The following is a 288358-nucleotide window of genomic DNA, read 5'->3' as shown; positions in this document are numbered from 1 at the left end:
AGCGTTTATGTCAGAGAAGCGGGTGCCCACCCTGCATATGTGTGGTTTTGGCGGGAGCCTACACACTGTGGATGCCTCTGTTTTAGTGGGTGCCCATCCCGCCGTATGTTTTTTTTTGTTGCGATGGGAGCCCACCCCGTACTTTGCTGCAAGGAGATCACCGTCCTGAACCGAGACGAAGGAGAGAGAGCCGCTGTCTCCGCAAGCGACCCGGAAGTCAGGTGGCCTTGCCTGGTTGTGGGCGGGGCCAAAGAGGAGGCAGCGCGACTTAGGCAGAGTTGTGCCTACTGGAGGGGGGAGCCCACCCCACCTCTGTGACTGGGAGTGAGAGGAAGTTGGCACCCACCCAAGCAGGGCTACTGTGTGCCGGTGGGAGCCCTGTGCGTTGCCCAGGAAGTGCCGGAGTCCCGACGTTGGAGTTCCAAGAGGATCTGGTGACCACGATTGAGACCGGTTGAACCAGAGAGCAGCCAAAATGAGCCCCGAGAGGAGGGGTCCGAACGGAGACTCGAAGGCTCCCAGTGCCCACGAGAACCAGGAGAAGACTCCCAGGCTACTGGAGCCATCCAAAGGAGGATCCACTCTGGCAGTGAGGGGGGGCTGCATGTTGGTGCCGAGCGAGGGAAGAGGGGAGCACACAGGCAAAGTTAGTGCAAGTACCATTTTCCACAGTTGCCCCGCCGGACAGTGGGCAGCTGCAAGGTGGGCGCCAGTAGGTGTTAAGAGCCCTAGAGGAGGGCTCAAGAGGTACAGTGGTGCCAGGGCTCATTTTCACAGCTGGCTGCTGGACAGTGGGCACCTGCAATGTTTGGGGGCATTTTGTTGGTGATGAGACGGGGGTGAGTTGCACCCCAAACCCCATTACTTTTGCCCAGTAGTTTAGCTGCATTGGCAGCTACGCCCTGACTTTCTGCACAGAGGGCATTGAGGCCCCCCTTGGGAGGCCAGTTGGCCTGGGCTCCTACTGTATTTTGGGCTAATGTGATTTATGACCATGGTGTTTAAGCTTCTGATGTTTATGATAATCTGTATGCTGGTGGTTTATAGCATAATGGGTTTATGCTTATGAGGTTTTATGCCTACTGATGATGCCTATGACAAATGTGATTTATGCACCATGTTTATTGCATAATGTGTTTATGCTGGCGAGGTCTATTGCGTAAAGTGTTCATGCTAATGAGCTTTGGGCCTAATGTGTTTTATCCCTAATGTGATAATGCTGAGATCATTATAGTACCAGTAGTTACTGGTTGTGTTTTATGTTTACTACCTGCATTCCGATGGTTCTGACCGTGGCCCGATTGGCCTGGTCCTGTATATAACTCCTGTGAATATTGCCTAGTGCCAGTTGGCACAGTGTAGATTGTGTGATTATGATTCTAAAGTGTTAATGATATTACAAAGGCTATTTTTTATAGAACCTGGTGTGGGGTTTCTTTTGTGGTGTGCCTAATGTGTTGCTGCTATGTGTGTGTGTTGCGCAAACACTTTACACATTGCCTCTGGGATAAGCCTGACTGCTCGTGCCAAGCTACCAAGGGGGTGAGCAGGGGTTATCTTCAGCGTATAACTTCCTTGCCCTAACTAGAGTGGTGGTTTCTGCTGGGGCTTAGGCACTTGCCCTAGCAAACCAGAAATCCTATTTCTGAAATGTACCTATCGAGATGTTGCCTTTTTAGGAGATAAGGCATGAATTATTTGGATAGGGTGTTTTAGAATTAAAAAGTCGAAGAGTCATTCCCCTTTTCAAATTATGAACAAAGATTCTTGAAATGTCTTTGAGGGGCATTTAGGAATTGGCAAAACAAACTGTAGAGCGAAGAACTGGTACTGTTGGCATGGAATGGATGAATAAATAGAAAGGACTGTTAGGGATTGCATACTATGTGAGAATCCCAACAAAACCAAGGTCACCCTAAGACCCACACTCCAACACATTGCCTGCCCCAACATGCCTTCGGAAATATTGGGTCTGGATTTAATGGGACCATACCGGAAACGAATGAGCACATGTATGTATTAGTCCTTATCAACCACGTTTCCAAGTGTCCAGAAATTGAGGGGGAGCAAACAGCTTTCTTGCATAGAAATGGCATTGTGCAATAGACTACCTCTGTGTATCAACCTGCAGGCAACGGCGCTGTGGAACTGTTCAACCGACTTATGAAGGGCATACTCCAGTTAGCTAGCAATAAAATAGCCTAGCATGGAAAACTAAAGTACATGAAACTTTGTGGGCATACAGAATCCCTCTGTGTGGTAGCACACTTTGACCTCATGAGAGGTGGTATGCCCATCAACAAGGATAATGCAGGTTGGATGGAACCATCCAGAAGGGTGAATTGGTTATCAGAGTCAGTCAAAGGTACCTTAGAGGAAGCACAGAGAGTGTTTAAGAAATACTATCTCACATTTAGATAGCAGTAAGGTAGTTGATCTAAAAGTGAGGGACTTAGTAAGAGTAAAGAAAAGTGAACACATTGGCAAATGCCAAAGCATATTTTCACAACCATTGATAGTGCATACGATTTTGTGTAATGTGGCATTACTGAGTGACGGTAAAGCGTGCCATTTCTCTGCTACTGCAATATGCAAGAGTAAATGTGGGGTAGAAACACCTTTGGAAACTAATAAGGATGCTGCAACCAAGATGGCTGTTTGAGGAGGGGTATAAACAGGCAGTGAGCAGGGTTGTGTCATACACCAGAATCATCATGTAGATGGAGAATCCTTTACACTTGTAGTTGAAACAGACTCTACTAGCTGCAGAATGAGTAGACTAGACTACCCAGTGGTAAAACCTAGAAAATTACAGGATTATATATTTGAGTAAACGCTTCATGGGGGATACATTTAGTTAACATTTGTTATTTAAGTAACTTGTAGGTGTTGTACGCAAGACTATTTAATGAGATCCTATTACATTTACTGTGCTTAGATTTCTTTTATTGGCCCTCTCTAGGGACATTTAGTATAATTATATGCATCTTCAAAATGTGTTTGTTTTACGTCAGCTTATTTAATGGAATCCTATTATCTGTACAGTTGCTTTGATCTATTTTATTGACCCTTCCACTAGGGATATTTAGTATAATTATATGCATCTACAAAGTGTGTGTGTATTTTCAGTAGGACATTACTAGAAATTGTATTCATAGTAGCATGTATTTATTTTTTTAAGGTACTATTTATGAGTTATAACTTATGTTTTATTTTATATGAAGGGGAAGATGTGTTGTGTATTGGTCCTCAGATGTCTCATCTAGGACACTGCACATATTGCTCTCTGTTGACCTTTGTGATCAGCTTTTCATTCTTGTCGACAGATGACAGCGGATGGCAGACTGGAGAGGATGAGGCGATGCTTCTCCCCCCCCCACATGTGGGTTCCATGTATAGTAAAGTCTCTCTTTTCTTCTATCAGCTGATGTGCAATACTGAACTTACAGTGGTCATGCAATTAAAGGCATTTTCCAACACTATCCACTCAACTTTTCAGTAGTAAATTGTTGTTGAGGAACCTAGGGGCCCATTATGATCGCGGTTTTTCTGCATCCTCCGGGCCGACAGAAGCCACCGCCCGCCTGGAGGATGCGGGAAAACCGCTGCGGACTCACCAAAGACCCACTGCCACATTAGGATGGCTGGTGGGTCTTGGTTTCAGACATATTAGGATGGCATCTAAAACATGCTTTTCCGCTGCGGATTCTCCGCTGTGGAAAAGCATACGGATCTTCAGGGTGGCTGTCACATCCTATTTGCACAGGAGGGAATGCCATAGCACATGCGGACATTCCCTCCTACTCAGGGCTCGCGGACAGAAGCAAGTCCGTCCGCGATCGTAATGAGCCCCCATGTGTGGAAGCAAACCATCAACCCACTAAAGCCATAAATAGTTAAAGATTGTATAATGTCACTTGCTACCCATTACATTTTTTCGAATCAATATCCATATTAAGAATAAGTAAAACAGAGAGAATATTTGTTATTTAAATTACATTTCAACAGGCTTACATCACAGTGCCTAACACAAAATAACCAGGATCCCTTTAATATCTAGGGTGGCTATGACCCCGGCTACAATCCAAAAGTGTGCTCTGACAAAGCAAATGCAATATTTTCCGAAAGATGAGAAATATTTACAGGGAGCACAGAAGACTTGAAATAAATCTACCCTTTTTTTGTAGCAGTCCCCTTAAGAAGACCGAGCCTAGGAATATCTCAATGTCCAAACATTTCAAGCAAGTGCTTTTAAGAGCTAAATCTTAGTCGATGCGCACACGATATGGGTTCAAGGCTTCATGGAAAATGCATATTCCATGCCACATTGCAAGTGAAATCTTTTGTGCTAGAGGGACTATCTGGGCAGGTACACTAAAATTCAATTCACAGTGATCAGATGCTGCCATTTGCTGGAACGCAGTGTCTACTTAGTGATAGAAAGTTTCAAGTAATGATAGGGTGTACGAAAATGAATTATTATGTGCGGTGGCAGACTGCCCACTCAGAAAAGATTCACAGCACTTGGCAGGTGGAAGCCTCAATGTCACTAACTTTACTTTAGCTCAAACCTCTTGTATCATTGTCACAAAGAAGGCAGGCTTCACTTAGAGTAATCTTTAAAGTTTATAAGCAAAACTGGAAGAGTTAAAAAGCCAAAACAGCAAGCGATAAAATCCCAAAACAAATTTGAAAAATAGAGTAAAATTTCATTAATAAAATGACACCAAAATGACAAAAATCCATAAGTCAACAAGAGAACTGGGATTTTGAGAAAGTTCAGGAGAATTGGCTCCAAGAAGTATGAAGTGCCAGTGATAGTCGATGGAACATGGAAGACTAGGAATGAGACTCGGTTTAGGACTGACTGCAATGGAGCCTTATCAAGTTTCAAGATGGAGAAAGTCTTCGGCCAGATAAAAACTTGAGCTTTGAAAGATGGGTGTGTGTGTGTGGAATGTCATAGGAAAATCGCCCTCTCACGTCCTAAACTAAAACCCACCACAAACACAAACCAGGACATAGAGGGTATAGCGAAACACAGCAAGGTCCCTCATTGCCCAGGCAGGAGATACACAGTCATTGTTCTCCTAACCTGTTTGATCCCTTCAGGGCCCAAGAGTTTTAAATGTGCTTTGGACATAGCTGATGGGCAGCATTTGACATTGATTTGCCAATAGGATGCCAAAAGCCCTACTCTGAATATTTTACTCAGCTCATAGGAGTCATTGGTGCCTATTCGTGCCAAACTGCCAGTCAGGTAAAGCTATTGTGTAGCTCCTGAGAGGAATTTCATACCTTATTCAGGCCAAGTATTGACTGGGTGTTGCTGGAGAAATAATGGAAATTAGCCTCCAGGATTGCAAGTCAGGGTAAAGGTAACTTCATGACAGCTACTTTTTGTTACTCTTCATTAATAATTATAAAAAATTGTCATTATCACTAAGAGAAACTTTTGTCCAAAGCTGGCACTCTCGACTGGCTGTGCTGTTCCTTCAATAGAACCGATGGAGGAATTACGCCACCACAGCTGAAAGATTTGTTTGTAAATCTAAAGGTGCCCAGAAAAACACAGTAAGGTCTGTGGAGAATATATAGCTTAATCAGAATCCCTACCCTTGTTGGACAAGCTCTCATGTGCTACTTTTTTGTTAACTTTCCTACCTGGGCACACTTGGGTTTGGGATTATTGCAGCATGGTTATTGTTACCTTTGCTGTTTGCAAGTATGTGACCTGAAAACAAATAAAGAAAGTTATGAAAAATTTGTTTTCAAAAATCCAACTTGCCTATTGAATTCGATTTCATATAACTATTATAAATAGTGGTTTCATTATGTATCTGATGGTCCCACATCATTCTTCTTGCCCTGATATCCCCTACATTTTGACTAATGCTGGTGGTTACTGACTCTGAAAGTGCCCAGAACTCTGCCAACCAGGCGGAAGGCCAGTGCTCTGTTCTCTAAAGCAGGGTTCTCCAAAGTCAGTCATTGCCTGTAAATTAACAAATTTTTTCCAAATGGTGATATGATAAAAATATTGCATGGATACAGACCTCCAGAACCAACTTTGGAGACCCATGCTCTAAATGTATGTGGTAATTGCTATATATTTAATTGGTCAAGACAACCTACCTGTAAATTTCTAGTATATGGTAGGGCATGTAGGTTTGGGACTCCAGTGGACTTAATGAACGTACGTTTGCACTGCTGTGGTGTCTGTTGTCATTTTTTAGGCCAGGCATGCCTTGCAGGCTGGTCTTAGAATGAAACCACGTCGAATTAAAAGTACTTCCAAAGCCAAAAACTAACTTTTTATAGCGTTTAACTCACCTCTAAGAACTGCCCTAGTTGCTCCAAGGGTAGGGTGAATTGTTATAAAAAGTAGGGACATTATAAAATATGTTTTATATGCCCTGGTAGGGAATAACATCCAAAGTTCTTTTTCCCTATCATACTGCTGCTAGCCCCATGGGTTAACAGGGAAGCCTTTATTTAACTTAATAAAGTCTATCTTTGCCTGGAAGCTAGGTAGCGATGTCATTCAAAGTACCTAAATAATGGTTACAATAAATCCAATAACTTGCCAAGGTCCGATTTATTATAACTATCACAGGAAAGGAGTTTTAGAAATTACTATCCTGAGGCTACCTAAAGTAGCCCTGTAACAGCCTCTTCTGAATGGTCAGCCTTTGACAGCCTTAGCCAAGCTGCTCCCCACCCAGGTGTGAAGAGCTCTGGGGCTGAAAAAATATACCATTTAGTGGGTGGAGATTTGCTGCCTGGAGAAGCACAGGAGAGGAAGGGGCTGGGGAGTTAATCTGGACTTAAAAGACAGGAGAACAGATGTCACATGTCACAGGCCAAACCCCACTTCCTTGATCCCCGGACAAATGGGAGCCCCCTTATTATATTAGGAGATTGGCTGGACGGGGTATTTTGCGGAAACAGTGTGTTCTGGTTCAAAATCATACCACACTTCCCAGGAAGTGTGGTCCTAGCAGAGGGAGGTAGCTTTACCTCCATTGGTTGTGGTGTCCCCCTCTAGTGCCAGCCCAGAATGGAGGAAAACCATGGAAGAGCTGCAGGACTTTCTCAGAACACTGTCTGGAACAAAAGAAGTAGGACTGCCGTGCTGGACTCTTGGCTGCACCATACAAGGCTTGCAGTCAAAAGGATTGCACATGCTGCTCTCTCAAGGCTCCACAAAGAAAGGACTATGCCTGACTCAAAGATAAAAGAGTGGACTCCCTGATCATCTCCTTTAAGTAAAGGCAGACTGTTCATAAGTTGAATTACTTTTTGTATCTCTCAAACTTAGTGGTCTTTTGGTCGATAGTGACATTCTTTACAGTCAGTGATTTTCTTTTTCGAATTTCTCTTGAAGTGTTTTAGCTTTGGACTCTGACAGATAGTCTTTAATATCCTGTTCCAACAACAGCATTTCTTCCCATTTTTTGCAAGTCTTTGGGTAGTCTTTATTGAGAGAACCATTAAATCTCAACTATTAGTGCCAATGTATCCTTTCAGGTATTTTGGGTCTTTAATGAAAATAACTGGCATGTTGTGTATTTGTAATCCCGATGTTATTGTGCCAGCTTTTAAATGTTGCAAAAGAAAATGGCCATGTAATTCAGTTCTGATGTACTTCATTTTTTGACGTAACAGCCTTTCAGATTAATTTTGCTGCTTGGCTGAAGAGATTAATTGTTCCTAAAGAAAAGAGTGAAGGAATAGAGATTGACCTCTGTATGTGCACTTGTGTAATTGACAGTGTCTTTTTCAGACATTGTTTTTAATAAAGGAAAATTGGGGGTGAAAGGCTTTCCTATTATCGTTTTGTGAGTTCTCTGACCTCTAAGAAATATGCTGTTGGACACTACATGTACAAACTTCACTCTTCCAACAAGATATCTCTTTCATGAGGACGCCATACACGGCCTGTTCAATCTGAGAAACTGTGCCTGGTATAACCAGTGTATGATTAAGTAAGCCTCTCTATCAGGCAAGCTAATTTCCCTATTGGATTTTGGCACCATGCGTTGCAATGGATAAATGATAAAGGACAAAATAATGGAAGCACGCCACACAATTTTCATCTTTCTTTTGTAGGCATGGCTGCAAAAACAGCAAATCGAACGTCAGATGGCATGGCTTTGGTTTGTAATTCCAAGATAAAAATTGCGAGTACTAGTCTTTAATATGTGATGTTAACCCTTTCTCTGTTAGGCCTTTCCCCCCCTCTGTGCCAAGCCCTTTTTTGGCTATTTTGGGTGGTTTGTGTTTAGGCCCCAGTAACCTTTTGACCACATAAGGTAGCCACACCAAATTTATGTCCTTTGTGTTCTTCACACATCATGGGTAATTTAAAGGTACACAGGGTTTGTGGATTCCCCTGGAGGGGACCCAAAAATTAGCCAGAATACAGCATTTTCTATTTAAATGGGAACAAAAGTGCTGAAGAAGACAGCGTCTGTTTTTTCCCTGCAAATGGTATCAACAAAGGGTTTGTGGCACTAAGATCACCATCTTCCCATCTTTTAGGGACTGACTGACTTTTGTCAGAAAACCAACATTTTGAAGCAGTTTTGGCATTTTTCTGCAACAGCCTATTTTTGCTATTTTTTGTGCTTTCAACCTCCTTCCAGTTAATGATAAAAATGAGTAGGAAAGCAATAATAGATCCTATTATACATTTCAGAAAAATAGACAACATTCTGGATTCAGCAAGGGGTCATTTGGATAGATCCTTCAAGTTTTTTTTATAGAAACTCACAGTTGAAAATAGGAAAAATTCTTCTTGTAAGTATGACAGATTTTTTTAAGCAATATACCGTTACATCCGTTGGACCCTTCTGCTCGTATGGCTATGTAGGACTTTACCAAGAACTCCATAAGTCTAGAGCCAATAACTGAGCAGCGTCTTGGAAAGTTTTTTTATTGAGTACCAGGTATATAGCAAATCATTTGGGAAAATATAAACAGTGAAAAATCGGTATGAAAGACGCCTATGTATTTATGAAATGAGAATGAAATATAGAGTTTAGAAACACCTCTACAATTGTGCGTACCCATTCTAGCATGGGAATCATTGGACATTTTTCAAAGTAACTTCTTTTTAAACATTGTCTTACATTTGGAAGGCAGAAATGCATAGAAAGTCAATAGGTAATAACAGTTGCTCTCCACTTCTGTATTCCCCTAAGTCACCCAATAAAAATGGTACCTCACTTGTGTGGGTGGGCCTCGTGCCCACAACAGTAAATGGCCCCAAATGAAACGTGGACACTCCACATTTTTACAGTGAAAGCAGACCATTTTCTTGCAAAGAGCCTAGCTGTGGATTTGGAACATTAGGTCAGCCAGCACCTAGGGAAATCTAGCAAACTTATACATTTTTTAAAACTAGACACTAAAAGGAATCTAGGATGGAGTAACTTGAGTGGCTCTCGCCAGGTACTGTTACCCACAATCCCTTACAAACCTCTAACATTGTAAAAAATAAAATCTCCATATTTCCGAATGGAAAGTTCTGGAATCTGCGTGGATCCACAAAATTCCTCCCACTCCGCATTCCCCAAAGTCATCCGAGAAAAATGGTACCTCTCTTGTGTGGGTAAGCCTAGGGCCCACAACAAGAAACGGCCAAAACGCAACATGGACACACAACATTTTTACCGTGAAAACTGACCCTTTTTGTTTGTAAATTGCCTAGCTGTAGATTTCTAACCCTATCTCTGCCTGCCCCCAGGGAAAACTAGAAAACTTAGACATTTTTTAAATCTAGACACCCAGGGGAATCCAGGATGGGGTGACTTGTCTGACTCTCACCAGGTTCTGTTACCCAGAATCCCTTGCAAACCTCAAACATTGTAAAAAAATATTTTTCCCATATTTTTGTGATGGGAAGTTCTAGAATCTGTGTTAATCCACAAAACTCCACTACTCCACCCACCCCGCATTTCCCAAAGTCTTCCAATAAAAATGGTACCTCACTTGTGTGAGAAGGACTAGTGCTCGCGACAGGATTCGGCCCAAAACACAAAGTGAGCACACCACATTTTTACAGTGAAAACGACCCCTTTTTTACAAAGTGCCTAGCTGTAGATTTTTTACAAAGTGCCTAGCTGTAGATTTGGAACGCAAGCTCTTCTGGCACTTATCAAATGCATATATTTTTTAAAACTATACAACCAGAGTAATCCAGGATGGGGTGGCTTGTCTAGCTTTCACCTGGTTCTGTTACCCTTGCAGACATCAAGCTTTGTCAAAAAACTAATTTTCCTGACATTTCTGTGATAGAAAGTTCTGGACTCTGTGTGGATTCACAGAATTCTACCCACCCAGCCTTCTCCAAAGTCTCCCAGTAAAAATGGTACCTCACTCGTGTGGGTAGGCCTAGTGCATTTGTAAATGGCCCAAAACGCCACGTGGACACACTACATTTTTGCAATGAAAACAGACCCTTTTTTTGCAACATGCTTTGCTGTGGATTTGGAACCCTAGCTCAGCCTGCACCAAGAGAAACCTAGCAAACCTATACACTTTTGAAAACTAAACACCCGGAGGAATCTAGGATGGAGTGACTCTCACCCAGTTCTGTTACCTAGAATCCCTTGCAAACCTCAAACTTTGTAAAACAAAACAAAAACAAGTCCTTACATTTCCGTGATGGAAAGTTCTGTAATCTGTGCGGATCCACAAAATTCCACCCACACAGAATTCTCCAAGTCTCTCGATAAAAATGGTACCTCACTGTGGGTGGGCAAAGTTCCTATAGCAGGGAAGGGCCCAAAATGTATTGTGGGGACATCACAAAAACCTATTACTGAACATACTGGTTTTGCAAAGGAGTCACCTGGGTATTGGGACCCGGGCTCATTGGCCATCTAAGGAAACCTCCCAAAGCCACACATTTCTAAAAACTAGACCCCTGGGGAGTCCAGGGAGGTATGTCTTGCATGGATCCCCCAACATTTTTATACCAAGAATCCCCTGCAAACCTCAAGTTTATCTGACAAAATCACTTTTTTTCTCAACTTTCTGTGTGTGAAAGTTGTGGGATCACTGGGCTGAACAACATTTCCTACTACCCAGCATTTCCCCAGGTCTCCTGTTAAAAATGGTATCTCACTTGTACGGGTGGCCTGAACACCCGTGAGGAGTCTTCCAGTGCAAGGACAATGCATTGACCTTCGAGCCTCATGGGAACAATCGCTGTGTGACGCATCCCCAAAGCAGGTCATCACATTGCAAACATCTCAACTACTGCAGCCTTGATGATGACACAGGATCCTGCATCACAGCCTCCCAGCTTCTCTCAACTCATGCATCCGCGATGTAGGACCTCATAACACTCCCCAACCAGAATTTAAGGTGCTTTTGTTCAGTTGGCCTCATTGATTTCTCTATCCAGCCCATGCTTAATTGCAGTTGACTGAACTTGTGACGTGTCCCGATCCCTCACAATCAGATAGCCACAGTTGGCACTTTTTCATTTTTGGTGCTATTTTCACTTAAATCTTTCAAATTGCATACCTTTGGTTCTAATAATTAGATTTACGTTTTTTTCTGTCTTGTTTTATTTATTTTATTTTACGCTATTTTTCTAATCTGGTGTGGGATCCTTCTTCTGTGGTGTTTTCACTTTATTACTGTTTGAAGGGTTGCAAAAATACCTTGCTTGCACATTGCCTCTGATTCTAAACCTGAATAATTTGTGCCACGCTACCTGAGGGCTGAGCACTGGTTAATTTAGGGTTTGGTTGTGACTTCACCCTGACCAGGATTGGGATTCCTTTTTGAGGTGGATACAACCCCCCAAACAGCAACCCAATAAAATGATAACAGAATGCCAGAAATCCAGTAGAACAGGACATATGCAATTTCGAAGTCTTAATTAAACACAGCACTAAAAAACACCCCAAACGTATACCTGGTACCAGCCTTTCAAATGGTGGAAACATCTATTCTACCCTGTGTCTGGTTCTGAAAAGTTCCTACCTTCTCCTGCCAAGGCTCCAAATAGTGTAGAGCGATAAAAGACTGTTGTCAAGTTCCTTTGTGAATGTGCTGGAGGCGGCCCTCTGAAATGTATCTGGGGCAGGGAATCCTGGCAGGATGGCCATTCCTGCCATCACCTATTCCCCCTTTGTTTCACTGTCTGGGAGGTGTAGACAAAGGACAGCTGCCAAACTATTCACAGTAACATGACCAAGGACACAAGCTGCAGGCACCAAATGACAAGGACAAGGCGAGGACAAGAAAATGGCAACATTCTAAAATTGACAATTGTAGAATTGTGACTTAAAATCCGGAATTAGCATTAAAGAAGGGTCAAAATTACAATTCATCTGAGATCAAATATGACACTTCCATCTGTTTTCTATCCAAAGTTAGCATTTAATAAATGCAAATATCCAAATGTTATCCGAAGGAAGAGGTAGCCTTGAAATAGTGGAAAACAAATGTAGAGTGTTTCGCTACCAGGACAAGCAAATGTTAAAAATACATGCTCTTCTTCTTAAATCCAATGAACCAACTCTGTAGGCTGTTTAAGGCCTACCTTAGCTATGACTTACATGTATAAAAACAGAGGGTTTAGGCATGATAAAAGGTATATTTTGCCAGGTCCCAATGGCAGAACAAAACTGCACTACAGACTGCAATGACAGACTGGAGATATGTTTTAAAGTGGTACTTTAGTGGTTGGCACCACGCGTTCTGAAGGTCCACTAGCATCATCTACTTTACACTCCTTGCGTATATGGAGTACCACATACTAGATACTTGCAAGTAAATTACATGTGCCAATCAATGGTATGCCAATTCTACAATGTTTGAAGGAGAGAACCCAATCACTTTAGCAATGGTACAGTGCACGAAGTCCTTATGAGAACAAAACCAAATTCAGAAACCAGGAGGGGTGAAAGCAAAATGGGTGGGGATAACCCTGTTGATGGTGCCAAATTCAACACATCTGTATTCTAATTTGAGTTCACATAGGACATTTTCAACTATAACTAAAAAAGTGACAGATAAATGTTCGCTGTCAGACACACAGGTGGTGTGATTGCTATTATGAAAAGACTTATTTCTCTGTATTAAAGCCTCTTGATCTTATCTTAGCATCTTGTTACAGACATCTTAAGCTGTCTGATGCTAGCGCTAATTATTTACTAAAAGATCAGAATTTCCATTTTACTGATTGTTACACAGTCATTCTGATTACGTTCGTTATTGGATGAAAGGCTACATTTTAACATGGATGTAATATTACAGCTAATGTGTGTCTGCTGATATCCATTCAATTACTTTGGCAAGCCAAATGTATTGTTTCTATAATGTTCACTGCCTTTTCATTCTTTTGTCTGAAAAACTATTTCATGCAATAAGATTCAGCACTGTTCAGCATGTTTAGAATTTTAAAAGTCTAAAATCATTTAAAATAGCATTCATCCATAAAAGTTTATTCGATTTTACAATAAAATCATAAAAGCATAATAAAATACATAATTCGTAATCAGTTGATACAAGGACAAAAGTAATAATGTGTTAAAAGCCAAGGACAAAGGTATATCTGACACAACAATCATTTTTTATTGGCACTTTCAAGATTTTTAACCCCTTCTGCGCTGCACGACTTTTTGCGCTATGCGGGCGTTTTAATAAGTGGGCGGGGTTCGGACAGCCCCAGCACACAGGGGGTTTACAAATCAAGCAGGACCCTAATAAATACATAAAAAACATGTGCAAAATCCAATAATCAAAAATAAAAATTCATGATGTATATCTTTTCCTTAAACTCAAAAATTTGAAGAAGCTATACAGATCATATGTTTCTAAAGGTACTGAAGAAAAATCAAACCCTTGTTATGTGATTAAAAAAATTCCCTCACAGCAAGCGCGATCTATAAAAAGTCTACATGGTGCAAATTAGCATGAAATGATTAGCAGTTTGGCAAGAAATCCCATCCCAGCACAACATGGTAATGAAGCAAACCAATATCCTGTAACTAGAAAACCCCCTAAATAATGGATCACATGAAGATGCAGCAGCGAAAGGTAATATCTGTGTTCCGGGGCTTTAACCCTTAAGAGCTAGGGTTCCATACCATTCTATGTAGCAAGCAAAATATAGTGGTGGATGGTTACCATATTAATTGTTTTATCCAGCCTTGCATTTTCTCTAAGTTCCAAGAAATGTTGACCTGAGTTTGGAAGACAAAATTATTTTCAACTTTGTTAGCCCATACATGTATCATCCCAAGATCTTGTAGTGACAAATGTAACCATGGAATAAACTGCACATTGCTGTGCTTGAGACAATCTTCAACAATATCACATGTGAACTTAAGCTCAGGTGCAGACCTAATTTTTCCCAAAGCAAGATTGGTGCCAGTTCCAGCAAGTCTTCAAGACATCCTAGCCCTGCTTCATTATGCGTAATGAGGGTCAACATGGATTCTGGGTGTTCTAAAAGTCTAGCCAAAAATGTATTCTTCACGGTCTAGCGGTGCTTCCCAGAAGCAAATCCCCATACTCCCACTCCATTTGTGGCCACAGACTGACACTTACTTTTGTAAAGTATCACCATTTGCTTCAGAGGTTTGTGACCCAGTTTATTGGCAAACCTAAACACAGTTTCACAAGCCACTTCCATTTGCTGGGACTTCTGGATTAGATGTCTTACCCAACTCAAATAAGCAGAAAATAAAATTCAAAGATATCTAAAGTTGGCGAGCTTCATAATGGGTATCCCTCAGACTGTAAACTTCCTAGACCAGGTGTTTTGGGGCCACAAATCACAATATATGATTTCTCATAATTAACCTTGAGGTTCAGATCCATCATAAAAGAATAAAAACCATCCAGCAGAATTTGTAAGCTGTTAGCGATACACAATAAGAACACTGCGTGGTCTTTGTAAAGCTGTGCAGGCACCAATCACTCACCAATTTTGCGCATATCCGGGATTAGTGTCTTTAAAAGAGCATCCAATGCATTATTATAAAATCAAAAAATAATAAAGGGACCAATATACAGCCTTGTCTACCCCCCCTCGTAACTTTGATGGGGGGGCATTTGGCCACCATCCTGAATGTATCAAACCCTCTTTTTAGTACCTTGATTTAGTCCTTTTCAGAGTCATTAGGAGGAGAGGATCAATTCCCGCTTGCTCCATTATTTCCCATAATGTATGTCTCTCCATTAGGTCAAATGCAGAGGAGAGATCCATAAAAGCCATATGCATGGTTTCTCTCCTGGCCTTGAGATATTTGCCTAGTAAAAGAGAAAAAAGTAGAGCTTGTTCAGTGGTGCCCAGACATGGATGGAACCCGTATTGGGCCTCCATAAAGAAGGTTCTTTATACCGCCCAATTTTCCAATCAGCCTAGGATCACCCTTCCAAAATTCTTTGTGGAGTCAATCAGGGAGATGGGCCGGTAGTTTTTACGGGTCATTTTTACCACCTTTCTTATAGATGGGTGTGGTCATATATTTCTTCCAGGAATCAGGGGGACCTGTGTTAATTAGTGCTCTGAATACATTGGTAATTAGTAGTGGCCAAAGATCTAGATTGTACTTACAAAACTCAGCTGGTCCCCCATCTGAGCCCGCTGACTTTCTTGTAGCCGAACTAACAATGACTTTCCTCACTTCCCCCACTGTTATCAATTTACTAAAATTCACGAAATCCTTGAAACTAAAAGCAGAGTCCAAAAAGTTTGCAACCCTCCTTTAAGAGGTAAAAATCTTCATAAAATGAGAAAACCAGTCCTGTTTTAAAATGAAACGATCCATCCCTGAGGATATTGTTGAGTAAAAAAGGACATTTCACTGTCTCCCAAAGGCTTTATTGTCTTTAAGGAAACTTACAAACTCCAGATCTTACCATGTTTTAGCCCTTATCTCATTTTTTTCTGTATTGATTGCAATACTATAATTCAGCCTCATAATCAAGTCTCCATTCATTTTAAAGAGGTCTGCATTACACCATTTACTACTCACCCCTTGGTTTGGAGCAAACATTATAGGTGGGATCTGGGGGACAATCAGTTGTGTGCTAGGTATAAGTGCAAGTGTGGCCATAACCGGGCGATGGTCTCTAAAAGGGTAGGTAATGATGTTCAATTTGCTTATAGTTGGGATCAACAGAAATTCTTCACAAAGAAAAACCTAACAAGGGGCCAGAAAAAGGCCATCATGTATCTTAAAAATGATGAAACAGTGGTTATAAAGGCCGCTGACAAGGGAGAAGCGATTCTCGTTTGGTCACAAAATATGTATCTGAAAGAAGGTAGAGAGCAGGTAGAGAACGAAACTTGATACAGAAAAGTAAAAGAGGATGCAACCCGGGAACTAAAGAACATCATTACTGACCAGGTAAAAAATTGGTTTGAACAAGGATTTTTGGGAAAAAGGAATATGAATTTTTACTCAAAAAGAATCCACAAATCCCTGTCATTTAATTGGTCCCAAAAATTCACAAAGATTTAAAAAAAACAAAAGCGAGACCAATTGTGTCAGGTTGTGGCTCCCTCTTGGAACCTTTATCCAAATATTTTTAATTTTCCTAAAACCATTTCTTCAACACGTTCTTCATCAATAAAATAGAAGGCACTGAGTTTGACCATACAAACCGATTACTGGTCTCATGTGATGTAATTTGCTTATACACACAAATACCACAGGATAAGACCCTTGAGGTTTTGGAATTCTACCTTGAATCAAGAAGCCATGCACACCGGGTGCCAACGGAATTCATTTTGCAACTGACCACCATAGCATTGAAAAAGAACTACTTCAAATTTGAAGACACATTCCATGTCGAGACTATGAGCATCGTGATGGGATGTCCCTTCGCGCCGGAAATGGCCATTCTGTATATGGCACAATATGAAGACAAATTTGTGTTGAATAATAACCCATTATCTGCTCACATTGCACAATGGTATAGATACATTGATGACATCTGGTGTATTTGGAACGGCTCCACACAACATCTGAATGATTTCTTCTTGTGGTTGAACCATAGACACATAGATATAAAATTTACCAAGACATCTCATACTGAAAATGTAACATTTCTTGATATTGAAGTAAGACATCATGAGGGAAAGCTCATTACCACTCTACACAAAAAACCTATGGACCGCAATAAACTTTAGCATTATAAAAGTTTCCACCCGCGCAATTTGAGAGATAATTTACCATACAGGCAATTATTACGAATATGGCGTAATTGCACAGGACTGGAAGATTTCAGATTACATGCTGAAACATTCCAAGCGCAACTAAAAAATAGAGGGTACCCCAAAAAACCATTAAAACATGCCAGCAAGCGTGCAGGCTTTACACCAAGAGAAAGTTTGCTTACAAAGAAAGAAAAAACTCAGAGACTTGTCTGCATCTCAACCTTTGGCCCCCATACCAACAAATTCAAACAAATAATTTAAAAAAATTGGCATATACTTCAAAATATGGATCAATCCTTTGAACCACCACTATTTGAAATGCGAAAAAATACGAGTATAGGACAAAGAATTGTCCGGGCAGAAATAACACCTTCCAGAAAAGCAGACCTACTGGTCCATTGGAATATCAAACCCATAACTGGACATCACAAATGAGGGCAATGCATTGCTTGCGACACTAACATTGAAGTGACTGACTTTGTACATCGCAACATTAAATGGTGCCAGAGAGATTTCTCAAACTGCAAAACGAAAAATGCTGTTTATATAATTCTCTGCCTATGTCAAATGTTGTACGTTGGCAAAACTAATCAAGAAGTATGATAGAAACTGGCACAACATAGATCACGGATTAAGAATAAAGTTGTTACTGCCCCAATGGTCTCCCATTTTTTGAAAATGAATAATTCAGAACAGGATTTCAAATGGACAATTTTGAGTGTAATCAAACCTGGCTCAAGAGGTGGTGATACAGAAGAACTATTGCTCCAAAAAGAAGCATATTTATTTCTAAAGTTCAATTGTACGATACACGGCCTTAATGAATTTTCCGAAATTGAAAGAACTATTCAATAAATCAGCAAGATCACTTTGGGACTACTTGAATCCATAATTCTTTGCGCTCGTCAAACAAGACATTAAACCCAGCAAAAACGGAAATCTGGAAAGCAAACGGCAGCTGTGAGATGAATGCACATTGGAGTCAGAGCAAGGTAAAAATGGGTTAAAAGGGCTTTCTCTTGAATAGAAGCCTAACTGGAGAGAAATTGACCTTTCTTTTCTTTCTGTTCTCTGCCAGACAGAGCTCAGGATTCATTGCAACAAAGTTGCAACTATCCAATGCAGAGTAAAACTCTAACCTCTGAACACAGCAGGAACCTAATTAACTTCTCCTTTCTTCTTCACCGCATCAGACGTGCTAGCAAATGTAAGTGACTTTCATTGCTGGAAACATAAGCTAAGGGAATGCATTTGATTATCACACAAGATAAAATCTGAACTCAGTCCATGTTTCACTCTTTTTTTAATAGAAGAAACAAAATTCATTCTCACACCGAACCTCTGCCCAAATGTACGTCACAGTTTATAATACTTGAATATAGATTTTGACACTAAAAAGCCAGATCCATTAACTAAGAAAACATTTGTCCTTAGATTTTCCGTAGTTATTCCCTGAATTAAAAGTCAAAGCGAAGGTAACATTTATTCTTCATTTTTTTAACTTCACTCCTTTCGCTCAAAGTGCTTTTAAGGTCATTCTGATTTATATTTTAATTTAATTTCTTTCTGGTCTTTCCAGAAAATGTACTGTCCAGTCTACAGCCTTGATGAGAATCCCATAAAGAAATAGGGGATTCGAAACTCGTCGGCGTTCTCCTTACTGCTGGGTTATTTAAATAATAGTTGTCCAGATGTAGCACGTTGGTTGAATTTTATCCACATTGGATGTAAAAATGTAAACCTAGGAGCGCAACAACCCCTCTATTTTGTATGTAATTTGAAGCACAAGGAAAAGTGGTTGTTGCTTATGGTTTAAATATTTGACTGGCTTTGTTGTTTCATAATGTTTTGTCTTAATACATGCAATTTATTTTGTTCAGAATATATGTTATATATGTTTTTTTGAAACTACGGAATTAGGTGGTGTGTCTTTCCACTGACACTTCTTGGAAAAAGTTTCAATTTGTGAAAGTTTCTTCTTTTTAATAAAACCGTTGGTAATTAAATTACCCAGACCATGCAAATAAGATAAATGGTGTGTTTATTCATTGAAACAGTCACTTGAATAGCAGGCCAGTCTTACTTTCCTTTATAAAGTACTAACTGTACCCTGTCACGGGTTGCTGTGGCTCAGTCTGGTTAAATGGAAGAGAAAGAAAAGAGTAAGCGTACGTTTCTTCTATGTTTAATTTCACAAGGCTTGTGGGCACACAATATGTTTTTGTGACTATTGTCAGTTTTGTATATATAAACAGCGCTAATGTTGTCCCCGCTCCCTCCACCCACTTCCGGGTCTGCGATCCTGACACCAACTGTCCATCCTAATATATGTAGACCTTTGTCTCAATGCGTCCTTTCTTAATGTTAAAAAGTGAACCAACTCCTCCCTCTTCCCTCCACCCACTTCCCGGTCTGCCTTCCTGACACCAATTGTCCATCCTAATATATGTAGACTATTGCCTCTAGGCGTCCCTTGTAGTTTTTGCGCAGCAACCAAATCAATAGGGTCTGTTCGGCCTTTCGATTAAAAACACGCGTGTATTGGACTCACGCATATTCTAATCCCACGTTGTGTATATATAAACACGCGCTTAATCAAAATGACAAAATATCAAATCAATCGGTGTAGAACTTTTGGAGATTTAAGATTTTGAACAAACGAACATTGACATTTTTATGTGTCTGTTTGGGCTTTCGATTAAAAACACGGTCGCGTACAATACCCGCGTATTGGAATCCAAATTTGTGTATATAAAAACACCCCCCAATTTGAATCCAAGGTTGTGTCAAAATTTCAAAGCAATCGATGAAGAACTTTCGGAGATTTGCGATTTTGAACAAACAAACATTTACATTTTTATTTATATAGATAGTTAGGATCACAGCACCAGATACTAGAATATGGTCATTAACTCGTCCCTTTCCCCTACCCACAGACGTTTCTATTAGGGTCACCACATAAATCTAATAAAAAAGATAGATTATTAGTCAACATAATTTCATTCAATGCTTCCCCATATGGAGAATGCATGAAACATGCCACATTGTCGCCCTACCGGTTTATAATGCCAAACATCTGAGTTCCACTATGGTGGCATTAAAGTCCCTTGCCCCTATGAGGGTGGTGTCCTTAGTCTCCTTGCTCATTAAGCACGAGATTACTGCCCCCATGTACTCAGTGATTTTCATTTGAACATATGAAGTCCCCATTGATGTTAAGTGGCCCTGCAGCCTAAGGGATTAGGGGGCATATGTAGGTAATTTCCATTTTGCAATTCTCAAATAACGATTTTAAGGATACGCTATTTGAGAATTGCAAAATAGAACATAGGTATAAAGTCGCAATTTTTTTGCGAATTGCTGAAATTCCTTAATTGCGATTAGCAAATTGCGGATCGCAATTAAGGAATGAGTGTCCCATTCATTCTTTTGGGCCAAGAGGCCCATAGGAATGAATGGGGATACATTCTCAAAATGCGATTTTCTATGAGAAAATCGCAATTTGAGAATCGCAATTCCAAGGGTGCCAGGGTGTCCAAAGGACACTTGTTGCACCCTTGGAATGTGCATGTAAGTACATTGGGCGCAACTACATGCCCTAAGGGCATGCCTGTGCACCACATGGCATTTTAATTTTGTTTTAAAAATGCATTTTGTACGGAAATCGCAAAATACCATCTACTTGGAGTAGGTGGTATTTTGCAACTCCTAAAGGCAAAATCGCAATTTTCAAGGCACACCTACATAGCATTTAATGAATCGAAAAATTGTGATTCCTTAAATGCTTGAGCAAAATAAGGAATCACAATTTTTGTAATTCCTTATTTTAATATGTGGCACCTACATACCAAAAGGCCGTTTGCGATTCACAAACGCCGGAATTCGCAGAATTCCGGCGTTTACGAATCACAAACGCCTACCTACATATGCCCCTTATTTCTCACTCCTGGCTTTTAAGTAAACAAGACAGTTTCAGATTTGGAGACCCAAACTGCTAACGGGATTGTGAAACCAGTATACAGAGTGATGTTGGCATAGATTTGACACACAATAATGGGACCATGTTGAAGTTATGGGTAGTATGTAGTTTTTCAAATTATATTTTTGGGGATTGTAGTTTTCTTTTAAGGAGTGGTCCTATCAGAATATCCCAAATCAGTGTATTCCCTTACTAAATTAACCTCTACACCTCCCATTTTGTAATTACTGGACCACATTTGATGAAGTTCTAAAATCCATCAATAACAGGACGGTGGTTAAAGAGTCAAAAATGAACTACGACAAAATACGACAGACATAGCTGGCTGTAAAAGCTGGATGCGGAACAGAACACTGCAGCAGTAGTGGGGAGGAGCAGGCCTATTGTCCACGTGTGACCTGATCCTCAAACATAAGCTCTAACTCAAAGTAGATTCAATGATCAATTTACCCAAACCCCTACATGAATTCTTATATGAAACCCACTAGTTCTACAGCAAAAAAGCATTTAATTGTATGCAAAGTGGCAGCCCCAGACGTGCAAGAAAAATAGGGGGAAGGATAATTAACTTTAGGTGGACTTAGATTCAGATCGTCTCATTACTTGCAACAAGGAGTTAAGCTCTGAAATGTTCGCCAGCACACACCAAAACTACTACAATATTACTTGGAGGAAGAAGTGCTTGTATTCCTAAGATTTTGAGCATTCTGTAAATGACAGGATACAAAACATTACAGAGGAATGTCACTCCATTCATTTGCTTTATTGTTTGTGGATATATAACCTTTAGTGACAGCATGTCGGTGTCAGCGCTCCAGCGCAACAACACGCGAGCTCACCTGCACGTCGGTCTGCCCATCAGCCTGCCGGTCAGCACCCAGGGACCATCAGCCACACGGGACGGGAATCCAGAGCCTCCACCACCGCGCCTGCTGCCTGCTGTCTCCTCCCCCCGCTGCAGCCCTCCACCACCGGGTCTGCAGCTGAGCAGGGGGAGTAGAGACTACAAGACCCAGCAGCCTCCGCGACACGAGCAGAAGTCGCGTAGAGGCTTGGCGCCCGGAGGCGCTGCATAAGGGGCTGGCCTTGCTGGGGAGCGGGTGTCGGTGTCAGCGCTCCAGCGCAACAACACGCGAGCTTACCTGCTCGTCGGTCTGCCCATCAGCCTGCCGGTCAGCACCCAGGGACCATCAGCCACACGGGACGGGAATCCAGAGCCTCCACCACCGCGCCTGCTGCCTGCTGTCTCCTCCCCCCGCTGCAGCCTCCACCACCGGGTCTGCAGCTGAGCAGGGGGAGTAGAGACTACAAGACCCAGCAGCCTCTGCGACACGAGCGGAAGTCGCGTAGAGGCTTGGCGCCCGGAGGCGCTGCATAAGGGGCTGGCCTTCCCGCGTCGCGGGTCCGCGCGCGGGGCCGTGCCCGGGGCTAAGCCCGGGCAAACGGCGGGCCCTCTGTGGCCCTCAGAGGCCTGAGGAGACTGGGATGGGCACTACCCCCTGGCCAATTTCGCACTGACCACCAAAGTATTACGTTTTGTGATTTAAAACATATTGCAAATGGCTCCAACTGTATCCAAAACCACCACTAAAAACATGGTCAAAAAAACGCCTATTAACACACGTTCTGTTGCAAGGATCACTGCCCAAACCAAAACACCGTTACCAACGCTAACTGCTATTGACCGCATGCTTCAACAGACAATCGTAGTGGTTGCCAATGCCATCGAAAACACCGAGAGACGACTGTCTCTACCACCTAGCGCTTGTCTAATTCACCGCACACCACAACCTGTTGACAGCACTGTACATAACATTAATATGACAGCATTATCAAATGACTCCATTCTGATGCAATCTTACACAGGCCTCCCTGGAACTGTGCCCCCTCCCACAGAAGACCCTTCCATACCCCCTATAATATTCCAAGATAGGGACAGTCGTCTGTCCCTAACCCCTAATCTACAGATTAATGCTACACCACCCGAGGAACTGGGCCCTAGTATTGCGCCTAGCGCATCACTGATTTCCTGTGATAACGTAGATACCACTCATACAATCGATCTAGCCAACAATAGCAGCGCCAATAGTACAACCAACCATGGCACTGCCCATCGTAGATCCAGACGTACCCATATTAAGAAATTACCAGCTCCTTTTAGGGGATGTGTGAAACAAAAGGGTAAAAGAAAGAAGATCATTTTACCAACACCCCCCATAGAACAATCTAATGGAAGCGAACAACCAGCGTCAAATCCAGGACCTGCAGTTAATATGTAGTCTATACTGGTACAAATCATGGATGCTATGAAGCTCCTCATTGCTCCCCTAAACGACAAACTTGAGCAAATAGGTAAAAAGGTGGAAAATCTGGAAAAACTGGGCCTAGCCAAATTAGACATTCTTGAACACCTAGGCCCACAAACTACCCAACCCATCCCAAATGTACCTACTGTGAATAAGGCCAATACGACTGTCCATACTGTATCTAAACCACAGGCTCCACCAGTAAGAAGAAATACGAATCCCCCAGCATTTACCAGTAAAACTTCAAATTCACATAGTAGCGTCACCAACGGCCCACCCTCATCCACTTCTCACAGAGCAACTGGGGAGGTGCCCAAGGACTACACCCCAGTAAGCAGGAACCCACCGGCGCGTAGCTACTATAATAATAATATCCCCGCCGTGATCAATCTCCCACCAGAAAGTAGGCCTTTTGTAGCAATCCTTGCCAATGTACCAAAACTCAAACCCTCCCAATTTGAAAATAGCGAAACCCTTAAAAACAAAATTTTACACTGGCTCGTTCATAATTGCGGTTTCCCCTTAAGTGGTGCAGGCCAGATCATTTCAACCCAAAGGGTAGGGTGGGTGGGCCCTAGCAAAAAGAAAATAAATGGGGACTGTGTAATCATAAACTACAAAACCACTGAATGGGCACGAGATTCCATCCTGAACGCGCCCATTCCTTCAGATAATGACTACAACACAACCCTGTTTCCTTTGGATTACTTTTATAGAAATCTGGTGGGGTTCAAGATTCCGGTGCAGAATTTTAAACATCCCAGAGCAACTAACACACCTTACCCACTTGTACAGCAGGCACCTGTACATCCAGCCGGGTATCCCTCGACCCTTCATGACTTTAGCAATCAGCATGTTCCACAACCACCTATGGAATTGTACAGAATGCCTAACCCCAACTATCTTAATTACCACAATACAATCGGGTCTGGAAATAACATCTTTGGTCAATTCGCAGTTCCAACATCAAACAGATTCCAGATATTCAACTCCCTAGATGAAAACGATTGACTCGCGAATACACTTGTCGGAGAAAGTGAATCCCACAAAGACACTTCTGCCATAAGCCTAAACAATCTAACCATGACAGCCAACATCAATTGCACTTGTCCGGTTGAAATCCCTCCTGCAAATGAACCTCCCATAGAGAACCCTGTAATCAGCCCAAATGATCTGTCTATGACAGATAACAGCACCTGTACTGTTGTGAATCACCTGGGCGACCAAATACCATCGACAGCCACAACAGATACTATTCCACCTCAAGTATCCAGGGAAGAGTCATTGAAGGTTATTACGTGGAACATAGCTGGCCTAGCTTCCAAGGTAAACACACCCGCATGGGATGTCTTTCTCAAACAGGGCTATGACATTATATGCCTACAAGAAACATGGGACAGAGCTGAAGTATATGTCGAGGGATATACCTCCTTTAACGTGCTGGCTGTGGCTTCACAGGCTGGTCGAGCCAAGGGGGGGTTAGTGACCCTGCTATCCACAACTTTGACTGAGTTCTGGGTCAGTAACCATGCAGTTTTGGGAGATTACGCTTCCGTTTTGCGCGTGGCCCACAGTGGACATAGAGACTTAATAATTGTGAACTTCTACAATAACATTGCCGGCCATAGACAGGGGTTGTTTATCTCTGATATCGAGCAGGCCATCGATGCAATGTTATCAAGCTCCTCCAAACCAGCTGTAATCTTGTGCGCCGGAGATTTCAACATCAAAACATGCACTTATGCACTTAAGGGGGCTTGCGGCCACAGGGAGGAATACTCTGGAAGGGAAACTACACGTGTTTTCAATCATTTCCCGCACAACATCCTAGGCAGTGCCTTGAATAACCTATTGGCCAAATATGACCTGGAACTTCTTGAATGTAACACTAATGCAAACAATGTCAGATGCCCAACATTCCATGGAAGGAATAGCCAATCCTTTATTGACCACATCATCGTATCCAGTTCTGCAACTTATATAAATGTCTGGGTAATTGAACAAACGGTCAGTGACCACAACAGTGTATCTGTCGAATTACTGGGCTGGGGGTCAAAAAGGAACTCCTATGGTCAACCTATTCAGAACATCTCCGTAGGAAGGCCAAATGGGACAAGGGTGAAATGGACAAAAGTTGACCCTGTCAAAATTGTCACTAATGTAATTACAAACTGCTATGGAGAAGTGGAGTACTGTCTATCCCCAACACCATGCCAAGAAACTTTGCTGTCTAAATTTCTAACCATTACAAAAACCATCGAGAAATCACTGACACGCAAAACACGGGAGCCAAGAAAAGTTAAGACAGTGTGGTTTGATGATAACTGTGCCCAGTCACTAAAAAGGCTAAAAATTTCGCTCGATGCCAAACCAAGAGACCCCTGTAAGATAAGGGAAGAGCGTCATAACTACAAAATCGCACTAGCCACTCGGAAGAGAGAACTACAGGACGAGGCATGGGCTAAATTAGACCAGGCTGCGGAAACAAAAGATCATAAACTTTTCTGGGACACTGTAAACAGCCCGTTCTTAAAGAATGACAACATTCCCGAACTTACCTCGCATGTCAGTTGTCAAGACTGGATTGTACACTTCACTGGGATTTTTAACTCTGATTGTATCTTTGACTCTACCTTGGCTCCAGATCTTAATGTTTTAACTGCAATGCCAATCAGTTTTAAATGGGAGAAATTATTGTTTTCAGTATCTTTAAATGAGGTGCGGGATGCTATTGAGAAAAGCAAGGGGGGGAAAGCCCCGGGCCCAGATGGGGTCCCTGTGGACTTCTTTAAATCCAAGATTGATTTATGGGCCCCTATTTTAACACGTTATTTCAATGCTGCTATTGAGGACGAGCTACCTACCTCATGGGGTCAATCTATTTTGGTGCCACTTTTCAAAAAAGGCTCAAGGGCTGAAGCACGAAATTATCGCCCAATTTCCCTTTTGGACTCGTCACTAAAAATACTGAGTCGCGTGCTTCTGGGAAGATTAGAGTCCTGGGTCGAGGACAAAAATGTCCTGTCACCAATTCAGTACGGGTTCCGTAGGGGCATAGGAACCATGGAGCAGTGTGTGAACCTTGAGCTTATCATCGGCAAGTACACAAAAGCCAAGGAAGGGAATTTGTTCATGTGCTTTGCCGATCTAAGCTCAGCGTTCGATCTTGTGGAACACACACTGCTCTGGCCAACATTACTTGCTATGGGCGCATCCCCGAAATTATTCATTTGCTGGCCAGAATGTACAGCAGCTTATCAAGTAAAGTTAGATTCGGACCAAATGGAGAATGCACCCCCTTTTTTAAAATAGGTAGAGGGATTAGGCAAGGGTGTGTTCTCGCCCCCTTGCTGTTCTCCCTTTTTATAAACCAGGTCGACCAGTCCCTACAAGAGTCTTTTGCTGACGCCCCTATGATAAATGGTAAACAAATACCCGTCCTCTTATATGCGGACGACGCGGTCCTGATTTCCAGGACCGCGAACGGGCTCCAAAAGCTAATTGACAAATTTAATATTTTTATAAAGGGCAGAAAGCTTAAAATTAACAAGGGTAAGACTATGACCATGACCTGTGGAAAGAAACTAAAGAAAAGTAAGTCATTCTTCCTTGATGGGGATAAACTTGAGTCTGTGCAACATTTCTGTTATTTAGGCATTACTTTCTCAGGGGATGGGAGATGGGTAAACGAGCAATCCTGTATAGACATGAAGATGACTAGAAATACAAACTGTATCTTCAGATTCGCTTCCAAACTAGGGGGACGCAGAATAAGGGAGATGATCTCTATTTATAACTCCAGGTGCATGTCCTCTGCTCTATATGGAGCAGGGATATGGGGATATAACTCACAGATTGCCCTCTCCATTCAGCTGGAAGAAAATAAGTACCTTAAACGCTTATTATGTCTCCCTGCATCAGCATCCAACGAAATTATTCACAGGGAGCTGGGCATACTCCATGCCACAGATCTGATTGCACTACGTCCCCTCTCCCTCTGGCGATCCATTTGGGCTAAAGACGAAACCAAGTTTACTCAGGAAGTAATTTTAGACTGCATTAAATTGGATCAGCACTCAAAAATCCCTTGGCTAAAACATATTTTCCATTGGTATCATTCCCTTTTTGGTCAGGATATTTTCAAAGATAGCCCAACAGATTTAGTTCTAACGAAGCGTGACCTTAAATCCACCTATATGGATCATGCAAAAGGGATTAGAATGAAGGGATACGCTACACAAAGTACATTTAAATTGTACCTGGAATATAATCTAAGCACAGGATTCCCATTTTACCTTACATTTGTCAGTATTAACTCCCATCGCTTCGTTCTGGCACGCCTGAGGCTGGGTATAGTCCACCATTTGGTGGCTTTCCCTACCGTAAAGAAGCCCGGGTCTTGCCCGTGCCCATGCGATGGGAAATCTAAACAGAGTATCTGCCACTTTTTACTACTTTGTAATTTTTATACTGGTTTTAGAAAGTTTTACCTAAAGCAATTATTTTTAGAATATAGTACGTGTGATATAAGAGCTGCAATGCAACTGTTGTTTGACCTGTCGTCCCCTAATGTGTGTTACCGTGTAGCCACCTATGTTCTCAAATGCATCGGGCACAGGAAATCAATCATTATATGATCCCCGTTGGAAAAGACACCTATTGATCAACTGTGAGCTACTGTCAAACCTTATGCATTTCTCTTATACATGAACCTTCGTTATTATTATGTTTTTCGATCCGGGTATCGATCGTTCCCCCGGCTCTGTACCTCTCCGGACTAATGCTTTTTAAATTTTTTGTATATAAATTGCTGCTAAAATACGTAAGAGATTTTATAGACATTGCACTTTAGTCATCCTTGCATATTTTGCACATACTACTGCACTTTATGCCCAGCGTAGGCCTCTCTCCGACCTGTACTACCTCACTCGGCATGTTTTGCACTAAATTTTAAATTGCTGCTAAATATAATGTCCAATTTTTGCATATTTTGCACATACTATCGCACTTTATGCCCAGTATAGGCCTCTTGTTTAGTACCATCCCATTTGCATGCTCTGCATCTAACGTTTAAAATGGCTGCTACATACAAGTCATTATTTTATACTGTATATAAATGTGATATGTTTTGCACTAAAATTGCTGAATTGCTGTTAAATACCATGTCCAATTCTTGCATATTTTGCACATATTATTGCACTTTACGCCCAGCATAGGCCTTTTGTTCAGTACCATCCTACTTGGCATGCCTTGCACCAAACGTTTACATTGTTGCTACATATAGTGATTATTTTCTATTGTGCATAAATGTGATATATTGTAGGTTTTAACTTGATTGGCTTGAATCAATGTAATTGTTTTTAGAAAAGTTTCATTATTCTTTAATCCTTTACAAATGTGACTTCAACTGCATTTATGAATGTTGCTATATGGTTGTACCTGTACAAACCGAATAAAGCATTTTGAAACTGAACTGACAGCATGCCATTCCCAGCTACAAGTGTCTGTTATGCAGCCCCTACCAACGTCTTTAGGATGTTTTCCATCCTCGTGAGTGCTCAATGATTAGATGGACTGGGAGAACAGTTCACAGCCAAATATTTAACCTTAGGTGTCAGAAGCAAATTTAGATAAACAGTGGAAATGCTTTAGGTTTGTATAACCAATAGGAGTTCATTATAAATGTTTGGGAGTGGTAGACTTGCTATGATTCCATTGGCTAATTCTTCCTTAGAAACCATTTTTTTGTTAGGTGAGAAGAACCTGAGGAAGTGGATCTTTTCCTACCTCGCCCACGTATGCTCACAACAAGGAAGACCTGCAGTTGAAGGTAACTGTAACATAAAGAGTTTTATTACGCTTAAGCGGGTACACCACCTCACAGCTCCATGTGGCTATGAGAGAAGTGGACCACTTACACAATCATAAATGTCCTTATATATGGTTGTGCTGGAACAAGCGTAGGTGGGAATAGGTATGACAAATTAGCAACTGCCAAAGATGATTAATGGCCCCAGGACAATATGACATACTGGTCAGTACCAGTTCCTCTGGAAATATGGATACATGGCATGCAGAACACAAATATAATGATTATTCACTGGAATAAAGGGTCACATTTCTTGTGTCAACAATAATCTGTCACCATCAGCAGTCTTTTGTTAGCTGTAATACATTTTATATCAATTAATAGGAAAGTTAAACAAATGAGTCATTGACCTTTCGTCAATGTACCCTGCTCTATTTGCATGCTATTAAGTAAAGGACAAACATATGCTCACGGGTAATTTGATATATCAACTTTTCCTTGTGCAGATGAAGCGGACACAATATATGTGCTGAGGAGCCAGGCTAGAAAAGGTTAACACAAAATGGTGACTGAAAAATACAAAATGGATTTGCTTTTGTCCATTCATAAAAACTGTATTTCAGCAATCGACCCTTTGGACGCAAGGTCCAACATTTAGTTGCGTCTTTAGTTCACATGTTCATAAATAGGCTGGCTGTTACTATAGTGGGCCTCATTGTGCTCATTGACGTAATCAACTGTATTTGCGTATGAGGGGGTGTTATCTGAAACATCAATATCCATCAATTGCTGTGTTATGATATCCCTCATTATAAGAGCATTAGTCAGTGTCACTGGAGGCATGGGGGTGGGTTTAGCAGATCGGTATGCAATTAATGAGAACGCAATACCCAATTACTACAAGGAAGATAGCTACCTGGAACATCCCCACTTTCCATCACCAGACATATAAAGCTTTCCAAAAGGAACCTGTAGGATACCAGGAGCCAATATCACTCTGGGCCTGGGCCCCTGTATCATATAGTCTATTGACAGCTTCCCCAACTGATGTGGAGGAGTCAGGTATATACATGCAGCAGGAGACCCCGAGCACCCTACAGACTCCACCCCGCTCTGCTATCATCATGTATAGGACCATCCGTTTCTGAAGAGAAACCAATCCAACAGCCTTGAGCTCTACTGTGATGTTCTCAATGATCCCAGCTGTTTCCTCTACAGTTGCTTCCAATAGACGGGATAACCTGCGTATATTTCTGGAATTTACGTCAGGGCCATACCAAGGACCAAAGGCCTTCAGTACATCACCAGCTCTCTCAGATACTCTATCACCTTGATCATCACTCCTCCTATCCCTTAGAGTTTTGGAGGCCCAATTTACTTCCTTAGTACTCTTTACAGACAGTGCTGGTGTTACAAGACCTAGATGACAACAGCCACCCCGATTCACTGGCAGCCAAATATAGTCCATAGAACCACAAATGAAATAAACCGAGTCCCCAACATAAAGTGGAACAGATATTTCCTGAGAAGCCACCTCAAAAATTATATTGCAATTGGTACTATTCCCCATGTTGGCAGCACCGTTACTTCTAATACATATACTCCCGAGCTCACTAAGCTGTCTCATTTTCAAAAAGGCTATTTTTCTGGTGTCTCTATTAAGTGGAGGTGTACTGTCACTGCTCACCAAAAATATTGGGGTGACTATATTAGAAAAGGGGAACGTTGCATTAGGCAAGACAACTTCAGTGCAATTCCCTGCCTGGAGAATGTCATTTTGATAATGGTTGTACAGTGAGACAGATGATGTTCTAGTGGTAGAACGGGAGGTCACCAAGTTGCTGAGGACCCCTTTTAGCTCAATTTTCAGCACTACAATGTGTAATGCATAACAGGATGCTTCGAATGGCAGGGTTATGTGGAGAAGTGGTATTCCTTCGTCTACATATGCTGGGTATTGCAGGCATATCCCACAATTATTTTTATCTATTACTTGATGAAGTAGGGTAAAAAAAGTATTATGACTCATTTCCTCCCGGTGATTCATATCCTCGGGTGCTACCGTAACTGAGGGGACCCTATCAGGGGGAAGCTCAGAGGGAAGCCGGCTGTTTTTGCTATGGCATGGTAGAGCTCTGGAAGATATAGTAAGCCGATTACCAAGGACATTACACAAAATAACACATATAATATGCATATTTTGGAGTACCAACGCCCTTTCTTGTTCAATTTAAGGGTAGAATATGTATCTTCCATCTCTAGCAAGAAAATGTGTTTAGTTGTTTTTCAAGATAGCAATACGGTTAGACATAATGCTTAAGAATTTTGAAATATACAATCTCACATGTGTGGCAGTTCAACAGTGTTTGTTATAGGCCTCACTGTATCAGGCTCTGCAGTTGGTATGAGTTAACAAAATTCGACCTTGCGCCCTCTCCTCCTATGGGTCTTTGGGCTTTGTTATCCTTTCAGATCTTTGTCGGGAGTGTCCTTAATTTACCAACCTCACTGCACAAGTTAGTCCTTTAAAGTTGGCACTATTCAGTGCATGGCAGTTGGAGCTTGCTCCATCCTAAGCACTCTTCAGTTTCCTTGGGCGTAGATTGTATCCTTATACAGTTTGTTGATTGTCGATGTTTGTAGGAGTGCAGTCACCAGTCCTTCGGTCATAACGGTCCTCTTCTGGGGGCAATTTTGGCCAGAATGGTGGTGCTCTCTTCACATTTGATAGATGAATCCAGTGTTTGTGTCCATCACATCACACTGCTGTCGGTGTGACTAACAAAACTTGAGATGGCTCCTTCCATCTGGGCTGTAAGCTGTTCTTCCTCACAAAGTTTATGGTCAGGACCCAGTCCCCGTGCTTGATGTCATGTACGTCTCCTTCCAGAGGCAGGGACCAAGTGTCTCTGACCTGTTGGCGAATGGTAGACCGGGCAGAAGTAAGTTCTTTACAATAATCAATAAAAAGCAGAATGCGTCAATTCTTGCAACTTTGGTCTAGAGGCAAACCCATATACATTTGCTGGTTTCCCCATAACAAGCTCATAAGAGAGAGTCTGTTTTTGGATGTAACAGTTGCTCTCATGGAGAACAAAGCTAAGGGTAAAGCATCTACCCAACTGAGAGTGCCTTATGCACATTTTTTTTGCAGTTTATTTTTTAATGTAGCATTGCAGCGCTCTACAAGCCCCGCCACTTTTGGATGATAAACTGAATGACATTTTTGCTTGAGCCCCAATCCTTGGAATACCAGGTCCATTATTTTATTTGAAAAATGTACCTCGTCATCACTCCACAGACTTCTGGGCAGACCTAGTGGGGGAAGTACTCGTTTAACAACATCTTGGCTGTGCTTAATGCGGTGTTGTCTTTTAAAGGGAATGCCTCCACCCAATTACTAAAACTACATATAATGACCAAAACATATCTGTTGCCATTGGCATGGAGCATTTCTATGTAATCCATCTGAAGGCATTCAAAGGGGTATTCTGGCAATCTGAAATGACCAGGTGGTACTTGTATCCCTTTCCCCACATTATGAAGAGCACAGGTAATACAATTCTTAGAAAGTTTTACAGCTGTCTTTCTCATATTTTTATTTTCCCATATCTTTTTAATTGTATTTGTCATCCCATCAGCCCCCAGGTGTGCAGGACCATGAACCATCTGAAGCATGGGTAGGAGGAAACTATCGGGCAAGACCCACTTTGTCCCAAATGTATTCATCCAAGCCCCAAGATGTGTGTCAAAATAAAATCCTTCCTTTACCCATTTCTTTCTTTCTTCTTCACTTGCAAATCCTTGAATTTCCTCTACCTCTTTGTAAGTATCAATTTCATTATTTTCCTCATCTGCACTTGATACTACATAGGTTAAGGTGTACTCAATGCAGTATTCCTCGCTGTCTCGTCGGCAAAGGCATTTCCCTGACCTACATGGTCTGTGATTTTCTTGTGTGCACTATACTTCATGATAGCCAACTTAGATGGTAATGCAAGAGCATTTAGTAATCTTGTAATCAGGCTGCCGTGCTATATTTTGGCACCTACAGATGTAATATACCCTCTCTCGGCCCATAATCATCCGAAGTTATGGGCCACCCCCCACCAGGTATACTGACTGTCGGTGTAGATGTTTACTACTAACTTCTCTGAAAGCTCACATGCTCTAGTTAGAGCAATTAACTCGGCTGCCTGAGCAGGCATCTGTTGTTTTTTACATGTTTCAACAACTGTTTTGTTGGTTGTTATTGCATAGGCTAAAGAAGTAGTTCCATCTGGTCTCTTTAGACAAAAGCCATCCACAAATAGTGTTCCATCGACCAACAGGTTATCCAGCTTGCCGAAAAACCTAGCCTTGATCAAGAACAGGCAGTTTTGAAAGAGGTTTAGGCAGGGTAGGAGGAAGACCATCTTAGTCATGGTTGCTCTATCCATCAAAAACAGAGATGGCTTGTTCCAGAACATAATTGCATTCTTGAGCCCATCCACAACTTGATCAACTTTTCTGTTCTGTTCTACCTCAGTGTGCATGGCCCAGATCCCCAAGTAACGAAACCCCTCCAGCTCCTAATGAAATCTGACAGATGGTAGTAGGTCTGGATGTTTACCAATTAACTCCTGCCTGGGTCCTTAACTGACAGTCCACAGCTTGGAGAGTTCACCTCCCACTTTGACATGAATAGAGGGCTCCATATAGAGTGGTTGTACCTAGGAACATAAATTGGGACTGGGCCCATACCCCACAACACAATCATTAAATATCCCCACTCTGCCTTCTCTAAGTCAAGGGAGCAAGGACATTTCTTTCACCCTGCCGGCGGTGTCATTGAATACATGAGTCAGTTCCTGCAGATTGTTGGTGGTACTGCATGCGGCGTAAAGCCACTTTGGTCCTCATGAACCAACTCATGAACTACCCCTTGCAGCTTAGACACCAGAAGGTTACACAGCATCCTGAGATCTGAGTTGAGCATGCTGAGGGGCTATTCGAGGAAGGGTCCACCATATTGTCCCCACACACAATCCCCTCACATAAGGTGGCTTGGAGAAGTCCACCCTCCCTCACTTCAAGGAAGACCTCCAATAATTTCTCCTTGAGTACAGAAGAGTTGGTTTGGTAAAACAACACTGGAAATCCGTCAACGCCTGGGGCCTTGGATCTATTAAGCACCTTTATGGCGGTACTCAATTACTCCACCCTGATTTCCCCCTACATACCCTGCATGTGGGCCCACCACATCTGGAGGAGACCAACCCTTGCTAGAAACCCCTCCAGCATTCCCTTAGGGCCAGTTGGGCCTGTCTGATATTCCTATTTGAAATGATCCAGAAAGGTCGACAAGATAATGTGTTGCCTGGTTTGAAGCTCACCATGTCCATTAGGAATGTACAAAATGAGTGGTATGTCCATTTCACATCTGAGTATCCAAGCCAAAAGCTTGCCTGATTTATCACCCTCCCTATGTAAGAGCTGACAATAGGATTTGAGATAGTCCGATCCAAAGTGTACCATATCTCGAGCATTTCTCTGTGTACCCCTAATATAGTATGCACACCTCCATTGAGGATGCTTCACATTTTTGCAAAGCGGCCAAATGTCCTTCCTGCACCCTAAGATTTTCTACCATTCTCCTACGTACCCTGCAGATGGTCTCCGTACACTCTCCCCTGACTACCTCCTTGAATGCTTCCCACTCAACAGCCCTGGTGTCCATAGTTAGCCAATTCACAGCAAGATAGCTTTCCACAAAGGTTGCCAGCGCATCACTACAAAGTGTGTCCATAAGGAATTCAGACTTCATTCACCAGGTGCAAACTCCACCCGGCCTATCCTTCCAGGCCATAGTTAATAACACAGCAGTATGATCTGAAAGGAATCGATGCAAGTGCTTCACTGCTGTTAACCGTGAATGATTGGATCCATCCACCCAAAAACTGTCCGAACAGCTATACGTGTTATGCATCCAGGAGTGACAGGTGTACTTGCGCCTCCTAAGATGTAGCAAATTGTCCAGTAGACCAAAATTGCGCATCACTGCCTGAAGAGAGGCCACCATTAATGGCTTAGTAGCCCTCTTGGGTAGAACTGTTCCCCACACCGTCAAGGACGCAATTAAAATCACCCACCCAGAATGTGGGAAGGTCTAAACTACCCTCCAACAAGTCAATGTAAATGCTGGTTGACAACATTAGGGACATACGAGTTAAGGATTGTGATATAATTGCTGCCCAAAGTACCCTGCAACAACAGATAATGTCCCTCCACATCCACTTTTCTGTAGGTTTACTTAAAGGATAACTCCGGAGCCACCAGATCAACAACTCCCTGGCATGCGAGGAGTAGGAAGCAGAGAAAAGTTGACCCCTTCATTTCTTTGTTCATTTTTGTGTTTCTGCCCCCCTGAGGTGTGCTTTTTGAAGACAAGCAACTTGCACTTTGTGGTGCCTAAGAAACAAGTGAACTCTGTAGCCCCTGACATTTCATTTGATAATGCTTATCTGATCAGTCTGGTGATTGACTATCCCTCTCCGCTGACCCACCTAATACACCATCCACACCGATGCCCAAATTGAGCACCACCAGTAAGGAAGATATGTGTGCCGCCTATATCACGGATTAGTAAACAAAGGCAAAGAGGCCACAACAGTGGGCCATGGAACAGAAAACTAACCCAACCCCCCCCCCCAGATGGGCAGTATATCAACAACTTACCATTCTGCAAATCCAATGCATCTGCCGCTGTTAGGACCCACAGCCTAACACCTACTCCCAATTGTTGTCTACTGCTATACATAAAGAGGCATCATGAGCACCATGAGCACCCCGTACAGAATATACCTTCTAGAATCCACTTGAAGCATGACACAGCAAACCAATACAGTGCCCCAAGAGTAAATGACCCCTGGTAAATTCAAACTCCTCAACAGTAACAGAGGGATAAAACTTTAGATAACCCCCTGCAATAAGGAACAGACGGCCAGATGAATCAAGGCTTTTGCGACTCGCAAAGGCCGAAATTCGCAGAATTTCGGCCTTTGCGACTCGCAAAAACGGCCTTTTTGCATTTTCTCTTATATATGAAAAAATCGCAATTTAAGGAATCACAATATTATTGCGATTCCTTATTTTGCCATAGAATTTAAGGAATCGCAAATTTTGCGATTCCCTAAATGATATGTATGAAACATTTTTAAATTGCGAATTTGTGTTAAGAAATCGCAATTTACCACCAACTTATAGTTGGTGGTAATTAGAGATTTCTTTTAAAAATGCCCTATTTGGCATTTGTGAGGGTGGCATGTGACACACATACATGCCCATAGGGTATGTATGTGTGCCACATGCACACACATGTAGATTTCAGGGGTGCAGCAGGGTGTCTTTGAGACACCCCTGCACCCTTGAAATAATTCTCAAATTGCGATTAGCAAATTGCGAATTCGCAATTTGAGAATTATTGCACTATCATTCCTATGGGCCTACTGGCCCATAGGAATGCATTGGAAATTATTCTTTATTTGCGAATTCGCAAATTGCGAATTCTACATAAGTTCCCTCGCAGCCATCGCATGCCAACACAACCTAAAATTCATTTCTTACGTCGACGACACCCAGCTGATCCTCTCCCCCACCAACGACCCTGCCACTGCCAGAGCCAGCCTACAGGAAGGAATGAAAGACATTGCAGAGTGGATGAAGAACAGCCGCCTGAAACTGAACTCAGACAAGACGGAAGTCCTCATCCTGGGATCATCCCCCTCCACCTGGGAGGACTCCTGGTGGCCCCCTGCCCTGGACACCGCCCCCAAGCCAACGAATCACGCACGCAACCTGGGGTTCATCCTGGACTCCTCCCTCACGATGACCAAACAAGTCAACCCCGTCTATTCATCCTGTTTCAACACCCTGCGCATGCTACGAAAGATCTTCCAGTGGATCCCCACCGAAACCAGGAAGACGGTCACCCAGGCCCTCGTCACCAGCCTACTGGACTACGGGAACACCCTATACGCGGGAACCACAGCCAAAATACAGAAAAGACTCCAGCACATACAGAACGCCTCCACACGACTCATCCTGGACATCCCCCGCCACGACCACATCTCTACCCACCTGAGAGACCACGCACACAAGGCTCTCCACGACCTGGGCCCCAAGTACCTCAACAACTGCCTCACATTCTACACACCCACCCGCCAGCTCCGCTCGACCAGACTCGCCCTCGCAACCGTCCCACGCACTCACAGATCCACCGCGGGAGGAAGATCCTTCTCCTACCTGGCGGCCTAGACATGGAACTCCCTCCTCATCCACGTATGGCTGACCCAGGACCATCTCTCCTTCAGAAAACAACTCAAGACCTGGCTATTCGAGCAGTAGCGGACCCCCCCCCCTCCCAGCGCCTTGAGACGCTAGCGAGTGAGTATTGCGCTTTATAAATTTGCCTGATTGATTGATTGATTGATTTGTCAAGGCGGTCTGTGAAGCAGATCCTTTTGGTGTTCCCGATTAGGTGGTGGTGGTTGCGGATGGTATGTTTGTGGGCAGCGCGGCTGTCCGGCGTCTTGTCACTATGCCATATGTTATCCAACTTCCGGCAGGTGCGCTTTGAGGCGAGGAGTTCCGGGGTGAACCAGCTTGGTCTTTTGCTGGTGTCTCTGTTGGTGTTTTTTTTCAGAAGGGCTAGGGTGTTGGCGCATTCGTTTATCCAGCGTTCGAGGGTGAGTGCACCATCATCGGGGTTGGTGGGATTGGTCAGAGGGTTGAGTGCGAGGTTTGTCTGTAGTTGTTCCTCAGTGACTTTGCCCCAGTGGCGGCGGGGGATCGGTAGGGTGCGGTGGTTTGTGGGGGGTTTTCGGAAGGAGAAGTGGATGCGGTGGTGGTCAGTCCAGGTGAGTTCGGAGGCGTGGCTGAAGTTGACCGGCGATGTGGGTCGGCGTCGTGATGAGCTGTTTTAGTCCTAGGTTGGTGAGGTTGTCGATCAGGGTGGAGGAGTTGTTGTTGTTGTTCTCCAGATGATAGTTCAGGTCTCCGAGGAGGATGTAGTCGGTGGAGGTCAGCGCGTGCGTGCTGATGAGGTCGGCGATGGAGTTGCAGAATTGAGGCTGGGGTCCTGGCGGTCTGTAGACCAGGGTGCCTCGTAGGGTGGTCTTCGGGTCCGTGTGGATCTGGAAGTGCATGTGTACTTAGGTTCTGAGGGTGTCGTTGGTGTTTGTTGAGACCCTGATGGTGTTTTTGTGGACAATGGCGATTCCTCCGCCAGCCCCGTTGCTGCAGTCTCTACGGGTGATCTTGTACCTGTCGGGTATGGCTATGGTGATGTCTGGCGAGGAGGCTTTGTTCCTCCAGGTCTCGGTCAGGAAGGCGACGTCCGGGGATGCAGTGTCGAGTAGGTCCCAGAGCTTGATGGCGTGTTTTTGTGCGGAGGATGCATCTAAGTCAGTTGGGCTCTGACGTGGTGGTTGTCTCAGTGCCTTTGATGCAGGAGAAGCTGCAGTTCAGGCAGGTGAAGGGACAATGGGTGCACTTGCAGCAGGTGTAGGTCCTTCCTGGGTTTTAGAGTGACGAGGGTGTTGGCGTCGTAGTGGAGGCGGACTTCGTGGCTGGTGCGGGGGCAGGGGTTCTGGCGCTGGGCGTGGTCCAGGCGTGGACGGGCGCAGACGGGCTTTCCTTAGGCGCGCCTTAGCCGCACCCACTGCTCGCGTCCGCTGCGCAGCCAGGAGTCATGCTGCCACTATGGGGGATGAAGCTAGGTTGGTGGCTAAAACTCTAACATATATTCGGTAAAGTGAGCTACCCAGTAAACCTTTGGGGGCTGGGTGAAACGTGATCAGATGGGTAAGAGGGCCTCCAAAGGAGTTTGTTTTCAATATTGACTTTTCTTATTTAGATGAATTGAATATAGGTAACTGAATTATCCTAGGGTAACTTAATTTCAATAAATCAAATGACTAAAGCTCACTGGACACAACAATACTCAACATTAAGACAAATATTAACATGAAAACAAATAGACATGTGTATATGCAAAAAAATAGATTTTATCAAAATTTAAATTAGCAGGGAAAAATTACAATAAACCAAAATGTACAGCACAGGAATACAAGACAAGTGTTAGGAAATCAATCAAACTCTCTGTATAGCCTGTGACAAGCTTATCCAAAAACAAGGAGTGGAGAAATTTCCTTTCGGATAAAGCAGAAGTCGACGTTTCGGTCTCTATGGGCAACTCAACGAGACCATCATCAGGACAATTGAAACAAAATATTGTAACTCCCTGATAAGAAATAGAATAAAACAATTTCAGTACAGCTAAAAAAGGACATAGTCCATTAGTTATTGTTGCATTATACACACCAAAACACACAGTGAATAAACTACATGAGAACAAAAAAACAACATTAACACAGGACTTAAGTAAAATACAAAACATAGACTTATGCAGTTAAGTAACATGCAATTCATTTATATATCAGCATAACAGAAATCAACCAATGATTTGGAGTTCAGCAACAACAATTTGATAACCAGCGCTAGCTATTCTAGAGACATTATGCAGTTCAGTTATAAGCAATTCATTTATATATCAGCATTGCTTCCAATAACAGAAATAAATCAATAGTTGTGAGTCCAACAACAACACTTAGATAACCAGCGCTAAATATTCTAAAGACATACCCAAGGGCGAGAATCACTAGCCGGTATCTTTACTTTTAAGATTTGAGAGGCTTCAATACTGTTGGTAGTTAATCTGTAGAAATTAAAAAAGTTCTAAGTAATTTTGAACAAATGGGCAACAATAAAGCCTTCGTTATGATCGTTTTCGTGAGGAATTACCTGAGAGCAGTGACCACCGGTCGGAATCTTTAGTAGGGACTCAGGTGAGGTTTTTATTCTGTGCACTAAAAGAGAGGAGGCGCGAGGTCCGTTAAACTACAGCTCTCAAACAGTAGTGCAATTGTCAAGGTAGCGCTCGTTCATACGCTTACCTTCCAAGAGGTGCAGTAGGAGGAAATTAATTACTCCGTGACTGAATCCTTATGACCTCCCTTGGGTTCTAACCACTACTGAACTAATTACGATCCCTCATTCTTTCAGACTGTCCATTAACAGACGATCGTCTGAGCACAACCGAATTTTCCTGGATGTGCGCAATAATTTTCACGGAGTAATTAATTTCCTCCTACTGCACCTCTTGGAAGGTAAGCGTATGAACGAGCGCTACCTTGACAATTGCACTACTGTTTGAGAGCTGTAGTTTAACGGAGCTTAACCCAGCCAATTCCCAGTGTTGTAAAAAAAACAGCGATAATGTTAAGCATTCGCTGAAGACATATTTATGTGTCTTCAGTGTAATTTCCCGCTTTTACTTGCATTCGCAGCCAGACTCCATTTTGTTTTCTGGCCTCCATCTTGTAGGCTACATCGTGCCACGTGCTCACCACGAGGCAAGTCCTACCTCACTGCCTTTCACCCCTGGAGTTTGCCCAGTAACAGGCTATAAATAGTTCCAGTCTATCTATCACATGCCCAGTACATGTAACATCTGTTTCTGCTTAAAGGGGATTGGAATGTGCATTCAGGGGGCTTCATGAACCGTTAACTCCACCCATGTATTGATCATGTTCAAGAAATGTCCATATATGGTTGTAAATCATACTTTTGAGCTGTAACCGCTCACTTATGAGCCCCTTCTTTTGTGTATAAAAGGGGACCGCGTGTCCGAGTTCTTTGTGCTACCTTGTACAATACTGAAGGGTGTTGTGTAGGTTGTAGTACCACCTTTAAAGGTTTATTAAACTTTGTCTTTTGTATTTCCAGTTTCCGTGCCAATTTCTTATGTAGTCTAAGGACTTTGCGTACAGAAGAGCGAACCTTTCGCATTTGCGGGCCTGGCTGAGCCATGTATTCATCAATTGGCGCCCAATGTGGGGCTCATCGGCGACTCGGATGCTCGAAGGACTGGTCGTGACAAAGGATTGGAACCTTGCCGGCGACGTGATCACTGCTAGCGGCGCCTTTAGTCCTGGCATCCCGAGGTATTCTTCCTTCCCTTCCGATCTGACCATCTGGGTGGCGCCGGTCCTCGACTGAGACCTCTTCTGTCGGTTTGCCGCATAGCGGCCGTTTGGGCGAATTTAGAAATTGGCATTTGGAACCTGGACGCTCTTGACTGGTAAGAATCGTTGTACGATACTTGCCCCGAGCTTTTGATAGTCTTGATTGGCAAGGCAGTTTTAGGATACGCTTGCCCCAACTTATTTGTTTGAGTTTGAAATTGACTAGTCATTGTGAATGTGCCTATGAATGTGATATATGAGTTGCAACCCATAGAGGCGGGCAATGTGGGGAAATTTCTCCTGACCTATGAATTTGAACGGCGCAACATTTTAGGTGCCACTTTACTATAATATTGCATATTCTGCATTATTTTGAGACATGCCAGTTTTTAGCGCACTTCGTAAGTGGTGCTGCTGTTTCGGAAATGACCGGTTGGTACTTGAAGAATAACAGCTGGCTCCCCCGGAGGGGACGCCGAATAGGGATATGTATGCAAAGTTTGGTCTTTCCCCTATAATGTACAGCACGTTGTGGAGGAAATACACCAAGAAGGATCCTGAGTTGCGATGGCCTATGTATGGATCGTTTGATTTGAGGAAAATTGAGTATGTGGAACAGTGTATGTGTAAGCGGAGAGTGCAACAAGATATGTTTGAATGTATACGTATGTGGGTGAAAGAGGTGCGAGAGCGTGAGAAGCGTGAGCAAGCATTGATTGAGAAAGAGCACCGAAAGAGTGAGCGTGAGAAAGCGCAAGAACTGAAAAAGCGTGAAGCTAAGGAGTTAGAAGAAAAACAGGAGAAAGAACGGCGGTTGCAAATATCTGGCCAATATTCTGTTCGCCAGCCTCTCTATCCTGTCCTTAATAAATCGGATGATGATTTTTCGTTATTAGATCGTTCACCACCGCCCTATGCTGGTCCGTCCGCCCCGAGTGGAGGAGATTCAGATTCTAGACCGTCCGATCAGAAGAGGGATACGCGGTCTATGTTATCGGCCGATCGTATGACTGATCTTCGTAAGATTGTTTATCGGGTCATCAAAGATACTGTGTCTTTATCTGATGTGTTAACAGAGCTTGAGACATGGGAGGATAGAGAAAGACTGTATTTTGTTCGCTTTCTTTCTGATGAAGTGGTGACCGCCTTTCGAAAACACTCTGATGTTCTTGAGCCAGAGGATGTGATAGCTGATGCCAAAGAATTACGTAAAGGTCTTTTTCTTTCTTCCCAGGTACCCAATGCAGTTCGACAGCTCTTTGCATTGCGGGATGAAATGTTTCGACTCCGGGAAGAGGCGCGGAAACGGAAGGCAGGCGACGAGTCTTTGAGCCCGACTGGCGCCGGAAAGCAGTCACCCATCTTTCATTCAGATAAGATCGACACTGTGCATGCTAAACCGATGCGGGAGGCAGCACCTTTGTATGTTCCCCCTAAGGGAGCGGGTACCAGTTTGGATAAGGGGTCACCTGATGCTCAAGGGTATTTTATTTATAATTGGGTATATACTCCTTGGATTAGAGCGGATGTCATGGCCTTGAAAGCAGCATTACCTGATCCCCGAAAGAATCCCGCAGCCTTTTATGAGGAAGTTGATGGGGCTCTAAATTCTTGTACTATGACCTTGGCCGATATTGATTTGGTTTTCGGGCTTATTCTGCCACCAGATATGTGGAGGTCGATCCGAAAGGTTGACGATCTTACGATATTTAAAGCTCGATGGGTGGATCTTGAGGAGGAGGACAGGGAGAGAAAACAAGCACAGAAGCCGCCCCAATCGATTTTAGATCTTCCCGCTGCCATAGTCACTAAATTGAAAACGCTTATCCCCCCTAAAAAGATTGATTGGACTATGTTAGCATCCTGTAAACAGAAAGTAGACGAATCCGTGTCGGATTTCTTTACGCGGTTTGAAGACACGTTTCATGATTTTAGCGGTCAGTCACTTACGGACGACACGGGCCGACATCTTTTTGTCGATAAATATGTTTCAAACTTATTACCGAGTATAGCAGCTCGATTAAAAGCGAGTGAAAGTTCTTGGACTACCTCGACACCAGCATCCCTCCTGACGATGGCTCAGAATTACGAGCGTCAGGAATTAGAAGCGAAAGGGAGTGAGGAAAAGAAAACGAAGGATTTGAAAACAAAGGTTATGTTAGCGCAAGTATATGGGCCATCTCGTAGAGGAAATGAGCGGGGTGGCAGGAATTTTTCTACTCCCTTGCAGGGTCGTACTGATGTGGCCCGGGATCAATGTGCGTATTGTAAACAGAAAGGCCATTGGGCATGTGACTGCCCGGTGTTACGTGCACATCGCCAAGAGCGCGGGCAAGGGTCTGTGAGGGGTAGAGGTACTTTTTCAGGTCCTCGATATAACACTAATGACCGAGCTAGATTTGATTCCAATGTGCGATCCCGTGATGGGTCCAATGTCTTTGATCGACGAAACCAATACCAAATGTCTGACTATGCACCTCCCGAACAGCATGATTCTCGGTATGCATAGGATTGCGTAGGATGGGGTAAGGAACCAGTTGAAGTGCCAGTAGATCAGAGGGGTCCCTATGTTACAGCACATGTTTTGAGCTCTACTGATAAGTTCCTGGTTGATACAGGAGCTACCCGTAGCGCTTTGTCCAGAAAATTGGTTCCGAGGGCTCCCCTGTCTGGCTCATCGATTACGTCCATAGGGTTTGACTGAACTCCTTCTGTTAGCCCACTGTCACAACCTCTTGCACTTCATGTTGATCAGTTTGCTGCACCATGTCCATTCCTACTTTCTCCAAACACTCCTGACAACATCGTTGGCCTGGATATGCTCAAGTATTTCCGGGCCACGATACGGTGCTCCCCTGAGGGAGGACGTGTTATTTTGAATGATAATTATCCATCAATGGAGAGGGTATACTTGATTACTGTAGAAGCTGCATCGGCCTCTTTGCCTGAATCTTTGTGGGCTACATCCGATACCGACGTAGGACAAATGATTATTCCTCCAGTGCACATTAGTGTAAAGGAGGGAGCTGTGCTGCCGTGTCTTCCTCAGTATCGGATTTCACAGGAGGGGGAGGAGGCGCTTATACAAATAGTGCAGGATTTGATTAAAGCCGGAGTGGTTGAAGAAGTCCCTTATAATGTGTGTAACAGTCCTATTCTGCCAATTTTGAAAAAAGATACTGACACCAGGATTTATCGCTTTATTATCGATTTGAGGGAGGTTTATAAGATTGTGATACCTCAATACCCTGTGGTCTCCGATATCACGACACTTCTCACTTTGGTCCCACCAACTGCAACAACGTTCTCTGTCATAGACTTGAAGAATGCTTTCTTTTCGATCCCTATTCATCCTGACAGCCGATACCTTTTCGGATTCACTTTGAATAATAGATCGTACAGATTCTGTAGAGTTCCTCAAGGCTATACTGAAAGTCCCAGCATCTATAGTCAGGCATTGAAATGACAACTAGATTATTTTATTTTACCTGAAGGTGTGGCGCTTATACAATATGTCGATGACATCTTGTTGGCCGCCGACACCCCTGAGCAATGTGAAACATGCACTCTGTCCTTACTTACATTTTTGGCATCCCGCAATCATAAAGTGTCGAAGAAAAAACTGCAATATTGTAGACCAAAGGTGACCTACTTAGGTCACCTTTTGTCTAAGGAGGGGCGTGCACTCACGCCAGATCGTATTCAAGCCATCTTAGACATGCCAGTACCCTCCACGCAGAAAGAAGTTCGAGCCTTTTTGGGCCTCACCTCTTTTTGTAGACAGTGGATATTAGGATTTTCATACATAGTTAAACCACTGTTAGCCCTTTTGACAAAGGATACCCCAGTTCCCCTTCCATGGACAGATGAATGTGAGAATGCTTTTCACCAATTACGTCAAGCCCTTTGTTCCGCACCAGTATTAGGCACCCCTGATTACACAAAGCTCTTTACATTGTATGTGCATGAGAGAGATGGATGCGCGTTATCAGTGTTCGTGCAGATGCACGGCGATAAGCAGTGCCCTTGTGCATATTTCTCGGCAGTACTTGATCCTGTTGCTCGAGCATTGCCTGGGTGTTATCGCTCAGTTGCGGCGACAGCTGTGTCAATACGCCAGAGTGAAGGGATAGTCCTATCTCATAAGCTGTTGGTGTTGGTCCCCCATGCTGTTGATGCCCTTTTGAACCAGACAAAGACGCAGCATTTGACTAGTGCTCATCTCACAGGATATGAGCTGACACTGCTGGCCCCTCACATAACTTTGAAAAGATGCGCAACACTGAACCCAGCTACATTGTTGCCCTTCCCAGCGACCCAGCCTGAGGCACAAGAGACGCATGTCTGTGTCCTTGTGACCGAGGAACAGACAAAGGGTCGCATTGATTTACAGGACACACCCTTTACAGATGTGGATGGAGAACTGTGGGTGGATGGGTCCTGTTTAAAATTACCAGATGGAACCACTTCTGCAGCATATGCTATTACCACATTGCACACGGTAGTGGAGACAGCACGCATACCACAGAAATCAGATCAGGCAGCCGCACTGATAGCATTGATACGAGCTTGCGAGCTTAGCACAGGATTATGTGTGAATGTTTACACCGATAGCCGCTATGCTTTTGGAGTAGCGCACAATTTTGGCCTGCTCTGGAAGGAAAGGGGCTTTTTGACATCACACAGAACTCAGATTATGTTTTGAGAATTAGTAACCCAGCTTTTGACTGCACTGACACTCCCTAAAAGAATAGCCATAGTAAAATGTAGTGCACACAAGAAAGTGACAGACAAAGTGGGACAAGGAAATGCCTTTGTAGACCGAGTGGCACGAGAAACTGCGATGCAGCCTGGTACTACTTCTATGTATGTTGTCAAGTCACAGGCTGAACGGTGGCATGATGCAAGGGAGAGAGTACTAGAAATGCAAAAGACTGCTACTGAGAAGGAACAAGAGCAATGTTCCAAAGATGGAGAATTGGACGATGAGGGTTGTTGGAGGAATAAGCAGATGGATAGGTGGAAGTTACCCACAGCCTTTGTACAACCTATGGTCCAGATGGCACATGGGCTAGCACATTTTGGAGCTTCGGCGATTGTGAAACACAAGTCTGGGAGCATCCAGAGATTGCTAGCACGGCTAAGAGAGTAGTACAGACTTGCATGATTTGCCTTAAATATAATCCCGGGAAAGGAACACGAGCTCCGGCAGGAGGATTTGCAACACCCACTGCACCTTTTGAAGTATTGCAAATGGATTACATTCAGCTGGAACGCTGTAATAATCTGAAGTACATCCTGGTTGTAGTTTGTGCATTCAGTAAATGTATTGAGGCATACCCTACTAAGGACAATACTGCAATGACTACTGCTAAGGTGCTTCTGAAGGAATTCTTTCCTCGATTCGGTGTTTGTAGATTGCTGTGGAGTGATAACTAGCCCCATTTTGTTGCGGACGTTATTAAGTATGTCCTGAAGGGATTGGGCATTGTCCACAATTTCCACGCAGTATTCCACCCGCAATCAGCAGGACTGGTGGAGAAGTACAATGGAACTTTGAAATTAAAAATTGCAAAAATACAGGCGTCTACTTCTCTGACTTGGCCAGATGCTTTGCCTTTGGCGTTGTTGTCTATCAGATCGGTACCACACTCTCGGACGGGCTTGACACCTTATGAGATTGTCTTCGGGCGCCCCATGAACATATGGGGGGTGCCCAAACCGAGTTCAGTGTATGATGTACCTTGTGTTTTAATGAATGACTATTTGGCACAATTAACTGATAGCTTGGTATCTATTCATCCACAGGTTCGAGAAGCACTCCCTGATCGGTCCACAGGAGAAGGTCATAATCTCCGGCTTGGTGATTTTGTCCTCGTGAAGTCCTTTGAGAGGTCGAAAAGTCTGGAGCCAAGATGGTGTGGCCCTGAGCAAGTTCTTCTAGCCACGAGAACAGCAGTGCGAGTGACGAATCGAAAGAATTGGATCCACTCAATCCATTGCCGGAAGGTGCAACCTGACCTGGTGGAGCCTGCTGTACTGACTGACCATCGCGATATCCTGACTACAGAGAGAGGCCGTACTGTGGTACCTGACGATTTTGAGGAGTTCTTCCCGGACCAGACAACGCCTGCATGAAGGAGATACAATCTACGACCAAGAAAAGAATCTGCAATTGTGTGAGAAGGTGTCAGAACGGTCCCTCGGTTTGTGAAACAGAGAGCCGATGAGGCAAGGGGGGGGATCAGCCATGCATTAGAGTAGTGACACCCGCCTTGGCCCGATGGTGAATAAAACAACGGCTACCTAGGGGTAAGAGTTCTGACAACACTTTAGATACAGGAAGATACTGTGACTTGTTCAAGATGGACAAGAAGAAAGTTTTTTGTTCTGTATGGTTCTTTTTCATTATAGCAGTCATCACTACAGTCATGTGGTTTGTTGAGGAGAAAGCTCCTGCCCGTGAACTGTATGTTGTTTCTACTCCAGTTCCTGATGAGCATGTCTTTTATACACTTCCTTACCAAGAATTGAAGCATCGACAGTCTTATTTGAATAACACTTTCATACAGATGTTGCATCATACTCACGTTGCTACAAATGCCACAGACTGTTGGATATGTGGGATGATGCCAGCGCACCAAAAGAAAGGGGGAACACCGTTCATACCACTTCCCTTTTCACACAATGGCTCTTGTAGAGCATGGTATACTCTGCTTTTTGCTACAAGGAAACCTACTGTAGGACGATTGATTTTCAAACTGAACAAAGAATGCCATCCAGATAAAGACGGCTATCCACAAGCCAACGGAACTATATGGGAGTGGGAAGAATATAGACCGGACAATGCATCAACTCCATATATTTTCACGAACACCAGAGACACTGTTGGACAGGAGAAATTTGTAATCTCTGTGGCCCAAGCGCAAGCTGATTTATGTGTACAAGTGTAGGCCATATTCCTGTAGGTGTTAGTGACTGTATCATCGTTTTGAATATTGACGGTTTGAATAACAGTACTTTCCTTGCTTCACATAACACTTATTTTGTATGTGGGAATAAGGGTTATTATCGATTACCAGCCGGATGGTCTGGAGTATGTTACGTATCATTCCTATTACCACCTGCCAACAAGACTCCCAGTACCTGTGGTGTCCCCCAGCGTTCTTCCCTTTCCCCGCTCCTTTTCAACTTGTACCTCCGACCACTGATCCAATCCCTTCTGGAATGGGACATCACAGTTTTTAACTATGCAGACGACCTGCAACTCATCTTCCCCCTCAACTCTCCTCATGCCATAAAAACATTTCACGAGGTCATGATTCACATCCAGCTCTTGATGAACCAGAATCAACTAAAACTAAACCCTGGCAAGACTAAGCTCCTCCTCCTGGACTCAGCCATACCCTCTGGGGCCCACAGTACTGGCCCCCAGAGCTCGGCTCCCCCTACCCCAGCCAAAGCTGTAAAAAGCCTGGGCATAATCATGAAGTTGGAGCAGTAGTATCCTCCTGCATGCACCAACTCCGAAGGATCCGTAAGGTCCGCCATCTTCTTCCCCCTGAAGCACTCACTCAAACTGTTATGTCACTTGTGCTTTCCCGACTGGATTTTTCCAATGCAATCTATCATGAGCTCCCTCTATTTTTGCTACACCGCCTCCAGGTCGTCCAGAATCAGGCCTGATCCATGGATCCCCTAGATGGCTATCAGCCAAGCCTTTGCTCCGCAACCTTCATTGGCTCCCGGTGGACCAGAGATCCACCTTCAAGGTGGCCTGTCTCACCTTCAAAGCTCTCCACTGCCCCAGCCCCGGGTTCCTCAAATCCCTCCTCCACCCTCACTGTCCGTCACGCAACCTCCGCTCAGCCCACCGTGACCTGCTAGTCACCCCAAAAATCAAAACTAAAAAATTTGGCGGCCGCCATTTTTCTCACTTGGCTCCTGCACTCTGGAACCTTCTCCCCCTCTCAATCAAATCCTCTACATCCCTTCTTAAATTTAGGAAATCGCTAAAAACGCACCTCTTCCCCCCCCTCAGTTAGGTTTCCTGCACTCCGCACTTCCTCCTCACTCATCTGTCACCAGCGCCAGGAAGCTCCGGCGACAGCGCGCTTTATAAATGACACCTAACATAACATAACATAACCTGTATTCCTGGCACCAGCATCTTATCATAAGGATTTGAAATTGTTGAACAATGTAACTGTGAATAGATTTAAGCGAACTTTATCCATAGATGATGTGGATCAGACAGACACTAGTCTGCAGCAGTATATAGAATTCAATTTAGGATTGTTCTTCTTTGTGGGACCAGCTCTGAACAGCAGAAAGATACGACGATTAACGCGAGTAGTGAAGGCTGTTACAAATCAAACTGCAGCAGCTCTGGGGAACATTACTGAAGAGCTACAGATTACTAGGGTCGTTGCATTACAGAAAAGGATGGTCCTTGACGTTATGCTAGCAGATAGAGGTGGAGCTTGCAGAATTATCGGGAGTAGTTGTTGTGTCTTTATACCTGATCACACCCCTTCTGTGTACAAAGCTATCAATAAGTTGCTTAAAATTGCAGCAGATATACATCAAGAAAATGGGTCTTGGACGTTTTCCGGGTGGTTTTGGACACTAATCTCTACATGGGGTTGGAAGGTTCTTACTGGACTCTGTATAGTTGTTGCCATATTGTTCACCTGTTGCGTGTGTATTCAATGTAGCCCTATGATATGTTCGTTATGCATTTCATTTTGTGTGCCCAATAAACAAGCTGTTGCGGATGCTGCCCATAAGAAAACCATAACTAGAGAGATAGCGGACATGATGAGCATCGATATAAATGATGAGTATTTAGATTATCCAAAGAAACCGAATGTCTTCAGCAAATGCTGAAAGGGTCGTCTGTTGTAAATAAAACAGCGATAATGTTAAGCATTCCCTGAAGACATATTTATGTGTCTTCAGTGTAGTTTTCCGCTTTAACTTGTATTCGCGGCCAGACTCCATTTTGTTTTCTGGCCTCCATCTTGTAGGCTACATCGTGCCATGTGCTCGCCACGAGGCAAGTCCTACCTCACTGCCTTTCACCCATGGAGTTTGCCCAGAAACAGGCTATAAATAGTTCCAGCCTATCTAGTGCATGCCCAGTACATGTAACATCTGTTTCTGCTTAAAGGGGATTGGAATGTGCATTCAGGGGGCTTCATGAACCGTTAACTCCACCCATGTATTGATCATGTTCAAGAAATGTCCATATATGGTTGTAAATCATACTTTTGAGCTGTAACCGCCCACTTATAAGCCCCTTCTTTTGTGTATAAAAGGGGACCGCGAGTCCGAGTTCTTTGTGCTACCTTGAACAATACTGAAGGGTGTTGTGTAGGTTGTAGTACCACCTTTAAAGGTGTATTAAACTTTGTCTTTTGTATTTCCAGTTTCCGTGCAAATTTCTTATGTAGTCTAAGGACTTTGCGTACTGAAGAGCGAACCTTTCGCATTTGCGGGCCTGGCTGAGGCCATGAATTCATCACCAATCCCGGTGTCTCTAAGGCCTACGGGCACCCCACACGTAACTTTCCACTGCATCTCTCTGGGTCACTCCCCTGCTTTGTACGGCGGAATACAGGGGTGCTGGGGATCAAGAAGGCAGTGCACAGCACGGGATTATGCAGGATTTTGCTAGGGGCTGAATGAGAGACTCTTGCGAGTGTGTCCGGTCAGTCATTTTGCATGTCCACACCTCCAATACAGACCCCTATCCATAACTGACTTAAAGCGTTGTCATATTGCTATAGAGAACACAAAACACATGTATTGCAAAATGCATTATCATTTAAGTTTCAGATGATTTCCTCCTTAAATCAGCTTTCCCTGAAGCGTACAGACCATGTGTTTAGTTATAATAACAGTTTCTTTATTAGAAGGTCAGGAAATGAAGTCACTTAAACAAGATTTGCGCTGTTATTTGTTCCTAAAAAGAAGATGGCCAGCTCGCATGATGGATGAACAGTGGGCAGAAGGAGAAATGTTTCTTTTGGAGAATAGCTGGATTTCCATTGGATAATTATGAGAACCGACCATGTATTAGCAGCATAAATTATTGCCTTTTAAACGTGTTCCTAAATTAGAAGCTTCAGATTTGGATTCAGGAAATTCAGCTGGAGAGATGAGAGCAGATGAAAGGAAGCACAGTCAAGACAGGGGAGGCAGACAGCTGGGATGGGGGCAGATCAGACAGAGCTGGAGAGATTTAGGCCCACATGCATCATCCCGGGATTTTGCGAGTTCTAAAGTGCGAAAAATAGCGATTCGCATTTTAGAATTCGCAAAACGGGATGCATGAATATTTTCGCAAATTATTTGCGATTCGGTAGAAATCGAAATTTCTACCAAATCGCAAATATTATGCGATTTTCAAAGTGCGAATTCACAATTCACATTGATCCTATGGGCCAAAAGGCCCATAGGGATCAATGGGAATTGTGAATTTGCACTTTGAAAATCGCAAATCCTGATTGCATTTCAAGGGTGGTTAGGGGGGTTCAAATGAACCCCCCCTGCACCCATGAAATGTTGTTTTCGCATCATGTTGCACACACACATGTCCTAAGGACATATGTGTCCGTAACATGAATGTTTAAAAAATGCATTTGCTGCGTTTTTAACACTTTTTGCAAATTTACCGAGTGGTTCAACCACTCGGTAAATTTGACACCCTAATTGCGAATTCACAATTTTAAAACTAATCATGCATTGCTTTTAAGAAATCGCAAATTTGCGATTTCTTGAAAGCAATCGCATTTTTAGAAATTGCAAAAATGTTGCGATTTCTGAAAATGTATGATGCATTCCAAAAATGGATTTTGGAATCGCAAACGGCCGATTTTAAGGAATCGCACCGTTTGCGACTCCAAAAACCCTTGATGCATGTGGGCCCCTGTGCACGATGAGACGTGAGGCAGATCAACTGAGATTCAGAGCAGAAAAGACAGGCTGTGTTATTTTAACGTTGCAACACAAACATTATGTTTATAATAATTGAATTTACCGAGGCTAACTTGTTTTATGCTTTATTTCTCTTTACGGGTAATTCAGCAATTATTAATTACTGATTTTTAGCTTCCTGCTCATCTCACTCTTGCCTTTATTTTATAGCTCTTCATGGGTTCTGACTGACATGATTTGCGCCCCATTTCTTAGAATAGGGATTCTTTCTCTATGGAATATGCCGGTTGCACATTATTGTATGATCTGCACTAACTATATTTTTCAATGATCAATTCTGTAACCTGATTGATATCTGACCAATGAATAAAGATCATAAAAGTCTAAAAACTCAAATTAGAAAATAAAACCCTTTAAATCCACTCCTAAACCTCTCATCATTCACTGAACATTAAACATTTGACAGTTGATGATACGCATGACCTGTATGTTCTGTTTTATCTCCATTCAGGAAATGGTTGCAAAGGTCCATTCAACCTGTTAAGCACCCAGCGTTTCAAGGTTCAAGCTGATTAGTCTGATTATATTTGTTAAAGATCTGATTTTCCTATCTTTTGGGCGATATCAAGGCCATTGGAGTCAGGACACTTCAGCCCTCTAATTTTCTTTTTCTGTCCGTCATCACTTGAGATGGAAATACCTGGCATTCTCAAACAGGCAAAAAGAATAATGACATCCACACAATGACAGTCGTGCACCAAACTTAAAGTACCTTTAGAGGAACTATCATACTTTTAATCATGCCTTTAGTTTTATCCTGTACCTGTTGCTATTCTCCAGGAAGGCATACAGAATGCTTTTCTCCGAACACTACAATGTAATTAATGTCCCTAATATTACTGGGGTACTGGATGTGCCTTGAGTATGTATGTATGTATGTAAATGTATAGGCATTTATATAGCGCACTACTTACCCGGAGGGTCCCAAGGCGCTTCGACCGCTGCGAAACCCTTCCTGGCTTCCCTGAGAGATGGTCCCTTAATGGGTATCTCCAGGGTGAGACCAGGCATCCCCAGCGGTCTGGTGGGGCCGTTAGTGAAGATGAGGCAAGCTAATGCCCAGAGTTGCCGAGTGTGATCGCTGATCAGAGTGGGCACCGAGGCGAGAGAATTATCGAGTCCGCTGACCCTGGTCCAGAAACCTGCCACGCGGGAATCGAACCCTGGTCCCGGGCCGTCCTCTGCTCTCGGGTCTGCCGCCTCTTATCATTCTATATTCTCGGTACAAGCAGTATTCTTAAGGTTGCTCCATATCAAATGTGAGTGGATTAGTGTCATGAATCAGCGAGATGATTGTTGCGGCAGAGGGGCGGGGTTCTCAGCAGAGTGTGGTAGAATGATGCTCAATGTGAGGCGGTGGCGAAGGGGAAGCCCCGGCAAGCCGTTGACTGGCCTGTGCATTTGGTTTTCCCGTGTGGTCCACATCCCCAGCCCTGATTGGCCCTGGCCTTCGGCCCCTGCATTAGCCTTGCCTCTGTCTGCCTTTGGCTCAGCTCAGTTCTGCCCAGCTCGGTCCCTTTGAACAGGCGGCTCACAGCTAGAAGCGATTGGGGGGCATCTGTTGGTGGTAGTGAAGGAGTTTAGGGGGCACAAGAAGACAGCAAGTAAGGCACACAGAGGCAGGCTGCGGGTGAAAAGAGGGAGAAACAGGCTGCAGCATATAACAGTGTTTGGCGAGGAATGCCACAATTGAGGTGCAGAGCAGTGCAGGTATGCTTGCTGTAATGTCTTCATGTTTACTTTAATGTATGGTTGCCCTTTAAGCTAGTATGGAATCTGGAACCTGGTGACACTGTGCTCTGTTTAGTCTCAGTGGCAGTTGTCAGTTCAAGGCTTTGGATGGGGTCTCTATTACTTCTAACTTAATAAAAGAAGATACTTCAACACATCAAGTTTCCTGTGGAGTTAATCATCACATCCTACAACATCCTACACTTGCATTTTGGGTTTGATGCTTCCACACATTTCTCCCTAGCTGTACGTGAGTTCCAAGCAGCTCACCTCCCATCTTTCAGCTCCGGGCTCCAACCCTCGCTCCCAGCTTTCCCAGCCCTGGGTCCCCAGTCTAAAGAATCTTGGGTAAGATCTAAGCGGGGCACACTCTCAAGAGTCAAGAGCTAAGGGCTGGGAGGAGCGGATTAAAAGGGTACAGGGTGCTGGCGAAGCCTCAGGGGCACGATTACCTACCTGCAGGTGCAGAAGTGACCAGCATTAGGCCGGTGCATCTTGCTTCTCTCGGGGGAGGGCCACACGCTGCATGCCGCACCCCACCTTCAGTCACCACAACTCAGACTCTATAGCACTGGAGTCCACCATTATTCATCATTATTGAACCAGCTGTTACTTTGTAAATCTGTCTGGACTTTGCACAACCTCCCACCAGTGGCGGCTGGTGACATTTCAAAGTGGTGGGGCGTAAAATGCTAATCATACTGCACCGTAGCGAGCGAGCGTAGCGAGCGACCCCCCCAAGGAGGGTTCGGGGGGATTTCCCCCCGAGAAAATTTTGAAAAAATAGTGGGAAAATGGTGCATTTTCAAGCAAATTTGAGGAAGCAGGAAGGTTAATAAAGGTTATCTATGGGTCCAGCAGGCAGGTCTGCGTGGGTCTTGCTTTTGTGACTGGTGGCCTGCTTCTATACTCCTCCTTACTCACTGCAGGGGCCTGATGGGAGCATGTAGGCTTTACTGCTTATTGCAGATTGGTTATCACATGGACTAACAGTTAAGGAGCAGTGGGAAACTGTGGGGGAATATGAATTTTGTGGCACAGAAGACAATTGTGGTCAATGAAAAATGAAGTGGAACAGAAGTAGGAAACCTATTGAAGCGGAGAGCAGGATATATGAGAAAAGAGACAAGAGCAAGACAGAGAGAGCGTTGGAGACGGAGCACGGCACACACCAGAGACAGACACATACTATATGGCAAGTACACACACCAGAGGTGCAGCACACACGTGGGACACACACTGCCAAGCACACACACAGGCACAGCACACAGCTGGGACAGACACACGCTCTCTGCCAAGTACACACCGGGGACAGACAGACACTGACACACATACACACTGCAAAGCACACACATCAGAGGAGTAGCACACACCAGGGACAGTCACACACTCTCTGCCAATTTACCTAGCTTCCCATCATCGGTGTCAATCTCATTTGGAATGTACCTGGCTGGCCATCATGGTGTCACTTTCAGTTGGAATGTGCCTGCCTCCCCATCATCTGTGTTAATCTCAGTTGGAATGTCCCTCCCGTGTCTTCAGTGGTGTCACTTTCACTTGTAATGTCTCTGGCTTCTATTCATCAGAGTCACTTCCAGCTGGAGTGCCCCTGGCTTCTTTTCATCGGTGTCACTACCAGGTGGAATGTCCCTGGCTTCTCATCAGCTGTGTCACTACCAGTAGGAATGTCCCTGGCTTCTCATCATCATTGTCACTCTCAGCTATAATGTCCCTGGCGTTATATCATTGGTCTTACTCTCAGCTCAAATATCCCTGGCTTCCCATCATAAGTGTCACTCTCAGTTTCAATGTCCCTCATTTCCCATCATCCATGTCACTCTTAGTTGGGATGTCACACATCAGACATGCAGCACACACACACACTGCCAAGCATACACACAGGTGCAGCACACACCAGGGACAGACACACGCTCTCTGCCAAGTACACACCGGGGACAGACAGACACTGACACACATACACACTGCAAAGCACACACATCAGAGGAGTAGCACACACCAGGGACAGTCACACACTCTCTGCCAAGTACACACATCAGACATGCAGCACACACACAGCGCCAAGCATACACACAGGTGCAGCACACACCAGGGACAGACACACGCTCTCTGCCAAGTACACACCGGGGACAGACAGACAGACACTGACACACATACACACTGCAAAGCACACACATCAGAGGAGTAGCACACACCAGGGACAGTCACACACTCTCTGCCAAGTACACACATCAGGCATGCAGCACACACACACTGCCAAGCATACACACAGGTGCAGCACACACCAGGGACAGACACACACACACACTCTGCCAAGCACACATCAGGCCCAGACACACACACCTAGTATTCTGCCAAGCACACACATCAGAGGCGTAGCAGTAGCACACACCAGGGACAGACACACACTCTTCTCTCTGCCAAATACACACATCAGAGGCGCAGCACACACCGGGGACAGACGCACACTACCAAGTACACACACACATTAGAGGCGCGCAGGACACCCCAGGGACAGGCACACAAACTCTCTGCCAAATGCACCCAGGGACAGACACACTCACACTCTGCACTTATACCCCTACACTGCCCCAGGACAGAGACCCAGGCGCTGTGGCCTGGGGCAGACAAGAGGGCTCTGTCCCTGGCATAGGGAGCGATTCACCAATCACCAGATCCGGGGCCCCAAGACTCTTAAGGGCCCTTGTCGGGGCCGAATACCACATTTACAGGTCACAAAGGCCACTGCGCCCTATAAACACCCCACTTTCAGCAAAGGCTGGATGAGGCAAAGGGCAAAGGCTGCAATTAAGGGTGATGCGTCAGACGGCCGGATGCCTTGGGCATTAATTTGTACTGGCTGTTCTGCTTGAACCAACTCTCCTGTAAGGCATCAGGAAAGCAGGAAATTATGCAAGCCATGGGGTTAGAAGAGTAATCAAGAAGCTGCACTTTTGTGATATTAATAATACACGGGCCTGTTGTTCATGAATGGATGGATGCACAGGGCCCCTTAACAGAACAAGCTCCTCCCCATGGGGATCTCGGTTTACCAAAGGCACAAAACATCGGTTGGTTTCCAAAGACTACTCCACACACAGCCTCATAAGAAAGATTTAAAGTACATAAGAGAAAAGGAGCGAGAAAGTAAACACACATCAAGTAAGACTGAAGGAAAGAAACTTTATTAAGACTCCGCATGGGTGCTCGCATACCGCAGAGTGTCGCAAGCAGCACAAAGCATTGCACCAATAAACTAACTTACCCTTCTAAAAACCTGCAGATGCAGTGCAAAACTGGACAGTGACACACAAGCGCCCGCACCGCTCTAGTAAATAACTGGTCTAGCAACAATAATAGGTAAAAGCATTTTTAGGGACCGGTTTGACAAAGCCTCCTTCAGCTGAGCCCATATTCCATGATTTAAACACACATTCTGGAATGTGGAGCCCTCCGCTCCGGAGAGAGAATTAGAGCAATACAACAGAATTTATTGTGCACACTACACATCCCCATATGATAGTGAATAGAAGCACGGACAACTAGGTTTGGAAATAAATCAGCACACAATTACCAGATAATTGTCCTACAATGCAAACTGTAGCTACAGTTAACAATAACATTACAAAGAAAAATATATATTGGAATACAGAGTGGAAGCAACACCACTGCTCAGTAGGTTCTTCTTTGGATGTGTGTCTGGAGCTTTTCCCTCACCCACAAATAAGACAAAAACATGTCAGTGAAGCCTTGGCTGCATACATTGCATGCGTTAATGCATATACTATGTATTTATGAATGGGTGGCAAAATATTTTATTCTCTCTGACAACTCATACCATTTCGTGGTATTCCAAGGTGCCGTTCACTGCTCTGATTGTACACTGTGAAGCCATCCCATATTTACATCGTTAGCTCTCTGAACTGGTACTATCAGACGCAACTCTAAAATGCCTTTAGGCAAAACCAATAACCCTAAAACTTTAACGTTCCTAAATGGCACGCACGTCTGTCTTGCTTTCAATCTACTGTTTACATTACTTTAAAGTGATCCTGCAATGATCTCTCTGCCCTGTAATGGAGGGAAAATGCTCTCCTCTTCCCTCGGACTTTCACAAGCGCTTAGCTTTTGCAGTCTCTGTTCTAAAGAGCAAGAATTTTTATAAAATTGACCCTACAAAGTATTCCATGCATGAGCTGATACGGTATGCGATCAACACACTATGAGGCACAGGTGCCTAATTGACTTTTACTTCACATAAACATATGTTTATTTTTGCAAATCCTGCGTTCCTATTTGATCCTCTATTACCGTGTTGGTCATGCATAGGAGTAATGAATCGTGAGCTCTTATTGGGAAAGGCATTAACGCTACAGCACATTCCATGTGTAAGGCAAATGTATTCAACTGGTATTCTGTCATCAACTCAATAGCATGCTTAAGAAAATACTGCTGATTCAACATTTGCAGGGGGCAATTACTCATGATCTCATTTGGGGCTAAAGCTCAAATTCGATTATTTATTTATTAAGACCACACATTTAGAATTCATAGATGTAAACCTATGGACAATAAATTGGTTGTGAAAGAATGTTCATGTATTTTTTATGAAGAGAACATCTTGTACCATCAAGGCCTCCCTTAAACCTAGAACCTAAATTATTCAGCTGTGACCATCCAAGAATGCAGTGTTTGTGATAAGCAAGATACATGTGTACCGCTCTACAACTAAGATATATGCCTGCAAATGCTAATATAAGATCACTTTTTAGCCATTTATGATGAAAGGATTGTCACAGAAGACTGGTAAAGGGGATAGGTTTGTGTACATAAAAATGGATACCAACATCATTTGTTCAAGTCACATATCATCCCTATCAAAAGGGCAGGAAAGACCATAGGGTTGAGCATTTGTTTTTCTTTTATTGTACCCAATGCAAAGGTCTGTTGGAAACTTCGATTTGGCAAACCTTTTTGATTTCCCTACTCCGTGTAACAAAATGAGCCTATTATAAAATGTTCTAGGTTAAAAATAATGCTGTTCTCCTATGCAGACCGATTAGCACTCTCAAAAAGGTAAACCTGGAATTATACATTCTGGTTACATTTTCCACTGTGCATAGAAAGTCTGAGCAATAGGAAAGTTTATACAGAAACCTTCTGCATATATTTTCTAGCTTGACTGCAGTTGATCATACTGAAAAATACTTAACTACTATGTGAGAATCTCTCTATGCAGAAAATATCTTCAACTGGGTGAAGACAAACCAGGAAGCACTGCAAACCAACTGAAGTGGAACTATCGATACACCTCTGCAAAATCATCCCAAAACCTTTCCATCAGATACCCCTGGAAGGCCAGGTGTTTCATTTAGAGCCGGAGTCCAGAGAGATACTCCACTCATTGAGCCTTAAAGAGCGACCGCCAGCGAGAACAAACATATACGGGTGCTGCTTAGAAGCAATGCTGAAAGATGCTGGCCATAGCAAGTATTGACCCGAAAGGTGTCAGCACTGTCTGACTGACGAGGAACGATGAGGAAGCTAAACTAGTCTAGTGGGTGCTATCCCCAGTAATGTCCACGAGGAGACCTGGGTGCGCAAATTAAAGACATTCACTCCTATGGTTTGCACATTAGCAGATGATTAATTTGATATCCTGGACAAAAGTTTTCTCAGAGCTTCTATACACTTGGGACTTGCATGCAGCAGTAACACGAGCTCACAGGGCCCCTTTACTGTCATTAGTCCACATTCATCTGTGTATTTGAAACGGCAAGCCTCGGGGAGCTTTTAAAAAATGAAAAGTGTATTTATTTATTTCCCACATTTCGCCACATAATGACAAACCTTCAATAGAGGAGGGACATATGCTGTGTCAATGAGTCAGCAGAATTAATCAGCTTCTTTGTAGACCCGCAATACTGGTTACGATATTTTTTCTATGTGTCTGTACTGTTGCCTCTGATCTTTCCGACGGCAAGATTAAGTAAATGTATTACCTATCAGTTACAGGTCTAATATAGCATAAAATTGCAATTGCTTGTTAAAAAAGTGTAAGAACAAGTAATATAGTGAAATTAGCACAAACTGGATTAGTGTATTAACATTATGATAACATAAACAACGTATTTGAAATGATAAGACTCTGTTATAAGTGTCAGGCCCCTGCCATGCAGCCGGTAGGATTTACTCGACTTTTTTTTGCCTCTGGTGTCTTGGGATACATTGTACTATGGCTCTGGAAACTGATCCAAGTACAACCCTAACCCTTTCTACACTTAACACTCGGGGTAGCAGGCAAATAGCATAGCAGTGACTGTGACTTGTTAACTTCGGGATGGCACTGGCAGAGGAGGCCTGACCTCACCTGGCACAGTAAAAAAACTTACGTGGATCGCGGTGGTGGTGGTAACCGTGACGTCGAGTATCTGGAACTTCTCTCTCTCTCTCTGGTGGTCTGCTCCGAGTCCTCGATGTATGTCTTCCGTTCCGACCGACGCAGCAGCAGGAGACAGGAGACAGGAGTCACACTAAGCACCAGGCGGTCCGATCCGTCCGTAGTAGATGTAGGCAGGCAGGACGGCTGATCACTACTTCTGCTTTCAGTTTCACTGTTAGTTGTTGTTGTGCAGCACGCCACCATCCTGCTGCAGTAGCCAATCCTGGCGCAGCGTTAACAGCGCCACTGCACCAGGATTGGCTAACGAGCAGCCTACTATCTGCCCATATTGTGCCCGGGACCCCGGGTCCCTGCCTGTGTCTCTGGGTGATATGGAGAGGGGGGGAGGGAAGGTGTACCATTGTACGCATGCGCGGGTCAGTCTCACTACTGCCTTCTCCTGGATTTCATATGCGCAGTGTTGTGTCATACACTATTCTGGCTGCCTGTGCGCCGCAGCCCCGCCCCCCACCCCACGGCCCACTTCTTTAAAGATGCCCGATTCTGTCGGGCCGGTAGTGCGCTTGAGTCAGTGCGGCGCCGGTATTTAAAGAAAAACTTTTTTTAATGCATGATTGTTGGCACTGCAGTGCGGTCGTCCATGGATAGTGGGGCAACGCCCCAACGCCCCCAATGGACGCACCGCCACTGCCTCCCACCCAGCCAGTGGCGGCTGGTGACATTTCAAAGTGGTGGGGCGTAAAATGCTAATCATACTGCACCGTAGCGAGCGAGCGTAGCGAGCGACCCCCCCCAAGGAGGGTTCGGGGGGATTTCCCCCCGAGAAAATTTTGAAAAAATAGTGGGAAAATGGTGCATTTTCAAGCAAATTTGAGGAAGCAGGAAGGTTAATAAAGGTTATCTATGGGTCCAGCAGGCAGGTCTGCGTGGGTCTTGCTTTTGTGACTGGTGGCCTGCTTCTATACTCCTCCTTACTCACTGCAGGGGCCTGATGGGAGCATGTAGGCTTTACTGCTTATTGCAGATTGGTTATCACATGGACTAACAGTTAAGGAGCAGTGGGAAACTGTGGGGGAATATGAATTTTGTGGCACAGAAGACAATTGTGGTCAATGAAAAATGAAGTGGAACAGAAGTAGGAAACCTATTGAAGCGGAGAGCAGGATATATGAGAAAAGAGACAAGAGCAAGACAGAGAGAGCGTTGGAGACGGAGCACGGCACACACCAGAGACAGACACATACTATATGGCAAGTACACACACCAGAGGTGCAGCACACACCTGGGACACACACTGCCAAGCACACACACAGGCACAGCACACAGCTGGGACAGACACACGCTCTCTGCCAAGTACACACCGGGGACAGACAGACACTGACACACATACACACTGCAAAGCACACACATCAGAGGAGTAGCACACACCAGGGACAGTCACACACTCTCTGCCAATTTACCTAGCTTCCCATCATCGGTGTCAATCTCATTTGGAATGTACCTGGCTGGCCATCATGGTGTCACTTTCAGTTGGAATGTGCCTGCCTCCCCATCATCTGTGTTAATCTCAGTTGGAATGTCCCTCCCGTGTCTTCAGTGGTGTCACTTTCACTTGTAATGTCTCTGGCTTCTATTCATCAGAGTCACTTCCAGCTGGAGTGCCCCTGGCTTCTTTTCATCGGTGTCACTACCAGGTGGAATGTCCCTGGCTTCTCATCAGCTGTGTCACTACCAGTAGGAATGTCCCTGGCTTCTCATCATCATTGTCACTCTCAGCTATAATGTCCCTGGCGTTATATCATTGGTCTTACTCTCAGCTCAAATATCCCTGGCTTCCCATCATAAGTGTCACTCTCAGTTTCAATGTCCCTCATTTCCCATCATCCATGTCACTCTTAGTTGGGATGTCACACATCAGACATGCAGCACACACACACACTGCCAAGCATACACACAGGTGCAGCACACACCAGGGACAGACACACGCTCTCTGCCAAGTACACACCGGGGACAGACAGACACTGACACACATACACACTGCAAAGCACACACATCAGAGGAGTAGCACACACCAGGGACAGTCACACACTCTCTGCCAAGTACACACATCAGACATGCAGCACACACACAGCGCCAAGCATACACACAGGTGCAGCACACACCAGGGACAGACACACGCTCTCTGCCAAGTACACACCGGGGACAGACAGACAGACACTGACACACATACACACTGCAAAGCACACACATCAGAGGAGTAGCACACACCAGGGACAGTCACACACTCTCTGCCAAGTACACACATCAGGCATGCAGCACACACACACTGCCAAGCATACACACAGGTGCAGCACACACCAGGGACAGACACACACACACACTCTGCCAAGCACACATCAGGCCCAGACACACACACCTAGTATTCTGCCAAGCACACACATCAGAGGCGTAGCAGTAGCACACACCAGGGACAGACACACACTCTTCTCTCTGCCAAATACACACATCAGAGGCGCAGCACACACCGGGGACAGACGCACACTACCAAGTACACACACACATTAGAGGCGCGCAGGGCACCCCAGGGACAGGCACACAAACTCTCTGCCAAATGCACCCAGGGACAGACACACTCACACTCTGCACTTATACCCCTACACTGCCCCAGGACAGAGACCCAGGCGCTGTGGCCTGGGGCAGACAAGAGGGCTCTGTCCCTGGCATAGGGAGCGATTCACCAATCACCAGATCCGGGGCCCCAAGACTCTTAAGGGCCCTTGTCGGGGCCGAATACCACATTTACAGGTCACAAAGGCCACTGCGCCCTATAAACACCCCACTTTCAGCAAAGGCTGGATGAGGCAAAGGGCAAAGGCTGCAATTAAGGGTGATGCGTCAGACGGCCGGATGCCTTGGGCATTAATTTGTACTGGCTGTTCTGCTTGAACCAACTCTCCTGTAAGGCATCAGGAAAGCAGGAAATTATGCAAGCCATGGGGTTAGAAGAGTAATCAAGAAGCTGCACTTTTGTGATATTAATAATACACGGGCCTGTTGTTCATGAATGGATGGATGCACAGGGCCCCTTAACAGAACAAGCTCCTCCCCATGGGGATCTCGGTTTACCAAAGGCACAAAACATCGGTTGGTTTCCAAAGACTACTCCACACACAGCCTCATAAGAAAGATTTAAAGTACATAAGAGAAAAGGAGCGAGAAAGTAAACACACATCAAGTAAGACTGAAGGAAAGAAACTTTATTAAGACTCCGCATGGGTGCTCGCATACCGCAGAGTGTCGCAAGCAGCACAAAGCATTGCACCAATAAACTAACTTACCCTTCTAAAAACCTGCAGATGCAGTGCAAAACTGGACAGTGACACACAAGCGCCCGCACCGCTCTAGTAAATAACTGGTCTAGCAACAATAATAGGTAAAAGCATTTTTAGGGACCGGTTTGACAAAGCCTCCTTCAGCTGAGCCCATATTCCATGATTTAAACACACATTCTGGAATGTGGAGCCCTCCGCTCCGGAGAGAGAATTAGAGCAATACAACAGAATTTATTGTGCACACTACACATCCCCATATGATAGTGAATAGAAGCACGGACAACTAGGTTTGGAAATAAATCAGCACACAATTACCAGATAATTGTCCTACAATGCAAACTGTAGCTACAGTTAACAATAACATTACAAAGAAAAATATATATTGGAATACAGAGTGGAAGCAACACCACTGCTCAGTAGGTTCTTCTTTGGATGTGTGTCTGGAGCTTTTCCCTCACCCACAAATAAGACAAAAACATGTCAGTGAAGCCTTGGCTGCATACATTGCATGCGTTAATGCATATACTATGTATTTATGAATGGGTGGCAAAATATTTTATTCTCTCTGACAACTCATACCATTTCGTGGTATTCCAAGGTGCCGTTCACTGCTCTGATTGTACACTGTGAAGCCATCCCATATTTACATCGTTAGCTCTCTGAACTGGTACTATCAGACGCAACTCTAAAATGCCTTTAGGCAAAACCAATAACCCTAAAACTTTAACGTTCCTAAATGGCACGCACGTCTGTCTTGCTTTCAATCTACTGTTTACATTACTTTAAAGTGATCCTGCAATGATCTCTCTGCCCTGTAATGGAGGGAAAATGCTCTCCTCTTCCCTCGGACTTTCACAAGCGCTTAGCTTTTGCAGTCTCTGTTCTAAAGAGCAAGAATTTTTATAAAATTGACCCTACAAAGTATTCCATGCATGAGCTGATACGGTATGCGATCAACACACTATGAGGCACAGGTGCCTAATTGACTTTTACTTCACATAAACATATGTTTATTTTTGCAAATCCTGCGTTCCTATTTGATCCTCTATTACCGTGTTGGTCATGCATAGGAGTAATGAATCGTGAGCTCTTATTGGGAAAGGCATTAACGCTACAGCACATTCCATGTGTAAGGCAAATGTATTCAACTGGTATTCTGTCATCAACTCAATAGCATGCTTAAGAAAATACTGCTGATTCAACATTTGCAGGGGGCAATTACTCATGATCTCATTTGGGGCTAAAGCTCAAATTCGATTATTTATTTATTAAGACCACACATTTATAATTCATAGATGTAAACCTATGGACAATAAATTGGTTGTGAAAGAATGTTCATGTATTTTTTATGAAGAGAACATCTTGTACCATCAAGGCCTCCCTTAAACCTAGAACCTAAATTATTCAGCTGTGACCATCCAAGAATGCAGTGTTTGTGATAAGCAAGATACATGTGTACGGCTCTACAACTAAGATATATGCCTGCAAATGCTAATATAAGATCACTTTTTAGCCATTTATGATGAAAGGATTGTCACAGAAGACTGGTAAAGGGGATAGGTTTGTGTACATAAAAATGGATACCAACATCATTTGTTCAAGTCACATATCATCCCTATCAAAAGGGCAGGAAAGACCATAGGGTTGAGCATTTGTTTTTCTTTTATTGTACCCAATGCAAAGGTCTGTTGGAAACTTCGATTTGGCAAACCTTTTTGATTTCCCTACTCCGTGTAACAAAATGAGCCTATTATAAAATGTTCTAGGTTAAAAATAATGCTGTTCTCCTATGCAGACCGATTAGCACTCTCAAAAAGGTAAACCTGGAGATATACATTCTGGTTACATTTTCCACTGTGCATAGAAAGTCTGAGCAATAGGAAAGTTTATACAGAAACCTTCTGCATATATTTTCTAGCTTGACTGCAGTTGATCATACTGAAAAATACTTAACTACTATGTGAGAATCTCTCTATGCAGAAAATATCTTCAACTGGGTGAAGACAAACCAGGAAGCACTGCAAACCAACTGAAGTGGAACTATCGATACACCTCTGCAAAATCATCCCAAAACCTTTCCATCAGATACCCCTGGAAGGCCAGGTGTTTCATTTAGAGCCGGAGTCCAGAGAGATACTCCACTCATTGAGCCTTAAAGAGCGACCGCCAGCGAGAACAAACATATACGGGTGCTGCTTAGAAGCAATGCTGAAAGATGCTGGCCATAGCAAGTATTGACCCGAAAGGTGTCAGCACTGTCTGACTGACGAGGAACGATGAGGAAGCTAAACTAGTCTAGTGGGTGCTATCCCCAGTAATGTCCACGAGGAGACCTGGGTGCGCAAATTAAAGACATTCACTCCTATGGTTTGCACATTAGCAGATGATTAATTTGATATCCTGGACAAAAGTTTTCTCAGAGCTTCTATACACTTGGGACTTGCATGCAGCAGTAACACGAGCTCACAGGGCCCCTTTACTGTCATTAGTCCACATTCATCTGTGTATTTGAAACGGCAAGCCTCGGGGAGCTTTTAAAAAATGAAAAGTGCATTTATTTATTTCCCACATTTCGCCACATAATGACAAACCTTCAATAGAGGAGGGACATATGCTGTGTCAATGAGTCAGCAGAATTAATCAGCTTCTTTGTAGACCCGCAATACTGGTTACGATATTTTTTCTATGTGTCTGTACTGTTGCCTCTGATCTTTCCGACGGCAAGATTAAGTAAATGTATTACCTATCAGTTACAGGTCTAATATAGCATAAAATTGCAATTGCTTGTTAAAAAAGTGTAAGAACAAGTAATATAGTGAAATTAGCACAAACTGGATTAGTGTATTAACATTATGATAACATAAACAACGTATTTGCAATGATAAGACTCTGTTATAAGTGTCAGGCCCCTGCCATGCAGCCGGTAGGATTTACTCGACTTTTTTTTGCCTCTGGTGTCTTGGGATGCATTGTACTATGGCTCTGGAAACTGATCCAAGTACAACCCTAACCCTTTCTACACTTAACACTCGGGGTAGCAGGCAAATAGCATAGCAGTGACTGTGACTTGTTAACTTCGGGATGGCACTGGCAGAGGAGGCCTGACCTCACCTGGCACAGTAAAAAAACTTACGTGGATCGCGGTGGTGGTGGTAACCGTGACGTCGAGTATCTGGAACTTCTCTCTCTCTCTCTGGTGGTCTGCTCCGAGTCCTCGATGTATGTCTTCCGTTCCGACCGACGCAGCAGCAGGAGACAGGAGACAGGAGTCACACTAAGCACCAGGCGGTCCGATCCGTCCGTAGTAGATGTAGGCAGGCAGGACGGCTGATCACTACTTCTGCTTTCAGTTTCACTGTTAGTTGTTGTTGTGCAGCACGCCACCATCCTGCTGCAGTAGCCAATCCTGGCGCAGCGTTAACAGCGCCACTGCACCAGGATTGGCTAACGAGCAGCCTACTATCTGCCCATATTGTGCCCGGGACCCCGGGTCCCTGCCTGTGTCTCTGGGTGATATGGAGAGGGGGGGAGGGAAGGTGTACCATTGTACGCATGCGCGGGTCAGTCTCACTACTGCCTTCTCCTGGATTTCATATGCGCAGTGTTGTGTCATACACTATTCTGGCTGCCTGTGCGCCGCAGCCCCGCCCCCCACCCCACGGCCCACTTCTTTAAAGATGCCCGATTCTGTCGGGCCGGTAGTGCGCTTGAGTCAGTGCGGCGCCGGTATTTAAAGAAAAACTTTTTTTAATGCATGATTGTTGGCACTGCAGTGCGGTCGTCCATGGATAGTGGGGCAACGCCCCAACGCCCCCAATGGACGCACCGCTACTGCACCCAGCAACAGCTTTACTCTCATCTTGTGATCCCTTCCCCGCATCTGAACCGGCATTAAACCAGGATTGAACTGCAGGTCATAAACCCTGCGACTTGCCATAAAAAAAAGCTTGGATCCCCTACTCACCTTATTCAGTGCCTTGCACAGAGCTGCGTAAAAAAAAATACAGGGGCAAGATGACTTCAAGAAAGTTATGCTCAAGTCGTGCAATTTCCTCTTCACCTGGACAACCCCGTAAAACAAGGAAATCACACAGTGGCATCAAAATACTACAGCAGCACCGCTATAAATCCTTCCCAGCTATTACTGGATTCTTCCGAAAGATGTCACAGATTGTACCCGAGGTGAAAGCTGTGACCCTTGATGGTCTGGCCCCTACTTTTCATCTAGGAACTCCCTCCTCCTCAGACTATGTTGGCCCACAGGGGGGTTATTCCAATTTTGGTGGGGTTAAGATTCAGTTAAATGAGGGCACCCAGGATAACCCAGTTCTACAATCTATTGCTGCTCCATTTCCTTTGGATACGGATGCACCATTCGGTCTTCAGGAACTGCTCCACAATTCCTAGAATGAGCCCAATAAAGATCGTCCTCCCGCTGTTACACTAATCCGGAGGGATGTTCGTAAGGGGTTAATCCAGGTCAGGGACTTTGAAGATCCGTTGGAATTTGAATCAAGCTCACGTGGGAGGGCAAGGATCTGTCCAGAATAGAGGATTGGGGAATATTTCACACTCCCAGGTATTGATATTGAAGCCCAATTAGGGAACTGTGGAGGCTTCTCCTGACCAAAACCTAAGAGCGATCCTCCACCAATGAGATCTAATGAAAAGAGTTTGTTAAACTTAAGTTCTTCTCACTGGCGTCTCTCTTTGCCCCCATTTTTGTAGCTCAAGTCATTAAATTGGCTCATTTTCAGAATTTGTTCAAAGATGTATTCTTGCCTTATACACAGCCTAAGATTGGAAATGGCAGGAATGTTGTCCCCTTCTGAATAACTTTTTTGTATTGAAAAGATTATAAATTCCATTTTGTCTCTATTAGAGAAATGTGTGTTAATTTCTAACCATATACTGGAAATGATGTCAGTAATTTTGTTTGAGGTACAAAATGTAAATAAGTCTGGCCCTGCTAAATCTACCCTTACGACACACTTTCCTAAATCTACCCTTACGACACACTTTCCTAGGGAATTAGCAGTGAGCCACAATCTCTCCCTGTAGCCCTTGCCGGGAGGGCAGAGAGATGCTTCTCTTCAAGCAGGTATACCCTTTCATCTGCTATCTCCCTCAAAACCTGGGTGCAATTTTGAAAAGGAAAAGCTTTGCCTAAATACATAATTTGGGGATTTAGAAACAGGTCCCTCTTGGGAAACCCAAAATTGAAATATTTTTCTTGTTTAAAGAAAGTCAAAAAAGGGCAATTGGAAAAGTTGAGAAACCCAGTGTAGTCCTCTCACAGCCAGGTAGGGGAGGGGTGGGGGAACTGTCATCTCCCATTACCTTCCTCACCCGTACCTTAATCTGTTAGAGGCAGGTGGTTTGAAGGAAGGGCAGGGCGACAGTGCTTAATTTGTAAAAAAAAGAAGTGCAGGTGATAAAACTTTTGCCAAGGAGGAAGCCGCTCACGTCTTCCTCCGGTGAGCCCCACTTTCAACACTCTCAGACTCTATCATCTAACCTTGATCTGTTGTCTGTCCTCTAAATCTTTGCTCTAAGTGTCTATCCTCTTACCTCTCTAATTGTTTTCTATCATCTTAGTCACACCCTGTATTTCTGATTTGCCCCCTATTCATTTTAGCCCTGCCCTTTTTACTCTCTTCACTTTCATCCATACTGTGCTCTCTCTCCCTTCGTTCTTGGCTCTTTGATATCACTCTCTAGCAGTGATTAGCTGTGTCTCCATTTTATCATTTGTCTGCTTTTTTTGCTCTGTCCTGTCCTCAACATCCTTTCATTCTATCCTCTCTCTTCTTAATGTTTACTTCTTCACATCATGGTTGCTTTCTTTTTGCATCTGATTTGCTCTCCTCCTTTTCTTCCATTTTGCTCTGTTATATCTCTCTCCTCTCGTGTTGTTTCTTCTCTTTACTCTTGCTGTCGCTCATCTCTAACGCTGCTGATGCCTGTGACCACTGTCTTCAGCCTGTACTTGTCCCTGCTATTTTGAACTCTGCGTTTTCCTGTTGTCATTCCTGAAGAAGCGGAAGATGACGTGTTTTACTTTCTTCCTTACACCGAGTGCAAAAACAAAAAGTACACCAATTGAAAATGCTTTTTTGCATATATTAATCAGTGTGGTATGACTGGGTTTATTGTGGAACAGGTGGCTGCTTGAGCACAGCAGGTCATGTCACTGCTAGTGTTGCCTGTTCAGGGATGGCGATGGCATAGACATCCACTGCTCAGCTTGTTGTGACCCTGCCTGCTACAGCACAAGCATTGTCCCCAGCAGTAATGCTGCCATTGCCTGTAAGTATGGCTGTGGTGCCTACTGGACTCACTCACGCTCAGCAATTACCATGCTGGGGTGCAGCGCACAAGTCAAGTCAAGTCAAGTCAAAGAATTTGTATAGCGCACTACATACCCAGAGGGTTTCAAGGCGCTTAGGAAGGGGGGGGGGGGATTACTTGTCAAATATCCAAGTTTTAAGTTGCTTTCTGAATGCTAGGTGGTTCTGGGTAAGGCGAAGGTATGCGGGGAGTGAGTTCCATGTTTTAGCAGCTAGGTATGAAAAGGATCTGCCTCCCATGGTGGTCTTGTTGATGCGGGGTACAGTGGCGAGGGCTTGGTTGGAAGAACGTAGTTGGCGGGAGGGGGTGTAGAAGGACAGTCGTGAGTTGAGGCCTTCTGGACCGGTGTCGTAGAGTGATTTGTGTGCGTGGGTAAGCAGTCTGAAAGTGATTCTCTTATTGACGGGAAGCCAGTGGAGGTCTTTAAGGTGGCCAGAGATGTGTTCGTTGCGTGGGATGTTTAATATGAGTCTGGCTGAGGCGTTTTGGATTCGTTGGAGTTTCTTCTGGAGTTTTGCGGTAGTACCTGCGTAAAGGGTGTTTCCATAGTCCAGTCGGCTCGTGACCAGAGCGTGGGTGACTGTTTTCCTTGTGTCGGAGGGGATCCAGCGAAAAGTTTTTTTGAGCATGCGAAGAATGTTGAAGCAGGAAGAGGATACGGCGCTGACTTGTCTGTTCATTGAAAGTGAAGAATCCAGGATGACGCCTAGGTTGCGTGCGTGGTCTGTCGGGATGGGTGCTTTTCCGAGGGCTTCCGGCCACCAGGAGTCGTCCCATGCAGATGGGGATGTACCTAGGATGAGGACTTCTGTTTTGTCTGAGTTCAGTTTCAGACGGCTTAGTTGCATCCATTCGGCAACTTCTTTCATTCCTTCGTGTAGGTTAGTTTTGGCGGTGCTGGGGTCATTGGTGAGAGAAAGGATCAGTTGCGTGTCATCCGCGTAGGAGATGATGTTGAGGTTGTGTTGGCGTGCGATGGCCGCGAGGGGGCTCATGTATACGTTGAAGAGGGTGGGACTGAGAGAGGATCCTTGTGGTACGCCGCAGATGACTTCAGAGGCCTCTGACGTGAATGGTGGAAGACGGACTCTCTGGGTTCTTCCGGTGAGGAATGAGGTGATCCATTCAAGTGCTTTTCCTTGGATTCCGATGTTATTGAGGCGTTGTAACAGTGTTTTGTGGCAAACTGTGTCGAATGCTGCAGAGAGGTCAAGGAGGATGAGGGCGACGGTGTCACCATTGTCCAGTAGAGTTCGAATGTCGTCTGTAGCTGCGATGAGGGCGGTCTCAGTGCTGTGTTTTGCTCTGAATCCGGATTGTGAGGGGTCGAGGGATTTGTTGGCTTCGAGGAAGGCGGCGAGCTGGTTGTTGACAGCTTTCTCGATGACTTTGGCCGGGAATGGTAGGAGCAAGATGGGGCGGTAGTTTTTGAGTTCGGTGGGATCCGCTGTGGGTTTTTTCAGAAGGGCGGTGAGTTCAGCGTGTTTCCAGTCTGCCGGAAAGGTGGCGGAGATGAAGGAGCAGTTGATGACGTCTCGGAGGTGCGGTGCTATGACGGAGTCTGCTTTGTTGAAGATGTGGTGAGGACATTGGTCTGTGGGAGAACCTGAGTGGATGGAGTTCATTAGGCGGATGGTGTCTTCAGTGGAGATTGGGTTCCAATCGTTAAGGGTGTTCGCCGGGGGAGGATGATCAGCAACTGGTAGGGTGGGTTGGTTTCCGGGTTGGTTGTCAAAGCTGTTGTGGATGTCTGCAATCTTGTTGTGGAAAAATGAGGCTAGGGAGTCGCAGAGGGTTTGAGAGGGGGTGATGTCGTTGGAGTTGGCCGAGGGATTGGAAAATTCCTTGACGATGTTGAAAAGTTCCTTGCTGTTGTGAGCGTTGTTGTCAAGTCGATCCTTGAATGCTGTTCTTTTGGCCTTTCGGATTAGTTGGTGGTGAGTGCGGGTGGCGTTTTTGAAGGCGTCCTTGGTGCTGGTGGTTGGGTATTTTTTCCAGGTCTTTTCAAGGGTGCGGCAGAGTTTCTTTGACTTCTTTAGATCATCGTTGAACCAAGAGGCCTTCTTGCTGCCAGGTTTGTTTTGACGTTTTTTCAGTGGCGCTAGGGTGTCAGCGGTTTTGGATAGCCAGATGGTGAGGTTGGCGGCGGCTTTGTTAGCGTTGGATGAGAGGGCTGGGGTGTTTTGAAGGAGCGAAGCGGAGATTTGGTCCGTGGTGATTTTGTTCCAGTTTCTTTGCAGGGTAGGTTGGAGGTGGATGCTGGGTTTTGGTTTGTTGTAGGTGAAGTGGACGCAGCTGTGGTCAGTCCAGAGGAGGTCTGTGGTGTGGCTGAAGGAGACATGGTTGCTGGATGTGAAGATGGGGTCGAGTGTGTGACCTGCGATGTGGGTGGAGGTGGTGACAAGTTGTTTAAGTCCGAGATTGGCGAGGTTGTCCAAAAGGGTGGTGGTGTTGCGGTCGTTGTTCTTTTCAAGGTGAAAGTTGAGGTCTCCCAGAAGGATGTAGTCTTTGGAGGGGAGCGCGTGTGGAGTGATGAAGTCCGTGATGTCTTCACTGAATTTTGCGCGGGGTCCTGGTGGTCTGTAGAGGAGGGTGCCTCTGAGTGTAGTCTTGGGGTCGACGTGGATCTGGAAGTGAAGGTGTTCGGAGTTGGCGAGGTTGGCGTCCGAGCTGGTTGATATGCGGATTGATTTCTTATGGACGATAGCGATTCCTCCTCCTGTGCCGGTACGGTCCTTGCGAGTGATCTTATAGTCTTCAGGGATGGCAATGGTGATGTCTGGTGCGGAGGAAGCGTTCATCCACGTTTCCGTAAGGAAGGCGACGTCTGGAGAGATGGTGTCTAGTAGATTCCATAGGTCAATGGCGTGTCTGTGGACCGATCGGGTGTTGATAAGGATGCATTGTAGGTGGGTGGGGTCGGGAGTCTGTGGTGTGGTCGTAGCGGAGATGTTGTCGGTGCCGATGGCAGCAATGCAGGGCTGCCGGATATGGTACTCTGTGGTTAAGCAACAAGTGGAAAGTGCACACTTACTTTCATTTATTCTTCCTCAAGAGCCCTCACTCCCAAGTTCCAAATGCGCTTTTGAAGCTTTCTTGCCTCAACTCCGTCATGAGCCAGCCCCCAGCTACAATTATCCAATGGGAGGTTTAGGCTCAGGCAGTGGCAGGATGCAGCAAACTAGCGGAATAGATTGCTAGCCAAAGATTGTCGATGACTTCTTTGATTTGTGATCAGCATGATGACATCATCACTAACGTGGTGATACACAATCATGCCTGCCTGAACAGGCGTATGCCGGCCTGCCTATGAATATTTACCAGCCATTCACCATGCAATGGATGTTATTCTTTTTATTTTGAATTTGAACAATTAATATTGAGACCTCCACCTGCAGGTTCAGAAATTGTAGCCCCGGCCCTGTGAAAGAAGTGCAGGTGCTTAGCACCTGAAAGCACCTGCTCAAATTAAGCACTGCAGAGCGACAACATCATAAGTCAAAAAAGCAAGAATAAGAAAAGGAAACATAAAAAGGTTAGACGATTTCCCAAACGTAAAACTATAAGGCTACATTTTCCGATAGACTCAGTTATGTAGTGTGACATCCAGAGAATAAGGGAGGAGGGAGTAGTGAAATTCTCCTCTGAAGGCAGTCTTCCAAGAGCGGCCCTCACACCGCATATGGCATCAGTAGGATGGACTGGGGGGTTTGGAGTGTAGGTGTCTTTTCTGAACTGGACACTTCAGTCTGCTAAAGAAACTCCATTCCTCCTACTTAATGAGTTAGTAGGCCCCCCCGGGAGGGGAAAAGGAAGTGGGTTGTGGAGTTTCCTTGTCCCAGCCAGTGATCGAGGTTAGGGCAGTCAGAAAACTAGAGGGGTGGGCTCAAGACCTGAGGGGTACACAAGGAGGGCCTAACAAGGTCCATACAGGGTGCAGTCTATTGTCCAATATAAATTTGGTGGGGGGGGGTACCCTCGACACTTTGACCCACACCTTGGTGCAGCCTAACAGGGGCCATAGCTTATAGCTACAGGGATAGGAAAGAAAACCAGTGTGGTGCAGAATATCTCATCTTCCATCCTGGACTTCACTTGGTTATTTGATTATGAATCCCCTCCAGTAAACAGAGGTTTTATCCTGAGCTCCTTCTTTGAGATTGAGCCCTTAAGGTTGAGACATCTCAAATATGAAGATTTACTTATCCGATATACTTCCCTCCAGTAAACAGAGGTTTTATCCTGAGCTCCTTCTTTGAGATTGAGCCCTTAGGGTTGAGACATCTCAAAAATGAAGATTTACTTATCCGATATACTTCCCTCCAGTAAACAGAGGTTTTATCCTGAGCTCCTTCTTTGAGATTGAGCCCTTAAGGTTGAGACATCTCAAATATGAAGATTTACTTATCCGATATACTTCCCTCCAGTAAACAGAGGTTTTATCCTGAGCTCCTTCTTTGAGATTGAGCCCTTAGGGTTGAGACATCTCAAATATAAAGATTTACTTATCCGATATACTTCCCTACTCCAGGGTCACCTTGTGCTCCTCTATCGTCACCATCCTGCTTTAGAATTCGATCAATTGAAACCAGATGTTTTTTAGGGGAAACAACCTTAATTGCGAAAGTTTCAAACCAACAGACCTGAACAACGAATCCTAAACAGCGACGACATCCTTAACCACAACATCCTTAATCACAAATTATTTGAACACCGACTTTCCTAAACCATGAAAAAAAAACTCCTGACTGGCCTATAGGTGGCACTATTGTATTTTTATGGAGCGTTAAATGAGTCTGGCAGTTGTTCTGCTCTGCAGGGAGGCTGATCGTTATCTAATCTGCCTTTATACTCTGTAAAGCATACAGTATGCCTGGAGGCCTTGGCTCATTGACAGGCACATCTTAATAAAGTGTTTAAACCTAAGAATTACGTCACTTGTAGAAATATTTGGGGCAGTTTACTTTCACACTGCTTTTGTTTAACACTGTACCTTGACACTTAGGTACAGTGATTAATGTCACAGCTTGGGGGCTTCTGATGAGAGTGCTTATGCTGATAAGCACAGCATTTTCGTTGTTAGCAATGTGGCCGTTGCTCCTGCTGGCTAACTTGGGGATCTGAAAGACTCGGCTGGCAAAGCTCCGCGTCAAGCACTCGCTCCATTTCCAGCCTTACAAGTCTACTCTTCTTTATTGTGTTAGCGCTGATGGTCACAGCTTGATGTATTTGTGTTCCCCCCTTTTTAGGTGCTTACGCAGATTAGCACAGCCTTACCACTCTCTTTGCTTGATTGCGCTTGCTGTAACACACCCGTAAAGATTGGAACACGAATATTGTGCGCAGCTGAGCAGTTTGTGGGAACGTTTAATTTAATGTTGAGGTCTGCCCTGTACTTTTGAAAATCTGGAGTGCATTTTAAACATAGCGCACACATGCATGCAAACTGCTTATCTCGAGCCTGTGGAGCTGTGTAGGAGGCTGGATTCTTCTCTTTTGTTTTCAGAATCCATGGAGCTGCGCGCTGGATCGGTTGTGGATGTTGTGACATTTCCCGCTTTTCGTCTGACGTGCAGAAAGCAGGTTGATCAGGTATGTTCTTTTTTGCACATAGTGGGAGATTCGGGAAATATGTACATTAAAAAATGTTCGTGGTTCAGGAAGTCGTGGTTCAATACAGTAGTGGTTTGCCTTTGATCGTTGTTGAGCCTTCGTGGTCAGGCAATCGTGATTTAATAGGTAGTTTGATCATACAACCGGTTTTTAGTCATCCCTCAAATCTGTGCATATGCTTGAAGTTAACATATTTGGGAGATAATGGTTCCTCCTCTTTTTTACCATTTGCCAAATATGTATTTTCCACCTGGGAGACACTTTGATTATAAATCAACTAATACGAAAACAGCATGTGCAGTTTTCTAGTGGTCACCAGCAGGAAATTATCCATCTCACACATGTAAGAAGTCACCATAAACTCGGTGAAAGGAGAAGGGATTGCAATTCGAAGAGGATCAGTTTGAGAGAAGCTGCAATGTTCAAAGATTCCAGGAAGTACTGGTGCCTGTTCGCAAAATATTGCGATTCAAGTAGTGTGGCTCACTGGTTAGCGGCGGCAGACCCGAGAGCAGAGGACGGCCCCGGACCAGGGTTCGATTCCCGGCGCGGCAGGTTTCTGGACCAGGGTCAGCGGACTCGATAATTCTCTCGCCTCGGTGCCCACTCTGATCAGCGATCACACTCGGCAACTCTGGGCATTAGCTTGCCTCATCTTCACTAACGGCCCCACCAGACCGCCGGGGATGCCTGGTCTCACCCTGGAGATACCCATTAAGGGACCATCTCTCAGGGAAGCCAGGAAGGGTTTCGCAGCGGTCGAAGCGCCTTGGGACCCTACGGGTAAGTAGTGCGCTATATAAATGCCTATACATACATTTACATACAAGGCAGAAGCCACTGCCTATCTCGATCTCTGAAAAGGACTGAGTGGATTATATCTCCCTATTATACATAAACAGCAGACTAGTCATCCCTATAATCATTGGTCTGGACAAGGACTCTCTCTTGGCATATGGTCCCCCTTTGGAATATAAATTAGAGGGGTTTATAAAGAACACTACAACATCTGGTGCACAGGACCCTCATGGAATCTCCATTGTGATAATCAAAAAGGATGCTGTGGCCTGGGGAACCTTTCTTGCCACGTTGTTTAGTTTTTGGTTTCGATCTAGGAAAATTGCACTTCTTGGAAAGTAGTGTTGTAGTCCCTTTGTCAAGTATGGTCCTTCAGCCACTCCATCTAGCTTTAGACAGATTACTTTGCTGGATGCCGCTGGCAAACTATTTGCTAAGAGCATCCTCCACCATTTACAACATTGGGCTCATGACCAGAACATTATACCCCCAGAACAGGCAGGTTTCAGAAAGAAGCATAGTAGATAATATTGCAGTTCTCTAGAATATTGTAGAGAAATGCGTTTTCCTTTGGGGCTTGCCAGTTTATACTGCATTTGTCGACTTCTCCACAGCATTTAATAGTGTGGATTGTCATATGCTGTGGAGAATGCTTCTTACATTGGGCATCCCACATCATCTTTTGGGTCTCATTATGGAGCTACACTCAGATACTTGGTGCCAAGTTTTAATGGGAGGATAGCAGGGATTATCCAGTAGGATTAGAACACATGATGGGTTTAAGCAAGGTTGCCTGTAGGCCCCATCTTGTTTTCTTTATATATATCTGATAACTCTGGCACTCCAGCCGCGTAGCTCGGGGGGGGCGGTCCGCCCCAGGCGGCACCATTTTTGAGGCGGCCGCGCGGCACTGGAGGGCCTTTGCGGCCGCGGCGGCCTTCATAATTTATTTGGGGGAACGATCATTCGAACGAACACAGTGTCCCAAAAAATTATTAAGGCGGCCGCAACGGGCCTCCAGTGCCACGCGGCCGCCAGGACGTCAAATCAGTTGTGTGCGCAGCGCAACCAATGACGGCATGTAATGGATTTTTGGCCAGCCAGCCCAGAACGTAGCAGTGATGACGCGTTACGCTCTAGTCGTGTTGTCTTGTGTTGAGGAGTCCATTCTGGCCTTGGGGCGCCGGCGGGCAGTGCTTTGTACTTGCAAGTTGCAGGCACAGACCGGCAGCTTTCACAATTGAAAGAGGTGAGAGAGAATTATGGGCATAATCATTTGCCACATTTGTGCACCTTTTGGTTTTGGGCCCACTCAATCACAACGTAGAACCATGCAGCCCCTGTCACGGCAGTGCTCTACAGCGGGCACATTCGCCCCCTGAGCTGATTTACGCTGATTGAAGTCAATGACCTGAGTTTACAAAGAGTGCGCTGCTGCACGTGCACCGATTCACTGGTGACCCGGAGACCTCCCGGACACGTGTGATCGACAGCCGGGGCTTTTAAGGGATCCTAGAATGAATGTTATTTACAAGGACAACTTCACTACACGCCCTTTTCTATGGGGGTAGTAGTCGGGTAGGTAGAGTTTGTACAATCAACGCCTTTCTTGTTGGCAAACCGTGGGGCGCACGCACGCACACGCACTTTTCACTCTTCCCCGAGGGAGATGTTTTCATTCACTGGAGGGAGTGAGTCTCTGTCCCGGGCCTCGAGGCGGCTGGAAAGCCCCGGCCAGGGGCCCCTGCAGAGCTGCTCTGTCCAAGAAGTGCCTTGAGGACCTAGCGCCACTCATCATTTAGTTAATTCAGTCAACCCTGCCATATGATTTGGTCCTCCTCTGCCACATAACTCCAGGCCTCCTGATCTTAGTGCAGCAGAAAGCTGATGAGATAGGTATATATACTACATTGGCACTAAATCATTTATGATAGTGCGATAAGGTGACATTTATTCGAGACCTTAGTTTTAGACTATATTGTGGGATGAATTATCTTTGTTATATTTATTATTCTATTGTTTTGCTTGCTTTTATTTGGGCGTTATTTAGAAGATTTGAGTCGCTCTACATTTCATCTGCTGGCAATTTTTGGACATTTGCGAGAGCTGTCACTTAACAGATGCTGGAAATTGATGGTTGAACATGGGTGTTGGCTTGAAGTCATGAGTTGGGAAGTTGACTGGTGGATTCCATTGGGACTCACCCTGAGTTTGGGGCATTGTACAGCTAGTATGTTTTCCCAGAGGAATTTACTATGACATGAGAAGCTTGTGACAGTAATTCATTCAAATATGGGGAATTAGCTACTAGACAAATATCTCCTCCGCAAGACACCAATGGACCTACTGAACTTTTTGGTAAAGTGCATGGTCATAAGATTTTACAAGATTTTGAATGACAATCAAGTTCAAGATTCAAATACAAATCCCCTTATATGGATTTTGAGATCACTGGACACAATCTACAAGGATAACATGGATGGCAATGAATAACCCAAAGGGCATTTGGTAAAAAAGTGGCACATTAATGTTTAACCATCTTGCAACAAGCACAGCCACCCTGAACACTTTCGCTCACTCACACTAAAGAGGCTGCAGGCTTCAATCACAAGGTACTTAGGAGTTGCAAAAAGTGATATGACCGAAACGCTTTGCAAAGGATTTCCTTTTCCCAAAAAAGTTAGTGAAAATGTGTTTATAATTAGCATATAGATTTACTCGTATTTAAAAAAAAATGTATTTCTACTCTGAGGCCATTACAAAATTGCAGTATTACATAAAAATAAATTAATGGAAAAAGTAAAACAGAAATATGTTTTACTCTTCCATTGGCTAAATGGAAAAACATTCTACTCATCATTAATTCACACCACAATAATTAATTTGTATGTCGATTGTTACAAGTGATAGAATGATTCCTTGAGCAGGGACCTATGGGCAGGGCCACTGGAATTACGTGATTGTGCAGGCCTGGCATTTTTCGCATAGCTATGGATTTTCCGCATTTGCCACATATTTCATTATCTTCTGCATAATCTGCAGATTTTTAAAGATGTTGTTTTTAGTTCAAATGGTTCAAAAGTTATAAAATTGCATTGACATCTGGTGGTGCTGAGTGGAGGGTTCTTTCCTAAGGTTGACTGGTCACCTTCTGATTGCTTATTGCTATATTGAGGTGTTAAACTGGTCCCAATGAAGTGCAATCTATGTCTAGTGTTAGCAAGCGTAAAAAAAAAAAAAAATGAACTAATACTATCACAAAATGTGCTGCATTATGCTGCATAGTTTGCTTTTTCTTGTTGCACAATTTAGTCAACACTGCTGCATAATTTGAATAAAAGCTTCAGCCTCAATTTTCTGCATCTACATTTTAAAGTTGTAACAAGCAAAGTCCTTCCCCTTTTCCAAAGCTTGAAGGGCAACAGAGAAAGCGAAGTCAGTAGCTCTTTGGGTGGTAGTTATTGTCTTAAAAATGTCATGTATGTGCATGTAACGTGCATGATCGAGGTAACCATCAGCGGTGATACTACGTGTCTCGTGGACCTCTTTCAAGTGCTCGCCATCCTATATCCCCAGCCCCCCCGCCCCACTAGGGGCGGCAATCTGAGGGATAGCCCCGGGCGCCACAAGCTCTAGCTACGCCCCTGTGGCACTCTAAATTCCGTGAGGGGCGACACCCCTAGAATTGGTACAATGTCAGTTGGCTCTCAATTATATGTTGATGATGTGGCCATCTTTGATTTGACGCCAATAGGCTTGCAACGTCGCTTGGAAGCCCTGACCAAATAGGCAGAAGCCCATTTCTTGAAAATCAACATCACCACTTAACTTAGTCTTCCGTAAGAAAGGGCTTAGAATAAAGAGGTGTTTCCAATGGCTGATGGGTTCCAAATAACTTGAACTGGTTGATTCATATTTATATCCTGGAAAGGTCTTTTCAAAAACTGAGCGGGATAGAGAACACATTAAGCTCAGTGTAAGCAGGGCTCTTTTCCAAGCTGTGCACTGCACAGATTCTACAGAATCTGCAGCAAGTGCCATTTTGGACATGTATTTAGAGTCAAAGTACCCCCTTCCTTGTCCTATGCTGCTTAGGTGTTGGATATGAGCCACTGGCTTTCCCTTGACAAGGCTGAAGGCCGAATCTTGTGTCTCCTCATTTATCTCCTCCTCTGGAGCAATTTTGAGATGGGCGATTTCCTCCTTCAGGGGGATGAGGGAACACTTAGGGGTGACCTGAGAGTATAAATCTTTTGTAGGCTGAAACAACATTCCACATTCTTTAGGTCCTTTTCGGCGAGCAAATGATTTATTCAGGCTTAGCTTGAATATTGATTACCCCATGCTAAAGTCTGTGTTGAAGTCATTTATAAAGAGGTCTGTATCCTCCATAGTTTGGCCAGAGATGTTGCCTTAAGTCAGTCCAAGTCGCTCAATGAGGTGATATGACGGAGCGCTTTGAAGAACAAATCACAGTCCACCTTAACTTGGAACTTACCCCATGGGACCAGAAGGCTGATACTATTGTTGAGACTGCATTTGCTGTCCTTAAGATACATTACTGCTATTTGGGGAAAAATACTGAAAAAGTAGAGAATCTGTGAGATGTGTGATCTACAAGTCCAAGGTATTAATCACGTGCTATTTGTTTGTCTGAAGTTGCAAAAGGCTAGGCGCTATTTTTCACGGCCTTTATTACTCAAATTTAATATTCACTCCGCCCTCGAGGCCCTTTCTTTTATTTTGTTCCCCCCCCAAATGAAATGGTTTGTAATATGATTCATCTATTTTCAAAAACTTTTCTGTAGACTTATTATGCATTTTCAATGTGACTCCTTAGGTTTACGTTTACTGCAATGTTTTAGGAATGTTTTCTTTATTTCCACTCACACTTTGTATATTGCACTTTGCACTTTGTTGCCTTACAATACTGTTTTATTCAATTCTGTATTCTCTTAGATATGCATGATAATACATCTTTAGAGATAGTTTGAAAAAAATATTCTGCTTGGAATGCATATAATCTATCTTAAGAAATAACTTTGAATGAATAAAAATGATTTATTGTATAAAATGTATTCTTTGTTTCATCTTTACTGTATAATTATGTGGAACTCCATTGGAGTTCTGTATCGTAAAAAATAAACTTGAAGTGTGCATGTGTTTAAGTTAAACCTAGATTTCTGCCTCTCGAATAAGATACAATAATTTTAAGAAAGCCTGAGATGTAAATGTTATGCACCACGGATCATTGAAAAAAATAATAATATTGTAATAATAACATCTCCTGTTTCATTATTAATTTTCATTCACAATGTCATGGTCTTCATTCATGCTTTCCTCTTCTTTGATTACCCGTTGTATTCATTAGATATTTAGCAACTACACACATTTGCATTGTTAGAATAAAAGTAATGACAAAGCTGAAATTACAAAGGAACAACTCCAAGTTTAATAAACTCATACTTAATTGTAAAATGTTTTACCAAACTGCTGGATGAAAATGAGCACTAATCTCTGTAATCCCAGTCAGCAAATAAATGTGTGACTAATATAAAGGCATACATTCATGTTAGCCTGATAATATATGCAAACGTTACTGACTCAAAACACGTTTAGATTTCAGAATTTCAGTAATTGGATGTGTTTTGATAGCAAATTCATAGTCCGTTGATATTCCAAAATACAAATTAATGATTTGGGTTCTTGTCTAAGAAACGTAAGGCTCAGTTCACAATGATATTTTCAGTCATAAACATACAATTACATCCAGTTCCATTTGCACCTCAAATTATCCTCAAAAGAATCCCCGGCAGCTGGATTTAGTGCTGGGGATTTCTTCATCAAAAGTGCAGAAAAATCTGAAGCATTAAATCCTCCTCAAGAGGTGGTAAGCGCGTGTTACGAGGCATGGTTAACCCTGTACATTTGTGAACACCCACACACAAGCGACATTTGTGGGCATTCATAAGCTGAAATCTGAGCTAGAACTATTCATAACATTACTCCAGACAAAGCCTGCAATAACTTCAATTCCAGGATGGGAAGGGAGGGGGGGAGGAGTTCCCGCCAAATATGCTGTGGTTGCATGGGTATGACGTTCTCCAAAGGAAATTATTGTTTTCCAACAGAAACAATGTCTGGTTGCACAGGGGGTCCCATTCTGTATGCGCCTACATCTTTGCTTTCAGAGAGTACTACTAGGAATCTACAAACATTAATATATTTACATTGTATGTAGAGTTTACACGTCTATGGGTGCAGGTTGACTACATTTGTCATGAATGGAGCCCATTGTGTGTTCTAAATAAATGACAATTTCCTTCTCTTCCTAGCCTAAGATTGATGGAGATGCAGATATAGGAATGGGGATATGATGCATCTGTTATGGTCCTGCAAGTTATTCAAAGCTTTTTGGAGTGAGGGAGCGAGTCCTAAGAATACTTCGAATGGAGCCCCACTTCACTTTTCGCCAGCACTGGTTTTGTTGTCCAATACACTGGAAATACTGGAACTGAAGTGACACAAGGAAAGACGGATTGATACATCACTGGCTGTGGCTAAAATGTGCATTTTGAGATGATGAAAATAATGTCAAAATCCTATGCACTGTTACTGGTTGGTTGCAGCCCAAGGACCTAGCACTGACTCATGATTTTTCTTTTACTGGTTTATGAATCAGACACATGTTTATGAGGCCAAATGGGCTCCCTTTAACACTGTGGGCATATTCACAAGGAGTTAACTCTGATTTAGCTCCACCTTAAGGCAGCAAAGGTGCAGATAGATTTAACACCCCATTCAAACGCTTGTGCAAACTGCAGACAACACCAGTATTCCCGTGATAACTGCACCCAAACTTATCTCCACGGTGGACACCACCAACTAACAATAATGAGATGCAGAGTAGGTGATCCTGTGCAAAAACACATGAGAAAGCCACAACACCACATTCACAACAAACTGCCAGACCTGCAAAGCGAAGCAAAAACAGGGGATAAACCGAGGTAGCACCTAGGGATTTTACCCCTGCCTTCTGCTGGGGCAAAGCAGGACGACTACCCACAGCATGAAAGGGAGCCCAGCCAAGAGCCACACTTGAAGACCCACATATGCCATGGAGGCAATGATCATGCAGCTCCGATACCCATGAGGGTCACATCACCCACCGCCACCCCCTGCCCCGCCATATATTTTAAATAACCTGCCAACCCCTTAGCATTCACCCGTGAATGCATTTCCATCTCTCACGTGTAGGTGCTTGCTGACAGGGTCTTTCAATAGAGCGGGGGTACAGAGGTTGTGGTAAGGGCCTCAGTTGACACAGCAGTCTTTCAGGCCAAATGGTAAATGAACCAGACAATGTCTCCTGCATTTGTTATTCACTTTACATCCTAACCCTCACATCCTAATATTTGTAGGGCCATGTTCGTAATGCGATATTGCCTGGGTTGAGAAAGGTGAGTTATCTGGTGCTGATGTGCCGATCCACAGCTACAGCCTGCTAACGCAGGATTAACTATCAGAATTGCAATGATGTTGTTATCGTTTGTTTTCTCCGCTGTTCACTATAAATATCGCCATGGAGCGCGGGCTTCTGAATACCACACCATCACAGTGAAAAAAATCGGGATTAGGCAGTGCTAACTTTTCTGCCGATAAATTACTTTGGCGATAGTTATCACACGTTCTTGGGAATATACCCTTGTGTTTTACTCATCTACATTTGACACTGAAATATGCATCTCTCCTTTCATTGTCAAGTGACTATACTATGAATCAAATTGGAAAGATGTCAGTACTGAATCGTATGGCTGCTTTTTTGTTTGGAAATAGTAATGATGTTTTATTTTTGGCATATGGATTTATTGTACCCTCTCTTTCTCCACCTCAGTTATTTGTGATGTATTGGATTGTTACTAATTACAGCTAGATTCCTCGAACACATGCTCAATCCTTTGTTTGTGTCTAGCACCTTGCAGATGATAAGTGTAGCTGGTATGAAGTTAACTGATTTGTAATTCAGGTAAGCTTGGCCCAAACTTTAACTTCTACTGATGCAAAAGCTAAATTTTGTGTGTCTAATAATTTTCTGCTTTCCATATGTTTCATTATTGTACATAATGGAATGGTGGGCATTGGCGAATCCAATAGGGTCTAAAGTTAAGAAAGATGATTTCCTACCTATGATTAGTTAGACCAGTAATAAAGTCTGACAAAATCTGATGAAAACCCGATGAGAAAAAAAAATCTACAGCACTAAAGTCACAGATGTGTGTATATCAAACTCACTAAAACCTGTAGAGAAGCAAAATTATAGGATTGACAGCGATTAAGTTATGTTTATTTGTAAAGCGCACTTTCACCCTCAAGGGAATCCTAGAACTCAGCAGGTGTATTTGCCTAGCTCTGCCTATAATAGGATGGTTAATTGAAAAGTCAGGTCTCCAACTTCTTGCAGACTTCAAGAAGAGAGGAGGAGGCTCTGATGTGGATTGTGAGGCAGTTCCATGTTTTGGGAGCAAAGTAGGAGAACTCCTGTCCTCCTTATATGATTCTGTGTATGCGTAGGATGTGTATGAGTAGGAGTATTGTGGAGTGCAAGTATCTGGGAGGTGGGTGGAAGGCCATGCCACAGTTCAGGTAGGTTGGGGCCTAAGTTTTGTAGTACCTTGAATGTGTTTGCAAGGAGTTCGAAAAAAGCATGTTTGTCTATTGGGAGCTATTTCTTCCAGTTAGTGACTTCGCTCATGCAGTTGATGTACTTGTTTCTTGTGTTAAGAGTCTCATCCAAGAGGGAGAGTATGGGATGTGTGTTGTTGGAGTAGGAGAGTATGAGATGTGTGTTGTTGGAGTAGTAGAGTATGTTAATATCATGTGCATGGATGACACTGGCTAGAAGGATCATATGTACATTAAAGATATTGGGTCTGAGCGCTGAACATTGAGACACTCAACTGCTGAGCTTGTGGGCTTCCGAGGAGAAATGTTCCAGGCTGTAGCTTATATGTATCAGTTAAGAAGGAGCAGATCCAGCAAAGAGCAGGTTCTTGCTTGTCAATCTCATGCAGGTTTCTGCTAATGATATGGTATGAGACAGTGTCAAATGCTGCAAAGAGGTCTGAGAGAATGAGGGCTGCCTTATCTCCACTGTCAAGGATCATGCAGCTGTTGACTGTGGCAGTGATAAGGCTGTTTCTGTACTGGGGATTGCCCTGATCCAGACTGAGTGGCATCAATGAGGTGGGTTGGAAGGAGTTGGATCTGTATTTGGAAATTATGGTTGTTTTAGAAGATGGTTTGTTGAGCAGGGGCATGAAGGTGGCATGTTTCCAGCTGTCAGGGGATGCAGCTCAGCCAGTGGAAGTGAAGAAGATATGCGTAAGTGCTTTGCTGATTATTAGGAGTCCTTTAACTTAGGCGTGGCAGGGGCAAGGAGCAGATTGAGTTGCTAAGTGGGTCTTTATGATATGAGTGATTTTGACTGTGATAACGGAAGACCACTTGAGGCATGATGGGAAGTTGATTTGCAACAGTGGTGTCAGGGTCCAGTGGAGAGTCGAAGATGTTGTAAATGGAGGTGTTTAGATGTAGAAAAATTCTGAGAATATTAAAAAGACCTGGTGAGGGAGTGATGTTGCTGGCGGTGGTGGGAGACATGGAGAAATCATTGATTATGGCATAGATTTACATATCTGCTGCTGTTAATATCTTAGGGTTGATTAAAATTCTCTTTATCTCCTTACATGCTCCAGTTGCTTGCAGTGTTGTTTCACCAACTGAGTTCTTGTGTGTACCAACTGCCATGTGGGCGGGCTCTTACTGTTGTGCTGTGCTTGAGAGGACCCAGGCTGTCGGTGCATCCAATGTTTCAGGTTTTTTAGTTCTTGCTAGCTTTCAGCAAGTTGCATGTGGGCTTCGAAAGGTTTGCAGAGAGGGTGGAAGCCCACTCCTCTTCTGTAATGCTTTGCCAGCTGTCATAGGTGAGACTGACAAGGCATGGTCTGTCCAGGTCATAGTTGCTGGCTTGTCAACTGTAATGTTATTGATTCAGGAGAAAATTGGATACAATAGGTGTTTACAGTTTGGGATCAGTGCGGTCTTCTAAGTGAAAGTTAAAGTTATGAGGAGGATGAAGGTGCTGGTGGTGATGATAAGGGATGCAACAAAGTCTATAATATGAAAGTTAACCAACTCAGGGGCATATTTACAAGGGCTTTATCTCCGCTTTATAGATAAAACTATTGCCCTATTTACAAGAGGGTGCTAACATGCATAATCGCATCTTAGCACCCTTTTTTCCCAACGCCTCCCTTTGCGTCTCTAGTGGGCGTCACTGGGCGTACCTCTGATGGACTACCTTGCAAATATTGCTGATGTTCACATCACGATATTTACAAGGCTGCCCCAGCATTTTAGCACAAGTTAGTTTTTGGAGAAAACCGCTGTTTTCTCCAAAAACTAATGTCTGCTAAAATGCAGACTTACCTATCCCTAACATTGAGGTGAATTATGCTGATACGACCCTGTGGGTCGTATCAGCAAGGTTATCATCATTTTGCAAGGAACATCACTGGAAAAACAGCAAAACCCTGCAAAACTCCAATAACCTCACTATCTCTGGAATTGTTATCGTCCTGGAGAAACGCTTTGTTAATATTGCTCTACCGGGGCTATAAATTCCAGAGATAGCCTGCGATAACAACATTATCGCTAAGCACAGCCAGCGATAATTATCGCTGGTCATTGATAATGTGCCCCTTCATTTCTCATATTTATCTCCGACTTTGAAGCGTTAATCAATGCATCTTGATAAAGGGTTATTGTAAATTATTGAACTTGTGATTATTCTCCTTCAGATAAATCTACCTTAGGTCCCCTACTTCTTGAAGGGTCCTTACCTAGTGGTATTTGAATAGGTGGTGTAATGCTATTTAGATTGATATTTTATGCAACTATGTTTTTCAGAAATGTTGCCTATCTAAAACATTTGCAGTCAATAAGCAATGAGCAGTATTGCTCGGAAATCCTTACTGAAGCCATTTTCTTTCTTCATCTTTAGATACTTCTGTTTTTAACAATCCATCATTTTGTCTGCTGATTTTCAAGAAGCATGTATTTTTCTTTTTTTGATTCCCATTTTGTTTCCTCACTCTCCTGCCCCATTGAGAAGGTGAACTTGGCAAGCCCTTATCTCATTTTTAACTATAGTGCTCCTTAGTTTGTGTACTAGATTTCATATCAATTTGCTTATTCATTTCTCTTTGTCTCCTTCTCTTTCAAGTTCTATTACTTTCCCATGGCTTTTCCCTTTCAGACATTAGTTTGTTATAACAAAAAATCTATTTTTAATAGTTTAGTGTGAAGTTATATTAAAATCTGTAACTTGGCTTTAGTTGCATTTCACATCGCATCTGTTTTACTGACATTCCCAGTGTTATTTCCATGCTATGAAATTCGCCTGCACAAAACGGGACCAATTCCCCAACAAGTTACAAATATACTATTAGATTCTATGTAATTGCTGACTTTTTTGGGATTCTCAAAAGTTTATTTTGCAAATGTCATCAATGCTAATTGGAAAATTGTGATTGTATCTCATGAGAATCCCCCTCCTCCATACCAGTTTTGGGAATTATATCTGCCCATTCTACTTCACAGGCCATGGCCAGTCTAGAATACCCTCTCCCATGTAAGATGATTTCCCTCCCTTCAATATTATTTCACACTTATATATGTAAGTATACATCATGCCAGTTGCACCTACAAGATAAACTACTTGAATAGGACCTGTATCTGGTGATGATCTGAAGATTTCTGCAATATGGCCTTCAATGTTAGGATGCACTCTGTATTTGGGTGTAGTGTGTACTCATGCTGTTAGCATCAGCATTTTATATTTGTTGGTTTTACAAGTGATAATCGTGTGGGTTATATAATTATTGATTATAATGAACTAATTCTGGATAGAATAATGATTGTGTCTTGAGGGGTAGGTGAGTACTTCTTGGTACATCCTCAACAAATTAACAACTATGGTGAGGAGGATAGGCAAGGCAGTAGGTTGTCAATTAGTTACTGTAAATATCTTAAACACTCATGACAGTCCGAACCTGATCAGTCCATCCCCTAGCCCAATTTTGATAGCCCTAAGAGCAAAACTCCTTCCAGCAATCTCCTATGGTCATCTTGCCTTCCCCGGGCGGCTGGCCGCCTTTCTAAACTCTGCCCAAGCTAAGGCCTACAAGTTGGTGCTACATATACCTAGATCAGCAAGAAGAACCAGGCTGAGACTGGAACTTGGTCTAGCAAGTCCAGACGTGATCAGCCAGGGGGAGCTGATCAAGCTGTATCTAAGGATATTAAAGGCCCCGGTTAACTCTCTAAAACATCACCTGAGATCTATCTTTGAAGACTCAGCTTCGACATGGCACACCAGGCTGGGCAACGCAATCAAAGTTTTGATGATAGCAGAAGAAAACTTCTCTTGGCAAGACATTCCATTGACTGCCTGGAAGAGAGCCATAAACAAACAAGTGCATGAAATCTCCTTCGAACTCGATTATAAAACCCTACGCTGTAGCTCCCAATTGGAACCGCTAAACAACTCATACACTGTGGGAAAAGCACAACCTTATCTAAGCGAGGCCGTCACAACACTGGTCCGAAGTAAAATTCTATTTATGAGGCTGACCACGCTTGGAATAGCAGACTTCAACCCCGCGTGGGCTCACAGAGGGGACTCCAAAACCGGCAGGCTGAGTACCTACACAAGGGAATCCTGGCTGCATCTTCTCTGCTGCTGTCCTCATCTCAACAATGAACGCCGGCGATTGTTGCGTCCGATTTGCCTCAATCAGAACATAAAAACATGCTCGGAAGCATCGGCCTTGTGCCTGTCAACCACCAATACAATGACTCTAGCAAGATCGGCGAAATTTGTTCATCAAATCAGTCTGGCCCTAAAAGCCAATAATGAGAGCATTTTAACACTTGGGAAGTCCACTGCAAAAGCCATAGATCAAAGCTGAAGTGATCTCATTAGGTAGTATCATCGACAGTGCCACTTGTACGTCCCCCAAAGAAAGAAATGCCAGCGGTAAAGACTAACACCAGGCACTTAAGGCCGGGAAAAGCCCAATTCAATGGGCCCTAGTCAGGGGCTGCCTGATCTTTTTATTGTATTGTTTTAAACTGTTCTTAATCAGTACTGGACTAAACATTTTTTTTAAGCAAAGAAGTTTACAATTACTGTTCTATGTACTTTCTCATTTTACTGTAAAGATTTTAATTAATTGTACAGTTAATAAAAACTTCACTCATGACAAGTTTTCCTTGCCCGTATTCTTGGCTAATGCTGCTCCTGGGAGGGTAACATGACACCTCAGCCATAGAGTTACTGCTTGCCATTCAGTAGCAGTTGTCTGGGTACGTTCTAAGATCCTAATACTAAAACAAAATGCCAAACAATAGAGGAAAAATTCAAATGGCCCAATTTGTAAAGAAAGAAAATATTATGTGCAGAGGATTCCTCATATATGGTCACAGAAAGTCGTGAGGAAAGCTGTCCATGCCAAGGTTCCTATGTACTTCTGGGAAGGACATGTGCCATTCTCATCGTTACTCTGTTCCAGTGGACCAGAGTTCGCCATAGAATAGAACGTTGCGCAGAGGATACCATTGCTGGTGCAAATGCACACTTGTAGCTGTCTGGAAAATATGTTTTATTAAGAAAGCCCTACACTGTACACGTCCACCAGACCTGTAGTTGAGCCCTTCATCTTTGAACACAGGAACGTGGTTCACAATAGACCTTGAATGTAGTAAAAATGGGATGAGAAGAGTTTGAGAATCCCCAGAAATAAACGTGTGTGTAGAAGTTGACAAACTTCCAAGACTGATTATGCCTAGGAATGCCCATTTACCACTCTTCGTATGAAATCTATAGATAAGAAGTACTTTGCACTGCTGGTGGAGGCTTCTGCATATGGAAATGAGTCTACGCTTGCCAGGAATCTCTTTGTGAATTTCTGGCAGGCTCAAAATAAATAAATCTGGTTGTAAACACATGTTTTCTTATGACTGAATAGATCTTTGTGAATAGGGCTCATAAACGTTAAGAAATAACTAATTTAGTTTGTAGGGAGCACGTGAATTAATACTGTAAGACTGGGGCACAGAGTCAGAGACATTGAAATAATAGATAGCTAAGAGAGACATTTGTAGCTGTATTTACCATTCTAAGACATTATGCAACAATTTATAATACGTTCTATTTATAAAGAATCAATAGTGAGTTGTAAAGAGTCTCATAAAACAGATTACATACAATCACATTATACTAAGTATGTATTTTCAGAGAATTGTCACAAATATAATCACGCAAGACAGACGTATTTATTCTGGTGCAGACATTAGATACTGAGTGGTATACACATTGATGTATAACGTGGTAAAGAGTTGACATTGCTCTTTAGTGCCTTAGAAGTGTTGGGGACGCTGTTTTTTTCCAAATCCATGAGAAATCTCTTGGAGGCTTTGCCTGAAGTATTTATTTTATTTCAGTGGTACATTTACACGTAGCTTGGCATCCAGCCCTGATAATGGGGTCATTTTGGCAGCCATGTTTTAATCCCTCACAGTTTACATAGTTGTCTTTGTGAATACATGGATTGGCTAGAATAAAAAAAATGACAAGCAAATGATTAGATGAGCATTTTTAGATAATGAAACACATATACATTTATATGTTTGCTTTTGCAAATTTCTCTATCCATCACTCTATATATAACTAGCAGCCCGTCCCAACGTTGTCCGGGTATGAATTGCTGCCGGCCAGTAGTATATTGTTTTGTAGTATTTCGTTTTGATAGCATTTCTTATCTGTGACAGGCCTGTGAAACGCTTCGATTCACAGTGCACTGCTGATGCACTTAAGAGGGCGCGTTCAGTAGTGTGTGAACTCGAGTTTCCCTACTTTATTTTTCCTTGCAATATTATATAGCGCGAACTCGACAACATGGCATGAGCACAATTTACATTACAGAAGAACACATTCATTTGTGGTAGGCACGGGGAGAGTAAGTGATTTGCCTGGAATCACAGGATGTTGAGCTGATGCCGAGATTCGAACGTAGCTCCCCAGCTCTAAAGTTCGCAATTCTAGAACTTGTGGCGGGAGGTGTGTCTAAAAGTGTTTGTCAGCTGGCCATCAATGAGAGAGACCTGTGCATTTTTCAAATCGGTGGTGAAAAAATATGAGTATGTTGCTGGACATGTGGGCCGCCGTGCCACCAATGTACTTACCGGAGGACGGTAAACGCCCATTATTCTGCAACTTTTTTTCCGCATACCATCACTCCGCATACTTTCAGTGCGAAAGTACCATGACTCTGCAATGCCATTATAACGCATGGCATTACATTTTATATGCTTTTACCATGCATACCTTTACAACGAAATTCATTGTAAATGCATGAACGGTAAAAGCATGTTTTATTTTTAATGTTTGGATAAGGTAAGTATGGGTATAGGTTAATATGTTTTGGGGTGTTTGTGTATTTTAAGGGTTCAGATATAGTTTTATTTTATGGGGTACAGGGGTAGTTTTAGGGTTTAGGGATGGATATGGGTTTTGGGGTACAGGGGTATTTTTAGGGTTCAGGGCTAGGTTTGGGTTTTGGGGTATAAGGGTATTTTTAGGGTTCAGGGGTAGGTTTAGGTTTTGGGGTACAGGGGTATTTTAAGGGTTCAGGGCTAGGTTTGGGTTTTGGGGTACAGGGGTACTTTAAGGGTTCAGGGTTAGGTTTGGGGTACAGGGTTATTTTTAAGGTTCAGGGCTAGGTTTGGATTTTGGGGTACAGGGGTATTTTTAAGGTTCAGGGGTGGTTTTGGGTTACAGGGGTATTTTAAAGGTTCAGGGCTAGGTTTGGGGTTTGGGGTACAGGGGTATTTTAGTGTTATGGGGTACTTTTGGGGTACAGAGGTATTTTTAGGGTTCAGGGCTAGGTTTGGGTTTTGGGGTACAGGGGTATTTTTAGGGTTCAGAGGTAGGTTTGGGTTTTGAGGTACAGGGGTATTTATAAGGTTCAGGGCTAGGTTTGGGTTTTGGGTTACAGGGGTATTTTTAGGGTTTAGGGATAGGTTTTGGGGTACAGGGTATATTTATAGGGTTAAGATGGGTTTGTGTTTAATGGTGTTGGGGTATTTTAAGGAGTAAGGGTGGGTTATGATTATGGGGTGCAGGGGTATTTAAAGGGAGCAGGGTGGGATTAGCACACAATATGAGACATGGCATGAAGGGCGGAACGTACCACACGCCCCCAGCGTTTGTCACGCCCCCCCCCAGCACACTCCCACAGCACAACGCAAACACGCCTACAAGGGACTACTTTGCTGGCATGGATCTTTTATCTTTTAAATGCATATGGTGGGCGTCTGCATAGCCTATGTCCTTCTGCTGCAACTGCCCTTTCCAACGCTGTATTGGGTGTTATGATTGGTGCTGTGGTTCCTGAGATTACCCGCCTCAAAGGTTTGGGCTCTCTCTTTATTATATTAGTATGGATTAGTGTAGTTGACTAGTTTACCAGTCGAGCTGTCAACTTCCAGTCTGAACTGGTTTAGAAAAATACATGACAAATATGTTTTTTGTGCCTGATAAGTGATTATCATGCCCCAACACTAAGGATTTAAAGGGCTTAAATCTCTACAGCTCCTGCTGGAGATATAAGCATATCAATTCAATGTAGACGCCTACCTCCTGGGACCATCAGATACAAGTGTGGATTTTCACATGGTAGATCATTTCCTCCTCTGTCATATTTTGGAAAATGCAAAACACAATTGAAGGCTTTGGTCTGCTAATGGAGGCACATCATTTACTCTGTGAGGTGTGTCCGGCTGTGCAGGAACCTGCTGACCTAAGTGCAGGACACCTAATGGGAGGAACAACACTGTTCCACCATATTTACTGGGCTGACGGATTTCCACATTTGTTTCCATGTAGGAGACTATGAAATCTCTATCCACAGCAGAAAATGACCATTGATCAGTTTTATGACCCGTGCAAATATAGAAGGATTTTTTTTGTAGCCTGTCCCTGATCTGTTAGGATAATAATGTTTCCCTCACCTGTACTGTAGATTTTCAGTAATATATACCTCAATGTACAAAACAGAAGTGCTGAGGGTCAGTTCTAAGTACAACACCGAAACACATCACTGTGTATGCGTGAACTGTCAATCTGCCTAATCACACACAAAGATTTAATAATATGGCTTGATTTTTTTAAATACCTTAGTAAAAGCACTGAAGAACTAGGTGAAGGTCATAACATTCACTACTAAAGATGGGCTACATAATCTGACCATGAAGTAGCACATCTTAAGTAATTGATATTCAAAGTTACACTGGCAACGAGTGGATTCCAAGTTGACAGACCCCAGGCAGCGGATGTGTGGGTGCACTCTAGGTTATTTAAGGAGTCGGGGGGGATGTATTTCTAAGAATGGGAGACCAGCCCTCCTCAGATGAAACAGGGGAGCAACAGGCTAGAGAAAAAGAGTTATCACAAAAGCTTCAAAATTCTAACAGGTAGGGGGAGTCCCCTGTTTTTCTCAATTTTTAGATGAGATGTAGAAAAGGGGAAGAAATCCTTTGATACCTCCAAGGCAGGGGTATGACGCACAAGTTACTTACCTTCGGTAACGATATATCTGTAAGATACAGTAGTTGGTATTAGATTACTTACCTTAGAATATCCCCAGGTGTCAGACTGGATCCGGAAAATTTTGCGCAGCAGAACCCCTGCGCGTAGGTAGGCGTCGTCTGTGGCTCCGCGTCCATCGTCGGCGTCGTTAACGCCAGGATGACGTCGTCGGAGTACTTAGACGCTGCCCTCGCGCACTGACATCAGTCCTTATACACAGCTTTTCCGCACAAGAAACGCAGAGCCATGATGAAAACTAACACTGGTTCTATAAAAACTAGGGCCCTGAAAGGGGATGACCTTAACCCTAGATATCGGTTCGCAGAATGGGGAGGATGGGTGGGGCGGTAAGGAATTTAATACTATCTACGGATTCTTACAGATATATTGTTACCGTAGGTAAGTAACATGTGCAGCTGAAAGAAACAGGTTAGTATTAGATTCCTTACCTTAGAATAGATACCACAGCAATACCAACCCCAGTGGTGGGTCTGCGAACCAATGATCACACCAGAAAGTCCTGGAGAACAGAACGTCAAAAAAAGCCATCTCTCCGGACTTAGCTGTCCAGGCAGCAGTGTCTTGCGAACGTGTGAAGCGAGGCCCACGTAGCTGCCTGACAGATGTCCTGCAAGGGGACTCCCAGACCCAGGGCAGTAGTAGCCGCCGTGGCCCGAGTGGAATGGGCACATAGCCCCACAGGAGGCTTCTTTTTAGCCAGAGAGTAACAAACCTTGATGCACAAGACAACCCAAATGGTCCATTTGTGCACCGCCCGTCCCTTCTTAGCGCCCACGTAACCAACAAAGAGTTGTTCATCCACCCAGAACTGGCGTGTGCGATCCAGATATTATAAGAGCGCACGTTTTGGGTCCAGCCGCTGGAGCCTCTCTTCCTCTTTCGAGGGATGCGGAGGCGAAAAGAAGGTGAGCAAGGTGATGGACTGCCCAATGTGGAAGTCTGTGACTACCTTGGGCAGGAAAGAGGGTCGCGTCCGCAACACAACTTTGGTTGGATGGGCAGAAAGGAAGGGAGGTTGAGAAGAAAGAGCCTGGAGCTCACTCACTCTCCTGGCAGAGGTGATGGCAACCAGGAATGCAGTCTTAATAGTAAGGAGACGAAGAGGACAGTTATGAAGTGGTTCGACGGGAGCGCACATCAGATAAGTCAGAACAAGGTTCAAGTCCCACTGAGGCATCACGAAAGGAACAGGAGGAAAGATATGAGTGATGCCCTTCAAAAACCTATTTACAACCAGGGACTTGAACAAAGAGGGCTGACCAGGGAGCCTTAAGAAGGCGGAAATGGCAGAAAGGTAGCCCTTTAGAGTGCCCAGAGCAGAGCCCTGCTGGGCAAGAGAAAGAAGAAAGAGGAGAACCTCTGAAAGAGGGGCGGAAAGGGGATCCACAGCCTTTGCTGTGCACCATGCCACAGATTTGTTCCACCTGCAGGTGTATACCGATTCTGTGGAGGGACGCCTGGCTGCCAGAATCACATTACAGACTTCAAGTCAAATGGCCTCAACTGCCGCCACTCAATCTCCACGCATGTATGTGAAGACTGGACAGGTTCGGGTGGAGGACTGTCCCCTGCTGCTGCGACAGAAGGTCCTACTGAAGAGGCAGACGAATTGGGGATCGACTGACATGCTGAGTAGCTCGGGATACCAGTATCTATGTGCCCAGTCCGTAGCCACAAGGATGCCTTGGGCCCGGTCGCGCCTGATCTTCTTCAGCATTCTGGGCAGAAGTGGTATAGGCGGAAAGGCGTACAACAGGCCACAACTCCACTCGCGACGAAAAGCATCTCCGAGCGAGTGCCGCCTTAGAAATTCCAATGCGCAGAACTGATGACATTGCGCGTTCTCTTTTGTGGCGAATAGATCTAACCAAGGCTCTCCCCACTGCTGAAAGAGGCCCTTGCGCCACGTCCGAGTTCAGACGCCATTCGTGATCCATCATGCACAACGGCTGAGTTCGTCCGCCCTGACGTTCAGGGGACCTGCCAGATATTGAACCACCGGGGTAATGCCCTGATGTTCCAGCCACTGCGAGAGGTGCAGAGCCTCCTGGCATAGGGTCCACGACCCCACCCCGCCCTGTTTGTTGCAGTACCACATGGCGGTGGTGTTGTCCATGAACACCTGCACCACACTCCCCCGGACAGAGGGAAGGAATGCCTTCAGTGCAAGCCGGATCACCCGCACCTCCAGAAGGTTGATGTGGAGCCGGGACTCCGCCGTTGACCAGATTTCTCTAATCTCCGCCTCTCCCATGTGGCCCCCCAGCCCTGGAGGGACACGTCTGTCACAACTACGTGCTCCGGTTGGGGTAGGGAGAGGTATCTGCCGCTGACCCAATCGCGGTCCGTGAGCCACCACTGCAACTGTCTTGCAGTGCCCTCTGAGATCAAGACATAGTCGGACAAGTTGCCCTGATGCTGGGCCCACTGAAACATCAGGTCCCGCTGCAGAGCTCGCATCCGCCACCTGGCGTGGTGCACCAGAAAGATGCAGGAGGCCATCAGCCCCAGAAGCAGCAGCATCAACCTGATCGAGACTCAGGATGAAGGCTGAAAAATCGGAATCAAAGCCTGAATATCCAGAACCCGCTGTTCGGAGGATAAACCCAAAACTGCCCCTAGTCTAAAACCGCTCCGATGAAGAGGAGCTTCTGAGAGGGACGCAGGTGCGACTTCAGCACATTGATGGAGAACCCCAGCAGGTGCAGGAGGTCGGCCGTAGTCTGGAGGTGGTTGATGACTGTCTGGGGTGAGCCCGCCTTTAACAACCAGTTGTCGAGGTAGGGGAAGACTGGAACCCCTAACCTGCGCAGATGAACGGCGACCACCGCCATCACTTTCGTGAACACCTGTGGGGCGCTGGTAAGGCCGAAGGGGAGCACGGTAAACTGAAAGTGCTCGTGGCCTACCGTGAACCGCAGGTAACGCCGGTGGGCCAGCTGGACGGGGATGTGGAAATAGGCGTCCTGCAAGTCCAACGCTACCATCCAATCTCCTGGGTCTAGGGAAGTTAAGACCTGAGTCAAAGTCAGCATCTTGAACTTCACCTTCCGGAGGAAGCCGTTGATGTTCCGGAGGTCCAAGATAGGGCGTAGGCCCCCTTTGCCCTTCTTCGGGACCAGAAAGTAGTGGGAGTAACAACCACACCGTACTTCTGGCACAGGAACGCGCTCGATGGTCCCCTTGGCCAAGAGGGCCGTAACTTCCTCTTGCAGAAGTTGCAAGTGATCCCCCGACACGGGGTGGTACTGCGGTGGCATGGCTGGAGGAGTCGCCTCGAAGGGGAGGGAGTAGCCCCTTTGGACGATTTGCAGCACCCACCTGTCCGATGTGATGGAGCGCCAGTGAAGGAGGTGATGGCGAACCCTGCCCCTCAATGGCATCAAATGGGCCTGAAAGCTCAGACTAGGAAGGCTTTGAGGCGGATGCTGAGGGGGTTTATGTGGACTGGCCGCGCCATTGTCCCCTGTTACCGCAGCAAATGTTAGTCTGTGGCCCGTGGCTGGCAGAACGTATGGGAGCACCCCTTCTGTGTCCATGAAAGGAGCGCTGGGCAGAAGATTGCTGGCGGGGCCGACAGGCCCATGGAGGTGGCCGTAGCCCTGGAGTCCTTAAAGCATTCCAGCGCATGATCTGCCTTGCCACCGAAGAGGTGGCTGCCATCGAACGGTATGTCCATAAGGGTGTTTTGGATATCAGCCGAAAAGTTGGCCTAGCGGTTGCACTGCCAAATGACACTCCCAATCGCCGGGGAATCGTGATCCCTCCACGGTGTTGCAGAGGTGTCAGCTGCAAAATGCTGGCAGTGTTGCTGCAGCACCGCCAAGCATATTACACGTTTCCAGACATCCACACTTTTTATTGTGGTGAGCCTGCCATGAAAAGTGTGGTGGTGAGGAACCCCCTGTTTCCTCAATGCCTGGGGGTGCATGCAGGGGGGCTAAAGGTGTGCCTCTGTGTGTGCATGCACCTCCTGTTCCTGCACAGAATGGACTCTGCAGTCATGTTGTGGAGGAATAGACTTTGGCTCTCCCTTTGCAGTGTTTTTTTAATAGGTACCAACGTGGGACTGCCAAAGGGCATCTCACTAAACAATGAGTAAACTCCTGATCAGCGCGAGGCCAGTGGTCGAGTTTGGCAGAGTGGGAGCGGGGCACCGGTGTGGCGGCCTGCTCCCACATCGGCAAACTCGTAATCAGGCCCTAAGTCACTCAGGCTTACAAAATATATTAAGAAAACATGAATACCAAATAAACCAACAATACTAACACATATTAATAATATATTACTAAACTAAAACAAATTAAAATAATTAAACAATATTGTTACAACTATATTACTGAAAACTATTTTTAAAACAATATTCTTGAGCCAATATATATATAAAAAAATGTTCATTCATGACGATATTCTATACTGCAATTTCTTTGACTCACAATATTTTTTCCTAATATTTCTGTGTTCTGATATATGTAACTCCAAATTTTGTCCAAACACTATGGGGTCGATTCCGATCCGGTAAAATCCCCCACGATTCGCTGTACGGAGCGTTTTTTACCATACGATTCGTACACTTACAACGTCCCCATATGTACAATGAAGTACGATCCTAACCCAAAGCATATCTCCATACGAATCGTACCAAATACCATACGACACAAAAATACATACGATTCATATAACGGTTATGCAGTACGCGCCGGCCGTACGTAAACAGCCAGCAGTTTCCGGACCTCCCAGTACGATCCATGTTGACGACACTCCGTACGACCCTTCTGCTACAGGAGTTGAAAACAGCCGTAAAAGCAGAGTCCGGACCAAACCGCACCCTGGTACGCGACAGACACACCATGAACCCCCTCGGCTGTGTCATCCCAGTCCTGTACGCCTACGACCTGGTGCATAGAAACCGAAGAAGGCACATACGATGAGTACAACGTACCTCAATAACGGAAGTGTACTTGTACGGTGCGTCACACGCTTGCGTACAGCATCATTGCAGTAGTAATAAGAGCTGCACAGACCTCATCAATGTTGGGGTACGGTGCGTCACACGCTCGTGTACAGCATCATTGCTTTAGTGATCAGAGCCGCACAGACATCATTAATGTTGGAGTACAGTGTGTCAATACCTCGCGTATGGCACCAGTGCCATAGTGACACGAGACGCACAGACGTCAATATAGGTGGGGTACGTGCATAGCATTTGAGTGTATGGTGGATTTGACTCCCAGCAGTGCCCAGACATAGGAGGGGTGGGTGAGAAACAAATCCTGTGCACACACCTATGAAATAAGTGGTCCTAAAGTCAGGACTCGAAAGATAGTAGCAAAATCTCTTGAGGTTGAAATGAAGGCCAAAAACAAAGGTTATGAATGTGAAGAAGATTTATAGGTCAATTTTGGTCAGTACAATAATATTAGCCAGCCGACACATGTTTCGTCACACCGTGAAGGAGAAGTGACACATCAGGGCTGAGAAGGACATAAAACGAAGAAAAAGACAAATTAAATGAAAAATAGGAAATGGGCAGATTCAAATGTATCATAAACATTGGGTAGGTGACTTTGTAAGAAAGTGGAAAAGTATCTAGGTGGATGTGGAGACCCTACGGTCCATAAAGACATAGGCCTAGGTGTATCAAGCCTTTTGCAAATCGCAAAGGCCGAAATTCCTTTGCGAATTGCAAACGGTCTATTTGCATGTTTTGGCATGCATCAAAAATTTGCAAATTAAGGAATCACAAAAATTTTCGATTCCTTATTTTGTCATAGCATTTAAGGAATCGCAATTTTGTGTAATGTAATCAAATCCATAGAAACCAAAAACGTGAAATGAGGTGCATGAGGTTGTGTATTAAAAACGCAAACTTGTGTGAAATATAAATGGTGTATAAATGGGAAGACTGGGAGTAACAGTAGACTGTCGCGGTTCCTCCTAAAAGAAGACAAAATGCATAAGCATTACAGCATGCGTGACAACAAAATGTGGTGCATATGTGATCAAAAAGTACTTATGCGTAAAGATCTTATGCCAAGTGAAATGTACTGTTAAATCAAACAGGTGAAACAACAGCGGACAAAAAAACCTTGACTGGAAGTCATAGGTAAAACGGATAAATGAAACATCTTAGGCATTTCAAATGAGTTGCTAGAATACTTTCAAGAAGATGATGTCTTTGTGGAGTATGTCGAAAAACGATCTCAATATATACTTTAGGTAAAAGGAATCAAGCAGAAAATTTCTGCCGGCAGTCAAAACCAGGATAAACTAGATTATCTTAACAAATAAAACAGACAGGAAAAGGAGAAGGCAATGCTAGCGTACATTTAGGCAGTATCACAATTTCCGAAGAATTAGTCCTGAGTTAGGTCTTAGGAGAGGTCTAAGAAAGGTACAAGGCAAATACAATAGTATGTGCAAACGAGTCTTTCCAGAAATTATGTACATTACTACACAAGAAAAAACGACATCATTGAGAGAACGTAACATTGGGACATTTCTTGTAATAGTCTGATGGTAGAAAACGATGCGATAATCATGGATCATAACACACACGTAACGTTGCAACATTCAGATTCGTAATTATAAATGAAATGCGTGTAACAAACTTTATAGTGAAGACAGTGAGGTTAGGCCCAAAATAGTAAGCACAGGAAGACAGTAAAGAAAACAGGAAAAGAGGGGCCTAAGAGTAGGCGAGGGAGTTCCGCCAACTTATTCCTTCATTTCAGGCCAAAGGCGCCCAAGCTTTCCTTCTCAATCCTTCGAAACTTAAGGTTATATTTAAGGAAAGAACCCATTTTCTAACAATGGAGAGTGCAGCAAAGGACCTACTATCCAAAATGGGATGAGCTGACTTAAATCTATTCTGTCTTTATTTTTGACTGTTAGGCTGAACCACTGCAGGCTTAAAGTGCCTATTGAGATGTTAGGATGTATAACTTTTTGTTTCCCAGTGGCTAGACCCTTTTTTTTCTTCTAATTATATGACTGTTGTGCAGATGGGAACGCGCAGCGAGACGCATTATGCTTCTCAGACAATCATTTTCAGGGACTGTTCAGTCCCTCTGCCTCCTTTGGGTGGGGTTGGTGTTTGGGGTTAGGGGGAGGGGGGTGGTGGTGTGGCAAGCAAGTACAGGATTATTGTAGACTGCCATTGGAAGCTGGATGGTGAAATTATGTTTGTTTTTTATTCTCAGATAAGTTCAAGGTGGGGGCTGTCAAACAAAACTGTGATATATAAGAGGTGGGGAGAACAAGGGGAAAAAAAACAACATAAAATAGTCAATGGCTAAATTAAGGATTTGTTCCTGGAACATCTGTGGTTTGAACAACAAGCAAAAAATGGGTATGTGTGCTCAAATTATCCAAAGCATGAAGATTGACATTCTGTGTTTACAAGAAACACATCTGAGTTGGAAAAATAGAAAATGGTTCAATGATCTGGGTATGCATCTCTTGGGATGAACGAGTCAAGGAACTACTACCAGGGGAGTGGCAGTACTTATTAGAAAAGGGTTAGTTAGGATCTTGTAACCGTATTAAAACGGATCAGTATGGAAGATGGGTCATATTAGAACTTTCCATTGATGGCAAATGTTTAACTATTTGTTCAATTTATGGCCCAAATTCTGATGACCCCAATCTCTTAAATTTCCTAAGCATAGAACTAGCAGGATGGCCCACTCCTTTAGTACTGTGTGGGGACTTTAATATTCATATTGATAGAGACCTCGACATAACTTCAGACATTCTCTATTCTGGGCTTAATAATAAGATTTATAAGGCATTAAGAGATTTAATGTTAGAGTCTGGTTTAGCGGATGTAGGATTTATTAAGAGAGATGTGTCACCTGGGTATACATTCTATTCTGCCCCACACCAGAAGATGGTCCGTTTAGATTATTTCTTTATCTCCTCGATACTGTTAAATAAAATCACCTATGAGATATTCCCGAGAATAATCTCAGATCATAACCCCATATTAATAGAGATTAAACAAGGCTCTGATACATCCCCCAATAAAAATTCCAGGACATTCGAACGTAAACTTTTGGCAGACCCTGCGTATATCAAACATATGTCTATATGGATTAAGATATTTTTTGTTATTAAACGTGGTACAGCTACTACTCAAATGGTCTGGGCTTTTTTTAAAGCCGCAGTACGGGGAGAAACTTTGTCATACTCTATCAATAAACAAAGGTCCTCACGGGCTAAACTCGTTGTCTACTATAAGGCAGTACAAGAATGGTAGGCCAAATTAGTCTCAGCTATTACCGCAGCTCAAGATATTGAGCATATCAAATCAAGATTGGCCATACATAAGTCCAGGCTGTACGAGGTTTTTGCGAGGAAACTCGCTGAGCAGACTACAGTGTTTCGCTCTCAAATTCATGAAATGGAAACGACAGGGAGGATACTGGCTAAGAGACTCAGACAGCAGGAAATATTCAATACTGTGAAAGAGATTCAGTATGATTCGGGACAAATTCATACTCAACCTGAAGAAATTCTGGAGATCTTTCACTTATTTTATAGCAAACTTTATACGGAGGAAAATCTATTGTATTCTTCGGAGTCTCTGCTAAATTTCTCTGGGTCTGACAATGTCTCTAAGCTAACTGATGCTCATGCTGCAGCGTTAGATGCCGAAATCTCATGGGAGGAAATAGAGGTGGCCATTCTTTCCTTGGCCACCGGGAAAGCTATGGGGCCAGACGGTATACACTTAGAGTTCTATAGGGTGTTTAGACATCTTTTAAAACAAGATCTTCTTCAGACTTTTGTGGAGGCTCAAAATGCGGTAGCACCTCCATCATGGAGCCATTCTACAATTATGGCCTTTCTGAAGAAAGACAAACCCCCTCTTCTTCCCTCATCTTTTAGACCGATCTTGCTTATAAATGCGGATAGCAAGATCTTTTCGAAGATCTTAACAACCCGCATATCGGGGGTAATTTCCACAATAGTCTTGCTGGTACAGCATGGCTTCATTCCTGGCCGGGACACCTCAGACCTTGTTAGGCATGTAATCATTTTAATGGATAGGGCCGAAGCGATGAGATGTGACCTTGGTATTACCCTGTTGGATGCCGAGAAGGCATTGGACAGGGTAACCTGGCCATATCTGTGGGACATGTTAGCAATTAAAGGATTTGGTCCTCAGATCATCTTAGCCCTAAAATCTCTTTACATATCACCCACATCCTGTATAAAATTTGGTTAAAAAAATCTGGTTCCTTTTCGATTTCTAGAGGCACCCGTCAGGGTTGTCCTTCTTCCCCACATTTGTTTGCCCTTTATTTAGATATATTCTTAAATAAATTGAACTCAGCATCTGAAATCTCACCAGTTTTTGTTGCTAATACAAACTATAGACCGCTTGCCTATGCCGATGATATAATAGTTCTTACAACTAGTATTCAGAAAGCTTTGCCGGTGATAGAGGACCTCGCTACTCGCTTTGGGGCTTTTTCTGGATATAAGCTGAATATAGCCAAGACCCAAAACTTATGTGTAGGTGAGATTCCTCCTCCAACGATTCAATTAGTACCGGTAGCAACATATCTGGGTATTAAAATTACTTTTCCTGTATCAGATATCCCAGCTATAAATTTTAACCCGGTTCTCCAAAAAGCAAATACTACACTTGAACGGATTGATCATTTTCACCTATCCTTATTTGGCCGGAATAATGTATTGAAAATGACCATACTCCCCAAGTTTCTTTACTTGTTTCGGTCTATTCCACTTGAGTTTCCCATGACCTATTTTAAATAATTGGAAAGAACGACATCTAGGTTTATTTGGGGCCACAAAAAACATCGTAGATCTTACAAAAAGATGATCCTACCAAAATCCGGGGGGGGTGGGGTATCCCATATTTTTTTGTATTATTATGTTGCGTTTATCCTTTAGTTTATTTCCCCTTTGATTATTGGGGAAAAAGCAATGATCCCTCAGAGTCAGTCTCCTTCCATTTATGAACTTATAATGGGAGAAGAGTGTCGCAGCTGCTTTTTAAAAAATACAGAGCCAAGTTATTATAAAAAAACTAAATTTAAGACGCTGAAAGCCGCATTCGGAGCATGGAAGATAGTTAATCATCAACTGGGGATTAGGAAACTCTCAATTTATTCACCCTTCTCTGCTCACAAAATATTTCCATCTGTGTTTCAGGACTTGATTATGTCTCGGTGGCGCAATAAAGGAATACAATGTGTGAATGATCTATGGCAGAACAATCGGTTACTTACCTTCTCGGAATTAGCAACTAGATATAATCTCTCAACTCAGGACTATTTTAAATATTTACAGCTTCATAGTTTTTTTAACTCCTTGTCATCCTTGGAAATTTCTGGCATTACAAGGATTCCACTTATTGACGACCTGTTTATTAAAAAAAGGATCAGTCATTATTATAGAGCTCTTTTGATCACTTGTCCAGATAATTTAGAGATATTTGCAGTAAGATGGGCCGAGAAGTTAGATACTGAAACTATCTGCCTAGAAGAATCAATTGCTTTGGCCAATACTGTTTTGTTTACTGGTAGAGCTCGTACCCAGCATTACATGGCCATAGATGACCTATACTATATGCCTTTAAAAATCTTAAAATGGGGGGCGACGGCTGGCATAACATGCAATAGGTGTGGTTGTCATGCTGCAGACTCGATACATACATTTTTTGCATGTTCACTGTAAGCTCCCTTTTTAGATGCAATTCAGACATTTCTTACTGTACTGCTAGGGTATTCAATGATTCTAACGGGGGGACATGTTTTAATTGGGGTAACCCCAGATGTGCTACCGGAGGGGAAAAAGCTCTTCTATTTATATCCATGGCTATAACGAGAGCTTGTATTACTCAAGAGTGGATCAGTTCCTCCCCTCCCTCATTTGAAGCATGGAGAGCACGCCTCCTAGCTTCATATAATATAGAGGAAGCTATATACAGAACAAAAGGCAGAAGGAAAAGATCTCTGGGAATGAAAATCTGGGACCCTGTTCACCAATGGATTTAGGGGGAGTTGATCTGATTGTTATAATGTGCCATTGTTTATATCCTATGATGTACTTTCCTTTCGATTTTTTCTGGATCCTGGTTTGTGTTTTTCTTTTTCCTGTTCTTTTTTTTTCTTTTTTTTTGGCTGGCAAATACTACTTATCTGTGTATTTGACGGTCCCTGTGTATTTGATGTATTTGCTCCAATTATTGTACTCAACATCCTAATAGGGTTAACCTCCTTCACACACCGAATGTTGTTATTTCCGGTTTTTGCATCGCCACTTGTCAATGTTTATGAAACCACACTTTCTGTGGTTTTTCATACTTCCTGTCAGCTTGCCTGAAGAGGTTAGCTTTCTAGTGTTGCTTAATTTTGGACATAGGCTCCGCCCACCATGCCACGAATCACTCTGGCGTTTGGTATTTCTACCACTGTAACAGTACATACTTTGGCTCCACTACTCCGATTCACAACGTTTCCCGCCCGCACTGATTAGTTCGCTTATTTCTTTTACTCAGGTAAGCCTGGCCCTGTCTTTTCGTACCAGGACACATCCTGTGTCAGCGCCAGCACCCCTTTTTTAGGTTTCCCCTGTCGAAAGCTGCGCAAGCAGCGTTTCGCGCAGGCAAAATCTTTTGTCTAGAGTATGTGTGTGCAGTCCTGCCCCTCTGTTCCATTGGTTAGCTCCATAAATGGAGGCTAGCCATTGGAACAGAGGTCTGTCCGTCAATGCCGGAGCAGATTCGTGGGCGTTCCCGAGAATTTTAGGCTTTTGCCCACGTCATGCGGCTGTGGGCGTGTTTTTTTTAAGCTTTGTTTTTGCCATTTCGGAAGTGTCCTTTGCAGGGGTGGGTTGCGCGATGTCCCGCTGTCCGTTCCCGCCCCCTCCCGCTGTCCATGAGCCCGTTCCCCCCTCCCGCTGTTCGTGTGCCCGTCCCCCCTCCCGCTGTCCATGTGCCAGTCCGAGTGCACGCATCCCAGGGTCCATCTCATCAGTCTGAGACAGTTTTCTTGTTTATTGTAGATTCCCGTGAGATTTCTGGGGTGTTCCTTTGGAAAGGGGGTGACGGCAGGGTTTATTCCATCCTTAGGTGAATGTCTTTCTGAAAAGGGAGCTGTCGTGCTCTCGCTCGATGGAATGTGGGGGTGCCTGAAGTACTGCCCACTGTGGCTGCCAAGTAGAGCTGCAGCTAATTCTTTGTGTGATTGGTGAATCTTAGTAGGGTGGGTTAAAAGTTAGATGTGGGGTACTAATAGCGGGGGTGGGGGTGTTGAGAGAGTGTTTCAGGGGTGAAGAGGCATCTGTTTAAGGAGGCAGCATAGAATGTTGGAATCATTAAGCGCTCTGACACCTTCGGCTAAAGTCCGCCGCGCTATAAAATAAAACGCATTCATAAATAAATAATTGTAGGGTGCTGATTGTAGAGTCATTCGCCAGCCAGAAGCAGACGGATGTGGTAGCCAGCGGTCATCCCATGCGGGGCTGTAGTAACTGCTCTCGTACTGTGGTAACAAGTGCGATGTCATAGTACTGATGCATTGGCAGCTCTAGGCGGGTCCCGCCTGTGCCAAAGACCAGATCTGTAGTGATCGACAGCAAGTTCAGCAAGGAACCCTCCACCCCACGCTTGAGTTCTGGGCTGACAACCCACTACCCCGCCTGCTCTAATACTGGGAGTAACGATCTGGCATTCCCAGCGATGCCTCGTGTCATCCCACCCCTTTAACTCCCTGTGCTTCGATGTTGCAACCCTGAAGCGCAGGACTGTTACAATCACAACTACGCCGAGGCCTGGAGTGCAAATGTAACAGCCCCCAGACTGTGAAGTGCGGGCTAGTTGTAATAAACCTCCGCCCTTGCATATGGAATGCTCTGAGCCGCCCCCAACGAAACGGTTCCACCCGGGAATCTTCCCATCATGAAAAGCTGACACGAGTACCCCTCCCCCGCCGTTAAACTTGAAATACTTGCTACCCAGCCTTGACTTGACCCACCACAACAAACATTCGTAAAAGACCCTGTAGTATAGAGCGATGCGTGGCGCTGCAGAGGGGCGCGTCTCTGGGCCTTGGACTCTAGCGGTGGCTGTGGGCTACTGACCTGGCAACTGTCCAGCCAAGCACCGCACTGAGGCCGAGCGCCGGCGGGAGGGGAGGGACAGCTGGGCCTGTGGCGGAATCCACGAGAAGGAATGCCCAGCTCGCGCTCCATTTTGTGTCTGTCCCTGCCTCTGACGTGTTCTTGCAGCACCCACAGACTGCCGGCGTTCAAGCCATGGAGGAGGTTGGTCCCTGGAAACCTAGATCTCGGCGGAGGGCACTCAGTCGCATCCTTCCATGGATGGCTCTGACCTCCGTACGCGGCGACCTGCTCTTTAACGAGTTACTCTTTCCACACAACGAATGTCAGCATTACCCTTCAAATTGCGTTCTTGATTTCTAAATGCAAGACCGACTCATAGAGGACAGGTACTCTGGCTTCCAACGCGACCTGTTCTACCTTCTATCATCCTCACAAAGAATAAATACAGAGTTAACTCCTCCGGATTTTAAATGTTTTGGGGTTGACTGTACACAGACATCTTCAGCGAATGCATTTGCTCACTTAGTTACTGGCGTACTCTCAAGAACTTGTCAATCACTACAAAAGCTTTGTTATTGTACCAGATGTACCGCTGCACGATACACAGAAGATGTTTTTCACTATTCCCTTGGCAGGAGAGGGGGATATGCTGGGATGAGGCTTGCCTGGAGTGACGGCCTTGGGTGGAAGTAGGCTTTCTTAACTTTACTGAGGACAGAATTATACATTACGAGCAGAGAACCCAATGAAACATCATACCGTGAGTTGTTACATTAACATATTCCATTAGTACAAAGCCATACACAAGCCAGTTAAACTGTAACTAGGGACGTCTTTGTGTGTGTGGTTCTGGGTGCGTGTGTGTGTGGCAATGGGTGTGTGTGGCTCTGGGTGTGTGTGTGTGTGTGTGTGTTTGACTCTGGGTGTGTGGGTGTGTGTGTGGCTCTGGGTGTGTGGGTGTGTGTGTGGCTCTGGGTGCGTGGGTGTGTGTGGCTCTGGGTGTATGGGTGTGTGGCTCTGGGTCTGTGGGTGTGTGTGTGGCTCTGGGTCTGTGGGTGTGTGTGTGGCTCTGGGTGTGTGGGTGTGTGTGTAGCTCTGGGTGTGTGTGTGGCTCTGGGTGTGGGTGTGTGTGGCTCTTAGAGTGTGGGTGTGTGTGTGGCTCTGGGTGTGTGGGTGTGTGTGTGGCTCTGGGTGTGTGGGTGGCTCTAGGTGTGTGTGTGGCTCTGGGTGTGTATGTGTGTGGCTCTGGGTGTGTGTGTGGCTCTGGGTGTGTGTGTGTGTGTGGCTCTGGGTGTGTGTGTGGTAGTAATTGCTGTCTGTTGAGCTCGTCCGTAGGGTACAATAGGTCTCACATTTGCAAGAGATTAAGCTAATGGCAATGTAAATGACAATGCCATTTATTTATCTGTTTTCAAAACCAACACATAAATACAAAATTTGTCATTTACAATGCCAATAGCTCTAACTTTTCCAAAGGCGAAAACATTGCATTGTAAATGCTTGTTTAAATACTGCATCCCCCTTTTCCCACACAGGTCCCTGTTTTGAATCTGGGACGCACCCGTACGGATTCAGTGATCTCTTTAATACGAGCAGGGCACACATTGATCCATCCCTTTCAATGTACACACGTGGCCGGCAATATAGTTTGATCCGCCACCCCGGTAAGACACTTTTTCCTCTTTTCCATGTATGTTTGCCCGCGATTTTTTCCTTTTTTTTCTCTCTTACCGGTCAGCTTTATTTTACTGATACCTTCCCCTTTTCTTTCTGTTAATCTTTTCAGAAAACTGACCATTTGCAAGCACTATCAGGTATTTTTTGCGGCATTTGACGTCCTACATTGGTTATTGTGTCTTATATCTCCTCAATTTGTATCTCCCTCGCCTACTCTCAGACCCCTCTTTTCCTGTTTTCTTTACTGTCTTCCTGTGCTTACTATTTCGGGCCTAACCTCGATGTCTTCACTATAAAGTTTGTTACACGCATTTCATTTATAATTACGAATCCTAATGTTGCAACGTTACCGTGTGTGTTATGATCCATGATTATCGCATCCTTTTCTACCATCAGACTATTACACGAAATGTCCCAATGTCACGTTCTCTCAATGATGTCGTTTTTTCTTGTGTAGTAATGTACATAATTTCTGGAAAGACTCGTTTGCACATACAATTGGATTTGCCTTGTACCTTTCTTCGACCTCTCTTGAGACCTAACTCAGGACTAATTCTTCTAAATGTGTGATACTGCCTAAATGTACGCTAGCATTGCCTTTTCCTTTTCCGGTCTGTTTTACTTGTTAAGATAATCTACTTTATCCTGGTTTTGACTGCCGGCAGAAATTTTTTGCATGATTCCTTTTACCTAAAGTATTCATTGAGATCGTTTTTCGACATCCTCCACGCAGACATCATCTTCTTGAAAGTATTCTAGCAACTCATTTGACATGCCTAAGATGTTTCATTTTTCCGTTTTAATTATGACTTCCAGTCAAGGTTTTTTTGTCTGCCCTTGTTTCACCTGTTTGATTTAACAGTACATTTCACTTGGCATAAGATCTTTACGTATAAGTACTTTTTGATCACATATGCACCACATTTTGTTGTCAATCATGCTGTCATGCTTATGCATTTTGTCTTCTTTTAGGAGGAACCGCAACAGTCTACTGTAACTCCCAGCCTTCCCATTTATATACCATTTATATGTCACACAAGTTCGCGTTTTTAATACACAACCTCATTTCACGTTTTTGGTTTATATGGTTTCGATTGCATTACACTCTATGTCTTAGGGTCTCCACATCCACCTAGATACTTTCCCACTTTCTTACAAAGTCACCCACCCAATGTTTATAATACATTTGAATCTGCCCATTTCGTAATTTTCATTTCATCTGTCTTTTTCTTTGTTTTACGTCCTTCTCAGCCCTGATGAGTCACTTCTCCTTCACGGTATGACGAAACACGTGTTGGCTATTATTATTTGTACTGACCAAAATTGACCTGTAAATCTTCTTCACATTCATAACCTTTGTGTTTGACCTTCATTTCAACCTCAAGAGATTTTGCTACTATCTGTCGAGCCCTGACTTCAGGACCACCTATTTCATAAGCGTGTGCACAAAATTTGTTTCTATACTGTTTGGTATAGGCCCTGCTACACCAGTGCAGGGGTTGTTTGCCGTCTGGGTTTGTTTTCCCCTGACCTGTCTTGCACCGCGTGTTTGTGACATCAACAGACATGCTCAGTGATCACACAGCCTTGAGCGCCACATCTTCCTGTCCTCTCAATTCAAACATACGAGGGGTGGGTGTAGAGGACTCCCAGCAGTGCCCAGACATAGGAGGGGTGGGTGGATATGACTCCCAGCAGTGCCCAGACATAGGAGGGGTGGTTGCAGAGGACTCCCAGCAGTGACCAGAAATAGGAGGGGTGGGTGAAGAGGACTCCCAGCAGTGCCCAGACATAAGAGGGGTGGGTGTAGAGGACTCTCAGCAGTGCCCAGACATCAGAGGGGTGTGTGGATTTGACTCCCAGAAGTGCCCAGACATAGATGCGGCGGATGCAGAGGACTCCCAGTAGTGCCCAGACAATGGAGGGGTGGGTGTAGAGGACTCCCAGCAGTGCCCAGACACAGGAGGGGTGGGTGGATATGACTCCCAGCAGTGCCCAGACATAGGAGGGGTGGGGGTAGAGGACTCCCAGCAGTGCCCAGACATAGGAGGGGTGGGTGGATATGACTCCCAGCTATGCCCAGACATAGGAAGGGTGGGTGTAGAGGACTCCCAGCAGTGCCCAGACATAAGAGGGGTGGGTGTAGAGGACTCCCAGCAGTGCCCAGACATAGGAGGGGTTCATGTAGAGGACGCAGCAGTGCCCAGACATAGGAGGGGTGGTTGCAGAGGACTCCAAGCAGTGCCCAGACATAGGAGGGGTGGGTGGATATGACTCCCAGCAGTGCCCAGACATAGGAGGGGTGGGTGGATATGACTCCCAGCAGTGCCCAGACATAAGAGGGGTGGGTGGATATGACTCCCAGCAGTGCCCAGACATAGACGGGGTGGTTGCTGAGGACTCCCAGCAGTGCTCAGACATAGGAGGGGTGGGTGTAGAGGACTCCCAGCAGTGCCCAGACATAAGAGGGGTGGGTGTAGAGGACTCTCAGCAGTGCCCAGACATAGGAGGGGTGGGTGGATATGACTCGAAGCAGTGCCCAGATATAGGAAGGGTGGGTGGCTATGACTCCCAGCAGTGCCCTGACATAGGAGGGGTGGGCGTATAGGACTCCCGGCAGGGCCCAGACATAGGCGGGGTCGGTGTAGAGGACTCCCTGCAGTGCCCAGACATAGGAGGGGTGGGTGGATATGACTCCCAGCAGTGCCCAGACATAGGAGGGGTGGGTGGATATGACTCCCAGCAGTGCCCAGACATAGGAGGGGTGGGTGGATTTGACTCCCAGAAGTGCCCAGACATAGATGCGGCGGTTGCAGAGGACTCCCAGTAGTGCCCAGACAATGAAGGGGTGGGTGTAGAGGACTCCCAGCAGTGCCCAGACACAGGAGGGGTGGGTGGATATGACTCCCAGCAGTGCCCAGACATAGGAGGGGTGGGGGTAGAGGACTCCCAGCAGTGCCCAGACATCGGAGGGGTGGGTGGATATGACTCCCAGCTATGCCCAGACATAGGAAGGGTGGGTGTAGAGGACTCCCAGCAGTGCCCAGACATAAGAGGGGTGGGTGTAGAGGACTCCCAGCAGTGCCCAGACATAGGAGGGGTGGTTGCAGAGGACTCCAAGCAGTGCCCAGACATAGGAGGGGTGGGTGGATATGACTCCCAGCAGTGCCCAGACATAGGAGGGGTGGGTGGATATGACTCCCAGCAGTGCCCAGACATAAGAGTGGTGGGTGGATATGACTCCCAGCAGTGCCCAGACATAGACGGGGTGGTTGCTGAGGACTCCCAGCAGTGCTCAGACATAGGAGGGGTGGGTGTAGAGGACTCCCAGCAGTGCCCAGACATAAGAGGGGTGGGTGTAGAGGACTCTCAGCAGTGCCCAGACATAGGAGGGGTGGGTGGATATGACTCGAAGCAGTGCCCAGATATAGGAAGGGTGGGTGGCTATGACTCCCAGCAGTGCCCTGACATAGGAGGGGTGGGCGTATAGGACTCCCAGCAGTGCCCAGACATAGGCGGGGTGGGTGTAGAGGACTCCCTGCAGTGCCCAGACATAGGAGGGGTGGGTGGATATGACTCCCAGCAGTGCCCAGACATAGGAGGGGTGGGTGGATATGACTCCCAGCAGTGCCCAGACATAGGAGGGGTGGGTGGATATGACTCCCAGCAGTGCCCAGACATAGGCGGGGTGGTTGCTGAGGACTCCCAGCAGTGCTCAGACATAGGAGGGGTGGGTGTAGAGGACTCCCAGCAGTGCCCAGACATAAGAGGGGTGGGTGTAGAGGACTCTCAGCAGTGCCCAGATATATGAGGGGTGGGAGTAGAGGACTCCCAGCAGTGCCCAGACATAGGTGGGGTGGGTGTAGAGGACTCCCAGCAGTGCCCAGACATAGGAGCGGTGGTTGCAGAGGTCTCCCAGCAGTGCCCAGACATAGAAGGTGTGGGTGGATATGACTCTCAGCAGTGCCCAGACATAGGAGGGGTGGGTGTAGAGGACTCCCAGCAATGCCCAGACATTGGAGGGGTAGTTGGATATGACTCCCACCAGTGCCCAGACATAGGAGGGGTGGTTGCAGAAGACTCCCACCAGTGCCCAGACATAAGAGGGGTGGGTGTACTAGACTCCCAGCATTGCCCAGACATAGGAGGGGTAGTTGTAGAGGACTCCCAGCAGTGCCCAGGCATAGGAGGGGTGGGTGGATATGACTCCCAGCAGTGCCCAGACATACTAGAGGTGGGTGGATATGACTCCCAGCAGTGCCCAGACATAGGAGGGGTGGGTGCAGAAGACTCCCAGCAGTGCCCAGACATAAGGGGGTTTTGAAGCAGGAGGAGGAGACGGCGTTGACCTGCTTGGACATGGAGAGGGAGGAGTCAAGGATGAATCCCAAGTTGCGTGCGTGGTCCGTGGGTGTCGGTGCTAGTGTTGTCGGCCACCAGAAGTCCTCCCAGGACGACGGGGTAGGGCCGAGGATGAGGATGTCCGTCTTGTCCGAATTCAGCTTCAGGCGGCTGTTCCTCATCCACTCGGCGACGGCCTTCATGCCCTCGTGGAGGTTGGTTTTGGAGGTGTGCAGGTCTTTGGTGATAGTGCCATAGCAACACATCACTTACAGCAGTGTCTCAATACACGGATAATGGATTTCTGTTACACAAAGCGTGACACACCACATGTGGGTGTGATGTCAGATCCCACATGCATATCCACCCATGGAGGTTGCAGGCAACCTACACACCCTACCATCATGACATGATAGTGTATAGTCATGTAACTGCCCAACAAACAAAGACTGATTTGCATATAGCCATGTCTGAACTGGGGTGGCAGAGTGGGCTAAAGAACGGTGATGGATTAAACCCAGATCTTTTGACTGGGTGTGAGTGTTTGATTGATTCAGATGCTCCGTCCATCACCACCCCCTTTTTTTACCGCAAGAAACAAAGACAGCAAAAGGAAACACACACTGTCATGTACATCCCTTGGCTGATATGGATGTCCAGGTGCTGGTCAGACCACCAACATGTACTTGCTCATGGAAGAAATACGGTTGGAAGACCTTAGATACAATGCACAACATTGTGATTCATGTGCACAAATACCCTGCAGAACCAATACAAACATAAGGCTAAGGCTGTGATTATACATCTGCATATTTGGAAAAAGGGTGAATGTGTTCATGAAGGCATTTCTACATCCTCTAAATAAAGTACAGTAAGTAGCATGGGTGGCACACAGTCATGATCAGTAGTCATCTGTGAGCAGGCATGGCCATTGTTGAGGGAACGTTCAACATCATAGGGAATATGCACACATGTCAGCACAACCATTGTGCAACTGTCTGTAGTGAACTTCTCATTGTATAACTGAGGAACGGACACTCCTTGGGACAATGTCTGTAGGCAAACTGAACACACACAACCAAAGATTAATTGCTGCAACTTTGTGATGGCACATAGATACCATGGTCCACCTCATTAACATCATAAAATATACATATTTCACAATCTCAAAACATTACCATGACATCAACTCCTAGAAACACAGCACCTAAAGCAAGTACCTGAAATGCAATAGTTTTGAATGAAAAATAAAATGCTTTATTCAGCTCCAAAGTAAAAGTAATTTAAAAAATGAGTCCTATCTCAAACAAGGCCAATGGCCAGTCCATTTTTAAGTCTGTTTGGGGGGCATTGTGGAGGTTGTCGACCCCAAACTTGCCTGCACATTCTGGAGCTAAAGGTGGGTGACCCGTGGGGGGCATCATCAGGGTCAGGGCCTGGCACCGCGGGGCCAGTTGAGGGAAGGGTAGGTGTTGTGGGTGCAAGGGGGGAGGAATCCTCTTCAGTGGCTTGTGCAGCACCAAAGGTGGAAATAAATTCAGCGATGCACACTGCTGCCAGGTCCGCCAGACCACCACCTGCACCCTGGGACACAATGGGAGTGGAGGTAGAGGGCTGTGAGTCAGGCGTACTGTCTCTGTGGCTGCGTGTCTGCCGTCTGACCTCTGGTCCTGTGGGTGTGCCTGCAGCCCTCTGAGATTGTGTGCCAGGAGATCTGCGCTTACACTTAGGTGGTGGTGGTGTGCTGGTTGTGGGTGTTGGCGTGCATGATCTTGTGCATCGGCCTGTGCTTGGGACAGGTATGGGAGAGGGGGGCTGTGGATGGGTCAGAAGGACGGGGGGACTGACCACTGCAGGAGTGAAACTGCGGCCGTCAGTGAGGAGTCCATGGACGCTAGCATCCGACGTTGGTCAGACATCGCAGCTGACATGCCCTCCATGAACTACAACAACTGTGTCAGAATAGCAGCAGTGGCCGTAGAGGACAGTCAACATTGATGTCTGACCAACATGAATCTGCCTGAGTAGGTCCACAGACTCAGCACTGAGGGCAGCAGGGGAGACAGGGGCAGGGACTGCAGTGCCAGGGACGAAGGAGACATGGGGCAGCACGGACAGAAGGGACCAGAGCAACTGGGAGGGTGGAGATGGGTCTGGAGGAGGTGGGGACGGACACAGTGATGGTAGATGCTGTTGCTGCATACTCCCCCGACTCCTGGGAGTCAGAGGACGAGCTGTCCGCATGGTAAGAGGTATCATATTCCAAAGGTCCGGCCATCTGACTCCCCTCACCCTCCATGCCACTAGCTCCCTCCAACTCCTCTGCGCTGGTGGCACTGCAGCTGGGTCCCTCCTCCTGGTCCGTGCTGATGTCTCATCCTGTATCCGTTGATGACGCTGTGGGCAAGGAGAAGAAACAAAAATGCATCAGTCACCTGTACACATCTGACACATGAGCACAAAATCGGTAGGTCACACTGCAAATCATGGCAGGCATCATGAGTAATAGCCAGATAGCTCAGCACAGAATTGATACTAGTGCTGCCCAGTTGGTATCAACACAATTCTACTTGGACACAAGGATCCAAAGAACAGACCAGGCCACAACTTGAATGAGAGTTACACTGAGAATCTTCTGTTTGTTTACAGGAGAGCAGATCTATACAATGAAGTGATGCCACCTCAAGTTCACAAAGAAATAAACAGTTGTGCTGCCCCTCAGGGCAAACTAACACACCTCACTCACCAAGGTGACACCACACTCTGAGCCCTGTAAGTACATTTTGGTGAAAACTAATGTCACAAATTGTTGACATCTTGGGACTCACCATACTTCACACATTCAACAAGCATTGCATGTGTAAATTTGCCAACTTGTGAACATAACACGTAGGTGCCTGCATGAAAGATCTCTCACAAGGAAATGCACACCAAACACATAGACACATTCATTGAAACAGCTGACATACTTTTCAATGAAACACTGTCACAAACAAATGGCGTGGAACATGTGCCATATACATGCTCCAACGGAGGTCTTGATGGCTTGACACGCATTAGTCTGTGCAGTTGACAACAATTGACTCTCAAGTACTCCAGAACACTGTGTGGACATGTCCATGTAGATCAAGGCACACCATCCATCACGAACACTGGCCTCCTCCAAAAGTTGCCTGCTAATCCAAAACATTGCAAATGTTGTTTGGTGTGCACTACCTTGTGAAACAACTATAATGCAGACACATAAGTGTTACCTACACAATTTGTCATATGAACACATTCAAAACATGAACAACTCTTAAGAAGTGTTGGGAGTGCTAAGGTACATACCTCAATGTGAGACAACTTCAAATGTGTCAGTCCATACAGGGACATCTATCACCAGATCATACAGTTGCTAGCACATAAGACCCACTGGATGTCATGTGAAGTGGCCCACATGTCCCAAATCAGGACAATATGTACGTTATTGTGCCTGCAATTGTGTAGTCCAAAACCATTGCTGCATCGTGGACACACCCTTATCCACATGCTAAATGTCAACACCGTAGTGTGCACACCAAGACAAAACAGCATTGCACCAGAAATACATACATGTGGCTGAAAAATTTGAGGCACAATCATCTCTGGAAGCAAATGACATAGCCTGTAAAGCCCCTAATGAGAGCACTGTCCACCATCACAGGGGAAGAGCCTAGTTAAAAAGTCCAACACACAATTTACATCCACAGGTCAGAACTGCCAAGGGCCAAACAGGCAGGCCCATTACACCACTCCAGCACAACACCCACATCACTCAGTCAATGTGATTGATACAGCCAAAGAAGTGAGAACTCTGAATCAGGGTAAAATAAACAGTGCAGCAATTTCACAAAAAGTACACCAAGGTCACCTCAAGGGGCTGGCAATACATATTAGTCACAACCAAACAACCATAGATTGTTCTGAACAAGCCCTGGCCAGTGTGAGCATGCACAAGCCAAATCTTGTATCCAAGGCCAGTGTGCACATGTATCAGACACATGATAAATAAAAACAATGCAAGGCACCAATCCCACAGACGCTGACCCATCCTGAACACACATAGAATGGGTACAGTGTTGGATGACACACATGATTAGGATACCAGGGTGTCTCAGGGTACTGTAGTGGGCACACAGATCCATGGGTCTAGTAATTGCTGACTGTCTCAGGATTACCCGTCATGACAATATGCTTATCTCACAAATGATGTCTGAGAATGCAAAATGGTCATGCATGCTGCAAGTGTGTGCATTTTAAACCACACACTCCTATGTTGAGACTCATCATCAGTGCAAACACATGTGAAGGCCAAACACAGTGCACAAGTTATGTCACAGGCAAGGTACCAACACATGTCACAGACGTCCCTCACACATGATGCACTAGTCAATGTGCAGTCTAATTACCTTGCACCCTACAGGAACATGTGCAAATGTGAAAACACACACACCAGGGGACACCTGCGGAAGAGGGTAAGGGATGAAAAAGAGCACCAGCTGAATATGGGGAATTGAAAATACAATGCACATATAGCCTGTCTGACCAGACACCCCAACTGTGGGAGTGTTCCCAGGAATTAAAAAACCTTCAAGTAGCAGCTGACACACAACACTACAAACAGCCATGTACCTACCCCCTCCTTGTTGCTGTCCCTCCTGCAACTGCCTATAAAGGTCTGGAAAGACCACTGCCAGGACCCGGAGCATCTGGGGGGTGAGGTGGCGGCTTCCATCATGCCGGTGTGGTGCCTCCATCTTCAGCTGGACCCGGGCGATACGCCGGGTCCAGCACTGGATGTCTTGCCACCTCCTCCTGATGTTCCTCAGCCGCCGGCGATGGCCCCCTTTACTCCTGACAGCCCTGACGATCTCCATCCATATCTCTCCCTTCTCATAGGCATATACCTGTCAGGAAGACCAAGTGAAACAACATCAGTACACCTGCTCCATGTCCTAGAGACACACACTTGCACACTATTGATAATGTGAATAGGGCAGAGGATGCTGACATGACTTGCATTATTGTCCATGTGAATTAAGCATATGGGCAAACACCAACACACCACATGCCTTTGAAAGGCAACATATGGCATAAGGGGTGCAGCACACTCACTGGTCATGGCACACACTGTACAACACATGCAACTGCAGGTCGTGGGACAGTACATGACAACCTGTCATATATCCTACTCCACTTAAGAACCCTCAGCAGACCAGACAGACACACCCTGGCACAGATCACTCGCCTGTCAGTGTCAACAGTGTATAAAACCTTCATTTTGCACATGTCCCACTTGACAGAGTGGTGCCACAGATGTTGTGCTAACTGTGCAAGTCAGGCACACAACATAGCATACTTGTCATATCAGATGGCTCCAGCTGCTGCATACGCCATGTAGCTCTGGTGCAAAACATCACGTATACACTCAGCCAGGTCACAAGGAACATTCACACTCTTCAATGTCCATGAGTTCAAACACAGCATGTGTACAACATCACCACAGGTCCCCAAAAACATAAACATCAGTGAGTACATTCAGCTGTCACTCTGGGGAGAACACTATTACAGCTCAGTAAAGTATGGCAAAAAACCCTGCAAGGTGTGGCATAGCAGAATGTGTAAATCAGTATGCATTGAAAGTCTCAGTTAGCATAATGCAAGTAAGGAGGAAACACACTTTAACAACAACATGCTCGGCATGGGAGACAGCACAATGTACACACCAGGCACTCACTGCCAAACCACGTTGCATGTCTGTTCCATAAATACACAATGGCCGTAGTGACACTCACACAACAGGTGCAGAGTCAAAGAAAGTGCAGTTATTACTCACCTGCTCCCCTGGTCTCCCATACAGCTTGCTGTAGTTTGGTAGGAGAGCATCCAGCAGGGCCTGGTTCTCCTCACTGAATGCAGGTGCCCTCTCCATGGCTAGCAATTTCAGAGTCCAGGGAATGCAGAGAAAGCAGCAGTGTGGTCCACTCCAATGTTGTGCAGGCAAGTGCTCTCTCATAGGCACATGCAGCCTTAAATCTGTGCTGCTGAGGGGCTTTCTGTTTCTGGAGTACAGTGTGATAGGCCAGAATACTTTGCATCCTCTGTTTCATCCAATTCCTTCAAAAATAAGGCCCTGACTCACATTTGAATGATTTAAAATTTGTGCTTCAGCTCCAAATACTAATTGCAACATTGTATATTTCTCCCCAACTGACTTTTGCAGGACACCTGTAGAGCACACTCAAATCTCAGTATCCATGACAACCAGGCTGCATTCAGGGTCCATTAATCGCCCCATAGGTGTACCCTAGCTAGTTTCTTAGATCAACACACGTCTAAGGTGCTTTCCACTTCACGTATGGCACCATTGTAGTAGTAAAATGAGGTGCATACACGCACGTCATGTCGGGGTACGGTTCACTCGCGTATGGCACCATTTTAGTAGTGAAACAAGGCGCACACACGCATGTTATGTCAGGGTACAGTTCGCTCGCGTATGGCACCATTGTAGTAGTGAAATGAGGCGCACACACGCACATTATGTAGCGGTACGGTTCACTTGCATATGGCACCATTGTAGTAGTGAAACGTGGCACACACAAGCACGTTATGTCGGGGTACTGTTCGCTCGCGTATGGCACGATGATAATAGTGAAACGAGGCACACACACCCACATTATGTTGGGGTACGGTTCTCTCGCATATGGCACAATGACAATAGTGAAACGAGGCGCACACACGCACGTTATGTCGGGGTACGGTTCGCTCACGAATGGCACAATGACAATTGTGAAACGAGGCGCACACACGCATGTTATGTCGGGGTACGGTTCGCTCGCGTATGGCACGATGACAATATGGAAATAAGGCGCACACACGCACAGTATGTCGGGGTACGGTTTGCTCGCGTATGGCACGATGAAAATAGTGAATTGCGGCGCACACACGCACGTTATGTCGGGGGTACAGTTCGCTCGCGTATGGCACGATGACAATAGTGAAACAAGCCACGCACGTTATGTCGGGGTACGGTTCGCTCGCGTATATGGCACAATGACAATAGTGAAATGAGGCGCACACACACATGTTATGTTGGGGTACGGTGCGCTCGTGCATGGCACGATGACAATAGTGAAACGAGACGCACACACGCACGTCATGTCGGGGTACGGTGCGTTACACCCGCTGTGGTGAAGGCAGGGGTACGGTGCGTTGCACACGCTCACGTACTGCAACATTACAATTGTGATACGAGGCGCAAACATGGCACGAATGTTTGGGTACGGTTCAAACCAGGATGTATATCAGGTTCTTGTCATTGCATACTTACATGAGCAGTGCCTAGGTGTAGAAGGCTGTGACATAGCACAGGGCATCTGTCCCTTTCCTCAATAAGTTTGACGACCTGTTGACATCTGTCATGTGTGATGGGGCAGTAACTGTAACACATCACCTTAACACTTGTCCCCTATGTATCATTATGCACATTTACTCATGGACATCAACACTGGGATGGCACAGTCATCACTATGGGCAGCTGTCTCATTATGCCAGTGACTGGGGCACCTTCTCACTTTAAATCTTTGACATTCAGCATGACACTATCTGACAATGTCATGTGTGTGTCATGGTAAGAGTTGCAATAGCTGTTTGTGTTTGCATTAACTGCATATGCTGTTGGTGCATCTCTCATGTGTCTGTGTTGTGATTGACATGGTTGTCTATGTACGCACACCATGCCACATGTGCTTTTCAAAGGATTTTGTGTTGGATGGCATCATACATCATTTATCCCCAGGCATACATGTCTGCATCATGACAATGGCTGTGGTGTTGCATTCACACATCCACACCTCATTTGAAATTTGTCCGATATGAAAAGTTGGAGTGCCAGCAAGATGCCATATGTGTCCTGGATGTCTTGCACACGCCAGATCCCATAGTGACTTGATGTGTAGTTGCAGTGTTGCATGTGCTATGTACATTGCTATCATTGTTGGCTGACAGTTGTGCTCAATTCTTACCAAATATGTCCTGCAGGGCTCAGCCTCTACCAAGGACTTTTCCTGACTTGGAGACCATGAGAGAACGTGATTGCATTCGACCTTACCGATTCACTTGAGAGTTGATTCTGAACTTGACGGTCAGGCTGGAACCACATCCAACCGCGACACAGGTATTTGACTGTGCTGACACCCAAGATAAAGGTGATGGCAGCACTACATTTCTTTGCTACAGGTACGTTTCAATTTACCATAGCTGATGTTAGGGGGATGTCCCAAACCATGTTCAGCCGTGTTCTACGTGATGTGTTAGCTGCTATGTTGCAGCACATTGATGAGTTCATAACATTTTCAACTGCACAAGAGTTGACAGATGTCAAGGGTGACTTCTATACCCTGGGAGGGATGCCACATGTCATTGGGTCCATTGATGGAACACATGTGGCTTTGGTGCCTCCACTGGCTCAGGAGCAGGCCTTCCGCAACAGGAAACATTACCACTCAATTAATGCCCTGGTTGTGTGTCTTGCTAACATGCTGATTTCCCATGTTTGTGCAAGTTTTCCAGGATCGTGCCATGATGCATTCATCATGAGGCGTAGCAGGGTACCACTGATGATGCAGGGAATTCTTGTTGGTGGGTAAACTCTGTTTGTCCTGTATGTCTCATTTATGTATTATGTATGACGACATCTCATTACACACTTTTTTGCATGATGTTTACTTGTAGGAGACGCAGGATATCCCAACATGCCATGGCTCATGACACAGCTCCGCAATCCCAGAACAGCTGCAGACCAGTGGTACAACAATGCACACGGGCAGACCAGGCGAATGACAGAGCGGACTTTTCGACTCCTGAAGAGTCGATTCCGGTGCCTTGATAAGACCAGTGGATCCCTCCCATACGCCTCAAAAAAGGTGTGTAACATCTTCATCGTGTGCTGCATGCTGAACAACATGGCAGTTGAGGAGGCTGTGTCACTCATCCTGGATCCTGACAAGCTGAAACATCCACCCGTTGAGGATGCCGGACTTGGCCACGATGAAAGTGATGAGGAGGAGGATGATATCCAGAGTCAGCTCATATGCAACTTCTTCTCTTAATGGTGAGTCACTGTGAATTTTTGTGCAAGCTTGTAGCATAGAGTGGCATTTGTTGCAAACTGTGTGTCCAGCTGACTCTATGGAAAGTCACTTTGATGTATGTTGTGATATGTCACACAAGTGCTGATGTTCTACCACACACATCTGCACAATGAGTGATCGTGAAATGTACATGTGCACTACATTGTTGGTGTATTTTACATGACCATGCCTGTAGGATATTGATTCTCAATGTAAAACCTTGTGTGCCTGTAGTTGCAGGTTGCTGTGCCGGTTGTCTGTTCGTGTCATCTTAGTCCTCCTGCTATTCCCCATGATGATTGCAGCGTGTGCCGAATCAGCACGCCATGCACAAAAAAGTGGAAATGTCAGTTCTGGTAAGAATCCAAAGAGGCTGTATTGGGTTGGTATGGTTTTCAAATGTGTGTGAACTGTTTCTGTGCATGTTGTCGAACCATACCTACATGTCCCATTCCCATTGATCAAATTGCGTGTTGCACCACTCCAATGACAGAACAGTCACCCTTCTTGACAGTCATCTGTTGTGGACTTTTGACTCTGGTGAATGCATCAATGTGTGTATACCTTGCCCCAGACACATTGCAGCTGACACCGGTTGACATAGCGTGGGACATCTCAATAACAGACTCTGTGTGGAATTGCAGCCTCACTGCAGCAGGATGTGTCTGGCTTATCCCCTTTATCCTGTGTTCCAGTACAGTTTGATCAGCAAACAACCATGTTGTGAAGTTGTGGGACAGTGTATATCCCACATGGTCTGTCAACTGTCCTGTGAGTCTGTTTGTAGGGATGCATTGCCCCTTGTGCCCGTATGTCATGTCTCAGTCATGTCGCCACCCTTGTGCCGGTGGAGAACACTGCTTTCCAAGCCTTCTCTGTAAGTTGATGTTAACTTTCTATTCCCATGATGGCAGGTATGTAGCACTGATGACGTCACAACGTTGTGCTGTGGATAATGTTTACACTTCTGTGGCACCAGTCGGGTGACGTCAATCCCAGGATTCTTTTGTGCTGTGCTGCATATCCTGGTCACGGTAGGGGTGGTTTATTGGATTTGTTAATGATTTCTCTCTTTGTAGCTTGTTGCGACCTGCTTGTCATGTTAGGCATCGTAAGGCACAATTGGACAAGCCAATGACAGGCTCTCGCGGGGATACCATGTGTTTTGATAATTCCCTTCCTCGTTGGTTGAGCTTCTTAGGGCTCTTAAGGATCTTAGGGTCTTGCGGGTGATGTGTCATTTGCCTTCATGACCGTTACTGATTCCCCGGGATGACTACAGATTGTGGGCTCTGTGTGAGTAGCACTGCAACACATTATTTTCACTGTATGTTTGAGCCTCATTCCTCACTGTGAATCAATAGTTGAGCGCATGGATCTCATTGCATTGATGCTGTCCTGGTGAGCGTTACACCCCCTTCATTTAGGTGACAAACTCTGCTACCTTTTATGTGTCCATGTTCAATGTCCTGATCTTGTATCATTTCCAAATATGTGATCCCAATTAGGATACAGTGGCTGTGATCATACTTCACATGTGTAAATGTTACAGTATAGGTCCTGAGGTATTCTGTTACTCTGTGACAGGAAGTATGGAATGCTTATGCTTCTTTACCCTTGTTTAAGATCTCACTCCCTGCTGTTCCCATCCTCCCCTTCCCTCGCCTGATCACCCTTTTGTGTCTGTCATTTATACTCAGACCAAGGGGCTATTGGGAGATGGACCCCATTCAGCATCGCACAACTCTGAGGCCCAAAGGTACCAACAGTCCCGGGCAGTCGTGTGGCTATTGGTTTAACAGCATTACAGGCAACATCATTGCATGTCTGTTATCTTCATCAGAGCAATGCCACTGACCATGTACATTGTGCAAAGCAGCATGGCCTTATAGCAAACATGATATTTTTGTGTAGTGAATGTGTTACCCACAGTACGTTGTGCATCATTACTGTCATCGCAGATCTTCAGCCAATTTCCATGCGTCATCTATGTTTTTATTTACAATGTTTGTACATATGTGGTTATGTGTAATGTGGCAACATGCATGCTGTTTTTTAAAATGGCTAAAGGTCCATATAGTGCATGACGTACATGGTTATGTCGCTGGCTACCCACAACGGGAAGGCAACACCAGATTACGCTGTGTGTCCTTTTGGTGCCTGATCCTGTGTCCATCATAATTTGTGAGTGTTCAGCAAGTTTTGTGCAGTGACCCATGAGTAACCATACACTCCTTCCTTTGCATACATATGTTACAGGGTGCCTTGCAATAATCCTTTTCTTTGTGCTCTAGTTTTTCAAGGTGTGTCAATCCTTCTTCCGTCATCACTCATTCATACTACTACCTCACCACCAACAACACAACACTGCGTGCCCTGATTCTACAACACACACACACCTCCACGATGTCCCTCCAGCCATCCATTCTTAAGGCATTCCACAACTTGTCTTTGCCACTGTGTCTGCAGGCATCCGGATTAGTGGCCAATCTGAGGTACAGGTTTCAAATGTAAAAATGGTGTTTGGCAATCTTAACAAGGATTTTGTATTGCTTTGCGGGCATGGGGTCAATAGGGGAACTGGATTGATACATCTGCAAATCGAGCAGAGAGGCTTCACCATTAATTGTGTCAAAATCTGAGACTACTGAGCTTGGAATCGACACAACTGATTGCTCCTCAGACATCGGAGTACTACATCAGCACACAGGTCCGCACCTACACAGACTACATGGGTAACAGATAGAGCAAGTCCTGGCTGGATGAGATGCACATCAACATCCAGTATTGGTACGTGAACGTTCGCATCCAATTCTTCAAGACAACACCATCATTACCTCATACTGCAATTCCCTCCACATGCAGGAAATGATATTCCGACAGATACACTCCTAGTCAAGACAGACAGCCACCTACAACACCAGACAGCTGTACTACAGCAACAACATCTATGCAGGAACAAGAGCCATACTCCAGCAGAACTCCAGCAGTACTTGTGCACATACAGGGTGCATACGCACACATCATCCTCAACTTCCCCTGCCACAGCCACATGACCGTCCACCTTAGATACATTCAATAGTCCCACAGTCAACTGCTGGAACACCTTCATACTCCTCTGCCACACTCAGTGGGCACGCCACACCCCAAACCAATAGTAGCTGAAATATCTACCTTTGCCAAACTACACCCCGTTGCCCAAAGTCCGTCCGGCCACCGTTGCCCTGGGGACCATTCATCACATCCACAATACAACTGCATGTGGGTGATAGTTCTCCCACCTAAACAAACAGACCTGGTACTCCCTCCCTGAACACCTACAAATGACCTCTACACATTTATGGGACTGTTCAGTAACTGTCTGTCATTGCAGTATGGCAAGCAACCACCCCCAGCAGATAGTAACCATCACAGGTGAGTATTACCCTCCATGTATGTAGTTAATGATACATTGTGACCCATGTATGTCCTCAACCGGACTCAGACTCCACTGTATAGATGGCTTTAGTTTGTTCTTCACTCTGGGATACTTTGACATATCCCCACACATAGGTTGTTGAGTCTGGGAAAAATAATTAGTACATCAATACGTATAGTGGTTGTCAAATTTATTTGACCATCTTGTGCGTGAAATGTGAGTAGGTGGTTGGTGCTGTACAAAAATGTTGGGAATCCAAAGTTCACAAAGGGAAATGTCAAGTCAAGTCAAGTCAAAAGAAGTCTTTATTCGATTGTTCATCTTAAAAGACATGCTACACATCCAATATTATATCTCATTTTCTAAAGTGCAAGCATAGTTATTAAAAAAATAATTTAATATAAAGTTAAAAACATAACTAAGACAGAATTAAATCACTATACATGACTTCATTTACAAATTTAAAAAGTTAAACATAGTAAAAAATAGTTATTACCGGATATCACTGTCTAACTTGGGCCTTGTAGATTATTTAACTGGAACTTTGATGCAAATTAATCAACCTTGAGCGTAGTATCCACGCCCAACCAAGGTATTTAGCAACCCCTATTACTATCAGGGGCGATAGATCAGATTTTGAAATTCTACAGGCTGTAGATGCTGAACGAGTGCCCAAACTTCTACATAATGGCCGTAGCCACTTTTTTCTAGGGGCAACATACATGGGGCATACAAAGAGAAAATGACACACACTTTCACCCTGCCTGATACACAGAGGGCAGTGTTCTGGCCCTCCCTTACGCCATGATGTAGTTAGGCACCTCAGTGGTAGCGAGCCAACTCTCAGTTGATGGAATAGTTTGTGATCCAGGGGCTTGGTGATGACATCCCAGTACTTTTCAAGGGAAGAGACATCCTTCAGAAGAACGAATGTCGTTGTAAGGGAACTTCCTGTCAATTCCGAATGTCTTTTACCAACAACCCATTCCCAGTACAGATTTCTCAGCTCTTTTTTGGGAGGGAAGGTGGCCGAGTCAGGGTTATGCCATAGTTCACCAAGCCCCATGGCGCAGAGAGTAGATCTTACCCCTTTGAACGATCCTATATTGTCAGAGCCCAGGGAATCCCTTACCTCTAGGCATGCTTTGGCATAAAGCAAAAGCTCTGGTTTGGTCCAGAGACGCCACCAAAATTCTAGGGGTCTGAATCTCGCTAGGTCTTCCACTGGTTGACACCCTAAATCGTACAGGAGCGGGATACGTGGAGTGGATTTTGGTAAACCAATCGCCGCCCTGAGGAATTTATTTTGGGGTACCTTTAGGGGATCCAGATTACTATACCCCCAAAGCTCTGCTCCATACAAAACAGAGGGTAAAGTTTTTATGCCATAAATTTTCATGAGCGGGGACATTGGCCGGGTGTAAGAACTTTTATGTTCTTTGAGGAGGGCTCCTCCTATTTGCGCATGTTTAAGGTCCAGGAGCTCGACTTGCGGTTTCCAACTAAGGTTGTCACTAAAAGTGACACCTAAGTATGTGAATAACGTAGTCTGCTCAAGGGTGGTGCCACCCATTGTAACCCTGGCAGCAATTGTAGTTGGTCCTCTCAGCACCATAAACTTTGTTTTGGACACGTTAACCTCCAGCTCATGTTCGCCGCAAAACAGCTCAAATCTTGACAGGGCCTGCTGGAGACCCTGCCTCGTCTTAGATATTAACAGGGTGTCGTCCGCGAACATGAGCAGAGGTACTTTCATCCCCGCCAGTGTAGGAGCATCCGTGGGGTGGTTCACAAAATAATTGGTGACCCCATTAATAAATAGGGAAAACAAAGTAGGGGCTGGGACACACCCTTGTCTAACACCTTTGGCAACTGGAAATCTATCCGTAACCTCCCCGGGCTTACCCCAACGTACTTGTGCGAAGGTGTGGGCATGTAAATTCACTAAGAGTCGCACAATAACAGCAGGCATTCCCATTTTCAATAGACATTCCCATAGCTTGGACCTAGGAACGAGGTCAAATGCGGACCTTAGGTCCACAAAGGCTGCGTATAGCTTGCCCTTGCCAAAAGCAACTGTCTTCCAATATAGGAGCACAAAACGGAATGCTTGATCAAGAGTGCTCACATGGGACCGGAAGCCTGCCTGCAGAGGTGTGAGAATGTCAAAATCATTAATCCATTCCTGGATCCTACCTAATACGAGGCGGGCTGTTATTTTTTGCACCGCATCGATGAGGCTGATCGGTCAGTAGTTTGAAGGAACAGAGCGATCGACTTTCTTGTAGATTGGTAGAATTTCAGCCCCGTACCAGGAATCTGGGACCTTCGCTCCAGAAGCAAGTGCATTTACCAGATGTGAAATATATGGGGCCCAGAGATCCTGATCCTGCAGAAATACATCTGCAGGAATGCAATCAGGGCCAGGTGCTTTACCTCTTGGGATTGTTTTCATAATATTTCTAACCTCGGGAATAGAAAACGTAAGTGGTTCCTCAGAAACGGAGCATGGGAGATCAACCAAAACAACATTGTTACTCCTGAATTGTTCCTCAAAGAAGCTTACCCACTGTTGTTGACCAAGAGATGCTGGGCTAGAGTGATCATCCTGGCATTTCCCCCATTTTAGTAGGTGCCAAAACTGTTGCATGTTACGATAGCCACAAGCTTCCGTCAAGGTTAACCATCTGTCCTCATCCCAGTTAATTTTAACCTTACGTTTTGCTTCATTGTAAACTTTTCTATAGTACCTATTTCGTCCGTGGTTTTTAGATTTGATTGCTAAAAACAAGTCCCCTTGTGTCAGTCGACACTCATCATCATACCATGTGACTGCTCTAGGCTTCATCTTCCTGACCTTTTTAGGGTTAATCTTAATAAACAGCTTTTTGAGGCCCAAAAACAGATCGGTATGTATACTTGTAAGATTTGCATTAATCTCGTCCTGCGACCCACAATTATTCAAAAGCTCCAAAGAGCTGGACACTAAAGTTCTAATCTCCTTTCTCGCCCCTTCATCCAAAGCAATTTTAGGCCAACGCACCCTTCTCATATCATTACTTAGGGAAACGTCAGCTGGGACTACGTTTGTTTCACAACTCTTGATCCTCTGAAAGCTAAAATCCCTTAAAGCCAATACAAGCGGGTCATGATCACTTTCGGGGCGTTCCATAATTTCTATATCAACAACTGCAGCCCACAGGCGCACATCAACTAAGATATAGTCGATACAACTACTGTGTCTGCCGTTATTGAATGTGTGCCTACCCATCCTATCACATCTAACCCTACCATTAGTTGCTCTCAGGCCCAAATCTAGGCACAACCCCTTGATAAATGTAGCGGAGCAAGACCATTTCCCAATCGGTGTTGACTTGAGCTGCGGTATTCCCCATGACATATCTTCATCCTCTGTAAGGGAACCATCTTCAATACCCAGGTGCTCAAAGCATGTATTAAAGTCCCCCAACACGACCTTATGCCCCTCTTCAGATACTCTAGAGAGGAAGTCGTCCAGGAGGAGAAGGGTGGGTGAAACCCTACCAACCTGGAGGCCCCTAACATAAATATTAACTAAAAGGATATTTAAGCCTTCAGAGGATCTAATCCTAATTATTAATATATCTGGACTATCTATGGCATCTTCCTCAGCCCATACACCCTCACATTGGGGAACCCATGTTGTCAGCCCTCCAGCGGGGCGTCCTTTGAGTCCTTTTGTAGCGGGTTTACTGAAATTTAAAAACCCCACCCTGAACACCGGCAAAAGTGCCCATGTTTCTTGAAAGGACCAAACATTCCCTTGATCTGTAAAGTCCACCCAGTCAGGGATGCACAAGCGAGACTCTAGCTCTATGTTCCAAACTGCACACTTAGTGTAGTTGGAGTCCAGCAAATGAGGGTTTATAACCGCAAGCTGGGCTGGCGCAGTAGCTGAGGGGATGGATGAGATATTATCTATTGCCGTTGTTGAACTAACACTAATACTAGGTACAGAACACTGAGCAATGGAAAAAACCTCCGTACCTATATCAGCTAGTGCAGAGCCCCTCTTTTCCCCTGTATTACATAAAACCTGCCCAGCAATGAGTCAATCATTTTCATCAAGATTAGACAGAGGAGCATATCTCCCAGCGGAGATCAAAGACTCAATGCTTAACTGGTTGGTCCGACCCCGAGGAGGGATATTGTTAGGCCTGGATAGCAAAGGTGTCACATTAGTGCTAGGGCGGACTTTAGGATAAAAGTCAGCGAGTTCCCACATTACAATCGGGACATCACCACCTTGTGGACACCAGCCTCTGAGGAATGGAATTACATGGGTACTCCTAAAATTAACAATGACCAGATCACCTGATATATGTTTAGTCATGTGGCCGAGCCACCCCACCCTTCGAACATTTAAGATTCGGCCATCTATGGTAGGAGGTAGGGGTCTATTCTTGGAAAGCCAGAAGGCTACTTTGTTTTTTAACTCTTGATAGCCTTCTGTTTTCCCTTGTTTGAGTTCAGGAACCCCTGCAAGTATACATACAAAGGGCGTAGCCTCAGGGGGGAGGTCGATTCTAAGATTTTGGATATCATTTAGCTCTGTAGCAATTGGATCAGTTTTTTTGTAACCAGTGGGCCCTTGATTAATTAAGGGTATCTGAGTTTGTATGGGCTTCTCTTTACGGTGAATTTCTACTCGTTGCAATAAATGTACAGGGCTATTTCCATCCTGATGCTGCCCCTCAACAGGGGGTTTATCTGCAGACCTACCCACATCAACTGGAATAGGCTGTGTTTTTACAAGAGCCGTCAGTCTATCAACTTCTGAGGTGAGTGCAACTATTTTATCCAGTAATGGAGAAATTATTTCTATCATTTTTGTCTCTAGTTTGGCCTTAAAAGCACCCAGTAAGAGTTCAAATTGTTCCGTGTTGTTACTACAGCATACAGCAGTATCTGGTGATTCAACTCCCCCATGTTTGCCTTTATTTTTGCGAGGGGATAACTTGCTCTCTAATACCTTTCTTGGCCTCCCACCACCCTGTTTAGTTGGCACTTTCCTACAGGCCCTGACTGCTCTTACTAGTTTGGAGTGGTTCTCATCTTGCCCAGGTGAAACAACAGGACTCGGAACAATATCAGGAATTAGTTCTGATGACGGTGGGTATACCTGAGCGACTGTCATGACCATTCCCCTGCTTCCTGAATCGGCAGTTGCCTCAAGGGGGGTCACTATTGTATCGGAGGGTGAGCTAGGGAGCAAAAGCCCAGAAGAGCCAGATTTCCCTAGTGAGGCTCTCCGATCACTATTAATCTTAGAGACCACTTTTACTAGGTAGTTGTCAAGCGTAGATACTCCTGGACCTTTGCTGGTATTTTTACAAATAGACATAGTTACACAGCGTGATGAAGATATGAACCAGGCGAAGAACAGTATTGGCTAACTACTATCTACCTAATTGAACACTTCCAGAAACACAACTAGCCTGATACACTAGTAGTTAACACTACTAGTAGTTAACAAGGCGAGGAAACAATTGGGCTTGAACCTTATAAAAATCACACAAGATAAACTTAAGGACGCCAAAATATAAAATAAAAGAGGTCTTTACTTTCCGACCATAGTCCGTTGCCCAGTCCAGTCTCTTCAGGCCACAGAGGGCCCGCCCTTTGCCCAGGCTTAGCCCGGCGCATCCCGCACGCGACTCGCGGGGCGAGAGGCACTCCTCAGCTTTACGGTGCCTCCAGGCGCTCTGTCAGTGTCACTTTTGCCGCGACCGCCGGGGGACCTGGGAAATATGGTCCCGGCGGCAGCGATGTCCCAGGTGCTGCGCGAGTGTGTTCTGCCCCAATGTCTGCTTGTCCGTTCCCCTCACGGCTGGTATGGCTCCTCAGGCAGCTTTGCACAAAAGTATTCTCTCCCCTACATAAATAACACAAATTCCGGAACTTCGCCACTCGCCACTCGCTGCTCACAGATTACAGCTCTGCCGCTGGTTTAGGTGCCTTCCACAGCCCCCGAATCCACCAAATACAAAATTGAAATTGGAAGTCCGAAGTCCGAAGTGAAGGAAACACTGTCCGTCAGCAAACAGAAAGCTCCAAGATATCGGGTGCTAAATGCAGCAGCCGATTCTGCCGTCAGGGTTAAGAAGCTGAGTTGCAAAGGTGACAGCGCTGCACCGTAGGAGAAACACCAGGCAGTCAGTCAAAATCGAAGCGCCAGATGCCAGCGCTCAAAGTCAAATAGAAAGAGCCCAGATACAAAGCGGATTTTCTTCCGATGCTCTGCTGGCTTAAACAACTCGAGGCACGCCTGAAACGCTCCCGCTAACTGCAGCCGCTGCCGCCATCAGCCTCGTGCAGGGAGGGGGAGGAGTGAGGGGATCAGGAGCACAGGTGCTACGTGGACTTCTCGGTGGAGCCCGTGGACTTCTCCAGCATCAGTCTTGCCCTTCAAAGGGAAATGTGATGCCTTGCAGTTTGAGTCAACAGAGTCCAGCATACATTGCTTGGCATTATTGGCCACACTGCGACCAGCAAAGCCATGTGGGAGAGTTGGAAAGTCAATAAGGTGATTCTGTTGCACAGAAAGGCAAGATGCCAGACCAGGTGACCTGGAAGATGCGCATGGCCCACTCCCTCTCAACGTCTTCTCTGTGGACGACCCACCTTCCTTGGGGGACCCTCATGTGCAGGCCTTGACGATGCCCGGGATGCTCCATCGGACGATTCTGCCTCCTCCTCCCTCCCTGTGCCTGTTGTCAGTCTTTGCCTTGATGTTTCTGGCCTGGTGACACAGGGAAGCTGCTGCATGTTGTCAGCGATCCGACGGAGTGAGTGGCTTATGTCCCTCTGCACCGCCAAGAGCTCAGTCAGTTTTGCCTCCATCCATCCTTGGTCGTCGTTGACTTGCATATTGCTAGGCCTGCTGGTTTTTTAATTCGAGGAGGGCCCCCCCTCCCTGGCTGAACTCCCTAGTGTCCCGCCGGTATACCTCCATGATGTTTCTTAGTTCAGATATACCAGGCTCTGCAGCTTGCTGGTCAGGTTCACACCTCCACTTGTACCACTCCCACCACCCCTGCCCAAACGAGCCTGGCCTGCTTGTTTTGGGCACATCGGGTCGCCGGGACCCCTGAGGGTTGACAGTGGTGGTGTTCTCTGCCACCTCCTTGGTGTCCGGTGAACCTTGTCCCTCATTGTCATACTGGCTCAGTTGTGGATCGTGGGCAGGGCTCCGAGCTGTCTGCTGGGATGTGGCAGGAATGGCTGTGGTGGTTGGCACAGATGGCGCTGATCCAGCTGCTGCACGGGTTTGGGAACCAGGGGTGCCAGGTTGGTCTGTGTCATCCGTGGAGTGGTGAGAGGCGTCGCTGTTGGTGGGATCAGGATCCTGCGGAGACTGGGACTATGATCCATCTCCCCCTGGTTGGGGGTGCATACCGCACGTTGCCCTGTGGGTGTGAGAGACAGCAGATGTTAATGCCATGTAATGCAACATCACATTTCCATATACATTGTCTTTGTCACTGTACCACCTGCTTTGTTTTTTTTTCATATTGATCACTTATGGATGTTTATTTTGTAAGGACAGATTGATCTGGGCTCAGGAATCATTGACATGTGATGGTCTATTTACAATGACTGGCAGTAGTGATTTGGCATTCATCATGCACCACAGCTATGCCAGCATGGATGCAACACATTAACACTGCGGATCACCATGGTGGAAAAACAGAACAGCTGCATCACGCATCTGTGCCATGGAAGTGGCATATTGCTGTAGTTGTGCAGCTGGCACAAGGCACATCCTGTTATGCTCTGTGTGGACCTATCTGCACAATGCTGTGCCAATCCTTACGTCTGCTTCAAGCATGCATAAGGTTTTGAGGCAGCATGTGCATAGAAGTGACTAGGTGAAATCTTTAAGATTACAGTCAACCACTTTTAGGAGGTGTTGCTGCACCATGACAGGCAACCACCGCACAACACAACCTGTACACCGACTTCTGGCGCAGGACTTTAGTATGTGACACATACTGGTCAAGCTGGTTTGTAAAAAACTAGAGCGAGTATGGAGACAAGACTACCTGCCTGTCGCAAAGAAAGCTTTACGAGCAGCCCAAATGGATTACTATGCTGCGATTAAATCAGCCAAAAGTAGGTACTTTTCGGACAGAATTGAGAAGGCCGAGAACAACAGTAAAGAGATCTTCACAATTGTCCAAAACTTCCTATCTCCCTGTGCTGCCCAACCCCAGCTCCCTTCTTCCGCCGAATGGTGTGAAACACTGTCCTGCTATTTTACGGACAAAATAGCAAAAATACAATCGGACCTAGAAATGGCTCAAAAGACCGTTACGACTCCTCCTGCCTTATTCGGACCAGATAGATCATGTCAACGTGACCAACTTGTTACCTTCCGTCCGGCCTCGGAACCGGACATACGTCAAATCCTGACGGCTTTAAAATCTGGATCTCCTTCAGACCCTTGCCCTGCCAGGGTTCTGGGCGGGATAATGGACACCATCTCTCAAGAGGTGACTCACATCATCAACCTCTCCCTTGCCACAGCCAGGATTCCGAGAAGTTGGAAGGAGGCAAAGCTGCTCCCTTTATTAAAAAAGGCCGGTTTAGACCCAGCACTACCATCGAGCTATCGGCCCATTTCATTGTTGCCAGCTCTGGCGAAGGTGTGTGAAAAGGTGGCCTTTAAACAACTGGACAGCTTTATTGAATCTTCCCATGCTTTACATCCAGCTCAGTCTGGATTCAGAGCAGCCTACAGTACCGAGACTGCTTTAGTTGAGGTATCGGAGTCTGTCCGTGAGTGCCTGGACGGAGGTGGCAGAGCGGTCCTGATTTTATTGGACCTCTCTGCCGCCTTCGATACGGTTCCGCATGCCCTACTGTTGGACAGACTACGTGCTGTTGGAATATCTGGGCTGGCCCTTGACTGGCTGTCATCATTTTTAAATGACAGAACTCAACAGGTCTGGATGCCCCCCTACTGTTCGGCCCCAAAGAAATTGTCAACTGGGGTCCCGCAGGGTTCTACGTTAAGCCCGCTATTGTTTAACGTCTATATGACCCCGCTACTCTATCTGGCAGAACATCTGGGAGCCAAGATAATAGCATATGCTGATGACACTCAGCTGCTATTCACATGGCCTAAGGGTGTGTCCGACCCATCAACTGTCCAACGTTGTTTGTCGGAAGTCTTCAGGTGGCTTGCACAAGTCCAACTTAAGTGCAATGAAGACAAGTCCGAGATTCTATTCTTCGGCACCTTCCCTGACAACTTTAAGGACCAGATCTGGCCCCTGGACCTGCCATGTCCCAGCGTGACGGGTGGCCCAGCTAAGAACTTGGGGGTCTGGTTCGGCCAAGATCTTAAGTTCTCCGATCATATAAAAAAATTGACCGGCATTTGCTTTGGCACCCTGCGTGCCTTGAGGAAATTCTTTCCTCTTTTGCCTAGGGCAGCCAAGGAGTCTGTCCTTCGAGCTTTGATTTTATCTCGGCTCGACTATGCCAACGCTTTATTCAGTGGTCTACCCGCGTACATGGTTCACCGCCTGCAGGTGATACAAAACGCCGCTGTACGCTTGCTTTTCTCCCTCCCAAGGAGATCTAGCGTACGTAGCCACCTACGCAGCCTGCACTGGCTACCAGTCCCTCATCGAATTTTATTCAAAATTCTTGTGTTGGCTTTTAGAGCAGTCCACGGCCAGGGACCAACATACCTGCAGAAAAGGTTTTCATTTTACGCCCCAACCCGTGCCCTTCGATCGGCCAACCTGTGTTTTTTAAATACCCCCAAATTCAAATATGTTCGCATAGGAGGACAATCCATTTCAGTCAAAGCTGCCTCTGCCTGGAATGCTCTCCCTTTCTCCCTCAGAGCCTCGCCAACCATTGCTTTGTTTAAAAAAGATCTCAAAACCCATTTGTTTAATGCCCCTTACTAGTAGTTCCCCCAGACTCTGTTTTCAGTTCTTCCGTTTTTTTTCAAATTTTACTCACCGCGCCAGGATACCCCGTGGTAACAGAGCGCGCTACAAAAGTTTTAATAAACATAAACATAAACACATCTCCAAGATACATCACCTTGACTCTACCCAGCACCATGGCACGATTTTTTGCATCCACTTCCTCACTGAGGTGAAGCTATAGTGTTGTGGTATCAGCGCAAGTGACTTGTGCATCAGCACCGTGCATGTTTTGCTTGGATGCTTCATCAGATCTTTATTTGTTGTATTACATGACGATTGTGACAGTGGGGCACTCCATTGCCTGTCCTAGGTGGCTATGTATATGTAATGGGTGTGAGTGACAGGCTGTGCTGGTAGTTTGAGTCAGGTTTAAAACTGGGCGTCCCTCGTGGTGTGGCTGTTCCCCCATAAGGCATGCTGCCAGGACAGTGGTTGTGAGTTCCTTTTCAAAATATCTGACCTTGTTGTCCTGGTGTTGGTATTTGCAGTGTTGACAGGAGGGCCTTGTGCTGCCTACACCAGGGCCCAGTGTCAGGTACGTTGTCAGTACTTTCACACTCCCTGTACTTTGAGAATGAGGCATTGGTGTGTACCTGGGCCATATGGGTTGAGTGCAATTGTGCATGGATCTACACAGTTTTGTTGATAGGGTGACTAACTTTTTAGATTATTCACAATCCCCCTTGCACCCTCCTACACTCCCACTTGCACCCTTCTCAGTCTCCCCCTTGCAGCTTTCAGGCCCTGCCCCTTGCACCCACCCCCATACTGTTGGCCACTGCTGGTAGTCATATCCACCCGCCCCCATAATGTTGGGCACTGGTGGGAGTCATATCCACCCACCCCATACTGTTGGCCTCTGCAGGGAGTACTCTGCATCCACCCATCCTATGTCTGGGTACTGCTGGGAGTCATATCCACCCACCCCTCTTATGTCTGGGCACTGCTGGGATTCATATCCACCCACTCCTTCTATGTCTGGGCACTGCTGGGAGTCATATCCACCCACCCCTCTTATGTCTGGGCACTGCTGGGAGTCATATCCACCCACCCCTCCTATGTCTGGCCAGTGCTGGGAGTCATATCCACCCACCCATCCTATTGGCTAGGCACTGCTGGGAGTCATATCCTCCCACCCCCATACTGTTGGCAACTGCTGGTAGTCATATCCACCCACCCCCATACTGTTGGCCACTGCTGGTAGTCATATCCACCCACCCCCATACTGTTGGCCACTGTTGTAAGTCATATCCACCCACCCCCATACTGTTAGGCACTGCTGGGTGTCATATCCACCCACCCCCATACTGTTGGCTACTGCTCTAAGTCATATCCACCCACCCCCATACTGTTAGGCACTGCTGGGTGTCATATCCACCCACTCCTCATATGTGTTGCCACTGCTGGGAGTCCCCCCATGTTACATGAGTTGTTGGTATACTCACCAGGCTCCACGACTCCTTCAATTCCGTGTACTCCCACCGGTGGTAGCAGGGCCATTACCTTCTCCTCCCAGGGATGGTACTGTACTGGTCTGCGGGACCACGACCTCCAGTGTACTGACTCTGGGCGTATTCCTCGTACACCTTGCACTTCACGATCCTCCGCAGATCGTACCACCTGGCCTGGCAAACCGCCCTGGTGCGCCTGATGGCTGCAACAGCATTGACCCTATTGACGATCCTCTCCCACAGGTGTGTTTTGTCAGCTATGCTAGTCTGTCTGACCAATGCGCCAAACAGCTGTGGCTCGACTCTGACGACCTCATCTACAAGGATCTCCATCTCCTGGTTTGTGAACTTTGGATTCTTTTGTGAATACATGTTGTGGGGTGATTGTGATTGGGGGGTGATGGTGTGTATGGATGGGGTGTGTGGGTCTGAGTGTGAAGGGGGTGTGTGGGTCTCAAGATGATTGGTGGTATGTGTGAATGTGGATGTGTGCAGTTGTTGGCGTGTTGTCAGTCTCTGTTGTAAAATGTGTATGCTGCAAAGGATGCTGGTTTGTGTGTGTAGGCTCTTTTTATTGGCCCATTTGTGGGTGTGGCTTATTATGAATTTTTGGTGGGTGTGTTATATGGGGTGGGTCTGAGTTGGGCCCTCTGGCAGTTTTGATCTGGACAGGACATTGTTTTGAAATGGTTAGTACTTATGAGACATGTTGTTTTGGAGTGTTGTGAGACTACTTTGCACCTTCCTTGTGCTGTTTTAGGGGTATGTGTGAGCTTTGTTGAGGAGGGGTTTCTTTCATCGATTTTTGTGTAGCTCTCTCATTCGTGACGTTTTTGTGGGGTACGCGTGTGCTTGGTTGGGGGGTTTGTTTTGTGATTTACTTGTAGCTCTCTCATACGCGACGTTTTTGCGGGGTACGCATGCGCTTGGTTTGGAGGGGTTCGTTTCTTGATTTACTGTGTAGCTCCCTCAAGCGCGACGTTTTTACCGGGTACGTGTGCGCTTGTTTGGGGGGGTTCGTTTCGTGATTTAATGTGTAACTCTCTCCAATGCAACATTTTTACGGGGTACACGTGTGCTTGGTTGGGGGGTTCGTTCGTGATTTACTGTGTAGCTCTCTCAAACGCGATGTTTTTACGGGGTACACGTGCGCTTCGTTGTGGGGGGGCTCATTTTGTATTTGATAGTGTGGTTCGCTCATATGCGTTATTTTCTGTACAAATCACAGTTCATACGCGACATTGTTTTTCTGTACATATGGCGTGCTGGGTCCCCGGTCCGGAATGTACTTTGCGGGTCGAACGGCATGTTTACAAATCGTATGGTTCAATTCCAGAGTCAGTATCGTACAGAGCTTCACCGTGTTTTTCATACCGTTCAAAGACATGCGGAAGTACTTTTCGAAACGGATCGTACTACACGAATCGGACGGATTTGTACGATTCGTACGGAAACGGCTACGAATACGATTCCTCTGACGTTTTTTTTTTCCTGAATCTGAATCGACCCCTATTTGTTGCACTGTGTCTTTCTCCACCTGAGGTTCCGTGACAATTGTAAGTGGTGTTTTTGACTCGCACGAATATGGTCGAGTCTGGTATCTATGAACCGCAAATGACGAGTTTAGTGGGTGTACGCGTTTTCGCTGTGCTAGCCTAAACCGTTCGTTTGTTTCGTGGGTTTCTTCATCTGGGCCCACGGGTTCCATCTTAGATACGGCATCCATTTTGTTTCTTGCCCTCAAGTAGCCAGCGAACGGACGCTGTCCGCTTCGTGACCCTGGGATTCCCAAACTCTTGCGGAAGACACGTTTCCTTTGAAGGTGTCTTTATGATGAGGGGGATGATAATGTAAGGCAGATGGCCCCGCTCGAGGCTCATCTTGCCGTGCCGGTCTATTGTCTCAGTTGTGCATTCATTAGGCACGTCCCCTTTGATGCCTGCAACTAGTGTTTCCTGGTACCACCCCTTTTACACCCTTTCCGATCTGTTCACTGTCTTCGTCTTCCTCTGCACCTGTTTCTGTCTCTTCTTCGACTCGTTTACTGTTGATTGGAATGTACTAATGGTGGGAAGATGTACTTTTACAGTTGGGAACCGCCAAATGTTACTGTAATTATGTTCCGGGCCCTGAATACATGAAAGCGGACCCCTTATGGTCTTTACGATGGGAACCAAATTGTAAACCTTTGTGCACCATGTTATCCTATGCTTGAAAACTGTATAAGAAGAGCGATCCACAGATACAAGTTGAAACAGTCTCCATGAACCTACATGCTGTGCACTTCTCGTGACTTCTGTGTTCCCTGCAGTAATAAACCTCGAATCTTTGACGCCGAAGGAAGTGTCCCGTGTCTCTGTAATTTGTACGCCAGAACAGGTTACCCACGAAGGTTTTAGGTGTTATCCCTGGCACCGCTGGGTCTTAGAAAAACCCAGTCCTTCACACCGAAGCTTGTTTGGTTACCTACCTTTTTTTACCTGTCCACCACTGTGTCTTTTCTGTCTCTGTTTTAGGCTTGAGCAGCTTGATGAGCAGTATGGCGATGTTGGAAAGTGCTGTGCCACAATCCATATTTTTTGCTGTGTTTGCAGCTTGCCTCCCTCTTCTCTTATTTTTTTATGTAGGGGGTTCTCCCTATACACCTATTTTTTAATTTCTTTCCAACCTGTTGGACCCCTGTGCTCTCAGCTGATGATCACCAGTTTTTTTTGTTTTAGGAATTCAAATATCTGCATTTGCTGGACTGGTCTTTTGCTGTGGCGGCGTGGAGACTCTGTGATGTCCTGTAAAGTACAACCAATCCTGACCGACCGCGGTCAGCTCCCTCACCGAAACGCCCAACAACGTACTTAGGACCTTAGTGTCAAGCACTTTCCCTGAATTGACTGCTATTGAAGAAAGAATAGTAATCCTTTAGGGTTTAGTGTCCAGCCCATTCCCTGGATTTAGTTATGTTGGAGTAGGAATATTTATTGTGTAGGGTTTCGTGTACTGTACTTTCCCTGAATTTAGTTATATTGGAGTAGGAATAATTCATTTGTAGGGTTTAGTGTCCAGCACTTTTCCTGAAATTAGTGATATTGGAGAAGGAATGTAATTTTGATGTTTTAGTGTTCAGCACCTTCCCTGAATGTAGTGATATTGGAGTAGGAATAGCATTTTTTTAGGGCTTAGTGTTCAGCACTTTTCCTGAATTTAGTCAGATTGGAATAGGAATATTGAATGTGTAGGCTTTAGTGTATAGTCATTTTTGTGAATGCTGTTGGAGTTGTTAAGTTTTTAAAGTGTAGTGTGCAGAATGTTTTGTTAATGCTTTATTACAGTACACTAAAAGAGAAGTATTTACTGGTATATGTTATTATTAAACATAAAATATGTTTTCATTGAATAGAACAAATATTCAATTTCAACAACAGCTTATGTTAAATTTATTACAAAAATACAATTTGGCCATATTTTTATTTTATTAGACATATAAAATATAAACAATATGATATTCATTTGTATATGTTTGTATTTGTGCAAAATGACACTTCTTGTTTGACATTTGTAAAATATTATATTTGAAGACATTTTTATTGTTACATGTTTTGGAAAGTATTTTATAAACAATCAATCAATCAATCAATCAATCAATCAATCAGGACACTTGTAGAGCTCACTACATACCCTTGAGGGTCTCAAGGCGCTGCGGGGGGTGCTGCTACTGATCGAAGAGCCAGGTCTTGAGTAGTCTTCTGAAGGCCAGTAGGCCTTGGGTCTGCTGTAGGTTGATAGGGAGGGTGTTCCAGGTCTTCGCAGAGAGGTGTGGGAAGGATCTGCCTCCGGCTGTCGTTCTTCGGATGCGGGGGACAGCGGCGAGGGCGAGGTCGGCAGAGCGGAGCTTGCGGGTGGGGGTACCCTGGGCTGGTGTCATGGAGGGCTTTGTGTGCGTGGATGAGGAGCTTGAAGGTTATCCTCTTGTTGACAGGAAGCCAGTGTAGGTCTCTCAGGTGGGGAGTGATGTGACTGCGGCGGGGGATGTCGAGGATCAGACATGCCGAGGTGTTCTGGCTGCATTGCAGCCATCTCAGGAGCTTGGCCAATGTTCCTGCGTAGAGGGCGTTACCGTAGTGCAGCCCGCTGATGACGAGGGCCTGGGTGACTGTTCTTCTTGTTTCAGTGGGGATCCACTTGAAAATCCTACGTAGAATTTGGAGGATGTTGAAGCAGGAGGAGGAGACGGCGTTGACCTGTTTAGTCATGGTGAGGGTGGAATCGAGGATGACCCCTAGGTTGCGGGCATGGTCTGTGGGTGACCAGTTACCAGTGTGGTCGGCCACCAGGAGTTGTCCCAGGCCAAAGGGGTGGACTCAAGGATGAGGACCTCCATTTTGTCAGAGTTCAGCTTCAGTCGGTTGTTCCTCATCCACTCGGCGACTGCCTTCATTCCTTTGTGGAGGTTAGTTTTGGCTGTGTGGTGGTCTTTGGTGAGGGAGATGACCAGCTGGGTGTCGTCGGCGTAGGAGATGATGTTGAGGTCATGTTGATGGGCGACGTGGGCGAGGGGTGCCATGTAGATATTGAAGAGCGTCGGGCTGAGGGACGAGACCTGGGGTACGCCGCAGATGATCTTGGTGGTCTTGGAGTGGAGGGGATGGAGGCGGGCGCTCTGAGTTCTGCCAGAGAGGAAGGATGTGGTCCAGTCCAGGGTCTCCCCTTGGATTCTGGCATTGTGTAGGCGTGTGCGTAGGGTGCGGTGACAGACTGTTTTGAAGGTGGCTGACAGATCAAGGAGGATGAGGGCTGCTGTTTCTCCATTGCCTAGCAGGGTCCTGATGTCATCTGTGGCGGTGATGAGGGCAGTTTCAGTGCTGTGGTTGCTGTGGAAACCGGACTGGGATGGGTCCAGGTTGTTGTTGTCTTCGAGGTAGTGGGTCAGCAGTTTGTTGACGATTTTCTCATTGACCTTAGCAGGGAGCAGGGAGTTGGACCGGAAGTTCTTGAGGTCCTTGGGGTCCGCCTTTGGTTTCTTGAGTAAGGCGTTGATCTCTGCGTGTTTCCAGCTTTCCGGGAAGGTTGCCATCTCGATGGAGATGTTGATAACCTTGCTGAAATGGGGTGCGATGGATGCGCTGGCTTTGTAGGAAGATGTGGTAGGGGCATGGTCTAGCGGTGAGCCAGAGTGGATGGTCTTCATGATCTCGCTGGTGTCCTTGTTGTTGACGCTTGTCCAGGAGAGTAGATGGTTGGTGCGTGGGTGGTTGTGGAGCGGTAGTCGTCGGTGCGGTCGTGGCATTGAGGCTGTCCTGGATGTCGGTGAACTTGGGGTGTAAGAAGGTAGCCAGTGAGTCGCATAGGTCTTGTGGAGGTGTGATGTCGTTGGCGTTGGAGCTAGATAAGTTGGAGAGTTCCTTCACAGTGTTGAAGAGCTCCTTGCAATTGTGTGCGTTGTTGTCAAGGCAGTCCTTGAATGCGGCCCTCTTGGCAGCTCTGATGAGTTGGTAATGGCTGCGGGTGGCGTTCTTGTGGGCTGTGTAGCTGTCTGGTGATCGTTCGGGGAGCCAGTTCTTCTCCAGTTTTCTGCATTTTCTTTTGGCGGCCTGGAGGTCTTCGGTGAACCAGGTGGCTTTCTTGCTGGTGTGGCTGTTGGAGGGTGTCTTGAGCGGGGTGAGGGTGCTGGCGCAGTCGATCCATAATCGGAGATTGTGGGCGGCGGTGTCAGGGTTGGTGGAGTCGGTGGGTGGGTTCAGGGCAAGGGTGGTGGTGAGCTGGTCCTTAGTGACTTTGCTCCAGCATCGTTGGGGCAGCAGTTGGGTGTGGTGGTGCGTGGTGGGATTCCTAAAGGTGAATTGGATGCAGTGGTGGTCTGTCCAGTGGGGTTTGGTGGTGCGGTTGAAGGAGACGTGGGGACTTGCGGTGAAGATAGATTGTTATTTATAATTGCTCATCATTCAGTAATATATTTTTAATACATATTACATCATTTTATAGAGATAATATTATTATTTAATGTGTATTTTACAATGTAAAATAATATTACACAGTAATGTTTGTAATTCTTTTTTGTTTGATAATATTATTTAATTTTTGATTTTATTAAAATGATGTTGATATATAAAAATGATTTTTATAAACAATATTTTCGAGTAGTTATACATTGGTATCGTTTTTTTACACCATGTATAAATATTATACATGTTTTATGTATGGAAAATCTTTTTTTATTTGCATTTTACAATATCAGATATAATAAATGCTAAATAATATAATAAATTATATACTAATATTTAATATATATTTAAAACATTTCTGAACATTATAAAACATTTTTAACATTTCTAATATTTTTTATTTTTTAATCAAAAAAAGTAAGCATCATTTGCTCATTTCTATTTTTCACTATTCATTTCTATAGGGAAATAGTATTTTTTATAGTTTAGGTAAGCTGACATTTTTAAGGGGTTTCTTTGTTGTGTTCTATCTATATCATCGGTTGGTTAGTTTTGCAGCGGGAAGCTTGCAGTTGGGAGCTGTGTGTCTTCGATTAAGGTAACTTTGTTTAAAGTAATTTTTAGGTAATTTAAGAGTAGGGGGAAGTTAGTAGAGATATATTTAGAGTATGTAGTTTGATATTTAAAATTGTACTGTGCAGCGCTGCATAGTTTTGGTTAAGTAGTATTTAGTGTTAGTTTTGTGATTAATTATTGGTGCTTAGTGTAATAGTTTATTAGTTATGTGCTATTGATTGTGTTGTGTATTGTAAAATGTGTTTTATTATCGTGAATTAAGATGGCGGAATGAATTAGTTTTTGCAGTAGGGTATTGTGTTTATGTTTTGCAGGTTAATGTTCCGGAGTTATGGTGCGGGCAAAAATGTTTTTTTTAAGAAAATGTTATTTAGTTTGATTGATTATATTATTTTTATATACATTTTCTTTTCTTTTTTGGGTTTCCTGGAGTATTTCTTTTTTTTAATCTATTTTTTTAGTATTTGATGGTTCGACTACAGAGAGGATTGTGTCATTTATTTATTTTATTTTATTTAAAGAGTTTTATATAGCACTGGTTAGACCCGAAAGTTTCAGAGCACTTTGCATAAGGTTCCACATAGTTACAAACTTACATCAGTTACAAGTTACCAAAGTTACCAGTGAAAACTTTAAGGGGACATGGACGAAAATGAAAATGGAGTGACGAAGGAAAATGGGGAAGGGGAAAAGGGGGTAGGGTATAGATGTGACTGAGAGACGAAGGGAAAGTCTGCCCAAGGTCCGGCTGGGTAGGTGATGGGTAGAGAGGGAATTTGCAGCTCATCTCCGCATCAGGTAGCTCCACTGGGCATCAGTCAAATAGCTAGATCTCAACAGAAAATCATTAAAGGGATAGACAACGGGAAGAAGGGAGGAGGAAGAGGGTAGGGTGAAGGGGAAGGAAGGGGATATGACAGAGAGGCAAAGAAAAGTCTGCCCAAAGTCTGGCTGGCTAGGTGACGCCCGAGGGGGAATCATGGAGAGACCAACTGAGGTGACTATCTGGAGGTCAGGCAAGGGGGTTATGAGCTTGGTGTTAAGTTAAGTCATTGGATCCCTATTTTTAGAGTTGTATTTTTCATTTTGGAGGGAATTTGGTCCTTTTATTTATTATAATTTGGATCTTTGTCAGGTGGGATTTTTACTGGGTTAAGGATGATTTATTGCAAATTTTTTTGCAGATGGATGGTAAATGTTAACTTTTTATGAGTTTTGCTGTCAATATATTTTATATACTAATATATGTAAAATGCATTTGTTTTTATTGATGGTTTATTTCATTTTTTTAATTCTGTTAATTGGTAGTAATTAAAAAAATATATATAATATTTTATCAATTATTATGGTTAAAATAATATTAAATGTTTTACATTATAAATATATTCAAAAGCGTATCTTGGTTATTGTGGTAGGTAGTTTATGTGTTGGCTATAATTTTAAAGAATGGATTTTGCTATTGTTTCTAGGTATTCTGGTCCATGGGTGTTTGGGTATAGTGTTGTTTCATATTGTAAATGTTCATACATTGTTTTGGTTTGTTTACATAGATTAGGGCCTATTTTAGTTACAGAATGGTCTAGTCTAAGTTCTTAGTAGCTTTATTCATTTTGGATAGCTTTTAGTAGTTTCCCGAGTGTTGGTTGTGTTTTTTTTAATGCGTTTTGGAAGGCGTTAGGCCATCCTCCCACTGTGTTGTTAGTTTTAGCTTGTTGGGCTAAGGTACTGTCATACACATTCCACCAGGAAATGTGGAATTTTGGTTGCGGTCTGTGTCCTAATCTGTGTAGTTGCCAATATCTGTGTGTAGGGGGGTTAATTTTTCTTCATTTGAGTAGAAGGGACTTTCTATTAGTATGTTGCAGTGGTTTTCTACTTCAGGTAAAGCAACAGGTCTATTATTTTTTTTACTTGCTATGCAAAATTACTATTTGTTGCATATTCTACCCTTATGGCCCGATTTCGATGTTATTAGGAAGGGCTGCAAATCGGATTTGGGCTTTCAAAATCCTACTCTGAACCCTTGCTTCTGACAAAATTGTACCCAGTTCCCAACGACAGTTTACGATGCCTGAAAAACCATTTGGGCTGTCCTGAAAGGGTTCTGAAAGGAATTCGTACAGGTCAAGCCTTTTGAAACTGATTCATACAGGTCTATGGACTCGTTTTCTGAATGAGTGAGTTTCGATTACCTGATCGGACAGCTGTTCCAAATCAGTTTCTCCGGCTTCAAATCGTCTGCCAGAATCAGTCTTTTGGGGGCCCATAGCAGGCCCCCCTTCACCCAGGGCCCTCTGAATCCGGCCCATGGGGGTACCCAAACAGACCTTCCCTTTCTAACCATGCACAGTGTGGCAGTCACCATGGGGTGCCTGGCACAGGGGGCTAGGTTTTCCTCAACCACCCCTTTCTTCAGAGGGAGCCTGTGTTCTTGTCTGAACACAAGCTCCCATTTAAGTCAATGGGAGTCCATCTGAATCTTATCCAAAAGCATCCGTATGCATCCAAATCGCTGGGTCAGATTCCCCCCCATCCGATTCATCCGGAAAGCATTCTGCAAACAATACTGGAGGAATGCTTTCTTATCAGGATCGTAATCGGCCCCTTACTGTACACTTTTGCAGATGGCATCATATACTTTGGTTAAAGTGACAGTAGCATCCTTGTATTGCTCTGTGTGGGTACATTTTTAAAATAGCTTGCATCATTACTTGTTTAAAATCAATTATTTTATTTTAGGGTAGTAATTATTAGTTTGTTCTTTTATTTGTCTTAGGAGTTCTATTTAAGTTGTAGATTGTTTATTAGGTAGTAATGCATATATAAAGGACATATTGGTGTTTTGGTATTCCCCATGGATTTGTATAGTTAGTAAAATTGTTGCGTTCTAATCTAGGACCCCGATCAATACTGTGACCTTATGCCCCTATACGGCTATAATCCATTTATTCCCCTATAATGGCATAAACGATCAAGAGCAATATTCAGAAACTCGTCTCTGGCCTCACACGATCAGAGCCACATTTCAGAATCACTTCCTCTGCAGCTTCCTCTGCAGCTCATTAGTGCAAATGACACAGCAGAAGCCACTATCTAAGATTCCTAGATTACACTCCAAGTTCTTCAACAAGATAAAACTCAGCAACCTGGGAAATCCCCGCTTGTTATGTTTTGATTAGTAATAGAACTCTAATGAGCACTGAGAGACGATCACTTCCTAGTGACATCTTTATTGACGTCTTATGTCCAAAAACTTACGTCAAACCAGGCACCTTTCAGGTATAAATATTACCAATGTTGCCTTAAGCAAACACTGCTGATGTTACTACTGCTACTGTCTTAACGACAACAATGATAGCGATGGTGTGGTGAACCTAGGAGCAGAACAGCTGTCCCCTGCAGAGCCCAGCAGATGCAAGCTGCCCACGGACGCTGCCCCTCCTCCTCCTCGACGCGCTGAGAGAGACGCTGTCTTTTCTCCTGCCGAGAAAATCCAGCTCCGGCGTTTCCAGCCTACTCTTGCGAGTGACTGGGATATCGAGTCCTGGAAGGAGATACAAGACCTCCAACATTCTATTCCAGATGTATGGTGTTGACTACACCCTTAGAAGAAAATTCTTGAAGCAAACCTTGGTAAAACCAACTTAACTAAAACTGCTACTTACTTACTCCCCTCCCAAGTATTAGGCTTAGGTCAGGTACACTGGGGTAGGCGTAGTTAGAAGCACCAGTTGAGTACGTTAGCCTAATGTATATATGAATGTATATATGTTTTATTCATTTTAAACCATTGTATGGCTAAGAAACCATATCAATGCTTTTACAGTAGTATTTCGCAATACTCATTTTAATGTACGCACTTTTGATAATAACTAGTCTTGCAATTGTGGCAATTCATTTCTCTTGCACAAGAAGAAAGACTGGTCAATAAATAATACTTTTTATTGAAAGTGCCCCGTCTCTCTATTCTCTGCTTATTGGTGAAAGTAATCTGCACAAAACTGACTGAGTAAAATAACTGTCTATTGTTTCACACGACTCTAGAGATTGACTCTTATTCTAAGGAGCAAAGTTGTCATGTTTATGCGGTTGTTGGAAAACTGAATCCCTTCTTGTCTATACCAGGGAAGCTGATCACTTCCTATTCAGAGAAGAAAGTTTCCAGTGACCTCTGAGCTAGTTGGTAACGAACCCAATTAAGTTTAGCATAGTCAGTGGAGACCTGGAAGATCCGCACTTCTACGTCTATACCACTGTTTATGTTATTCCAATGCGCAGGGCCTATTGGGAAAATAGGAACTACACTACATGGCGCCCAACGTTTGGTAAGGCGATAAAACTAACGCAAGACGTTAGAGTAACTCAGTTGTGCATTTTTCACACAGACCCCTTTCTCCCGTAAATACTCCAATAGACGTCTGGAGTGGGTGAAAGGTTAAAATCCGCCCGACCTTAGTAGGAAGAGATTCCTATGTAAAGCTCTGGTTTATTCAACGTTGAAGGATACAGTGTTCCAAAATATTGTGCACCTAATCTTTGTCTCCTTGGAGACCTGCTCTGCAAACCTGCATTTATAAAATGTCAGTAGAAAACAACGGAACTGATGCCGCAGTAGATGCGACTCAGCAGGGTCCCGACGGGACTACTGAAACGGGTGCGATAATTATCCCGGCACATTTAAGAAAATCTATAAAGTCAAAACTTATAGAAAATGGACTGACCACACAAGGTGGCACAGTCGTCTTCGTGATAGAGGCACACGAATATCGGCAGACAGAGGTATTCTATTCATGGATAAAATTTCCAGCAGCAAACGCTGCAACACACGAGTTCCACTATTACAAAAAAGGGGATCCACCGGAAGAGTACGCTCCTTTTGAGGAGACTGAAATCCCATTAAAATTCCAAGAGCACCTGCTCTGGTTTTAAGGCGCCCTAAAACATAATGATCATATTATCAGGCTCGGTCCAATAGGTAGACTAGGAGCAACGTGGCCGGTTCTAGCCAGCTACACACCACATCCGGACATTGCAAAAATGTCTAGTGAAGAACTCTTAGTTAAAATAAGAGAATTAACAAAAGCATATAGAGAGTTAGTAAAATTATTTATTAAAAATGATTCAAACACTCCTAAAAAGAGCTGGGATGGAAATACACAATCCACTCCCAAAGAAAAAGTTTTCCAGTCCAGAGGAAGGTCTCCTCGACGGAGGGAAAGAACTCTGACTCGAGAATACCAGTCTCCCCAGAGGGAGCCCTCTGAGAAAAGATATAACCTTAGAAAGAGGGATAATTTGAAGAAGCCTGATAGATATCAAAGTATTGATACACGTCCCTCTCAATCTTTTTCGCAGAAATCGGAAAGAAGAGGACGGTCAGACCCAGGAGAGCACACCAAGTCCAAAGACAAGGAACCTGCTCAAAGTAAAAAATCTCAATTTCCAATAAAGAAGGTAGCCAGTATTAGAGTAATTGAACATGCCGAGAATACTGAGGACACAGTTGAAAAACGGGGAGTGGGCACAGACAATGCTAGACAGTGCAGCAGAAATCACCATAGCTCGCAAGATCCTGATGAGTCATCTGGAGACAGTGGACACAAATGAATACATTCAGGTTGAAACTGCCGACACCAGACTTAGCGAGCCCCATAAGATATATGAAATAACACTGCGTATAGAGGGTGATAAGACTAGGAAAATAAGGGGTCTATTTTGGTATAAACTCTCAAAAGGCTATGATATTCTGTTAGCTGAAAAAGATTGGTCCCCAGAGTTTGTCAGGGAGTGCCCTCGTGGCGAAGAAATGATTATGTCTGCTTTCTCGAATCACATTCCGATTCACAAAAAATATACCTATGCAAGGAAATGGGCAGTAGCCCAGGCACCAGCATTATATAAAAATCATGTAGGATGGGATGAGGACTCTCCTCCTCAAAAAATCCAATTAAAAAGTCAACCGACTGCCCAAAGGCAGTATCCAATTAAGCAAGAAGCTAAAAAACAAGTCAGGGAGATTTTAGATCAACTTGAAAACCAGGGGGTGATTGAAACATGCACCTCTCAAATGAACAATCCTTTGTTTCTTGTCTCCAAGCCAGACAATTCATATCGTCTAGTTTTGGATTACAGACACCTTAATGCATGTTGCAAAACTTTTGCAGTACAAAATTCGCATAGTGCTGCACTAATGAATAACATGTTAGGAAAAAATATAAAATGACATTAGACATATCTAATGGTTTCTTTTGTCAAAACATTGCACCAGAAAGCAGATACTTAACCGCTTTGTCAGTAATGGGGTCACAGAAATATTTCTGTAGGCTCCCACAGGGATTTAAGAACAGCCCAGGACTATTCTCAGCCAGAGTAACAGAGTTACTACAAATGTATGATGATGAGGCATTATCTTACGTAGATGATATCTATCTAACTGACGACGACTTGGAGACTCACTTGAAAAGAGTGAACACCATTATACTTGGGTTCGCAGCAGAGGGTTAGAAATTCAACTTTAAAAAGTCTTGAATTGCCCATCTGACAGTATTATTTTTAGGATACGAATTATCAAGTGAAGGAAAAAGCCTAGCGGACAACTTCTTAGAGAAGTGCGCTGTACTCCAAGCTCCAAAAACGCTGAAGAACTTACAATCGATTCTAGGCTTTCTGAATTTTGGAAGAACTTACATTCTAAAGTATGCGGAGAGGGTAAAACCTCTCTATGAACTAATTAAACCTGATTTTAAACAAATCAACTGGACTCAAAAACACACAGAAATTTTGAGATCACTGCAAACAGACATGTTAGCAAAAACAAAATTAGATACACGTGACAACACACGCAATCTTGTAATCCGAGTCATCCCAGGAAGATGCGGATTCACGTACCTGACCTCTAATGAGGGAGAAACGGTACCAATAGCTTACAAATCTCACTTGTACACAGAAGCAGAAAAAACATTCAGTCTCACCGAAAATATGGTGAAAGCAGTGCAAACAGCTATAGCTAAAGAAAGAGAACTAGCAAAAGGCACTTCGAGGCGCTATTCAGCCCAGTAAACCTGCCTACAGTGTCACTGGATCCGAAATGGATACAGTATGTAAATTCTCTTGCTGCGGAAGACGTGAAATTCTATCACGGCCCGCTCTTGAATAAACTGAATGATTTGACTTATGAAGAAGAATATCCTCTGCCAATTGAACTTCTGCCTCTCCCACAGTACGCCTGTATAATCTATACAGATAGATTTGTACAGCATTTCAACGTAGAGAACAAATCCTACGTTGCAGCCTGTGCGATTGTTAAAGGTCGTTGGCTGTGCGGTAAATTCAGACCGACAATAACAAAAACTGAATCAGTTAGAAACTGTTCGGCTCAGAGAGCTGAAATCAGATGTTTAAAGATGGCGCTTGAAAATGCAGAACGTGAATTCCCGACACTAAACGTGTGCGATTCGCATTTTTGCGTCAACTCTTACAATAATAAATTACAGAGCTGGATTCAAAATGATTACAAAGATGACACAGGTGCCACAATAAAGCATAAAATGCTTTGGAAACAGGTAGCTCTTTTACAAAAAGAACTACAAAAGACTCACGTGATACACACTCTGAGTCATCAACGTGATGGCGTTCACGTTGCAGGGAATTCATTGGCTAATACAGCCACAGCGGAAGCAACTAAACCGGCTTCTGTAGCCACAAAAAAGCGTTCAGAAAAATACATAGACGGGGAAACCATGCTGGCAGTCAAAACGTCCGTAAAAGGCGACTGTGCAGCACTACCTGTGAACTATCCACTCAATTATGCATACGTAATTGATGCAAACTCCGTTCCTTTTGCTCGAATCCCTGGAGTGGGGGATAGGGTAATTCCAAACATGAACAGGAGAATATTTTTAATAGCAGACGCACACATGGGATTGGGTTCTAGGCACAAAAAGATCAAGGAATCTCTGACTGAATAACAATCAGTATACTGGTGGCCGGGAATGAGCGTGCAACATCAAATATATGTAAAAAACTGTGAAGACTGCAACAGGGATCGCAGTAGTGAACTGGTCCAGTCTGATGCCTGGCTACCAATTAGAAACAGCGTAATGCTGTCTACATGCCATCCAGCGTCCTATTAATCATTAAGGCTAAATCCACTTAAAAAATGTGGCCCCAGTGCTCGGCTGATGCCAGAACGGTTATAAAAGATCTGCGAGTCTTTATCGGCACATACGCAATTGCCATGTTCCATTCTGACCAGGGTCCTGCTTTCAGCTCTCGAGCTTATAAGGAGGCCATGGCCAGCATGGGCGTTGGCTTGCGGTATTCTTGTCCTTCACACCCCGAAGGGAACAGTGTGGTAGAAAGAAAAAACCGGGACATAAAGCAATCTATAACAGCGAAGGTATTAGGTTCGGGACTGGGTGGGTCAAACATTTAATAAGTGTCCAGTTAAGCCTAAACAACTTGCCAAGAAATTCTCTAAAAGGTTTCAGCCCATACAAACTATTATTCGGAACTAGAATGCGAATTCAGGACTTAGATAGTCAGGTATCAGTGGTAAAAGATAAGAAAACAGACTTTGACATCAAAGATCGTTTGGCTGTTTTACAGGACTTGAATGAAACAAGAAAATCCTTAAGCAACGTAAATTTAAAGCAACAGCCAGCTACCACTGACGAGGCACCACCAGCCCCAGCAAGGCCTGTCTGGATTGCAAAGATTGGGGATCTAGTCAGAGAAAAAATAGCGGTGAAGAAGGAATTTGGGCCTTCTTACAGAAAAGCAGTACCTGTCTTAGCAATCAACAGAACAAAATCAGTAGTACTACCAGCCCTTGCTGGTAAAAAGGAGAACAGAGTTGTATCAATCGACCTGGTAAAACCACAAGCATGTGGCCTATAATCAACAGTAGGCCCAGTGGACTCCCGAGAAACAACAGAATACCCAAACTTGCAACAATCCAAGAGGTTCAAAATGAAAGACTAATCACATTCGATAAACCTGCAGTGCACAGAGAGGGACTATGCAATAATGCCATGGAACTCGTGCCACTTGGAACACAGATTGAAACAGTTCATCAAGAAACACCAGTCTACAATGATGTGGCATCAGAATGTGCTACCGAAAGACAAATTGAAAGAACAATCCCAAAAATTGACAGAACTGCCTCTGGCTACTTCATCAATTTTGATTACTTTTCTGAGGATCAAAACGACCCTGAAGTGATGCCAGAAGAAAAAGCAACAGAACTCTTTCATCAAATCAAGGAAATGTATCTTATTTCTCCATGGTTAGAGTTCTGGTTTGGTCTAGGTGTATTTTTCCTCTAGGTCTAGGTGTATTTTTCCTCCTGCTTTGGCTCGTCATGGTGTTTTGTTTGGGAAAATTCATTGAGGGAAAATACAGTTCAATGGACACAGCAAGTCAGAACATCAACTTAGTCCTAAAACCACACAGATCATCCCACGTGAAGAAAAGAGAACTGTCAACAGTAAATGTCACAGCCATTCCAATACCCAGCGGGGTAGTATGGGACAAAACTGACTATGAAATACTCACTGCTATAGCTCACGGGGCATTGAATTGGGCTGCTTGGACTAACCTCGGATTTCTTCCTTTGCTGGATCACGGTCGCGGCACCCGCTCCTCGGTTGTGCTGCCGGACCCGCCCACACTGCCCACACCACTGCGGGACTGCGAGGCAGTTCTCAACACACCTGCAGCCTCTTCCCGCAGCGGCTACGCCCCCCTGCCTGGCTTCAGTATAACTGTTCGCAATCGCGGGTGTTACTCACTGCTACAGCTCACAAGGCATTGAATTGGGCTGCTTGGACTAACCTCGGATTTCTTCCTTTGCTGGATCACGGTCGCGGCACCCGCTCCTCTGTTGTACTGCCGGACCCGCCCACACCGCCCACACCGCTGCGGGACTGCGAGGCAGTTCTCAACACACCTGCAGCCTCTTCCCGCAGCGGCTACGCCCCCCTGCCTGGCTTCAGTATAACTGTTCGCAACACCCGCTTCGCGGTTGCTACTCACTGCTACAGCTCACGGGGCATTGAATTGGGCTGCTTAGACTAACCTCGGATTTCTTCCTTTGCTGGATCACGGTCGCGGCACCCGCTCCTCGGTTGTGTTGCTGGACCCGCCCACACCGCTGCGGGACTGCGAGGCAGTTCTCAACACACCTGCAGCCTCTTCCCGCAGCGGCTACGCCCACCTGCCTGGGAGGTTTAAAATCAGGCTACCCATTCTGCGCAGCAGGACGCGCGCGGGACGAAGCGCGGGGCTAAGCCCGGGCAAAGGGAGGGCCCTCTGTGGCCCTCAGAGGCCCGAGGAGACTGGACTGGGCCCAAACCCCTGGCCGTTTATGACTATGAGCGTATACCTTGAGTAAGTTTCCTCTGTTTTCCATCTACAGGTGTTTGCTTCCCATAAATGTCACTGTCTAGCACAGACCTTATCATGTCGGATAGGTTAGGGTGCCTACTCAATGGAACTCTGGACAATTATTTTACTAAGACTGCTGCCGATGTTCCTAAGGAAATTACTTTAGCAGAGCCGCGAGCAGAAGGCCGCTGTTCTGTAGAAAGTTTGAAGAATAGGTCTTTGATCGAGTCACCGTTACCAGCTACCGCTCCTATTGAAGGCACCCAAAATGGCAATGACTGTGTACTCCTATTGGATAGCCTGCCCCTTGTATTTAGAGACAGTACGTCGTCACCTAGTTCCTGCCCTAAGATAACTGTGAATGACTCGTTGCCTGCTAATTGTATTAGCATTCCCACAGTAACTGAGGCATTGATTACCCCTACGTCCATGCCATGTAAAAATTTACGAATTAGGGCAAAAAAACCTACGCCACTTAGAAATTATGGCCCACCTCCTACCAAAAAAAGGAAGAAAAGGGGGAACCGCAACAACAGAAGCTGAGCCATACTGATTTCGGTAAAAAGACCAAGTCTATAATTGGGAGTGATAAGGCCACAATAGCTACACCTGAAGTAACTAACCCTATTCCATCACCCCTACCCCCTATTCAGATAGATAGCGAGGTTAATACTGACATCCCCCCAGCTGATACTGTGCCCCAGGTTACCCATAATTCAGTTACACTTGAAAGCATTGAGTGTTTAATTAGGAATTACTCCCTAGCAATTATTGAAAAGTTGGATAAGGTGGAAGGAAGACTAGGGAAATTAGAGCGAGAACTGGGAAAAAAGGAAGCCCCTACAAAGCCATGTGTTAGTAATGCCATATTAAACATTACACCGCCTACCTAATCTATCACACCTGCCCCAATCCCTGTCTTGAATATGACCTTGAAACCTCGACATAATAATAATAAAAAGCAACAAAACCCACCCCATATATCACCAACCAATAAACCCGACCCGGATCCGGCTATATCAACTAATAGACCACCTAAGGGCCCGGGCAATACTTCTATGGGGACATCAACAAGGGAGGGAGATAATCCCAGGTATACCCAGGGGAGATTAAATAGGACCCTCCTCCCAGAACTTCCACCGGAAGCAGTGCCTTTCGTGGTAGTCCTTACAGGGGTACCTGAGCTGGAAAAAAATAAGCGGGAAGGATTTGCCCAATTAAAGAATAAAATAATGCATTGGCTGAGTTTATACAGGCCAATCGCAAGCAATATCAGCGCCGAAATTGTACATGTCCGCCGCCTACAGTGTTTGGGGGGAAGACCCAAGGATATTGATGGTGATATAGTGGTGGTGAATTTTAGAGACCAACAAGCTGTCCAGTTTATAATAAACTGTCCACCTGGAAATACCAATAATCATATTATTCCCCGACCACTGACATATTTCTAACCGAGATCAGTAGTATTTCCACCCCAGCATCAATTCCCCCAATACCCGCAAATACAGGCTCATTCTTATACCTACCCTTCGACCTTGCAAAATGTCAGGAACCATCCATATGTGCCTTACTCTGTACCGGCCCCTGATCCCTATGGATGGAATTTTGTACCTACTGAGGAAACAGAAATTTTACGTAGTCAGTGTGTGTCCCCCTCGCACCCTATCCATGTACCTATGCCCCATGTATGTTCATGTTATCATGTAATTCCCTTCCCGTGCCTGTCATAATAATGCCCCTGCATTTCCGTCTAATGTTAGCATGTCAGTTATTAGGCCTTCCATGTATGAAACGTTAATTCCGCACTAAGGCCTATGTTTCCAATGCATTTACATGGTGCACTTTTAAATATCGCGAAGCACACGTTTTTGTGGCTCAGCCGAGCCAGGCCCTGAATTCAAGCTCCAAGCCTCTTCTGTCTCTGAAAGCTGCAGCTTAGGTATGCATCCCTGACCTCTACCTTACTCCCTGCCCAGCCGAGCGGTGCCCGGCCTGGCCTGCCTGCCAAAACGGTATTTTGCCTACAGTTATCTGCTCAGCCTCCGCAAAAACACATTCCAGTCTAGTAAAATAGATAAACATATTTCCGCCTGCAGAGCATAGGGCCTAGCCTTCCTGTCTCCATGCAAGTGATTTACTGAACCCGTTGCCATAGTAGGCCCATGGCCCCCACGCAATGCACTAAGAAACATATGCACACACTAGCATGTAATGATGAACGGCTTCTGCTCGAGAGACCTTTACTTCAGACAATACATCCTCCAAACACAAGATATCAGATATGCCAAAGGTGCAGGTCGTTCTGACATCCCAGACTCCAGACTCCTCTACTAGTGCTAAAGTCAAACCCCCAGCTCTTCCCCGTACATGTCATTTCACGTCATGATCAGTTGCGCGCACATGTAGGGTAAAAGTTTCTGCTGACCCTGCAGACTTTCTCTATGCATCCACCCACCTATGACACTTCTATGACTCATCAAGTGCACACCCTTGTGTACGCCTCCTTACACGCCTTCTTTTACGCCCATATGTTCTTATCTCTCTCCTTTCACTTGTTACGCCTACTGTATTCATTACAATTTTTGATTTCACTATATATAATGTGTGATGTTAATAAAACGTTAGATATCCCTTCCTGAACCTTAGTGGTGATGGAACCCGATTCTCAATGACTCGACTCATCTTAATTAAAGCCCTTATGACTCAGATACCACGGACTCTGCCTCTCATTTTATGAGCTATTCTTATTGTTATTAAAGTATTGAAAAATAGTCCCGGTAATTTTATTTACCACATAATCTGGCGCCCGAATAGGGACGAGTCCCCTTCCCCACGTGCCGGCGATGTAAACGCAGCCCCCTGACCCCTTCTACAGCCGTGACGGACCCATACTGTGCACATCCGCGGGTTTTCCTGCTAACTCCCTCAGGCGCACGGAGGAGACGGAGACTGCGACCAGGCATCCACACGAGGCGGTGAGGATTGCGGACTGTTCCGACCAGAGCCCAAGCCGAGAGAGCAGGGTCTGAGGTATCCGGAGGCCCACCTGTTCCGAGGCGCATGCGTAGCAGCAAGAAGCCGTAGCAGTCCAGTCCAGTATCGAGTTTCCGAGGCCTTCAGCTTTGCTTCCCGGTGAGTACCGTTGTTGGGAACGCATATAGACGGGTTCATTTATTTGAGCCCGGTCAAGACGGGTCTGGGTACACAGATCCGGTAAAGACGTGTCCATTAGGTGGATGCGGTATGACATGTCTCTTTAGGAGATCGGTATGACTGTACTGTTCTAGCAGTGCATCCAGTATTCTAGTGTTGCATTTCGAGATTTTCAGAATTGTGTTACTCTATGTACCAGGTAGTATCTGTAATGTTTTAATGTCGTGGTATGAATGATTGTTTACAGTCTATTATTGTGCTTAATGTGTTTTCGTTCAAGTTAGTTCAAACATGCCGCTGTTTTTGAAATTACGTCAGATAGGAACCAGGAAAGGGATACTCGAAGAAGCAGTTCCCGTCCCGCCTAGGGACACTCCCGGACATTTTATGTATCACAAACATGGCTTAGATGCCATACTGTACTTAGACTTATTGGTAGACTACACGAAAGATCTGGAAGAGAAGTATAGATGGCCTGTCTCAGGGACATGGGATGCTGATTGCATCATGAGAGTAGAAGAAGCACTGTGGAAAAAGAAAGCCAGACAATCCCAGAAAGATGCCATAGAGTTGTGGCGTAAAGAAGCGCATAGAAGAACAGAGAAAGAAATTAAGAAAGCAGAGAGAAGTAGAGAAGCATCAGAAAAAGCCCAAGAAAAGGAACTACTAGAAGAAGGTGAACGAGTTAGAGCAGAACAATTAGACAGACAAAGAAATGCCCTTATTAAAGGCATGTATCCCCTTCTTGCCGAGGGCCTACCTAAAGTGACCCCGGAAGTACCCAGTAACTTGCCGCCACCACTGATCCCGACTAAACTCCGTAGTCATAAACAGACCGCAGCGGACATTTTTCTTTCTTCCTATTTAGATGACGCTGCTCCAGAGTATGTAAACGTACGTGTACCTCCTCCTAATCCTCCCAACCCTGTTAATAACACGAATCCCCCCACTGTTCCTCCTGCTACCAACCCCGCTCCGAATCCTTTTCTCCCAGCACCTGTAGCCCAAGATCAACCTGCATTACCAGCGACAACGCTGACAGCGACAGCGCTGCCAGTAAAAGCCGATTCAAGCCTAGGCGATTCCAGTTTGGGAGCATCGGGAGGGGGGCCCTCTCGAGAAACGCCGCACACCCCACCTCCGTTAAAACAAACATCACTACGAGATTTAGCACTACAGCACACGCCAAAAGCAGCTACACACTCATCCCTTAGACGGTTCCTTACTGATTGTATATACGATCCAGTACCAGCGGAGGGTTCAATGATTATATACTCAGTTCGATTAAGACGCGTTACAGATTACTTGCTTATTCTAACAGACATGAAGGGCCATTTAGACGAAATATATCACTTCATTAGAACGGGGGAGGGACCAGAAAGTATTCACGAGGCCATGGCACATAGAAAAGTGGAGCTACAACGTATGCTCTTACAGTTTTTGGTTAATTGTTTGATCAGGGAACGAGACCAGCCAGATAAAGAAGTAACTAAAGTCATGACAAACTGGAGTGACAACATAGCTGCTGGTAAACATGATAAACAGAGTTGTGTAGAAGCAATGTACAAGAAAATTCGTAAAGAAATCCTTGAGATACACAGGAAAGAGCAGGCCGAAAAAGAAGCTGAGAAAGAAGACGATGAAGTCCCAGAGGACGATGATTTAGCAATTGAGGAACCGAGTAAAATACATTACGTAGGTAGGGCAAGACCTTTTGATAGACCCATACGCCTAGAATACAAGAAACGTCCTCTTTCTCCCATACCAGAACAATATTCTCTTTAACACATATTTCAAGCCACTGACCAAGCATTGAAAAAACGAGTAGGGAGTAGCGAACTTAGGGGCATATTACCAACAACTAGCGATAATTTTTGTCTCTAACTTGTTTAGAGACAAAAATTATCGCCGCACATCGGCGATTTTTATCGCAGATAAACCTTGCTATTAACAAGGTTTATCGCAAATGCGATAAAAAACGGCCGAAATGCATGAATATCGCTGAAAAGTCAGCGATATTCATGCATTATCGAGCAAATGCTCTTAGCCATGTTATCCACCTCCCATTGGATAACATGGCTAAGAACTGCTCAGGGCAGGTGTTAGCTTTTGGAGATATTCCCGCTTAGTGCGAATATCTCCAAAAGTTGGTAATAGGAGATAGCGATGTTAGCGACTGTTTTCAGTCTCTAACATCTTGGCACGCCCACTTTGCATCTCATTAGTGATAAATATCACTGACATGCAAAGTGGGTCCCAAGATGGTCGCTATCTCCTACTAGCTGTCGCTAACTGGTGTTAGCGACAGCTTGGTAATAGGGAGATAATTTTATCTCCGCTTTCTTGGCTTTTAAAGCCAAAAAAGCAGAGATAAACCCCCTTGATAATATGCCCCTTAGTACTATGCATGAACAGGAACTAGCCCGGTCAGCAGTACAATGGGCTGGCAATTCTAACATATATAAGGATGACATAGTAGCGCAAACATTTTTGAGTCTTCCTCCGGAAGAACAGCGTTTAGCTGGTATTTACATGATTCAACATCTCATCACACTGTACGAGAGTCAGCATTCTGATCCAGGTCCCCGATATAAATTGTTGGACGATTTACTCCTGGAAAGATGGAGAGGTCTAGGTACCGAATTAATTAATGTCATTCTAGATCAACGACATAAGTACATGACATTCCTGACCCCACGCTTGATTTCTGTTCCACATCGAGAAAGAAAGACCTTTTACATAGACATACAGAATCCCCTACGAGAGGTTCATCCCGTCAGAACTGACGCGGGTGCGCTTCAACGAGTATACGTTTACACTCCCTTGACAAAAATGGAATTATTGGAAATGAAAAAATAACTGCCCTGTCATGATAAAGATCCAGCAGGGTTTCACCGTGAATTAAAAGACATGCTCCGCATGGGAGAGTATACATATGCTGATACGATTAAAATGTTGAAAGTCCTGTTACCTGCAGGCATTTACGAAAAACTCAAAGAAAAAGAGTGGGAGGTGGGAGAGAAAAAGATTAACTGGGCAGAATTAGAAAACGAGGATAATACACGAACCCCTGGTACTGGTCTCGGGGATAAAGTTAAAGAATTACCCGAGCTATTGATTCAGGTTTTGCCGAGATTAATGATTACCAAAAAGGAAGATTGGGATGATATTTCAGCCTGCAAACAGAAACAAGATGAAGACACTAGTGATTTCTATTCTAAATTTGAAAAATGTTTTATTATTAATAGCGGCCTAAAGACAAGTAGTGAATCTTATCCACATCTGTTTGTGACCAAATTAGTAGAGAATTCCTTACCCCAGATTAAAAATAGAGTACTGAAGGTTGAGAGTACTTGGCAAGCTAATAGCCCTTCCCAAATGTTACAAATGTTACAGTACCACCAGAACGTAATTAGAGAAGAACAGGAACACGAAAGGAGACATATGAAAGACACGAAAATGAAAGTACTAGTTGCACAATCAGTTCCAGCCGCCGATGGTCAGAGAAAGGGCGCGGCACCTGTCAAAGGGAACTGCAACTACTGCAAGCAGCCAGGTCACTATATAAATGAATGTGCTGTTCTGAAACACAATATAGCTACAGGCAAGACGAAAGAAAGACCGCGTCCTCCTAGACAGGAACACATCCCGCAGAACACGCAACCTCCACAGAACGCACAACAGACAGTAGCTGTACCCCAACCCATAGCTGCCACACAACATGTCACGCAACAAATGTACCAGTACGCACAGTCAGATTACCCAGATTATCAACAGTATTCATGAAACAGCCTAGAGAGGGAGGTTGGCTTGCCCCTTATCGAGGTTCCTGTAGATCAAGAGGGTCCCTATGTACATAGTCAGGTATTGGGGAAAGGTAGAAAATTTCTGATTGACACAGGGGTGAGCAGAACTACCATCAGTCACAACGAGGTTCCAGGGGCACCCCTCTCAGGCTCACGAAATATTTCCCTGGGATTTTCAGGAAAGCCTATTGTTAACGAAGTGTCAAAGCCAGTTTCCCTAGAAGTTGGTCCATTGTCCCGCACTACTGATTTATTGCTTACGAAATCATGTCCAGAAAACTTGCTTGGTATAAAAACATTGAAAGAACTAGGAGCAGTGATTTGTTGTTCTCCGGAAGGAGTGAGATTGTTTTTATGTGATTTTAAAGGACATTATGTGTTGAGAGATTTTGATCCCAGACTTCAGAATGTACCACAGCATTTATGGGCGCAAGGTCCGACTGATGTAGGTTACATGCACATTACACCATACCGTGTCACTCTCAAACAAGGAGTTGTACTGCCACGAATCCGACAATACAAGTTACCACCTGATGCTGTAGTCGCATTACTGAAAATTGTTGACGAACTCATTGCACAAGGGGTGGTTGTAGAAACTGACTCCAATGTATGTAATTCTCCTATCATTCCAATTCTTAAACGAACTGACCCAAATGCACCACCGGTCTACAGACTAGTGATTGACCTCCGAGAATTGAACAAATGCTTAATACCCCAGTACCCAGTGGTCCCAGACATTTCTTCACTATTGACTGCAATTGATTCCGAAGCAGCGTTCTTTACTGTCATAGATCTCAAGAACGCCTTCTTTAGTGTCCCAATCCATCCGGAAAGCCAGTACCTTTTCGGATTCTGTTTAAATGGCCGAAGCTTCAAATTTACAAGGGCTCCTTAAGGGTTCACAGAAAACCCTAGTATTTACAGTCAGGCACTGAAACGACAACTAGACAGTATTCACATGCCTACTGACACTGCACTGCTCCAATACGTTGATGATCTATTGATCACAGCGCGGACAGAACGAGACTGCGAACGTGCATCACTGACAGTCTTATATTTTCTGGCAGACAAGGGGCACAAAGTGTCCCCTTCAAAGCTACAATTCTGTGCCCAGCAAGTGGTATACCTTGGACACTTGCTGTCCAAGAGGGGTAGACAGTTGACACCTGACCAAATTCAGTTAATTGCACATCTTCCACAGCCCAAGACACAAAAGGAAGTACGGGCCTTCATTGGCCTCACTTCTTACTGCAGACAATGGATTCCTCAGTATGCATATCTAGCCAAACCACTCATACAGTTGAAAACACAGGAGGCAGCGACTTCGACTGTCCTCCCTTGGACTCAGGAACATACACTTGCTTTTGATGAACTGAAGAAAGCTCTATGTCAAGCACCTGTTTTAGCGACACCATGTTACAGCAAACCTTTTACACTTTTTGTCACTGAACGCGACGGCACAGCATTATCTGTTCTTACACAAGATCAAGCAGGAAAACACAAGCCCTGTGCTTACTTTTCTAGTACATTGGATCCAGTTGCCCAGGCTCTGCCTGCGTGCCTAAAATCAGTTGCAGCAACAGCTCTAGCAATCAGACAAAGCGACTCCATGGTGTTAGGACATCCCCTGACAGTACAGGTTCCACACTCAGTGGAAGTTCTCTTAAACAGGACACAGACACAACACTTGACCATAGCAAGACTGACAGGATATGAACTGACACTGTTCCAGCCTCACATAGAGATCAGACGTTGCAACATATTAAACCCTGCTACACTTTTACCCTTGAACATGACAGACTCTGCACCACACGACTGTGTGGAAGTCATTAACACAGTGACGAAGCCAAGACAAGACTTGACAGACATTGCATTGCCCGACCCAGACCTGACACTTTATGTGGATGGTTCATGTATGAGAACAAGCACAGGAGAGTTAGTGGCCGCGTATGCCGTGACCACCGAAACTGAAGTCATAGAAACACAGCGAATTGACACCCTGTCAGCCCAAGCAGCAGAGCTCATTGCTCTGACCCAAGCCTGTATACGAGCCAAGAACCTGAAAGTAAACATATACACAGATTCACAGTACGCATTCGGAGTCGTTCACGACTTCGGTGTCCTCTGGCAAGAAAGAGGTTTTCTGACCTCCCATGGGGCCAAGATTCAGCATGGTTCCCTCATTCAAGCTCTGTCAGATGCAATACACTTGCCTACAGCCATAGCCATCATGAAGTGCAAAGCACATACTAAAGTCACTGACACTATTTCCCATGGTAACGACCTGGCAGATCGAACAGCCAAACTTACAGCACAGACTCATACAGACATTCCAACTGACACGACAAAGACTGAAGTACCATCACTGACGAATTGCATGACAGTCAGGGATCCCACACAAGATGTACTCGACATACAGACACATGCCACTCCAGACGAAATCAAGAAATGGACTGAACAAGGAGGGGTCCAGACAGATCAGGGATGGATGACGAAAGGCAAAGCCACATGGTTTCTTCCCGACTCCATGGTTCAAGCTATCATTAATACAGCACATAGCCCAGCACACTTAGGAGAAAAAGCCATGTTAGACAGTATACAGAACATCTGGTTCAACAAGCATTTACGTACAGCAGCCAAACAGAAAGTGTGTACCTGCATGATCTGTTGTCAGTTCAATCCAGGCAAAGGCATTCCCGTGGAACAAGGTGGATTTCATCCTCCTGACCACCCTTTTGAAGTCCTCCAGATGGATTATATCCAGATGGACAGATGTCGAGGATTCAAGTATGTCCTCGTAGTTGTATGTGCCTTATCTAGATGGACAGAAGCGTACCCAGTCCCAGATTACACTGCGGTGACCACTGCCAAGCAGTTGGTTCGTGAATTTTTCCCACGATACGGCTTGCCCTGTGTCGTATACTCAGATAATGGACAGCCATTCTCTTCTGAATTGATGAAACAAGTATCTCTTCTGTTAGGGTACCAGTGGAAATTCCATTGCGTACGACATCCAGAGGCAGCTGGTCTCATAGAGAGACACAATCAGACTCTGAAAACACGGCTAGCGAAGGTCTGTGCAGACAAAGGCGTAGATTGGATGGTAGCCTTGCCAGTTGCCCTCTTTTACATGCGTATGGTAGCTCATTCCAGAACCGGACTATCTCCGTACGAGGTGGTTTTCGGTAGACCGCCAAATATGTGGGGTACGCCTATGCCAAGAAAAATTACCGATGTCGACAGTACTATGCTGACAGATTACCTGGCTTCCTTGATGTCTGCACTACTCTCTTGTCGTTCACAGGTTGCCGCCGCTTTCCCAGACAACACCCAGGTTAAAGACCACGTCATCGTCCCTGGAGACCTAGTCCTGGTGAGAAATTTTGACCGGTCAAGCCCCCTGGAGCCGCGTTGGAAGTCACCGAAGCTTGTGCTACTGACCACGAGGACGGCTATTAAAGTGGAAGGACGTAAGGGCTGGATCCACGCCCACCATGTTAAAAGATTCCATGGACTTGGCGCGGTAAAGAAAACTGAGGACTGTTCCGCGAAGGTTTCTGAGAACTTTTCCGATATTGACACTAAACCCCCTTTGCTAGAAAAAACTCCGCAACAGGAGTACAGGTCTAAATTACGGTCTAGTAAGTCAGACAGTGTTTAAGTTTAAGTCTCCCTCGGGTGAAGCGGTTAGACAGGTTCCTGACATGTATAAGACTGTAGACCCAAATAGTGAGAGAGATAGACAGAGAAAAATGAAAGATAAATACTGCAAAAATCTACGCAGCAGATGCATAGTTACTTTGATCATTATGTTTTTCTTAAGTATTTCGATTATATGTATAAGCTTGACGCTACATGTTTTCTTTCCTCCTCTTGGTTCACATGTACATTCTTCTTTCAATGACACTGTAGAGCACACATTCAGTGATCTGCCACCTCACGAACTATCGTATCGACTAGCACTGCGCAATAACACTTTTATCCGTATGTTACACCATTCTCACCAGACCAGCAATGTCACGAATTGCTGGGTATGTGGCCGACTCCCACCCTACCAGAAAATGAAGGGAGCTCTGCCCCTCTTTCCTTATCCGTTTTCGCACAATGTTTCGTGCGGAGCATGGTTTGCTTTAATGTCATCACTAGACAGTAAGTCCACAGTTTCCCAGGGCGATTGGATCTGGGGAGACCTGAATACAGTTATGACTAAAGCATGTTTCCCAGACAAAGACGGTCTTCCCCAAAGGACAGGGACTGATCTAGAAAATGAAGTGTACGAATTAGGAAATTTTTCCCTTAACCTCATGATTCTGAACATCCAGTCCGAGGCCAATACAGATTTACCTTTTGTAACAGTCTTACCAGTGAAAGGTGAATTATGCGTTAGGAAAAATGGTTCAGTGCACCTAGGACACAGTGACTGTAATACTGTGGTCGAATTCAGTGATAAAGGAAAGTCTACTTTCAAAGCTTCCCGCCATTCCTATTTTATTTGTGGTCAGACAGCTTATGTACGTCTGCCCTTAAATTGGGGTGGAACGTGTTATATTGCGTTCCTACTGCCACCAGTTTTTCTAGCCCCATCCATTTATCATCGAGATTCCCGACTCGTACATGTAAGACACAAGAGAGACCTTCCTCCTGTTATCGATTACTCTGAGTCAGCGTGGGACCAGTACAAGGATTACATTAAAGGATACTTCTGGTTCATAGGTCCTGTCCAAAATAGCAAAATAATACGCAAATTAACCAGAACTTTGGAAGCAATAGTGAATGAAACTACTTTTGCCTTAGGAAACTTAACTGAAGAGCAGTCCGCTATGAGACTTGTTGTTCTTCAGAACCGCCTTGTTCTTGACGTCATCCTGGCCGATAGGGGCAGAGCTTGTAGAGTGATCGGCTCCAGTTGTTGTGTTTTCATACCTAATAACGCACCATCAGTGTATGCAGCAATAACAAGACTCCATAAGATAGCTCGTGAATTGCATCAGGACCCATGGTCTTGGTCTGGCTGGCTCTGGAGTGTAATAGCAGGATGGGGCTGGACCGTACTGTAATTTTTAGGGATAGTACTGCTCATAGTGTTCAGTTGCTGTCTCTGTCTGCAATGTGGCCCAGCGATTTGCGGCTTGTGTGCCACTGCCTGTATTCCCCGTCCACGTTCACATTCCCGTGCTCGAATAAAAAAAGACGAGCAAATGATGTTATATGAACAAATAGATGGTCTCATGAAAATAGATATATCCTAAAGGGTGCAGTAGAGGACAAGGAGGGAATGAGGAAACAGAAATTTTAGGTAGTCAGTGTGTCCCCCCCTCGCACCCTATCCATGTATCTATGCCCCATGTATGTTCATGTTATCGTGTAATTCCCTTCCCGTGCCTGTCATAATAATGCCCCTGCATTTCCGTCTAATGTTAGCATGTCAGTTATTAGGCCTTCCATGTATGAAACGTTAATTCCGCACTAAGGCCTACGTTTCCAATGCATTTACATGGTGCACTTTTAAATATCGCGAAGCACACGTTTTTGTGGCTCAGCCGAGCCAGGCCCTGAATTCAGGCTCCGAGCCTCTTCTGTCTCTGAAAGCTGCAGCTTAGGTATGCATCCCTGACCTCTACCTTACTCCCTACCCAGCCGAGCGGTGCCCGGCCTGGCCTGCCTGCCAAGACGGTATTTTGCCTACAGTTATCTGCTCAGCCTCCGCAAAAACACATTCCAGTCTAGTAAAATAGGTAAACATATTTCCACCTGCAGAGCATAGGGCCTAGCCTTCCTGTCTCCATGCAAGTGATTTACTGAACCCGTTGCCAAAGTAGGCCCATGGCCCCCACGCAATGCACGAAGAAACATATGCACACACTAGCATTTAATGATGAACGGCCTCTGCTCGAGAGACCTTTACTTCAGACAATACATCCTCCAAACACAAGATATCAGATATGCCAAAGGTGCAGGTCGTTCTGACATCCCAGACTCCAGACTCCTCTACTAGTGCTAAATTCAAACCCCCAGCTCTTCCCCGTACATGTCATTTCACGTCATGATCAGTTGCGCGCACATGTAGGGTAAAAGTTTCTGCTGACCCTGCAGACTTTCTCTATGCATCCGCCCACCTATGACACTTCTATGACTCATCAAGTGCACACCCTTGTGTACGCCTCCTTACACGCCTTCTTTTACGCCCATATGTTCTTATTTCTCTCCTTTCACTTGTTACGCCTACTGTATTCATTACATTTGTATGGTTTCACTATATATAATGTGTGATGTTAATAAAACGTTAGATATCCCTTCCTGAACCTTAGTGGTGATGGAACCCGATTCTCAATGACTCAAGTCATCTTAATTAAAGCCCTTATGACTCAGATACCACGGACTCTGCCTCTCATTTTATGAGCTATTCTTATTGTTATTAAAGTATTGAAAAATAATCCTGGTATTTTTATTTACCAGGATCAATACATCCACCAATGGGAGAATGAACCATTTAAAACCATTCATGCCATTGGAGACTACTAATAGGTTCGATATATTTAATGGGTTAGATGACTGTGACTGATGTTTTTTGAGTCCAGGGGATGAGGGAAGCGGAATACTTTCTTCCAGTACGGAGGGCATCGACAATGGAGCTGGTGTAACGGGGAACGTAATATATATGTCTTCAGTTGATCTACTGAATGGGCCAATGCCCCTTCCTGTTAGGAGTATACATACTGTTGGGAGAGTAAGTACCCCAGGAAAAGGGTATAAGCTAATAAGTTGGAACATTGCAGGGTGGTGTAACAAGACGGATAGCCTGGGCTGGTCGGAATTTGTCACCAAATTTGATATTCTTTGTCTCCAAGAGACGTGGTGCACTGAAGATATCATCCTAGAAGGCTATGCCGCCTATAACTGTCCGGCCCTGAGTTCCAGTATGGGTAGAGCTAGAGGTGGGCTGGTGATTCTGTTGTCTGTGATTCTGCCGACACGAGTCAAAATACACAGGACAGTTGGTTCACACTCACAGATACTATGGCTGCAGCACAATGGCGGTCGGAATGTCTTAATAGTTAACCACTATAATAATGTATTTAACCATTCTAGCTCTGAAGTGGTTGATGAACTTTAGGAGGCAGTAGAAAATCTGTGTGGACAAACTGGTATTTCTTTTGAAATTCTGTGGGCTGGTGACTTTAATATTCATATGTGCCCCTTTTCTTTCTCAAGGGTATGTGGTTTTGGAGGGGAGGATGGGGAGGATCAGGTCCATTTTATGCACACTACCTATGGGAACTCACTCAACACACTCTTGCTTAAACTGGATTTGTTGATATTGTCACCAAGGAAAGATAGCGAGGGCAAACCGTTACCAACCTTTGTGGGAAGGAATTCTGCCACTATCATAGACTACCTTATAGCCTCCACAAGTATAAACTCCCTGTGTACTGTACCAGAAGTACTAGACTTGGCTCTCAGCGACCATAACTGTCTTACAATACATCTGCTTATGTGGGGGGAGAAGGTTATGGTATCCCATGGAATAGTGACGGATTTAATCCAGCATAGACCAAATGGTCCCAGGATTAAATGGGGGAGACACAATGAGGAACTGTTATTGGCCAAAATTGTGTCCGCAAGCCTACCGGAGGTGGAATACTGTCTTGAGCCCAATACATGCCCGACAAGTATATTAGCTGGGTTTGAATTGATTAATCCGACTACAAAACAGATTTTGACTAAGAATAAGGCAAAGGGACAAGGGGTCCCCAGAGGGTGGTTTAACAGGGCTTGTACCAAATCCCTACAAAAATTGAAAAACACCCTTGCTAGTAAGCCCAGGGACAGGAAAGTGGTCAGATCCCTAATAATCACTTATAAAATGCACTTGAATTTGAGGAAGCAGGAGCTAAGAGAGGAAGCATGGGACAATATGTCCAAGGCCGTAGATCTCCGAGATACTAAGTTATTTTGGAATACCGTTAATAGCCCCTTCCTTCACGATGAGGTATACCCAGTGCTTTCGGCCCAAGTAACTGAGGAAAACTGGGTATCCCACTTCTCTAGCATATTTAACTCAAGAGGGACATTTACAGAGAGTGATGCGGTTGCGTTCCCTAGACCACCTACACGGCTTAACATCACAATTGCTGAGGTGGATAGTGCCATCCGGTGTAGCAAGGGAGGGAAGGACCCTGGCCCTGTTGGGGTCCCTGTGGACCTATACAAAGCTGATGTAACATTATGGAGCCCTCTGCTGACTAAAGTATTTAACGCAGTAGCTTCAGCCTCTGCACCTGTGGAAAGAAAATTAAAAAACTAACAGCCTAATTCATGTAGCTGAATTCGGCTCGCAAAGGGCCAGATTCTGAGAATCTGGCCCTTTGCGAGTGAGATTTTTGCATTTGGGATTCATCATCCCAAATGCAAAAATCGGTAATTGCGTTTTCGCAAATTTGCGATGGATTACATTTAAGGAATCTCTATTTGAGATTCCTTAAATGCAATTCATCATCCATTTAAAAATTGCGAAATCGCAATTTCGGGCCGCTATTTACCGTGAGGTCAAACCTCGTGGTAAATAGCGATAACTCAGAAAAATGCTTTTAAAAGCATTTTTCTGAGTTGCATGTTGCACACACACATGTCCTTTGGACATGTGTGTGCGCAACCCCTGTTCATATTAGCATTTAAGGGGTGCTACAGGGTGTCCTTTGGACACCCCTGGCACCCTTTCAATCGCTATCTTATTTGCGATTAGCTAATTGCTAATCGCAAATAAGGAATACTCCCCATTCATTCCTATGGGCCTTTGGGCCCATAGGAATGAATGGGGAGATATTCCTTATTTGCGATTAGCAATTTGCTAATCGCAAATAAGGAATTATTAGGAATCGCATTTTTTTTGCATATTCCTACATGAATCCCGTTTTACGAGTCCTTAATAGCGATTCGCTATGAATCGCTATTAGGGGCTCGCAAAACGGGAGTATGATGAATCAGGCTGTAAGACCCTCTTCATTTAAGGACCAACTGATCCAAGTGGTTGAAAGCTTTTGTTATTTAGGTATTACTTTTAATAGTGGGGGTATTTGGTCCCATGAGATGACCAATGTTAGGGCAAAAATGGGTAAAAGTGCATTTGGTATTTTTAAATTTGCTTCTAAATTGGGCTCAAGGCGCATTTCTGATATGTTATACATATACCGTCACAGATGTGTCGCGCTGGCCCTTTATGGGTCAGAGGTATGGGGACATTGTAATCATTATTTACTTCAAGTCGAAGAAAACAAATTCATTAAGAAACTCCTCTGTCTACCATCTTCTGCCTCTACCAGTCTGATACACCAGGAGCTTGGTTTGGAACATCTTACAGATCTTATTGGTCTTAGACCCCTACTGGTATGGAGGTCTATCTGGCTTAAAGAACAGACCAATTTCACAAGAAAAATTTATTAATGACTATCTTTGCCTTGATAATTATAACCTGATTCCCTGGCTCAACTATATATGTTCCACATTTGAGGATGTTTTTAAGCTAAATGTTCGTGAAAACCCCCTTTGTGCCTTGGATATTCCTAAAAATGAGTTAAAACACGTGTATCTGAGGGTTAAGGCACAACAGCGTTGTTCTGCCACTAGCCAGTACTCTACCCATTGTTTTTATAATACATATAATTTGGCTGAACTTGGTTTCGCAGAATATTTAAAAATGGTAACCATACGATCACATCAATACGTCCTTACCAGACTACGTATGGGGTCTGTTCATTTGCCTGTTGCCTGTCCACACATCCAACTTCACACTGTAGCTCCTTGCCCGTGTGACGGATCATCTAAACAGAGCACTGTGCACTTTTTACTGATTTGCCCTTATTACTTACAACTACGGATTATTTACCTGAAACCACTTTTTAAAAAATATAAGGTAACCTATGTGAAAACAGCCATGAGTCTTTTATTCGCACTTGCCAAACCTGATGTGTGCTGTTTTACAGGTGTATATATTTTAAAATCTGTTTCTCTTAGGAAAAGTATGTCTTTTTGTAACTGAATGCTTATAAAATGCTAATGTATACTGTATTCGTTGTGATGTACTGTTGCACTTTTATGATTATTTTACAATGATCGAATAAAGTTTTTGAATTGAATTGACTATGAAATATATGGTCCGGTCAAAATCCTGAAGTATCCTCATCAATTCAAGGTTTCCTTAAGTGACTTTGTAAAACCTAGTACATTCTCTGATGATTGGGACTTTGAAAGTATTAATAATATGATGTCTGATTTAGCAATGTCAGCTAGATTTACAGATCATGATTATTTGCAAGGTCCGTCTAGTTATGAACAGATGTTCTGCTACATACACTATGGTGATCATTACTTGCATAAATCTGCACAACCTAGAAATGTTTTTAAGTATAACTAATGGGAACATTGTGCTACTCCACCTAAAAGCAGTTCTAAAACATTCTTTGAGAGATTCAAGTACTTCTCAGGGTTTAACACCAGTGATGCAGAAATGTTTTATTATAAACTGTTAGATAAAACAGGATTGAAAACAATGCTGACAAATACTAAATTGATATATTCAGAAGCATTTTATGAAAAAATGATGACATTTGGTTTTGATGATTGGAAAAATAACATTAAAACAAAAACCATCTGGGGTACACAAGAATGGCAGGTACAAGGCCTAGAAGCACTATTTAGAGCCTGCATGATCCCAGAGCAAATGCTGTTTTTAAATGAAACATCCTGTCTTGGCCTAGCTAAGATTAAAGACCTTAACAAACCGTCTATTCCGAAGCCAATACCTGATAATGCAACAACAGATATTGAGATAGACGTATCAAAAATTTTACATCTAAACAGAACACATCCTGATTGGAAAAAGTGGTTAATCTGGCCTACTGACACAAACAACTGTCAAGATAGATTCCTGAATAAAACACAGGGGTTAACAATGACCAGACCAGACCCTAGATACTCCCAGAGACAACATCCAGGGATAGTAACAACATACAGTGTAGGGAAGCTGTGCCTTGAATGGCTAGAATCATCCACACTGGCTGAAATTAAGCAACACTTATCTTTACTTAAAGATGGTGCTGATTTGCGCGATTTTATTATGGGACCACGCAAACAGCGTCAAAAACGCTTCATAGCGGCCAGCATCTATGCGGCATACAACAAGGCTTGGAAAGTCACACAAATTGAAACAGCTGAAAAAATACGAGAAATTGATCGTATTAATTTGGAAAAATCACTTTCTGTAGTGGACAATGGGTTAATGACTCTGTCCTCCAGAATATATTCACTGGACAGTATTGTATCATCTGCCATAGATATAATAGACAAAGACTTGCTAATGTTACAGCATGGCCAGTCGCAATTGCGTTCTATTGTACAATGAGGCTGGACGCTGCAAAATCTTCGTTCAGGCTATGTGCCTTGGCGTTTAATCAACACAACGTCATTGTTTTCCATCTTTAACCTTACTGATAAACAAATCAGCTTGGGACAGAAAGGAGCAGACTATACAATCCTGAGCATCGAAAAACTTGAGAGATTACCTTTGACAATGTCAGAAAGTCCTGTCATTGAATGGATAATACACAGGATTATCACAATTCCGATAACCACTTTCCGATTTAAAAATTGCCTTGAATACATACCTACTGGCCAGTATGAACGATTAGGTAAAGGATACATGTGAAATTACCATACACACACATATGCTATAGTGACAGCAACAAAAATGTATTTTTTAGTGGTGAAAACTGTAAACATTCACTAAGCGGTATACTTTTGTGCCAAGGTATTAATTTACACGGAGCCTGTGAAGAAACAACCTTTCATGCCACCAATATGTCACACCTGCAACGCAGATAGAGCCTTTCTTTATGCAACTCGTGAATGGGAGTTACATTCTAAGAACGGATCACAGCTGTTGTGGCCTTTTGCCAGGGAAAGCATATCTCGTAAGCGTAACTTCCATGGTCAAATGCTGTATGCAAGCATTGTTTCCCAACGGCCCTGGAGAGACTGAGACTCCCATTTGGCCTCGTCTGAATTTCTCTTCTATACGAATTGATACTTTAAGCAAAATGAAGTCTGTGCTTTTCCAGACAACAGTGCCCATCACGTCATCAAAAGAGATGTATGAACTCCAAGTTGCAAGGACAACATCAGAGATTCATGACCTTTTATCAACAAATTGCCCCGTGCATTTCACAGAAATGCTTAGCCAAATTCTTAACATGTCTAGTGCCATAGGCATCCCAGGCGTATTTAAGACGATTTTTACGGGACTGCTAACACCATTTCAAGCAATTCTGGGAATCATTCCTAATTTTGTCCATTCAGTCTTTGGCGGCATACCCCTATTTTTGGGACTTGTAGCAGGCATTTTATTTTTGACCCTCCTGCTCCGATATGGCAAGCCAAAACTCAGACATGACTCCGGCAGGAATGGAAGAAACAATCCTAGCAGTGTGCTACCGGGACAGAATAACTAGAGTCCTTGGATTGGCCAGGCTGAGAGATCTAAACATGACCTGGTTCCTTTCATTCAGACCCATATGGCATACCTGCATCTTACCTGTGCTTCGATGTATGCTATGCGGAGATGAGTGCGTGTTGGACATCTGTCTTGAGCTTCCATCAGCAGTACCAATGGATATCGATACTTTCTAAGTCCTATAATGGCTCACGCATTGTGTTGTCCCCAGCGGCTACCAATCCTGATGATGGCATTCGTTGAGACTCCTGTGCTACGACTAGGTGGTGACAGTGGAGCGAGTGACAAAAGCAACATCACCCAGGTACGACCTTCTGTGAGCATTGCTGATCCAGACTTTGATGATAGCAATCATTCTCACACCTGCCAAGTTACAGCATTATCAAACTTGGTCGAACTGTCACCTGATTTTGTAGACCAATTCTTTGAGAGCCTGTCTGATATGATGTTCTCCCCAGAACAGAAACAATACATTTTGAAAGCATTCCGACACACAGCGTTCCCATGAACTCTGAATTCGGCCTTAAGTTTTGATCAACAAAAACTGCTGAAAAGCGTTGGAACTCTATTCCCCCGTTCAACAAGAAATTTTTTGGATTGAACATTTTTTAAAAATATTTACCTTTTCCTGGCACGAAAATTCTTTGCTTAAAGTAGACCTATTCATAAAGAACAGAAGCTTCTATTTTTAGGTACTTCTAGAGACATAATAACTTTACACCAGCCTTTAGCTCATGTTACAGCAAAATTCATTTATATGTGATGAAATTATCTCGCACTTATTTTCTGTATTAAGAGATTTTTCAAGTGTAAATTTTTCGCAAAATCGTTTATTGATTACATATGCTATAATTTTGAATGATTTCTATGCTTAAAGACGTACAGTATATTCCATGTATTTCGAATACGCCATTTCAAATGCAAATATGTATTTTGGGGTGGGTAATGTTACACATGCATCTTTTGCTATAGTTTTAGTAAATTGATGGACATAAATTCGGGGAGTGGGTGTCGCGTTCTAATCTAGGACCACGATCAATACTGTGACCTTATGCCCCTATACGGCTATAATCCATTTATTCCCCTATAATGGCATAAACGATCAAGAGCAATATTCAGAAACTCGTCTCTGACCTCACACGATCAGAACCACATTTCAGAATCACTTCCTCTGCAGCTTCCTCTGCAGCTCATTAGTGCAAATGACACAGCAGAAGCCACTAAGATTCCTAGATTACACTCCGAGTTCTTCAACAAGATAAAACTCAGCAACCTGGGAAATCCCCGCTTGCTATGTTTTGATTAGTAATAGAACTCTAATGAGCACTGAGACACGATCACTTCCTAGTGACTTCTTTGTTGACGTCTTATGTCCAAAAACTTAAGTCAAACCAGGCACCTTCCAGGTATAAATATTACCAACGTTGCCTTAAGCAAACGCTGCTGATGTTACTATTGCTGCTGCTGTCTTAACGACAACAATGATAGCGATGGTGTGGTGCACCTAGGAGCAGAACAGCTGTCCCCTGCAGAGCCCAGCAGATGCAAGCTGCCCACGGACGCTGCCCCTCCTCCTCCTTGACGCTCTGAGAGAGACGCTGTCTTTTCTCCTGCCGAGAAAATCCAGTTCCGGCGTTTCCAGCCTACTCTTGCGATTGACTGGGATATCGAGTCCTGGAAGGAGATACAAGACCTCCAACATTCTATTCCAGAGGTATGGTGTTGACTAAACCCTTAGAAGAGAATTCTTGAAGCAAACCTTGGCAAAACCAACTTAACTAAAACTGCTACTTACTTACTCCCCTCCCAAGTATTTGGCTTAGGTCAGGTACACTGGGGTAGGCATAGTTAGAAGCACCAGTTGAGTACATTAGCCTAATGTATATATGAATGTATATATGTTTTATTCATTTTAAACCATTGTATGGCTAAGAAACCATATCAATGCTTTTACAGTATTATTTTGCAATACTCATTTTACTGTACGCACTTTTTATAATAACTAGTCTTGCAATTGTGGCAATTCATTTCTCTTGCACGAGAAGAAAGACTGGTCAATAAATAATACTTTTTATTGAAAGCGCCCCGTCTCTCTATTCTCTGCATATTAGTGAAAGTAATCTGCACAAAACTGACTGAGTAAAATAACTGTCTATTGTTTCACACGACTCTAGAGATTGACTCTTATTCTAAGGAGCAAAGTTGTCATGTTTATGCGGTTGTTGGAAAACTGAATGCCTTCTTGTCTATAACAGGGAAGCTGATCACTTCCTATTCAGAGAAGAAAGTTTCCAGTGACCTCTGAGCTAGTTGGTAACAAACCCAATTAAGTTTAGCATAGTCAGTGGAGACCTGGAAGATCCGCACTTCTACGTCTATGCTACTGTTTATGTTATTCCAATGCGCAGGGCCTATTGGGAAAATAGGAACTACACTACAAAATGGTTGTGGACATATCTTAAATGTCCCACCCTTCATCTGTGCTTCACATTGTACCAGTTTGTGTATATCAATAGTGGTTGCAAAGATAATAATTTTTGTTCATGCCTTTTGTTGTTATAAAGAAGGAATTGTTCTTTTTTTTGTCAGTATTTGTGAATTCAGATGAGATTTCTACATCTTTAAATGTTTTTGAGGTTGGTTTTCTTTGGCTGGTAGATTTTTGGGTTTGGGCAATTAGGTGATTTAGTGTTTGGATGGCAAGTAACTGGCCAGTTATATGCTTTAGAACATCGTTAAGATATTTTTTAGTATTTCAATACTTGTTTTTTGGGAACTAGAGGTTGCTTCTTCAATGTTTTCTGAAACATCTCTGACTTCTATTTCATTAAGTTTGTGGGGTTGTGATTATGTCCTTTTACATTTATCACTGTAGTTTCCCTAGCTGTTGACCTCCCATTGCATGAATTAGAGTAGTATTTGGTACATTACCAATGAAAGTGGTTAGATGATGTTCTTTCCTGGCTATAAGTGTAGCCCATGTAACAGCTAAAATTCCCTTTTTGAGAGGATGTGAATTTAGCCCCATCTGGCAGTTTGTGGGTTATAGAGTAAATGCATACAAAAATATAAATTAGTCAATTCAATGGCTATATTTTCACTGTAACATTTCTATTTCTTTAAATACTGCAATGTATGGTGTGCTTGTATTTTCTTTATTTTCTTTGTGTAATATTTTGTTTTTTCTTGCTCTCTTGTTGCTGTTTCGATATGTTGAGGGAAATGTATTTATTATTCAGAGTTCAATGTTATTTAGGTTTAGTTAAGTTAAGGTCAGTTGGTGGTTAACTCATATTTTTCTAATTTAGTTAAAATAATACTTACTATTTAAGGTGTGTATTTCTGTTCATGTACTTGCTTCTGTGCGTCGGACGGCCCCCGGCCGTCTGAAGTCACGGTGGGCATGTGCAAAGGACAGCCAGGGGCCATCTGAACTATGCAAATGTAAAATTCTTCCGCACAGCAGGGGAATTCCGGCCGCAGGGAAGCAGTTAATGTAGTTTGAATTTTTGCAGTTACTGAAGGCTGTAGAAGAGAAGAAAAATGTCAGAAAACATTTATTAGTTTTATTTGTTAGGACGTTTTGTTTTACAGATTAGTTAGCTACATTTCAAAATTAATTTGCAGTCATACTTACCTTGTTATATAAATTATTGTGTTCTTTTCTTGTGTTGGTAATATGTTGTTGGTCAAATGTAGCACAGTTTATTTTCTCTGCAGCATTTTTCTTTTTGGTTAGGTTTGTTAGATTAAGGTGTCCAGAAACAAGAAAACAATTGGCACACGTGAATTTTTTTAATTTGGTTTGTTATACTTGTTTAAAATTTAGATAGAGTATTGCTTAGATGTAATTCATTTCGCACTTACTTTGTATTTAGGTATTTTGATGCAGAAGTTTTGAAGCAATCCGGCACCGCTTCATCCTTTTTTCAATATTTGCAGGTTATGGGATAGTTTTGTGTTAATTAATTGGCTTCTTTTATACTGTTTTAATTAGTTGAATGTTTATATTGGTTTTCGTTGTTTATAATTTCCTTTTATTGGTTGTTATAGCATCTTTTGTATTATTTTGACAGTTATGTGTGTGTTTAGAGAATGAATAATTTATTTATTTAAAGGAGTATTGCGTATTAAAATATATATATATATATATATATATATATATATATATATATATATATATATATATATATATATATATATATATATATATATTCCACACAAATGCCCCAAGCATTTTGAAGAGCAACACGACCTCTCACTCACCATTCAGCGTTGTGTGCAGCTCGCCAAAATCGTCCCTCTTTTGTTGATGTTTGCCAACGCGTTTCAAGGCACTCAGACACCTTCTTCATGGGCGGCTCATAAATACCATTGAAGCCTGCAGAGTTTTGCTTTCAGGTTTTTATTCACACCACATGCTCCCGCTGCAGCTCCTCCCATTACGTATGGCTGCACTACCTTCTGAGGCATGTAGGCACCACATTGCAGCTAAACTTTCTGCTTTAAGTAAGTTCAATGCATATTTACAACATTTGAGCATTTTAAAATCCTTTAGTAGGTGAGGGGTTTGTCAGTTGGCGAGTTTCGTTCGCATCTAGAGAGAGGTGCAGTCAGAACGGATCAGTTCAGTTCCCAGCCTCTCCTGGTTTCGCTGGAGATGGTGCTTCTTCCACGGCAGGGACCGGCCGTGTATTTTGATATTCCACACAAATGCCCCAAGCATCTTGAAGAGCAACACGACCTCTCTCTCACCATCCGGCGTTGTGTGGAGCTCGCCAAAATCGTCACTCTTTTGTTGATGTTTGCCAACGCGTTTCAAGGCACTCAGGCCCCTTCTTCATGGGCGGCTCATAAATACCATTGAAGCCTGCAGTGTTTTGTTTTCAGGTTTTTATTCACACCACATGCTCCCGCTGCAGCTCCTCCCACGGATCAGTTCAGTTCCCAGCCTCTCCTTGTTTCGCTGGAGATGCGAACGAAACTCGCCAACTGACAAACCCCCCCACCTACTAAAGGATTTTAAAATGCTCAAATGTTGTAAATACGCATTGAACTTACTTAAAGCAGAAACTTTACCTGCAATGTGGTGCCTACATGCCCCAGAAGGTAGCGCAGCAATACGAAAATGGAGGTCAAAGATGGTGTCATCAGTGATGTCATGAGTGATGTCACTGACCATGTCATGAGTGATGTAATATATGACGTCATCAGCAGCGCATTGCAGGCGCGCAAGTTATAGTGAGTCCAAATAACTATAACGTTGGAAATTCAATGGTTTTATGTCAGTAAAATTTCCAGCTAACTATAACTGGTGTGAAACCTATGGGTTTTTCAGTGAATTTAATAGGTTTTTAAATGCTAATCCCTAACTATGACGGATGTGAAACCTATGGTTTTTTCAGTGAATATATATATATATATATATATATATATATATATATATATATATATATATATATATATATATATATTCGCTTCAAAAGACACCATCAATAATGATGAGAAACGGGACACCCAGAGCTGCAGTGTTCAAAAGGATTTATTCGGCAGTTGGGAAAAGTTTCACGACGCGTTTCGCCATTACGGCTTGGTCACGCTCGTCATGTGGCTACCATTGCCGATATTTAAGCAACACCCACTTGTGCTCATATTTACATCACATGGAAAAGCATGATACGGTGGCGGCCATCTTATAGTGTCAAATCAGTCATTTACATCGTAATGATAACTGCTTTGTTTGCCATTACACGGACCAAATTAATATCATTGTGATCCCAAACATATATATACATATATATACAATTTGTCTGCCTAATATACATTTTGTGAGTTGCGGCCACAAAATTACAATTTAGACATTTTATCCGTCCAATATCGGCAAACAATGTGACCAGTACAATGTTAAGGAAAACATGCAGTTGTTAATACTGTAAGATAAAGTGTCTTCGTGTTTGGACAACAAACATTACTATCACATCTTGTCTACTGCCACTCCGAACAACAGCGACTGTTACGTTGTCATGACAGCCCTGTGTTAATGTTAGATACATTGGTGTTATTATCTTCCACATCAATACCGCCCCAGTGGGCAATCGTGTTGCTACGATGTTGCACGATTGCCCACTGGGGCGGTATTGATAGTAATGTTTGTTGTCCAAACACGAAGACACTTTATCTTACAGTATTAACAACTGCATGTTTTCCTTAACATTGTACTGGTCACATTGTTTGCCGATATTGGACGGATAAAATGTCTAAATTGTAATTTTGTGGCCGCAACTCACAAAATGTATATTAGGCAGACAAATTGTATATATATGTATATATATGTTTGGGATCACAATGATATTAATTTGGTCTGTGTAATGGCAAACAAAGCAGTTATCATTACGATGTAAATGACTGATTTGACACTATAAGATGGCCGCCACCGTATCATGCTTTTCCATGTGATGTAAATATGAGCACAAGTGGGTGTTGCTTAAATATCGGCAATGGTAGCCACATGACGAGCGTGACCAAGCCGTAATGGCGAAACGCGTCGTGAAACTTTTCTCAACTGCCGAATAAATCCTTTTGAACACTGCAGCTCTGGGTGTCCCGTTTCTCATCATTATTGATGGTGTCTTTTGAAGCGAATTTATTTAGCCAGCTGGTGGCTGTAACGGGACCGCCCGTGCCAGCTCCTCCCGTAACCAGCGGTGGTGGGGAGAATATATATATATATATATATATATATATATATATATATATATATATATATATATATATATATATATATATATATATATATATAGTAATACACATGTTTTATTATGTTTATTTATGTTTATTAATTTTTAGTGGTAGTAAACGTTATTTGTTAAATAGTTTTTAATTTATTACAATTTTCTGTTGTCAATATTGTGAGTTTAGTTATTTTTGTTACATAATATGTTTATTTAATGTTTTTGATATTTCTGTTCTCAATATTTTGGTATTCAATATTAGTTACATCAATTTTTTAAACAACTATATTTTTTATCTATTTATCAAACCCAAAATTCGACTCAGTCTCAAGGAGGGGTAGTTGGAAGCGGGAGGTCTCTTTCTGGTATTGGGCCATGCAAGAGATCGGGGGAGGGACAGAATCTGAACTTCAAAAACTATGTAATGTCACTAAGTCTAAATTCCAACAACATTAAGGGCATTTAGGGAGATTCCTTTACTATGCTGTAGTCAGTTGTTAAACCTGCTGCCCTCAAAAGAAACCATCTATGCACTACATATAGGGTATACATTATACCAAGGAAACTAGCTAAGATCACAGGCCTAGAATACCATTGCCCTAGGTGTAACCATCCGGCCGCGGATGATTTCCATATGTTTGTGGATTGCCCGGGGATAATAAATTATTGGATTGAGATACAGGAATTTTGGAGGATGTGCTCCATCAACAAGTGGAGGTCACTCCAGGGACTATTTTTCTCGGACTTAAGACAGATTACCACCTTAATGAACTGTCTTCTAAATTCATCTTTTATGTCATTATCTTGGCAAGGCGCGAGATATGTAGGGCCTGGAAAGATGTAATTGCCCCGACCTTTATGGACTGCCTGAAACATATAATTCTTACAAGTGAATCTGATATGGCATGTGACAGTTATGATAAGATCTGGGCGGCCCTCGTGGCTTGGTGTAACAGGCAACGGTGTTCCAATTATTTTTCCCGGGCACTGTTGGTTCTTTGCCTCCAAAGTAACACAGGGTCTTTGCGGTGGTGTGAAATGGAGTGGACTAAGAAAACAGTAGTGGCTTGAGGGATTTACATCTTTATTTCTGCGTGGGTCTTTAAACACCAGGGTTAGAATAGGTTGGCCAAAGCAGAGGGGGTGTGTTGTTTCCCGTCAAGAATGCCCATCATGGTGTATGAGGACAAGAAAAAAGAAAAGAAAGTAAAAAGAAAAAAAAGGTAAGTATATGTAGTCAATATTTTTTTATGCGATATTAATGTCTCGATAATTTTGTAAGTCAATATTTAGGTGACGATATTGTGATAGTGAACTGCATGGAATACATCAAGGCACATTCATTCACTTCTATATAAAGCACAAAAACAAAATTGACAGATTACTGTGTACTACTGTATGCTGTATGTAATCTTGGACTATATGGCATTCCGGAAAGCATTGAAACATGCAACCTTGTTCTTGCATATCAGTAAAGTACTAAATACAGTCATGCAGCCACCCCTTCTATAATCCTCACTGCTTGTAATCCATTTTGGTCGGTAGATCTTCGGACTCAGAGCGCCTGCCCTATCTCTCGATTTCTCTTATGCCTTTCAAGGAAACCATCTGTAACTTACGCACCCCAGAAAACCTATCATCATTAACTGAACCTAAACTTTTACACAATACAGCCCTGAGGGCCATAATACCCTTACCATGGAAAAGGCTTCACTTTAAAAAAAAAACTAATAACTTTACATAACTTCATATTCCAACAAACTTGTTTCCATTTTATTAAACCATCGAATACATATAAAAACGGGGATCACTGAATGCTTTCCAGTTGTGAATTTTAGGGGGAGAGGTAGAAAATAATGTTAAGTATTAACCTGTGACTGATCATTGATTTTTAAGTACATAAATTACTGACAATTTCATGATGACTTTTATGTGTATAACCCTACAATCGGTTATCAATATGAATATTAAGTCCCACATTCCAAGGTGATCATATGCTTACTGCATTTTTCCGAGATTTCACATACAGATGAGGATTACCTCAAAAATGTGTGCTTCTGCACGATTATTCTCAAAATCTATGTCTTTTTCCAGGGACTCTCACCCAGATTTGATTTTGCAAGGTTAAAGATAATTCTCCTTAACCTGGATTTCACCCTACATTAAAAATCCTGAGTAACTTAAATCGAATCATTGCTCAGTGAAACTCAAAAAGATGAGTTTCGTTGAGCAATGATCATTATTTGAGTGAGTATTATTATGTTAAACCTATTGCCTCACCCGTTATACAAAAAATAGACAATGACATTAAGGACATGTTAAGCTTTAGAATTTCAATGTGTAAATGAATTGATAATGCAAACTTACTGCATAGTCCATCATCACAGTGATTAGGACATCTTTCGCATGGCTCGCCAGCTTCATATGGTGAAGCCATCTTCTTGTAGTCATTACCCCTGGAAATATGGAAATGAAAATGTGAATAACAGATTACTATAACAGTGATTGTCCTGGGCATGGAGAAGGGATACAAGATAAATTAAAGCCCCTGCTCAGTAATTACTAGTCACAAAATCTGATCACTATTTATGACTATTTTTGTGACCACAATAGAATTTAACAAACCCTTTTACGTACTAATAGGCAGGTTCACTAACTTGCAATTCAGAGTAAGTCACAATCTAACCTATGTCATGAATATTAATGGAGCAAGTCAAAAATTGCAAACACTCTAATCAGTGTACATCACAAAATTAGTGGCCTCCAAGACCAGCTAAACCAGCAGACCACCATATCTGTGACTGGCTTTCAAGAAAGTAAACTTTTTTTTCAATTCATCTCTTTTTCTTTAAAGGAAACAAGTGCTGCATTTAAATTATTTAAAATAGAAGTTTTGTTTTATTGAAATTTTGTTTGAGAGATAGCACTCTTCCATGGATCACTGCTCACTTCCCAAAAACGATTTTTAACATTCACAAAGGTTAAGGGGTGCTAAAGGGCTCTCACCCTTTTGTAAATGCATTAACACCCAAGCAAAGGGGTCTGTAACATTTGAATGTTTTGCTACTGAAATTGGTATTTGGAAGGGATCTAAGTAACTCACACCTTTCCAATACTGAAATCAGTATGGGGTCACAATCCAAATTTTAAGAATTAATAAAAGGGGAAGAGTACATCTGCAATCGCAAATTTCTGAATTGGAGTTTATGCAACTGTACAAATGCTTTGTACATCAGGCTCCTCAACCTCTTGCATAAATAACTGAATCTGGCTGCGAAAGGGATCATTGCACATGGACATTCCTGTCAATCAGTTTCAAATGGCTTCTATTGGATCCAATTTCTGCATTTGGGCTTTTGCACATTAGCCACTTTGTCCATTAGAAAATGGGTCATTCTACTTGTGAAATACACATAGTAATTGAAAACAATATATATGATTGTATGCTAATTACCAGTTTAAAAAAAAGTAACGGTTATTTTTCATTACCAGATGGATGGACCAGATAAGAGCAAGTGCAATTTCCAATACTTATGCATTCACTCAATTTTGCCATTCTGTAACTTTTTTTAGATTATAAAGGGCCAAATGTATGAATATCTGGTCACAAAATACTGGTCACAAATTGCGACCATTATGTTGGCGATCGTTAAAGATATTTATGAAGTGACCTAATAGATTGTTTTTTAAAAATCTGAATAATTGTGAGTCATAATCCGACCTACCTCCTTAATATTATTGTTTAATTAATGTTTAAGGTTTCAAGTTATGATTTACTTTGATTGAAGGCCATCACAGGAACGGTAAGGGGCAGATGTTGCCTCTCCCCCAACTCGCTCTAGGCAACGGCCCAGAGTAAACTATTATGGCAGTTTAAGGTAGCATCCTACTTAATCATACTCTCTCAGGCAACCTAGGAAATAGGAGTCCATAGGCTACACCTCAATTGAGGTATATTTCTGTACCTGCGAGTTGCGTCTGGAATTTAAAGCCCCAAGCTACCTGCACTGCAAGTCCCACTTCAGTCAGCAAATTAGTAAAGTTTCCTTAAAAAATACTATTGCTCTCATCCCCCCATAATGCTACATCTCAAATAAAAGCGCGTATTTGGCGCACACACTACCAACCTGTATCGTGCAAGTATGTGCGGGAGCGCTGCTACCTGGCACCATATCTTATGGAAAAAACTTAAGTATAGAGACTTGTTGGAAAATTCCAACATTACAGTCGCTAGTTCAGAACGAAACAACACTATGTCCCAACTGTTTGCCCAATAACTGCAAAATATAAACATCATCTATAGCATTCAAGTGGACACTACATCCCTCACCTCCAACACTTATGTTTATGAAACTGCTAATAGTGCATGCAGACCATAACTGGTCATTTTTGTCCAGCGTTCCCGCATCAGCCCCCTGCGTCTGCTCAGATGCAGTAGAACGTTGCTGCTCCCTGGAGTAGTCCTTGAGCGCTTTTTGCAGGGATTTGGGGTCCACAAAAATCTTGGGGTTGCCACCCATGGTAACTCGCAGGCGCGCAGGACAGAGCATGGCATAGTCAAGTTCTTGGGCTCGCAGCAGTGGAGCAAACTGTCTGCCCGCCTCCTGTACTTTGGCAGTAAAATCAGGGAACAACGATATAGTCTAGCCCTCTTATTGTAGAGACCACAATTCTCTAGCTTTTTTCAGAGCTGCATCCCTGTCCCTGTAATTTAAAAACATTGCAGGCCCAACAAGCGATACGCGCGTTCAATAAAAAACAATGTGGAGAAAGTGTCACTGTCCAATAGCGTAGTCAAAAGGGATTCAATGAACAATTCCATATTTCCGGTAGATGTGGATTTGGGTAGGCCTGTGAGGCGTATTTTGCTCCTTCGAGACCTAGCTTCAAGTTCTTCGGCTTGGTCTTGCAGTTACGTAAAGGCCTTATTTATCTCTTTTTATGCTGTGTCGGTCTCTCCATGTTGGCCTACTCAACTTCTGTGATATGGCGCTCAGCCATATCTAGCCTCTCCATGTGTTTATCGAGGCGTTCCGAAACCAGAGCGTCAAGTATGCTGCCGATTGAGCTTAGGCTAGACTGGAGGGTGGCCAGGATTTGACAAAAATCTGCCGGGGTCTCCTCACCCATAGCACCCTGACCAGTGAGGGAATGAACCTCCTCAGTCTCCCAGTTTCTGGTTTTGCGCTGGTCGAAGGACAGCTTAGATTGTGGTTTGTCCACCTTCCCCATCTCAGCTGTTTGCCACCTCAAGCAGGACTCTTAGTACTGTCACTTCCATAATGGTACAGAACGGGAATATCGCCGTAAAAATATCGACTAACATAAATATCGCTGCAAAAATATCTACAGGAAGAAATATCGATGACAAAAATATAGTCTGACCAGAATATCGACAGACAGGTAAGTAATATCGATAACATTAATATAGTTGTAATAAATATCGTTTCCAAAAACATAGTTTACAAAAATATCGTTTTTTAAATAATTATAAGTAATGTAGTGTTTTTAAAGAGTATTTGTTGTCAAAGTAGTATTTTTTGTAGTATTTTATTAGTTAATAATGTATTTTATGTTGAATTTAGTATTAATAGTTCCGTAGCGGGTTGTGGGTTTATAGGGGAGTAGGGTGAGAAGTAATTTAAATATAATAAAATAATAGATTCATTAATGTTTTAAATGAATATAAATAGTGTAATAAATAATAGTTAATTAATTTCAATTAGTTAATTGATTAATAATTATGTAATTAATTATGTTAATTGTTTAATTAATTTTAGGTGCGTGTACTGGAATTATTTAGTGAAAATGTAGTAAATTAATTACATTTTAATTGAATAATTATTTAATTAATGATTCATTAAATAAAAATAAAGATTTGTTATTTTATAAATGACTAAATACAGTTAGTAATTTTTACACCTACACTATCCAACACTTTCCCTATTGTTGCACCCTCTGGAGTGGGAATAGTAATTTTTACCCCTACGCTATCCAACGCTTTCGTTACTGTTGCACCCTCTGGAGTGGGAATAGTAATTTTTACCCCTATGCTATCCAACGCTTTCCCTACTGTTGCACCCTCTGGAGTGGGAATAGTAATTTTTACCCCCACTCCATCCAACGCTTTCCCTACTGTTGCACCCTCTGGAGTGGGAATAGTAATTTTTACTCCTACGCTATCCAACGCTTTCCCTACTGTTGCACCCTCTGGAGTTGGATAGTTATTTTCACTCCTACGCTATCCAACGCTTTCCCTACTGTTGCACCCTCTGGAGTGGGAATAGTAATTTTTACACCTACGCTATCAAATGTTTTAACTAATAATATATTGTATGTTTAATTATATGTATGTATTATTGTTGGTGTATAAAGTAATGTGTTAAATATATGTATATGTACACATTTATTAAGTTTATAATGAAAAAGTGTAGTTAATTTGTTTTAAATAGTTAAAAAATAAAAGTAATGTAATGTACTTTGTTAATAGTACTTATATTTATTTATTATTTAATGTAATTTTAATTAATTTAAAAAGTCGATATTTTTTACATCTATATTTATTACAACAATATTTTTGAGTAGATATTTATGTACTCACCTGTTTAAGTATAGGGTGTCGATATTTTTGTAAACAATATTTTTACAACTATATTTATGTCAACTATATTTTAGTAATCGATATTTCAACATCCTACCTCCATAATGATGCAGTTTCTGCTAGGCAACCTGGCACGTACCCCATAACCAGCCCCCTCAGACCAGGCCACAGCTCCAGCAACTATGCCACAAGGAGTCAAACAAAAAAGGGGTATCCAAAAGGTCCAGCCCCGCCTTACAAAGCTCTACTAGCCACACATTTCAGCTTGATTCAACTGCTGTATCTGGGCCACTTGCTCCCCTAGGGTGGTCACAGGGAAGAGACCAAGCTATCTGGAGACTCCAGTGCCTGGGCACAGAAGACTGTACTGCTGCGCTCCATGCTCCGTATGCCTTCTGTGCGTGGGTTGACGGTAGGCTACTGGTGGTGCTCCTCACAGTGCTGCGGTCAAAATAGAGGGTGCTTTGAGCCTTCAGCACCAGAGATTGTGCACACCATGCAGGCCCCGAAGGCAGTCGTTGACTCACTACCCTATTCACACCTACAACATGTGCCTTACACAGGGCCCAGGCCCTGCAACTCCATGTGATCTGTACGTCTACTGGGTGTGGGGCGACTGCAGGCCAATGGAGGTGCTGCACGCCCCGCTGCAGGCCAAATAGAGGGCACTTCGAGCCTCCAGAACCTAGGAACTTGTACAAAGTTCAGTCCCAGAAGACAGTCAGCTCTTTACAACTCCTGTCTCACCTGTCACATGTGCCTCAGAGAGGGCCCAGGGGCATCAGCAAACTGGCATTAGCAGGGCCGGAGGGAGGCCGCAACAGAAGACCATCCAGGCGAGGGCCACTCCTTACCTGCAATGATTTTAGGACCGCAGGGCTCCGTCATCAATGCGCTGTGCTGGGATCACTCCAGCCGCAGTCAATCTGGCCGGGCCTGCAGGTTTCAATCCACAGGCCACGCTACGCCCAAAAGTCAATCCGCAGGGTCATCAAAACAACACATGGGGGTCAAGCAAGGCCTCCAAGCCTGTGCGCTGAGTTCAATTGCCCGGGCAGGCCAGAAAAACCAAGACTGTATTAGGCAGGCAATTGTACTCCGGCTGCCATAGCACCCCTCCGAGGTCCGCCGCAGCTCACCAGCCAGCGCCAGGGCACATCTCCTCCAATTGGATATTTCTCCACAATGCCACAGCTGTTCCGGACTAATGCCAATCTATACATAAGGGCCTTCAATCTGGTAGCCTCCTAGATGTGCTGAGATCAAACCTCTGCTTCTGCCAGGATAATAAAGGATTTTGATGTAGCGTAGCAGAGTTCAACTAAGAAGCGGCCATTTTGTTGAGCTGGCAAGCTCCGCCCTGCACGTTGTAATTCTTAGTGCTAGTTCTACTTAAACCTTTAAAATTCCTATCCACAGTTTGTCTTGTTGGATTTTTGTCATAAAGTTTATTTTTCTAATTTACTTAGGAACTTTTTTTTGCATTACATCTTTATTACCATTTCAGTACTGCATAAATACTGTAAAATCTTAACGATTCGGTATTTACCGATTCTGTAATACCTACATCCCCCCCCTCTATTTTACCACTTCTTAAATACCAAATCGGTAAAATTAGGTATTTCAGAAGTGGTAAAATAAAATTACCTACATCTAGCCCTAGGTCACAAAGATCACAAAATAGCTGTAGTTCTGTTTGTGTAGTCCTGAAGTAAGAAGAGCACAGTCTGATGCCATCTAAGGGTCCAGGACCCGGTTGGCTTCTTCTTTGGGATCAGGACTCACTCCAGAATAGGTCGGCAGCAGGGCTAAGGCAGGTCCATTTGGTGCTGATTAGCTGGAAAGTTTCATGTAAGGCCTCTGAAGTTTGTTTTGTTCCACATAGAAGATCGGTCAAGTGACCCTTGAAGTGACTTCTCAGGATCCTGGGTTCAATGCAAGCAGGTCCAGTCTTCAATTTTCAGACAGTACCCCTTCTTCTGAATCTGCCACAGGTCCAGTAGTATTCTCATGAAAGCTCTAAGGGAGCCACTTCTATTCTGAGTGCAAGCCTTTGTGTTGGGGGAAATCCTTGCCCTACCCCCAAACTAGTTCTACCTAGTTCTGCCCACTTCCCTGAGTTTTACTCCAACCTGGCATGGGGGGCAAAGGCACGTCAAGTGTCAGGTTCCTTAGTGTGTAGTGCAGGCAGGGTTCTCTGAAGTGTAATCATGGAAGGGCACAACTCCTTACCTGCCATCCTGCAAGAAAGATCCACTCCCTGAAGACCGAGATCCCTTTTGTACCTTTGTCTGGAAGCAATACACATGCAAGCCATTTATAATCATGTGATCCTGGACACTGGCAGAAATGAACGTTTGGCTTAGGCAGAAAAATGTCAAATTTCAAAAAGTGGCATTTTCAGAATATTAACTTAAAATCAGACTTCACCAAAGAAAGTTTTAAATAATAAACCAAATGAGTGGAACATCTTGGGAATTTAGAAAAGAACGTGACCCCGCCCCAGTAAAGAAACATACCCAGGTAAAGGAATTTTTATTAGCAAACCCGAAGAAAGGATGTGGGGGGGTAAAATGCATAGGAAAATTTAGGAGTACCAAAAATAATCCCAAGAAAACACAGGGCGAGAAAGAAGAAGGGGGTGATATGGTAAGGAGGATGGAAAATAATCTGCAAATTGGACCTAGTAGCAATTGTAGTTACAGAGGCCGAGTGAAGAAAGGTAAGGATGCTGACTTTGAAGGAAGAAGGAAGATCGATTCATCTGGGGACCCACGGGGGTTAGGGGCAAAATGTAGACAGGACCTGTGGGTTTTTCCTAGAGCCAATAAGCCAGGGCAAAGGGGGGGGGGGGAAGTGAGGAAATTAATCCCACTAAATAGATCTCAACTCCTCTTTTCCCTATGTAAATCTGCAAGTTTATGTAATATCGGCACGGAGGATCTCAGGGAAGTGCGGTTTTCGGTAAAAAGTAAAGGGGATGAAATAACTAAGGTCCTCCTTTACTCAGCCCTTGTAAAAGCATCACTAGTAAATGCAGAATATGAGTTACAAAAGAAAGACATTTGGTTAGTAAAAAGGGAAGAACTGCTGGACCATAATATGCGGGATTATATTATGCAGGGGAAGCCATTCCTCATGAATCATGCGGGTTGGGAATTTGTCAAGTAAAATTGATGGATACCTGTTGGAACAAAAAGGAAGAACTTGAAATCACCATAAGAGGAAGTGAAATAGATATATTAGCTGGACATAGATACAGAGCCCTAGCTTAGCCATCATCCCTAGATTATGAGGGAGAAGGGTGCTTGAGTGAGAATGATTAGGAGCAATGGTCATCGCACAACATGTCTATATTATCCTGGAATATAAATGGTAATAAGAGGATAACGAACCAGGACATTTTTAAAAAGACCATTGAGTGTAACAATATTGTGCACTTACAAGAGATGTGGCTGTGCGACTATACCCCAGCAACCGTAGGGTTTGCTCAACAGAAAAAAGCGGCAAAGAAGAAACCCCTTGGTGGACCCTCTTGGGGCAATTGACCCGGATTTCCACAAAAATTGCTAGGAAGGTAGAATTTTGGGAATTAAAATACAAATGGGCATTAAGGTGTAGAGTGTTACTGTTGGTCCCCGTTCCACACCTTGAAGGTATAGTCATTGTTAATGTACATATACAGAAGGGTAAGGAGGATGAATATAAGTTGGAAATGGGAAATGTAAAAGAAGCTTTGATGACTGTTTCCGATAAGTACCAGAAAGATGTACTCTTTTTGCTGGGTGACTTCAATCATAAATTAAATCCCAGTGGAATTGATCCTTGGTGCAGGGAGCTGTTAGCCACATATAATATAGAGGATGCCATCTTCCCGAGGGGAGATATTTCGGCCCAAGATAAGGCTTTAGGTCAATTATTGGGCTCTATGGGTTTGGTATGCATGAATGGAAGAATGGAGACTGATCAACCGGCAAAGCACACTTTCACGATCGGCCAGCAAGCTTGCCCAATTAATTATGTGTTCATACATGCCTGGAATTCCAAATGAATTACGTGTTTTGAGGTGGTAAGTACGGAAGGTAGTGACCACTATCCTCCTAAATTAGAATTACACGGAACAAGGGGTAAACAAAGAGATATTGCTTTTCAGGTACATGTGGCATACCCAAGGCAGCTTACAACCCGTATATCGGAAGAATTTATTGGGAAATTAATTGCCGTACAGCAGACTCTTCCACTAGAAAACATTCGGACTGATAATGGAATTGACGGGTTTGAAAACACAATAAGACAATTGGTGGAATGTTTAAGGGTGGAAATGAAATTTGGTAAATCTAGGGTAGGAAGTAAAAAGAGAACCCATAGCAAAGAACGACCCTGGTTTGACGACAAATGTCGTAAAGCAAAAGCAAGGATTAGACAGAAGAAAAGAAAACTAAGAGTAAAATACAATGCTGATTTGTCCCACACTCTCTTGAAACTAAGGAGAAAATAGATAATGATTATTAGGAATAAAATAGGATCTATAGAGATAGTTGTGGGCAAATATGCTAACTGTTATAGAGTCCAAAGATGTGAAAGTCCTTTGGAAACTGGTCCAAGAAAGTTCCGGTAAAAGCTTCGGGTCTTTGCTTTGTGCTGTCTCTGAAGAGGATTGGGCTATCTGGGGGAAATCTATGGAAAGTGGCAGTTGGTAGAGAGAGTGAGAACAAGAACCTGGCCAGGAGTGAGGGAGGAAATAAAGGTGTATTTTACCCCCAGTTATATTAAAAAAGCTATAGCACGCTTGAATCTAACACATGCTGCAGGCCCAGATAATTTGCCCTCAGTGATTTTAAAATCAAGGCCTGAGTGGTGGGCTGAGTTTTTTGCAAAAATGTTACTGGGGATTCCTAATACAGGCATGATCCCAGATAATTGGAGAGGAGCAATAATAAGACAAATACATAAAAAATTAGATTTAAAAACCCCGAAAAATGACAGATAAATAAACCTGCTTGACATTGGTGAAAAAGTATTTGCCAAAGTAATTTTGGAAAGGCTTACGTACTGGGCTAAAGTAAATTGAATTGTTCCCCCTGAAACAGGGGAGGTTTAAAGACGGACACTCAACAATTGACCACTGTTTTTCACTCTAGTCCATTGCACAGTAGTCGATTGAGCAGAGAGGAAGTTTGTTCTGCTGCTTTGTGGACTTCCGCGCAGCATTTGACCTAGTAGACGGTGAGTTGCTGTGGGAAACGTTGATTGGGTACAACCTCCAATGGATTTGTTAGGGTTGATCCAAGCAAGTCATACTGATAACTGGATCCAGTTAGTTTTAGATGTAGAGGAGAGCTTATCCCAGAAAATTCCAATTGGTAATGGGTTGAGGCAGGGGTGCCTATTTCCCCCCTTGCTTTTTTCCTTTTTTATTGCAGACCTACCCCGAATCCTACGTAATGAAAGGAGGGGTAAGTCCTAAGCTGGATGGAAACATATCTCATGTCTATTATATACAGACGATCTTGTTATAATTGACCAAATATAGATTGGCCTACTAAGAAAGCTAAATAGGTTTAATGAATACTGTGGTGTAAAAAAAGTGTGGTCAATATGGGCAAGACAAAGATTCTATACTTTGGTAGAAGGAAAATAGGATTTTCATGGCTTCTGGGTTCTGAGAAGTTGGAAAAGGTAGATGAATACAGGTACCAGGAGTTGTGGTTCAAGATTAGTCTGCATTGGTGCACCCACCTTGACGCTTTAAAGCTCAGGACATCAGCATCGGTCAGAGGATTGAAAAAATTTAATATAGTTTATGGTGAATTGTCGGCTAGACCGGTCCTAAACAATGGTACCACCACAATTCCTATATGGTGTAGAATTGATTTATTTGAGTGGTAAAAACAGTTGGGACCTTGAGGAGGGTGAAACTCTAAAAAATGTATCATCATTACCTAAGTCTTCAATGGTCCAGGAGGTGAGATTATAACTGGGAACTACTTCATGGAGCATATCAGTTTACATGACCCTATTATGTTTCTTGCAGCGCCACGGAATGGGACAAGATTTAAAAATTTCACAATGGTGCAGAGACAAGATATTAAAGAGTGAGCTAACAGGGGCAAAAGGCATAAAGCTATCATTAGTAAAGTGTGTGGCATACTGAGGGTTAAGTTGTGCCTCCAGACCCTCCAAATTGAGATAAGAAAGAGAGATGAGAAATGAGATTTCCTGAGCACAGGATCAAGATTATCTCTTATAAAGAAATGTTCTGTACGTATTATGGCACTGCATGGCAAACTGAACAACAGTTCCCCTACATTGATAGGTTACCCTGCCGCTGGTTAAGAAGGGAATTATTAAGATTAAGAATTGGGGTTAACCCTTTCTACGTCAATAGCGCAGTACAACGAGTTATGATTGATAATAAGGGTAGGTGTGGCTGCACCTTGGGAACAACTTGTGACATTTGAAATATATTACTAGATTGTCGGAAGGTTGTATGCTAATCAAAAGAGAAAGGATCACTTGTCCTACACAACCTTAGGTATGCAGGAAGAGCGGAGGATGTCCCAGTATAAAAGACCCTCATGCACGTGATGGGTATGATGGTATCTGAAGCGGTATATCTTGGTTCTCCGCTTTTGAATCACGTGTGTGCATAATCATTAGGTCGATCAGGTTATGCAGCCTCCACTAGGAGGTTATTACCCAAGGTTGATGCAGTAGTGAGCCAGTGATAAGGAATATAAAAAGACCGTAAAGCCAGAAAAAGAAAATTTATTTGGTCTGGGTTTGGGTCTAGTAAACTCTATGGTAGTGCATCTTGTGAACTGGATTATGAGTAATAGGTGCACCCAGAGTTTTTGAGATCATGAATAGTGGGGGGAGATTAAAAGTTGGTCGACATGTTTCTGCCTCAATCGCCTTAGTTAAGACTTACGGGCATTCATCAGGACCGTTAAGTGAATAATGTAAGGAAAGTCTAAATAACGTGCTCTTAAAAAGTGAAAAGAAATAGGGATGTTGACCTGTTTCTCTGTTTGGAGGTCTTAATGTAAGTGTAATGAATAAACACAAAAGTTTTGCAACACACACACACGGGGAGGGGGGTACAAAAGGACACATACCAAGCAGAAATCTGCTTATCACTTCTATCCATTGATAGAATTCTAAACAACTAAAAAATGGCAATACTTCGAAGACAAGTATGGCAATGTCAACTCTCTCTTCAACACTCCGTACTCATGCAAAGGACTATAGCCTGCTTGGAGTTGGTAATACATGCATGTATTCTCCATAACTCGGTAGGTGCATAATGAGTCTTAGAGTAGTTGTATCTCTATTTCGATCAGTGATTGTGCACAATAGTAGATTTTACTCATGTTGTGTATCATCATGAGTATTCTCAATAACACCTTCCTTTTTGCGACATGAAATTAACTGAGGCGACATAATCATGAATGTGGTTCTGTAAATGTGACCCTGACAGACTATGGTCTGTTGTAGAACGCATTCAGGAAATTGTTACCTCGTGCATTTCATTAACGCGCTCCAGTCGGATGGTTGAGCTGTAGGGGGACTGGGGAAAAGATACAGCGTGTTAGGGTAGCGCATTACAGTATACTTGCGGTTTCGTAGCGCGCTCATTTCTCCCGTCTCGCTACCTATTGTGTCCAATCCCGGCTTTTTCTGTGAATGCGCTGCTCTCGCCGATCCGGCAACAGTGCATTGTGTTTCCGGGTCGATATTAATGGGCGGCGGTTAAGCTGTGTGGTGATCCTATTGGTCTACCTATGTGTTGTCATGGGAACTATGGTGTTTGTTCCTGCTTCCTTAGTAAATAATAGCGTAGTATGGAAAAGATGTTATAGAGTTAATGCGATAGTCATGTACTGACATTCGTTTCGCAATAGGGGAATTGTAACGGTGTTAGGCATAGTATTTTACCGATGTTGGTAATTGTCGTTTCTTAATGTTAAGAAATTACGGCGCAGCATGGGTTCTAACTATAGGGCTATTTGCTGGCATATATTCCGCAATATGGGGGTTGCAGTGGTGTCAGAGGTCACACAACATGTGATGCATCTTTTGTTGCCAATTTAAGTTAATGTCCCATGACTGTGTTCTGTAAGTTGGTTGGTTTACAGACAGAGCACAACGATTGGGGAGGTGTGTTTGCACTATTCAGCAGGAATTCTGGTAGTTAGACTGAATCTACTGCCTTCACTTTCTCACTAGGGTGAGCCAGGGTATGTTATCATTCAACCCTTCACTATCAGTCCTAAGCCTGTGTACCCACCTTTGCTCTTTCTCAAAGAGGGTTTTTTCGGCATTGCTGTCTTTATTGGGTAAAGTTTCAAGGATGACCCACTGTAAATCTTGTATGGTGTGGCCCTTCTCTAGATAGTGATTGGCCATTTTTGTAGTGCCCTTTCTGCATTTTACGTTGCTCCGATGTTCACATAGTCTTTGTTTTGCTCTCCTGCATGTCATGCCAATATATTTAAAATCACACGGGCAAGTGATCATGTAAACCACGTGAGTGGTGTTACAATTTGTGTGGCTTCTCAGGGTCCATTTGAAATTCGGTAGTAGCTGTAATTCTTTTGTAGGTTTTGTGAGGCTACATACAGAACATGAGCTACATGGATAGTGTCCTGTCACTTGTGGATTGCCACATAGATTCGTGTGCTCTCTAGGTATTCTTGGGGCAGGTCTTGTATGGACTAGGATGTCTTTCAAATTTCTACTTCTCTTATTTGCAAGCCTCGGTTTTGGCCATGCGAGGTTGCCTGATGTCAGTATTCACCAGTTCTTGTTGAAAATCTTTTTTATATTGTTCGTCATTGGACTGTACGTAGTTACACATGTGAGGACTTCTTCAGAGGGTGTTTTTGGTATAGTTTCAAGGAGTGCCTCTCTGTTCTGATTTCTAGCACGTTTTTTACATTTGTCAATTACCTTCCTTGGATAATCTCGGGCCTCTAATTTCTTGCAGAGATCGTTTGCTTGTAATTTATACTCAGAGGTATTGCTGCAATTTCGCCGCGGCCTGAGGAACTGGCTGTACGGTAAGTTCTCTCTTAGAGGCCGGGGGTGGAAGCTCTTAAAAGATAGGAGGCTGTTCTTTGCAGTGGTCTTGAAGAAGGTACGTGTCTGGAGAGTGTCAGCCTCGGCATAGATCGTTACATCTAGGAAATCAATGCTCTTGTTGTCTGCACAATAAGTGAACTTCAAGCAGTCGTCTTTCTGATTGAGCCAAGTGTGGAATTCTAATAAGTTATTTTGATCTCCTTGCCAGATGACAAAAATATCATCAATGTACCGTTTCCAGAACAGTATTCAGTGATGATAGGGGTTATTACTTTCGTTTAGAATGTGCAAATCCTCAAAGGCACTCACCTAAAGTCCTGCCACGCTCGGGGCAAATGTGCTGCCCATCGAAGTACCATGACATTGCAGGTACAATGTATCTTTATATTGAAAGAAGTTCTCCATGAGTGCCATCGGGCAGCATTCCAGCACAAAGTGTCTGGGAGTCTTATAGGTCCAGGTAGAATTGAAAAGTATATTCTCAAGAGTTTCCATAGTTTTCCCCTGTGGCAAGCTGGTATATAGGCTTTCCACATCGATTCCCACCAGGAGCATGGTATTGGGTGAGTATTCGATGTTTTGTATTTGGTTGAGGAGGTTCCTGGTGTCCTTTAGATATGTGGTTTTTTTTTGGACTAGCGGTCTAAGATATTGATCCGCAAACTGGGAAAGGGGTTAAAGAATCGAACCAATTCCTGATACGATTGGTCATCCAGGTGGTGGTACTCGCCCTTTGTGCGTCTTTGGTTAGGAATAAAAGTAGGGGGTTCGTGGTGTGGTGGTCCCTAGGTAGTCACCTTCTTTTTTAGAGATCCAGTTGTTGGTCTCCCCTTCTTCTATCATCATTGCAATTGTCCTCTGTAGTCTCGGTGTGGGGTCTGTTGTTAAGACTCTGTAGAATCTGTCATTCGATAGTAGATCCATGCATTGTTGATCGTATCCTTCGGCCGTCAGGAGAACTACTCCTTCGCCTTTATCGGCGGGTTTGATGACTATGTTATGGTCATTTTTCAGAGCATTCAGTGCCTGTTGTTCCGATCTGGTGTTATTCTGGAAGGGTTTCTGGACTCCATTAGCCAGTTCATCAATTCCTTTGAAAATGGCCTGTTCGAAAGTTTGTATTTCGATTGGGATCTGGGAGTTGAGTGGGCAGAAGGATGACTTGTTTCTTAAGGTTGTGTCTCCTTCTCTAAACGGAGATTGATCTCCTTTAAAAAAGGCTTTCAATTTCAACTTCCGGCAGAATTCTGCCACTTCACATTTGGTTTTGAATACATCTGGTTTCGGTGTGGGAACATATCCCAGACCCTTATTAAGCACACTTTCTTCGTCGTTGGTCAGAATTTTTTCTGTAAGGTTCACGATGAGGGATTCGTGGTTGTTCCGGTATTGGCTTTTGCTACACTCCTGGTTTGTACCTGCCTGGTTTGGTCGGACCAGGTTACTCCTCTTCTCCGTGTTCTCTGGGATGTTGGGCCATTCCCTAAAAAAGGAATCCGTTGTTGAAAATTCTGGCCTGCTTGGTGTTGCATCTGGTGGTTCATAATCTGGGGACCTTGAAAGTAAGGATTCATCCAGCCTTGAAAATGAGGGTTAAAGGGTTGAAAGGGCATCCCTTGATTGCCCATTTGGAAAAAAGGGGGGCGCCAATAGTTACGTACACGTCGATTTCCTCTTTTATTCTGGTAATGGTTTTTGCGATTGTTGAAGTAATCTGTTCCTTGATCTGAACCTGTACTCGATGCGCCGCTGTCTGATCCATAGTTGGAGGCGTTGTCATCGGTCTTGTAGTCTTTGCTACTGTAAGGGTGCACTTTCTCTATAGAGAATTTTTTAAGTTCTTTTGCTAACTTTTGTAGTTTGGTCTGTATCAGATATTCAAGGGTGTCACTCATTTCCTTATTAATTTCATCTAATTTAGTTTTGTATATTGTAATATTGCCAGTATTGTTCAATTTAGTTTCTAGAATTTGGATTTTTACTGTTAATTCATCTGTCAGTCTTGTAGCGGTTTTGATGATCAGGACTAAATAGTCCCTGGTACACTTCCATGAAATAGCAGACCAGTCTTTTCTAAAGGCCAGATCTTTAAGGAAAATTCTTGGTGCATTGGTAACACAGAGTCCTCTAGGTGCCGCATTTACTCTTAGGTATTCCGTCATTATAATGCCGTGAACGGCAGTTCTGACTTGTTCTTTCTTTATTTCAGTAAGTTTGTCCCATTCTGTAGAGCTGGAGAGGGTCGGAGTGAGGTCACTGTTCATAAATGGTGCCGGTCTAGCGAGTATTGCATCAATCTCTTCTATGGAATAACTTAATCCCAAATTTTCCGCCATTGTTAAATTCCGAGGCAGTTTTGCAGTCGGTGAGATTGTAGTGATCAAAAATCTATAGAGACTCCCACAGCTGTGCGCTGCTGATAATCTTCTAATCAAAAAGTGGGGGAGATGGAATGTTGATCCATTCGATTTCCAAATTGCATATGCTAATCAAAAGAGAAAGGATCACTTGTCCTACACAACCTTAGGTATGCAGGAAGAGTGGAGGATGTCCCAGTATAAAAGACCCTCATGCAACATTGGTAAAATACTATGCCTAACATCGTTACAATTCCCCTATTGCGAAACGAATGTCAGTACATGACTATCGTATTAGCTCTATAACATCTTTTCCATACGACGCTATTATTTACTAAGGAAGCAGGAACAAACACCATAGTTCCCATGACAACACGTAGGTAGACCAATAGGATCACCACACAGCTTAACCGCCGCCCATTAATATCGACCCGGAAACACAATGCACTGTTTACGGATCAGCGAGAGCAGCGCATTCACAGGGAAAGCCGGGATTGGACGCAATAGGTAGCGAGACGGGAGAAATGAGCGCGCTACGAAACCGCAAGTGTAATGTAATGCACTACCCTAACCACGCTGTCTCTTTTCCCCAGTCCCCCTACAGCTCAACCATCCGACTGGAGCGCGTTAATTAAATGCTCGAGGTAACAATTTCCCGAATGCATTCTACAACAGACCATAGTCTGTCAGGGTCACATTTACAGAACCACATTCATGATTATGTCGCCTCAGTTAATTTCACGTCGCAAAAGGGAAGGTGTTATTGAGAATGCTCATGATGATACACAAAATGAGTAAAATCTACTATTGTGCACAATCACTGATCGAAATAGAGATACAACTACTCTAAGACTCATTATGCACCTACCAGGTTATGGAGTCATGCATGTATCACCAACTCCAAGCATGCTATAGTCCTTTGCATGAGTACGGAGTGTTGAAGAGAGAGTTGACATTGCCATACTTGCTAACCGGTCTTCGAAGTATTGCCATTTTTTAGTTGTTTAGAATTCTATCAATGGATAGAAGTGAAAAGCAGATTTCTGCTTGGTATGTGACCCTTTGTACCCCCCTCCCTGTGTGTGTGTTGCAAAACTTTTGTGTTTATTCATTACAGGTACATTAAGACCTCCAAACAGAGAAACAGGTCAACATCCCTATTTCTTTTCACTTTTTAAGAGCACTTTTTTTAGACTTTCCTCAAGTTATTGACTTAACGGTCCTGATGAATGCCTGTAAGTCCTAACTAAGGCGATTGAGGCAGAAACATGTCGACCAACTTTTAATCTCCCCCACTATTCATGATCTCAAAGACTCTGAGTGCACCTATTACTCATAATCCAGTTCACAAGATGCACTACCATAGAGTTTACTAGACCCAAACCCAGACCAAATAAATTTTCTTTTTCTGGCTTTACGGTCTTTTTATATTCCTTATCACTGGCTCACTACTGCATCAACCTTGGGTAAGAACCTCCTGGTGGAGGCTGCATAACCTGATCGACCTAATAATTATGCACACATGTGATTCAAAAGCGGAGAACCAAGATATACCGCTTCAGATACCATCATACCCATCACGTGCATGAGGGTCTTTTATACTGGGACATCCTCCGCTCTTCCTGCATACCTAAGGTTGTGTAGGACAAGCGATCCTTTCTCTTTTGATTAGCATATGCAATTTGGAAATCGAATGGATCAACATTCCATCTCCCCCACTTTTTGATTAGAAGGTTGCAGATATACGAACATAACTTTTGCGCCCGATTTTTAAAAAGAACGATGTAATAAATAGAAGCCAGGCAATAAACCTTTGAATGGAAATGAGTACCTTGGACATTGCCTGTGCCACAGGGAAGTTTATTCAAAAAGTTAAAGAATTCCTCAAAAGTGAATATAGTTGAAAGATTGTTTTATAGTTTTGGGTGATCTGTGTATATGTATTGTGGATAGGACAATTGAGTGTTTTTCACTTGAAATGTTTATGATCTTTTAAGAACTTAGATTATATAATGTGTATTAATGTAGTTTTAAAAACGTTTAAAGACCATTGGTCTAAATAAACTTGCTTTGAATCGAACTTGACTTGAGTGGAAGAAGTATATCTTTATCTTGTCCCAAACTGAAGCTATCCCTTAATGAGTGTATTATGGTAACCCAGTGTTAGTCTATGTGAGAGATAGCCTTGCTACAGGGAAAAAGAACTTTTCACTGTCAGGACAAGTAAAACGTAAGCACAAATGTCCTTATTTGTATGAATAATGCACAAGCACCCCCCCAACTCACCTACCTGTGACTTGTCCTCCAACTGGCCCTAAGCCGTTTCGGACCCTGCTCCTCATCTTGGGAATCCTGCCTCATCCCAGCTGAGCCACTCCTCTCTCTCAACCATCTGCTCTTCAGCTTTTTGCTGCTCTCTCTCCAATCGTGTGACTTTTCTATTTTGTGTTTTTCACTTATCTGTTTTGATCACTCTTTTGTTCCTTTTTTCTTTTATGCTTTGTCGTTTTTCTCTTTTGTGTATTTCTCTTTTGTGCATTCTCTCTTTGCACCCTTTCCCCACTCTCCCTTTGCAATTTTCCACCTTTCTGGCTTTTTATTTTGTTCATTTTCGCTTTTCTCTCAGTGCATTCCCTTACTTTTTGCCCTTCTCTCTTTGTGAATTCTCTCATCATAGTTTTTCTCTTGTTTGTTTGTGGCACTCCATCATGATCACTGCAACCCTGGCCCCATGCATTTTACTGCCTCCCTACTCCTTACCTGCTCCTCTTGCATCACATTCCTGATTCTTCTTCCCACTCCTCTGAATCTCTGCCCCATATGCTCCCCCCTTCCTGGGACTACTTAATGGCTGCTGCTGTGTGACCACACCCCTGGCACACCAAAGGCTAGCCTGTCTGTCCTGTCACATCAGTCAGCCAGAAATGGAGCAGTGTAAGAGACTGGGTCAATGTCTTCAAAACAGGCCAACACAATACCACTAGCGACCTCAACAAGGACATTACCAACTTCAACAAACGGATCAGGAACTGGACAGACTCTCTCGTGCCCATCAAAAACAGAGAAAGTAAAATCAAGGAACATGCCAACTGGTACTAAAATCCAAATGTTACTAAAGCAACTGGAAAGAAAATGAACAGATAGCCACAATGACAATGCTAAAAACACCAAAAAGGCAGCAGTTAGACACTACCATCAACTCCTGTGAGACACCAAAAGGGCACTAACCAAGCACATAAAAGAGAACTTCAATTGGTGCAAGGAGATCGTCTCACTAGTCAAAGAATTCACCACCCCCGTAAAGGTTCAAATGGGTACCCCTGAGCACCAGCTGCACTGTCACACAAGCCCTCATCATAAGCAGTCGCTCTAGGCCGGGACTTCCAACCATCTCCTACTGAGTGCAAACCATTCAGAGCACTGCAGCATGACTCATCCTTGACTTCTCACAACACACCCACATCTCTCCACACCTCAGGGATTTCCACTGGCTCCCCATCCACAAAGGCTGAACATTCAAGTTCCTCATGTACACATAGAAGGCACAGCAACACATCGTACCAACATATCTAAACAACTGCCTTCATTTTCACCAACCCACCAGTGACTAGTGCACAGCCACACTCTCACTCACACACACTCCCTGCATCCAAAAAAAACAGAGCAGGAGGTAAAGCCTTCTCCTACATCATACCCAAGACCTGTAACAACCTTCCGCAACACATCACGGCCACCTCCTTACTTCTTGAAAGCCAAAAGAAGCTGAAGGCATGACTCTTTGACTAACACCATACACCCTAATCCTACACCTACATTCCTGCTCAACAGCGGGGATATCCGAGTGATTAGCTGCACCATAGAAAATCCTAATAACATAACAGAACATAACCCTGACCTTGGGGACCTACCTCAGGGGTGACTTATAAGCCTTAAAAAGAAAGGTTTAGACTAGGAAAATATTTTCTTTTGCCAGGTCGAAATAGCAGTTTAGGTCTGCACTGTAGGCTGCAGTGGCAGATCTGCGACATGATTTATAGTGTTATTTTAGTGGTTGGCATGATGAGTGCTACAGACCACTTGCTAGCATGTAATTTACAGGCTCTGGATACATGTAGTACAATTTACTAGGGACATATATGAACGTTAAATGTGTTAATTAGGGTATTCCACTTTTACCATTCTAAGGGAGTGAGCACAAGCCCTCTACCTCCAGTTGACACAGGGAAATTGTAATGTCCTTAGCTTTTTTCACCTTCTAGACATGAATGGTGGACAGGAGAATACATGGAGCAAGGTCACGCATTGATGTAACATATTCTACATTGATTTCTGAAAGATACTATATAGGCTATATTCCACACCTTTTATAGGCTATCTGAGACCCCCAATGCTCCAGTCTCTTCTATATTTACATGGCCCACTTGCCATCTCAATATGAGCCCATGGATTTAACATCATCTTGTGCACCGAAAAAAAAGCCAGTTCATTCTTTCCCTTGCCTTCTACAAAAAGTCAAAGTTTATCATATACATGTCTGACCCCTTCGAACCATGTCATGAACCTAGGAATCATTATCAACAATCAAATCTTAATTACCACCCTGTTCCTCAGGGAAATCTCCAGATCATTTACACTTAACACCAGCAGAACCATCACTCCAGTCCTGATTATGAGCAAGTTGTACTATGGAAAGGCACTGTACAACAGCATCACTGTCCAGTTCACAAGGAAACTCTGGATTATGCAGAACAGGCAGGCTCACGCTCAAACTACCACACCTACTCACATATCCACAAACCTCAAACATCTCCATTGGCTCCTCATTCACGAATGTGCCCTCTTCAAGCTCCACAAACACACACTGCCCAACCAAGGTACTGCTTGCCTGCACAGCCACATCAGCTTCCACACACAGACCAGATTCTTACATTCTGTCAGCCTCCTAAGTGCCCACTTCACCTGCATCCATAGAGCCAGTGTCAGTGCCTTCTTGTTCCTGGCTCCTAAAGCCTTGAATAACCTCCACCTGCGCACCAAAGCCTCCAGCTCATTCAGAGAATTTGCAAGAAGCTGAAACGAAGGCTATTTCAATTGGTGTCAGGTAGGACAGCACCCATTTTTCAGTGCGCCAGGATACCCTCCCGGATAACATATGCGCCATAGAAAATACACATAACATGCCACAGTCTGTGCTGCACCAGTGCAGAATGGGTTTGCTGTCTTGTTTTTTGTTGTCTTGAGTGCATACATTAACTCCAAATAACTCCCAGAGTTCAGAAACATAATGAGGTATTTACTGCCCTGTCTTTCTGAGCTCTGCTGTTGGCAGCCCAAGGACAGACCAACAGCTGATGTAGGCTTTCCCATAAGAGAGATGGCTCAGGTTAGACAATGCAAAACAAAACAGTTATCCCATGTATAAATTAGAATTTAGAGAGAAAGAAAAAAACAAATTTACCATGCTTTGTCGAATCCTAAACAGTCCCTCTTCTCACAAATGAGTTAGAGAAGTTAGTGTTATCTGAAATACCAACCTTGTTTATTCTATGATGTTGACTTTCCATGTAGGATTACAGATTTCATGTGTTATATAATACTCACGCTGGACACAAACTGCAAGAATACATGAAGTCTGTACCACAGAAAGCCACATGACATCCAACCTGATGAGACAGGGCCCACACCATCTGAAATTGTGAAAACAACTGATAAGTATTGGGATGGCATTGCAAAATGTAATACAAGGTGTTCTTAACCTACAATGGCATCGGTCAGTCTGTAGTCTTGTTCCCATATTCCCAATAGGCTCTGTGCATTGGAATAACATATCCTAAAGATTTGACGTACGACTTAGGTCGACTAGGTCTCTATCGAATATATTAGACTTAATTATCAGTGCCAGCAAGCTCAGAGGTCACTAGAAACTTTCTCGAATTCACAAGAAGGCATAAGTTTCTGACAACCGCATAAACATGACAACTTTGTTTCACCAAGAATAAAACTGCTCTTCAGAGTCGTGGAAACAATAGATAGATATTTCACTCAGTCATTCGTGCATGCTTCGTTTCATCAGAGGTTCAGAGAAATAGAGAGACGGGTGTTTTCAATAAAAGGATTTATTGAACAGTCTTCTTTCTCAAGCAAGTAAAGTGAACTGCTCCAATCATAATACTGGATGCAAAGTATAATGCGTACAGTAAGAAGAGTATTATAAAATAATACTGTAAAAGCATTGTATGGTTCCTAGACCATAGATATATGCATACATAAATAACAAAGGCTAAGAGTACTCAATTGGTGCTTGTAAAATACGCCTACCCCAAATGTACCTAACCTAAGTCTAGTACGAGGGAAGAAGTAAGTGAGGTGTAGCATAGGTTTATTCTGTTTTTGCCAAGAATCTAACCAAGATTTCTCTTAGGGTCTAATCAGCTCCGTACCTTGGTTTTAGAATGAAGGAGGTCTGGTATCTCTGTCTCTGGAATCGATTTCCCAACACTCCGCGAGGGGAGCTTGGAAATACTGGAGCTGGATTCTCAGCAAGAGAAAGGACAGCTTCTCTGTCAGTGCGTCAGCTGGAGGGTCGGCTTCCTTCGGCACATGCTGTAGCGAGCTGCGTCGGGCAAGTAGATAGTTGAGCTGCTCCGAACCACTGTGTGTTTGCTAGGACAAGTGTAGGCATATTTATACCTTGAAGGTGCCTTGTTTGACGTAAAGTCGGACATAATAACATCACCAAAGAACCCAAAGGGAATGGTAGTTCATTGAAAACGCCATGATTTCTAGGACAAATCAATATTCAAATAAGGGGATGTCCCTGACTGTTGAAGCTGAGTTTTCCAAGAAATCATTGTGACTTTTTGGAACTAGTGGAAGTAGCCATGCCTATATTTTACTGGATGGGTTATGTCTAAATATGGGTATTATTTCTATGTCTATATAAGGGCAATATGAATTATACCTATATAAGGGCATGAATCAGTAAATTACGCTTGATTCTAAAATGCTTCACAGCAAGTCCAGAGTGAACCATCCCAAGGATCCGTAAGACCACGGCTAGAGGTAGATCCTACTCTCAGCTCACTGCAAAGACCTGGAAATCCCTGCCTCTGCACCTCAGATAATCCCTATCGCTGCTTCAATTCAGAAAGAACCTCAAGACCTGGCTCCTAGACTGAACCACAGATTCAGTCCATACCTCCCTGCTCCGTGAGAATACCATGGGCGAATAGTTGCTCTTTATAAGATTACTGGTTGCTTGATTGATTGATTGATTGAGTGAAGAGCTGTACCTTTTAAATATGATCAACCGCAAACATTTTGGTATCAGCAGGTGAGACTTTCTCTTATGGCACGTGTGACTAACTCTTGAATTTCATGAGTATTCCTGGCCTATGCCTGCGTTACTTCTAGGTGCAATTCACAAAGGCAAAGCTAACTTCTGAGATCTCCACAGATGAGCTATGTGGGGTTTTGTTTTATCTAAAACCATAGGTATAATTTTCTATGGATGTGCATTTGTTTCCTTTAGATTTTTATGAATTTTTGCTTCGATTAGTTATGTGAGTTATTTTCACATTTTTTAATTAATGATTTTTTATTGCGGTTTAATGTTTGTGCATTGTGCAATGTAATTCATATGGGTGCCTGCAATGTTGGAATGTATAAAACTGTCATTCATAAAATAATCTTTTATATATTTACATTTGTGCTATGTGGTAAACAATTAATGCTTAGAAAATATTTAGATGTACAAACATTAAGTAGAACTCATTTGATGGATGGTGCGATATGGTGGTTTCTTTATTTTAGGATTGAGGGAGTCATAACACATACTTGGAAGATGATTTACCCGCTTAACCGCGGCGCAAATTCTGCTGCGGTGCGGCACTTTGATGAAGTGGGCGGGGCCACGTCGGCCATCGGACGTGCGCAGCATTACCGAGGTAGTGCTCGCGACGGCAGTTGGCCGGCAGAAGCAGCGAAGGGGTTAATATTTGTTTAACATTATGCTTTTGGTTGTGGCCTATCGTGCTATGATTTGGTTGGGTGTTTTCCTGCCAAGATGGCCTAGTTGGTCTATCAACTGGATAGAATAGTGAATAAAATCTATCAAAATATGTCTCTTTTCCTCAACTGTTTGGAATTATATGGATAAACAATAAAAATGTAAATATATAAAATGTGATTAGATCTCATAAAAGAGTATGTGTTGAAATAATGTATGTTCTATGTCTAGCACAGCGCATACAGGAAAGTTATAGCAAACTATTAGGGACAATGATGGAAATAAGACATTCTACGTAAAAAAAGTATTAAAACAGTAGCACTAGGGGGGTGGGGGTCGGGGGGGGGAGATTACGGTGCAACTTCCAAGGGACCCGAGGGCACATTTATTAGAGCCCTGTCTCACTTTTGCACCACACAAAGTGGTACGTGCTTGACTCAAGGCTCGGAGTAAGATTTCTGAAGCCATGCAAAGTTACCTTGTGTCGCTTAGAGTGTGCTCATTAATCTCGAATAAGGCACCAAAGTGCAAATCGCTGCGTTTCCCTTTCCCAGCATGCATCGTTCATCACACACTGACTCATTCAAACCAGGCTCCAAACAACACCAGCAAATCTCTGTCCTCCCTAACATCCACGGGCTGCCGCCTTCCTCCGCCCCCATGAACCTGAAGCGAAGTGGATTCAAGATGGTATTCACCTGTTACAACGCATTTTTTACTCCGCACTACCACTACAACGCAGGCATTACAACGCATACCGTTACAACGCATTGCGCTGGGGGGCGCTCTAGGATAAGAGGTAAGTTTAATTTACTATCCAACACCTTCCCTAGGGTCCACGGGGACTGGAGTTAGAATAGTAAATTATACTTACCACTATCCAGCACCCCAAAGCGCTATGCGTTGTAGCGGTATGCGTTGTAAATACCGCGTTGTAATGGTACGCGGAGTAAAAGTATGCGTTGTAACGACATACATCCATTCAAGATGAGAGCTAAAATCATAGGTTACCTGTTTTCACGAGACAACAGGTGAGCGATATTGATAACAAATATAAATACAGGTGGGATTGCGAGGCTAAAGTGTGGGCCGGGCATAAAGACAGTGCGAGGAAGGTAAGAGAAAAAGAGGAGCCAAAATGCATAAAACATGTAAAGGAATAGAAATGAAAGGAAAATAGAATGTCATAATAAATATTTAAAATTTAGCGACAGATAATTTAAGATCAGTCTATTATGTTTCTAAATTAGGTTTGATCAATCGATACCCTTAACCGTATACCATGCCAGTGTGTATGTAGGTAAATGCTATAACTGAGCTTTTTATATGTTTAATATTTTTCAGATAGGCCGGCCACGCCATTGTGATTTTTAAACTTTACAAAATATGCGCCGAAGTGCAGCCCGAAGGCGCACCCTGCCCATTACCATTACTCTACCACAAAAAACACCCACACAAACATCTGACTCAAAAATGTTCCTCACCTGTGTATAATCTCCGACCTGTGCATCATTGAACTGTTCCCCAACCCCATAAGTAAAACCGTCCTTCTGGCCAAACCATTCGTTAATTACAGTGCTCCATTCATGGGGAATGTATGTCTTGTATAGAAGTTCACTGCATCGAGTTGCTTATAAGAAAGAAAGAAATTAAAACAACACAATTAGTTGAACAGAAATGACGACGAACAAAAAGCAGTCCAAATGTATATTGTAATTACATTTGAAGAGTTAGGCAACCAATACCAGTGCCCTTTCAAACACTTTTCATAATTGTATTTCAAATGTTTCTTATAGCAGCAGTAAAATGCGGAAACACACTCTAAATATTGGCACAGCAAGAATAGAAATTATATCATGGGGCCCTATTATGTGATGGGCACGCTGTCTTGGTCTGCACTGCCCGCTTCCTTCAAAGAGTGCACTCTTGCGCATTATCCATTTCAAATTTTTATTTTTTATTTTTGATTATATTTATTGTTTTCCATGTTGCGCACACTTTATACATTATATATTGTTCAGCATTATTACTTCATGCTTCATACAGCATTATTACTTCATGCTTCATAAGCTCGATTACAAGATATACAAACATTTCATAACGCATTTCCACCATCATTATTTATATTTCTTACTTTACCATCATTATTATTATTATTATTATTATTATTATATTTCTTATATAGCGCCTGAATTGACCCCCGAAGGGGTATCTCCGCGCTTGCCTTGGGAACCTGTCCTGGCTTTTCCCAGTGAGATAGCCCCTACAGGGCATCCCCAAGGTGAAAGCCAGGCATCCCGCAGCGGGGGGCTGTTGTGGAGATTAAGCAAGCTTAATGCCCAGAGTTGCAGAGTGTGAACCCATGATTAGGTAAGGCACCGAAGCGGGAATTATCGAGTCCATGGACATTTGAGCTCAAGACCCTGCCGTGTCGGGAATTGAACCCTGGTCTGACCTCTGCTTCAGGGTCTGCCTGCTCTAACCAGTGAGCCACACTTCTCCACTTAAACATTAAGCCCTTCTTGGGTCTACCTGCGGCCCAAGTCCTTCCTTCCACCTACTTATGGGTTGCCATATTCTTAAGCCTAATGTCCTCCCCCTTTTCCCTTTTCGTGCATAAATATTCTTCTCCATATTATAAGCATTCAACAGATTAGCCAGCCAGGTTTGTAGTGCCGGCGGATTTTTGTCAAGCCATGCCCTTGCTAAGGTCAATCTGTATACTGACATTGCCACAAACAGAAATTCCTGTTGTGTGTCAGCTCCTTCCATACCCAGGCCTAAAATTATCCGAGCTGGGGTAAGTTTAATTTGGATCCCCAATGATCTGTCTAGAAAACCCTCGATGTCCCTGACTAGCGTATGTAGTTGATGGCAAGTAGCAAATATGTGAATACTATCAGCTTCATTAGCGTTACATCGGGGACAGTTGGTACCCATAGTCCCGCCCCATTTAGCTATCTTGGCGGGGGTATGATAGAGTGAATACAGAGTTTTATAATGTTGTGACTGCATGGAGGATGAACACAATATAGTAAGGCCTAGGTCCAGTGATTCATTAAACCACCCTACTTCCACGCTAAGTTTTCCGCCCATTTATTACCCACTTTTCCTAAGTCGTCAGTTTTCCCTTTAACCAAACAGGCATAAAAGGACCTAATGGTGTGATCCCCGAAAAGTCTAATTTTTCCAGTATCTCATTCCTACTCACTCCAACTGACCCCCCTGGTTTAGTATTAAAAAAACTCCTGACCTGGAGGTACTTGAAAAAGCCTCTATTATCAATACCATGCCTAGTTCTTAGATCTGCAAACTGTACCATCCCCTCTGCATCAAATAAGTCCCCAATCTGGACAATACCGCTGTTTATCCATTCTGACATTACTTCATCTGCGAAGATTGCTTGAGGAAATGACCTGTTTTTATAGAGTCTAATATATCTGTTGTATTTCCCCAATTTACTTCTTTTCAAGAAGGCAGTCCAAATCTTAACAGCAGTGAAAACTGTCTTGAACCTGGTTCTTTTAAAGTAGCCAAAATCAATACAATTTATAAAGCAGTTTCCCACATCTGTCCCTAACACAGTAGCATATACTTTCGTAGACAGGTTATTAACTCTTTGATCCAAATCTGTTCCTCCTATTAGCCCTTGCATATATTGTAGAGCAGCTGCCATGTAGTAAAACCTGAAGTCCGGTGCTCCCCACCCCCCCTTTCTCTTGGGAGCGTGATATATCTATATGCCCTACGCGTCTTCCCATGTGCCCAGATGAATCTGTTACATATTGCCTCTAGTGTATTAAACCAGCTGTTCTCAAAGAATAAAGGAATCGATCTAAAAAAATAAAGAAATTTGGGGAGAATCAGCATCTTAATAACGTTGGTGCAGCCCATCAACGATAGGTGTAAGTTGTTCATCCTTATTAGATCCGTTTTTACTCTTGCCATCAGTGGAGCCATATTTCAAATTCTTGCAACAATCATACTACACGCTGACACAACTTTATAGGTATGGCCCACGGGGGAATGATAAATGTATACAATGTAGAGCCACGGAGGCTGACTTTATATGCGTTGCATGGGCATGTGCCCTGATACGGCAATAGTGAGAGGAGGTGATGAACGCCTTGGGAACTTTGCTATCAGAACCAATTGCTAACACCCCACAGATTTGATTATTAGGCCTGGTTAAAACACAAAGAACATCCAACTGCAGGCTGCTGGTGATTGCCCTTTTATTGGCCAAACAAGGTATTGCCAAGAAATGGGGTAGTAAGCGAGCTCAGAACACGAAGAACTGGATAACATGGTATATTGCAAGGAACAGCTGGAAACATATGCAAAGGAGCTACCAGTGGCCTCGGGAGCAAAGGATTTTCGGGCTCCACCGATTCAATACTTGCAAGCACAGCCTGCCCCAGAAACAGGGAGCAAGGGTGGGTAGGGATAATTGTATTATAAACGTCATGATGGGAGGAAACCAAATATGCTAAAAGACCCTGTGACAGGTGGTAGAGGATAAACAATGGTCAAGTCGTGCTGAGGTGGCTAGTGTTACTGAGCTGATTATTATATGATTGTATTGTATGCCGAATAATACAAAAATAATAATCTAAAAAAAGAATCAGTGCACTGGGTGCACCCTGGGGCAGTGCAGTCCGTTAGAGTTAATGTACTACCACTAGGGCATCTGTAAACTCATGGCTGCCCTGCATACATGGTATTAGTGAAAGGAGGTTCATCTTTTTCAAGCACTTAGTTTGTCTTTCATTCATTCATTCAAAAGCTTTATTTCGGTTCAGACATAACCATAAAAGACAAACATACAATGTTTAAAACAGGACCAATTGTCCATTCCGGCCCATTTTTCCACAGTTCATTAAGACCAATTGAAATGCATTCACAAAAATGTGTGAATATAAAACAATAAATACATTTCTAAGTTTAAAACCATTGTTCCATTGATCGCTTGTAGTAAAATATTTACAATCACAGATTAAAAAAATTAATATTTCATTGGAACATAGTTTACATATGTGTCATTACTCCCTTTTCCTAAAAAATGAGAAAAAGGGTCCAAATCTGTATGACAATTACATTATGTAAAACTAATTGGAAGGCATTACAGCTTAAGACCTCGTCTCTTTCGTACTATCGCCACAGGAAAGAGGTATCTGCTTACACTAAAAACCATTGGTTGCATTGTTTCAGTTCTAAGAATTCTTTCTGCCTCACAATAACGCCTAAATCCCAGGAGGAGGCAGATGGGTTTTAGCCACTTTTTCCTCAAGTATGTGTATGCAGAAAAAAAGAATAATAAATGCGCTTCATCCTCTCTGGCGCCGCTGCTACATAATTCACATCTAGCCAGGTCATCCTTCCCTACATTACCCTCATGACATGCCCATCTCGTGGTGTTAGCTTTGATTAGCAATATGCCATATCAAAACTTTAAATACAGTGATTTGGCTAGACCTGGTAGAATCTCATCCATAAAGGGTTCGAATCTACTCTCTGTCTTCGTTCCCAGATACTTGAGAGTTAAAACCCCCAAGTCCGGGTTGTGTAATTTTAAATTTAAGACAAACGTCCAGTATCGTTCCTTTAGCAATTTCTTGCAGCTCAAAGTAAGACCCTCAGGATCCTCCCAGTAGTGACTCAGCCTCAGCTTGAACAACCAATCCTCGATATGGTTTAACCATGCCAACTTCGTGGTGTTTTTTATCTTCATAATGTCTTTCAGGGCTTCTCTGTAGTCTACTAGTTTGGCTGTTGACCACACATGAACCCAATACAACAGGGATCGTAAGGCCGCGTGGTCATCAGCGCGATGAATGTCCAGGTCCATTGTGAGTGGGAGTAGGGGTGTGCACCGTTGAATCGCTAGGATATTCCTGAGAAAGGTGTTCTCTTGAACCATAAAGGCGTGTTTAGCAGCATGGTCCCATAGCTCTGCCCCATAAAGTGAGGCCGATTGTGCTTTATGCTTATACAACTTCAAAGCTGGAGTGACAGCTTTGGGGTAACTAATCTTATGGCGCCTTGTTATTGGTGCAAATTCTCTGAGAGGATCATTTTGCTTTTATCTATCTGGGTTTTCCAGTTTAGTTTAGCATCTATTGTAATATCTAAGTAGTTAAAATTCTGAACATGTTCAATCGAGTCCGTGTTAACAGTTAATTTCTTTTTTAAAGTTCTATGGGGATTAACCACCTTATACTTAGTTTTAGACGAGGTAATCTCCAATCCTTCAATGTCGCAGTAAGACCGAAAGGTATCTAGTAAGCTTTGCAATCCTTTGGGTGTCTGTGAAATTAAAATGGTATAATCTGCGAATAACAACGCGGGCACATGGACACCACCCAACTTGGGAGAGTCATGCTCACAGCCCAAGAGGGTATCTGGTATATCATTAACATACAAGGAGAACAATGTTGGTGCCAGCACACATCCTTGCCCGACACCTCCATTTATATTAATACGATCTGACAGTTCTCCATTTGGGCCTAATCTCACCCTGGCATAGTTGGCTTCGTGCAGCCTGACAATCTGTCCCAAAATTTTCCCAGGAACACCCTGGTCCCTCAATCTTGACCACAGTAGGTTTCTAGGGATTAGGTCAAAGGCTGCCTTGAGGTCAACGAAGGCCACAAACAAGTGTGCCCCCTTTATTTTAATGTATTTCCAGATGATGCATAAAAATCTGAACACCTGGTCGATTGTACTAATCCGTTCTCTAAAACCTGCTTTGTACTTGGATAAGGTGCTAGCCTCCTGAATCCAAGAACTCAGCCTATTTAAAACCTGCCTCGCGAATACTTTCTGTAGAACATCAATTAGACTAACTGGTCTATAGATGGCTGGATTCGTACGATCCCCTTTTTAAAGATTGTTACGATCTCTGCGCCCCGCCACATATCGGGAATAGGGGCAACCTTTGCAATATTGTTAAAAAGGCAGTTAACATGTGGGGCCCATAACATGTTTTCATGCTTCCATAGGTCCCCCGGGATCCTGTCCGGTCCAGGTGCCTTTCCCGGTTTTATCACTTTATTAGCTTCAATAGTTTCTGCCAAACTAAAAAAAGGGGTGTAATACTCAGGTTAGATCCTGGGTCATCATTAATAAATGAAGGTTCAGTATTACTAGGGGAGTATAACTTTGAAAAATAGGAGACCCAAACATTTTCTTCATGGAACCTATCACTGCTGGGGGTTCCACCTCCGGAGCCCTTAGCAATCAGACCCCAGAAAAAGGCCTGGTCATTTGCCTTACACGCCTCCAGTAGTTCAGACCAGTTTTTCTCATCCCTGCCTTTCTTTGCCTTAGCTGTTTAGCTCTTATAGCACCTCCTTTCCTCCCTCAGCGCTTGCACGTTGTTGCTCTTTGCAGCCACTATACGTTCCTTTTTGGCATTTCGGCAGCCTTTATCATACCATGTATCCCCCTTCGCTGAGTTTACCTGTACCCTTTTTATTTGCTTATTATTTTTGGTCATCAATTCCCCCAGTCCTACAGACATATTTCCATGAATTTGCATAATGGGAATTTCCTGTACTGGGGAGTTAGTATACGGGGAAAACAGGTCAACATACAGCTCATAGATTTTTTTTAACAATAGTATTGTTTCCCAGTTCTACAGGCCACTTCAATGCTCTACGGTTGTATGACTTCAAAGGATCAATGTCAGTATGTTTAGTGCAATCTCTCCCCGTAGGCGACAGATTAAATATTGACATATTAAGCTTCAAGCTAAGCGGATAATAGTCACTCTCAACACGATTCTCCACTACAAGCTCATTTACCTCCGACCAGAGGGAAATTGACACCATAGCATAATCAATGTGGCTATTGCGGCTACCCCGCTTAAAAGTTGGCCGACTTGGGCTGTCTGATGGCAGACGCCCATTACAAGCACGTAAGCCATGCGCAGTAGTCAGACGCTGTAACTGTGCTGCCGCGACTGAGAATGGCACCACCCGGCTGGTCTCAATTCCCGGAATATTATTAGCGCTGTCCTCTTGCTCAAGGATGCTTTCTAGGCCTATTATCGGCTCGAATTTACAATTAAAATCCCCACCCCCAATAATTACCAACGTTCCCTGATCGAGCATAGAAATTATATTATCTAATTGCTCGATAACTTTTGCTTCTTTGTGGGCTGCCGGAGGCCTACTGTAAACGTTTAAGATGCAAACTTCTCTTTCATTTGGGCCAGTAAACTTAACTCCCAGGATATCCAGGCTGTTGCAGTCAATTTGCTTGAAATTGATTCCTAACATGATTTTTGTCCATATCGCCAGACCTCCCAAGGAGTTTTCCTTTTGGTGTGGCAATTGCGGGTATGCAAAATGATCTATAGCCAACTTTAAACTGGCAACAGCCCAGGTTTCTTGAAATAGTATAGTTTCAGAATCATCTATATAATCCTGCCATGTGGGGTCATTTAAGTTTTTTTTTATACCTGCTATGTTCCAGGACCTCAGTTTGAGGCTAGGACCTACCCCTGTGACTAATATATTGCCTATTGGACTTATATTATCGGCTTCTGTTACTTGTAGCACCTCAGTACTAACATATTGGGCACTATTTTCTAGAAGATCACCTTTAGTTATATCACTCATTTTATCTAACGGGGGATATGGGACAGGTACATTTACATGGGGTATTATATGTGCACAACTACTCCCCCATTCTTTCCCGTCAAATGATTCAGTGATCGTAACCTCCTTATTTTCGGCAATTCCCCGATTTAAATCCTCTCCCGTACTGTGTAGAGTCAGTCAGTCTACACCTTCAAGGCCAGATACCAACTCAAATCGATTTAAAATAGGGATGGTATAATAGTTCCTGGGCTCATCCGTGATCCCTACTTGTTGCATCCCAAAGGGATTATAACTAGACGATGCCATGAGTGGTGGGCGATAAAAATAGGTCAAATCGTAAGTATGCATGCCACTCCCATCACTTAGATGAAGGCGGTCAGAGATGTACCCGACTACCCTTCGATCCCTGAAATTGACGATAACAGAGTCCCCAGCTATATCCTTAGTTCTATGGCCGACGCAGCTGACTCTCCGAGCATGCAAAATTTCCCCTTCAATGTTATTTGGGAGGGGTCTATTCTTATTTAACAAAAATATGAGTTTGTTTTTCAAGTCTGGGTATGTTTCTGTTTTATCGCTCTTTAGTTCTGGTACCCCGGTAAGAACCACCACATATGGAAAGGAATCCGGTGGCAGATCAATGCGATTTAAATCAGTTTTACCCTCTGTAGGATTATTGGGTTTCCTTACTCCCACTGGTTTGTCCTTATTCTGTCCACTGGTTCCATCTTCATTCATCTGTTTCTCCTCCCTCACCACTTGGGCGCTTCTTGCCAGTTCCTTTGTTCTACTTTCCACTACCAGATTCCACCGGAACTATTTTGGTTGCTATCGGATTAGGTAGTGAGATTGTTCCCACTGCTGGTGTAGTAGGTTTTTTAGCCTCACCCGTATTAACTCTTGCTGAGCACTCAACCAATTTTTTTAACGTACCAGATTGCTCAGTAGTGTTCAGCTCAAGTCTCTCCAACCTTTCGCTAATTACTTTTATCCTCTGCAATAACGGTAGAATTAGGGACTTTATCATTTGTTCCATTTGGGGCATAAATCCTTCAGGTAGTTGGACCGAAGGAAGGGTTAAGTCAACCAACATTGATGACGAGAGCGGTAAAGGGGTAGTGGATGACAATTCTTGGTGTGGTGATACAATGTCATGGGGGATCACAACCTCTTCAACAGTATTATTAGTTTTAAGCCTCATTTAACGCTATATTAACTCGTGCACTCCCCACTTCATACTGCCTCTCTCATTAGTATGCAGAATGGCAGTAGCTTGCCCTTCTAAGTGATTTGGCGAAATAACCGACCTTATAGGTCCTAAAGATGATCGTCTTACATACATTGGTTCCAGGTTCCTGCCCCTATGTTCCTAGCCGTGAGCTGCGCTCCTCCAACCAACTTCTTCTGAAAGTACCCCGAATAAAACGCTGTCGCACTGGAGGTCGCTCCTTCAAGGTCCGGGGACCCAAGCTGTGGAACGCTCTTCCTCTTCACATACGTTCCATAGAGTGCCTCTCGGTCTTCCGTAAAGCAATCAAGACCCCCTTATTTCCAGCCCTCTAGAGTAGCTCCCAGTTCCCCCCCCCCCCCCTCTCCCCCTTCCGGTAGGGTGTGTGTTTGTCTATCAGCGCCGGGACGCCCCATTGCTGGGGTAGCTGTTGCGCTTTACCAAACCCAGAATAGAATAGAATAGACAGATGACGTTCTGTCAAAGCTATTTCATGCTCAAGAACCGATTGTGCCCTCGTAATAAACTGATCAAGCGTTCCGCTTATAGTTCCCCCCGCTGCAGCCCTCCTACCCTTCCCAGCACGTGCCACCATAACTATACAAAATACAAGCAGGTACGCCTAGTCCACTTCCTAATAGGGAAATAAACAGCCAATCTAAATACAACGTTCTAGCAAAAGAAAGGGTATATAGATTCTAATCTCCTTACAGTTCTAGAGATGTTTGGGTGGTGGCCCAGTCCAGTCTCCTCCGGGCAGCGCCCGGGCACGCCCATGCGCGTCCCGCGCTGCGGGAGCCCTGAAGGGATTAAGTAGCGCTGCCTGGCGCAAAACGGTGACGCTCTTGGTGTGCGCCCCAGGGACTCTGAGAAACTGAGTCTCGGGCGCCTCTCCCCACGTGTAGATGGCAGCCACAACAGTATTGGCAGTAGCAGCTCTCCGTGAGCTGGTGTAGCAGGCTGGCGTCAGGGCAAATCAGCAAGGCAACGTTGGCAGGGACCCCTCTTTCACTTCCCTTGTTTTGCCATGGCCTACCTTTCAGTTGGGGACAGGGATACCCTTGAAGGCAGGTGCAGTGACTGTCTACACCTTCAAGCAGTTGGATGTCTGGGGTTTCGTGGAACCCTCTTTTATCCCCTTCCAAAGATCGGCCTCAGGAGGCGCACTGACTATGTGCCACTTTTTGGAGGCTCACTAGGTGCCCCTACCACCTCCATTGCCTCTGCACCCATAGCTATGAATTCCGGAAGCACACAGAGGCAAGATGTTCTCTCATTTGTATTGAGCTATGCCCTGAAACAAATGAGAGGAACACCTGTCACATGTAGGCCCCGGAATATTATGTATTACAGAAGGGGTTGGTCAACAGTCTGCAGCACTTTCCATTATACCAAAGTGCTTTGGGGATGAAGAAAGTAGGCACTCATGCACCCATTATAATACGGCACCTGGTTTACATAAAGGAATCCACTGCACTAGGTTATGGGCTCTTCTATGAATGTTGGCTACAATTGTGGTTGCCTTATTCTGTAACAACATTTTGGAAAGTGCATTTTCATCATTCGAACTATGTGCCATATTACACAAAGTGCCCTAATGGCACAATGGCTCTGTGCCCATTTGTTCTGCCCCCAGGTACTTAGGTGACACAAAAGGTCCTCAGATGGTTGTGCAACTACTTCTGTAAAACAAATCAAGCCAGTGAACTTGTAGTGCCTGTGCAGTCTCAAGGAGACGTTCCCTCATTTGCATGGGAGCATGGAACACATGAAAATGAGTAAACACTGTGGGTGCAGCGAAAGGTTAGAGGGCGCATCAAGTGTGCATCACAAAGAGGTGGAACACCATCATTGTACCCCCCGTGAGAGCAATACCTGAAAGGAGTCCCAGGTACCCCCAATGCATTTCATGCTGACAAATGTAAATGCAGTCTTATACAGCACCCTCTTCAATTCTTTCATCCATCCATCAATTCATCTTCTAGCATGATTATTTACTCTAGCATCCTTTTACATGTTCATCCACTTATTCAACCCCATTTTTAATTATTCCTTACAGTGTTGATCATGAGCTTTTGTCTACAGAGCTGCAGACAAAAGAGGCCCATAAAACCCCCCACTGTAGCTACTAAACACATAGCCTTGGTTGGCTTCCATTGAACCAATTAGATTAGCACAAATTAAAGAAATGATTTGCTGGCAAAATGTTCCGAGCTGGAAATACTGTTCGTGATGACTTGAAGTGATGTGGTCACTTTAGAAGCGATTGTCAGTGACCAAAGAAAGTCAACACTTAGGAGCGGATTTTGGCAGTGGCGGTAATAAAGGATTTGCCCAAAGAATTGTTTTAGCTTTTCCTGCAACTTAGCAGAACCAATAAGACCTCTATACATTTTGGCAAGTTCCACAATGTTTTGCTCCAACTTGCTCTTTGTAGTATTCCTGACTCAGTTATGGATTACAATTTCAAGTGCTAAGAATCAGAAGCCAATGATGGTGCTGTCCAGCTGCTCAATGCACAGGATGCGATCTGCTACCTTATTTGCTAAATGTAGAACCATCAAAGACTGTAATGTAAGGGCTGACACATTTTCATGACGCTATAATACTAACAATGTACCTACACCTTTTGGAGCACATTTTATGCATTCTCATTAGGCCAAGAAAAATCCACCATTCTACATGATTATTTTGGACATAACACCACCTTTCTTCAAATTTGTTTCCTCCTCTCCCCTTTTGGCCCTAGCAGTGAGTTTGGACTGTAGCTGGTTTTCCACAAGTGTGGTAGAGTAACTAGGCCTGCACTGATGGACGTTTCACCAGCAAAACTCAAAGAGGCAGATCTACAAGAAAGTGGCGCAGCGCGGACCAGTAAGCCCTTTGACTACGCCACTCTGCAGCACTTTCAGAGCACAGAAATGCAACATATTTACAATGATATGTTGCATTCCTGTGCCCTCCCCTGTGCTGGCACACAAACAGCTGCCAGGGGCCGGCACAGGCACCCTTGCGCCATGGTGCAAGGATGTCTGCGTCATGGGGAGATTGTTTTTGTGCAGGAAGGAGCACCTTCGAGCATGAAAACAATCACTACAGGCATTTTCCTCTTTCAATGTGTGCAGCACTCACTGAAAAAGGAAAAAACGAGGAGAAATGAAAACAACCCGTAGGGTGGCGTTAGCATACTGACGCATTTACAGATTTCCGATTCCTCTTAATCTGGAAATATGTCTGGTTCCATGGGTGTTGCGTGGGAAACCCGACAGCAACACCCATGGAATGCCCCTTTCACGCAAAGTGCTGCATGTGAAGGGGCTGTATTTACAAGGACAGGAAAAGCCACGCAGGGTGACTTTTCCTGTCCTTGTAAATATTCATCAGTGTAACCTGCTGCCAGTGCGTCACAAAAAGGAACATACTGGCAGCGCAAGGGACTTGTAAATCTGCCCCTAAATAAGCCTGTTATTGCCACATTAGCACATTAGGAAGTACCGCAGTAATAGAGCTGCAACAAACTATGCATTCTCCTGCTCCACCTACAATTAAGAATTTTACCGCCCTTCTAATCATCTTCTGATGATTTAATTTCCTGACAAGAGGAGTATTCATAGGACCCAATTATATATGAGTGAAGTATTTGAACTGAATGCTTCCTGCTACAACTCGTGTAATTTTCAGATTTTGTGGCACTTCACAAGGTTCCCCAGAAGAACGTACCTTTGCATGCAGACTCATCCTCCTCCCTCCTTATTCCCAAGAACCAGCTGCATAAACAAGCATTAGCAAATAAAGTTATATTGCTTTAAGTGAAAAACACGTTTTCCTATTGAATAAATAGCATCCCCATCTGCCTATGATGTGTGTGAGCACTAAGGCTTTTTTGTACATATTTTAAACACAGAGTCCAACAGTAAGTAATTCTAAAACATGACATTTGGGAAGTATGTGAATAGTCACAAAGAAACTACATTATAGAAGGTTACTACATTCCTTAAATGCCACCCCTTTCTCCTTCTCTAGAAACACACTAGTTTTGATCTATTACACTAGACATATCACTAGAAGTAATAGCAATTGTTGGAAATCCTAAATATGAGTGGAATACCACCTATAGTAGGATTGTGCAGTAGGAAAATAACAAATCTTGATTGCGTGTAACCAGGATTTGATTGTCTGACATTGATGAAAAAATTGGACATTTCTTTTACCCCATTATGGATTCCCAGTCACATAGGTTAACATTACAATAGTTGATGAGCTCATAACTTCTGCTAACCAGAAAATATCATTCAAGGACTTAGGAGAATGGTATTGATAAATTCATCAATATACTATTGTCAAACGTATCCACGAATATATAGAAAATATGTTAAAGAGATTTTTTGTCTTTCTCTAAGCCAAAATACAGCCTTCCAGTGGTCTCCCCTGATTAGTCAGATTTAAAAAGATTATCCAGCATTGATGAGGTGATAAGTGGCACCCAGTAAAAAAGGCTATCTCTGACAAGAGGACTCTGCTGCACATGAATGCCAGAGCAGGGCAAAGGGGTAGTAAAGCATCAGCTTCAAAGGGAGAAGGGGACAGGCAGAAACAACAAAGTCTTTCTTCCTCCCCTCCCAGAAACCCAGTCAGATGGCAGGCTTAAGGAAGGAGTTTACAGATGCTAGAGGGAGGTGAGCTATGGGAATGAGCCATTCTGGAGGTTGGTTTAGCTAGTTCTTGTTTCTCTACTGAGAATTCAGCTATATTGAATTTCGGAAGACTAGTGCTCTCTGGAAGACCATTGTGTCACAATTTGGAAGAAGTGGTTATGCTCTGGGGAGTTGCCCTGCAACTCATTGAACAGAAGTGCCTTCCTGCTTGACCCAGAAAATACTGAATAAGTATCTGAGTGGGGCAGAACCTCTCAGATCTGCTGCTTAAACCTAAAAGAAGCGGGGTCCATGCTGAACGTTTGATTTGCACCAACCAGGCCCAGCTGGCTTGTCCTGCTGGAAAGCTCCTGAGGTCAGATTTTCAGAGTTTGACTGGGAGCTCGTTGAAAGTCAGGCTGGTGAACCATCACTAAACACAGCTGGGTGAAGAGCCAGGAGGCACCCCGGCAGGAAAAGCTCCAGTACAGTTTCTAAGTCAGAAGTTAAAAAATTTGACCAAGGATTCTTGTGAGGGTTAACTTGTCACGGTTCCATCATGGTCGGCCTGAAACTTTGACTTTGTCCCAGTCAGGCATGACCATATGGTCCAATAGGGGCAATAGGTTTCTATGTGCTATATAGTGCTAAAACTTTAAAAGTTCATATCTCCTCTTCCCTACATTTTAATTTTTTTCACTGTGGTGTATTTTTAAAGTTCAAACCTTGCCCTATTTCATAAATTGCTGCTGAATTTTTATTTTGTACTGTCTTAAATATTTACTGAATTGGTGTTTGTAAATACTTTACATAACTGTCTCTGAAGTTAAGCCTGCCTGCTTACACCCTTCTACCAAGGGTTCAGCATGGGAATCATTTCTGAGACTTCTTCTGAGCCCAAACTCTGTTAGTGACCTTATTGCCAGTTGTAGATATAAATATACCACTATAAATAACCCACTTTCCAACAGACATCAATGTAGACTTTCAAACAGCTAAACCAGACTTCGGTGCACAGAATATTTTATTAATGGTTTCTCAAAATTGCACTGCTGTATTGTCATTTTTGTAATCAGAAAATATCAGTGCAAACTAGTAACTACACCGTGGAATCTATGTAATACAGCCATGGTTTCCATTATTAATTATAGTAGCTTTATTTATTATTTATTTATTTATATGCTTATATAGTGCAGGAATTCGACCCCCGAAGGGGTATCTCCACGCTTTTGTTCTTACCAAAGCTATATCCAGAGAGAAGATCATCAGGCAGCGAAGGATGTCTACATGGTCAAGAACAGGTGTGTCTTTAAACATTTCCTAAAGGCAGCTAATTAGGATTTTGCCTAAGGGTAAGGGGCAGGGAGTTCCAGAGAGTGGGGCCTCGGTACAAGAGGGCTCGGTCTCCCTGTCTTTCCTTCTTAATCCGTGTTACTTGAAGCAAGGATTGGGTCTGAGAACGCAAAGAGCGACCAGGCTCGTAGGGTCTGAAAATTTCAGATAAATACTTGGGGCCAGTGCCCGACAGGCATTTATGGATTATACAGCATATCTTGAACTTCACCCTCTGGCGAATAGGCAGCCAATGAAGTTTGTTCAATAAAGGGCGTGAGGGGGTTCTGGGTGGAACATTCAAGATTAGTCTGGCCGCTGTGTTTTGGGCTACCTGTAGTCTGCTTAGTTGTTCTTCATTGGTAGAGATGAGAAGCCCATTACAGTAGTCCAGTCTACTGATTACCAGTATCTGGACTAAAGTTTTCCTATGACAGTCCGCTAGATAGGGGAAAACCCTTCTCAGAAGTCCAATGACCCCAAAGCAGGATCCAGTCATCTGATTAACCTGGTCTTTAAGTGTCAGGGACTGGTCAAGTCGGACCCCCAGGTTTTTTACTACCTCTTTGGGGATGGGGACAGGGCCTAGTTCGGGGGGCCACCACTCAGGTGACCATAAGAGCAGGGCCTCTCCGAAGAGCATGACTTCTGTCTTACCTACGTTACATTGTAGGCAGTTAGAGGTCATCCAATGGGATATAGCTCTCATCCCGGCAGCAAAGGTATTTTTAACTGCTGGCGTTAGTGTCTGAAAGGGAAACAGCAGCTGAGTATCATCTGCGTATGATATTGGTGTGAACCCAAGTTCTCTCACAATTTCAGCCAAAGGGGACACATACACATTGAACAATGTGGGGCTTAGGCATGAGCCCTGTGGAACCTCCTTGGTGAGCTCCCTGGAGATGGAAAGATGGGAGCCCAATTGAACACTTTGTGAGCGGCCAGTGATGAAGCTTTCTAGCCAAGCTAACGCAGTTCCTCCTATCCCTATCCTCTTCAGACGAATGATAAGGATATCATGGGACACCGTGTCGAAGGCAGCAGACAAATCCAACAGCACCAGAATCATGGATCCTCCTCTATCCTGTGACATCCGGATGGTATCAGTCACGGAGAGGAGAGCTGATTCGGTGCTGTGGTTTGGTCTGAACCCAGATTGGGAAGGGTCCAGACCGTCTGCTGCCTCGATGTATTTAGACAGGTGGGTGTTAACTAAGGGTGGGCGGGCAGCTACGCTCCGTGCACGGAGTGTGCGTAGTGCCGGCTTCTACGCATTTTGCGTAGCAGGCGTAGGATTCGGCACTACGCACGCTCCGCAGACGGAGCGTAGCTGGCCGCCACCCGCCTCCCTCCCGCCCTCCCTAAATACTTTAATTTAAATGTGTAAAAGAATTAAAGGTAAGTGCCTTTTAATTCTTTCACACATTTAATTTAAAGTATTTAGGGAGGGCGGGAGGGAGGACTGCCGTGCGTAGTGGGGCTACGCGGAGTGCGGAGGTGGGCGTAGTTTCTCGCCCACTTCACGTAGCTCCGCGAAGCCCCACTACGCCCACTACGCCCAGGGTTAATGTTAACATGTTTCCCAGTCATCTTACTCAGATGGGGTAGGAGGGAAATCGGGCGGAGATTTTTCAGGTCTGACTATGGCATTGCAGCGTTTTTACGAATAGGGTTCACAATTGCCTTTTTCCAGACATTAGCCACTTGTCCTTCCTTGAGGGAGAGATTGATTAGTGTACAAAAGCTTTGCGTAAGCAGGCTCCCTAAAGAAACTATCATCTTCACGGGCAGGAGATCATCTGGAGATCCTGATTTGATATTACTATACAGAGCTGTTATCTCAGACAGGTTGACTTCCGGAATGATTGTAAATCCACTGCTTTCATGCTCTAGCTTCCTGGAGGAGGGGAGGTCAGCGTCGTTTGTACAATTTGAGGTTTGTATGATTTTCTGATATATAGATTCAATTTTATTTTTGAAGAATGCGGAGATATCATCACATAAAGTTTGTGTAAACTCATCAGGGCTTTCGCAGGCCACAGGTTTTTACAAATGATTGGAGAATTTTGTAAAGCTCTCTGGGTGAGTTTCTTGCGTCTATAAGTTGTGAGGCAAGACTATTTTTCCTAGCCAGTTTTATATTTTTGTGGTATTTAGCTAAGGCCTCCACATACATCTACTTACTGCTGGTTGTATGCGTCTTTCTCCAGACTTTCTCCAATTTTCTACATCTCTCTTTCTCTGCCCTCAGTTCTTTTGAATACCAAGTTTCTTGCTTATCTTTGGGATACTGTTTGTACAATTTCAGGGGAGCGAGCGAGTCTACTGCCTCTAGGAGGGCCTTATTAAACTTTATAATGCCACTTTCGACATTGTCGTTCTCAGAAATAGATGGATCTTTCCAGGCCTTCTGAAATCTTTCGAACGTTATGTGACGCCATTTCCTACGCCATGTGGCAGGGAGTGGCTTTCGTTGTGGCAAGTGAAGACCTAATACAATGAATTCTACCACATAGTGGTCGGACCAGGTGACATGAGTTGGCGGGAGACATTTTATTTTAGGACAGTTTGTAAAAATAAGGTCTAAAGTATGTCCACCCAAATGCGTTGGGCCACTGTTTTGGATTTTCAGTCCCAATAACCCCAGATCAGAGAGCAAAGAGATTGTGTCAGGGTGATTGGGTAGGTCGGTGTGAATATTAAAATCTCCGAAGAGGATAAATTCCTCCTTGGCTTTAAAATAGGGTGCTAAAAGCTCCATGAGCATGAGCGAAAAATCTGAACAGGGCCCAGGTGGTCGGTAGATCAGTGCTCCCTTCCAATGTGTTTTGGAGGAGGAGTGGATCTTAAAAATCATGATCTCCATTTGAGCACAGCATCTTTGCTCAAGCAGAGAGACTTTCAGGCCTTCTTTATATATCACCCCAATTCCTCCACCTATTTTTATCGGGCGATCTAAATTAAGAATCTTGTATCCAGCCGGGATTCCCAGCATAATAGCCGGCACTGTGTGTGGTTTTAACCAGGTCTCCGTAAGGAAACATATATCAGGTGTGGCTGTATAAATAAGATCCCATAGTTCCTGGGAGTGTTTAGGCAAGGAACGTATGTTTAACCACTTGGCTGCTAGGCGTTCCCCCCCCCCCCCCCCCCCCCCCCGTGCTGGAAAATGCCATTTTAGTGGCACCATGACGAGCTCAGCTCATCATCAGCACACGACACCCGTGGGTGATGACGAGCTGAGCTCGTCATCAGCATCGAAGGGGTTAATAGAAAGCTTTTCAGCCCATTTAGCCTGATGTGAGAAGGGTTTTCTTCAGTATTAGTGCTGAAAGGGGGGTTTATGGGGGATGTCAGGCAGTGTGACTCTGCCGAAGCAGAGGTAGATGAGAGGATATAATTGCTGACAGTCGGGTGAGTAAGGGACGCTTGAAAGCCACAGATAATACACGATACAGGACCTTTAAGACACGGCCAGTTATGACAATTACAACCAGCGGATGTGACTGGTTTCAGGTTGCGCAAAACCTGAGTCGAGTAAGAGAGTTTAATAATACCTGCAGTTTCTGGAGTCTCAGAAATAGAGCCCATGGCCCCTGGTCCCGTCCTGAAGCTTTTGTCTTCTTCTTCAATGGTATCCATGTAGTGAAGTGAGCACAGATGTAATCCAAATGTACAATTGACACAAGACAACAAGGACCATGCAGAACTGTCAATAATGTGCAAATGCTGAACATATGTATTGATGATTCTTAAAATTAAAAATGAAAGGGTCTACCCTTGGTGTATGCTTTCTGCTGAAATGACGTTCAAACATTTTACATGTTAAAGATGGTTTAAAACTAGGGTGTGTGCATTTACAAAGTTTTCTTTTTCTCTCAAACCTTCACGAAATGCTATGGAAAATTTTGCAAGTCACAAAGTTTTGAAGAATCATGATTTTTGGGCCAACCTCTGATTGAAAACTGTGACCAAATCGAATGATTATATCGTGAAGGCACACATGCTATTATAATTCATTCCAAGCGGAGCCTCATTTAATAATGTATTATTTGTTTGTTTTTCGGATTCTTTGCACCCTTCTGGGGTTCCCTTCTCTGTCAGCTCCAATTGAGAACCTATGAGCTCAATATGTTGCGGTCCAACATTCTAAGATGGCGACCTAAGCCGGCCCTCCCTGACTGAGTACTTCAATCAGTCACTCAGTCATTTGTAAAGTGCACTACTCATCCGTAAGGGTCTCAAAGCGCTGGGGGGAGGGGTGCTGCTACTACTCGAATAGCTAGGTCTTTAGTAGCCTTATGAAGGTTGTTAAGTCCTGGGTCTGCCGTAGGAGGATGGGGAGGGTGTTCCAGGTCTTGGCGGTGAGGTGGGAGAAGCGATCTGCCACCGCTGGTCACTCTTTGGATGCAGGGGACGGTGGTGAGGGCGAGGTCAGCAGAGCGGAGCTGGTGGTGAGGGGTGTAGAAGGTGAGTCGTCTGTTGAAATATGCTGGTTCAGTGTTGTGGAGTACCTTGTATGTGTCGAGGTGAGGAGTTTTAAAGTTATCCTCTGGTTGACAGGAAGCCAGTGCAGGTATCTCAGGTGGGGTGTGATGTGGCCTTGGCAAGGGATGTTGAGGATCAGGTGTGCAGAGGTGTTCTGTATGTGTCGTAGTTGTTTCAGGAGTTTGGCCGAGGCTCCTGCGTAGAGGGCATTTCCATAGTCCAGCCTGCTGCTTACGAGGGCCTGGGTGACCGTTCTTCTTGTTTCGGTGGGGATCCATCTGTAGATCTTGCGGAGAATGCAGAGGGTGTTGAAGCAGGAGGACGAGACACCGTGGACTTGCTTGGTCATGGAGAGTGTTGAGCCGAGGATAAACCCGAGATTGCGTGCGTGGTCAGTGGGTCTCGGTGCTGCTCACAGTGCGGTCGGCCACCAAGAGTCGTCCCAGGCTGATGGGGTGGAGCCGAGGATGAGGACCTCCGTATTGTCTGAATTCATTTTCAGGTGGCTGTTCTTCATCCACCCGGTGACGGCCTTCATTCCTTCTTTGAGGTTGGTTTTGGTGGTGAGGGGGTCCTTGGTGAGGGAGAGGATCAGCTGGATGTCATCGGCATAAGAGATGATGTTAAGGTCATGCAGTCGGGCGACGTGGGCGAGCGGTGCCATGTAGACGTTGAACAATGTCAGACTGGGGGAGGATCCTTGGGGTACTACGCAGATAATATCGGAGCCTTCGGAACGGAAAGGGGGAGGCAGACGCTCTGGGTTCTGCCGGAGAGGAAGGAGGTGTTCCATTCCAGGGGGTTGTCTCGGATCACTGCATTGCAGAGGCGTAGGGTGCAGTGACAGACGGTGTTGAAGGCGGTTGATGAGGGCAGCTTCGGTACTGTGGTTGCTGCGGAACCCGGACTGGGACGGGTCCAGGAGGTTGTGCTCCTCGAGGTAGCAGGTAAGTTGTCTGTTGAGGGCCTTCTCAATGACCTTCACCGGGAACAGGAGCAGGGAGATGGGGCTGAAGTTCTTGAGGTCCCTCGTATCTGCCTTCGGTTTTATTGAGTAAGGCGTTGATCTCAGCGTGCTTCCAGCTCTCCGGGAAGGTTGCGGTCTCGAAGGAAATGTTGATGGTCTTGCAGAGATGGGGTGTGATGGTGGTGCTAGCTTTATTGAAGATGTGGTGTGGGTATGGATCAGTCAGAGAGCCGGAGTGGATGGTGTTCATGATTTTGATGGTGTCGTTGTCGTTTATGTTTGTACAGGTGAGCAGGGGATCAATGAAGGTGGTGGGCGTGGGGTCTGAGGGGTCATGGATGTCTGAAATCTTGCAATGGAAGAAGGGAGTCACACTGGTCTTGCGATTAAGCATGGGCGGAAAATCCATTACTCTCGCGGATTTTGCGGATTTTCGGTAAATTCGCAATCCGCGAACGCTCGCAAATTTACTGAAAATCCGCAAATTCGCACGCAGTGGATTTTTTTTTCTTGGTGATACAATTTTGCGGCGTGCGGTGTAAGTTCGCATTTGCGAACATGTAGGTGCGGCGGGCAGCAACAATCTCGCACTCGCGAAATTACAAAAATTGCAATTCTGCACAAGAAATCCACTAGCAAGCAGCATAGACCTTCTGAAAATGATGATTTTTATCAGAATAACTCCTCAGTTTGACATTTGCCTGCACTTTTTTGGATTTGAGACCTTTTGACTTTCTTTGGATCACTTTTGGATTAGAAATCAACTTTCACAAGTAAGCTTGTTTGGGGCATTACAGTTGCTGTAATGCTGTTCTGCAGAAAAACGAGTTTGGCAAAAGTGAAAGCATTCAGCAGGTGCAAAAGTTCAAACTCATCATTAGTAACCATTCCCTGTAGTGCTTCCTGACTGGGGCCCCTCCAGAGTTCAGTTGCTAGTTGCAACAATTGTATGACCCTGCTCTGACCCTCACAGCAGGCTCATAGAATAGCTACAAATAGGCCACCAAGGTCCTGGAAAAAAAATTGCACTGCAACAGAAAGCAAATTACAGATAAGGAAGCAGGTGCCAGACTGGAATTTTAAAACAGTGACACATTAATAAATCAACCCCAAATTAATTCATGTCAGTTGAAGCAGAGCAGGTGTGCTTGCTTTTTCCCCCCATAATCTACAGTGATGATGAACCAGAGGGTTGTATTGATGTACCAGAGGGTGGCATGGGTGAAACAGAGGGTGGCAGGGGTGAAACGGAGGGTGCTGGGAACCTGTGATGATGAACCAGATGTAGAAACAACATAATCGCGACCGTTGCGAGCCGACATGTAAGTTCGCAATTGCGAACTGGTACAAAACCCTCGTGAACTGGCAAAAATCCTTGCGAACACAAAAAAAATCCGCAAAGTCGCGAGAATTCGCGGATTTTGCGGATTGCGAGTTCGCAAATTCGCAAAATTCGCGAACGCCAGATTCGCAAACTTCGCCCATGCTTACTTGCGATGTTGGGATGTCGTTGGTGTTGGAACTGGGGTTAGAGAGTTCCTTCACAATGTTGAAGATCTCTTTGCTGTTGTGTGTGTTGTTGTTGAGGAGGTCCTTGAAGAAGGTCATTTTGGCAGATCTAATGAGGTGATGTGTCTGCTGATAGCGTTCTTGTGGGCTGCGTAGCTGCCCAGTGTCTGTTCGTGGTGCCAATTTTTCTCTATTTTTCAACAGGTGTGCTTCGAGGCCTGGAGGTCTATGGTGAACCAGCTGGCTTTAGTGCGTCTGTTGGAGGGTTTCCTGATCGGGGCGAGGATGTTGGTGCAGTCATTGATCCAAAGCCTGAGGTTGCGGGCAGCGTTGTCGGTGTCGGTGGGGTCAGTGGGTGGGCTTAGGGCAAGGGTGAAGTTTAGCTGGTCTTTGGTGACTTTGCTCCAGTTGCGGCTGGGGATCTGTTGAGTGCGGTGGTGTATGATGGGTTTCCGGAAGTTGAAGTGAATGCAGCGATGGTCGGTCCAGTGGAGTTCGGTGGTGTGGCTGAAGGTGATTTGGGATCTTGCGCAGAAGATGGGGTCAAGCGTGTGGCCGGCGGATGGGTGGGTGTTGTGATGAGCTGTCTGAGTCCGAGGTTGTCAATCAGGGTAGTGGAGTTGGTGTCGTTGTTGTTCTCGAGGTCGAAGTTCAGGTCTCCCAGGAGGATGTAGTCTGTGGGGGCGAAGGTGTGCGTGCTGACGAAGTCAGCGATGGAGTTGCTGAACTGAGGCCGGGCCCGTGGGGTCTGTAGACAAGAGTTCCTCTAAGGGTGGTGTTGGGATCAGTGTGGATCTGGAAGTGCAGGTGTTCAGCGGTGCTGAGGGTGTTTTTGGTGCTGGTCGAGACCCTGAGGGTGTCCTTGTGGATGATGGCGATTCCAACACCTACTCCATTGGTGCAGTCCCTGTGAGTAATCTTGTAGCCATCCGGGATGGCTATGGCGATGTTCGGTGCCGAGGAGGCTTTCATTCAGGTCTCCGTCAGGAATGCGACATCCAGGGAGGATGTGTCGAACAGGTCCCAGAGTTCGACGGTGTGCTGGCGTGCGGAGCGGACGTTCAGTAGTATGCATCTGAGGTGGTAGTATCCTGTTACGGTGGGCGGTTTTGTGGCTCGGAGGCTGGTGAAGCTGCAGCTCTGGCAGGAAAAGGGTCCTTTGGTGTGCTTCGGGGTGGCCAAGAAGCAGGTGTGTGGTGGTCCGATGTTGAGTGATTGGAGGCTGCTGTCTTTGTAGCGGAATCAAGTGTCACAGCGATCGCGGGGGCCCAGGGGTCTGGTGCTAGGCATGGTCCAGGCATGGACAGGTGCAGGCTTGCCTTAGGCGCGTCAGTGGCACACCTGCTGCGCGCATGCACTGCGTTACCGTGCAGTGGCCGGCATAATAAGGGGAGGTGAGAGGGAGGAGCATCTGTGAGGTGGGAGCGGGGGGACAAATGGGCAAGCGAGGGGACGGGGCGGCAGGAGATGCAGCGATGGGAAAGAAAATGGGCGAAAAACGTAGGTACAGAGTGAAGGGCCCTGGCGGTGGGAAGGTCAGGGGCTCAGAAGGCAAGGGGACAGAGAGGCCAAAAAGGAACAAGAGAAAACTAAAACAAAATTAAGAAAATTACAAATTACAGAGAACTCAACTCAGGCGGAGGGGCCAAGGCTACTGTGGTGGCAGAGAGCAGAGGGACAAGGCCACACAGGGGTGCTGTGCGGCGTAGGGGAGAGACCTACCTGAGAACAGGGTCAAGGGTCTGCTTGAGATTGTAGAATTGGTTTGGGTAAGTATGAGTGAGAAAGCATATGTATTGTCTTGCTGAAACTGCTGGTGTCTTAACAAGGGTCATAGTGGACATCATGACATTATGGCTCCCTTAGTCCCCCTTTGTCCATCTGTCATTTGGCTGCAGTACATTGGCCAATTGAAAAGAGACTGAATGCTGCTATGCACCTTGTGGTCTGTTATGTATTGTATTATGGCACAATTTATGCACAACACTGAGTGGATATTGATCTTGATACGATTTAAGACACTGATATGTTTGTGTGTGTGATCCGTGTTATAAAGTTGCTACTGACCCAGGCTATATATTATTATGACGCATCCCTGCATGATGGTAAGTGCTGTTGCAATCACATAACAAACAGTTAACACCAGGTGACACATGCCCTTGATAGTGCCAGAGAATGGTGTTATCAGATACATTGAAGGTGATTTTGTAGTAATTTCAATAAAATGTAGCAGAAAATCCAGGAATAAAGAAGAATTTATTCAGGCAAAAACACAGTACTTCATCTGCTGCTGGTCTCTCACAGTATGAGAATCCTCTATGGCTACACAGTTGAATAGAACTTTCACAAAGCAGCATGTGCTCTAATCAAATATATACAAGTTCTTAAAGGGGAAATATACACAGGAAATACTATGAGCTTAAAAGGGAAGTGTACACACAAGAGGGGTGGGTAGAGTAAATAACAAAACAATGTATACTATTACAACGAAAAATAGAGAAAGGCCCAATAGGGCAAATCACTCTATTTGAGAAAACTGCCCTCACTCACATACCAAGGTATGTGACATGCTTCAACATTGGGCCTGCTTACAATACGCCCTGGTGTACCCCACACAGGACGGAGCATAAGGGAGGGGGAAAAAATAATACATTTCTCTTAACACAACATATAGTCAAAACAGACTGAACAAACACAACACTTAACACATCAATATGGTGAAATCGTGCAAACACCAAGTGTTTTCAACCGAAAAGCGCGACAAAAATGTGCAGTATGAGGAGTGATTTAAAACTGATTAAAGGTGCCAAACAGAATACAACCTTTATTAGACTTTTCTTGGCACCTCTCCCAGCATTAAAAATAAGTGAACAAAGGATGGGAACGCGCCTTCAGGAGATAATTAGGAACCTCAAGGCTTCCCTCCTACCACTGCCAGAGTCAACGTGTTTCGACCGCTCTTGATGCGCCTGAAAGGTCACTCCGGTCTTCTTCAGGACCGTCGCATTCGGTATCACTCGGGGTTCCCCCGTATTTCGGAGAAACATTATTACCCCAGCAGGGAGGTAGGTCCAATTAATCCATACCCCTCCTGTACAATAGGTGGAGAGTGTCCCCTCAAATGCAGGAGAACATTCACTGTGGCAAAGAAAGAGAAACAAGAGAGGAGGACATAGAACCCTTGTTTGAATCCACCTACTCAATCTTTCAATTATATACATTTTCTATAGCCACTGAAATAGTGTGTCTAGTGTTGTTTTAGAGGCCCAAAATGCAAAATTATGCATGAACTTCAGTTACAAATATCAATTGTCCCTATGTAGTCTGGTGTATATAAGACCCCAAGCCTTATACTAGACCATTTCTCTCCCTTCGCATAGTCACTTGTACCAAGTACCCAGTTCCACTTAGAACAGTCCAGGGGCCATTGTAATACCACAGTATCCAACTGTGGCCATTATAGTCACCCCACTGCGATTGTTAAATCCAGATGGTTCACTTACTGAGTTTATGTCATTTATGTACTTGTACTGGTGTCCGGTGTAGAGGACGCCAAAGAACACAATATGGAAAGTAAATAGTGAGGGAGATGTAAAGTTAAAGGCTCAACCCCCTCGTATACGTCCGAAAACCAAAGTATCCCAGTCCGCTCTTTAACCTTCGTTTGTGAGTTTGTTATTACCTGCATAAGACGCGTTACCCCCTGCCAAGCCCCCCACTTTACCGTTCTGACGGCTTGTCCTGGCTTTATCTTTCACGACCTTTGGCACCGCGTAGATCAAGTACGCCGTGTTTGCCCGGGTTCTTAATGTTGTGAACCGGCTTGGCCGTCCCACGTGACCGCGTAAAAAGAACATCATTGCGTTCACCGTACACGTCCGAGGATATTGGGAAATGTAGTATATAGTGCAAGTGACGCTTCGCGTTCAGGGTTCGAGACTCCTGTGACGCTGTCCCGTTCTCTGAAAATAATTTTTTTTTTTATCATATGCTAAATTGCCCTTTTCTGATTCTCCCTATTTTACCCCAGGTAAAAAAGTTGACAAAATGAAAGAACTTTATCAGGTGATCAGAGTCGCTGTTAGAAAAACGTAGGGAATATAATTCGTGCCGAGAAGGTTACCTCGTGACTAAGCATGAGCGAATTTTGCGGATCTCGCGTTCGCGAATTTTGCGGATTTGCGGATTCGCAATCCGCAAAATCCGCGAATTCTCGCGAATTTGCGGATTTTTTTTTTTGTGTTCGCCCGTGTTTCTGCCAGTTCGCGAGGGTTTTGTACACTTTCGCAAATTGCGAACTTACCTGTCGGGTCGCAAGTTTCGCGAACTTGTTGTTTCTACGTGTCCAGCCTGTTTGGGACACTCTTCTTCATCACTGCCACTCTCTGTCACCACTGCCACTCTCTGACTACTCATGCCACCCTCTGGCCCACCCATGCCACCCTCTGTTTCATCACCACACCCTCTGGTTGTCCAGTGTACATTATTTTCGGCAAAGCAAAGCACACCTTCCCTGCCTCAAGTGACCTGAATTAATTTGGGGCTGATTAATGTGTCACAGAATATTTTTTTAGCTGGCACCTGCTTCCTTAGTGCGCCCTGATTAGTGATCTTTTGCACTTGCTAAGTGCTTTCATTGTTGCAAAATTAGTTACAACACCTGCCCTGCCCCAACTGACAATAATGAATTAGGGGCTGATTAATGGATTTTAACTTCCAGCCTGGCTCCTGCTTGTCTCCCTTAGCTGTAATTCAGGACCTTTGTGGCATATGTGTAACTATTCTGAGGTTCAGAGCAGGGTCACATAATAGTTTCAACTGGCAACTGAACTCTGGAGGGGCCCCTCAGGAAGCACTACAGGAAATGGCTACTAATGATGAGCCTGAACTTTTGAACCTGGTAAGTAGTTACTTTCAGTTTTGCTAAGATCGTATTTCTGCAATTTTGCACTTATTCGCGGGGCGCGAACTCACGCGAACTCACGCGAACAGTGCGAGCAGTGCGAGCAAAATCCGCTGCTCGCGGATTTGCGGATTTTGCGGGAGATTCGCAAATCTCGCGGATTGCGGATTTCCCGAAAATCCGCAAAATCCGCGAGCGGAACGGATTTTCCGCCCATGCCTACTCGTGACAGGGGTTCAAGTCTCCTATAACGACATCCTATTTGTTACAGTTGCTGTTTGCATATTTTTTAAAAAACATTTCCCAATATCCTCGGACGTGTACGGTGAACGCAATGACGTTCTTTTTACGCGGTCACGTGGGACGCCCAAGCCGGTTCACAACATTAAGAACCCGGGCAAACACGGCGTACTTGATCTACGCGGTGCCACAGGTCGTGAAAGATAAAGCCAGGACAAGCCTTCAGAACGGTAAAGTGGGGGGCTTGGCAGGGGGTAACGCGTCTTATGCAGGTAATAACAAACTCACAAACGAAGGTTAAAGAGCGGACTGGGATACTATGGTTTTCGGACGTATACGAGGGGGTTGAGCCTTTAATTTTACATCTCCCTCACTATTTACTTTCCAGATTGTGTTCTTTGGCGTCCTCTACACCGGACACCAGTAAGTAATAAGTTTCTCTTTCTTTGCCACAGCGAATGTTCTCCCGCATTTGAGGGGACACTCTCCACATATTGTACAGGAGGGGTATGGATTAATTGGACCTACCTCCCTGTTGGGGTAACAATTTTTCACCGAAATACGGGGGAACCCCGAGTGATACCGAACGCGACGGTCCTGAAGAAGACCGGAGTGACCTTTCAGGCGCATCAAGAGTGGTCGAAACATGTTGACTCTGGCAGTGGTAGGAGGGAAGCCTTGAGGTTCCTAATTATCCCCTGAAGGCGCTTTCCCATCCTTTGTTCACTTATTTTTAATCCTGGTAGAGGTGCCAAGAAAAGTCTAATAAAGGTCGTATTCTGGTGGACACCTTTAATCAGTTTTAAATCACTCCTCATACTGCACATTTTTGTCGCACTTTTCGGTTGAAAGCACTTGGTGTTTGCACGATTTCACCATATTGATGTGTTAAGTGTTGTGTTTGTTCAGTCTGTTTGGACTATATGTTGTGTTAAGAGAAATTTATTATTTTTTCCCCCTCCCTTATGCTCCGTCCTGTGTGGGGTACACCAGGGCGTATTGTAAGCAGGCCCAATGATGAAGCATGTCACATACCTTGGTATGTGAGTGAGGGCAGTTTTCTCAAATAGAGTGATTTGCTCTATTGGGGCTTTCTCTATTTTTCGTTGTATTAGTATATATTGTTTTGTTATTTACTCTACCCACCCCTCTTGTGTGTACAATTATAGGTCTCCGGGGGTTCGGGGTGGCAGAGTCTAAACTTATTTGACCCTCGCCCCTCTTTTGTGATTGTATTCTTAAAAGGGAAGTAACAATATAAATAAGATATATGAAAATGCAACACATTTCTATGTAGCTCAATACGAAAGGGAGGATCTAGGCAAAAAATCCTGCACCAGTCAATGTACCTTATCTAGACTGTATTTCCTTTTTGGAGATTGGTGCAAAGGGCCTGGGACATGACCTTCCTATGCCCCAAGGAAATGACGAGCAAGTCACTTAGACAAATTGAACAATGGGTGGCTCTGCACTCTAATAAGAAAATTATAAATATCTACCACTGCCTTTATTTGATTGGAAATATATTGATGGACTGCTCTTTCTTGCTTTGTGATTATGGTTAATTAGTAACCTCTGCTCATAATTTACTTATTTGAGTGCAGGGCCACCAATTGGTCAAGGTGTTTGTCCCTGTGTACAATAGAGTCTACTACACATTGCATTTTGGAATTCCTTGAATCTCTCACTGCGTTAACACTTGGTTATTAGGCAGTTGATGAAACAGACAGGTTTTCAGATAGTTTTGCTTTAATTACAAACGTGTTGATATATGTCCTATTGCTATGTACTCTTCCAAGAGGGTGTCTGTTATCGTTTTGTTTTAAGGAATAGCTCACATCTTTTGACACCTATAACGTTGGCATAGGCCTCTATATTACTGTTTACCATTTAAAGATGTCAATAGATCGATGTTGAAATGGTACAGTGTGCAGTAAAATTAAATAATAATGTCCTCTTTTTTAGCAACATATTGTTCAGCTTGCATTACCTGTGTTATGATGCTTTGTTTTACTTTTGTAATTACCATTTGTATTGATGTCAATTGCTCCACCTGATTATTGACTCTGTTCTAAAATATGTTGGACTGCAGAATACGCTAGGGTATATATTACCTTATCAGAAGCAAAATACTATATGTGCAATTGTTTCAGTAACTGCATTTAACCACTGTTGAAGCCATCTTTTCCTTTTGATACCAAATAGAATAGCTTCAGGCCTATTAACTTAGCCTACATCTAAAAACCTCCATCTTGGGGTGTTTTGCACTTTCACCGTCTGAGAAATGCTGTCCTTGCAATTCTCCACGCCCAGACGAGGTACGTGACACACGGCTTGCGCAATACTTTATATTAACAAATAACAAGATTTCGCAATATTACTCATCGCCTGCTTATGTCGCAGTTTGTATGGAAATATATCAGGCCATGGCAGCTCGCATTTTGATTGACTGTCCCCAAACTGCCCATTCTGATCACATGGTTAGCTACAGTATGTATGCATCAAATCTATCACACCTTACAAGGAGATATCTTGTTACAGATCCTGTCTATTGGCTGTGGGTTTCATGGTGCACTGTGGACTACGTATAATACTTCTTGCTACGTGTCATATGGGTGGTCTTGTGCTTTAAATCTATAAAGCATACCAAACTCAATAAATCTTTGGACATTCTAGCTTCTATGCTGACTGTCACCGTGTTGCACGTTAAATTGTATTTGTGGTGGCTAATAAATATACCCTATTCTGAGCTGACAAATTCTGTGGTTGTGTCTGTCTTTCCTATCATTAATTATCCCTTGTATTTCAGACTTGCTTCTACATTTGGTGGAGAATTGCAGCCCCGGACTTCGTGGTGACATCGCTGGCCTCGGGCGGTTGGGCCGCGGGTTTCCTTTGGAGCCTGGAGTTTTGAGGTTCGATGACTTTGTATTTTTCCTATCCGTCTCTCTGCTTCACTCCATTGGTTACCGGTGGCTGGCCTGTTCGTGGGCTGCCTTGTTTCCCGTGATTTCTGGTTCCTGCTCTGTTCCTCTGATTTTTTCTCAGCTCAGTTTATGTGGTATTTTCTCTTGGCTCTGCCCTGTTTTTCTGGCTGTTCCCTGTGGTATGGCTTGGATAGGGACGATGTTGGTGTGTGTCTTTATCTGCCTCTTTCTGGTGGCTGTTATCGTTTATTTTTTGTTTTGTCACCATTCTGTTGATGACTGTGTCCCTGATGCTCTGGTTTGAGTTGTGGTTCTTTCTCTGCTTCCCTTCTCAGCCGGTTCTGGACCTAGGGATTCTTTCGTGGCTCTGGACCCCTTTGTGATTTGCTGTTTTTTTCCTTGCATCCTAGTATTTGGCTCCTGTCGCTGTCCGGCCCCAGTGTGACGGTGTACCTCACAGAGTTCCATGCACGCAGTGACTCCCAGGCGCCCACTCGTGTTGGCTTGCGGTCCGTGGGAAGGCGTACTACTGCAGTTTCCTGTCATACCGGTGAGAGTCCAGTCTGGGGTTGGACAGCTGCCGTTGATTGTTTGGAGCAGAGGTCAGTGGGTTTGACGGACTTCGTGTACTAGAGGTGAGTGTTTCTTTGAGGTTTTTGTCCTCTGATCTTGGTTGAGCGGGGGTTGGCCCTTCTTCTCGTGGGTTTCCTGTAAGTGCTCCCTTGGTGGTTGTAGCCGTTTGCTCCCCGGTTTTGTGGTGTGGCCTGGCGTTGTTCCACGGCCTTGTGGGCTGGGACCGGGTGCGCTGAAGTTGAGTCTGTGCCTTGGGGTAGTCCCTTCGGCACATACGGGGGATGTCCTTGATTGATTTTTGATTATCGTGATATCCTTGGTTATCGTTGTTCTATGCCTTTGTAATTCATTGCATTTTTTTTGTATGTATTGATATGTGCTTTAGTTAGGGTTCTGATGCACTATGTTTAGTGACTGACATGACTGTGGCTAGTTTCTGACACTCCGACTTAACCACATGTGCTGGCTGACTGCCTCAGTATACAAATAAATTGCATGGCAATGTATTAACCGCTTGCCTGCCCAGTTATTATCAGGTGGCACAAAGATTAACTATCCGGTGCCCACCCACCTTCAGGGCTCTAAGGGTGTTCCACGCACTCAACACACATGCACATTTTGCAGCGCTGCGGGGAAGGAGGATCCTAGGTTGTGTATCTGTTTTCCTATTTATCTGTTTATCTGTTCCTTGTGGATATTAGAACGACGGAAGGGGGTCCACCAGCTCTATCTTCTTTGATTGGTTGACATATGCATGAAAATTTGCATATGTTCTGAGTGCTCTCAAATACTCTCTGTATAGCCGCCCCCTCCTCCCAGTTTATTGGGATCCAGGAGGATTGCAAGGAGGTGGAGAGTAACTATTCTTTTTTCATCACTCTCTCTGTCTTCTCTCTCTTCAGTCAATGGGACGCCAGATACCATAGCACCCAAGACTTGATATACTTCTTTCAATACTCAGTGTGGTTGTGGTGGACTGGCATTGGCTGATTTGTCTGTGTACATGGCGAATGGCTTCCTGTGGCTTCCTCTGTGAAATTGTATAGCTGACAAAGTGGCTGAAATGACGTGCAACTGTTTGTAGACATTTCGTGTGTGTTAACTGTACAGCGCGCAACCTTTCTCCATAATCTGTCTGGTATGATTGCATTGTTTTCATTGTGGTTATAAAATTGTTCATGGGCCAGACCTTGCGCTGCGTCCACGATACATACCACACACTCCATATACACTTCCTGCTCATTATTTATCATGGGTAACCCTTTGACTAAATATAGTTTGGATAGCTGCCAGCCAGCCCCACCGAAAGATTCGCCTGCACATGTGGTAGCTTTACGCCTAGGACTGAGTTCAATTTTGTTTATTAGAAAATGGCATGACTTGACTGCTAATAAGCCAGACTTACAGTTTCCATGTCGAGGTACATATGATATGAATAAACTGGCATATTTGAAGCAAATATTGAGGTTAAAGGGTAGGAGAATCCGACCTGCTGAATGGGAAACGTATTATATTTGGCAGGAGTTTGTAAGAGATTTACGTGCTACTAATGATGTAAAATCCAAGGTGCATAGGGAACTTATACAGGTTAGAAATAAAGTATTGCATGATATAGCCGCAAAACAAATTAATGAGGATTGGAGGCAGACACAATTAGAGGTAGTGGGAGTGTACCCAAGCCTTGCAGTAGAGTTAGAGCAAAATGCGGGATTGGAAGACCAACTTTTAGAAGACATTTTAATGGGTAGAATGGGCATCTCAGCAGCACCAGCATTACCCACTGCGCTGCCTAGCGAAGAACAGAAGAGGGATGCTGTTGATCTAACGCATCGCTTGCTGGATGAGACCTCTAAACGGGTAGATTTGGAAGAGGTCCAAGACATGGCTGTGTTACAGCAAGTGAGGCAGGAAGCAGCTGCAATCGCTGAGACACAGTCGAAAAGGAAGGATCTATTATTAGCCTGTTGCTTACAGCAGAATATTTCCGCCCCAAATTTGCTTAACTGTCCCTGGATGCAGTGTTTTTGTGATAGATCCCTAGATGACAGTTATAACACGTCTAAATGGCATATCTTAATATGGAACATATGCACATATGTATTAAAGACTAACCACGACATCGCGATTCTGGCAAGGGCAGTTAGTGAGGCTGACAAACAGGTAAATGTTCAGAGACGGACGAGCTTGCCTCTAGACTCTACTCTGCCCCGCCCTGACTCTGCTGGGTCTCGGCAGAGTTCCCCAGCCATGAAAAAAACAATGCTTCTTAGAACTGATACCGAAAAGTGTGAGGAAGGGCTGCGCCAGATGATTGATGAGAAATTAACAGTAGCGAAGTTTGCGACTGAGAAAGGGAGAGCGTATCTGGAAAAAACATTATCTATAGCACGTGCCAAGCTCCTAGAAGACGGTGCAGAAGCACATAGTAGATACATACAACAGGCGAAAACAAGTGGGTTCAATACCACGGAAGCAACCCCATCTCTGCCTCTGCAATATGAATGGGACGTTTCTAAGTTTAGCTTTATGGATACAGATCTGCAAGCATGGCAAGAAACGGACCTAAAGGACAGGCTACAGTATGCAGTTGATAAATTACGACAGTGGAAGCAGTTAGTGCACATGAAGCTAGACGTGGTGAAATCATTACGCCCACAGGCACCGCCAACATTAATCATGCCTCTAAGGGAGATACCCCCACCACCAGGTAGCCGGGATAATGCATACATATTTGTGCCATGGTCCAGGCAAGATCTGATGATCTTCACGTGCGAATTCCCTAAATTAAGGGAGGAGCCTAGAAAGTGGTACACAGAAATAGATAAAATGTCTAAATTAGGGGGTCTTTTGTGGCGTGACTTTGATACCCTATTTAACATCATAGTGCCAAAGGATTTATGGGAAGAGTGCAAGGGAAAGGTGGACTGGCCGAAAGCAGAGCCGCAGAGAGAAAAAGGCGGAGCCCCAGGTGATGAAGTGCAGGACAAATATGATGAAGTAATTAAATATTTAAAAGAGAAGGTACCGGAAAATAAAGTAGATTGGAATAAAATTACCAATACTAAACAAGAGAAGGATGAGAGTGTAAATACATTCTTTGACCGCCTGTTACAGGTATATCAGCAGAATAGTGGGTTGAAGAACCCCCTAGGCGATGCAATGCCGGCGTTTGTAACAACATTTGTTCAGGGGTTGAGCCCACCAATAAAAACTCATTTACAGCAATCATTTGTTTGCTGGCAGCAAGAGCCCATTGAAAATTTTTTGTCTGCGGCTAGATATTGTTCTGATTATCAGGCGAATGCACAGTTGATAGACGCTGAAAAATTGAAAAAGGAGAAGGTTAGATTGATGGTAGCACAGGAAAGGTTCTACACAGGACAACAAGGCAGGGGGAGAGATAGAATAAGAGGGAGAGGGGGTGGACGTAACTTTAATAAAAGTTCAAAACCCGTACCCCCACCAGGCACATCATGTTTCAACTGTAAAGACCCTAGTCATTGGAGGTCTGATTGCCCACTGCTTAAAAAGAAATATGGGGATGACACAGCCTCACAGAACAGGGGGCAAAGTCAGAAAGGTTTTCAGCAAAACCCCCAGCGTCAAGATTATAGGGACAATGACCAGTACAGACCGGTGCCATCAGATCCCCAAGGTCACCAAGACTGGACAGGGGCAGATGGGTGGGTGCAGAGAGACACTGATTTCCCACCACCACCACGACCAAGGAGTTCATACTAGGGGTGCCTGAAAGTGGAAGACTGCCTAATAGCTCCAGCAATTGCAGTGGACCAATCAGGCCCATATGTAGAGGGATCAATAATGGGACAAATCATACCATTTTTGATTGATACAGGAGCTCAAAGATCAATGCTTAAGGCATCTGAGATGTCTATGGCACCACTTTCTGGGACATTAATCACTGCAGTCGGAATGACAGGACAGCCAATAGATGAGTATTTGACTCAACCACTAAAATTAGTGGTGGGCAGCATAGCTGTTACCCATCAATTCATCTTCAGCAGATTCTGTCCGGTTAATTTACTAGGTAGAGACTTGCTCTGCAAACTCCAATGCACCATACACTGTTCACCAACAGGGGTTTTTCTGGAGAGTCGCCCAAATGGTGTGATGTTACAGGCTTACATGACATGCCCCAATCCTGCTGTACCCCCTATGTTACGTGACACAGTGCCACCCAAGGTGTGGGCCACAAGTGCTAATGATGTAGGACAAGTCTTAGATTACCCACCAGTACGAATAAAATTAAAATCCGGAGCCCGTCTCCCAAGAGTACCACAGTATAAAATTTCCAAAGAAGGAGAGGAAGGAATAGCACCTGTCATAAAAGATCTCCTAAAGCAGGGAATAATCAAAGAAATACGCTCCAGTCCATGCAACACCCCGATACTCCCCATTAAAAAGGCATCCAAGGGCCCAGATGGGGCCCCTGTGTACCGTTTTACTCAGGATCTGAGAGAATTGAACAAAATAGTGGAGCCCTCATTCCCTGTGGTTCCAAATCCTGCAACAATATTATCAAATATCCCTGTATCAGCCACACACTTTACCGTGATGGATCTTAGCTCCGCCTTCTTTACAATACCACTGCATCAAGACAGTCAGTACCTATTCAGCTTTGTATTTCGTTCAAGGAAATTCACTTGGTGTAGATTGGTCCAGGGGTATACAGAGTCCCCCTCCATTTTCACAAATGCACTAAAAACAGATTTAGACTCCCTGGTACTTAAGGGAGGATCCACTCTCATCCAATATATTGATGATTTGCTTTTGGCCTCCCCATCACAAGAGGCCTGCGAGGAGGACACTATTGCTGTCCTCTGCCATCTGGCGCTGAAAGGATACAAGGTATCACCAAAGAAACTACAGTTCTGCCTCACTGCAGTGAAGTACCTTGGGCATGAATTGTCAGAAGGAGCGAGAAAACTGTTGCCTGATAGAATTTCCACCATCACTGGTTTTCCCCGTCCACGCACGCAGAAAGAAGTCAGGGCTTTTCTGGGGGTGGCGGGGTATTGTAGGCACTGGATCCCAAACTTTTCCCTGATTGCTAAACCACTGCAAGCATTGACACACAAAGGGATTCCTGATGAGGTGCCATGGTCCCCAGACTGTGAATTAGCATTCACAACACTGAAAAGTGAATTGGGTGGGGCCCCAGCACTTGGCTTACCAGATTACAGCAAGGAATTTCATTTGTTCTGCCATGAGAAGGGAGGGTGTTCATTAGGGGTGTTAAGCCAAAAACATGGTTCCTACTACCGTCCTGTAGCTTACTACTCAGCCACGCTAGATCCAGTAGCTTCTGGGTTACCACCGTGTCTCAGAGCGGTGGCTGCTGCAGCACTGGCGGTGGAACAGTCAGAAAACATTGTATTGGCCCATACCCTTGTTTTACACGTTCCCCATGCTGTGGATGTTCTGCTTACCTCCACCAGGACACAGCACCTGACAAATGCACGCCTCACCAGATATGAGCTAGTACTGTTGGCACCACACATTGCCATCAAGAGATGCACCACCTTGAACCCTGCATGTCTCTTACCAACAGAGCATGCTTTGGAGGACTTTTGCTCGGATGATGCCTTTCATGACTGCACCCTGGCTATAGACAGGCATACTAAGGTACGCCCAGACCTACTGGACACCCCATTATCAGATGCTCAGGGGGACCTGTTTGTAGATGGGTCATGTTTAAGAGATGAAAGAGGGGATCTACAGACATCTTACGCGGTGGGTACAGCCAACAAACTACTGGAGGGAGGGAGGCTGGCAGTTGCCAGAAGTGCACAAGCGGCTGAACTCGTGGCATTGACAAGGGCATGCATCCTGGCTGAGGGTAGAAAGGTAAATATATATACCGACAGCCAGTATGCATTCGGTGTGGTGCACGACTTCGGCCAATTGTGGTCCATGGGGGGGTTCCTCACATCAGCAGGGCAACAGATACAGCATGCGCAGTTGATCTGCGACCTCCTCCAGGCGATGCTGCTCCCATCCAAGGTAGCCATCATAAAATGTGCTGCACACACATCATCTAGAGACTATGTGTCAAGGGGCAATGCATTCATTGATGGAGAAGCAAAGAGGATAGCACTGACAGGCTGCCAGCTAGCAATGGTACAGATAGAGAGCAGCAATGAAAGGGTGGACGCTATACAAGACTCATTGCAATTTGACCCAATCCACATCCAGAAACAAGTTGACATTGAGGAGATGACCGGGTGGGCAAAAGGAGGGTGTGTGAAAACAGAGGAAGGATTATGGACTGGGCCCAACGGGAAGATATGCCTGCCTTCATCAATGCTTCCTTCAATGGCACGTCTCTTCCATGGCCCCTCACATGTTGGGAGAGATGGAATGATTAGGCTGTTTTCACAATGCTGGTATCATAGCAAATTTCGTCAAGCAGCTGAGAGACTTTGCAGACAGTGCACTATCTGTGCGCAGTATAACACTGGTAAGAGTACCCATACTGCACCTGGTCACTTCCCTCCACCTCATGGACCGTTTGAAAGCCTACAAAAGGATTTCATTGACATGCCCCCCACCCAGAAGTACAGGCATGTTTTGGTCATCGTCTGTATGTTTTGTAAGTGGACAGAGGCATACCCCACAAAGAACTGTGATGCATTAACAGTTGCTAAGTGTCTCCTGAAAGACTTGATCCCCAGATTTGGGATCCCAATACTTCTGGCCTCAGACAATGGGCCTGCATTCATTTCTCAGGTGATAAGGGGTCTATGCAAAGGCCTTGGGGTCACCCAGAAGTTGCATTGTGCTTACCACCCACCAGCAGCAGGTGCAGTCGAAAGAAAAAATGGGGTCTTGAAAAATAAAATAGGGAAAATCTGCGCATCCACAGAACTATCATGGGTGGATGCACTGCCAATAGCTCTGCTAGCAATGAGAAGTACACCTGACAGGATAACTAAACTAAGTGCACATGAAGTGTTGTTCGGCCGCCCGATGAATATTGCAGGTCATATGTCCACTGCGCCTCTGCCAATAGTAGACGATTTGCTTTTGTGTTACTGTAAAAAACTAACTGAGACTTTACGTTATCTTCACCGCCAGGTCCTGCAGGCTCTTCCAGAAGCAGCAAATCCACCACCACATGACCTGCAGCCTGGCGACCGGATTTGGATCAAGTCCCACACCCGACGGCACTGCCTCCAGCCTAGGTGGAAGGGCCCCTACACCGTCCTACTGACCACAGCGACTGCCGTGAAGTGCGAGGGATTGACTTCGTGGATCCACAGTTCCCACACCAAGCGGACGGCGGACCAGGACGACGGACGGCAAGCTCCGGCAACATCACCAGCAGCACCTGAGGCGGACCATAGGTACAACCTCCGATCCACCAGGAAGGACCAGCCTGACCAGCACGACAGGGGATAAGGAAGAAGAGATCTCCTACTGGCTGCGGGCCAACCCTCCAACAGACCGACCAATGCAACTATCTGCTGTGCCTGGCAGACACGTCCTCCAGATGACATCATAGAGACACCTGTCTCCTTCAAGTGCCTATCGTCTGTTATGTACTGGTAACCTCTGTCAGACCCAGCAAAGGCACCAACGTGTTTGATTTCAAATGGTGCTAGTGTCTGTATCAAATATAGGGATACAAGACCATGTTAGTTAGACATAAAGAACTATAAGCACAACACGGAATAGTGAAGCACCAGAGGAACATTGAACTGTGGAAATAGACTATATTTACCTACATGACTACTACCGCATCTGGACCACCTTTGATCACAACAAGGAGTGGTAGACTGATGCAAATGACAATAGAAGTACAAGAATCGGAATTGGTGATAGTTATACGATTATTGTGGCCAGGAGTGGAAAAGAAGGGACAAATCCAGCTGATTGTACCAAAACCACCACTGATGAGCAAGTTGACGGACTTGATATTGCAACAGCTTACATTTCCCACCTTTGGCAGCCAAGCACCAACACAGGAACTGGCAAACACACGCCTTGACATCTTGGATAGTGTCATATCTGGCATACATCACATTGGCTGGGGGGCAATAATGGATGTTGTAACCACATTTTATTGATTGCTAATAAAATTGAGATATGCAGGTTGCACCACCTGCAGTACACAGGTGGATTACGATACGGGTGGTGGAAGAAAGGGTGTTATATATAACAATAAGGTCAGCAGTGGCAACGTTATCACCAGGAGTAGAGGTAACAACTGTTCAGAGAGTAGCAGTGCCAAATCCCCCAATATTGAGCGGGCTGCAGACCCTTATTCTGAATGACCTTTCCTTCCCAATAGTTGGCTTCCTACCATCAGCCCAGGAGCTTGCAACAGCACGTACTGAAGTTTTACAAAGTATTATAATTGCCATAGAAAACAGTGGGTTGCATATTGTTACAGACGTCAATTGGGGCGAAAATAACGGCTTATTATTAGTCCCATAAACGCTTTTAAAATGCCGAGGCCAAGTACAAATGAGCGTAAATGGCCATATATTCTGGCAGCTGTATTATCACCAGTACCTGGGATAGTTCTGACAACAATGTTTATAATGTTTGCAGAGGAGTTTGACATCCCATTTCTTCATGACAAAGTGGGTGATGAAAATAATACAGTTATACAACATGGAGAGCGAAACATAGTTGTGCCAGACCAGATTGTGTTAGGGAAGAAGGAGGTTACAGAAGAGAATGACAGAGAATTGTGGGAAGAATATGATAACAATAAATATGTTGAAATGCTGAAATTATATGTACAGATCATGAACATTTCAGGTTGTTATGTATGCACCCACCTACCTACAGATACACAGCACAGCATGAGCTACATTGTACTACCAGTTTCCGAGTATATGGGTTGTATTCTGATGCATGAGTTACTCTCCACTGAACACAATATGTCAGTATTAGTTGCACCTCCCAACACTGGCCTCGCGGCAGCCCCAACACTGAATGTTTCCAATATAGAGAGTATCGGACAGGGTGCCAGAGAAACTAAAAAGAAATGGGCACCATGCAGGAATATGCACCCTACAAGGTCAGACACTGAGATGCTTAGCACATTTGACAGGAGATCCAGAAACAGGGCTGAGGGGAGTGGCAATGACCAGAGTGGAAACAAGTTGGTTAATATACCAAGGTTTAGGGTAGATGAGCTGTCCCTAGCCCCATCCTGCATCCTATATGATGAAGAGATGCAACGGGACAGAGCACCTAAATTACCTTCAGACATAACTATAGCACATAACTGCTCAGCACAGCAGTCATGCATACCATACCCTTGTGTGTTACAGGATCTGCTGCAGGGACAACAAGGATTGTTGGCATGCAAGGACAGGATAAACAAGATGAGGAGAATAATGGAACCTAGGAAGGTGAACAATATTTTTGTGGGCAAAAGCAACTGCACACACATCACAAGACTGTCACGTATCAAGGATAGCAACACTGGGTCCTCACCTGGACTGGTGGGTTACAAGGGACTATTTTTTGTCTGCGGACCATGGGCTTACTTTTACCTACCTCCAGGTTGGTATGGCCGTTGCTACCTTGCATCAATAATACCACGTATGGTCCACTTCTCAGACATAACACAGGCTAGAAGGCCAGGTGTGAGGCCTACAAGGATGAGAAGGACAGCTGGATGGGTTGATCATTTTATGACCGCTGTTGGAGTAATGATCCCAGGTATTGGAGTAGTGTACACCACCCAGAGGATACATGAGTTAGCTAGAATGATTGAGGATCTGGCTGACTCCACTGCAGCAGGACTGGGAAACATAACAGCAGAGCTGTCCGCCATGCGAGCGGTAGTAATTCAAAATAGGGTTGCTTTAGACATCATCCTAGCCAAAGAGGGTGGGGTTTGTCGGGTGATCCACCAGAGGTGCTGTTCATATATACCTGACAACAGCCAAAACATAGATAGGGCAATCCATAACATAAAGGATATTAGGGATGAGGCAGAGGGCATACACACTGGTGAGTTCTGGGATAAACTGATGCAGTGGCTATCAGGTTGGGGCTCATGGATCATAAAGGCTGTTATCATAATAGCAGCTGTGTTGTTGACACTCTGCATTATGATACAGGTCTGCCCAGTCTGCTGTGCATCCCTTGTCTCCCACTGCTCACGCTCTATGCGCTGTGGCAATAAGCGCGGCCATGAGCCGGAGCAACAGGAGCTGCAGGCAGTGGCAGAAATGCCAGCCATGGGCATGAATCGGTTGTCACGCAGGGTATATTGATTTGGTATCAGATTTGGGAGATGTTGAAGCCATCTTTTCCTTTTGATACCAAATAGAATAGCTTCAGGCCTATTAACTTAGCCTACATCTAAAAACCTCCATCTTGGGGTGTTTTGCACTTTCACCGTCTGAGAAATGCTGTCCTTGCAATTCTCCACGCCCAGACGAGGTACGTGACACACGGCTTGCGCAATACTTTATATTAACAAATAACAAGATTTCGCAATATTACTCATCGCCTGCTTATGTCGCAGTTTGTATGGAAATATATCAGGCCATGGCAGCTCGCATTTTGATTGACTGTCCCCAAACTGCCCATTCTGATCACATGGTTAGCTACAGTATGTATGCATCAAATCTATCACACCTTACAAGGCGATATCTTGTTACAGATCCTGTCTATTGGCTGTGGGTTTCATGGTGCACTGTGGACTACGTATAATACTTCTTGCTACGTGTCATATGGGTGGTCTTGTGGTTTAAATCTATAAAGCATACCAAACTCAATAAATCTTTGGACATTCTAGCTTCTATGCTGACTGTCACCGTGTTGCACGTTAAATTGTATTTGTGGTGGCTAATAAATATACCCTATTCTGAGCTGACAAATTCTGTGGTTGTGTCTGTCTTTCCTATCATTAATTATCCCTTGTATTTCAGACTTGCTTCTACAATTTCTATGTAGCTCAATACGAAAGGGAGGATCTAGGCAAAAAATCCTGCACCAGTCAATGTACCTTATCTAGACTGTATTTCCTTTTTGGAGATTGGTGCAAAGGGCCTGGGACATGACCTTCCTATGCCCCAAGGAAATGACAAGCAAGTCACTTAGACAAATTGAACAATGGGTGGCTCTGCACTCTAATAAGAAAATTATAAATATCTACCACTGCCTTTATTTGATTGGAAATATATTGATGGACTGCTCTTTCTTGCTTTGTGATTATGGTTAATTAGTAACCTCTGCTCATAATTTACTTATTTGAGTGCAGGGCCACCAATTGGTCAAGGTGTTTGTCCCTGTGTACAATAGAGTCTACTACACATTGCATTTTGGAATTCCTTGAATCTCTCACTGCGTTAACACTTGGTTATAAGGCAGTTGATTAAACAGACAGGTTTTCAGATAGTTTTGCTTTAATTACAAACGTGTTGATATATGTCCTATTGCTATGTACTCTTCCAGGAGGGTGTCTGTTATCGTTTTGTTTTAAGGAATAGCTCACATCTTTTGACACCTATAACGTTGGCATAGGCCTCTATATTACTGTTTACCATTTAAAGATGTCAATAGATCGATGTTGAAATGGTACAGTGTGCAGTAAAATTAAATAATAATGTCCTCTTTTTTAGCAACATATTGTTCAGCTTGCATTACCTGTGTTATGATGCTTTGTTTTACTTTTGTAATTACCATTTGTATTGATGTCAATTGCTCCACCTGATTATTGACTCTGTTCTAAAATATGTTGGACTGCAGAATACGCTAGGGTATATATTACCTTATCAGAAGCAAAATACTATATGTCCAATTGTTTCAGTAACCGCATTTAACCACTATGGATACAATGGAGAAATGATACTAAAAATTATACTAAAACCATCAACTCTAGTACTTGCATGCCATCTCTTGCACATCGCTGAATGGGAACAATTGTGAAGTTAGACTAACATCATGTAAAGGCTTCATGGGAAGACAAGCAATATGGTAATCTGCTTTTTACATGAAAAGGAACAATACCTTAAGTAAATTATAGAAGTGTTGTTTGCGCCTCAGAGTGCACACCAAGGATTGGTCGCTGCTTCTTATATGCTTTTATGTATTCGTTTTCTTATGTATTGTGATCCATATGACACATGTCATGTTCATTGATATACCTATAGCATACTTACATTGTTTACAACACTGAAGAAGTTTAAATGTATGACGTTTGTCTTACCTAGTTGGAAATGAAGAATAAAATAAAACTCCTAACTGGATTATGGGATATATGCTTTGAAATGTTTATGGAACCTAAATATCTTGTGCGCTCTGTACCTTTGTTTGAAATTGTTGTATACGTTTGCCTTTGCACATAGAAAAACTGTACAAAAATACAACAAAAACACTCTTCTACTGTAGGAAAATTATCCTTCAATGTTCAGGAAATTTTAACTTGAAATGGTCAAAGAGTAACTTATATCGAGAAACTGGAAACTTTGTGATTTATGAAGAGCAGCACTTTGCAAAACTTTACTTGCTACAAACCTTCGTATACCCCGATGTAAAAAAACTCCCTTTTTAACATTCACCAGGAACAACCCACCGCTGAAAACATGCCTGTCACACTTAATCCCCAATATGGCTCAGGGAACCAGTAGTTGGTAAGTCAGAGGCCCAGACATCATTGGTCAAATCCGCTTGTGAAAACCCCACGTAGAAAACCTTGGGGACTAGCCTAAAAAAATTAGCCAAAAGCAGCCTGCAGACTAGTGAAGATTAGAGATTCACTGTGAGGATTGCCTTTAGTTTCTCTTGGTTTGAATAACTGGGCCAACTTTGGTATGCAGGAAATTCCACCTCAACATCTTCATTTTATCAGTTTTCCTGCATACAATGTTTTAGAGTTCAAGGTGATGGCTAGACCACCCAACATATTCACCTAACTTAATTACTACAGTTTTTTTTTTCAGTACAAAGATAAACCTTTTGTCCTTTGCTACCCAGAAAACTGCTCAGATATGAAAGAAAAGGGAAGAATTAAGGCCTGGCAAGTGGGTGCACTTGCCAGGTTGCCATGGCAGTTACAAACTGCATGCAGACTCTGCAGTGGCAGGTCTGATATATCTTTACAGGGCTACTTCTGTGGGTGTCACAATCAGTGCTGCAGGCCCACTAGTAGCATTTGATTTACAGGCCCTGGCACTCTCAGTGCATGTTCTAGGTACTTACCAGTAAATAAAATATGACAATCATGGAAACACCAATCCATAACTCAATTTACAACAGGAGCACTTGCACTTTAACACTGAACGGTAGTGAAAAGGGTGCAGAGACACTAAACCATCGAAAACAGATTCAAAACCAGGAGATCAGAAAGCCCAAAGACAAGGGAAACATGCCAAAAGATGCCAAGTCTAACACACAGTATTTAACAATTCACCATAGGTCCAGGTATATCAAATTATAGAAGCTAGCATTGATTTTTCACGATGGCACTGCTTTGACTAAAATAGTTATTGCTGCTCAGGTCCTGGTCCAGTGGGTGGACCAGCCTGCATTTCGATTTGGAGCTGGGATCTGAGATTACACCACCATAAGCGTTGGGAACATTTGAGATAATTGGCACCCTCTGTGCCTTCCCCTTCAGGGGAAGGCAGGTCCTTTGGTGCACTTTGGAAATGGTGAACCGTCAGTACATCTTCCAAAAGCCTCTTTGCCCCTGTACCCTCATTGTTATAATAGAGCTTGCTTACCCGCTTGCAGATTCAGAGTGAAAAACGAACTGCACCAGCTCAGCACAATGAGTGCCATGATGACAGTGTCCAACCAGACACTTATATCTCTTTTTCTAAAAGTGACCGATGAAAATCACTTAAGCTAGATGAACCAATACATCAAAACAATGCAAAATTCAAGTTTGTGAAACTCCATTCCTGGCAGTATTAGACTTAGACTGAATCTAGATCTCTTTGGGTTCACCTCTCACTGACCTGTGGAAACTATAACTTACTAGTAAACAGAGTCTACTGATCCTATTTTCCTATTCTGTGTGTCTTTGTTACATTGTGGTTTCTGTACACCACAATACTACCCTTGTGCCTACAATTACACTATAAAAATTCCCCAAAAAATAAAAAAGACCTATAATCCTCTGCCTTTCAAGATCCTTCTTTCCATTACAGAAAGAAACCTAATGCAATACTAAAAGGGGTTATCACTGTATTTTCAAATGTGGGGTCCTTTATCTACATCTCTGGTTTGCCCATGCAATGATGGATACCCTACTCAGCATCATCATCTCATTTCTTAGATGTGAGTGAGCAAAGAAGTTGACTGGATTTATGACTGTCAACCACACAGGAGCTCACATATATTTGCATGTCACCCTTGCCTGCTCTATAAATAGTGTACAGAGTTTCATTGTCCCTCCAGGATACATGTCATAGTTAGGTGCAAAGACCAATGCAGAGGGTATGTGTTCTTTTCTATAGTGCTGCATATACACCAGGGGGCATATTTTCAATGTAATGGCGCAGGGAGGCACCGCAAGCATTTCCTGCGCTGAGCTGTGTCATTTAAAAAATGCAAGGATGAGCCGTTTTTATAAGAATGCATCAAAAAAGAATGAATCCCTGTAAGTCTGGGACAGTGTCAAAAAGCCATGGGTGTTGCATGTGAATACGCACAGTAACCCCCCCTGACTCGCCTCTTTGACACAGAGTACTGGGTAAAAGTGGGCAATATCAACAAAGCCATTGTGGCTTTGCGTGACCTTGTAAATATGGAGCAGCACACAGAGCCACTGGAGTATCAAAAAAAGTGATACTCGGGTAGAGCTAGGGTCTTGTAAAAAAACACTTTTGTGCCTTCCATTTGGTTGTGCATAAATTAAAGCTCCACTACCATTTGGTTATGATGGGGGATATTTACATGTCTCTTGCACCACCGGAGTGTATCTTTTTTGATGCTCTGGTGGCACACAGTGCCACACACAGAATGACTTTGCATGGCCTTGTAGATATGGGCTTGCACTATGCACCACCAAGGCCCTCCTCAGAGCATGGAACGAGGGAAATAAAGAGAAAAATGTAAACATTTCTCAGAGTTTTTTCCTCTTTCCATGTGTGCTGCCTTCTGCATAGTTCAAGGAAAATGGCTCTTGTGCAGGAAGGTGCACAAAAGCAATGATGCTAACAATGCAGACACACTTGAGCCATGGTGCAATGGTGCCTGTATTGGTGCACAGCTGCAATTTTTTCACTGGCTGAAAGGACAGGAATGCACCATATCTTGTAAATACATTGTATTTCTGTCCTTTTGAATTGGAATTGGGCAATAAAATGACTTGCCGTGCTGCCTTACGCCAATTCTTTGTAATTATTCACCAATGTCACTAGGGGCCTGATTATGAGTCTGGCAGTTCTCAGCCTACCAGACTCGTGGTGGCGCAGCAGCGACCGATGCATCTCCTGCTGCACCCGTGGTGCATCCACCTGATTACAACTTGGGCAGTCAGAATGCACTAGGACTGCTGGCTTCACAAGTCACCACCATTCCCTGGCATAAGAGCAGCAGTCAGAGGCCACAGTGGAGGAGTGTGGCTCAATGGTTAGAGCGGCAGACCCTGATTTAGTGGTCTGCCACCAGGGTTCAATTCCCGACGCGGCAGGGTCTTGGGCTCATTTGTCTGCAGAATCGATAATTCTCGCCTCGACGCCTACTCGAATCATGGGATCCCACGCTGCAACTCTGGGCAATAGCTTGCTTAATCTCCACAACGGCCCCTACAACTCTGGGATGCCTGGCTTCACCTTGGGGGTGACCAGGAGAGGCATCTCACAGGGAGGAATGAGACAAGGCGCTCGTCGTGACATGTAACTATTGATAGTGCACAATTTATGTGACGCTGGATTCTCACTGCAGGAGTATCCCTTTTATCCCCCATTTGTGGATTCCACAGCAGCTGGTATGAGAAAACAGGCTGTGCATAGTTACCATAGAACAAGTGTCCAACAGTGGTGTGGCAGCAAACTGTGCGGCCCTGATGAATCTGCCGGAATTGATTTGGCAGTGAAACATGTTGGTAATAGGTAATGGTGTGCATGAATAGCTACCGGCCTTTTTATTTTTACAGCAGACACCTATTCTCTACGAATAAAACTATACAGAGAAGTGTTTGTTGTTTTTAGCACACTTTTTTGATTGTCACTAGCAGAATTTCTCTGCTTCCACTCTTTCACACACTGTCTTGGTTTGTTGTTTTGGACACGCATTTTCTATTTATTTTACGAACCGGATGACAACCGATGATGAGACAGGGGTCCTGTCTGGAGATTGCATACCAGTTACCCCGTTGGTGGTGTTTCCGTGAGGTGTCATTCGGTTCTGTCACATTTTTTCTACACAGAATCTGTCTAAACTGATGAGGTGGACCTTTAATATTGACTAATGGTGTCAGACAATCTCTGGGTTTGTTCTGTGTAACTGTCAAAGAGGTGTTGGCTTGTTGGTTTTGTTTTTAAGGAATTCAGGACGTATTGCAGTGATATACCCCCTCAGCAGAATTAAATTATACAGGGGACGATAGCAGTTATCAGGACCTAGAGACTGTTCTGTTATTAAAGTAACTGAAACATTCATCATCACTTGGATAGGGCTTTTGTTGATTACTAGTGTTTGAGTGGAGGGCAGCCCGGTCTGATATTTTCCTCTAAGCTCCTATTTTTGATAGATCTCACAGGGAGACCCAGGAAGGGTTCCACAGCATTATACAGCACCGGGACGCCCTGGTGATGGGCAGCTGTGCGTTTTACAGGTATCCTACATTTACATTTACACTATGCCTGGCAGGTCTCCCACGGCACCACCAAGCATATTACAAGTATCCTCTCTGCCAGGCTTTACATGGTAGTTTAACCCCCATGAAAAGCCTGGCATGGAGGAAGCAATGGCGTAGACCTACAGGGTCACCCTGTGCCTCAGACATACGTGGATGCACACAAGGGGGCATTACTGTGTCCCCCCTGTTTGCATGCAGCTAGATTTTTGCACAGCATGGACTTACGAGTCCATACTGTGTAGAAACCTTGTGAGGCGTTCCATTTTGTGGTGCCGTTTTAAAACAACTTGAACAATGGAAGGAAATGTGGCTTAGTTGTCTTGCGTTTTGTTGTGATGCATTGTTTTTTGTTATATTACGTTAATTATGTTTTATTATTTGTATAGTGTGTGTCTCACCAGGATATCCAAGCAGAAGAACAAAACGAGAGGACTGCGTTGGCTGAGCCTGTGCTCTAGTATAGCGCCATGGTTTCATTTTTAGTTTTGAACTCTGGGACTGAGAAGGCAGCTCTGAGGTGCCATGTGAGGGTATTCCATTCTTTGGGGCTGAGTTATGAGAAATCTCAGCATGCCGGCTGAGGCTCTCTGATGTTTAGTAGCTAGAGTTGCAGATTTTGAAATATGAGGAGCCAGGTTTGAATTCCAATATTGGCTCATCATCGTGTGATTCTGGGTAAATTGCCTAATCCACCGGTGCCCAAGGGAAAATGTGCAATGTAGTCTAGTTTCTCAGTGCTCTAATGTCTTTGGGTCAGTGAAAAAATTGCAAAAAAGTAAAAACACTCTATTTTAATTGTTAATAGAATCTTCCAAGGGTTAACAAATGTACTCCTTCCAAGTGACTCGCTCAATAGTCAAGTCAAGTCAAGTCAAGATTTTGCTTTATTCGGTTAAAAAAGTTAAAAACCATCAAAGCACAAAACAGTATTTCATTCAGGAATAATTATATACAAACAAATGGCACCACTAAATACATTACAAAGTGACAATGCTATAAAGTTGGCTACACAATGAATACATAAAAATAAAAACAGTTTGTCACCCACAGGGTATTTCAAAATCTATCTCAATACTCATATCAGTATCAATTTTGCACTAAAAAATGTCCATACAAGAAGGGGCCTGGCATGTGCGAATAAGGATAACAGTAACTTGTTTCGGCATCTGATAGCCCCTGTAATATAACTCGCTACCCTGAAACAGACCACCACGGACCCAAGCATTTGTAAATAGGTCAGGGCCGGTCTGGCTTGCTCCAAATTACTGCCCTTTAATAATGGGACAATACATTTCTTACGATGGGATACATAAAACTTACAAAAAAAGATCATGTGAAGCATATGTTGCTCAGAACAGCAATCACATGGGTAAGACCCCAAAGTCCCACTTTTAGCAAAGTTGAAAAGATAACAACCATGGAAGCATGTTGTGCTTAAACCTTAATAGCACAAAAAGATGAAACGGCTTGTTTATGTAAGTTAAGTACGGCTGGATACCTTGCCTCGTAAACAGCATTACAAAACTTCTCACTGATGGTTTTTTACCAATTCCTCTCCTTCCCTCTCACTTGCTCAATATATTGTTTCACAAGCACACTGTTGTTTGTGTGTAAAGCACTATTTTGACACACCATGCATGAAGGTTTTAATGAAAAAGGTACATTTCAGGAGTATGAAGTAATAAGTGGAAAAATGACGACACAATCTTGACAGTTGTACAATGGCAATCCATGAGACTTAGTAAATGGTGAGTTAGAACATAAGGGGTAAATAAAGAAAAGTCAAAATGACACTTGACTTACCATTCACAGGTCTCATCCTCACAGGGTGGTGGCCAAAGCGGCATTTACGAATCCAAACTAGTGCAACGGTTGCAGCTTCGTCACTCCATGTCTAGATAAGAAGAGAAATACTTTGTTTCATGCAATTTTTTTTATATATATATATTGAGAGAAATTAATATATGAAATCATTTATGAGGCCTGTTAAAAAAGGGATTCCTGGTTGGCCGAGATACGTACCCAGGCCGGGAGGAACCACTACTCTAGTTGGGGTAAACTAGATACACACTAAAGGATAACCCATGCTCACCCTCTGGTAGCTTGGCACAGAGCAGGCAGGCAGGCGTATCCAAAGAGGCAATGTGTAGAATTGTTTGTTCAACACACACAAACACTAACACAATGACTGTACCACAATAAGCCTCCACACAGGTTCAGAAAACCAGATTATTATATTCTGAATATAACAAGACTAAAACAACAACATTCCAAAGTGTAGGAGTTGAGATATTTAATCTTAAAGGAATAAATGCAATAAACCACCTAGAATCAAGCAGCAAAAAATAGTTACTTTAGGCTGACCACGATAGAACACCAGCTGGCTACAGGACCCATGAAGGCCACTGGTGAACAAAGTACTTTCCTGAAAACAGAAAGATGCATTGATGTTGAGGTTTGCAGTTGCAGGATGCGTTAATCTTCTCCACGCAGTGAAGGCGCTGCGTCAGTTCCGAAGACGGGTCCTAGTGATGCGCCGGATTCTGACAGGCAGTTGAGGGACTGTGTCAATCTCACCAAGCTGCAGTGGTGGCGATACACTGTCCAATGTGTTGATCACTGGAGGCAAAGCACTGGTTCTGAGGAGATGTGCTGATTTGTCTACTGCAACCAGTTTGATTTGTGAGTTCTGCTACAAGCAGACAGGACATGTGTTGAAATCCTTGTTGCAAGTATCTGTACCACTTTCAGTGAGCCAGGCACAGGAGCAGGGGTAGAGACTTTGATATCCCTAAATTTCAAGCAACAGGAGGCAGCCAACAAGCCCTCGGAGATCACTTGAAGTGAAGTCTAAGTCAAGCTCTTTTTCAGCAGATTCAGAGATTAGCAAGCAGGCAACAGGATAACACACATAAAAGCAGGCCTTCCAGATCAGCAATCCAGTTAAGTCCCTAAAGCCGCATAGCAGTTCTTCTGGCAGAGCTTCAGTTACAATTTCAGCAGTGTCTGATTTGAGGTGGTTCAGAGACCCAGCACTTAAACCCAAAAGTGCCTTACATGAGGGGATGACTTCAAAGCAGCTCTCTAAATTGCACAAGTATCCCTTTCAACGAGTCCTGTGTGTCAGGCTATCTATTGGTAGGTAATCTATCCTTTGTGTGGGGACAAGACACTGCCTATTCAAGTCAAGTGTTAGCCCCTCCCTTCCATCCTGTCCAGGCAAGATCATCAGAATGCAGATGTATGTAGATGGGTACTCAGACATACCAATCCTTCCTGTGTTGTGGATGTCTTGAGGGAATGCACAAAGTGTAACCATCACCAAGTTCAGACATGTATTGGAGACAGGCTGCAAAGAACACAGAATTATAAGAACAAGGAACTGTCAATTTTCGAAAAGTGGCATTTTTAAAATAGCAATGCCAAATCCAAATTTACCAGTAAGGAGAATTTGTCATTAACATTCCAATCATATGAAACAGCTACTCCTCTCTGATTGGAAATTACTGTGCTACTTTTAACTTCACTTCAGCTGTAAGCCATAAAAGCAGATGGAAGAACACATACATAAAGCATTTGGCATTTATAGTATAAATGTACACAATTATGTGCAATAATATACCCAATGTAGCAACCTATGACTCCTTGCTCTGAAGCAGGCTCCTACAGCGTAGGGATTTAATGCAACTTGTCTGGGAGTGCATGGTACGTCCCTAGGCTTAAATTAGAAATTATAGCTGAAACGTTTAGTAGGGAATTCCCTATGCTAACCTATGAGGGGAGAGGGCCTCACAGTAGTGAAAAATGAAATCGACTGTTTGTCATTGCCAGGACATGCAAAACAAACTAGAGCATGTATTACCATACATTTACACAGCACCCTGCTATTAGAGCTAGCTAGGGCCTACAGCAGGGATGACGCATGTGTAAGAAAAGGGGAGTTTCAAGCTTTGCAAGTAGTTTTAAATGGTAAGTCGAAGTGACAGTAAACTGCACACACAGGTGCTGTGGTGGCAGGTCTGAGATAGTTTTGAAAGGCTACTCCTATTGGTGGCACAATCAGTGCTGCAGGTCCACTAGTTGATTTAGTTTATAGGTACTTGGTATATGGTATACCACATTTTAGAAGGCACTTACATATAAATCAAATATGCCAAGCAGGTGAAAAACAATAATACCATGTTTAGAGGAGAGAGCATATTCACTTTAGCCCTGTTTAGCAGTGGTGAAGTGTGCAGAGTCCGAATGTCAGCATAAAGACGATCAGAAATAGAGGAAGAGGAAGGCAAAAAGTGTGTGGTGACCCTTCAGAGAGGGCCAACTTCTAACACAACCAAATAGCGGACACACGTAGGATAATTAGTCCTAGCCCATAGCACACAAACATGTAGAAAGGAATGTCATCTGGCTATGAATTTTACCCAATGTTGGAGCCAACATATTTCAATAAATTACACTAAATTTCATGAAAATGTCATGGAAGATACAGGCATTAGATGGTTCTGAACACTTAATGTATTTTGTCAAAACATCTACAGCATGAACCAGGGTCCTTTGTGGAAAATGTCCACAAAATTTACAAATTGGAAATATCAAGAAGATTAACAAAATTTACGTAACATGAAATTGATGAAATGCACGAATTTCGCTGACATAATTTGCATTTTACCACATCAGATTTTGGCATGTCAACTGTAGGAAATTGGATTAATATTTGGATTGGAGGACTACCCACCTGAAGTAACGTTCACAACCCTTATCAAGGGGAACAGCCAAAGTCACTAAATTAAACTGAGCTCAACTCACAGGCAACTATGGCACAAAGTAAACAGGCTTAACTTAGGGCAATGTGTAATGCATTTAGTGCCAAAACAGTAATACAGTTGAGATGAAAAACAATACAAATCCCAAACTAGATTGGAAAAAACAGATTAAAATGTAATAAACAAAATGAAAGAACACCACAATGACAAAAATGCAATATGGGACATAGGAGGTATTAATTTTTTTACATTAGAATAGTGCCAATATGTGCAAAGTGCCAATAATAGTCATTGGTGACTAGGATTTTGTTGAAATTTGATGCAGACCGCAATGCACTACAGGTTGGATACAGCAACCAGGTTCCTCTTGGTTAAAGATTATACCTTTTGACTTTAGTGCTTTAAGTGAATCAATTTAGTGCTGTGAGCCAATCAATCAGAAGACTGGACTTCTAAAGCTCCCCAGGACCTCAGGAGAGGCACTTAGAGAATAACGGGGTGTGAGATAGAAATGAAACAGCACAGTCCAATCCAGGTCCAGTTGCCAGCTGGTCAGCTAGGCAGTTGCAGGAAAAGACCTCTTGCAGCTTGAGTGTGCCTGTAGTTTTAGAAAGGAGGTCAGACTTATGACCCTTGGAGTCCACTTCTTTGACCTGGATTCATGTGCGAGCAGGTCCAGTCCTCTCAGGCTACTACTCAGGTCTCAGGCATCAAGTTTGGTCCTTTTCTGATCTTCCACACACCGTGGATTGTCCTGAAATGGGTGCCTAGAGATTTCACATACATGCCTGGAACAAGTCTGTGGGTGGGGATTGTATCTTGGTATTCTTTAACCAATGAACGGACCTTCTTGGACCAACCCTACCAACTTTGGGACATTTTCAAGATAGTAGAAGTCTTTACCCACACCAAACTTGGACTTTGAAGGGTAGAGGTATATGTGAGTAGTGTTTAATACCAGTAAAATCCATTTCGAAGCCCTAGTAAATACGCTTATCTAGATAAAGTTAGATAATTGCACTTCCTTGTATTAAATAAAATAAAGTAATCCATATTTGGGTGCTGATGGGTTTCGTCTCCTGGGCACGAGACGTTTAATCATTCAATGTAGAATACGTTTTCCTAAAACCGTGAAAAACTTCCCCTATCTGCACTCATTCCATAAAAGTTCAATACATTTTCATTTTTAAGAGTAGTTTGGATTATTCATTTATTTTCTTATCGTTAATTGTTCGTCTTTTCTTATGCACTGAATGATGGTAATGTTATGCTCACATTGCAATTTTACTATGTAATCTTTAGAACTTGCCCAATGAATTTTACGCTGGGCCATTCATCAGGGGATCTCTTCTTCAAAAAGGTAGAACGTTTAGCGAACATTCACATATTTTTTAAGCCAAGGCCTTCCCCCTTAAGGCAAGTGTAGCTGCTGAATTGGAGCTTTCAAGTGGACACCTAAATTCACAATAGATGAAGCCAAAAAAGTGCACTGACAAAGGGCCTAGCCTGAAATGCTTTGGGCAAGTTCTAAAGATTACATAGCAAAATTGTAATGTGATCATAACAATCACCATCATTGAAGGCATAAGAAAAGACAAACAAACAAAGATAAGAACATAACTGAATAATTTCAACTACTCATGAAATTGAAATGTATTGAACATTTATGGAACAAGTGCAGACTGGGGACGTTTTTCACCCCTAGTAAATACACAGACTAAAGTCTAGTAGAACAAAGCAGGGTGTTTGGGCACCAAGACAATGGATACACAAGATTTGTTTAAACCTCCTGTGCCGTACCCTTTCAAACCCACCCAAAGCGTTATATGGAAAACTCTAGCAGACCTGTCAAGCAGGATTTGACACTGTAATGTCAAAAAAGGCTGACAGTGATTAGAGACACATGTATAGCTACAGATGTAGCTTGGATACAAATAAAAGGCCCTGCCCAGACGTCAGCTGACGTGCTTGTGATAGGGAGAAGCCTCTTTGAAGTTAAGCAGGTTCCTGGGTACAGCCGCCTGGCCATCCTGTTGAGGGATTAACACCTCCTCACACCCAAAGCCTTTGTTCTCCGCTCTTGGATCAATTTTCATGCCTCTCCCAATGCCAATTCCAAAATATGCATTACAAATCCAGCTTCACCAGTGAAGTGAACTTATAATAAATAGTTCAAAAAGTTCAAGAATGACATTTGTAAGTGTTTTCTACCTGGATCTAACACTAACATTATTAAATAATGTAATATTGCCTCATAAGGGTTTTCTATAGGACATCCAGAATTGCTTCATTGAAAAAAACGTTTGGGGTATTTTTACTGTAAGGACAATTTTAATATTACATTTTTACATGACATACTTTAGGGAACAAGGCACTTGTCTTATTGGCAGTGCGACCTACTTAGGGGTCACTTAGTAGTATATAAAAGGAAGGTTTAGGCCTGTCAAAAGAAGTTAATTTGACAGGTATTATTTCAAATTTAAAACTGCACTGTTAAGTCACACAGGCAGGCTTGAAGCCATATTTTACTCTGTCAATGGTGTGGATGGCACAATAGATGCTGCAGGTCACTAGTCACAATGAACCTACAGGCCCTAGATACATCTTTAGGACTTATATGTAAGTTAGATATGCCTATTTTGAGTATGCCAATCTGGTTAGCTTGGGTAAACAGAACACATATGGGGTCCAGCAAAAAGCAAAAAAAATGGGGGAGCTATACGGAAAAGGTGCATTTCCTAAACCATATGTATGAGAGTGCTGAAACATAATCATGAATGATTAACCTGTGAACCTGGCAACTATCAGTTTGTGGAGGCTTAATAGTATGTCCTTGGATATCTTCTTTTGCAACTGTTCTCAATCACTGAGTTTGAAAGTACTAGAGAAATCTACTACTATATAGCATTGGCTCGTAAACATTTTTACTTTTCTATACATCCTCTCTGTAACCTGTGTTACACTCAGCCAGTAGTGTGGCTTCCTTAAGGCATTGCTGTTTCCTGACAGACTGTGACACCAAAGAGTTTCCTGACCCTCTCAGTCCATGAATCAACAACTCCAGGGTTGGTTGTCTAGCGTGCAGCAGCAGAAGCAAACTCCGATTCAGACTCTAAAGAAATGAAATGAATATCTAGAAAGGATGCCTTCTCTCCTGCCAGTTGTGCTACTAACCCATGACACACTAAATTATTATTTTGCAAGCAGTCGTCTTTGACCCAGGGCACTAAGAAGCAATTGTGTACCATATAGATCAATAGAATCATATTAATTTTGTCTTAGATGTATTTGCTCTCAAGTGATGCTTAAACATGAGGCAAGATACAGCTTTACATAAAAATAAAGCAAGTCTTTGATCGGCTTGTCTCCTTGGGCACAAGTATAGGCTGGTATCTCCAGCATAAATTAGTGAGACGACTGTTCAATGCTTCATTAGAATAGTTCCATTTTAATTATAATCCAGGCTTTACAACAAAATCCATAATGTTGATTCACATCAATCAAAATGTCTGAATTTTCATCAATATAGCTTTCCTTTCATTGTAGACATTAAATGGCCTCCCAATGCATTTCAGCGCGACCAGCGCCTTTATCAAGGGATCTGTGGGTCAAAATGCGAGTAATTAGTACTACTTTACTGTCGCCAACCAAATAGTGCTACAAATAGCTACCAACATCACGTAATAATTACTTGAATAAAATAAACTAAACCAGACTAGAGTTAGCTATATACATGACATACTGTTGTTGCACAATATCTTACATGTCTCTTTCGTAATAGTGATAGTATTGTAACATAAACAATTATTTTTAAAGAAAAAGTGGTTCTATTTCCCCTGTAACTCTGTTGATGCATAACTTGCTGGCTTAACATAAAAAACGTGTGATAGGTCCTAGTGCGTAAAAACTCTGCATAAACTGTTGTCTGGGCGTGTATAATACAAATAGAAACCGCTAAAAGATTTAAGGGGGTGTGGTGTGATAGAATGTCTAACTTACCCGCCAAAACGTTGCACTCTAACATATGCGAAATAAAGGGATTAATGTCGAAATGCTGAAACGCTGCAGTTTACGCTAATGCCGCTTACCGATAAACTAAGGTATACTGCGTCCCGTTCTATCTGTTGTGCCGCTGTGCTCCATTTGGATTCTACGGAGTGGCGGGAAAGGAACCTCGGGGAAATGAGTAGGCGGTGTCTATGACTACGCCTAGGCGCTAAGCTTGCTGGAACTTGTAATTTTAAAGCTGAAAACGAAAAAATAACAATAGCTAACCAGTGCTCCATGTCAAGGAACCTACAACATAAAGGTTAGATTACAGATAACAAGAAAATTCCACTCTTTCATTTAGGCCACCCGGTCTCAAAGTTTTTAAACGATAAATCCAGTAATTTTCTCTCTTGAGGAGCTGCGTTTTATTGTTGGTGCCTTCATGTTTGTCCACAATTTCCAAAATGCGTGCCTTTAATTGTGTTATTTCATGTTTAACTTCCATAAAATGCGTGGCCACTGTTGATTTGAGCCTTTCCGTTCTAATATTGCTTTTATGCTCATTGAGCCTGATTTTCAATTTGCGCTCTGTGTGTCCCATGTAGTACAGTTTGCACGGACAACTGAGTAGATATATGACATTCATAGTGTCACACGTTCCATTTACTTTGAGAGTGATTGTTTCTTTAAATTCAGGAAGTGATAACAAGTTACCTTTACTGATGTTTGTACAGTTATGACAGTTCATGCATGGTTGGGTACCTCTGAATTTGGTGATGACGCTAGTTTTAGGTTTTTGGTTTCAATAGTTGTCCCACATTCATGGACCTTGTATGCGCAAACAAGAGTTCTTTTTCGAATGCTCCTTTAAAGTCTGGCTCCACTCGGAGGATTGTCCAATGTTTCTTAATGATGTTTTTAAACGCTTGGCTAGAGGTAGAGAATTTACTGACGCATGTGATGTGTGTATGTAATGTAATGTAATGTATAGGCATTTATATAGCGCACTACTTACCCGGAGGGTCTCAAGGCGCTTCGACCGCTGCGAAACCGTTCCTGGCTTCCCTGAGAGATGGTCCCTTAATGGGTATCTCCAGGGTGAGACCAGGCATCCCCGGCGGTCTGGTGGGGCCGTTAGTGAAGATGAGGCAAGCTAATGCCCAGAGTTGCCGAGTGTGATCGCTGATCAGAGTGGGCACCGAGGCGAGAGAATTAGCGAGTCCGCTGACCCTGGTCCAGAAACCTGCCGCGCCGGGATTCGAACCCTGGTTCCGGGCCGTCCTCCGCTCTCGGCCACACTACTTCACTGATGCGTTGTTCCTTACTTACTGGTTTACTGGTTAAAAGATTTTCTCTAGTCACATTTTTGATTCTTTGTCTGGCTTCATTTAAAATGGGTATGGGGTAGCCTCTCTTGTGGAATCGTGCTGTCATTTCATCCATTTGTTTCTCTGCTTTGTCTGGTTCCGAGACAACTCGTTTTACCCTCATTAGTTGGGAATAAGGTAAGTGTCCTTTCAATGATGGTGGATGATGGCTGTCATACCTGAGTAGATTATTACGAACTGTGTTTTTTCTGTATAAGGTAGTGGAGAATTTGTTCTCCTCTCTAGTGATCGCTATGTCCAGGAAATTGATGGTCTTTTCTTCAATCACCCAAGTAAACTATATACGTTCATTTATCAGATTAAGTTTGGCAATTTCTGATGACAAATGTTCTTTTGCACCTTCCCAAGCGATAAAAATATCATCAATGAATCGAACATAAAGTTTAATATGTTCCTTCCAAATGTTTTTTTTTTTTTTTTTTTTTATTTTACTCCTCATCTCACCGTATCAAGTTTCTGTGGAACCTTTACAGCCATAATCCATCTCTAGGGGCCACCAGGCTGACCACTTTTACTTGGGTCACCAGACCTCCTCCCCTTTAGTACCGGGGATATGGTGTAATCATAGGAGTGTCCGAATCAGTCTTAAGTCCCTTCCCCATCTTATAAAGGGATGCCAGATGTTAAGCAGCTTCTCCTCCACCCTTTCGTATTCCAACCGGGCCATACTCAATGCTGATCTTAACCACTCCTCACTACTCGGGGGTATATGGTCCTTCCACCTCCTACAGATCTCTCTCCTAGCCAGCAGTATCAAATATAGGAGGAGCCCTTTTTCCAAACTTGTAGCTGACTGAAAAGACAGGCCATCGTCCCCAAAAAACACTAGGGAGGGATTGACTTTAATCACAGAGCTAAAAAGTCCTGAGAGAGCCTGTCCTATCTCAGTCCAGAATTGATCTAACTCTTTGCAATCAAAAAACATATGTATATCGTTGGCCAACAATTCCTGACATCTTGGACATTTCGGTGGGGGTATAGGGGCAAATTTCCCGATTTTGTAGTGAATAGACTTTACTACACCCCCTATAAAATCCTTCCAAATGTTTTGACTTAAAATGTTCGTGTCCTCGAAATCCCTCATGAAGATATTGGCATATGTGGGGGCTTGTCCATATTTGAAGTAGCTATGCATCAAGGTAAATTGAAGAAGCTCCATAAGAAAAATGTTCATTACATCTTCATAATCGCTGTTTAGGAAGACTTTTTCAACTGCCTCAAGGCCTGATTGGTGGGGGATAGAGGTATATAATGCCTTGACATCAATCGTAGCCATGACTATAGGTTGCTCTTTCGTGATTTTAATCGTGGCTAGTTTGTTTAAAAAATCTGTAGTGTCTTTTATGTACGACTTTGCTTCCATTGCAAAGGGTTCAAGGTACTTATCCAAAAACTTGCCTATAGGTTCATGAATGCTCTTACAGGTAGATACTATCGGTCTACATGGGGGATTTTTCAAGTCCTTATGCACTTTAGGTGTCGTATAGAATGACGGACTCCGAGGTTCAACTTGTGTCAAATATTGCTTGGTTTTATCTTTGATGGTACCATTATCTGTGGCTTTATTCAGAATCTGTGAAAGCACATCTTGTATTTCTTTAGTTTGGTTGTATTGCAATTTCATGTAAAGGTTAATGTCAGCCAAATGTTCTGTTACTTGCGTTTCATAGTATGCTCGGTCCATTATGACTAGGGCACCTCCCTCATCCGCCTTCTGACATATCACATTCTCGTCTTGACTGATATTTCTAATGATGTTCATTTCATTAGAAGAAATATTGGTGTGTTGTTTACTACTGAACTCAAGTTTTTGTATGTCTTTTTTGCATAGGGTTTCAAATAAATCTATAGCCTTATGGCTAACTGGAGCCATCTAGGTGCGTTGAGACCGAAGTCCCTTGAGTTGATCTTGATCTTCTGGACTTGCCTCTGTGACAATGTTGTCGAAAAAGTTTCTAAGGCGTAATTTTCTAGTTAATTTATACAAACTCACTTCCAGTTCAAGAGCATCAGTTGTAGTTGTGGGTATATAGGAGGTTCCTCTCTGTAATGTACTAGTTTCCTTCTTTGTTAATAGTTTTTGTGATATGTTGATAACCAAATTCTCTTCATTATATTGTCTTCTCATCATTTCTTCTTCCTGCTCACTTGTTTTGTTGTAGGTGCTTATTTCTCTTTTTCTATTACTGTGGCTCCTCCTGGGTCTTCCCTTGTGTCTGGGCCTGACTCTAAAAAAGGCTTCTCCACTGATGTTGTTGGAATTAATGTCTACAATGAAAGGAAAGCTATATTGATGAAAATTCAGACATTTTGGTTGATGTGAATCAACATTATGGATTTTGTTGTAAAGCCTGGATTATACTTAAAATTGAACTATTCTAATGGAGCATTGAACAGTCGTCTCACTAATTTATGCTGGAGATACCAGCCTATACTTGTGCCCAGGGAGACAAGCCGATCAAAGACTTGCTTTATTTTTATTCACAACTATCCACTCCAGAGTGGGGAGTGGATAGTGGAGCACAGTAAACAAAGTGTAAACTTACACATTCAAATAAGCAGTGCTCATACCAACCCATATCTTTTGTTACAGCTATACATAAGTCATAAGTAATGCAATACAATGAAAGATGGAGGCTGGAGTAGGAGGTGTTCCAGACTACTCCATAGACTGATTGTGAATGGAGACAACAGTGCACCAGAATAACTTTAAATCAATGAACATGATAATTCCCTGCCCTGAAATATAAACACGTAAATTTGTAGGTAATTCTTATCTCTGTCATATTCCACAATGTAAAAATATATATTACTAAAAAAAGACTTACCAATTTTAGCATGTTTTGTGCTTGAGGATCCACACTTCTCCTTAATTCATTTAGTGTATCAACAATCTCTTCTCGAACATCTTTATTGCTGGTGTCCCGAATGGCCAGAATTATTTGCTACAGATAATGTGGATAATTCAATACACTGATAAGAGTGTGGAATACAAAGTAATAATAAGAGATACATGCATTAAAAACAACAACATGCATAATATTAATGTATTAGATCCCAACAACTATTGTTATTACTACTACTGCTAGTATTATTATAATGCCTACCAATAGATGAAACAAGCAGTGCGACACCCAAACGGACTTGCCACATCATAAGTGAAAGTGATTCTTCAGTGGCTGACATGTTTCTATGCGTGATTGTGTGTATGGATATGTGATTTGCTGAATGTGTGAATATGTCAACAGTTTGACTGATGCATTAAAAGTTAAATACATTAGTGAGTGGTTGAATGCATTGAAAATGAGTCAGTGAGTGCATGTCTGTCTGAGTACTTGACTGTAGGAGTGTAGAGATGGAGGAATGGGTAAGAATGCAAAAAGGGGGATAGATGCTGAGAGGTTAAGGCAATGAGATGTTAGACAACGTTTGTAAAAATTTTAAAATTACAAGTGCCTCCAACACAAGTGTTACTCAAGAGTAGATGCACTGCATTTCGCTGAGTTTTAAAGTATTGCTGCATACCATGGTGTAGGATTAAATTGCATTGCATCGTTATATCTTATCCTATAGTATTGCATTGTTTAGCATGATTTCATTAAATATTATTGCATTGTAGAATAGCGTTGTGCTGTACAGTATTGTTGCATTGCATATTGTTGTAGTACATTTAATTATATTTTTGTATATATTTGCTCTGTAAAATATTGTAGGATTACACACCAATATATTGAACAGCAATGTACTTTATTGTTGTAGAATAGATTCATCTAATGTAGAGAGAAGAGTAGAGCAGTAGGAGTTGGTTAACACTGGCAGCCAACTGTATGGGTGTTAAGCAGAAGCAGTAGGATCTCCATGTTGAGTGTAGATGAGTAAACAGGAAAAGGCTTTTGTACGAGAATGGATTATTACATTCAAGTTCAATTAATAAACCCAGTCTCAACCCCTGGTAGCTAAGTCACAGAAGAGATATGCTTAACTTAAGGACAAGAGCTAAAGTATTTAGCAGTTCCAAAACTATTAACCAGTCAGATCTCAATACAAATCCCACAACCAATGAAAAAAAAACAAAGAAAATGTAAATAAGAAAAATGACACCAAATGACGAACAACGAATAAAGGGAACCTGGGATATGAATTGTGCAAGTTTTAGAGAAAAAGGCAGTAAGAAAAATGCTAGCTCCAATAAGAAGCAACTGTCTGTGGTGAGTGGGACCTAGGCGTGATTTCATACAAAGTACGATGAGCAAACATTGATTACTCCTAGTAGGTCCTCTTGGTCAAAGATTTTACTTCATGACTATCTGAAATGGAAGATAAAATCCTCCAGCGGCGCTAGGTTGCAAGGTGTGTCTGCCAAAGTCCTCTCAAAGTTTGGTAGCCATTGGATGAGGTCCCAATTAAGCTGTTGATTTTGGCAGAAAAACTCAAATTTTACACCCACGATGCACTCTTGTTGGTTTGGTCATTTTCGTGCCTTATCCGGTCGAGATTTCAACTTTAAGATTTACGACTTGATTTAAATTTTGCAGACACCTCAAACTGTCACAAATGTGTCAGATAGTCCGTTTGCCTTATTGCAAGTGGCATAGGATCTAATGCACTTGTAATAAGGCAGGTGGGATACTTGTCGCTTTTGTGATGAAGTAACCTGTTTTTCAAACTCTAAATAAGGCCCTTAGTCTGTTTTATGGAACTTGGAATCCTCCAGCGAACTAAGCTTGAAGAAATATTCTTATTAACTTCTATTGAAATTGGATCCCGATTCTACCCTGCAGAGAAATTGGAACTCTCAGATTTTAAGATTTCTTGAATCAGATCCTTTTGGTCTCTTTTAAAGACTTCCTGGACTTCAGGTTCTTGACTCACTCCAGCAAAGGCACAGGTTCCAAACCCGGATAGTTTTTTCCAGTCAGCCAGAAATAAGCCTCTTGCATGTTATGTCCATGTTGCGGCAAAAGAGGTGAGCCAACAAACCTTTGGAGTCCATTTCCCAGTCCTGGGCAAAAATGTGAGCCAGGCCAGCCCCTTACGTATGACACAGGTCACAGGCAGCAGGTCCAGTCTTCTTATTTTCTTTTATAGGTCCAGAAAGCATTTCATGAGCTTTGAGTGAGGTGTCACTTTTGTAGGATTCACTCACCATTAGACAAGCACCCTATCCAAGTACAAATCTCACCGGAAGGTTGATTTTCCTCGCTCGCTGTCGCCACTCTGCAAACACACCAAGAAAGCAACAAAGCAGGATTGCTAAGGGGTCTTCGGACACCATGCCCCCTTTCTCCATCACTTTAAAAAATGCATCTCCTCGCACACTACTGGTTGGAGAATGTAATCCTCTTGTATGCTGAGGGACCTTGGGGGCCAAGAAACCCTCCTGGTACTTTCTGTATGTCCGACACAGCAGGATTCCTCAGAGCTGGTCAGAGGCCCACCCCCTTTTCCCACCTATCTGCAAACACCAAAACTAATTAATAAAAAACACTGGAAAAACTAAAGACTATAGCGACGTTATAGTTAGGCTCAGGTTCAACTCATACAAAACCAATTAAATCTAGCAGGCCTAACTACAAATCACACCCGCAATGCACTGCTTAGGACCAAACATATTATTAACCCTGGGCAGTGAACTCTGCCCCACTCGTGGAGTTTCCAGGGTTTTCTGCACTCTTCATTATGTTTTACCTCGCTCCCGCTCATCAACGTCAAATTGGCGACCGAGAGCGAGGAAAATTAACCTACCGGTGAGATTTTTCCTCATTTGCGATCGCCGACATCAAGTTGGAGGGCGCAAGCATGGAAAATCCCAGCAAGATTTCTCAACACGGGGGTGGGTCAGGATTCTCTATGCGATTGGTTGCGTTTGCTTGCGACTGTTCGCGTTGAGAAACAGCCGGTTCGCGTTGAGAAAGCTGCCGCTTGAGTAAAAATCTACTCCAGTGGCAGAAAAGGAAAGCAGGGACCGCTTGCGCTGTGCATGGTGCTGTTTGCGATGATTTCACAGTGCGGCCAAGCATCCGGCACTGTGCAATCACCGGAAACTGCATTTTTCTATCCTACTCTGATGCTTGCAGTGCTCCGTGTAGTGTGACAGAGTTTTTTTTGCGCTTTGCGGAATTCCGCGTAGTGCACCTCCACGAACTCTGCCCAGAGTTACATATTATATCACTCATTACATGGTCAGTGAAATTACTGAGGACATCTTAAATTACATCATTGATGACACACTGATTACATCATCCATTTTGATCCGGTGTGGGCGGTCCACTAGAGCTCAATGTTGTGGCTGAAGGTGATATTGTCGATGGCGGAAAAGTTGGGTTCAAGCATGTTGCACATCGCTTAGCGGAGTTTTCTGCACTGTGGAAGCTCCACGGAGTGCGTAGTGCAGAAAACTCTGCAAACTCGGCAATTGAATGGAAGTTTACCACCTAGGCCTAGTGTGGACCTGGATGTGGATGTGCTCCATGTTGGCTGAGAGGACGTCCGTGCACGTGGTGAGGCGTAGGGTGATTTTGTGTACAATGGCAATGCCTCCCCCGGTTTGTGCAGTGGCAGGTGAAGGTGGGGCTGCAGTTCTTGCATACTATACAAGTATAAAGCCAGACTACATCCAATGTAATCATGAGGTATGAATCTGACCATTCAATATCAAAACCTTTTTGACAAAAAATCTCCACTATCTCTGCAGTAGGAGCGAATGGCCACCACATATGGAAAAAGAAAAATATCTACATATATAGCAGTATTTTTTAAAAAGCTCTCATTTGAGGAGGCTATTGGTGTACTCAGGGATTGCTACTGCTCTTATGCACTTTTGGCAGTACATAGAAGGAAGATATCTTGGGGTGATCGGATCTCAGAAAGTTGTACTCATCATATTCTAGGATCCCCCTGGCCCACCAATCCAACAAGTATTCCCAATATCATTGAAGTAAGGCTTTGTAAATTTCAACTGTAATCACTTCATAACAATCATTCTCCGATAAATGTCTTATTACTTCTATTTAATGTGTATTGGCATCAAGAACCACAACGCTTCCCTTTTTGTTAGAGGGCTTTATTATAGATTCGTCATTTTTCAAAGAAATAGGAAATGCTATTGTTAAGTTAATTGGTACTTTTGCACAATTATCTTCAATTTTGATCAGCTCTCTGATCATAATATCATAGAAAACATCCAAATTGTCATGCAGCAATGTCGGAATATATCTAGATTTTGGTTTAGAGCCATTGCTGCTCGATGTCTCCCAATCAATTCCTACGTTGCCCAATACCTGTTCTAATTCCACATTTGCATCTTCACATTCACTCTCTCTATATAATCTCTCCAGTGCCAGGATACCTTCGACCTCCCCAATCTGCAGATCACACTGCGGTAAACTCAATTGCTAAACACAAGGGTTTTTTTTGGATAGTTTGTGCACTTTACTCAATTTCAACTTTCGAAAAAAAAGATATCAATCAATACGAATCTGTGCATAATTGAATCAAGAAATTGGACACTTTGAAAGTCCCAGCTCTAGCAGAGACACCTCGTCTTTCATAATATCAAATTTGGAAAGATTCAAAACAAGTAATCTAGGGGCTAATTCTCTTTGCTGCTGGGGGGGGGGTCATTCACCCAGTCGACATTCCCCCCCCTTCTGACCTTGCACCTCTGCCTTTTTCATCTTCCTTTGCCCTTTCCTTTTCCTCTTTGAGGAGGGCTATCTTTCCTAAGTTGATCTGCTTGTTGGAGAAGTTGATGTTTGTTGTCCAAACCCAACATCTCTGCTTTCTATACTTGTTATGATGGGTAATCATTATCTGTACTTGTATGTGAGGGTGTGTACATGCTGTTTGGTTTTGGTATGAGTATCTTCTTGCTGCATATATATAGTGGTGTGGCTACTGCATATATAGGTAAAGGGAGCAAATAAGAGGTCCAAAACCATTGCTCCCAAGAACAAGTTCGAGAATACTAATAGGGTCACTGTTCCTGTAATAGTGTTTCTCAGGGTGGAGAGATAGCAAAAGTAAGGGTATCTTCCTAAACAGGAAGTAGTCACCTCACACAACTGTAAGGCTGTCACGCTTCATCATCTGGCTTAGCTCCTTGTGGGGTCAGTGCTGCAATACCTAACAGGCCCTCCGAGAGGACACTCTGGCAGAGACATTTTAATCAAATAGCTGTGATAATGAGTGTAGGTATGTGGGATAAGTGTAAATTGTGAAATAAAAATACCTAAGGGGTACCAACATCAGTTTAAAGTGGGATCTCATGACTAAAGATAAAAATAATGTGTTTGCTTCTAATTATGAAAAAACCTATTTGGGTATGTGTGCAGGTCATGTAGGTCGACATGTTTCACGACGTAGCAGTCCAGGAGGGTTCCTTGGCATATTATCAAGACCAAAATAAGTCATAATAAATATCCCTAACCTTGGTCAGGGTTGGGTGGATGTGCTCTGCTATCAAATGATAACCAAAATGTGCTTACGTAGAGTGGTAGGTCAAATATCTACATATCAGGGAGTAAACTAGGGGCGTGGCCAAGCAGGCTATGGTGGCAGACACAACCTGCTGAGGCTCCGTGACAGGGCAAGCAACTCCCCCATTCCCACGTGATCTGCTGGCTGCTGACGACACCATCGGTACCGGAATGCAGGCAGAACATGCTGTGGAGCCTTAGACCCACTCCTGAAACTAAGTCATCTTGATTTGGACCACGATGTAGGACGCAGCTCCGGGAACAAACTGCCACCCGTCTCTGTCAGGCACCTGAGTCCCAGCGAGTCCCAGCGGTTGGGCTCCCTCCACCTTGCGGAGCTCCTGCGGCAGACAGAGCACTGCCCGTGGTGGTGCCTGGGGCTGATGGTGGTGAAGGCGAGATACAGAGACAACATCCCAAGTTTTTATTATTAGCTGCTCTGTAGCCGTGCATCCTTCGGAGGTGGGAATTAGGCGCAGGCCCCTTACCTGCGTCAAGCACAGAGCTGTTAAATGCTTTGGCGACCATGCGGCTGCAGTGCTGTGCGGAGAATCCCTCAGGACCAGGGCTCAGAATTTGACGGCTCAGCTGTGCTCTGACGATTGAGCTTCGTTCCCTGCTCCCGGCCTGGGGGGTGTGGCAATGCTCTGAGTGCCGGCATTTGGCCACAGATAGCTCCCACCACGATGCCCACCATGATGACAGCTCCAGCACTTACTCAGTGAGGTCAACAAGTCAACAAGAGGAGGGAGGCCCTCATATCCTGAGATTATGGCTCCAGCGACGTCGGAATGACCGTTAACCCTGATGCCTGACCTTAAAATGGCAGCTGCCCTCCATTTTCTCCAAACCTGCAGCAAGACATACAGCGAGCTCTGGGGCAGTGATCTTGGCAAGGCGGAGGGCAGCACTGAGGATATAGAGGATCTCTCACCACAACAGAACTCAACAGATGATGGCCTCCCCCAGGGGACAGCTGCAGCTTTTGGACACGTGTGACCCAGGGTGGGCCAACTGGTGCTGCCTTGCAAGCTCACTGACCAGGATTGAGTGTGAAGCCTAGATACTTTGCCCCCTGAGAGCCTACTATATGGCCTGCATCGAGGCCCTCGCCCACGGTGGCACCGTTACCTCCACCTAACTACTTGGTCTTGGATCAGTCAGGCACTTTGTGTTCCGCATTGTACACTTTCTTTGCAGCTGGCATTTTAACACTCTGCTACCTTGCAATGAGTCAAAACCTCTTCTACTAGACAACTCCACATCTCCAGCAAGAACATTATTCAATGGAATTATCTTGACATGGTTATTGTCTAGAATTGCTTGAGGCCAGGAATGTGTCAGTGAGTGCCTTTAAAAGCAACATAAACTCGAAAACAGGGCCCCTTTGCTCTGAAGCCAGTATCCAATGCGATCATACCACCCTTGTGCCGGCCCTCCGTTCTTGTTCTGCATTTATTGAATGTACTACATTCAAATGCACATTTACAGGGAACATTCTTCCAGAAAGAAACATTTTGGCCTCAGCGCTAAACGAAGAGCAGAGACTTCCAAACCCTCAGCCAGCAGCCAAGCACAGATCCCGGAGGAGAGAAAAGAAAACAAGCAGCATGCGAATTAAAGTTTCATTGGAAGCGCTGATTTAATGGACTTGAAACAATGGCTGTTTTTAAGTAGTGGTTTGACTTTTTTACATGATTTAGAGCTGCAGTAGCTAGATGGCATGCTGGTGCAGTGTTCTTGTGCCTGTTTCTGGAGGAAATTAAAGGAGGCAGACTTAGACTTAAAACCACAATAATGAATTGCTTACATTCAAAGCTAGCCTCTGAGCTGCCTTCAGGAAGAATACGAAAGAATGCCAGTCACATGGAAGGAACTGAGAGGGTTAAAGCAGCAATACAATGTAAGTAGCTGCAGGTCTGAGTAGCCACAGTGTAACAGGAGGGTAAAAACATAATAAAATAGTCCTCCCCGGAGCAGATCAACAGAAGAAAGTGTAATGATATTTGTTAGAAATGGGATTTCTGGTTGGCTAAGGCTTGCGCCAAAGCCAGGCAGAAACCACCACTCTAGTCAGGGCAAGGAAGTTACATGCCAAGATAACCCCTGCTCATTCCCTTGGTAGCTTGGCACGAGCAGTCAGGCTTTCCCCGGAGGCAATGTGTACAGCGTTTGCGCAACACACACACACACAGTAGCAATACACTAGGCACACCACAAAAGGTATGCCACACAAGGTTATATATAAAAATAGCCTTTGTATTACCATAAACACATTAGATCATAATCACACAGGTATACTGTGTCAACTGGCACTGGGCAGTATTTATAGGGGATTATTTACACCAGGACAGGGCCATGTGGGCCACTGTCAGAATCAGCACTCAGTAGAAATAGCACTTCTAGAACACAGAATAATTGTAGCACAAAATAACAATTGTGGAACACAACCAGTAACCACTGGTAAAAGGTAGGTACACACTACGCAATACTAATCACCACAGGCATAGATCACGCAGGGACACTTATCCTCACTAGTATAAAGTATACTAGGCAAAACAACCTCCTAAGCATGAAAACACAGTTAGAGGTATCAAAGACATAAAGGCATCTCACATTACACATAAATCACATTGGGCATCAACAGTGTACCCCAAGCGAGGGCACAACAGATGAAAACTGTCCCCAGGGCCACCTGGCCTCTCCCAGGGCCAACGCCCTATGTCCCAAAAGTCAGGCCAAAAGCAACAACGCTAAAGAACATGCCTAAATGGGGCAACTGCCCACTAATTTCTGGGCAGCTGTAGAATCACCAAACATGAGCACTGGCACCTTCTGTCCACCACGAGTCAGGGCGCGCTGTCTAGGCGGCTAAGGCAAAAGGGGACATGTGCACAACCTAAACGTTGCAGCTGCCCACTAAGTGCTGGGCAGCTGTGGCAGGGAGCATGGGCACCAGCGTGCCCCCTGAGCCCCTCATTGGGACTCTGAATTAATGTCTGCAAAAACGGTGCAGCTGCCCGCGCTGGTGCGGCGCAGCTGTGGCTCTACAATGGCACTACTGTGCCCCCTGGAGCCTCACTGGGGCTCAGCAGTAAGTATGTCCCCCATTTTGCAACTGCCCACTGACCAAACGGAGCAGCTGTGAAGATTTGCAGGCTCTGGCATTCACAGTGCCTGTGGGGCCCTATTCGGGGATTTGGGACTCCAAAAATTAAACTTTCCCCCAACACGAGGGCATGCCAGTCACCAAGGAGGACACAGCCTCTACTATGGCCCTCACTGTCTGGGCAATCCCCAAAACCACTCTGTCCAGTACAGTGCCCCCACGGTCAGTACAGCAGAAGGGGATGGGCACCGGCAATGTGCCCCAGCACCCCCTCTACAACGATGAACCCAGAAGCCCCACTCACCGGTTTCTAGGGTGGACACAGCGTTTTCCTCCTGCTCCGGTCTCCTTCTCACCCGGTCCCGCTCCTGGGGACCGGGTTCTCACAGATGGCAGGCGGGGCTCTCTCACTCGTGAGAGCGTCATTGAGGAGTCTCCCTCCTCCGGCTGCAGGCAGTCTCCTTGTCACGGAAGCGCGGGGTAGGCTCTGTTGTGTCGGGCAGTTGACCAGCCTCAACACACCAGGTTCGCTTTATTCTTTTCAGTGGGGGTGCACGTGCGGGCCAATAATCACAGGAGCCAAAATGCGTATTAACTATCAGGTCTTCGCTTCTGCCCCCGACTGGCCTTCGTGAGCGCGTCCCGTTACTTTTATTAACTGTGGGTCACATGACCCTTACGTCACGACGTGACGGTGTCGTCACGAGTAATGACATTACATTCCTGCCCTACAAGGATCAAAACAATACAACAAAATAAACTTAACTGGCAACAAATTGAAACTATTCATAATGCAACTCAAACCCGTTCGGGGAACAGTTATTCAGCGGAATACCATGATATACATAGAACAGTCTTACGTGATATAGTCCCACAGTCTGGACGACTGTTCAGGATTTCTCTGCAGCTGGTACTGAGACTGGCCTCGCCCAGATGAAGGAATGGCGTCAGTCTCTAGAATAACCTCACAGCGTCGATCTTCCAACAGAGCCGAAGAGCTTGCACTTTCCAAGCCGCATGTGTCACCAACCCAGGTGTCCTCCAGGTCACCAGTTCCACACTCTTCCTCCGCAGGGACATGATCTAATGTGTTTATGGTAATGCAAAAACGGTGCAGCTGCCCGCGCTGGTGCGGCGCAGCTGTGGCTCTACAATGGCACTACTGTGCCCCCTGGAGCCTCACTGGGGCTCAGCAGTAAGTATGTCCCCCATTTTGCAACTGCCCACTGACAAAACGGAGCAGCTGTGAAGATTTGCAGGCTCTGGCATTCACAGTGCCTGTGGGGCCCTATTCGGGGATTTGGGACTCCAAAAATTAAACTTTCCCCCAACACGAGGGCATGCCAGTCACCAAGGAGGACACAGCCTCTACTATGGCCCTCACTGTCTGGGCAATCCCCAAAACCACTCTGTCCAGTACAGTGCCCCCACGGTCAGTACAGCAGAAGGGGATGGGCACCGGCAATGTGCCCCAGCACCCCCTCTACAACGATGAACCCAGAAGCCCCACTCACCGGTTTCTAGGGTGGACACAGCGTTTTCCTCCTGCTCCGGTCTCCTTCTCACCCGGTCCCGCTCCTGGGGACCGGGTTCTCACAGATGGCAGGCGGGGCTCTCTCACTCGTGAGAGCGTCATTGAGGAGTCTCCCTCCTCCGGCTGCAGGCAGTCTCCTTGTCACGGAAGCGCGGGGGAGGCTCTGTTGTGTCGGGCAGTTGACCAGCCTCAACACACCAGGTTCGCTTTATTCTTTTCAGTGGGGGTGCACGTGCGGGCCAATAATCACAGGAGCCAAAATGCGTATTAACTATCAGGTCTTCGCTTCTGCCCCCGACTGGCCTTCGTGAGCGCGTCCCGTTACTTTTATTAACTGTGGGTCACATGACCCTTACGTCACGACGTGACGGTGTCGTCACGAGTAATGACATTACATTCCTGCCCTACAAGGATCAAAACAATACAACAAAATAAACTTAACTGGCAACAAATTGAAACTTTTCATAATGCAACTCAAACCCGTTCGGGGAACAGTTATTCAGCGGAATACCATGATATACATAGAACAGTCTTACGTGATATAGTCCCACAGTCTGGACGACGGTTCAGGATTTCTCTGCAGCTGGTACTGAGACTGGCCTCGCCCAGATGAAGGAATGGCGTCAGTCTCTAGAATAACCTCACAGCGTCGATCTTCCAACAGAGCCGAAGAGCTTGCACTTTCCAAGCCGCATGTGTCACCAACCCAGGTGTCCTCCAGGTCACCAGTTCCACACTCTTCCTCCGCAGGGACATGTCCCATGGACCCATGGCCACAGACCTCAGTTCCGGATATGGTGGAGGGTGATGCCGACAGTTCCGGGTGAAACATCTTGAAGTGAGACACATTGCGTGTCACGGTCTCCCATCCCCTAGTGGCAATGACTCGGGTTCCTTTAATGTTCACTACAGTCCATGGCATCTTCTCATACGGCAACTGAAATTTACCAGTATAATAGCGATTTTTGAGCAACACTAAGTCCCCTTCTCTGATCGGCTCTCCTGCGCATTCCGTCAGTTACATACTTGGGCATGGGTCTTTCTCCGAGGGCCATCAGGGTCCTCTGGCTACCATCTAGAATGATGAGGTATGTAATCAGTAACCACTCGACCCATCAGCAAGTGAGCGGGTGCTACCCCCGTGGTGGTATGGGGTGTCTGCCAGTAGCTGCGAAGGAAGGTCAAGATAGCTAGCTCGATGGATTGTTTCTTGTCGTGGGCGATTCGGATAACTTTGTTGAGAGTCCTCATGAATCGTTCCGCCTCACCGTTAGCTTGAGGCCATCGTGGTGTGATTCGGCGTGAGGTAGACGGCCAATTCTTGTCCCTGAAATGGGGGCCCATTATCAGTGTGCAACTCTTGTATCAAACCATGGGTGGCCATAATCTTTTCTATCTTGGGTATTACCTCAGAAGCATTGGGAGATGTCACAATTTCCACTTCAGGATATTTGGAATAGTCATCAATTGCCACCAATGTGTGAGGGCCATCGGGCAGGCTGCCAAAATCCATGCTGACACAGGACCACGGTGACTGTGGCCGAGGCTCTGTGATGACTGGAGCAGAATGAGGCAGGTCTCCGGTGACTTGACATGCCGGTCACGATCGAACATCATTCTCCACCAGTTCGTCCATGAGGGAGAACCACACCTTGGGGCGGAGTCATGACTTTGATTTTACCATGCCTTTATCCCCAAAATGGGCCAATTGTACGCATTGGTCCGTTAACGACGTGGGGATAACCAAGCGATGCCCTCTTAACAAACAACCTGTGGGGTCTTCAGTGAGTTCATCCTTCACATGGTGTAAACTTTTCATTATCCTATGAGCTGGAATTGTCAGAATTTTCCATTCTTCTTTGGCCTTGTGCCAGTTTTCATTTTGCAAGATCAGCTTGACTCTTTGGAGGCACTCATCTTTGGCAGTGGCATCGGACAGATCCTGCATGGACAGGGGAATCGGACAAGACCGGTCTGTTATGCATTTGACATATTCTTCAGTGTCAGCAGCGTCCTCCATTTCTTTGTCCGTAGCTGCTCTGAGATGTCAGGACAAGTAGTCCGTCGGATTCCGGGATCTGGGTTGGTATGCCACTCTCCAATTATAGTCATGGAGTGTATTTATTTATTTATTTATTTAACGATTTGTAGAGCGCCTGGTGACCCGAAGGCATCCCCGTGCTATAATGATTGTTTTATCCAGAGGAGAGGGGAGGGAAGAGGGCGGGGGCATGGTAGACAGGGATTTTATTTAGGAAATAAGAGTCTTTTCAGTTTTTTTCTGAAGATCAGATAACTAGGTTCCAGCCTAAGGGTACGGTGGAGGGAGTTCCACCCGGCAGATGCCTTCACAGAGAAGCGTCGGCCACTGGTCCGTGTCTTCCTGTATCTGGGGATGTTAGCCAGGCGCTCATTCTCAGACCGAAGGGATCTGGGGGCCTTATAAGGAGTGACCAGGTCACTGAGGATCGTAGGGCCAACGCCATTTAGCAGTTTGTGTGCAGTACACATGGCCTTAAATTCCACCCTTTGGCACACTGGCAGCCAGTGAAGGACCTTGATAGCTGGTTTGGCTGATACTCTGGAGGGAAGGTTGAAAAGTAATCGGGCTGCTGCATTCTGTGTGCGTTGAAGTTTAGCCATGGTGGCCTCTGGGGCTCCCAGATAAACCATGCTGCTGTAGTCCAACCGTGCCAGTATTAAGCCTTGGACTAGGAGTTTTCAAGATGTGGGCGGGAGTAGGGGGAGAATCCTGCGGATGGTGCGCATAAGCCCGAAACAGGTACCTGCTGTTTTGGATGCTTGTGTTTTCATCGAAAGCTCGGGTTCCAGCCAGACTCCTAAGGTCTTAATTTCTTGTTTCGGGGTGGGAATTTCCCCGAATACGTCTGGCCAGACCGATGGGGGGATAGTAGCCCATTGCTTGCCCATGAGCATAACTTCGGTCTTTGACCCGTTTAATTTAAGAGATGATTCACACATCCAGTTGTGGATTTCCGTGAGGCAGTTTGCCAGATTTTCCGGGTGGTCGCCCAGTTGGGATAGGGAGACGACCAGCTGTGTATCGTCAGCATAACTCACTATTTTAATCCTGAAGGGGGTAACCACATCTTCGAGAGGGGCCATATAATCATTAAAAAGCGTGGGGCTTAGAGACGACCCCTGGGGGACCCCGCTCGTGAGGGGGAGGGTGGTCGAGTGGTGATTGCCATCCCATACCTGGAACGAACGCCCAGCAAGGAAGGACTCTATCCACCTGAGCGCCGCCCCTGTGAGCCCTGCTGCCGCCAGCCGATGGAGAAGGACACGATGGTTAACTGTGTCGAAGGCTGCACTAAGATCCAGGAGGATCACTGCCACTGACCCTCCTGAATCCAAAATGCGCCTTGCCTCCTCGATGACGGCAAGCAGGGCGGTATCTGTGCCATGGCCAGGGCGAAACCCAGTTTAGGATTGCCGTAAGATGTTATTTACCTCGAGGAATTGTGACAATTGTCCATTGACCAGTTTCTCGGCCAATTTGCTAATGCAAGGCAGGAGTGAAATTGGCAGGTAGTTTGCCATATCAGTTGGGTCCAGCTGGTTTTTTTTTAGGAGTGCTTTAACCACTGCACTCTTCCAGCTAGAGGGGACCGAGCCTTGGGCGAGCAAGCTGTTTATGAGCTCCGTGATCGTAGGCACGATGACTGGGGCTACGGTTTTGGGAAATCTAATAGGTGCGGGATCCAGAGGTGATCCGCTTTTCATTTTGGTCATGGTAGAATCAACCTCGTTCCAAGTTACTGCCCTAAACGTCGCTAGTTGAGGGCGTGGGCTGCTTCCTGTCTGACTGGAGGGTGTTTCATTGTCCATGTGACATGATAGACAGGGAGGGGGAAGGGAGGCTAGAATGCGGGCGATTTTGTCGTTAAAGTAGGTGGCCAGTTCATTACTTCGGTCTACCGGGGGGGTGATGGAGGATGAGGGAGCTGGTATTTTCAATAGCTCTTTTACAATAAGGAAGGATTCCCTTGTAGAGTTGGTAGAGTTTTTTATCCGTGTATCGTAATGGGAGGCTTTGGTGTGTTTTAGAGTTGATTTGTATATTCTTACTGATTTCTGGTAAGCTTCCTTGCTGGCGTGCTGCCAGTCTTTCCTCCATAGCCGCTCAGCTTTCTTGCAATTTTTGCGTAGCATTCGAAGTTCAGGGGTGTACCATGGAGCGGATCCTGGTTTCCCGTTTTTATCCTCCCGGGTTCTAATGGGAAGTATGGAGTCCAGCATCCTCTTTTCGATTCTTGGTGGGGGCTTCGTGGATGTCCCTGCAAATATGGCCATAAGAAGTTTGTGATCAGTCGTGACCGCGAACGGTTTTCCGTAAACATATAAGTGGAAGTGATGACATCCCCAATGAATGGCGATAGCCTCCTTTTCTATTTGAGAATAACGCTGCTCAGTTTCTGTGAGTGACCTGCTAGCAAACGCCACTGGAGCCCAATCTTCCTCCTGACGCTGTTTCTGCAAAAGTACAGTTCCTAGGCCCATCGGGCCTGCATCAACAGCAATTTGGGTCATTCTCTCAGGGTCAAAGAAAGCCAGAGTGGTTGCTTCCAAGAGGGCGTCTTCAATGTCGTTGAATGCTTTGTCTTGAGGCAGACCCCACCTCCATGGAACGTAATCCTTGGTCAGCTCTCGTAGCGGCAGTGTGAGGGTAGTAAGGTATTTGATAAACCTTCCGTAATAGTTAATCATACCTAAGAAGCTGCAAACTTCTGTCATGCTGGCAGGGGCGATAGCATTTTTGATGTCCCGCACCTGTTTGGGATCCGAGTTGACTCCCTCCTTGGAGAAAGTGTAACCAAAAAACTGGAGCTTCTTCTTTAGAAATTCGCATTTCTCTCCATGCCACGTGAGACCAGCATCTCACAGCCATGGTAGAATCCTCAGTGAGGCGAGCATTGTGTTCAGGTAATGATTTGGCATGAACCATGATGTCGTCACTTAAATTAATTACCCCCGGGAAGTCTGTGATCAGTTCTTGTATGACGTTCTGGAACACCGCCGCAGAGCTGGACACTCCGAAGCTCAGTCATGTATAACGTCGTCATATGAGTTGAGAAAGTGGTTATGTTTCATGACGCCTCATCAAGGACCAGTTTGTGCTATCCTGACCATAAGTCTAGTATGGAAAACCAGCAGGCTCCAGTCATCTCCCCAATTAGATCATCGGTAGTGGGAGTAATGTGGCGCTCCCGTTTGATTGCGGCATTTGGTAGGCGCATGTCAACACAGATTCTGACCGCACCAGGCTGCTTTGGTTTTCGCGTGACCACGATGGGGAATACCCATGGCATGGTACCAGTGACTTTCTCAATGATCCCAGCAGCCTCCAGTTTCTTCAGTTCCTGCTCGACCTGTGGCCTTAAGTGGAAAGCTATTGTTCTAAGTCGTAGAGAAACGGGTTGAACCGTGGGGTCAACATGCAGATGAACCTCTTTTCCTTTGAACTTTCCGATGCCCGCAAATACTTTGGAGAATTCCTCGAGTAGATGTTGTATGGACTCATGATGCACACTGAAATCAAATGTTACTACTCCCAGGTCTTCTGAATCACAACACCCCAGAAGCAAACCTTGGCTGTCTTCAGTGACATGTATGTTGATGTTGACGGTCTGCTCTCCCTGAGTTACTGATGTCTTGAAACGTCCCAGGACTTTCAGAGGGGTGTTCTGACCATACGCGAACACCGTGATGGCTAACGGCTGTAGCAAGGGTGCAGGACCCAATGTTCGGTGAAGGGTGGCGGCCATGATATTGATAGTTACCCCGGTGTCGACTACAGCCATAAATTCTTGAGCCCCTACCCGGATATTGCACTGGGGCAGGCGTCACGCTTTGCGGGTGGCAGTGCCAATCATGTGCACCTTGTGGACTACCCGCTCTTCCTCTTCATCATCGTTCATGTAGCTTCTTGTTATGTCTCCCTCGGGCACCGCGATGACCACTTGCCGTGGCTTGTGGTATTTCTTGGCCCTGCATACCTTCTCAAAATGATTGAACCGTCCATATCCCGAACATCTTTTCCCTTTAGCCGGAAATTCTGCTGGCTGTTGTGTTGGTCCGTCACAGTATCCACACGTTTTGGCCATCCCGCCATGGCAGGACGACCTCCTTTCTTGTTCCATGGGGTTGCAGGCTTGGTGGTTACGGCGTTGACCGACTCGTCTTCACAGGGACTTGGAGGGCCGCCTCCATATGAGCTACATGGGCTTTGGACAGCTCCTTGGTGCTTCCCAGGGTTAAGATCTCGTCGAGAGGTTTGCCAGACTCCTCTAGGATGCGTTCTCAAAGTTTGACGGAGGCACACCCCTGGATTATCTGACTCCGTATCTCTTCCGTCTCATCCTGGAAATCACACGTGGAGGCTAGGTTCTTCAGCCGTGCATGGTACGTGTCCAGCGATTCATCTGGAAGTTGCCGGGCTTGCCTGAAGATGAATCTCTCATAGTCCTTGTTAGCCATTGGCTCGAAGTGCCGTTGAGTGCATTGATTAATGTGAGGTGGTTCTTTGGAGTTGCTTCCACGATTATTTTCATAATTGTGTGTATGACCCCCTAGGTGCAATAACATTGCCCTTTTCTGATCTTTGTGTACTTTGGTGGCTACAAAGAAGATTTGTATTCGGTCCACCCATTCTTTCCATTTGGGCACAAGGGAGGATGGTGATCCTTCTACTATAAATGGTTCAATAGGTGGTATCTGCGACATGCTTTATGTTCAGGACTCCCAGACTACGTCTCCCCTTTTGTACTGCGCTTTTGTGGACCAATGCGGCTGTGTTATGGGACGTTCCTCACCGTGACTATGTGCAGTAAAGGCAGTGAGGAGCTTTCTCCCCCTGTCTGGGTCGTTCGATGAGTTCCCCGCCGTGAGCCACATGCAAAGTGCCGGCTATCTCAATCCAGATGCACCCACTGTGGGCTGCGTGAGCTTGTAGGTGCTTTGAGGAGGCCCGTTGCTTGTTCTCCCACCTGCGTGCTCTGCCTGAGTATAGGGTGTTGCCCCACATATCAGGCATCTTCCTGCGTGCTTGGGGGCATGTTCTATGTGGTGCCAGGCTGTAGATTATACCTAGAGCACGTGTAATGGCAAATGAAGGGGTTGGGGCCTCACACGCAGCTCCTCCCGCTGCTAAGTGGATGTGTCTGCCCTCCCCCAGCCGTTTCCAGGCTTCTTCCCCCACACGGCAACTGCAATCGCCGGCCTGGATTCTGAGCTCACCATGCGCTCTCCACACATGGGCTCACTGCGCCCCCCCCACCAGCAGCAGCGCCGGTCGGGATTGGGGCGCACCATGCGCTCTCTTCACACAGGCGAGCAGTGCCGCTCACGCCAGCTGCTCGGCCCGCTATACGCACACCAGCAGGCGGACGGGGCAGCGCTGACTGCCAAGACGGTCCTTGTCGAACCCGCAACACCGGCCGCGGCCGATGCTCACGCGGCGGGAAGCCTCACCTTCGCGGGCCACGACGGGCCTTCTGAATTCCACCACCGCACCAGACAGGAGCAGTTTCCAGGCTCCAGGAGCGAGAGGCAGGTCAGGTGCGGGTCCTCGGGGCATGAGTGCCGCGAGCAGCGCAACACGCTCTCGGCTGCCACACCAAGGTGCAAGGGCACGCCCACCTTCATCGCCAATGTTGTGTCGGGCAGTTGACCAGCCCCAACACACCAGGTACGCGTTATACTTTTCAGTGGGGGTGCACGTGCGGGGCAATAATCACAGGAGCCAAAATGCGTATTAACTATCGGGTCTTCAGCTCCGTCGCCAACTGACCGATGTGAGCGCATCCCGTTACTTTTATTAACGGTGAGTCACATGATCCTTACGTCACGATGTGACGGTGTCATAACGAGTCACGATATCACAGGCTCCCGGCTGCTTCTTTGGTCAGCTCTCCTCCTATCTGCAGACGCGGGGCTCTCATCTCCACACGGGAGCCCCGTCACCTTACCGATGGCCACTGCCTCTTCTGCCGGTTCCGTGGTGGCTGCCTGCAGGATTCCCTCAGCCAGGCTGCTTCCTGCCCTGGACTTCTCCTGGCACCACAGGGCTCTCCCTCCCTCTCGGGAGCCCCAGGTGCCGACGCGTCTAAGTCTTCTCTTGGCTTCCGGTTGATTACGTGGGTGCGGGGCTTCCTTCTGGAAAACGGAAGTCCCGCCCCATGACAGGCAATATGCTGCCTGACTTCCTGCAATTCCCTGGTGGGGTCTGCACCCGCTAGGGGATATGGAAATTGCACAACATCCCTGCCGGGGTGGGCACCCACTAGGGATATCTAAAAACTGGCAAATATGCGGGGTGGGCACGCGTGCCGAGAATACAGATGCAGAGGGGATCTTCACGCTGCAGCTCCTCACTACAGACACCAGCCGTCCTCCTGGCGGCAGAAACCCAGCTTCCAGAAGCAAGGTCAAGCACAGTTTCCCCAAGTGTACAATACAGTGTTCCCAAGATGAAAAATAAAGCGCTCCCAGGCACTACAGTCCCAACGTCCAGGGAAAGTCTTTTTAGGAATGCAGGGAGGCAAAGGCTGGGCCCAGGGGCCAGCTCACAGGGCCCCCCAGCAGGGAGGCAGTCCCCAGTGGCGGTCCTCCAGGTGCCCAGCAGCAGCAGCAGGCCCCCCTCAAGGTAGGTCACAGAGTGAACCTTTTTCATGGGGTCACAGCCCCTTCTTATACACCATTTTCCTTTGTCTAAGGCTGGAGGGAAGGGGGAGAACCAGTTACAACTGGTTCTTGTGCACTTTGTTGGGCTCAGCCCCTCTCCCTATTTGCAGGACAGGCTAGGGACATTAGACACACCACAGGGGGCGGAGCCAGCATTGTGGAGGGAAGGCCCAGCCCTATTCAGGTCCCAGGTGCACTCCTTCCTCCCATCAACATGCAGATCTCTCCATTCACCACCGGGGCAGACCCATCAATCAATCAATCGATCAATCATGGCATTTATATCGCGCACTACTCACCCGGAAGGGTCTCAAGGCGCGTGGGGAGGGGGGTCTGCTACTGCTCGAACAGCCAGGTCTTGAGCTGTTTCCTGAAGGCGAGGTGGTCCTGGGTCAGCCGCAGGTGGACGGGCAAGGAGTTCCATGTCTTAGCCGCTAGGTAGGAGAAGGATCTTCCTCCGGCGGTGGCTCTCTGGATGCGAGGCACGACGGCGAGGGCGAGGTTTGCCGATCGCAGCTGGCGGGTGGGCGTGTAGAAGGTCAGGCGGTCGTTGAGGTACCTAGGGCCCAGGTCGTGGAGGGATTTGTGTACGTGGGTGAGGAGTCTGAACGTGATCCTCTTGTTGACAGGGAGCCAGTGTAGGTCTCTCAGGTGGCTCGAGATGTGGCTGCGTCGGGGGACGTCCAGGATGAGTCGGGCAGAGACGTTCTGGATGCGCTGGAGTCTCTTCTGAAGCTTGGCTGTTGTTCCGGCGTAGAGGGTGTTTCCATAGTCCAGTCTGCTGGTGATGAGGGCCTGGGTGACCGTCTTCCTTGTCTCAGTGGGAATCCATTGGAAGATCTTGTGGAGCATGCGGAGTGTGTGGAAGCAAGATGATGAGACGGCGTTGACTTGTCTGGTCATCGATAGGGAGGAGTCCAGGATGATGCCCAAGTTGCGTGCGTGGTCTGTTGGCTTGGGTGCGGCGCCTAAGGCTGGGGGCCACCAGGAGTCGTCCCATGCGGAGGGCGATGTTCCCAGGATGAGGACTTCTGTCTTGTCCGTGTTCAACTTTAGGCAGCTGTTGTTCATCCATTCGGCGACGTCTTTCATCCCTTCGTGTAGGCTCGCTTTGGCGGTGTCGGGGTCTTTGGTGAGGGAGAGGATCAGCTGGGTGTCATCGGCGTAGGAAATGATATTCAGGTTGTGATTGCGAGCGATGGCAGCTAGTGGTTTCATGTAGATGTTGAAGAGAGTGGGGCTGAGTGATGATCCTTGCGGGACGCCGCAGATGACTTCGGTGGCCTCTGAGAGGAACGGCGGGAGGCGTACTCTCTGTGTTCTTCCGGCGAGGTATGAGGTGATCCAATCCAGGGCCTTCCCTTGGATGCCGGTGTCGTTGAGTCGTTGGACTAGGGTGCGGTGGCAAACAGTATCGAATGCAGCGGAGAGGTCTAGGAGGATGAGTGCCGCTGTTTCACCGTTGTCGAGCAGCGCTCGGATGTCGTCAGTGGCTGCGATGAGGGCGGACTCGGTGCTGTGATTGGCTCTGAATCCGGACTGCGATTAGTTGAGGGATCCGTTTGTCTCGAGGAAGG

The 288358-nt window shown here is 44.4% G+C and overlaps 1 protein-coding gene across 1 annotated transcript; it reads right to left on the bottom strand.

Annotated features, from left to right (window-relative positions):
* Positions 1–91154: 91154 nt before the first annotated feature.
* LOC147706969 (cysteine-rich venom protein-like) lies at positions 91155–279588 on the bottom strand. The gene is made up of 9 exons (XM_086925607.1): positions 279484–279588; positions 278612–279012; positions 275127–275184; positions 267784–267900; positions 256618–256708; positions 208088–208233; positions 204197–204282; positions 182921–183009; positions 91155–91279 (listed from the first exon to the last, which is right to left on the bottom strand). Exons 1-9 carry the CDS (start codon positions 279586–279588, stop codon positions 91155–91157), a joined length of 1218 nt encoding a protein of 405 aa, XP_086781733.1.
* Positions 279589–288358: the final 8770 nt, after the last annotated feature.

This window comes from Lissotriton vulgaris, chromosome 6 (assembly GCF_964263255.1).
Source record: "Lissotriton vulgaris chromosome 6, aLisVul1.2, whole genome shotgun sequence".
Lineage (NCBI taxonomy): Eukaryota > Metazoa > Chordata > Amphibia > Caudata > Salamandridae > Lissotriton > Lissotriton vulgaris.
This window is presented reverse-complemented; position numbering and strand designations above follow the sequence as displayed.

Excerpts from the sequence above, each read along its gene's own strand:
- LOC147706969 (XM_086925607.1), bottom strand. The coding sequence starts at position 279,588 with ATGGATTTTGGCAGCCTGCCCGATGGCCCTCACACATTGGTGGCAATT. Across the intron at positions 256,709-267,783 it reads CACAAAACATGCTAAAATTG|ACATGGAGTGACGAAGCTGC; the intron begins GTAAGTCTTTTT and ends CTTCTTATCTAG. Across the intron at positions 91,280-182,920 it reads CTGTGATGATGGACTATGCA|CCAATCCATGTATTCACAAA; the intron begins GTAAGTTTGCAT and ends TTTTTATTCTAG.